The sequence below is a fragment of the Molothrus aeneus genome, chromosome 3 (assembly GCF_037042795.1).
Source record: "Molothrus aeneus isolate 106 chromosome 3, BPBGC_Maene_1.0, whole genome shotgun sequence".
Lineage (NCBI taxonomy): Eukaryota > Metazoa > Chordata > Aves > Passeriformes > Icteridae > Molothrus > Molothrus aeneus.
In genome coordinates this window covers 27,542,374-27,830,731 of record NC_089648.1, presented here as the reverse complement: position 1 = coordinate 27,830,731, position 288,358 = coordinate 27,542,374, and the positions used below count along the sequence as shown (strand labels likewise).

General features: G+C 39.4%; 1 protein-coding gene across 3 annotated transcripts; it reads right to left on the bottom strand.

The window, feature by feature from the left end:
- Positions 1-90,362: 90,362 nt before the first annotated feature.
- Positions 90,363-247,421, bottom strand: LRFN2 (leucine rich repeat and fibronectin type III domain containing 2). Of its 3 annotated transcripts, none has more exons than XM_066546537.1 (4): positions 247,091-247,421; positions 246,336-246,542; positions 128,720-130,112; positions 90,363-95,196 (listed from the first exon to the last, which is right to left on the bottom strand). In XM_066546537.1, exons 3-4 carry the CDS (start codon positions 130,090-130,092, stop codon positions 94,278-94,280), a joined length of 2,292 nt encoding a protein of 763 aa, XP_066402634.1. In that variant the 5' UTR covers positions 130,093-130,112; positions 246,336-246,542; positions 247,091-247,421; the 3' UTR covers positions 90,363-94,277. The 3 variants fall into 3 exon arrangements, with proteins under 3 accessions (XP_066402634.1, XP_066402636.1, XP_066402635.1); XM_066546539.1 differs by lacking the exon at positions 247,091-247,421 and adding an exon at positions 227,745-227,847 and having other exon boundaries at positions 246,336-246,914; XM_066546538.1 differs by lacking the exons at positions 246,336-246,542; positions 247,091-247,421 and having other exon boundaries at positions 128,720-133,648.
- Positions 247,422-288,358: the final 40,937 nt, after the last annotated feature.

Here is a 288,358-nt window from a genome sequence, read left to right as displayed (position 1 = left end):
ATAAGCATATAAATATTATCATTCTTGGGCTGATTTGTGGTTTTTTGCATAGAAAAAGCTAACTCAAAAATGTAATTTCTATTTACTAAACTTTCTTCAGAGATAAGAAAGTTCTTATCTCACCCTTGACTGAGAAAAGCTGTTTACTCAACCAAGTTCACTGGTTTTATGCTGAAATTCTGCAGGCCAGTTGTATCCTCAGCAGACATCAACCTGACCTGCTCCATTGCACCCCCAAAGCACTGTCAAACTGACAGCTGTTACTGAGTTTCTGAAAAATACAAAAAGATGTTCCTGGAAATTATTGTGACTTATGTGGTCTGTGTTTTCTAATCCCTGTTTGACCCCAGATGAGAAGTTGGTCTTTCCAAGGTGTGTCCCTTACATCACATTGTGTCTGGGAGCTGTCTGCTGTTGATGGTGGGATGCCCAGCTGACACCATTAAATTTCCTCTTTAAAAAGACAGCATTACCCAGTGGCTGTATCTGAATTTTCTTTCCTGTTTGCCATGTCAGCTGTGGCCTTCTCCATTTCACCTCTGCATGTCTTCCTGTTTTTTTTAAATGGGCATAAAGATACCGGCTTTGCTTGTAAAACATATTCAGTGCTACAGATGAAAAATGTTTTGTTGCTTTCTAAGTGGTTATTTTGCAATTGATTGCTTTTTCTTTCCTATTTTGGTCTCTAATAGGTGAACATGATTTCTGATTTTGTCTTTGTATGTTCCACTTGATTGTGGAGAACCTCTTTCACTCAGTAAATAATTTCCCACTCTTCAAGAGATGGGAAAGGTGAGGGTGTTAGTGCACCTGAGACTAAATGCACCCTTGGGAGTGTATGCATCTGAAAAATGGCTGTGAGTATTTCCTGCACCAGACTTGAAGCAATAAGCTTTAAAGCTCTCCATAAATGAAACCAACTTCAAGGAAGAGAGGGAGGAAGGGTGATACCTTAGTGTAAGGTGACGTTCTTTATGTGTGCACCTGTAAACACATCTGCACATGGAACTGCTCAGAAGCCACTTCTGTAACTGTACAAGTTTGTTTACATTGAAGCCAGGAAGATCAACACTTGAACTTTAATTCATGATACCTTTGAGTTAGAATCACTACTGAGGCCTTAATTTATAGTAATTTAGAACATTTTTCTAAAATGTTGCAATTTCTGGTTGCATTTGCACAATTTTTACAGTAACTAAATTGCAGGAGATAAAAAGAAAAAGACTTTGAAAAATGACAGGCTGCTAAATCGGTCATTCCAATAATTAGAAAATGATAAAACTTTACTTTTTCAAAGCTGTATTACTTACCCAGAGCCAGACGAATTTTCTTGGGCCTGACAAAAAGCCCATTCTGTAGTAATTCAAAACTGGGAATTTTAAAGTTTTATTCCAAATCAAAGGGTAGAAATGGAACTTTTTCTGAAAGATTATGAGAAATTACCAACATATTTTAACCTGTATTTTAGAATAATTCTTGGCTGAAAAAATAAAAGTGTAATCCACTAAACTGTGGATTTGACTGTGATCCGCATAGAAAGTTCAGACTGTAGTCAAAGTAAAAAATTAGAGTTTAAACCCTGGAAATTTCTTTCTTGGGAATTCTGACATTTTGAAATTCTGTCTTCTCTCTCAGGTATTAAATATTTCTACTCTAAAGTTCAGATTAAAAGCAAATTATAAAATATTTTGTTTCAGAAATATTTGGAGGATATTACTGAAGCCTTAATTCTGATAACATTCAAGTTGTCCCTTTCCATTTTATCATTGAGAACATTATGTATTTCTATTTTTCTGGGCACTAATCTCTCCCCTCAAAGGGGGGATACATTAGCTTTCCCATGCTCACAGACATAGCTGATATCCCCTTAGAAGCTCTTATTGTTGTGCTTCATGTCCCTCATCAGATTAAATTCTAGCTGTGCTTTGGCTTTCCTCATCTCATCCATCCCTGCATGCTCTGGCAGAGCCTTGACATTCCTGTCAGGGCTTCTGACTCAGCTTCCACCTTCTGTACCTTTCCCTTTTATGCTTCAGTTTAGTCAGGAGCTGCTTGCTCATCCATGGAGGTTCCAACCACCTCTGCTCCATTTGCTGCTCATCAGGATGGACCATTCTGGAGCTTGGAGGAGCTGATCCTTGAAGATCTTTCAGCTCTCCTGGACTTCTCTTCTCTCTAGGATAGTCTCCATGGTATTCCTCCCAGCAGGACTCTGAATAGGCCAAGGTCTGCTCTCCTGAGAGAACCAGCATAGAATTAGATTTTTGCTATTAACACAGTTTTAAAATGTAAAATCTTGTCTGTAATGTATTTTATTATAGTCAATCAAGAATACATTTTTGTATTCAAAAAATGTTGATTTGTCAATTATATTGGGGAAATATTTTGGTTTTGCATATAATTCTAATTACAAAGATAAATTTGGCAAGGTAAAATTGCAGGTGTTAGATTGTATAGTTCAGGTGAAACAACCCAGTAGTTTCCATCACATATGAATTGAGAAATATTACTATTCATCTAGAAACACTTTTAATCTTATAAAAAATTCAGTTAAATTTTATTGCCTGTATCTGTTAGCTACATTTTTTTCTTTGCATAAATATATTTCTTTGGCTTTAGCTGGAATAGAATCCAGTTTCAGATGGATGGAATTTGAATGGATTTGGATGGAATTCCAAAGCAACTGTCAGGTTAGAAAATTCTGTAACAAGTATCTGATCCAATTTTTTTTTTCAACCTTGCCAAACTTGGAAACCTGGCAAGCAAGGTACTAAAAATCTTTTACCATTATGGTTGCCATCTTTTCTGGTGCTGCTTGTCATTAGCAGAAAGACTATGCCTGATGTGGAATCTCCTGCAGAAGTCAGACAAAAAGTCAGGCTGCAATGTATGAGAGGAAATGTAAAAAAGTTCAAAGAATCAAAGGGGAGGTGAGACAGGCATGGGGCCAGTCGAAAAAGAGAATGGAAATACCACTAGACCTCCGTATTGAGGTGGATGAAGGTAACAGAGCAAATTAATTGAAGTATACTATCAGTATATACTATACTATCAGTGGGATATTTATTTTCTTAGAAATGCTGCTGTTATTTTGCTTTTTTGCCCTGTGGACTAATGAAGTGATAATCACATTTCTGGTTCTCATGCTGAAGATTCAGAATAGGAAAAGTATGCCAGAAATGAGGACAGGAAGAAAGGAAACAGAGATAAACACTCATTATGAAGCTTAAGCTTTGAAGAAAAGCAGAGTCAGTAATTCTAGAGACATTTAAAAATATATATTTGAGGCATTTATTTTAATACAGCTTTTGTTACATTGTTGTGTCCCCACTTATTTTTTTAAAGTTAGTATATTTAACATGGTAGATACAACTTAGAAGTATTTATAAAAACTCTTCTGTCATAGGGTTTTATTCCTCCTTGAAAAATTGTGTGAGATCTTGGACTCAGAAGGGAGACAGTGCTCAGTAGTGACATGATCTGAACTATTTTTATTAGAGACCCAGCAGAAACAGTGACTTACTGTTACTTTATCAGGCCACCAGCTGGGATGAATTATGGGTTTTATGGCACATAACAGTCTTAGGCAGGGATGTTAATGCCTATGGAGATATCGGGTCCTGCACTTTGGTACAATAACTCTATGTAGTGCTACAGGCTTGGGGTGAAGTGGCTGGAAAACTGTCCAGCAGAAAGGACCTGGGGGTTTTGGTTGACAGTGACTGAACACAACCCAGCAATGTGCCCAGGTGGACACGAAGGCCAATGGCATCCTGGTCTGTATCAAGAATAGCATGGCCAGGATCAGGGCAGTGATTGCTCCCCTGCACTCAGAATTGGTGAGGACACACCTCGAGTGCTGTGCCCAGTTCTGGGTCCTTCACTTTAAAAAGGACATGGGAGATACTGGAGCATATCCAGTAAAGGACAACAAGACTTGTGAAAGATCTCAAAAACATGTCCTGTGAGGAAGAGCTGAGGCAGCTGGGTTTGTTTAGTCATGAGAAGGGGAGGCTGGGGGAGCCTCATTGCTCTCTACAACTCCCTGAAAAGAAGGTATGGTGAGGTGGGGGCCAGTCTCTTCTATTGTGCCTGCAGTGAGAGGACCAGAGGAAATAGTCTTAAGCTGAGATAGGGGAGATTCAGATCAGATATTAGGAAAAATCTTTTTCACTGTTAGAATGGTCAGGCATTGGAGGAAGTTGCCCAGGAAGGTGGTGGTGTCACCAGCCCAAGAGGTGCTTAAGAGGCCCCTGGATCTGGCACTGGATGATGTTTTTAGTGAGCTACAGTGCTAGTGCTGGGTTCATGGTTGGACAGGATGATCTTAAAAATCTCATTCAACATTGATGATTCTATGATCTGTAAATGGTGCCAGTGTGGGGCATTCCACAACCTCCTGGGTAACCTATTCCAGTGTCTCACCACCCTCAATCACCTCTCTCACCTTATCTGAGACATGATCATTACCCAGCTGTCTATGACTATAGATCAAATACTGACATCACAACCCAACACAATAACTCAACATGTCCTATTCCTTGATAATCTCTGGATGATAATGTAATAATTTTGGTTTCCAAGAGATGTCTTGTTTTATTTACTCCTTTCCATTTTGTGATGTGTACTTAGCCAAAGTCAATATCTATGATCAGGAGACGACTGGATATCTGACATACCTTTGTCTACAGAATTGTCTTTCTACTGCTTAATGTATTCAGTGGCACATTTCATATATGGCATTATTTCTTCCACAGATACAGTGGTTAATGCATGTGTCCAGGAATTGCATTTCCCTTTGATTTATTAGCTAAGCACAAAGGCTTTGTCCTATTATTGCCATCTTTATTCACACAAGTCTTGGCACGTTTCAGCAATTCCAGCTACAGCTCATTTAGGGCTGTTTTCTTTTGAGCCTTGTTTGTTTCATCTAATTACTTTTGCAATAACTATTTTTAGGTTTTTGACATTCATTTGTACTGGGGTAGTTTATTCTTTATGTGTTTTTATATCCTGGCTTGGTCTCCTAAGTGAGTCTCCTCAGCTGCGTGCATTTAGTTTGTTCCTTGGTAATTACAGGAGACCTTCCTGAGAGGAATGAAAATGTAAACATACTGGTGGCATGTGAGTGGCATCTGAATGATGTCAGTGAGCAAAATATACCGGTAAGAGTGGTAAGCCCAGGAGAATATCTGCATAAGGATATCCCTTTCAGATCTGGTGCTGCAATTCTTGCTTCTGCATCATATCAAGAGATTGGACTGGAGTTTTATTGTAAGCCTACTTTTTCTCACTGTCAATGATCTGCCAAAATTTAAGAGAAACACATTTTTTGATTCCTATCTCGAAAAGTTAGTTTCACAGCTTGCTTTCCTAATGGGTGTATAAAATGAATTCTTCTATTGGCTCTTAGATCCATCACTGTTAATCTTCAGTTCTCTGAACTTCCCACTTCTGTCTCTTGTAAAGAGAATAAAGCAACTAAAGAACCAATTAATGATATTCACAGCCAGCCAAAGCCCAGAACTGTTTTCTCACAGCTCCCTTGAAGTGCCAGTGATGACGCCACACTTAAGATTGTGTAGGTTTTGTTTGCTAATGTCAATAAAGCCCTCCAAGAATCCTGTGCAATGAGTGACAGATATATCTGAAGGCAGATATAAAACATTTTGTGCCTTAGCAACATGATATGGGACCTGGATTCTGAGCCCAGCTTACTCCAATAAAGAGTTTTCATTGTCAGTCATAGATTCAGACTTGTCTTTCTCATCAAAAGAATACCAGGGAAATATCATTTACTATGCGTGGGCCTTGTTTCTCCTGCAAACCCACAGTCCCTTCAAACTTTGCTGGCTGTGGAAAAGTTAGTTAATCAAAACATTAATGAACCCTTAGACAGTGCTTTTATGTGTTTCTGTATTTTGCACATCGTCATAGAGAGCAACAACTTACTGTCTTAAGAACATGATATTCCAGATAGCCAAGCACACAACTCTTGTCAGCTCAATTATTGGTTTGAACCTGCACCCCACTAAATGCTCTTTGTATATCGACTATACTTTTTTAAAGGAATATTTCTTTTGTATTTGCCATAGCTTCCACTACCTCTTAGACATTTTTCAAATATGAAAGATGTTCCCCTAAAGAACATTCAGAATAAAGGATGAAATTGTCAATAAGTAAAGCCTGCTGACAGTATCCCTGAGTGTTCAAGAGGCAGAATGACTTTGGTGCTACAATGGACACATGCAGAGAGCAGCAAAGCCCCTGGTGTGGAAATAACATCATTTGGCTGTCTGCTTATCAGCTTCCTGGTAAATAGAGATCAAGAGCTTTTAACACCTGAATGAGCATGTGAAGTTGGTAATGTTTGCAATGAGCAAAAAATACTCAAATTTTTGAGTGATTGCTCAGACTGCCCATTATGGCCAGAGGCCTCTTACACAATGTGCCAGAATAGTCAGAGAAAGAAGCTGCTAGAAAAGGATTTCTGCAGGTGATTAACCTAATGAGCATGAGGATTTTCATATTACCTGTCAGCTTATTCTGGTGCCAGTACTTGGAACTCATGACTGTGATTCTTGCAATTCTGCTCCTGGCTTTCATATGGTTGTATTTTTTTTTAATGTTAGGAAGCATTTTTGTTTTTGGTTTTGTTTTTCTGGCTTGGCTTCTTCGCAAAATGACGGTAGTATTCACTTACCTTACAGAGTTACTGTAAACCTTAATTAAGCTTCCCCTGATCAGCTTGGAGAGGGCTGGACAAAAGCTGCTGTCGAGGTAGCAGCAATTTTCTGGGACCAAGCAGTGTTGAGCAGCATGGGGTATTTCATATCCCAGCTCTTACCTGCTGCTGTGTCAGACAAAGGGGTGAGATATTATCTTGGTAGATTAAGAGGTAGCTAGAAAAACTAGACACATTTTCAGACTCTTTTTTTTTATAAATAGGAACCTGACAAAATTGATTTGTTGAGGTTGAAATTATGCATGTATTTGGCTATAGCTGGAAGATTCAAGCTTCATTAAAAGAATAATTAAAGAGAAAGAGAAGGAGTCCATTCAAAAACTAAAAAGAGCATTTCCCTTTGCCCTTTCCAGAATTGAACCATTTTTGTTTGTAAATGTCAGCCTATTTTGATTTTACAAACTAAAAAGTATGCTTTCACTTTTCAATTTGAACTAACATTTTTCATTTTAACATTAACATTGTATGCCACAAACAGAAATCAAAGCTATCAGCTGTATGTCTGGAAGGACTGTAAATGAATATCATATCCTTGTGAACTCAGAACATGACAGAGGCTTCTCTCCAAGATCTGTACATCCTTCCTAGAAGATGGAAATAAAACTAATCTCACAAGGGGCTGTTTTAATATTATAGATGAACCTGAGATAAGCAGCTGTTGAGGGAAGCTAGAGCAGTGGTTAAATGACTGTGTTAATCGTCAGGAGCTCCAAAACCAGACTCAGCTTCATCCCCACCTCACTGCCAGTTCTGGGTGCCATTGTCACCTTTTCTCTTGTGACTCAGTTTGCAATTTTCCACCTCATGGTGATCAGAGTGGAGAAGAGCTCCACTGACTTCTGTTTTTCATTTGCAGGCTTGGATTTCACTCAAATCCACTGCTTTGTGTGATTTTCTTTCGGGATGAGGGGAGGAAGTTGGATATGTTGGGCAGCAGTCATGTTCTTTTCAGCAAATGCCTGAAGCAGTGATGGCCCAAAAGGTCAGTATAACTATCATGTAAAATACTTCCAAACTAAGTATAGCAACAAAGACCTTCAGGAACAAAGAATGGACCTCCATATGAGTTGGAAGCCCACAGTGGATCTGCAATATATTTTGGGTGTGGTAATTCATAAACAACATGCCATCTCCTGCAAGTTCTGCAAGATAATTCAGGACTGGTAATATGGGTTTCTGCATCAAAGACACTCTTCCCTAATGCTTAGCATTGGCCATGGCATATAATTCTGGAGTGAGCCCAAAGGAGAGCCACAAAGATGATCAGAGGGGTGGGTAGAGCTGGGGTTGTTCAACCTGGAAAAGGCCAAGCTTACCTTGTCCTCCCAGTACCTAAAGGGGTCTTATGAAAGGGAGGGAGAGGTTTAAAATCAATTTAAAATCACTGCCCCTTACCCTGTCACTATCTGTCCACTTTTTTTTATGTGGACAGATAGTGACAGGGTAAGGGGCAGTGATTTTAAACTGAAAGAGGGTGGGTTTAGAAAAGATGTTAGGAATAAATTCTTTGCTCAGGGGGTGGTGAAGCACTTGAAGAGGCTGCTCAGTGGGGCTGTGGATACTCCATCCCTGGAGGTGTTTAAGGCCAGGCTGGATGGGACTCTGAGTAAGCTGGGATAGTGGAAGGTGTCCCTGCCCATGGCTAGATCATCTTTGGGCCCCTTCCAACCCAAACAATTCAATGATCCTATGAGAATGTTGGAAAAAGGACATGGATGCTGAGGAACTCAAGAAAATGCAAAAAATGTACATTAAAAATAAGATAATTAAATTTTTGTAAATGTATGCATATTTAATAGCTTTAAAATGTTAGTAATTTCAAGAGTTAATTTTATTTTATAAATAAATAAATAGATTTTATTTATTTGTTGTGGCCTTCTCATCCCTCAAGGTGTTCAAGGCCAAGTTGGATGGGGATCTGAGAGACCATGGGGATCTGAATAAATCCATGGCAGGGTGTTTGGAACAAAATGACCTCTAAGGTCTCTTCCAAACCCAACTATTCTATGATTCTATGATTCTATTTTCAAGTGGGATGGAGAATCTAAAATGGTACATTTTAGCCCTTTGTTTAAACCAAAATTAAATATTTCAGAAATAAGTAATGCTATGTCAAGATCAATTGCCAAAGAATATGATGTTGAGGAAAACAACACAAATTATAAGATTTTAAGCAATCATTCAAGTGTTTTTTGCCCAAAGTTATGCTAAGCCCAGGGTAGACCAGCAGTCTTTTCACAATCTTGCAAAGTCACATTGTTTCTGGAGGAAATAATAAAGCCTCCCCCTTGCTTTTTAGAAAATGTAACTGTGAGGATTTAGCGTTATTTAGGATCAGTAGCAAAGCAAAGGAATAAAGTGATTGAATGCTTTGCTTGAAAATAGAGATTTAAATTCCTATGTCCTTTATCTTGAGCCTTGTAAAGCTTATTGAACCACTGAGGTTCAAACTCTGGGGTTTTTTGTTTTGTTAGCTGCAGGTCTTTTGATTCTGCTGTGATGGCACAGTTTGTCCTAAAGTGAAGCAAATGTAGAAAGTGGAAAGACAAAATGGAAGCAATGTGTCATTAAGTGGTTGATTCCATAAAATTTAATGGAGATGTCAGGAAAGATAGAAAATATGGAGAAAAATAGAGTAATTATCTAGCTAGATAATAAAAATATCTCTTAGTAATGTAAAATACTTTTCTGAAGAAGTGAAATTGGGTTCTAAATATTGAGAGTACCAAACCCTCCTCTAATCAATTTAGAGGCCTACAAGTAAGAATAACTGTGTTATGAAAATCAGGTTGGAGCTGTGGAAATTGAATTATTAGAAATGTTTGTACTTTAAAACTAGATTTTGAAAGGACCTCAAGCTTAAGCAAGTCTTCAGTTCATACCCCCTTGAGTGGGAGAACAGTATTTTGAAGGCACGAATCAGGTGTCTTTAATAGCTATGAGGTGCTCTTTAGATGTGGTCAGTCCTCCACAGTAAGGGGTTATACAAAGAACCACTTCCCAAAGAGATGCTGGAAGGCACTGATTCTTAGAGATGTGATTATGTCTTGTACAGCAAATCGTTCTTATTGGTCTTTCTGCTTGCACTGGGGGTGAAAGCGGCAGTGTTTAGTATCATTTGGAGGATGCAAAATATTTTCTTCTCTCTCTTCATATAGGCAGATGTTCTGTGTGTGGAGTAAACCAAACTCTGCTTATGACTCCCCCAGTTACCTAGCTCCTGACATGGTGTTAGTCACACCATCCTACAGCTTTCCCAAATACCAGGCAGCAAATCTGATCACCTTTATGTATCCACAGTGTGCTAAAGACAAAAAACCCGAAGCACAAAAGTGTTTTACAGTGATGTCTGGATGCCCACCTCATCCCTACTTATTGTATGAGCAACAAGGTAGGAACACAGCACACTGTGGCACCAGGAACTCAGGTAAATTTTTTGTAAAGCACATGCGTAAGATTACATTATATGGTTACATTACTCGTGTTAAAATACAGAAATCATTGAAACCATTACAGAAAACAGGTATATTGAGATGCATCAGTTTTGCAAGACTAGGTCCAAAAAAGAAAAATATGGATAGATACAGATATTGTCAACAGGAAGGGACCAGAAACTCTGGAGCAATATAACTTAAAAACTTCTGCCTTAGCAAGGAGCTAGCCATGTGTCACTACTAACACAGAATGGAGAACTCCCATAAAGAAATTATATCTAAGAGAAAGAAACTCTGAAATAAAACTTCTGCAGAGTCATTACAAAGAAAGGGCTTTCTGACAGCTTTGTGCTCTCTGGCTTCATTTTGGAGTGTATAATTGGTGTGATAGGAATAATTTATTTGTTTGCATCTTGGGTTTAATGAGTGTCACTGGGTAAATAAAGACAAGAACAGCAACCTACCAAACCCCAAACTGCTGCAGATGATGTCTCCTGTACAGCTCCTGGTGGATCTGCAATTGTCAAGAGCAGTGATTCTATTAGCGAACACAAAGTCAATATTGCTTTCTCTTCATCCAATTATAGTCAGTAAAATCATCAGGGTTATGGATGTTTGAAGACCCAGCTGGTGCTTTGACTTCTTCAAGGAGAAAATTTTTCTTGACTTACACTTCCATTCTTGTCAGGTCATCTGCATTATTCTGCACTGGCACTGATATGAGGGGAATGGGACTCAGAGTCTGTGAGTGATGCTTTTGGAATATCCTGTATTAATGTCTGAACAGCTTCATGCTTGGGAGCAGCCTAATTCCAGCTTGCTCCAGTAGTACAGGTTAAAAAGCATAAATTGTTCTCTTTGCTAGTGTAGTACATTATGTTTGAGGTTTTCAAATGGCTCTGCGAAGCTTAGGAAGTTTCACAATCTTTCTTAATGCCTGAGAAAGCTGTGAGAAAAAAATGGAAACCAACGTACTCAGAGGTATTTAGTAGTTTTGACTGCAGTATTTCAGGGGTTTTGGAGCGTTTATTTGTTTGTGTGTTGAGGATGTTTTTTTGTATACCAAATAGAGCTGAAGCTTGCTTACTCTTCTGTGCTGCAGGATCAGCAGGAGGCCTCGGCATGTGCCCAATTCCACATGCTCTGGTCCTGTGTGCACAGCCTGTTCTGCACACAGACTGGCTGTCCTGACATGCTGAGTCCTTAATCATCTCAAGGGGATTTAAGAGCAGCTCAGGCTGCTACACAAACAGATGAACAAGTAGTTTGTAACCACTTCAAGTTGGTACCCTGGAATTCTCACATTTGTGGTTAAGGTTCTTCGAGGGAAAAGGTTGAGAGTGTATTAAGCTAACAGAGCAAGCTGGAAACACATATGATTACCCTGATGGTGATGCATGAAGTAATACAGAGCCATGAAAGATTTGTCCTAATCAAATTGCTGGAAAATCAACCATGAGACACAAGCTGATCTGAGGCCCATGGCATGGGGACTTCTGGGAACAGTTTGGCATGGGTCACTATGATGTCCTCTTAAATGGAAAAAGTTTCGAGGACTGCAGCAATATCTGTGCTGGGTTCAGCAGAGCTATTCAATCCTCCAGTCTACTTGTCTCCTGCCCTGGCTCCCCAGTCCTAATCCCCAACTGAAAAATTACTTATTGGCCACCTACTCTTGTGAATAGCAATTTCTTTTAGTGATGTAATTTCATTTTCATACCCCCCTGATTGACTATTAAATCTCATTTATGGGTAATTAACATTATCTTCTGTCATCCATATACTGGTAGTTTTCATTGATCCACCACCTTTGGGCAGTGTGATAATCATTTTATGGTCCTAGGTGCAATACCAGGCTTAAAAAAGAAAATTTAAAAAATATCTTGATCTATTTTATTCAACGTCATGTTCTCTTTGAAGGGCTAATTTGAACAGACTGAGATAAGAATTACACTTTGTTTAAGGAGTCAGTGAGAAATTGCCATTTGCAGCTCATGCTCTGCTGATATCTGAATCTCATTGTGCCCGTGGATATCAAGTGCTCTGATACTCACAGATCCTGCTGAGTAGCAGATTCTGACTACATATACCTGAATCAGTGTTGAGATGTGGTTTCATATCAGTCTAGACTTAGTTTAGCTGGGTTTCTTATTATTTATTTATTTATCTGTTTCATTGGCTCATCCATAAATGGTCATCATATTCTGCTATTACTGGTTAATATAAAATGTAAAAATATATTTGAATTTATTGATGGGAGAAATGCAATTACTGTAAATAATTGCACCAGCAGTATCTCCTGAATTTATTGATGGGAGAAATGCAATTACTATAAGTGGTTTTACTTTCAATAAATGGTGCCACACCCCCGGTATTAGGAAGAAGTTTACTGGAATTCAGACTAATGGCTGCAAAATGGTACTTCTTTAGGCAATTTTGTCATAGCTGGGATAAATTGGCTCCTTCATATGGTTGCAATGCCCAACAGCTGTGACTGTAAGTAGCTTACTGGAAATTGTTCTTCAGACTGTGCTGGTTCTACTAGAACTGTTTGCATTTGCTCGCCATCTAACTGAATTTATGAAGTTTGGGTAAAAAGAAAAGCAGTCATTTTTGCTGTGTTATGGCCACACAGTCTGTTTGACTTGTCTAAGATTCTGTTGCCTAAGGCAGGGCACTGAATCAATTGTGTATTTTGTTGATACAGAGGATTCATAAGATTTGATGACTTTATGTTTACTTTGGTGTCTCTCTTTCTTTGGGTTACTTGTAGATGTCTCTTATCTCAGGTGGCAGCTAGTAGCAATTAGCTTTCCCTTGGCTGAGATCACTGCCCTCAAAAATGGAGCAGTGCATTTCATTGAGCAGAGGAAATTGAGTTTTTTGACAGCCAGTTTTGGTTGCGATAACCACAGACCAAACAGAGATGCCCCAGTGCAATTACAAGGCAATTTGCTTCAGGCTTTATAGCTTGCTGAGTTTTTCAAATGTAAAGAAAAGTGAGAAAAAAAGGTGTTTTAGTCATAAAAGCATTAAGTTATTGGGGTTGTTATTGTTGCTACTGCTGTGTACTGTTACTTAAGTAGATGAAGGTGCATATTTGTGACTTATGCTATGTACTTTCATCACAATCAATCTGTGTCTCTTACAGCATTCACTCAGGAATTTCTGGATCACTGTGGGAGATTAAGTCACCTCTTTCTTGATAAATGTACTCTGAAGATGTGCCAGGCGATATTGCTGGTACAATGCCAAGAGTAAGTGCTTCTCCATGTAACAGATCCATGAGACTCCTTACCAATGGATGTTGCAGGTACAAGGAGTTTTGATGGGCTCAGTGAGAGATGGCAGAGGACCTTGGTGGAGATATTCATTGGTGTTGCTACATAAACAAAACACAAAATGCCCAAGAAATCCGTGGACAAGTATTAGAACAGAAAGTACTATACTTACTTATCCTGTTCTTGTTTTTCCTAGGTTTCCACTAGTGACCACTGTTGAAGACAGAAGTCTGGGCTAAGTGTGCTCTGAATCCAGGATACAGTCGTATTCTCCTTCTAGCTCCAGCCTGCCCTGTCCTGTCCTGTTCAATACATACCCAATCTTGCTCCATCCAGCCTATATTTCAGAATTCTTCAATTTCTCCAGCACAGAAATTTTATTGAGCTCTTCTTCTAAGTTGAATGTCAGTTGGGGTTCTCCATATCAAAATTACCTTGCACTTTTTTAACAGTGGGAACTTTATTTTACTTTTTACTACCGTTCCAATCATTCTTATCAACATGCCACTGTTTTATGCTTTATTCATCCCTGTAGTGTCTAATCTTTAGTCGTTTTTTGCCCTTTATTTTTGGAATTCTCTAAGAACTTCCTTGTTGAACACCAAAGATTATTTTCTTTCCCATAGTTATAACTTCTTGACTTTGCCCTGAATCTGTTGGTAACTCATATATTTTTAAAATTATTTTGAGAAAAAAAATGATGGTATATTATTCTGTCATCAAAAATACGTTTGATGAGTTTGGGCACTTGTAAATCACTGATCTGCATTCACATTGCATGCACACTGCTAGAGCTGCAATGTATAGAAATTAATATTCTAGACAGACTTTGTACTGAGGGTAGGATTACATAGGTCACATGTTAAGATTGAGGCACATGAGCAAGTTACAAGAATAAAGTTGATGTCACAGAACCATTTAGGTTGGAAAAGGCCTCTGGGATTGAGTCCAATCTTTTACTGATCATCACCTTGTCAACTAGACTGGAGCCCTAAGTGCCATGTCCAGTTGCTCCTTGTGCACCTCCAAGGATGATGACTCCACTACATCATAGGGAAGTCAGTCCCAATAATTGACAACTCTTTCAGTGAGGAAATTCCTCCTGATGTCTAACCTGAACCTCCCCTGGTGCCGCTTGAAGCTGTGTCCTCTCATCCAGTTGATGGTTGCCTTGGAGAAGAGGCTGATCCCCACTTGGCTACAGCCTCCTTTCAGGGAGTTGTAGAGAGTGATAAAGTCACCTCTTTTTCTCCAGGCTAAACAACCCTAGCTCCCTCAGCTGCTCCTCATAGGACTTGTGTTCCAGACCCTTCACCAGCTCCATTGCTCTTCTCTGGACATGCTCCAGAACCTCAAAGTTTTTCTTGTAGAGAAGGGGCGAGAATTGGACACAGCACTTGAGGTGGGGCTTCACAGTGCCAAGTAAAGGGGGACAATCACTGCCCTGGTCCTGCTGGCCTCACTATTTTTATAAAAACCAGGATGCCAATGGCCTTCTTGGCCACCTGGGCACATGCTGGCTCATGTTCAGCCACTGTTCCACTGTTGGCCAGCACCCCGAGGTCCTTTTGTGCTGGGCAGCTTTCCAGCCACTCTTCCCCCAGACTGTAGCATGGGGTGATGCGGTTCATGTGCAGGACCCAGCACTCAGCCTTGTTGAACTTCTTACCATTGGTCTTGGCTGACATATCCAGACCCCTCTGCAGAGCTCTCCTGTGTTCCAGCAGTACCACACTCCCACTCAATTTGGTGTCAGACACAAATTTTTTGAGGGAACATCTGGTCTCCTCCTCTAGGTCATCAATAAAGATATTAAACACGACTGGGCCCAGTAGTCAACGGTCTTAAAAATCAATAACTGGGTCAACCCACAGAAGAGACTGGGCCAGTTTAATACTATAGGAATATAAAATCTGACAGTTTTATTTATCAGGATAAATACTTTTTACAGAGTGGGACTGGTTTAGATCAGAAAAATTTTAGAAATTTTAGCAACAAATAAGTGGGCAGAATGATGTCTCTTTTCTGGCCTAGCACGTGCAGCCCTAACATTGGTTAATATTTGGACCATGCACGTGATCTCACTGATGCCAATAGCCCTTGAAAATGAATGAGGTTGTACAGATCAGTTCTTAGACTCATAACACCTCCTAGTTTGCTGCTCACATCTCCTCTATACTTTAAACATCACCTTTGCCTGTGGCCTGCTGGGTCCATCAAAGTAGTGAGTTGAAGCAAATACTGCTGAAGCCAAAGGGTTGGAAGAGAGAAGACTGAGAAGAAAAGCATTTGAAGACGAGGGAGGAGGTTAGTCCTACCTCCTGAAGAGCTCATCCAAACTTGAGTCCCACTTCTATTAAAGGGTATAAGGTCTAAAGTTCCATTTGCAGCCCACAGAGCATGTTCTGAGGAATCAGTCTGTGGCTGTACAGTGTCTCTCCTGTCATCTCTAAACTGAGTCTTCATACTCATCCCATACACATATTCATATCTGCAACAGTTTTGCTGACTACACAGACCTTTATAAATAAAGACATTGCTGAGCCATGTGTTTGGGTGCAGAGGCTCCTTAAAAATATCCTGGATGAAGTGCAGGTTCCAGCAATTATTGGCAGGATGGAGATGAGGGGAGAGTACAGCTGGAATGTTGGGGAAAAAGGATTTGTGGTAGCTCGAGTTGTTAACTATAAATGTGTATGAACTGTTTTTATTTATTATATCTATATTTTATAAACAAATACACTTACACAAGGAAAAAAGGAAAGAAAAAACGGCTATACATGAGATGGCACAAGAGAGAGAGAAAGAAAAAACCCCAAAGATAGATTACAGACATGGTTGGACTTTATAAAACAGTTTGTATTTAGGTTGCTGTTGGAGGACAGAAATCATTGCCCAGAGCCAATAAATAGCAGGTAGCAAGGATCACATCTGTTTTGCATTGTAATTAAAATTTCAAATAAGCAGCTAAAATGCATGTTTTCTGTAACAAACTGGCTGTGGTGTTTTGAGAGCTTTCTGATGAGATGAAAGCTGTAAGGATGTAAGTGAGGTCATCTGAGTTATACCATCAGCAGCCTGTCCTATCAGTCATTGGTATTATCAGTTATTTGTGTGGAGGTAACACATTAAACCCATAATTTTAATTGGAGCCCAGTAGGTATTTCTGACTACCCAGCACAACCTTTGCCCCAGAGAGTTTATAGTGTGAATGCGCAATTGGAAAAAAAAAAAAAAAAAGATGAGGGAGAAAATTAGCACAAGGAGTTACTATTATCTGAGACAATGATAATTTTTCATGTCAGTCAGAGAGATATGAATGGAATCCAAAAGTTTAAATTCCTAGTGCTATGCCTTAGGCATAAGAGCACATCACGTTGGCCTGCAGTGCATGCTCACGATACTGTTATTTTTGTGAAAGTGTTTCACAAGCAGTGATGACTTAAAAGACAATAGAGAAAACCCCAAATATGCTTCGTGGCTGCCACTGGGAAGCTTCAGAATTATATAACTATCCATTACATCCATTTACATGCATAATCTCTTTTTCTCTGTGCTGATTTTTGCTCTTGCCTAGAAAGATTTAGATGGAGGCAGAGAAATTTATGTGGCTTATGCAATAATGGAGATAGGCAATAGGGTTCATCCTCTACAGGAAAGGGCAGTATTGAACAGTATGTGTTTAAAATAAACATTTTAAAACCAACAGGCTAATTTCTGCAGGAGTAGTAAATAAACTATGGATTTTTGTAAATGGCTTATGTTAATATCTAATATTTCTTAAAAAAAAAGAAGAAATACCTAAATTACAATCTGTATTGCTGCAGGCCTGCCATTTACACAATTTATATATGTTAAAAGAGAAAAATGAAACAGACCAGTGAACAGCAGGCCATTTAGGCTAATTCTTTGATGGAACAATTAAGCTGGGATTTCATTAATCAAACATTAGAAAGTAAAAATGTAAATAATATCAGGCAACTAAGTTTTGTGGAAAGTAGGCCTTGTCAAATAAACCTTTAATCTTTTTTGGCAAGATTAGAAGTCTGGTTAATAAAAACAACTTCACTGATAAAAAGAATTTGCTGGATTTCTCCTGGGAATTTTATTTAGTACAATACAGCACCTAGAAAAACAAAAAATGTATGAAATAGACAGGGCACACTTTAGGGGGATTAAAACTCTTTCAACAGCAGAGATGAAAATACAGTAGATTATACAGATTATCATCAAGCCACATCTTTACTAGTAAGAAAACTTACAGATGTGACTCCCCTCCTTCTGGTTGGGAGTCTGATATTCTGGGATATCTTCCTGGTAAAATTAATCACTGATATAGGACCTGCATAATGACAACCTTCTGAGGATGCTCTTAAATTCCATAACTCTCCTGAATGACACAGAGGGTGAGATTAAATTATTAAAAAATAAATATAAAGAGATAGCATTTTAAGTGTCCTAAGGAACTGAATTCTTCTGCCTGGTGGATATGACAGGACACAAGAGAAACGCAAACCCTTCAGAAGAGCAGCTGTGGCCATTTGGGATACTTCCTCACAATCTAAACAGGACTGCACCTCCCTGTTTAGGCAAGCAAATCCTACCACAACTAACATCTGTCAGCTGGAGGCTTCTCTCCTCAACCACTCCCACAGCTCCTACCTACAGCTTCTGATACAGCACTTGAACCTAACAGGAGGAGGTCACCGCATCCAGGAATGATTGAGCAGGACTCTTGAAATTCTCCATGTGCACTGTGTTAAATTTACTACTTGTAACAAACAGATTACCAAGTGTTTGCCAGCCCCTTTGAAATAATTTTTAGCTACACAACTTACATTTAAAGAGCAGCTTAAAAAAAGAAAAAAAAAAGCAGAACTGGAAAAACTCTTCTCATGTGAACACCAAGAATTTATCTATTCAGTTTATCAAAGAGAAGATTGAAGGATTACCTTATTATTTTACTGAAGTCCTTAGACATGGAAAGCTATGATAATGAGAAGATTTGCAGTCTTGCAGACAGAGCTATAATGAAATCCAATTTGTTGGAAGTCAGACAAATTCAAGATTGAAATAAAACACATTTTTGAACACTGAGGTTAATTAAACATCAGAAGAATTAAGAGGAGATTATGGATTGATGTCCATGAGAAGTAATAAGTAGACGAGCTATGAAAAGTGTAGTAGAACGTAACGATGGGCATACTAAAAACAAAAAGATAGAGAAAAAGAATTTTTGTATTGGACCACAATCCCTGTTTATCTTATTATCTGTGGAATTACTCTTGCTCCTTGGGCAGTAAGAAGATGAGATGTGCAAGCTACACACCTGCCTCTAGATTTGGATTTCAGATTAGGATTTGTATTTCAAGTTCTTTCCAGTGGTATGGGCATTCATCTGTGATGGTACAGTTCACTGTGTTGTATCACAGGGATGACTTATGACTGAAATTTTTAGATTTAAATATAGATTTCATGTAACTTTTGCAGAAAATATGAAGAACATTTGATTTTGCATTTTAAATACCTTCCTTCTCACCACATGTATTTGATTGAAAACAGGGGTTTATGAATATACGTATACAGTTTTAAATGTGTTGAAGGAAATTGATAGCAAAGGGCTGGAAAACCTGCTGGTTAGACAATGGACAGTACAACAGAGATTGATTAAGTGTAGTTGTGGGAATTATATTGTTTAGATTTGATCTAAGAGCAGATTGATTCAATTTACGGGAAATGATTCTTCATTGCCTTCACACAAGTGTGTTTCTGGAGCAGCATCAATATTTTAGCTGCTTTTAGGTTTAAATACTGCATCCAGGAGTGTTCACTGCAGTGCTTTAGATCCTTTGTCAGAATTTGTTAGCTTTGTACTGGTCTGGTGATCATCATGCTCTAAAAGAGTTCTTCACCAAAAGAGGCTTCTTTTCTACATCATTTTTGTGTTTGATGTTAGCCAGATGCCCATCACCAGTACTACTCTTTCCGGCAGTGATTGCTCTTGAATCCTAACTAGCTGTCCTCAAGCAGAGATCTGCATGCTGCTTGGCTCTGAGTCCTAAGTCTTACCTTCCATCCTTTTTGCCACCAACAGCTCTCTACTAGCCCTATGGCACCTCACTTAGCAAATCAACATTAGGCAATACTAGGAAAGTTTTTAACATCAGGTTTCCCAATGGAAACAGAGAGGAGAAATCAGCCTGAAGCTGATTCTCACACTGCACAGTATTGGGGCTGGTATTACCTAATACACCCTTTGACCTCAGTCAAACTGGCCGGCTAATCAAGATTTCTATGGCAGTGAAATAAGAGAGGAAATACTGTCAGAACTTTTATCATGGGAAGGCATTTGGATTCTTATGATGAATGCCTCCTTACATAAAGAAATGGAAGAACATAGTAGGTGTGTATATGGATGGATGGATGGATGGATGGATGGATGGATGGATGGATGGATGGATGGATGGATGGATGGATGGATGGATGGATGGCTAAAAGAATGATATGAATCAATGAATGAATAGATAGATGGATATATACTGCTGTACATACTGAGAGAAAGTGATGGCTACAAAACTATGTCAGAAAAAGCTGGGAAGTTTCTCATGCAGTGATCTGAGGTTCTGGCCTTTGTGTCATCTTAAAAAACCCTGAAATACATAAAGGACATATCTCAATTAAAGGCCACAGCAGCTTTAGAGGAATTGTGCTGGTTTCAGTAAAAGCATCTGAAATATCTCCAAATGTGGAGGAGGGTTTAGACATGATTCCTTCAAGCTGTGGGTAGCAATTGCCAGCAAACTTTGCATCTGCATAGAAGAGAGAAAAAAGTGTACTTTAAGCATTTAAAAATGCTTTGTACTTCTTATGTTTGATGCCTAAAGAGAGTGCTGACAAGTATGGAGCATCACAGAGAAAACTCTTACCAGCAAAATCAGTGCTAAGTGGTTGTGCTTTATTATTTGCATTTCCTTCTGTTATTTTCTTTCCCTTGCAAAAGACTAAATTGATTACCAACTTTGTATCAATGAGTTCCAATTTTTTACAAAACCAAAGTAGTAGTTCATGCCATGATTTTAAAAAAATTTTTGCTGCAAGTGTGTAGTCATTACTCTTCTCTAATAAGACTTTCAATTTTTACTTTAATGACATATGCCATGTTATTTCAGAGGTGAAGAAAAATCAGTCCTAATTTTAGCCAGGCATGCTGGGCCCACAGATGAAAAATAGGAGCTTTGGCCAGACTTGTGAATTCCACTGAAAACTTGCTAACTTGTATATTCTCTGTCGCATTCAATTTTTAGAGTAAAATATCTGCCTTCTGTCCTGAGCTTTATATTTGAAAACATTTAAATTGGTTTGTCTTTGATAAATGTCATTATTTCTACCACAGTATCCAGAAACCTAATTTATTGTGCATATAAGAACGCAATTTCTTGTGTTTTCAGGTAATTCAATCAGGTAAAAGTTTCATAGAATCACAGAACCACAGAGTGGTTGAGGATGGAAGGGACCTCTGGAGGTCATCTTGCTCAACATCCCTGCTCAAGCAGAGCCACCTCATGCAGGTTGCCCTGCAGTGTGTCCAGATGGCTTTTGAATATCTCTAAGGAGTGCAACTCCACCATCTCCATGGGCAACTTGTACCAGTGCTTTATCACCCTCACCTTGAGAGTGTGTTTCTGATGCTCAGAAGGGGCATCCTGAGTTTCGATTTGTGCCCATTGCCCCGCTGATCCTTCTGTTCTCCATGCAGAGCAGTGCCTTCTCTCTCAGCCTCTCCTCACAGGAGAAGTGCTCCAGTCCCTTATCATCTTTGTGATCCTCTGCTGGACAGCAGATTGGGCCCCTCCATGCCAGACTGGGGGCTTTCTACTGCAGAGTCTTTCAGCATTACCTCTCTAGGACTCGTATCTTTGAGTTCCCATGATGTTCTCATGCCATGTTACATCTCAAACATGCTTGACATCTTGGCATAAAAACCCCAAACATTTGGTGTGCTATGGTGTTTCAAGCACCTTGGATTGATAAATCACACATATGATTATTCCAAGGGTACCTGCAAAGTGCCTGTAAATACATGGGTGGTAAAAGCAAGCCCAAGTTTCTCCAGAAGCTGGCAGTGTGGATATAAGCCACCCCATGGTACCATGCCTGGCTGATCAAGATAGTTCCCTGAGACAGATGAAGGAATAGCCTGAATGGAAAAAGCAATCCTCAGGGATGTTAAATCAGAGCACAACCTTTTAGCAGATGGTACATTTTTTATAGCTGAGCTCTGGGTCTTAAAGGGGTAGGAAAACTCAATTATTCCTCGTGCTGAGAACTGCTAAAGCTCCAACATCAGAGAGCCCCTCCATGGCAGCACACATGAAGGTCAGATTTCCATATTCTGTCAGCTCCAGAACAAGGTCACAGTTATCACAGTTACATACGTGTGTCTCTGAATTTTCTGTGGCACAGCAGCAATATTTGGAAATCCTTCATAAGCCAAGCTGAAATAGACTTGCAGAAGTTGAAGTGTATATTAAAATGTAAATAGGAAGAGAGAACATTTTGTATAAGATTAGGGTGAGAAATATAAATATATGATGATTATAAAACCTGATGTAATGCAACATGGCAGGGTGGGGCCCTAGGGCTGAAATAAACTAGATTCCACTCTTTAAACTACATTATGCAAGAGTGAAGATATAGAAATTGGGAAAAGTAATGCAGTAATAAAAATGTTTTGGAAAATGAGACAGGGTGAACCAACACACTTTTTAACCCCATATGAATTTCTGCTGAAATCTTTGAATATGAGTTTAATCTTGTCCTTGTTTCTTTCAAGAGAATGTAAATTTTGAAAGGATTTGTTGTTTGTTTTTTTCTTTCAACTGAGTTGAATATGTATATAACTCCAACAAAGAAGAAATTATCATTAGCTGAAACACAGATGGAGAATTTTTACTACAATGTGATCAGAGTGCTTGTGCTCTCTACAAGTCCTTTTGCAACCAGCCCATGGGAGAGTGTGCACTCCCATGCACAGATATGGAGGCATCTTTCTGCTTAGATGTTTCAGGGACAGATCGCAGCAGCAAGGAGAGGAATGCAGAGAGGTGGCCTCACATGGAACCAGGACATGTGCATTACTACTGAGAGGGCTCATCTCCACCAACAAGGGTCCAGTCCCTACACCTCACCTCTCCTTCTGCTTCACTCCATGAACTTACTCTTTTGTGATCATAGATGTCTTGTATTTATGATGGATCTGAAAAGAGCCATGGCTGTGTTTATTATACAGCCAAAATTTGCTGCACTGGAAGGGACTTAAAAGCTGCTCTGGCCTACAGCCCAATAATGAGCTGCATCAATCAGTTTCAATAACACTCTGGAATCAAATGCATGGGTCTCAGCATGCAGGGCTAGCATTAGTGTGTTTGTATGCCCATGAAAGAGGTACAGGCCTTTCCATTTTATTGACTGGGAAACTAAGTCAAAAGACATCAGCAGCCTGGCTCTGTTGCCATGGAAGTTGATAGCAAAAATCCCTTTTACAGTCACAGAAAATGAAAGGTTGAGTGAGAATTGATACATCTCAACAGAAATGCCAAATCTGTTGGCTCCTAAGCTTTTACAATTAAACCCATCTTTTGTTTTGCTCCATGTTAGGCACCAGGGGTCTGTCATGATCAGTACTTTCTCTCTGCTGAACATCTGTGATGCTTCAGAAGAAAGTGACTCTTCTATCTGTAATGAACTGGTATAGATTTCCAGCCATGTACTGGAGGAAATGAGATGGAAGTGGTCTTCTTTAGTCAATAGTATTTATCCTGGAGGGAGAATTTGCATTCCCTTTGTATTTGCAGGTATTATTTGATATGCAATAAATGTGGGAAAAGTATTAAACCTCCAAAATCATGTATGGTGTATGTGTCTTCAGTGACTAATATTTAGCACAGGAGGTCAGACAGCACAATGTGGAAAAACGTGCCTTCCTTGGATTAGAATACTGTTCTTTAATGTAATAAAATTACACATTCTTCATAGATTATGGGTAAAATCAAGGGAGTGAGAAGTTATCGCTTGGCAGTATCTCTTCATCAACAAGTTGCCTTCTGAGCATAAAAGGATGCTGCTGAGTCAGAACAGATAAAATCCTTTGCTCTTTTTCCTCTTTATTCTGAGTATGGCATTGGTATGGTGCATCCAGCTGTTTGAGCAGAGAGGATTAGCCTCCTCCTGGGGCCAGTTATCCTGCCCAGCTGTCTGCTGCCATTGCAGAGCTGCTAAGGAGCCCAGCCAGGAGCACACATGGCAGAGTCCTGCTGTAATGAGTCCATGTTTCAGATGAGGGCTCCTGGCTTTTCCAAAGATGTGGATTCCAGGATCTCAGAGAACTGGCTGTTCTGCTCTCGTGGGGATTTCTGGTTGATGAGGCTCACATTTGGTAACTCTGCTCAGGCAGCCCATATGAGTGAGCCACAGATCAAATGTGGTGAGGTCAGCTATTTCACTGGGCTCTGTGAATCGACCTCATTGTGGGTCAAGAGATGGGCATGTGAACTATGCTAATTGGGATGCTACCAAAATCCTGGGCATTGCTGGGGTCCTGGATCATCAGTCTCTGCACCTAACATTGGGCTCTTGAAGATTGGTGCTCTAAAGCTCTCCAAACACTTGATGGTCTGACCCCCAGCTTGAGCATGATGATTACCCACACCACGCCTCCTATGTCAGTCATAAAACAGACAAAGAGTAAAGAAAGAGCAATTATAATAATTGCTGGAATCTTTGTATTTCTGATTCAAATTCTTCCTATTTGTGCAAGGAGCTAAAATACTGTAATATAGAAAATCTGAAAGAATGATTACTAGATTCACCGCAGGTAAAAGAAAAAAAAAAATTGAGCTGTTTGGAGAGCCATCCCCAACCAAAAACTACATGGACAGGAAGCATGCAGGTTAGTTGCCTGGAGAGAATCTCACAAGTGCATGAAGAGTGGTAGAAAAAAACAGTGAGAGGCTGTGAACAAAGTTTTCCCTCTTGCTGAGGACCATGAGTCATAAGTTTGCACAAAAATCAAAGTAGTTTTCTTTCTGTTAGCTGCAGATGGACATTCTTTAAATCAAACATCCATTCTTTCTTCCTTTTTTTTTCTTCTTTTGAGTGCTGAGAGGGGGTGGAGAGTGGAGAGAAGGGCAAAGTAAATGATGCACTGAAAAATGTCTATTTAACTGTGGGAAGAAGTCCTTGAAAATTAGAAGGCAAATTTGAAAGCGGTTGATTTTAGGGAAATGATCTTTTAACCTCAGAAATATTTTCCGGCTAAATTTCATATTGTATCAGGATATGGTGAAGCGTGACTACAATATGAGTTTTCAAATAATACCTTGAATTACAGCCACAGCTGCAAAAGTGCACACTAGCATATTTTGAAAATGGCATTAGAGTTTAAGCCTATTTGTTACCATTAAAGAGCAAGCTGAAACATAACAGAAGACTGTTCCCAAATCTGTTTGCAGTGAACTGCTTCTACAGTTTCCACGGACTTGTCTGTTAGGAAGATTTGGGTCAGATTTAGTTATTCTCATCTTTGTAATTAGGACAATGATTGGAAAAATCACTCTAAGATATTATGGGTGATATACATGCTTACATTTGAAGCCCACGGACTGTTTTTCTATGTGCACAAGCCTTGCTGACCCAGATTCCCATCTTTTCAGTGCTTTCCCAATGCATGATAATAGCAATAGGATATTCATGTTTGTTTCTGGCATGTTTGAAAATTGGGGGACTCTGTTGCATAGTGATCTAAACAAAAAGGAGCTGTCAACTGGGTATTTGCAGTAATTTCTTTTTATACTGTGAGTAGAATGTGAAATGCCCCACCAAGAATATTGAGATTGTATGTATCAGTGCCCATAAAATACGATGATTTTTTCCCACTGAAGAAGTTTCAGTACAAAAAAATAAAATTAATGTTTCATGTAGAAACTGCACTAGAGGATTTTCAAGGCATCCTGTCACATTTTCTTTGCAATCATAAATAAAGAGTATGGAAACCATGAAACATTAAATCAATCTCTTGACCAAAGGTAATTGATATGTAGTGTGGGGGTGACTATTATTTGTTCAGAGCTCAAAGCTGTTTACATTTAGTGATGAGAGCAAGGTGATGTAAAAGAAAAGGCAAAGCAGACAAAAAAAGATGAAGGCCAGTCTTCTGAAACTGACAGGAATATTGCACGTCCAGTACTTGAATTATGCATTATGAGTACTTCATCTGATGCATTTAGCCCACATTCCCATCTTTAATTTGTGAATCAGTTGCAAAACAGTCTTAGATTAAACATTATTCATCGATAACCTAACAACACAGTATGAAAGTTGTGCTACAAGCTCCTAAACTTCTGGATGTTTTCACACCTAGTAACTCCACTACCAGCATACCCATCCAGAATGAAAAAGAGGATGTTTTCTTATTGTGCTAAACATCCAAGTGATTACATTCACTAAGGTTTATCTCACACACAATCACTGTCCTGTGGAACATGACCGAGAAAGAGCTTTCACATAAAACACTTCTCTGTGTTTTTGTGAGACTGCCTGTGAACTGTGCTAGACAACTGCCTGACTTTCTGTGGCCTATTTCCCCTACTATTTCATTACCTATAAAAATTGTGACAACATAAAAATACTCCCAGCTGTTACAAAAGTGTTCCCCATAGCTTGAAAATGGAATTTGTGGCATGAAATCTGGGTATGTTGCTCTACCAAGCTCTGGTCCAGAAGAAGTAATGAATCATGCGGTGACACAGATGGGGCTGGACAAATTCAGAACGTGAATGGATGGTGCTTTGTAACTTAGAATCGTTTAATGCCAGTATCACATGAATAGACACACAGATCAGAATAGAATTATCACATCCCACATTTGTGAGGTCTGACTCCACACTTTCATAAACATAGCATAAAATAAGGCTTATTGAAATTTTTACATGGAGTTCCCAAATTCTTTCCTGGAATATGACTGTCATGTTACTGTTTCACTTTTCTCTTAAAGCTCTTTGCTGTATATTGGATGAGTACCAGGTAGATAATGCTTCTCTGGCAATGTCACATTTCAGGAGAAAAAAAATCAAACTAAATGACTTAAGTGTTCAACCTGACCATATTTTTCTGTGCAGTTTCTGAGTCAATCAAATATCATGGCAGAAACCATCTTATAGCAGTTGTACTTTTTCTGGCTTATAATAGCAACCAGAAGCTCTCCCAGCTGCTCATGGGGAATAGGACATTTCCATAGCACATTGTCATTGTCCTTGCTGACAGTGCTGCCTTAGTCTATCTGGACCTAAGCAGGCAAGGATCCGGATGTACCCTTTAAGTCCCAAAGAAGGCAGCACAATATAAATGTATGCCTGCAGTTTTATGTGGATTTATGTGCTCTGCTGAGCTTAATTTTGCAGTAAAATGGAGTCCCTATCCCTCTTGTGCTTTTGTTGTACTCAGTAGGATTCCAGATAAGGGTGTATTGAATATGTTTTAAAATCACCATGATATTATTGAGAGAAAATGATAAGACAGAGTAATAATCATAAAAATCTAGTTTTTCCTTAAGCTAGCTCCATTAAAATTCAGTGGAGCTGCACAGATCTCATTTGGGACTATTATTTTCTATTAAGTTTTGATGTAGATCTAGGATTTCATACAAATACTTAAAAATTGAAGAGAAGACAATTACTACATGCCAATTCTGTGCTCTAGAAACTCTTGGGTCAATTACTCTGATTTGAGTTTGCAACTAAGCACAGTAAAAGCAAAAGAACTACATTACAATTAATGTCATACAAAATTGTATGCACATACAAAAGACCTTGCAGTTCATTTACTTTGTAGAGGTAAAAAACAGCCATCAGATTTACTACAAACCCAAAATGTGGGTCTACTGTGGTGGACCAAACTGATAGTGCAGGACTTGAGAGGACATGTGGTCTCTTCTCCCAGGTAAAAGTGGAAAGATGAGAAAAAACAGCCTCAAGTTGCACAGGGGGAGGTTTAGATGGATGTTAGAAAATTTTTCTTTGGAAGGGTGATCAGGCATTGGAACAGGCTGCATAGGGAAGTGATGGAGTCACCATCCTTGGAAGCATTCAAAACACCTAGTGGATATCACCTAGTGGATGTGGCACTAGGTGATATAGTTTAGTGATGAACACAGTGGTGTTGGGTAAACATTTTGACTCAGTGATCTTAGAGGTCTTTGGCAACCTTAATGATTCTGTGTGTGTTGAATGATATTTAAAGGTAGATGCCAGAAGAAATTGCCTTTGTACACATACACTTTTGTATATTATGCATGCATTTGTTTACAATTTATGCATATACATTTACCTATATATAAACATGCAAATATTTATAGGTGTATATTTTGTGTTCTTTGTCTTCAAGGATTTTACACCCCTCTGAATTATTCCAATGAGTTCACAAACTATGAAAGGGGAAGCAGGACAAAAAGAAAAATATTTATTTCATTGCCCTCTGATTTCTGTGCGGTTCCTTTTGCTTGTGAATACAGCCATCAGAAAAAAAGTCTGCCTGAATTCTTGATACCCATTGCTGCTGACTGCAGCAAAAGCAGCTCTTCCGTGACTGCCAGCCAGACAAAGCACAGGATGAGCTTCCTGCTCATACCTATGTGTGATCTGGAGAGATGGTAAAAGGTTTTCATATCAAATGTCTCCAGTTAATTAAAACAAGGGCAGAGAGGAAAAGGTCTAACTAGTAGAGTAGCAGCACTCCCTGTGCTTCCAGCAAGCCCAGCTGCTTGTAGAGTCATGCATAAAGTCTAAACCAATTTTTCATTAACAAAATTTTCCATTCCGGCTCCACTGATGCAGAGGTTTCCGCTTTCAGGCCCCTTGCTGTGTTGCAGAGCTCGTTATCAGTTATTATTCATCTGTCCTCAATTCAGTGATCAGATCTGTCTGCTGCTGCTTTAGGAGTCAGAAAATCTAGCCAAACTTACTGAGTGAAAAATGTATTGCAGGAAAACATATCCATTGCATGAAGTGCTTTTCCTGTGGGCTGCCAATCTCACCCTGGCATCATGTAGATAAGAAATAATTTTTAATCAACAAAGACAGGGCCACTGCAGATGAAACCTGAGACAAAGAGAACAAAAAGTCATGCTGTCCTCCTCTTCAGCAGAGCTGATCCTGAACGCTTCTCAGAGATACGGGTGACTGCAAAGTACCATCTCATCAGAATTCCCACTAACATCCTTCATTGCTTTTCCTCACAGAGTGTGAGCAGCTAGGAAGGTGCAAATAGGAATATTAAGCTCTCTTGTTGAGGGACAGTTCCAGAGGGGAACTATCCCAACAACTGCAATTTTCCTGGTGTGGAAAAGGTAGTGGCTGCTGATAACACTGAGAAAGAATGAAAAACCAGACATGGGTCAGTCTTGCATCTATATATGTACTGCTTCCAGCTGAGTGTGGTTCGTAGTGAATAGGAAAGCTCATTCCTCATGCAGGTAATTTCTATGCAGCTTTGTAAGGCTTGAACAAGCCTGAGTCTCCATGTCTGTTGCTTCTGCTACAAGGGTTACCCTTTGTAGAAATCAAAAGTCCAAGGCTGAGGTGCAAATGGTGACAGAGTTGTGACATCCAGCCACTTTTGGGAAGATAATTCCAAGAGTTCTGCCTGGCCTTGAGAACAGGGCTGTCTCTGTTCCCCTTTGTCTCCCTGGCCAGCTGTGCAAAACATGCCATGTGAAACAGCATGGCTTCCAAAAGAGACAGCTAGAACCCTGCGTGACAATTCAAAATAGGAACCATCTGCAGGTGATAAGGTCTTCTTGATAGTGCGGCTGATCTGGCAGTGCCTATGCAAAGTGGAAATGTGTCCTGCATGAACTATCTCTATCTGTATGCTTTGTGGCCCAGAAGTGCAGAGATCTGGCATTAATAACAGTAGAATATGAGTTTCAATTTATGTCTGGCTAAAAAAGAGAGAGAGACAGGTAAAAGTATTCTCATGTAACTAGATGATTAGATTAATGAAATGCAATGCAATATTTCATGTTCCATCCCAGGCTCAGGGAGGCCTGACCTCATCCAGGCCAGCCTCCCAGAGACTGGCCTGGGCCAGCCAAGGTGAGGGCATTGTAGGATGTGGGGGGACAGGACCAGCACAAGTGCTTCTGGGATGGAATCCTCATTACCTCAACCCCAGGGCATTGGGTCTGTTTTTGACCTCACTCCTGAGCAGTGCCTGGCAGTACAAGGTAAACAGCCCTGGGGAAAGGACAGCAGGAAGGCTTGGGACTACTCATGCCTTCCCTTCTAGAGCCACTGAGGTCCTCTTCAAGCAGTTGCCAAGAGCAGAGATTTGTACTAAATATCAAAAATAAAATTAATCAGGTGTAACCATACACTAGTATAGTCTAGGGGCTGACCAGCTCTGTGGAGAAGGACCTTGGTGTCCTGGTGGACAACAAGCCATCCATAAGCCAGCAGTGTCCTGTGGCCAAGGAGGCCACTGGTATCCTGGGGTGCATTAGGAAGAGCACTGCCAGCAGCTCAAGGTGATCCTGCCCCTCTACTCAGCCCTGGTGAGGCACATCTGGAGTGCTGTGACCAGTTCTGTCCTCCCAAGGACAAGAGGGACATGGAGCTGCTGGAGCCAGTCTAGCAGAGGACAATGAGATGAATAAAGGACTGGAAGATCTCTCTTACCAGGAAAGGCTGCAGGAGGTGGGCCTGGTCAGCCTTGAGAAGACACAACTGAGAAGGAGCTTCATCAATGTCTATCAGTATCTGAAGCGGGGTGCCAAGAGGATGGAGCCAGGCTCTGCTCCATCTGAGCAACAGGACAGGAGGCAATGGGCAGAAACTGATGCACAAAAAGTTCCATCTGAACATGAACAAAAATTTGTTTACTGCGTGGGTGACCACACACTGGCACAGGTTGCCTGGAGAGGTTGTGGAGTCTCCCTCACTGGAGATACTGAAGAACTGTCTGGACACAATCCTGTGCCATTGCTCTAGGATAACCCTGCCTGAACAGGGAGGTTGGGCCAGGTGACTCACCATGGGCCTGAGCCAACCTGACCCATTCTGGGATTCTGTAAAAATTAATTGCAAGTAATGGATATAGTTTTTGGCTCACCCAGAGCTGCCCAAACCTGTCAAGAACTTCTATTTGAGGACATTGATAAATTTTGGTACATCAGACACAAACCAGTGATCTGTGTTGGCTCACAAATCACAATTAATCTATCTTACAAATTCTCTTTGGACTATAACTTAGAAACTTAAATCCTTATTATTTCCACATCTTGACAAACTGTTAATTTCTGGAACTCAGCTGGAAAAGGTAATTAGCAAAGCCAGGATATGTTCAAAGAAGGACAGCAAGAATGACTGAGGTGGCATGGCTGCATTAATGGCTAACAATTGAACCTGAAAATAGTGAGAACAAACCTCCAGAGCAACCCCTCATCATATATGTACTTATGTCTAAATTCTACAGAAAGCCTAAGTGCTTGGCTCAGCACCCTTCATTTTGAACCTATAAAGAAACTTCCAACAAAGTTCAGATGCACAGCCTGAAGAGCCTTGTCATGAGGAGCTGAGCAGAAAAACTAAGGCAAAAGCTCCTGTACGTGGGAGGTAGATATGAAAGTAAATCTCTGCTGTTTTCAGCCGAGGGAGAGCTGGGTACCTGCCACTTTGCAAACCCACAGATTTCTGAGATTATCCTCTGATGAACAGACATGTTCTTTAAATAGCATCCTGCAAATTAACAGTTCTCAGAAAACTCCTTTGACAAAGTTTCTTCCTTAACCCTTAAGGTGCCGACTTAATGGAGTGATAGAAAAGGTAGGGCCTGATACAATGATTACCAGTAGGGGTAATAACCTCATGTGGTGAGGTAAGAGTGGGAGATACCATGCTTGCCATGTAGGAGGCAATGGATAGATTAGATTTTGAGCTCAGAGGCATCTGTTTATAACTATTTTCTCCTTTTCAAGGCAACTTTCAAGGTGTTTTACATTCTATTTGCTATTCCAAATGATGATAAACACAAAATATATTTGTGAAATAAAAATCAGGTCTGACTCTTGGTTGTTTCTCCTCTTTGTCAGAATGAATTCATTGAAATGTTAAAACAAAAAAGAGGACTTAATTATACAATTCACAGAATCTCACATAAGTTGACAAGTTTGTTTTCACTACCTCTTTTGAAATTTTAAATTTTTCAGAATGGGCCTTTTCTGGCAAACATGAAACAGTGTTTCCTTATGAAAAAATGTTTCATTGAAACCTCACTGATACAGTGATACAATAGAGAGGATGCTAAAACTGCCAAAGCCGATTTTTTAAAATGGAAACATTTTCTATTTTTGCAAACCAAAGCACACTAGTGTCTTCCAGAGAAAAAAGCAAGACTTCTACAACTAAATCAAGTGTAATTCCATGTATTTCAATGAAGCAGTGTGAATAATGCTGGCAGCAAATCTTGTCCCTTGTTTCTAAAGCAGAATTTCCTATCACAAATAGTTTGAAGCCTGGCTCTGTTAATACATCATTCATGTCTCCTTACGCTTTTTCTGCACCAATCACTATTGGAAACTGTTGTTTTGAACTGTAATAATCATGTACTTCATCCCAACATTGCTGCTGATTCTTCTCACTATGTTGTATAATATTACCAATTTCTTTAATCAAAGCACCATTTAGCCTTTTACAAAAATTCCATGGGTGCTTACTCTGTCTGAAGAAGATACCTGCACCACCTTTTGCAGTGTTGCCACAATACTTTTCATTTACAGTTAAGTTACTTTTAAGTTAAGGATTTCTCTTTTATTCTTTTCACTTCTTCCCATTTTAGTTGTTCACTTGAGTGACTGTAGGTGAGACTGCCTTTGTTAATTTTTTCTCTATGATCATCTCATGGACCACTTTCCAACATCAATGTCTGCAGATTGCCACTAGTCCATAATCTACAAGACAAGAGTCACTGTTGTGCAATGCTGAAATGCTATTATTCTTATTCCCTGTGGAATTTATTTTCTGTATTCTCTCTTTCATCAGATTTTTTCTTCATAACAGAAAAGCATCTAAGTCCAAGGTGTTTTACCAGTGCTGTTCCACTGAGTTTTGGAGGATTTTACTGGCACAAGTGGCATTGGAATGCTGTCCTTAATTAAAAGAGATATGTAAGTATTCTCATGGAAAGGCAAGTAGATGAAAAGCTGCTATCAAATAATGTGTGTTGTCGAAAGTCTGAGCTGTGGCAATAAAATTTGTTCTTCCAAAGCTGTTTGCTTGATTGCTTCCCATGTTCAAAAACATATGATATCAGCTTAAAAATAATATAAAAATAACAATTATCATAAGAACAAAATACTTTGACAAAGGAATACCTTCTTGTAGCATGGCCATGTTCTTAGCATATTGCTAAGAACAACAGGTCAGGACTTTTTGAAAGATTTCTTTGGCAACTGGATTGTCATATCCTCTGAGGACCTCTTGAGTCTGTAGGCTTCAGGATGCTTTTGAGAAATGTAATTCAGGGCTGTAGGCTGTGAAGGTGAAATGGAGCAGAAGTTAGAAGAGTCTTTTGCCAGCTGCATTTCAGTCCAGGTACCAAAGACTACACTAACTCTGTTACCTTGCTCCTTGGAAAACTGGTCCCTAAAAAGGAAAATAGGAAGTGAGGATTTCTGAGAAGCTTGTAAATCTACTGGTACTTAGTAGGGTGCTGGTGGAATCCAGAGCCTTTGTTTCTCTGGATATGTGATGGACATGGATATAGATATGGATATGGATCTGGCTTCATTCTTCATAACACTATTAGATCTCAACTCAACTTTTGGTCTCTTTTGTGCTAGCTTTGGTCTCCAGTATATCCTGCTGTGAGAATCACTATCTGCTGACATTTTTCCACCACATTCCTTAATAGGAAGCTTTCTTTATGCTATTTTCTCTGCCTTTTAAATATAAGAGGAAATTCAGTTTGCAATAGGTGTACACTGGGGAGCTCTAAGACAGTCATGGTGAGCATCTGAAATAAAAAGAATCTGAAGGAGAAAACCAGGCAAAAAATGGAAAACAAAAATTCTAAACTTAATGTATTTAGCATCAGTTGTACTGCAGCTGCAAATATCCTCAAGTGTACACTAGAAATCTTGGGACATTGACTTACAAATGCATAATTCATACCCATTCTTGTAAATGGGACTCACTGTAATATTTGCATATTAATATTCACAAATCTCATCACAGCTCCAGTCTATTGAAAATGGCTAGCTCTCTAGAAGTAAAACTAGATGATATTTCTATGTAAATATTTATTCCAAGATGTGCATCCTTTATATAGAAACAATCAGAAAAAGACAGCATTTAGTGAATTCACTAATAACAAAACCAGCAGAAGCAAAGGGTTTGTCTTTTCCAGTGAAATCAGAGTCCCGAGAGCAGGATCTTTACTTGGTATACATGTCCAATGTCCAGTGTTAATGGTTGTTAACAGCAAAGTGTACATTGATATCATCCTGTTCTTACTCAAAAAACCCCACTCATTCAGCACAACATATGGAAAATGTCTTGCAGTTCAATGGTGCTGACGTATACCTTTGCCAAAAACTGTATTAAATATGCATCATCGGGGTTTCAAAGACCCACTTCACTGAATAATCCTACCGTACCTAAATAAAAACATGGACCCTTGCACCCATCTCCCTGGGAATGCAGGGTAATGATGTTCTTGAAGGAGATGAGACAGTGGCTGTCAATTTGTCCTTAAGCCCAGGATTCAGCTGCCCCTTTACCTTGGTAAGGCCAGAGCCAATAAGAGTCAATCAGTTCCACCATTAGCCTCCACCAGACCTCTTGTAAATTACCCTTCAAACTAGCACAGAGAAATATGATCATCTATCATAATGTTCCTTAGTTTGAATGGAGTAGACTTCAGTAAATTAATTTACTAAGGTACTGAAGTTAGAACAGAGACACTTTAGGTAGCAATAAGTTTCATTTTAATTAATAGCACAAACTCATCTCAGTAACATGAAACACTGTCTGAGCTCATTTCTTTGCCTGTTGATCTTCATCAAATTCCCAAATGAGCCATTTGGAATAGACACATTTTTTCATAGAAAGCCCCTGTTTTATTTATATTTTTCATAACTCAAGGCCATGTTGGATGGAGCTTTGAGCAACCTGGGCTAGTGGAAGGTATCCCTGCCAATGGCAGGGTTGTTGGAACTAGATGTTAAGAAGACCTTGGGAGATTTTGTTGTGAAAATCTTACTCTTTGGATAACAATCATGGCAGACAAACACAAAACTCCTTTACTTGCTTGTAGTTTGCAATCTCCTGTTTTTTCTTAGGTTTTTACCTATCCTACACAATAGACCCTCCTTTTAAAGGCTGATTTTTTTATTACAAAGGGCTGTAAAAACTGAACAATAAATTGTCTAAAACATTTTGCAAGCAATTGTAAAGCACCTCTGCCATGTACTCTAGTTGTAAGATGAGAATGCCAAAGATCTTGAATTTAAGTTCACTTGAAATCTGTATCCTTTGTCTGAGCAGTTTCAGCTCTTTGGCTCTAATTATACAGCTTTTTTCTTTAAAGATACTTCATTGTTTTATTTGTGTATGCCACTTTGTGTCATGTTAAAGAGAAGAAAGCCAAGTTACACATAAAATCTACAGTGATTAGTTTTGAACATGAGACACGTTTTCAAAAACAAAGTGCACACAGCTGTAATAACAGCATGTATTATTTTATTGTTTCACTTCCATGAGCAGCCACCTCAGTAACTTGAAATTCATGCCCCATCACTCCCATTTAGTATGATATTATGGTGGTTTTGATGCATCTTTTTCTCAGGATGGCCACGGAAAACAAATAAAGCAAATGAGTCCTTTACATGCTTAAGAGAATTCCACATGAATAAAACACAGAGCAGTCTCTGTACTTCAGTCTCTGTACTTCATTAAAGTTAACAAACGTGCTTATCTGTGGGGGAAAAAAAAAGAGACTAGAGAAAGAGTCAAGCAGAGAAAAAGAGAAAAGTGTTGCCACAGAATCTTAACGCACCAAGACATGCAGGGAAAAGTCACCTTGCTTTAGCCTCTCTAGCTTTCTTTTCCTCTTTCTTGCTCTAAAATTAGACACATCCATTTCAAAGGAGCCATCTGGGCAATCCTAAGGAAAACAAGAGAGACCAGACCTGACATTCTCTGAAACTCAGTCAACCAGAGGAAAAGTATTTTCTTTCTCCTTCTCTTTCTGATTTGAGGAATAAAGCAAAGAGTGTCAAGAGAAACTCCTATTGTGAAGCATAATAGGTAATGTCATTGCAGCTTTTCCTGAGATGATTCAAGGAGCTTTTTCTACCAGCATGCATCTGCATTTGCTTTATAACAGAGAGTAGCAGCCAGTAGGTTGAATGCCTAACATAAGTCTGTGATTCAGCAAACGACCTCCATTCAGAAAAAATACTGAAGCTTAAACTCTGCTATGTTTATGGTTTCTCTGTTAGGTGTACTCTCACCTCTAGTACTGTGAGCAGTTTTGGGCATGACAATAAAAGAAAGCTTTTAGAAAGCATCCAAAGAAAGGCCACGAAGATGTTGAAGGGTCTCTTGAGGGGAAGCCCTACGAGTTGCTGCCAAGGTCACTTGGCCTGTTCACCCCAGAGAAAGGGAGACTGAGGGGAGACCTCGTTGCAGTCAATAACTTCCTCATGGGTTTGTTTATGTTTATATTTTTCTCAATTTATCTTTTTTTTTTTTTTGCCTTTCAGTTGTTCATATTAAGAATAAAATATTTTTATTTGAATCTTTCACATTTTAAAATATTTCCCATAAATTTTTATAGAAATATTTCAAGAAGTTCCCTTCCAGCATCAACAGTCATCATTACCCATGAACCCCAAGTCCCTAATTCTCCCTCTCCCCTTCCCTCCACCCTTTACTTTGAGTATCATTCCTCATGTCTAACCCATGTAATTTTAACTGTACTCATCATCTCTTTCTGATCTGCTTGTGCTGGCTCCTCCATTTCTTTCTCCACTGGAGCAGCAGCTGGGCTTAGAGACTGTCAGTGACTTTGATTTTTTTTATTGCGTCAATGTACACTATTTCCTGCTTATCCAAGCTAAATTTAATCTGCCACCATGCTGCCTAGAGCTCCAATGACTTTAAGTACATCTGAGGAATTTCACAATCCTCTGCAGGCTGTTATTAGCTGAAATAACTTCACCTTTATCAGTTCTCAATAACTTGCTGTCTACTTCTTTTATGGGCTTAGTTACAAGTTAAAAAACTTTGGTGCCAATATTGACCTCTCGGACACTTAGGTATTGATCAAGCTTTGATTGATCTTTCAAGCTCAGAAATATTCATTTTGTAGGTTCTTAAACTTTAACATACTACCAGATTTCCAATATTATATAGCCTTCTGATACTACTGGTATTTTTATTTTAAATCTATACCATTATTTCTTTTAGGAATCAAAATACTAATTGTCTAAAAAGTCCTGAGCCAGTGCTATTTGTATGTAGTTTTTACCTAGTTAAAGAAAAAAAACAGTAAAATGCATGGTATAGAACAAAATACTGTCTTTATTAGACAGTATAATTCTGCTTTATTTAGCAGGATTACCTATTTTTTTTTCCCTTATTTCTTAGCAGTTTGAATTGTAAGATCAATAAGTATTTTAAGAAGTAAATAAAATAAAAGCCATTCCAGTTCACTGATGTGGAAACTGCTACATGCTGTACTTAAAATTGCAGAGTTAGGGGTAGAGATCGAGCCTTCCAAATTCTCATTGTGTCTCCACTGAGGAGTGCTACCTCTTGTGCTGGCACATCACTGCTCTCCCACTTACATCACTGCTCTCCCACTTACAGAACCTTGGCTGCTGTGAGGTATAACTTCTCATTAATGCCTCTGATCCCTTTGTGGTAGTGAGTACCCAAGGTGGTGTAGCGAAATGGAGGGATGCACCCAAAGAAAAGGTAACTGATGTGTTAGCTTGGAAGGCACTCAGCTCCTGACAAAAGTGGTTTGCTTTTTTTTTTTTTTTTTTTCACTAGGGAAAAAAATAAGAATAAAAATAAGTAATTTTATTTAACTCTGGGTAATAATTTGATTTGGTATAACTGGGAAGGAAAGTGAAATTAGCTGAATAGGTGGAATGGATTTTTAAATGAATGGATAACCTTTGAACCAACACTGCAATGCACACAAAATAAACAATTCCATTTTCTTTTATTTCAAAATATTTCTCATGATGGAATGTTTTGCAGAGAAAAGCTGCATTCAAGAAAATCTGAATGTCTTCAAACAAAAAAAAGTGTGCAGAAAATGAGTGAAAGAAAGGAAAGGGTTCAAAGGAATGAAACATATTCAGCTCTAAAAAGAGCAACATATAAAATATTTTTGGACACATCAGATAACTCTCCAGGGCCATTTAGTATCCCACACTCATATTTGTATCACCCTGGCTAGAAGAGGAGTGATTGGTAAGAACTATAGGCATACATTTAGGAAGTACTGATTTCAGGAGAGGGATATGATTTCTGTTCAGAGATCAATGTATTTCCTCAATGATGTGAGAGCATACTCTTCATTTGCTTCTTGAGTGCAAATTGTGTTCCAAACTCCTGATTAATTCTGTAGGATGTTTTTGGTTTGTTTCCTTTTTCTCGCCCCCTCCTGCCAGCTGACATTGCACTTGAGAACCAGGTTTCCAGAGATGAGGGTGATGCTCATTGTTTTGGAAACTGGCCAGGATCCATGGTGGCTAACAGAGACACAGCATCATTCTAATGGCTTTTAAAGCTTTATTTTAGAGACAGGAATCACAAGATATCCTGTTTTTCTTGCTTTTTGTATTTTTGTGCAACATGAGTCACTGCCAGCTCTACCAGCTGAACCAGAGTGCAAGATGCCCTCTGAACTTGCTGAAGAAAAAGATACTTGTTTCCCCCTGCAAACAGCATTAGGGATGCATGTGATCAGTGAAAACATGGTAGAATAAACTTGCTATCATATTTGCACTGTTGTGGTCTAGCAAATATGGGTAATTATATCTGCAAAGTTACAGCAGTATGGGCACCTAGGTGTGCCAACAGAGCATAAGAGTGCTGCGGAGGCAAAGGCTGTCTTATACCTTGGGCTGACTTACATTTGTGACTCTAGGACAATAAATATTTTTATACAAGTATGTTATTGTCTGCTATTGTAAATCTACCCTCACAGGACTCTTGGGCAAACACACTGTTCTGGATTTTTCTATACTTAGACATCAATAGACAGATGTTCACTGTGAGTTGGATGCTCTGAGTATGTGGTTAGTTTGACCCATTTTGGCCAAATAGTTCAGGAGGGAATTAATGACAAGGGTACCAGGCTTCTTCTTGCAAGAAGTCTGTACCCAGCCAGCTTGTGCATAAACATTTGTGTGGGCAACATCTGCATTTACTCAGATGATTCTCACCTAAGCTCTCTCTTTAAAGATGCTGCTTTGTATGACAATGAATGTACTTTTTATATAAACATACTTTGTAATCTTGATTTCTAACTTTATCTGAATTCTCAACATAGACAGACAAAGGTACCAAGAGAAACTCAGGCCAGAAGCAATGCTCTCAGAGCTTATCTTCTGTAGGATTAATTGACAATAGTGCTGTCACCCCCTTAAATGTAAAGCCTAATCTATGTTAAATCTCCATATTGTCTGCTGAGCCTTTGACAAAAGGATGTCATGAAAATTTGAAAAGGAATTTTCCTTTTATCTGTTCCTGCAGTATCTAGAAGATTTCCTTCTCTTCTACCTCTTTTCTTTTGCAAACACATACAAAACCTAAGTTTCTGTTCCCAGAGCAGAGTGTTTCATTTTTGTGTATCTGTGCGACATGCTGAATTGAAAATCTTTACTGATGCTCCTATGCTTGTGGGAAGCCCACTCCAGATGCACTTCACTGCTGTGGATCTGTACTTGAAGCTTAGTGGGGTTCTCTGCACTCACTTGCAAATAAAGATGAGACATGAGGCACCCAGATTTCACAAACAAGAGGAGAATGCCTGGGCTCTGCAGGGCTCTTCATGAGAAAAAGCTTGCCTCCGAGATGAAAGTGGCTAAGGAGGGCAGGGTGTTCAGATGAACTAATGAAATAATTAAGGCCTCATGGGGGTAGTAGGATACCACCTGTAAGTGGATTAAGCACAATGTGCAATTCAGTAGGGATGCAGTTCTGATGGTCTGGCCCAAGAATGTGGGTGCACAAAATATCATGACTTCTGAGTTGCTAAAAGAGTAAAATTGCTTGTGTGTAAGCTATCCTGATCACTGACTTCTTGTTGCTCCTGAATTCTTCAATTTTTGAAATTTATTAAAGAGCCTTTGTGATATATTTGTTTCCTGCTGAACAGATAGGTGTGGCAAATCATGTAAGTATGTAACAAACATGGAAGTGGCTTTGTAAGTTACAGAATTCTGCAGTGGAATTAAAAAACCTTATTAATGGTGTATTTGGGGAAACACATAGACCTGGGAAGTACTGTCTCTTGGCACCTAAGACCAGAAGGGAATTATTAACAGAATTTTTTACTTTAATGTTGTTATCTTTGCTTAGTCCTCTGTGCTACTTGCATTTTCTTCAGCTAGTTTTCAACCTTTTCTCCAGATAAACAGAAAAAAAGTTGTACAAAATTTGTACAAAAATAACTTCTAGATAAATGGGAAAGGTCATTTGTGTTCTAGGGATTTCCTGTTGTCACATTACCTATCACAACTTTCAGTTCAAGGCTCTCATCTGCTTTTATTTCATTGCTAGAGTAAAATGTGCATCTTTCCCAGGTGAACTTTCACATGTCCATTATTCCTTCTGTGCAGTGTGAAGATCAGTTCCTGAATGGGCAACAAAGAGCTGAAAAACTGTGGTGTGGGAATGACAGAAGGCAAGCAGTGTCAGAGATCTTCTTGGTATCCTTCACTTTCAGGAGAGGAAAACTTTGCCAAGTCATGTGAATTACTACATCAAAAATGCTGGCTATTGCACTTCTTATCTCTCCTGTGAATTTGGGAGACAAGTGCATTTGCAGGCAAAGTGAAGGCATGAAAGAACTCAGAATTACACAACGACCAAAATATTGCATATACACATAGTTTCTTTGGAGATCTGTGAGAAAAACACAGAGGAAGGAGTCTATCTCAGATGTCTAAAGCCCTCTTGTTTTGCCACTCATTGAATCATGTGACTGTGTAAGAAAGTGAAGTTTAGCCTGTTTCTAAAGCAATTAGATGTTAAGGCTGGGCTGAAACTGCCTCTTAGATTAGATTTGTATAGTAATAATGAGATGGTATCAGTGTCTGGTTTCGAGTGCAGGATCAGAAGTGTGGCTAATTTGACATTGCCTAGGAGACCTGTCCCACTGAAGCAGAGAGGATATGCACTAGCATGAAGCTGTAGGGTGAATCAGTGTTAGAGACACGCCTAAAACTCCTGCCTGTTCCCGGTCTGGCTTCCTATATTTTCATTTTCCTATATTTTCATTTTTCCTCCTACCCGAAAGAAAGTGGTGAGGAGAGGGAGGCAGCTGAAGATTGCTAAAAGGTAATTGCACGAAACCCTGTTGTCAGTCTGGGATTCTGTTCTAGGCAAAGGCACATCTCAATATTATTTCTAACCTTCCCTGCAGATACTTTCTGTTTTACCTGAAAACCTCCTGAGAGAATTTCTTGCTCTCAATCTAAATAACGTGTGCATCCACCAAGAGACCAGTAGTTGGAGAAAGACATTCCAGTGCTGCCCACATTATTAAGAAAAATGTCACCACAAACCACCTAACACATTCCTTGAATTGCAAAAGCTAAATGTACACACCATCTATTATGAATGAACCATTTCCTGTGTAAATGCTAGGAAATCCAAGAGAGATTAGCCTGAGTAATGGAGTTAAAATCAAGCTAATTTGTTTGTGAGGTTATTGGCAAGTCAAAAATCTCCTTCACAGCTTTGTTAGGCAGAGGGCTGGAGAAAGTGTGTGTGTTAGGCTCAGAGGCAATCAATGTAAATTTGTTTTTACCTATGAAGTTGGTTTCACTGAGCAAAATGAATTATATTCCCAGCTGTGTGGCTGAATCTGAGTCCAGTGCAGCCAAAGGTCTGCAACATAATGGTTTGGATCTGTGGAATTATGGGATGAGAAAGAGTAAAGAGGGCTGCAAACAGTTCTGGAGCTGAATCAGGATACACTAAATATGGATGGAAAAGCAGGATCCACTTGTGCTTCTTTACTGTGTCTGACGTGTGCCTGGCAACCTAGGATTTTATGATCAGACCTGTGAGAAAACAATCCTCATTTTGGAGTTTTTAATTTAAAGTAAAATGCTAATGTCTCTAGAGCTGCTTTTCTTCAGCTACCCATTCTGTCCTTTCTCACGTTTGCCTTCCCTTCAGACACTCTTGCCCCTTCCTGTTTTCAACCACTCTTTAAAACGTGTATTTCTTCATGCTCTTTCCACCCACTGCATGCTTCCCATGAGCAGTCAGCCCCACCTGTCCCCATCTCTCCTCTCAGCTTTCCTAGCTGTCATGTTCTTCTCCCTTTCCTTCATGGCAGCTGAGATTGGAGAGCAAAATCGTTGAATCCTTGAATCCTCCATCCCACAGAACCTCCTTGGAGCTTTTCTGTTGACTTTGGTAATTGTGAGTGGAAATAATTTGATGAGATGTGAGACACAGGATGAGAGAACCTGTGGTTTTTCATCCTTTTTGCCTGCTAAAATGTCCCTTATATAACTTCAGCTTCACACATAGCTAATAGGGTTTTCCACTTCAAATTTTGAATTCATTTGGAAAAGAAATTTATTCATTAAATGAAAATTCTGAAGCAACATGCAGCCTTTTATTTCAAGTGAAAATATATTATTAGTTATGGTTTTCACTGTTAAAAACCTGAAAAATAAGTGTATGTAATGGAGAGTTAGACAACTGGGTGAGGGCTCATCTGAGCAGTAGAAGGTGTCTCTGGTAGATCTCTATTTGAGATCTCTGTAGACTCATACCATAGGCAGTGGAGAGAGACAGTAATTTTAAGATCATTATTGATCTTAAAGTAGATATTTAAAATAGGTCAGACGAGTCACACCTTAAATGTACCTGTTTCTTTCCATTAACTATAAAGGAAGCCTGGAGTGACTAGCTCTGAGGTTGACGCCTACAGTGTAGATGTCTAAAGTTAGGCAAAATGAATCCCACTCTAACTGTCATCTGAAACACTCATCATAACATGTAATTTATTTTCCTTTTTTAAAAAATATAATTCCAAAGCAGAACAACAGTTTGAGGTAAAATGAAAAATATTTCAGCTTGAAACTTCCAACAAAAAGATTGTGTTGAAATTTTATAATTGTCTCAAATGTTCGTGTTGAATTTTGTAAAGTTCAGTCTTGACAAAAGTACATTTTATGAAGAAAGCTTTTTAAATTGAGAATGTCACCTGATTCTCCCAGTCACAAAGTAGAGTGTTCTACCCTACTTGTTCCTGGGCAGTTGCATTAACACAGCTTCATTAAGTCCAATTTGTGTCAGAAGAGGCAATTTCATGACCAAGTCACAAGGACCTGGGCTAAGAACTGCCAATCAATTTCACATGTATTTGGTTCTGTTGTCAGGTGGCAATAACTTCTGGTCACCATTGAAATGGACTTAGTTTGCACCAGTGGCCTAGAAGACAAAATAAAATTTATTACCAGTTCTTTAATCCATCCAGTTCAGGAAAATAGCCTTGTATCAAAATATATCATTTATTTCCTTATACCTACCTGGCAGGAGGGTAACTATAACAAACCACCTTCAAGAGCAGGAGGATGTAGTAATATGGAGCAATTTAAGCATAATGGAGCTTAGAGCTTTCCAATACTGGGAGATAGCAGGTTTTGGAAGGCAAGATATAAAATCAGGAACAATTCTGTCTTATCCTCAGCCAGCAATCACTGTCTGTGAACATCCTACATGTTCATGTTTGCTGGCTCAAGGGGGATTTTCAGAGCACTCTGAAACCTACATTAAAACTGTCTTAGACTTTGAAAAGGCCTAAGGTAGTTTTCTTCTGCCTGCTGTGACTTTCTTTTCCATGTCATAAAATTGCATGACTGATAGAAGGGTAATTTCTGAGTTTCAGCCTACATCCTTCATCTTGGCCGATGGTAAACCTCCAAAGTGTATCCTGGTGTGGGGAGCAACTGTAACTATTCACTAGCCTATGTGCTCCTTTTACATTTGTCCATTAACACCTTCACCATTTGTCTTTCCCAGGTCAAACTGAGTGAACTGAAAGAAATCAATGTCTCTTTGTAAGTGCTAAGTATTTTTCCCCCAGTAAAATACTTCTCTAAAAAGTGGTTGTGTTGAACAACAGGGAAGTTGAGATTTGTCAACACTAGGGTCAATAATAAATTCTCCATTGCATTAGTCATTCACTTTCTGTCACTTCACATAGTACCAGCCCAGGTGGTTTTTCATTCATCTCTTTCATATGATTTTTCTCAACAATTTATCTCTGACAAAATTTTGGCATGCAGTCCTTTATGACAAAATGGTAATTCCAAACCATGGGTTGTTCTAGCAAATTCTGTTTTGTTATAGGGGTTCAATCTCTCCAGTGGGCAACTGAAATAAGCATCTTAAACTCTCTTCCTGCCCAGAGACAACAAAAATGCATTCAGCTCCTGTGGAACACCTAAATGCATGAAAAATGGCAAAAAGTGCAACATAGTCACCAGGCTGTTTAGTCCTGGGGAAGACAATTCAATGGTAAGTTCTGTACAGGGTACTTATGGCTACCTGACAACTGCATCTTAATTTCAGGGACTTCTGTGTCCCTTCATACTTTCTATACATTTCTGTTTCTCCAGAAAAGCTAACACCATTCCCAAGTCAGGAATTTCTTTGATGGCTATTATTTTGTCTGCATAGTTAAGAGAAATTCTGGATGTTTCCTCATGCCTTTTGGATGTCCTATTGCAGTTGACTCAGTCAGGTTTTTCAATGCCCTAAGTTCAGAAATGTTTCCAAAACTGAGAATGCACACTTGAGGAGTCAAATCTTGTATTCATGTTCTCTTCTTTTGGACATTTGAGATGCAGCTTAAGATGGCCAGACTTGTACAGTGTGAAAGGCTTCAGAGCCAGTGGCCAGAATTTTTCTGTGAGAAGGCAGCTCATTAATCCACTCACTGACACTCAGATTAGCAATGTACTTAACAATGTATAGAAGTGTGAACAGCTTTTAGACCCTTTGAAAAACAGATTCACTAGCCCATGCCATTGTCTCGTAACAGAAGCACAGTATCCAGATCAGAACAGCTCTCTGTTAATCTCTCTGAGAAATAGCTTGTTCTAAGTGACTGGGGTCCTGAGTCACTGGGGGTGGCTCTAGGAACTGATTTCAGGAAGCTCTGCATAGTATCAGTATTTTCAACAGCACCTCATCCACCATATGCAAACATCCTAAGAACCCACCTTCCAAAAGCAGCAGGAGTATCTAGCAAATATGGCCTTTGCATGAAAACATCACATTTCAGTTCCTCTTTCCACAGGTGCTGAAGGTCACAGACATGTTAAAAGCTCCCTCCCTTGCTCATTTCCTGTTGTCAAAATTTTTCAACCCTTAAACTCTTCTAGGTGAGTTGATCTTCAGAGATGAAGATAATATTGCAGAGATACCACTGATCTTTCTCAAGATCAGTCACATTGGATTTTTTTTTTCCTATGAAAAGTTAGTTGCTCTACTTAGTTCCTCCTTTTATTTATTTCCTTAGTTTATTTATTAGTTCTGGCCCTGAGCTGTTATTGAAATTAGACTCATTGCAACACTGTAATGTGTAGACTGTTTGCTGACTGTGTCAGATCAAGCTTTATAATATTCTGTGTGTGCTGAAAGGGCACACACACTGCCGGTATAAATATGTACCATACTTTGGCCCAGCTCCTGCTATGTATCACAAATCTCAGAAATGTGGTCATTGCTTTGTCTTAGCTGTAAAATTACTTTTATTGTATTGCAGTTAAGGCATCCTGTTATTTGCAGTTGTTTTTTTAGAATTTTTCCATGTCCTTTCCCATCTCTTTTCTCCTACATTTGTGAAAACATAATAATGCCATTTGATCCCAACAATGCTCCGTAGGTGAATTTTCAACCAAGGTTCACAGTCTGTTTAACACCATACAATCTGTGAAAATGAAGATTTATATTTGCCCAACCATGGTTTATGATTTTTGCCAATGTCTGAGTTAATACATCATTCATGAACTTATGTACACTTGTTTCTATTGTGTCTGTAATTTGCAGCTTTTCATTATTTAATGTGAATTTGTAGCTCATAAATAGATTGGTGGTATGTTTCTTACAAAGATTTTTTGAATCACATATTACATGATTGATTGTACAACGTATTGCTCTAGTATTGTTCATACTTCATTATTGGCTGCTCCTTTGGATTTAAATAAAAATTGCCAGCTCCAAGCTGATTAGTCTCCCAATAAGAAATACTAACTCAAGTCTTTTTCATTTTATTTCATGTATTCATTACAAAATTGTAAAGTGCATGTGGGATTAAAATACTGCTACTTTGTATGGACATGACCAATGCAAGCAAATGTATTATAATGGGAAAAAGAAAACAAAACAACCCTCAACAACCCTTTGGCAGCAGTCTATGGGAATGTTTTAAAAACCCTTTCCACACCCAAGATTTTCCATGGAGCAGTTAGTTGCTTACAGTATGGGAAAAATGTATGTATTGGAAATGGATACATAAAGATCATTTTGTCTGCGTGTGTCTGGTGAAATTCCCTCCTCTGCAGAAGATAAGCCCAGGGCTCTTTCTCATGCACTAAACTTTAAGTGATGGAAAAGTCTTTACATACAGCTTACAGATGAATATGAATTTCATCTATAAAAAGAGGTATTGATGCAAACTTTCACTTGAAAAGAAATCATTTCACCATGGTAAATCCTATCTTGAGGATTTCTAGCATTGTGTTTTGGGTATGGCATCTTGTTTGAACAATTATTCTAGCTTATTACTCTGTCCACTATATGGCTGTTTTTAATTATATCTTTAAAAAGATTGATTCCCATAATAAAACTGAGTTGGAATACTGAGATAACTCTCAGTAATTTTTCCAAGCCAGCGCTTTGTTTCAAAATTTGACCCAAAAGAGTTATAGCTTAATTATGATACAAATAATCCATTTTTCAACGGGAAAACTGCTTTTTAAAAAAAATTTCTCATTTGACAAATAAAACAAAATAAATGAAAACTAGATCCTATAGTTAAAATAGAAATGTTGACATTTCAAATCACAGGAGAAAGAGTTAGAAGGACTCTTGAGAGTATGTATCACCCATGCTCTTGCTTTGGTGATGTCAGCAGTAATTATCTGAGGCAAGTTTGTCCTTGTTCTTAGCAGTGTCTCATGATGAATATTCCATACCCACTTTGGTGATTCATGAGCTCTACCACTAGAAGGGTATTTTAATGCCTTACCTGCATCCTGCTTATTGCATTTTAAATCCCTTTGTTTTCTATCTTACTCTTATGAATGAGGAAGAGAGATGCTACCCTCGGTGTTTGGAGCGTCCTTTTGAATATTTACAGGCTGTTTCCAAATTTCCTCTCATTATTCTCTTACCTAGACAATCTTTCTGCTCAATCTTTCCTTGTGTGTTATTATTTCTAGACCTCTGACAATTCCTGTTGCTTTCTCTGTCCCTCCAATATGGCTAAAAAGCTCTTAAGGGTGTCCTATAAGCATTTTTGTCCTGAGAACTTCCTTAATGTAAATTTTAAAATTCATAAATGTGTATGTTTCTTAATGACTGCAGCATAATGCAGCTGCTACTAATAATATATCAAAGATCATAATTTTTCAGACTACTGTGGTAATAAATAAATGATGCCTATGTCTGTGGCACAATTGAATTCACAGGTCTTCAAAGCGTTTCCTGGATTATAGATTTATTGCCTGAAACAAAATCCAAATAACAATAAGAGATTTTTTTCACTGAGTTAATGTACAGGACTTTGATTATTATATAATTTATGTAAGATTTAGAGTTGCATGACACTAGTGATGTCATGACAGTTTTTCAGTGGTTTAAAAAGAACCAGAACCTCTGTTAATTTTAGGAACATTTCACCTGCTCTCTCACTTGTGTCAGTCTAAATAACCAGGAGAACTTATGTGTGTTTTAGACATTTTCAGTCTTTTTTGGTGCTGGATTAGCACAGAAATGTGTCCTTTTTACAAAGGAAAAAGAAATCAATAAAAATATTTATGCTGGGAATCATAAAAGTTCTTTCCATTCTCTTCTTCATTTGAAATCTTCCTCTCCAGTTCTCTGCTGCTGCATTTTGTGTGTTTTTTTACTTTTTGTCATCTTGAAAGTGGCTTTTGACCAGTCCAGGGTCATACCCAGGAACTGAATATACAGATTATAAGGACGAGAGGTGTTTTAGGCTTCTTGTTGTTATAATCTGTATACAGTTCTTTTAATCACAGTACCTGTGATTGTAATGGAAGTCTGCTGTCCTTGGATCTCTTTTTCTTGTGACTGTGAATTTCAATTTATTGGTAATTCTGCTCCCCTTTCCCAGTATTTTTGGGCCTTTTCTAGCTGCTAGAAGCAAGAAGGGATCATGAAATCCAGCCAGTTAAATGCTTAGTGCTTTAGTTGAACTGTATTTTTGTTGTATTCAGCAGAGTAGAACTTTTGGAGCACCCCATCTTGTTTCACATAGGACTCACTTGCCTAGGTTACAATATGAAGCTCATTGTCTTTTCCTCCTGCAGCTGAGGAGGGTGTGACTTCCTGGGAGCATTGTTAATGAGATGTGTCGTCAACACACCTAGCGTGTCATCAACTGAACACAGTTCAGATGGCATGCCCTGTTGTGTCCTTCTTCTTCCCAACAGCGCTCTCTTGGCCAGCTCTGCTTTTTTTGTACTTCTGTGCTTTTCACACAGCCTGCTCCCATCCAAATTTTCCTCTTGTAAAAATGAATAGTTTTGATAGAATCCATTCTGTTCATATTCTGGGTAGCTAAAATGTACTGGTTCCTAAAGTACAGTGGTGAGGTGAAAAATAAAGTCATGCTTTGTTGTGACTTTGTCAGATTAGGCATCATAAACTCACTAAAGATGCACAAGAGGTATTTCTGCACTCCATGACTGCTTTTGTGGGCAAGTTGCTTGCATCTAGGTGTTTTATCCTGGACTAGCTGATGTGTCAACTAGGATACCAAGCCAGGCCTGCCATCTGTGTCTTTTCTTTGCTTCTGGCAGTATGAAGTAGTATGGCAAAGAATTATGGCTTCAATTCCACAGAATTATAACAAATTCTAACATGAAATTTAATGCATTTCTGCAGGAAATAAGAACTTCTGTGTGGCTCCCCATGAGGGTAATTCACTCCTTAGCAGCTGTGGGGTAAGTGGAGATCAAATGATCCAAGTGGTGGGGACACAAGATGCTACAACAGTGGTTACTAAACAAATGTAGTTCTCTTTTCTGATTCACAAATTTTCTGAGGTCACACCAGATTAAAAAAAAATAATTTTGAATGTTCTCATTTAATGAATTTCAAAGATTTTTACCATATGAATGCCAACACTGCACTGGATAGAGTTGTTACCTTTATGTGGAACCCTGGAGCATACTGGAAGTCAAGGTCAGAGCCAGGAGTTTACTTGAAACACCCTTACTTCTTGTCTAGGTGATGTTCTCTGCACTGGGTTATGTCTCAGACCCATAAAAAGCTGTGTGCACCATCTCTCACACTGACACCCACACACTCATCCTCCTCCTGCTTACACACTTTTGTGGGATAGTGCATAAGCCCCTTCCTGTCACCCCACATAACCTCTCAGTTGGAGACAATACTGCTTAATTGTAAAAAAACAAAAAAAAAATCTTGTTCTACAGCATTTCTTTAGAAAGGAGGTCTTTACAGTTCTCCGTGGCTCCTTTATCATATGTAGTGGAGGTAAAATGTTCATACTTTTGAAAAGCTTTGCCATTAGCAATTATTTTAATCTCCTGCCAGAAGGACTGCAAGAGCTTTTCTCTGCTTAGGCTTGTGCTTAATCTGCTGCTGTTTTTTACTCACATTAGAGCTGACCCAAGGCTCCTGTATTAAAATCACTCCCACAAAACTTACACATATATCTGCTTCATGTGTCATTGGATGAGGAATTGTGTGCCTTTATTTTTATTTCTTTTTACCACCTCTATTTAATATGATCCATATATTTTGCACAGATCTTGTGTATATGATTTTCTAGGATGCTATTATGGCTTTGTATCCTTACCTGTGGCATATGAAAGGGAGCAATTGGAGTAGAAGAGGGAGGAGGCAGGCAAGGCATGAGTGAGTAGGTGGGAAAAAAAAGGATTACAGGATGGAAAAATGATATCTACTTCCAACAATTAGAACTATATTTTTACATCTTAGAGTCACTCTCTCTCTAAGACTCTGTTAGTCAAAAAGCGTTTCCTCCCACTTCATTTGGAGGAAATAGAAAAACACGGAGCGTAGTTTCACATCTACATGAAACAAAGCTGAGTGCTCGGCTAATACATTGGCATCAAGACTGTTTTATGTTTTTAATGAACTCTACAGTGAACATCATGTAGCTTAACTCAATTTCCCAAAAGTCCTAATCCAGGTGTCCCCTTCTTTTTCCCAGAAATAAATAGGAAAATTCTTACAGAGCTGGACTATTAATCACTGTGCAGCATCTTTATATTTTTTTCCCCAGTGAAAGGGTCTTGATATTGGCCTGAACATGACTTAAGATAATTTATATTGACAATTCTACAATTATCTATATATGCTCCCAAAGATGTACTTAGGGGTATTAATATTTCTTAATCATTGCATTCGAGTGTACTGGCATGAATAAGAAAGTCTGAGGATTTTTTTTCATGAAAATGTGTTTTTCCTATTTCTGTAAAGTATGTAAAAAGGATTTAACATTCCACACCCCCCACCCCCCCAAGAGCATTAATAGAGTTTGCTTTCAGGCAGACCAAGTCTGTTGTTTTTTTTCAGTTTATCCATCTCTTTTTTCCTGCTAAAAGACAAGGCTCAGAATACTGCAGTCAATAATAGGAGAGGGACCACCCTTTGAGCAAGAAAGACCTATGTCAAATGAAAAAGCCTCAAAAATATAATTCTGAAACAGCTAGGAAGCTGACTGCATTATCTAATAGCTCTGTGCCCTCTTCTCTAGTTTGCATGAAAAAAAAGACAATAACCAGTCTTTGGTCTTTTCTTTTCTTCTTTTTCAGCTTTTTTTTTTTTATTTAATGCTGAAAGACAGTTTATCTGGAATGTTGAAACCAGTTTCATTCTCGGTTCTTTTATCTTCTCCAGATGGATTCATCTAACACATACTGACAGCCTGTAATTTTATGCAGCCAGTGATGGGTAATAAGCTTTAGGTGTTTCTTGCATTAAATAGGATCGTTGTTAGAACTAAATGGTCCTGGCTGCAGGCAACAACCATGTGAAGGACAGGGCCATCATCTCTCAAACAATGTGTTGGATAAAATAAAGTGGGGCTTTGATAGGACTGAAAACAACCACCATAATTTCCCTGATTTATCACACATTTAGTGTTCTATGTACATTCCAGGTGAGCACTACAGAATGTAGCTTTGAGAAAGAGAATCGTGAAATTCTACCCACCAATGTATCAGCATCTCTGACTGCTTTGGACCACTCTTGCACCTTCCATTGCCCTTTCCCCAGCTAGTACTTGCCTATGCACCACAGCAGTAATCACAGTGAAAAGGAAAAGTTAAGAAGCTGAGCTAAAAGGCAGCATTTATGATAAGTGAGGAGCTGCAAACGTACTGAAATTTTTGAGTTGAGTTCTGTATTTAACCCACGCTTTACCATGATGGGATCCAGCACACAGCTACCACAAGTGTAAGAAATTCAGTTTCTTAGGCATCTTATTTATTGCCTGAAAGTTTTTCTTGGATTTCAGCCCAGGTGTCAGAATAATTTGTTACAGATACATTTTCCTTTCTTTTTTTTTTTTTTTCATGGTGTTACTCCTCAACTAGCATGTGGGTGGCAGGAACACTTCATTCAATACTTCCTTCTTCTGTATTGTACCACTGGGTTCTTTTCATTAGCAAATATTTTATCTGTTCCTTTTGTTTGCCCTTGTCCTTCACAAAAGCTATTCACTTAATTGCAACTCATGCAATGACAAGTAATTCCCTTCATAAAGCTGGGGGAGATTTATAAATAATTTCATCAACACTTTGTCACTCTTGAGGAGAATCATAGCAGACCATCCATAGCCCAAGGTAGGATCAGGAGAGCTGATCCCAAATTATAATGTGATCTTGGAGTCCTTATTGTAGGATTAGGAAGTGGTAAAGCCCTACACAGAGTAAGATAAAATTTTGAATATTCTTCTATTCCCTTTATGCTGAATAACTTATAATGTCAGTCTACATCAGCTTGAATCATATCAGCTACTCAGTGGGTATTTTCAAGAAGTTCAGTGATTTGGGATAAGCGTAGATGAATAAATGGCTGACATGTAAGTTCTTCACTCCAAGCAGCTTTATTGCTGACATCTCATCATTTGTCACTGACATAGTGGTGTATCATTGGCCAGTGGCATCATGTGACAGCGAGACTAATCCTAACATTTAATTAATTGCTATAAATTGTCATTTCATGTAGGAGCCTGTTCAGAAGATTCAGCCAAATGACATCTTTCCTTTAGACTTTGGAAAAATTAGGAGCTGTGGCAAGGTAGTCATTAAGGAAGAAAGCATAAAGGATCATGTTAATGATATTTAAAACTTATAGGTGTGCAAGGAGAGAGAGCAGAGAGGGGGTGAGAGAGAGAGAGAAAGAGAGAAAGTGAGTAAGCTTGGAGGAGGAGAAGGTAATATGTTCCCCGGCCCCAAAGCATATGTTAGCTCCTGAAAGGTGGTACCATTCACTAGCCAACAAAGGAAACCTTGGCTGATAATGCCTCCTGTGTGGTATGTATGCGGCTCCTTGCTTGGACAGCATCAAACACCCGTCCTTGTGCTGCTTGTTCCATGGTAATTTTAGACAGGGGTAAGTGTACCTACATCACCAAACACGATTATGTATTGATATACCATGTACATTTCTTTCCAAGAGATTGATAAAATATCTCAATCCACACGTTGTGGGGACAGTAATCATTTACCAGTTGTTGGTAGACAAATCAAGCTGGCTACGGTGCTTCTGAGAGGTTCTTTGTAAGTATGCCAAAACACAGAGATGCATAATTTAAGATGCTTAATTGCCTTGCCAAATGGGAGCTCTGATGCTTGAAGGAGTTAAAATTACTGACAGTAGTATCCTCTGTTTCTGACCATATTAATTTAAGTTGTTTTTATGGTCCACATCCAAAGTCAAATCCTGTTGTAGTGACTCATTACAAGGAAAATTCTATCTCATACTTTTTGCCATGGCTGAGCATGGATGCCCTTTCAAAAAGCAAGCAAGAGGGATGTTCATTTGAGATAAACATCAGCTACATGTCTGAATATTGTTAAGGAGACATTAAGTTTTGGATGCCTAAAGTTTCAGATGTCCAGCTTGAAAAGCAATAATGGGAGATCATTTTCTGTAAGATTCATAGAATCATTAAGTTTGGAAAAAATCTCCAACATCATAGAGTCCAACCTTTCACTGCACACCACCTTGTCAAATAACCACAGCTCTGAGTCTCATGGTCAGCCATTTCTTGAACAACTCCAGAGACGGTGACTCCACAACTTCTCTGGAAAACCCATTTCAACGCTTGACAACCCTTTCAGTTAAGAAATTCTTCCTGATCTCTAACTTGAACATCCTCTGCTGCAGCTTGAGGATATGTTCTCCTGTCCTGTTGCTGGTTGCCTGGGAGAAGAGGCCAATCCCAACCTGGCTACACCCACCTTTCAAGGAGTTGTAGAGGTTGATAAGGTCCCCCCGAGCCTCCTTTTCTCAAGGCTTAACATTCCCAGCTCCCTCAGCTGTTCCTTGTCTGACTTACTCTCTAGGCCTTCTGTCACCTCCATTGCCCTTCTCTGGACACATTCCAGCACCTCAGCGTCTTTCTTGTAGTGAGGGGTCAGAACTAGACACGGCACTCGAGGTGTGGCCTCACCAGTGCTGAGTACAGAGGGATAATCACTGCCCTGGTCCTGCTGGCCACACAATTGCTGATACAAGCCAGGATGCCATTGGCTGTTTTGGCCACCTGGACACCCTGGCTCATGCCCAGTTGCTGTTGATCAGCACTCCCATGTCCTTTTGTGCTGGGAAGCTTTCCAGCCACTCTGCCCCTAAATTGTAGAATTGTCTGGGGTTGTTGAGACCAAAGTGCAGGACCCAGCACTTGGCCTTGCTGCATCTCAAAGGGTCTGGGCTTGCCCTTTCAAAATGAGCCTTTTGAAAGTGCCTCACCTAGTTCTTTTACAGGAAACAAACAGAAGTCCCCAGATATTTTTATAACTACTTGTTACTCCAAGCATATAATTTAGAGAAACAATAGAATGTCTTGGGCAATCATCAGAGGCTCCAAATGAAAATAAAAGCTGCTGACAGATATCATAGATGTAGACACTGGGATCCACATCACATCCTCTTCACTGGTGACTGCCACAGCTAGACTTACACAAATATGTTTGCAAGCCTGTTTGCAACCTGTGTTTGGTTCCATGATTTCATGTGTTAGACACAGATTTACTGTGTTAGTGGCAGAAATGGTAGTGCTATTTAACAGTGGCCAGTGGCTTAAAACATCCACCAGCTGACAAACCCTTCAGCTGCTGCCTTGTGCCAGGTTTCATCCCACTCCCTGTCACATTTGTGATGAGCAGGTAAAGTTCACTTCATAAGCTAAAAATTAAAGTTTTTGTAAAGACTAGAAGAACAAAACAGTAAAGAATTGCTTGTGTAAGGAAGTAATTGTGGAACATTGGCATCTAGGTATTGTGCTGTGACTTGAAAGGAGTCTCTGCTTGCCATTTGCAGCAAAAGAGAAATGAACACTGGTCTGTCAGAATGCCTTGGGGATACATTTCCCTCTACTAAAATAAGGCTTAAGCCAGTAAGAAGTTTTACTCAGAGCTGCGATATCTTAGATTGCATTGAATTGTTCTGACTATTTCCATTCTTTCTGTGCTAGATGAGCTGTGGAGATAATGATTTACAAGTTAAAATATGCTCTTATTAATATATTGTCAACAAACGAATGTAGAGGGCCAGCAGAGCCTCACAGGATGTTATTTGGTCCATGAGGAGCAGTACACTTCATAATTAGTTTCATTTACATGTGTTCAGTGGCCACTGCAAAAGTAATTTGTTTTTATCCCTATCTGCAGAAATCATTCTCAAGTAACTATCTTTGTATGTGCAACATTGATGAAAATGGAATAATGTGCAGCTAAGAACCTAATAAATTATTCCTTTCCCTGGAAGTCATCAACAAAAATAAGGAGATTGCAGAGGCTGATAGGTCATTGTGATTATTTTCTTCTTTGTAAATAAATATCCAGCCTACTCAGAAATTCAAGGAAATAAAGGGTTTTATAGGACAGTGTTTTAATTCTTGAAAACTAAAGCTATTTCCTAAGCCATTCCCATGCTGTCAGTGGAAAGGGATGTGTTGATGAAACCAGAGACTTTTGTGCCTCATGTGGCGATCAGAACTCTGCAGACCTACCACTGGTTTAATCAGGTTACTCATGAGTAGAGTCAGGAAACTAAAATTAGAGATAAAAAAGCCTGTAGAGAAGTCAAATTCACTATAATATTGCAATACAGCTACAGGAAGTTTATCTTTTTTCTCTCACACACATGCATAAACTTGATTTGCCCTTCTTCAACAGGCTTCCTCCTCCAAAAAGTCCATGCATGCAAAAATGCTTGACAGCCCCATCGGTCTTTGGCTGTGTTTGTCTTTTGGATCACAGAAAGTATGGAGGGATTTTCATGTCCTGCTGAAGCCACTGAATGTATCCTACCACAGCACAGGATTGGCCCTCTGAGGACAGACATTGTCATTCCTTGTATGCTTTTCAGACTGAAACACAAAATGACCCACTTCTCAGATGCCATTTAAACTGGAGTAAATGAGAAAAACACAACAATGAAATATTTTAATAAACCAGAATCAGTTACTTTTGTTCATTTATTTTCTTACCATGGCAGTGAAACAAGACTTCCATTATTTGCATATCATAAGAAGTCTTTTTCTGAATCTGGAAAAACTGGCATTAACATTGATTTCCTGGCATTATTTTTTGCTAAAGCATAAACCTTTTGAATTATTACTTCCAGGACGGAGTTTGAGTGACAAGAGACATGTTCTATTCTTGTAAAGATAGAATCCAGGGAAATCCAGACAGAGAGAAAAATTTCAAAAGGCAACCTTCCCTCAAAATACTTTAAGTAGGATTTGATGCATACTTTAAAGTACTGTTCAGTAGTCTGTGCACTCTAAAAAAAATACATTCTAAAAGTTGCTATCAGGGTGTAAATGAAGAAAATTGCTCACACGGAAAAAAGAATGGCTAAAACTTCAGGACTCTCCTAATTTGTGTATGAAATGGCAGAGGTTCATTGGACAAAAAATTTGAAGTATGAATCATGATATATATGAAGACAAAGAGAAGATAGTTAATTGGAATGATAAATTGAAATCAAAAGGTTCAAAGGTCTTGAGTAAAAGTGAGTAAATGATATATCCAGCCTAGAACCCTGAAAGAACTGCCAAATGAAATCTTCATTCAGAAAGAAAAGGTTTAAAGTCTGTGTTTGAAGTGTGCAATGTCATGAAACTGGAAAGAGGAAAATGCAATGCCCTTATGTAGAAAGATAAGTGTAATGGAAAATAACAAATCCATGGATCAAACCTTGGAAATACGTTAAGAATTCATAAGAAAATAGGAATTGGAGAGACCGAGGAATAGGATATTACAGGGGTTTATTGAATGCAGATGCTGTCAGGACAACCTGATTTCTTTCTGTGTTTTTGTTTGGCTGTTTTTTGTTTGATTATTTTTTTCCTATACAGAGGAAGTACACCTAATCTTATCTAGCCAGAATTATGTGTTAGGTGATTTCAGTTATGAAGCTGTGTGAAGAATTGAGGAATTATAAGCTCTGTGTAGGAAGATGTAGATTAGCAAAAAGCATGACATAGTTGAGAAAAAAGAAGAAAAAAATAACAGGAATTTTTGGGCTTTAAAATAATTAGTGGTGGATCTTCTGAAAAATTAAAGTTAGTAGCAAAATTGTATGTTGTAATTTTAAATGATCCTGATCCTGCAACAGAGAAAGAGGAGCTGATGACACAAACACAAGAGATGGCAGTTATAGAAATCAGCTTAGGAATATTATACATGAAGAACAAAATATCAGAAGAGTCAGGGTAACAGAAAAATGGCAAAATGAGCTAGTGTGTAACATCTTGCACCAGAAATAACTGCAAATAATTTCTGCAGTGTCCTGGCATCTTACTGTCCAGAGCAGGAAGAGAAGACAAACTATTTAAATGTATCTGCCAGTCCCCAAATGACTGTGAGCCACTGATATGATGCCATCATCGAAGATGATCTTTGGATATATCTGTATCTTTGGATATAACAGGAGACATATGGGAGTGTTAATAGCATAGTCGTGGGGAGGTGTTGTTTGGAATACTGTGAGTCTCACCACCTGCAAGAAAGACAAATTCAATGAGTGCAAAGAAAAGGAAGACTGCTAAAATGAATAAGAAAGTGGAGATCTACTTATGAAAGAAGAGAGTCTAGGCTGCCTAGCCTAGCAAAGTACAAGCTGAGGAGTCAGATGATTGATACTTAGGAATAAAATATAAGGATAAGCACCACAGTAAGAAAAGAGCTGTTTAAACTGTAGGACATTGTTGACAAAAGGATAAAATGGATATTAATTTCCCACAATTAAATATATGCCAGATGTGGGAAACTTTCATATTATGCCAGTAAAAATATTTTACAACACTGAAAATTCTGTAAAGCTATAGTCAAGAAAGATTTAATCAACCTGAAGTAGGTGCAGGAAGGAATTACTAGATGAATAGTGGAATGATTAATTTATTGCTCAAGAGACACTAGAAGAAAACTTGCCTTAACTAGCCCAGCAAAATAAAAAATGGGGAGGGAATATTGCTGAAATGTGCTAAGGGAATAAAGATTGGGGAAGAAGAGACATTTTAAGCGAAAAGAAAAATGGTATGAAAATAAATAGATATGAACTGTCTATGTATAACTTTAATCTTGAAATGAGAAAAGGGTTTCTAAAAACTGGTGTAGCAGTGATAAGAACAGCAAAACAAGTGAATTTATTAGTGAACTATGGTGAGATTACTGAGAGACACAAAAATTAATTCTGTTTGGTAGTTACAAGAGATTGCTATTTCTTATAGCATGGAGTCAGTGACTTAGGTGATCTAAATGGATAGCTTAGATCAACAAATTTTCAATAAATTCAGACACAAAGGTCAAGGAGAAGAAAATGGCATCCATTTGATATTTTTCTCTACATTGCATTTCCTTGATCTTCACTTGCCCCAAGTTCCTGTTTAAATTGTATTCCTCATGCAGTCAGTAAAGAATCAGGAGTGTCCTGGCTCAGTTGCAGAACAGATAATGGTTTTATGCACAGGATGGGTGTATAGGACCTACACAAACTTCACAACCCCATTATACCTATTAGAAACTACACTGAAGGTCCACAGCAAATGTCTTTCCATACTTTTCTAAATCCAGAGGCAGCAATAAAAATTAGGTCACTTCTAGTGCTTTCCCTGTATCATCTGCTTTGGATATAAAAATGGTTAGAACAGGAGGAAAAAGGAGGATAAGTGAAAAAAACAGCTTATGTTTTGCAACCTTCTGTTCTTCCAATGGTTTATGATACAAAATGACCCAATAAAAGTAATAGATTCCTAGTTTTTGATGCTGGCATAATATCCTAAGTCTAGTTATGAACTTTTAAAAGTTCACAAAGAACCATGAGTCTCTCTTTTACACTGTTGTCATATTTGCATGGTAGGAACTTTTGATCTCAATTCTAATCCAGCAGAGTTCAATGCTGAGATTAGATAAATGTACAAAAGCAGAGTGTTTCCATTAATTTATTGGATCTCTCTGGAAATATTCCTTACGTTGTCTTTTTCTGAGATTTCCAGGCCCTTGCTTATAAAGTATATATAGAAATTTTTCTTCTGGTGTTTGAGCATTTTATCTTTGAGGAACACAGAAAAACACATTAAGAAAAAGTGTGAAGAGAAAGAAACAAAAGTTTTCAATACTTTAAAATGAAGTGTTTTGATGCCATATTGGGTTTTCAGATATAGTTCCATGCAGATCTCATTCCTGGCACTGATTTTCTCTCTATAGGCACGGTGGACATGATGATAAATTTATCTTTCAGTTGCTTCCAACTGCTATACTTTATTTACCTTAAGAAGCAAGGGAAAAAGGCCTCCTCATGAAAACAAAGGCCATAACTCTATTTTTGCCAGCTGCTGGATGTGTAGAAAGAGGCTTAAAAAGAAATCAAATTATTATGTCAATGACAGGATGATTCACTAGGATCCATTGTTTTTTAAAGGTCAGGCACCAGCCTGATTTATTTCCCTTTTCTTGAGTGATACAACAGAGTGAATAAACTGAATAGAAAACCATTGCTCTAATTGCTGTATGGGGACATATAGTTCATTGCAACCAAACTTTGGACATATTTCTTTCTCTGGTTGACCTTTTCTTGTGGCTTTTTCTTTCTCCCCTCTGGTTTATTCTTCAATCATGGTAGCCAATTATAATTATGCCACACAGGTCACCTGTTTTTCCCCCCTGTGAATCCTCAAAAAATTTTTATTGTTCTTCTTTTCTTTTTTTTTGTTTGTTTCAACAGGAATTTTGATTATTTTGCTAGTTCTTAGTTATATATGGGAGTAAAGTCCAAGAGATGTCTTGATGTCCTTCACTCTGAAAACCCCACACAACCAAGGAATCATTTTACCTATTACTAAATTCAGTAATTTCTGAAATGTTATGTACTGTCCAGACATGCTTCCCATCTTCCTCCTTCTGTGGGAAGGAATGAAAGGAAAGTATCCACCCTTCCTTCTACTGAAGGTTTATCTAGAATTGCTTTTTCTTCTGTTTTTTCCTCTTTTTTTCCTTTCACAAACTTGAATCTGATTTTCATGCTACTTTTCTGCCCTTTTCAGATTATTTAAGGTAGTTTCTTTCAAAACTTTACATATCTTTTTAGTCAAGTGCATACTGAACAAGGGCTGTCTCAATCCAGACTTGTCTTGGGACTTTCTCGGAAAAAAAAATCATAAATTCTGTCAAGTTCACTACAGTCTGTGGGTTTACAATAGAAATAAAATACACAAATTAGGATTTATTATGCAATGTCCTGCAAAATCCTCCTAACCTTTTCTTGCATTAAATAAATGAGACTGGAGTGAAATGAAAATTGCATTCATCACTTGATTAAAACCTTTCACAGCTCATGTGTCCCAAATGGTTTTATGAATTTCTGTCATTGGAACTGAAGTTTGGAGGAGGGATTAATGAGAAGTTAAACAAAAAGAGAAAGAAAAGGGAAAAAGAGGAGAATCAATGATAAATACAATGATTGCCAAAAAAAAAAAAAAAAAAGAAAAAAATCAAATTATTATTACACTTACACACAGTTGTGTTTAAGAATAAAATCAGCTCTGTGATTAAAAATCTCACCTCTTCTACTCCATGGTGACTTTGGTCTGACACCTTCACATGCATTGCCTTTGTCCACACTGCTTTACTGAAATATCAGATCTTCAGAGGAAAGATTGGATGTAATTCTTAGCTACCACCAGGATGTCTAGTTAGGAATTAAAGAAAGGAAGAGATTAAAAAATACATAAGGTCACAGAAAAAAATATTTAGTGACCTCAGGGACAGGATTCTGAGCCCATGGAACTCAATCCTGCCCTGGAAGTGTGACACTATTTCCTGCTATGCACCCCAGTGCTAAAAGTAGTAGGAAAAGTAAAAATTATTTAAAATTAGGTTTGTGAAAAAAAACCAGAAACTTAATGCCACTATGCCCAAGTCATACAGATTGGCCTTGATTCATATGCATTGATGTTTTATTTCTTCTGATGCAGAGAATTTATTTGCAGAGCAGGTACATTTCATCCCTTTCATGTTTACAAACTGTATGTATAATGCCATTTACATTACAGAGATTTCTTTTTTTCCTTCCCAAAATCATTCACCTGTCATGAAATGCTATTTAGCGTCCACAGCAAATAGATGCTTTCATCTGGTGGTGCATTTCTGAGTCAAGCACTACAGTCATCAGATACTGATTGTTTGTCAACTTTGATATGATTCTGGCTATAAACATATGGTATCTAACAAGGCCTAATTTTTAATGTGAAATCTAAACCATGTTTTGAACCTCACTGGTGTCCAATGACACATGTCTTTTCATCCAGTGCTAGAAAAACTCTTGGTTACTCATTTAAAAGCAAGCAGCAATTAGATTTCATCTTTATATTTAGATAGTATCTTAAATCTTCAGGCTGAAGGGAATTAACATTGTAATTAATAAGGAAATAGACTGACTTCAGGAATAACTTTAGGACCATATCCTTATGAGAGAAAAATTAAGACTATGAAGCAGATGGTCTAGGTAGCAGTGATGCTACTAGCACTAACTTGTTGGGGAGGGAGGGGTCACAAAACTTTCTCAAGCTTCAGTTTTCTTTTTGCAATACACTAGGTTTTCCTCCAAGTGTACTTAGAGTCTCAACATTTCTGAAAAGATGGTTATTAAGGATTATTATTTACAATGTATTTTATTTTTAATAATCATCCTCAGCTAGGAGAGTCTTTCCAGGTGCCATGACCATAATTAAATAGCACAATACAATAAAGATGAAAACTCCTTTAATTATTTTTTAACAGAGCTTTGGTTGGATTACAGAATGTCACTGAAATAATAACAATATGAAATAAAAGATTTGTTTCTCTTTGTGATTTTCAAAAGCCAGTGATCTGTAACTGCCTGTTAGCTGTTACACAGTTGTGTCTCTAGGTATGCATTTAATACTTTTCATATGCCCTTGATTCCATGAAAGCTTGATTATTCCAACATCTTTCAGGTTCTGCATGATAATCAAGGCTGTGATAGAAGGAGCTGATCTAATCCCAGCTGATGTCAAAGCCAAACCCAGCACTAAATACTGCTGTAGGTCTTTTAAGTCATTATTTCCTGAAGGGGAACTCTGCATTTCCAAATAGGACAGTAGTGGCCTCTGTCATGGTTTTCCTCTGATGTTTTCCATTATATTGCAAAGAAGAATTTCCTCGCCTTTTTTTTGTTGCAATGTAACAAAACATTTTGTAAAATTTAGATTTAACTGCTCTCATGACAGAAACCATCTGTTGAAACTTCCCCTTAGGTCATTCCCATTGTTTAACCTTTCAATAATGATCTTGTCTCCTTTTGGTTCACTTATCATGTGGTCTGCAGGACAGAATCACAGGATTTAGCACAGGTACTTGACTCAAGGTGACTGATAACCTGAGGCATTCCTTAAAAATTATCTTCATAGGGAAATACATCAGCCAGCAAATACTAGAGAAATAGATAAATAACTAGACAGTGGATGAATATATAAATAGGCAATCAGTAGGACAGACCTATTATTCCATCCTTAATTCCCTGGCAATGCAAAATAGCTTTTATTTTAGATTCTTGTGAGTGTTTCTGCCACTATTGATTTAAAATGCCCTGCAGAAGAATCTGGATGATAACAGTCATCAAACACTATGTATTACCATCAATGGTTACAAAAATTCACCTAATTTCCTCCCTATCCTACAAAATCTGAATGATCATAGGGTTTTTTCCTGCTGTATTTCCCCAGCACTTAGTTGTATTTTTATTAGATGCAATAAAAATGACCTGAACAGACATAGGGAGAACTTGAGAAGGGGATAGGATGATGTTATCATAATACATATAGACAGAGGATATAGTTTACAGTTTAATTATCTTTTTCCAGTGCCTGAGGCACTCATCTCATGGACATATGCAGAATAAATGTCTGAGCTAACATCTAACTAATCCTACCAGGCTAAGTTTGTGGGCAATGAGAGAAGATCAGTTTTCTCACCTGAGTTAAACATTTGCTTTAGCACAAGTTGAATCACATCCTATGAGTGACAATTTTTCCCCATTTGTTATAAAGCTGGAGTACAAGAGCACTCAGTGAAATGGTCACAATGTAGACATATGCAGTCAGATGAGATAAATTCCAACCTCATATGTTCCAGTATAGGTAGGACTATGAGGAAAACTCAGTTTTATCAAGCCTGGATGGAAAACAAGGGTCATAGCACCTAATCCAATACTGGTAAACACTAAGCTATCTTATTCCTGGTTCTTTGTTTTTCAAATCTGATTTTGTAGTCAAGAACCTATGGCAGGATCCTATATGCCCTCCTCTTTGATAAAAACCATCAATTAGTCATTAGGGTTCTAGGTGATTTTGAAGTGCCATCTATTCCAGTGTCTTCCTTTAAAATAGGGATAATACTTTCCTTTTGTTGCACTGTTGTTGGGTGAAGATCATCCATCAGTGGGAGGCACCAAACTGTGAAAGAGATATTATTAGCTTGGTTCCACATCTTATGCTGCAGCATGGTCTTAGAGACAACTTCTAATCATATCTGCAACAAATTGATTTGAGCTGTAAGCATTTTGGAGTATTTCATACTGTAAATGGAAATCTTTCTATAGTGCCAAGCTCTAAACCTACTTGCATAAAAAATTCTATTTGAAGTGGGGATTTTTCCTCAAATAATGGGAATCTGACATTGCTTCTGATTACTTCTCATCAAAGGCTCATCTTTATCTGAGGCCTCTGCTCCAGTTCCTTATTTTCTCCCCCTTCCTCCTCTGTCTCTGCATACATTTTAAAGTCTAATTTATGTTTCCAATACCATACTAAATGCTATCCGTTCCTTTAGATCCTTATTTAACTGTTCTTGTCTTAATTTCATCTCTTGCAATTGTAACTCATTATTCAGGTTATTTCTCACAAGATTGATTGAGTATCAGGGGATCATTTACTTTTCCATTATAACAGCCACTTCAGGTTATAAATTCTGACTGTAAGGAGAAAATGTGCTTATCAGTTTTGTCAGCATTTGTGTGAAACAGGACTGGGCTTGTTCTGCAGAGACATTCATGACTGATACAATTTCTATCTTTGTATTTTCTGTGGCTAATCCTGCTGTTGCATCTCCTGTATGTTGAAATGCAGAGGAAAACACTTGATTTTTTGTTGCCATTTTTCTGATGTGAACTCAGTGTGCGCCTGAAGTGAGAGGATCTTTCAATCTCATGCCTGTGTTAAGAGCTGCTGCTTGGGGGAGCAGATGGCTCAGGTGATAACTAGCTATGTCTTATGCTGCTATTGTTGGAAGCAATTAAGGCTTAATTTTCTGTGTGTTGCATCTTTAAATTTCTAAGTCTTTGCTGGAGGCTGCTGCCATTTTTTGTTCATTTCTGATAGCATATGTTGCAGAAGGTCCTCTGCTCTCCACCATGGGGACTTTATTTCTTCCTTTTTGTTTGGCTTCTCCTTCATACAATTAAATTTTTGATGGAATGAAGCAGGAAGATCTTTGGGCATGTATTGAGAATGTCCATGGAGACTCCCAAGCTGTGTTTCTGGCTTGAAACAAGTTAGATTCATAAGAATCAGTAGCAAACACTAAAACTCCTTCTCAGTTTAGAGGTACAAACTTAGAAAATTCTGATCTAAATTGTTTCCCGGCCCTTGATATGTCTTACCAGTTATTTTAGGAATCTCTTCAAGCAACACATGGAACACTGAATATTGCTTGTCTGATACTCAATCTTCCAGCTCAGGCATTTTCCCAAGCATTAGCAGAAAGAGTTTGTAGGGGTCTAGTTTGATAATAGCATTGGATTTCAAAGGGGGACTCCCCAGATAAATGAATGGAGCCGGGTTTGACTCCATGATTACTGTCATTGTAGCTGTTATTTCGTTGGCCCCTCTTGGCTGAACTCAGGATGCTTTCATTAATTTTCATTACAGAGGAAACACAGACTTTGGCCAAGCCTTTACCTGTTGGGATCTTTAGCTGGTGAGAGTGACCTTGAAAAAAGTTGGAAAGTCTCTTTTCTCTGCCTGCTGCTTGAAGAAGGAGTCAGGACTCTTTATTTCCCGGTCTCAAGGTTGTTTATTGTATCTTATCTATAAAATTCTTTCTCTTGTCCTGCTGAGGTCTGTTCAGCATGACAGTCAGAGGCATTCTGCCTGCAGTGTTATGTCTTTATACTAAAAACTACATATACAATGTTTACAATTACTTTCCAATACCTATCACCTATGTTAGACAGTGAGCTTCTACTCTAAACCCATCTAAAAGTGCCAACCTCACAGCAAAAGATGGAGGCCAAGAAGAGGAAAGGCTGAACATGGCCAGATCCCTCCATCTTGCCCCCTGAACTTCCATTCTAGAAACCCCAAAATCTACTTTTTTACCCTGTGATAAATTCACTATCATTCTACTTAATTTGTTGTGGCTTGCAGATCTTCATCTAAGGTTGGTAAGTTGCTCCACAGGTCATAATCAAAACCGCAGGCATTTTAGGCTCTGTGCCAGCAGCTCTGAGACCCCTGGCAGGGGTCTTGGCTGCTCAGAACAGCCAGAGGGATGTCCTGGGTCCTGACATTTACCAGATGTCATGGACTTGTCACAGTTTTGTGGCAGCACTGACATATTCACCTGAGTTGCTTAAAGTCAGGGTCTTCCTCGTTATAAAAGTATTCCACACATTTCTGTCTACCTGCCAAGCCTGAGGGGGCACCACCAGCCCTGCCTGCCCTTTCCCAGGACTCCAGGGCTGCTCCACCCTGTCCATGGCCCGGGATCCCATGGCAGTCTCCCACAGCCACCATCCTCTGTCCCAGCAACACCCAACAGGGTTGGGCTGCAGCTCCCCACAGCCCTGCCCTGCCCAGACCCACCAGCCCCTGTCCCATCCTTGCCTTGGCCTCCCCCATCCTCAGGGGACATGCCCAAAATGTCCTGGGCTGGGGCTGCTCTGGTGCCCCTCAGGCTGTCACGCTCCCTCCCTGCCAGCCCAGGGATCCTGGGGAGCTGCTGGCCCACACAGTGCCTTGGCACCATCCCCTCTATCCCTAACTGGAAAGCTGCTCAGTGCTCATGTGGTCTGCACTCACATCCCACAGCAGTCAGGTTTTACTGCTGGTTTTATATGAGTGATTGCTGGGGAACAGCTGGCACTCATAAAATGAAACACAGAATATCTTGTTAATGACTTGTCACCATTTTTCTTCTTTGTTTTATGGGTCAGAGGAAAGCAAACAGCTTCACGGGGCTGTGCAGAAGGGCCTGGAAGCCTTTCCCAGCCTCCAGATGCTGAAATGACAGTGATTAACCACAGGGCCCAGAACTGAAACTGCGCAGAGCGCGCTTGCACTGTGGGGGCACGTGGAGATCTGCTGAGTGAGAGATGTGGCACATCTGGAGAGATGTGACACATCTGGAGGGGAATGGCAAAGTGGCAGAAAGGTTTGCCAGTGAACATCTCTCCTGCCAGTTATGTGCAGCTCTCAATGCCAGTGGCAGTACGCTGGCTCAAAGGGCTCCCTTGTACTGCAGCTGCTGCAAGGATTGGGCTGATGTTAGCCCTGGGGGTAAATGCTTCAAAGTGCCTCTGAAGCAGACAGAGCTCCCCCAAAATGGGGGAGCTCTGAAGCCACAGGTTTTTTAATACAGGTTTCAGATCAGCTCATTTGGTACTAAGCGGTTGTTTTCCCAGAGAAAGCTCCTGACTATAATAAGCCCCCTGATGTTGCACTGGAAATGCCATCTGCTTTAAAATACAAACTGAACATAATTCTCAAATAAAAGTGCTTTACACCTATGTCATGTAAAAAAAAAAGCAGGAAGAACCCACAGACAGCTGTGGATAAAAAGACTGAGCTGGAGTAGGAAAGCACCAGGTGTGACAGACAAATCTAAGCATTCTCTTAGCCCAATATGAATATTAAGAGATTTCAAGAGCGCTGGATTGGCATCTCAAGGGGACAGAAATCTTCTATCTTTTTAGCAAGTGGAGAGAACAGAGAACTCAGAGATCACTTGCTTGGCTTGGCTGCTGCAAGACACACCACTGCCTCAAGTCAAATGAGTTTAACTAGTCCCTTATATGGGAGGAACAGGAGCATTCTGTGCATGCCTTCAAATCAGTTATTCAAGTCAGCAGAGAGAAAAAAGGGATGTGTCTTATGCTATCTCCCCTCTCCACCATCAAAAGTATTTTTAGAGATATATCTGTCTTTGATCATTAGAAAATCTTCCCAAATTAGTGATGTAGGAGAGAAATCCTCTGGCCTGGGCTCAGAAGAGCAGTTTATGTCCTAATTTGTCCATTCAAAATCTAATGGGAGACAAATGCCTGGGGGCATTAAGTGCTTAAATGCATTTGAGGATCTGAGCTCTTCTTCCTTTTATTAGTACACTAACTCTTTACAGTTATCTAGTTTGTTTTGAAACAACATGTTTTACATGGAATTTCATAAAACTAGTGTACTATTTAAATACTAGATTAGAAAAGCACCTGAGGAGCCATGCTGTTTTCTTGGGTGTAAAAAAGCATTAAAGCTGTATCATGTGCTCAATTCAGAGCTGTTTGAAGCTACCAACTGCATCTGCCTCCATGTGTACAGCATATGGCACCTAACTACTGCATTTGAGCTGCTGCAGGAATGTTATGAAGATGCATTTCTGAGATTATTTCCACCCTGTGTCAATGAGGGATGTGCAGGTTTCTGAGCATAACTCCGTCCTGGATTCAGAGATGCCTCCTGTTTAAACCACTCTCTCTTACAATTATCCCTTATGCTTCCATTTGTACTGAGCCATAAGATAGTAAATGCATGGACCTTGTCTGGTGCAGCAAATGCACTGCTGAACAGGAAAATAAGAAGTACCTTTAAAACTAAGAACATTCAAATAAACTGACCTGTCAAATCTGTGGATGCTAAGACTTATCACAAAGCCAAATGGGCTCTGTCAGCTGAGAGGAACACTAAAGACCAATACCTAATTCCCATCACCACCAGTGGGATTTCACTCTCTAAAAAGGGATGTCTATTATTGTTTTAAATTCCCATCTGTATTCATTTTACCTGCACAAGTGAAGGGCATGAGAAGTAAAATAGGCTTATGTTGCCGGCCAGTTGCCAATTCATGAAGGCATGTCATCCACAGGTCTCACATTGTGCCAGCCCCATTCCATACTTGATATGCAGCTGGTCATTCAGAACAGAATTAGATGCTCTCTTTAAGGGAGGAAGAGAAGGGAAGAAGAGGTGATGATATATGCCATTTCAGAATTTTACAATAATTTATTGCCTAAAAATGGATCATTACTTTCCAAAAACTTTGTGTCAGATGCTGAAGGTCAGGGGAAGACTGAAATGTAAAACTTTCCTCAGAGCTTCTCAGTTGTCAGCTACCAAGAGATTCTTAATCCCTGAGACACCTGATGTTCTCCATCTACCCCACAGACAGCATCATTGCCATATGTGGAGGAAAGCCAGACATCTGCTTCAACATGAGCTCTAAAATATTTGATTTCTAGGTTTTTAATTATTTGAGTCCCAGTTTCACGTTTTTGTAAATATTATTGAGTTATGTAGTGAATATACATGTACGTTATGTACCTACAGTGTATATTTAATGATTTTATATATTCAGTGTGTATCTATAAATAAATTGCATACAGATTGTGTGTATAAAGAGAAAAGAGAGAAATCTATTTAACATCGTTTGCATATATACTCATGATTGGGTCATTGCTCATTTTATTTTGTATTTATTGACATATTTCTTACAAATCAACCTTAACTTCCTTAGACCCCACAAACAATGTCCACAAGTGACAGAGCAAAGATTTGGAAGTCAAAATATCGTCTTAAGTGCAGCTGGCTCTAAAGCTCAGACCAGATTTCTATATTCTGCAATGTACCTGTCCTGAGAAAAGGGACTTATTTTTAGCATATTGCTCATCATTTCTTCATGAATTTCACAGGATCACAATTGTTCTCATCACATCCCATTTCTAGACAGTCCTGAATGGGAGCTATGTCAAAAGTTCAAGAACTTTGACTATACAGGTTCTCCTTAGATGAGCTTCTGGGTCCTCATCTGATCTCTGAGCTTCATATTAGTCTCTCTGAGGTAGCTGGATTGCTTTCCAAAATGATACATAAATTCATATATTTTGGTCTGTCTGTGAAATTATGTTGCAGTTAGTACTGCAGTATTTGAGGTTTTAGCTGTCAATAGCTAATGGCTGGGGCAATAAATTGTATGACTTCAGTATTGCTTTTAATGAGAACATCTGATATTGACTATGTAAACCAGACAATACTGGCTCAAACAGGACTACAGTTATTCTCTTCCTGGATGTAAAACATTAATCAGCATCTTATTGCAGTGCTCAGTCTGTAGGATTATCCTTGAATTGAAAGTGATAAGAGGACAAACAATGAAAATGTCCAACAGGAGATTTGTTAGTAAAATGTATGATAATTACTATTACTGTCTGTAGCAAAATCTGATTTTGGTTGCATAACTTTAAAAGGTATAGTCTTGTGTTTGAAAACTGAGATGTATTTGGTTATACAAAGACCTCTTATTTTTGGTCCTTTGGATATTTACTTTGCAATGCCTTAAAAATATCAATACACTCGAAATCTACAGTGGCACAATCATGGACAGCCATTGGTTTCATTTTTTGGAACCATCTGTGGACAGTAACCTCTGGTTGTGAGTCAGGGGCCTGTGATGTGGACCAAGAAATGTGCAGAGAAGCCTACAAAGCTTCCATCAATCTTGTTTGAAATAAATATTTCTGTCATGGGTTTTCAGTGCATGGAATATAACACTTCTGCCAGCTTAGTCCAAAAGGCATTAGTGTGCTAACTCAGGTGGTGATGCTGGGATTCCATATGGTTAACCAGATTGGTTCCAGATCTGGTTAAATAAAAGCCTAGATTTTTCTCTAATAGAAAGATTGGATGTAGGATCCATGAAACTGAAACCTGTGACAAGTTTAAATGTTTGTGTACATAAGTTTGTGTGTTTTTTGGGTTTTTTTGCTTTGTTTTGTTGTGTTGTTTTTTTGTGAATAGGAATCGATAAACCCTGATGCTTATTTTTGTCCTTAAAAACATCTTCTTTCCTGTCTTTTTGGAAGAAACTTGTAATATATGCCTTTTTCCAGTAATTAGACACCTCCCTCAACTGCCACAATTCTATAAAGATGATGGAGAGTGACCTTGCACTGCCAGCTCCTTCAGCACTCTAATGATGCTCATTAGTAACTAACCAATGAGAGGAATTCCTATCAGACTGGCAAGGATATGTGATTGGATGCTTCAATTTACAGATATCTCTTGGATGTTGAATGTCTTTACTCCACATTTTGTGAGAACCTGTGGTTGAAATGTCAGTGGTTGTTGTGGTGGACCTGTGGTTGTAAAACTCAGTAAATGGATGCTAATATTAACCATATATTAATATAACATAAACCATATATTAATATTTGAATTAAACAAATTGAAGTGTTGTGTGGCTTTCAAGTCTCACAGAACTGATATCAATGCACTCGATAACGTTTATTGTCCACAGCAAATCCCAGCCTGGCTTACAGATATATGGAGGTGTGTCCTGGAGAGGACTACTTAGGGAAAGACTGGCTCCATAGCCCAGGACCTGTGATGAGGATTAGTTAAAATGAAGGAGATAGATTTTAGTTGTCTGAGGGAAAGCTGTCCAGTGTTGCTAGATTAAAATACACTGATATGACCACATTTTCTCAGTGTGCTGAAAATAAGAATCATTCATCTATGCAACAGTATAGTCCAAAACAAGAGACTGGCTGGCATTAAACACATCCCATTTTACACATATCATGGGTGAGATAAAGCTGATCTTAGAGGAGCCAGCCTCAGTAGTGTTCTACTTGATGTATCTTTCTCCTCCCATCTTCTTCCCCTTCCCTCACTGAGAGTTTTCACTTAGCATTCTTAGTTAAATTTGAAAATTAAATCCTGCAAGTCTGGGCTTGTGTCATCATGGGAAATTATCAGGGCTGCATTCTCTTCTCAGCTGCTATGTGTCTCTGGCTGCTCTGTTTTCCCATCTCTGAAATGAAAGTAGGACTTGCACAGCTTCTGATGCATGTGACGCTCCGCAGGTGAAAAGTGCAGTGCTGTGAAATGTTGTGACTGTACAGCACCATTTATGCTTGTGGAGCGATGACTACATTAAAGTTTAGAGCCTTACCCACCTCCCTGCAAAATAATATGTATGGAGGGAGCATTGTGAATATAAACCACTTGTTTGGCTGCCTGATAGAACCCTTGCTATTATAACAGCTTAGATAATCTAAATATTCCCTTTGGGCAGATACCAAAGACATTTAGTTTATCGCTCTTCTGCAGACATGAACGCTGGACCATTAAAATAATTGATTTTTAATGAAATCTGATGGAATTTATGCTGTTTTGTTTTGGTTTTCTTTTTTGAAAGAATGAAGAAATAACCATGTGTTCTACTGTTTTCTAGTATTTCTTCTTATCTTCACAGTTTAAGGGGGTTGATGAAAGGAAAGAACCAAAGGGTTTCTCTGTAAATAAATTATGGTCTGAGAAGCTTTCAATCTTAGCAGGACTCAGTGAATCAATTACACCTGTTTCCTCTACCTAAAAGGTAACTAGTATTTAACTATTTCAAATATATATTGGAAAATTAAACATTTCTTAATATTTCAAAAGCTTTATGAAGTTTCTCAGTTAGAACACTTAAAATTGAAAAGGTTTATACTATCAAAATCATTATTTGCAGTGAAAGAATCCTTCAATTTTAGATGCTCTTGTTCCTGTGAGTGTTTTCTAGTTTTCTCTAAATTTCATGAACATAAAGGGTCTGGTATGTGAATGTTTTATGAATACCAATAGTTCCTCAATTGTTTTGATGCAAATCATCTCATGCTATTGGGATTTCACCCACGTGACCTCTTTTCTGTACTCTGCATTTTTGCATTTCAAGGAGCTTTCTATCAGTGGAAGAGGTGACATTTTATGTTGATTTTGAGATGTAGGATGGTCCAGAGGAGAGGTATGTGCCATCCCTTTTCATAAGAGAATTGTTTCCTTGTCTCCTCTTTTTGTTTTTCTTCTTTTCTTTTTTTTGCCTTGTCCTATTAGAGTCATTCAGAATAGGAAAAGAAAAACACAATTCTTTGTTTACAGCAAACACAGCATTAATGTGTATCATTCTTTTTGCATTTTCTTTCTGATCTTCCAGTGTGCAGAGCAATTTGCCTGCTAATTCATTTACAGCTGCTTTTGTGAGCCTGTATGAACACCCAGTAGAACAGAAAAATTTGCAAGCATAAACAGGCAGAAATATTTCCTGCACTAGCCATTTGGAATGATACGTTGGAATGATACATTTGGAATGCTGGCATCTCCAGGAGAAGGATTACATACATATGCAGCACAGTGACAGTGGCTGAGCAAAAGGCTCATGGCATCCTTTGGCTGCTCAGGGGTGAACTTGAAGGCAAGAGCACATCTGCCCTTTTGGCTGGCCCAGACCACCTGGAGACATCCTTTCTGCATATCAGCACCTTTCCTTCTCCCCAGTGTCTCTTGCAGCTGCCACATGAGTTTCCAGGTGCTAATTTCTAACCTCTTCTAGTCAGTGACTGTTTCTGTGGCTGGCCTTTGCTGATCTTCATGGTTTTGTCTTACAGAAGTAGGTGAGCCAGCAAAGCTGGTGATGATCCCTGGGATGAAGTCTGTTCACCTAGAATACCTGTGAGTGAGTAGAAAGACTGAGCAAGCTGCTGCCATGGGGCAGAGAATCATCACAGAAACTGATACTGAGCCCTCAGCATGGCCCAAATGACCCAAAATCATGATACCAGATCCTGCAGCATGCCAAGCATCCACTGAGGCACCGTTCTGCACTGCATTTTCTGGCATGTAATACACCTATATACTGCCAGCTTAAAGCAGTAACCTTACAGATGAGTAGGGCTTCTCTGTTGCCATACTGTGGGGGTGGGGAGGAAAATTCTGTTTAGTTTGGTACTTGTATACTTGCAGGCACTTGTCACTCACCTGTTCTCTTGATTCTTGATGGTTTCTCCATAGTTTTACTTTGCCTCTTCCTCCAGGCAAGGATGATTGATTCGTAAAGGACGCAGTTGTACTTTGCAAAGTCAGCATCCACAATATTATCACTGTGTGCACAGTCTACAATCTCAATCAACTTATTTTAAACACTGAGTGCAGAGGAATACAGAGGCTGCTAATTGGAAATTGCCATGTCCCTCTCTCTCTTTTTTTTTCTTTTTTTTTTTTTCTTTTTAACACATGACTGAAAAGGAAGCATTCTTTCTTGTAAAAAAGCAGAGGCAGGTTTTATTTGCATTGTGTCTTCACAGTGGATAATGGCCAGTTAAGCTGACTGATGATGACTGAGTGTTTTTTGTAGGAGCAGAAACACAGTAAAGGTCTTCTCCTCACACTCAGGGCCTAGCATAAGAAATTAGAAATACATGGTTGAAAGACCAGAATATTTGTGAAGAAACATTGAAGGAAGGATGTTTCAGAAATGTTTCATTTTGGGTCTGAGGGAGGGGTTAGATTTTGACTCTCAGTGAAGAGAATTTGACTGACAAAGCATATATGTCATGTAATCTGTGCAAGTATCAGGGCACCAACCCGTGCCATTGACTTTAGGCTTCCTCACCAAAGTGGAATTTCTCATTCTGTGAAGTGTCCAAGAACTCAATTACCAATTCAAGGTCAGAATAATTTGATTCAGTCATTATTTTCTTACCTACGTTATAACCAACAGCCAACTCTCTCTCCATTATCTAGGACATTCTAGGGAGAAAATCTGAAATGCTTAAGGGAAGAGGAACACACCTTTGCCACTTATTTTCTAAAGGAAGACAATGGATCTGGAGACCTTGGCTCTCTACTGAGTGAGAAGGAAGAACTTTATTCTTGTGGGCCAAAAGATTACACTGGGGAGCACAGTCCTCAAAGGGAGTATACAACCTGCTCTGATTTCTCATGGAAATTAAAAAGCCTTGAAAGATCCCTATATCCATGACACATGTAGACAGCCTGTTTTGAAATTTTTATTCCAGGTTTTCCCTTGGACATGTTGCAAAAGAGAAGAAGAGAGTGTGAGTGCAACAAAGAAGGAAAAGAGAGCTTCACAAGAAGATAGGGAATGAAAGAAAGAGGACATTATCAGAAGAAAAAGAATATCACAGTAAAATCCAGTATGTCTACATGTGAAGGTGCAAGTTTAATGCCAGGTGGTTAAAGAGAAGCATGAAGTGAAAAACATACGAGTGGGAAAGACAAAAGGCTGTGTAGAATGTGATTCAAAGAGATACTTTAATATTTTCACATTATAAAAGAGAAAAAGTTATTTCATTAAAGCTGATTCCAGGTGAATGATTTGATTTTAAGTGCTGAAGTGAAAGTGGCAAATATTTTTCCAGGTTTAATTTTACTTTCAACAAATTGGAAGTGTTGTAAAAATAGACATAAAATTTGATATTAAGGGAAAGAAAATATGACACTTCTGTCAATTTAATATAAAATAAAAACATTTGTTGTTTGGAAAATTTGTGAGCCACATTACAGCATTTTTCAGAATTGTGTAACACAATGTGTTTGGTACAGTGGGATGGGTTTTTTTTTTGCTTTAAGGAAGAGGAATTCTGAAATAAAGAAATCTGCAGCCAAAAGACATTCTCCTCTTGCGCAGTGCCTTAGGTGCTGCAATCACTGTGAAGCTGAACACTTTCTGTTTGCTGCCTTTGCTCAAAGCTCACTGTAACTGTTCACCAGAGCTCCTGTGGCAGAGCTTTGAGCTGTGAGGGCACTATTTTCACTTGTTTTATTCTGTTGGACACACAGGGTTGGCCTCATGTTCTTATACCTTCAAGCCCATATACTGATCATATAGACAGTTCTTACAGGATGCAGCTGCCATTGGCATGAAGAATGTCTTCCTACACCTTTGCTGCAGCTCATCTAATGAATTGTAGTTTTTATGACAGAAACACAAAGCTTAGAGCACAGCAAAGCAGGCAGTGGTCACCTACATGCCTGTTCAGGATTATCCAGTGAAACACCTGCACCAAAGCTTTGTGCCAGTCTGCGTGCAATGCCTGTGTCCAGCTAAGTGTGCCAGAGTCAGCATGAAGAGCATCACGAATGGGAACAGCCCATAAGACGTGGCAGAGGTTGTGATGTAGGTATGAAGTGCTGGGGCATGAGGATGAGGATAAAGATGAGGATGAGGATGAGGATGAGGATGAGGATGGCTGCCATCACTATTATATAACCTGATGTTATGAGGGAGACTGCAGAGGAGAATGCTTGCCTGGCAATGACTCCCAGCTGGTCACAGGGAGAAGCCTTCTTTGGCTTTTCCCCCTGCTTGTGTCTTTCTATTCCCATTGTTTTTAACACCTTTAGTAACTTGGAAGTTGGTATATATATCTTCACCTCCAGACCCCACTAATAAAACTGTGCACTAAGCCTGTCTCAATGTCCTTCATGCACCACTTATTCAAATTCAGTGCTACTTAGTAAAAGTTAGCATGGTAAATGTGATTTATTACAAGGTTGGCTTACTTGGAACCTGCCGAACATATCCTTGTCAAATTCTTCTAGGCTTGATCAGAGTTTTTATCTCGCAAGATATAATAGGCACCGAAAAATTTCTCTGTATCTTATGTGGATTCTGTGCCATTCATTCCTGTTGTTTTCTCCCTACAAAGAGAGAATTTTAGCTTGAGAGAAGGATTGGCAAACCTGTACTGTCACAGCATCAAGTGCCAATAGGTAGATTGTCAGGAAAGATCAAACCTGAAATGCAGAGACAAAACAGGAAGATTTTTTTACTCCCATTGTTGCTTGCTTGCCCCCATGCATTTCCACATTTTCTCAGATTTAAACAATTTTTTTGCATAAAATAGTCCTACCAGGTCCTCTGAGAGTATGAATTTATTCCTTGGCTACTATAGACTAATATATATCCAGTTAAAAGCAATGGAAAGCATAATATTCTGCTTGTTAACTAAAGTCAGATTGCGAGTCATCTCCAAAGGATTTAACTATCTTTGTTGCTGGTAGCCATCCAGAGAGTTTATGTGACCTGTTTATGGGAGACTACATCACCCTAATTCTGTAAAAGACACCCCTATCTACTGCTGATGGAGCAGAAAGGATTAATCAGCCTCTTGAAGTGCATGCCTCCTCTGCAGAGAGAGTTTAAATGACTAATCTATGTTAGGTACTAAAGTTTTAGATGGCTAAAGTAGGTAAAATTAATCCCAGCCTAAGTGCTCTGCTTGTCTTTATTGTCTGTTTTTCTAACAGTGCTCTTGCTGTAGCCTTATCTAAAGAGCACACAGCAGCACTGTGTCCTTGCAAAGCGCCTGCTTGTGCTCTCTCCATGAAGTCAGTGGGAGGTTTTGATTGCTTTTCACACCTGCAGAAACAAGCCTAATGCCCCTTCTTGTTTGCTACAAACGAGAGTATTAACTAGCAAAGACAGATGCTGCTATCACAGCAGCAGAACGTGTTCAATGGCTCGGCCTGTGGATCTTCCCATGCTTCTCATGGCTGCCCAATTCCCTCCCCACCCTGGCAGTGCAGGAGATCACACTGTAATTATGCATGCATGTTTGTTTCCACTTCTGAAGGTAACCAGGTATGGATTGCTCTCACAAAAATAGTTGTCACCCGGGGAATAGAAGTGGAGCTGCATTTTGCTCCTGGTTGGGTACACCTCATTAGGTCCACAGCCTTTGGCTCAGCTCCTGCCAGCGTAATTGGAAGTGACAACAGTACCGTTTTGCCACATAGCAGTCAGCATTGGCAGGAGCAGTCAGATCAGAGGGACACACAAGGGGAGTGAATCGAAAATATCACAGAGATATCATAAGATTACTAAATAAGTAATACCTCCAGAAGGGTGTGTCTTAATTTTTGTTAAGAGCCATTGAGGACAATCATCTATCTTAAATAACAGATGTCTGACCATGTAATTATGAAGTGCCAGTTAAAAGAATTAACAGCAGACCACAGAAACTTCCAATATCAGTGGTAAATAGAGCTCAATGGAAGAGACAAACTGATCTTCCATCTAATTTTCTTCTTTGTATCCACCAGAAAGACCTGCATGTGTGGACTTCTTTTTTAACATTGTAAATAAACTTCAGTGAGCTGTTCACTGGTGTGTGAAGGGGTCACCCTGGCTGGATGCCACATGCCCACTAAAGCTACTCTATCATTCCCCTCCTCAGCTGGACAGAGGAGAGAAAATACAAATTTTAGGCTTGTGGTTGAAAGAAGGGCAGGGAGAGACCACTAAGCAGTTACTGTCACAGGCAAAAGAGATATGAGTATGGGGAAATTTATTGCCAACCAAATCAGAGAAGGGTAACGAAAAATAAAACTGAATCTTAAAACACCTTCCTCCCACTCCTCTCTTCTTCCAGGTCTTAATTTTACTCACGACTTTCTCTACCTCCTCCTCCTGCAGCTGCCCAGGGGAACAGGGAATGGGGGCTGCAGTCAGTTCATCACAAATTTTCTCTGATGCTCCTTCCTCCTCAGGGAGAGGACTCCTCACACTCTTTCCCTGTCCTAGCGTGTGGTCCCACCCACTGGAGACAGTGCTCCACAAACTTATCCAAACCTCAGTCCTTCCCACAGGCTACAGTTCTTCATGAACTGCCCCAGAATGGGTCCCTTCCACATGGTTCAGTCTTTGGGAACAAGTTTCTTGAGTGTGGGTCCCTCATGGGGTCACAAGTTCTGCCAGCAAACCTGCTCTAGGGTGGACTCCTCTTCCATGGGTCCTGCCAGGAACCTGCTCCAGTGTGAGCTTCCCACAGGGTCTGGCTCCAATTGCTCAGTTTTTCCCTGCCCTCATAAATCTGTTATCCCAGAGGTGCTACTGCTGATGCTGATGGGCTTGGCCTTGGCCAGTGGTGATTCCATCTTGGAGCTGGCTGGCTTGGCTCTGTCAGAGATGGGAGAAACTTCTGGGAGCTTCTTCCCCCCTGACAAAACCTTGTCACAAGAATCCAGTACATGGAGAACTTCAGCCAGACTTGTAAGTCCTGTTGGATAGAATTTATTGTCAAACCAAAGAAGGGGGTTATATTTAGCTTACAATCACAGAGCACCTGTGAACCTGCTGCTAAAATTGTCAGAGATGATACAGAAAGGTAGGGTGACATTTCTCTAATCCAGTGTGATGTCTGCTGTATTCTGTAAGCAATCTCATTTGACCTCTCTTGTACCACTTAACATATGATCTTGGGGTCATTTGGAAATGAAAGGATCGCAACAGGCAAATTGTTCACTTCTTCCCTAAAATATGGGAAATTTTCTGAAAAATTTTGTAGATTGGTATAGAAGTAAAGTGGTCAGGTGTGAACAGAACCCAGAAATATTTTGGTCATCTTTTCAGGATTATTCTAAGAATTTGTCTGGAATTTGGCAACAGCATTTTCTCCAAACTTCATCAAATAATACAGTTAACTAAGTTGTGTTCTAGTAATGTGCAGGGAAACCTGTATTGTACCACTACTGGATCCCATTCAGAAGTAAGATAGACAATTATGCCTATCAAAAGGACTATAAAATCTGAATATGATACTTGAAGGATTTGCTGCACAACTTGTAACTAGTTTAATTATATTATTAATTAATTATACAATTATGTACAGAGTTGTTCAATCAATGTATGGACCAACGAAAACATATGCTAAACATGAAATTTCTATTAAGTTTTGCAGCATAATCAAATCACATAGCACAGCACACTGCCAAAACTGTCATGTATGATATAGTCTTAAGGGACATAAAAAATTAGAGCTTTTGGAAGTGCAACATTTCTTTATGTCAAAGATGATGGCATTGAAATGAATAAGATTGATTAGTCATATACTTGTCTTTATTAGTACTTCATAGGAAATAGATTTCTTGTTCTATGAAAATTTAATACTGAAAATAGCATTCATTTCCAATTGGAAGACAAAGAAAACCATTCTTCAATTTATTTTGCGTTGTTGAGTTGTATTTTTTCATTTCATAATGGAAGAAAACACCTGTTTTAATGGAAAATTATGTGTTTTATTTCTGAAAAGGAGCTGAAATGTCCTTTCATGACAGTTTTGCTGTATTTTCCCGAAATGTTATGCAAGAAAAAATATGCCTCATGAGGAATAGCCTACTCACATAAATATTTTTTTTATTATCCAGTAATTTCTGACTAGAAATGGCAAAAAATACCCTCTTTTAGTCTTAGAAAATATAACACATACAGGTCTGGGATAATTCCATTAGTTTTAATTGATTCTAATTTTTACTATTGTAAAAGAGTTCAGTATCATGTCTTAAAATTTGTTTGATACTGTGTAAATCCTTCCAGATTCCTGATATAACAGTGTTAAACTCTCTAACGAAGGTCTATTTTTGCACAGGATCTGGAAAGAGAAGGCATTTTTCCTTCTTCTTATGACATATTCAGAACCTGTAGTCTCTGCCTTTACTATGGTGTTTCTCTTCCTTTTTATTTGCTTTTATTCCAACCTTGCTTCAGTCTATTGCATGGCACTGGGTTCACTGCTCCCCCTTCTTTGCTCCCAAGCATTATAAAGGCAAGGAGAGCTTTCATTTTAAAAGAGTTAAACTGTGGGTGCAAGTAACATGGAAAAATGCACCCTACTCTGTATTTGGTTTAGGGAGGCAGGTCCAGGGCTTGACTTCATTTGGAACTGTTTCTTATGTAGTTTCTTGAAGCTAGAGACTGGCATCTTTGTTCCATTGTTCCCTTATGTTTTCCAGTTTGTTTTATTCACAAGGAAATGTGGGCATTTGTAAGGCAGAACCAGCAGCTGTTTGGAAAAGAAAGAAGCAAATATTAGCTCTGCCAAAGGGCCATTATATAGGTGGAAAAAGTAAAAGTAAGCACAATTAGTGCCTCACAAACCCACAGGGCTACACAGCCATGGTGGGTCATGACCATTGGGTTCAGGATAGTCTCTCAGGGAGCAGTATGTATGCACAAAGTAAGCAAAATAATATGAACTGGATAGAAAGTACAGGCTCCTGAAATACTAATGACAGACTTGTCCTGCAGCTCTTTTTTGTTTGTTTTGTTGCTCCCATGGCAAGACAACCACCTAGGAAAGTCAAGAATGAAATGGATTTTGTCTTTGGAGCTGTGATGTAAATGGTGCTTAAGGACATTTTGCCTCAGATTTGTCCATTCCTCTTATGTACTCTCTGTCTCTGTGAAACAATTATGAATCCAGTGCTGTTCGTACTGACTTCTTTGCCTACCTGCGTCTTTTCTTGCCTTCAGAGAATCCTGCATGCAGTTTTTGGTACCTGTCCTGATTTGATTGTTTGTTTTTTTTTTTACTTTGTGCTGGGGCTATCAAAAAAAAAAAACTGCCTGCCAAAGTGTCATCTCTCATTTAGGGTGCTGTTTATTTTTTATCTGGCTGTAGATGCTCTCCTTGTTCCCTGCCTTTCCCTAGCAGGTGAGAAAGGCAGCCCCTTCCTTGGAGCCATATTTCACATGGGATAAATCTATCTCTCACAAGCAGCAGGAAGGGATTTGTCTGTGCTGTGTCTCTAATCCAGTCTAATTCAGAGCAGATGGCTCAGGGAGCTGTGCATGTGGCCACCTGCAGCACCAGCCTGACTGTCCCCATGCCAGCCTGGCAATCCCCACCCACCCGTGCAACCCGAGGGGCAGGAGGCTCCCATGCTGCGTCCCCCTGCAGGAGTCCACAGAATCTTTTCACATGCCTGCCTTACTTAATTATTTGTAATCTTCTGGAAGCAGGTAGTTAACCTTAAACCTCCTTCTGTCCCTTAAAATCCGGTGAGTTGGAGGGTGTGGAGGAGGGCTGCTATCCGGTTAGCGGCTTAGCGCGCCGGGCTGAAGCCCCCAGGGACACAGGGAGATGCAGGTGCAGTGTGTGATGCTCAGCTGAGACACTTCCAACTGGCAGTGAGAACTTGCTATTTTCCTCTTGAAGTGTTGGGTTAGACACAGTTTAGGAATAGCTGACAGTGGATTTCCCTAGTAGGGCCTGAGAAGGGCTGACTTGTCTAGTGGGTCTCATGTACTATAGCATGCTGTCACTTCTGCCAGGTGTTGTAAAAGACAAAGTCAACAGGCTTTACTCTGAAGTGAGAAAGGGTGTGGTTTCCTTCTGAGCCAGTCTGACACACAGGATGGAAGGCCTTAAGTTTTCAAAAATCGTAAGCAAGGCTCATTGCAGCCTAATCACAAGATATTATGGTGTTAAAATAAAAAAAAATGGCATTTGAATTATATTCTGATCTTCAAATTTAGTCAAGAGGTTTTTTTCCATAGTCTGGGGGGCTAAAAACTTTTTTTTTTTTTAATGGAAGCTGACAATCTGTCAAAATAATTTAAGTATAGGACCTTCATGAAAGATACCAAATATAGCAGTATCATGAAAAAAAAATCACTGACTTTGGATCCATACTTTGCCTTGAAGCACACAGAGTGACAGACCTCAGAGTTTTCATGCCAGCAAGAGCAGTTGCAGATCCCATCATTATTTACCTAAATGAAACATAGAACTCTTTTACCGAAATGTTTTCAGCCAGAAATCAGCCTAATTAGTGGAATCAGACTAGATACTTATTCTGTCCCCATCAATCCAGTATTTGAATGGCTCATAAAATTGAAATATACTAAAAATTTCAAGGTCACTGTCTGCACTAATTGAAGTAGTTGAAGTAGACAGTTCTTCTCTTTTCTATGAAGAACTATTTGCTTTTTTTTTGTTTAACGTGTGATTCTGCACTTGATTTTGCATGTAGTCTGTTAATGCTACAAGTTTATGGAGTGATCATATTCAAAAGAGATAAGATTTGAATCTGAAATCAGGGTAGTTTGTGGGTTTGGTCATTGATCAGTGTAAGGTCAGCTATTCAAAAAAAACATTATTGGTATTTAATACATAAATCCGTCCTGCTTGTATCTACTTAAAAGGACACATTGGCAGTATATAGGCATGAGTATATACACATTCCTCACACAGAAGGCAGAAAGAAGAGCAGAATATCCCATTAAAAGGTGTATTTAACAAAAGGATAAACTCAGTAATTAAATATTCAAATTCCAATGCACCAGGTGGGGATAAACTTAGAAACCCGCCACCAAAGTAATACATTTATTGCTATTGAGTTTAATTTTACTCTTCTGCTCCACAGTGTGGAAGGGAAGAAAATAATGGGAAAATCATGTAAACGAATCCTGCACCTGTAAGAAGATAAGTTTGCTTACCCTGCCTCATCTTGCTGTATTCTCATTTCCCTGATTCACACAGGTCTTGTAGCAAAATTCTTACCCTAATCCCTGACGCTTTTTATGCATCCAGTTATTACAGAAAGAAGGAAACCATACCTAAAAGGGCAGTGTCTGAAGTTCTTCTCTTTTGAAAAGAGGTGTTTATCCGGAGGAAATGAAGAGTAGTGAATAAGAGTCCCTGATTTTCAGTAAGGAATTAATAGCATGGTCAAACTAGAGACAAACAGCTGCTTGTACAGTGTCTTTGCATCCAGCCTCCCTATTTGGACACCCTCCCTTTCTGTGAGCTTGACCATTTTACCTTCTTTTTGGTGAGAAAAGGGAAAATTCCATGTCTGTCACTGAATTCTGACAAAATTATTAGATAGATGTGTGCATGGATGTAGATATGTACAAACTTCTCTTGGCAACTGGTTTCTGTGTCTTTACTTCACAGTAAATAATTTTTTAGGAGTGGGTTTTTTTTTTCCAAATTGCCTGTATATTTTCACAGACTTATTGAAAGACAGCAATCAAAACCCTGCATGTACTTTTTTTCTTTCACAACAAACCTACAAAAAGCATATCCTAAAAGGAAAGGAATGGTTTGAAATCTCCCCTGGAAGGAATAGAATAGTTGCACTGTCAGTACCTGGATCAATGCAGACCTATGTGGTGTCTGAGGTTTCAGTTTCATACAGAGAATATACAGTCATATAAAGATATCTACCAGAGATAAGATGCACAATAAATTGAAACAGAAAATTTGTATGTGTGGGAAAGAAAAGGGGGAAGAGAGATCAATGAAGAGGCAAGAACATGCTTCATTTCTGTCAGTTCTTACTGTAAATTTGAGGAAATCATCTCGTGGTCAGAGAACTATGTGTAAATTCAGTTTTCAGACAGCTTCAGAACTGTGTGATGGTGAGACAGGAATGGAGACAATTGCTCTGTGTACTTTCAGTGCCTGAGATTTACACAGTCAGTCAGCCATTGACTGATGCCTGAATGGAAGTCGTATATGAAAACTATTGAAGAAACGTAATTTCATAGAAGTTAAAAATCTGGTGCCATGTGGTGGACTGGAAAAAAACAAGCCCTGTTTTTTGCCTGCTTCTTATCCCACATACATGGAGAAATTTCCACATGGTCTCGAAGTTTTTCTGCAAGACCAGCACTGCCAGGTCATTGGTACCCTGCTATTACGGTGACAGAATTCAGAATTCAGCAGAATTTTAAAAATTGTAGATCACCTGCAAATCTGGATGACTTCTTCCTTCTAAGACAAACAGAAGGTCCTAACAAAATGTGTGGGATATGAATTCACTCAAAAAGGTCTCATTGGAGTAGTATTTCTCTAAATGCTGTAGGATGTGTGCACCTTAAGATAGGTCAAAATTTAGTGACCAGGAGACTAGGGTCAATAAAGCTAGTGATTTGGTTTTTTTTTGCTTACTGGAGCAAATGAATGTTTGCTCTAGGTCAGCAATTTTATTCAGGCACCCTAGGCCAGATTCTTTAATTTGAATAAATTGAAAGAATTATTCAACTTGAATAAATGAAATTCAGATTATACCCATATATACAAACTGAGAAGTGTCCCCAGTTCCTCTAGCATTTTTTCCCGATGTTTTGAAAGAACTCTGCCTTTGAGGGAGGGGGCAATACAGCCAGAAAAAAAGTGTGAGTGATGTAAAACTTGAATACTGACTAATTCAGATGTTTTTATAAAGTCTTGCAGACTTCTCTCCACAAACCATTAAGTCCTAATTGCCACACTAATGTTATTTTATATTGTAAGTGCAGCTCCCGAGTCCTGATATTATGGCACCCAGTGGAATTAAAGCAGGCACTTAGCTTTACCACCTTCTCTGCTGTAACCTTTTCAATCTGTGATTATTATTCTGTCAATGCACACTTGTTCATTATTACTTAAAGGTGTCATCCCTTCCTCCAGGAAGACACGCTGCTGTGTAAATTAGGGCCATAACTAACCTGGTTCAGTGCTGAAGCAAGCGCCTTTCTTCTGACAAGACATGAATTAAGGGCTTCTTTCCCCCCAGTGGAAGGAGCCTCTCTCCTTCATTCCTAATAAGGGCAATGCTAAGGTGGTTTAAAAGGCTCTTTTCTGTTAAAGGGGTTTGATCTGTGATAATCTCCTATAATCTGGATACTAGGAGCAAACTGAGTATTAGGTCTGGATTGTAAATCCACTCTCAGCCCTTTAAAAAATAATTTATTTATTTCAAAACTCATTCGAATACATTACCTTCCTTTTCCTTTCCATAAAGGACATTAAGGAAATGCCTTTCAAATTTGATTAACTAATATTAGTTAATCTCACTTCTGGTAATTGCATTTCTCCTTCAGGAATTTCACAACCCTTTTAGAGATTGTACAGTCTTGGGTTGCAAACTACATGCTATAAACCCACATCAGCTTCTCAGCCCATTTTCTTGCTCTGAATATAGATGCAGCACAGTTCAGGAAACATTATAATTTCCATTTTAACTCACTGTTAAAGCTCTTCGAGTTACATTTTCCAGATAAATCATTTAATGAATTTTGTTTTGTTTCTGTTGTGTTTTCATAGCAAATCTTAGTCTCATTTTCAGATATTTTTGCAAAAGGAGGTTTTATTCTAGGATTTGTGATTATATGGCTAATTTCAGGTGTTACATTCCCTATACAGCTATTTGTGGTAAAACTAACATTATTACTTCTAGTCCCTTGCTGTACCAGAACAATTTTTTCTATGGCCAAGTGATGAAGAGGACAAGACAAACAGCAAATAATGAGTGAAGAATACTTGTACTCATGTGGGAGTACTGTACCCTAATACAGGCAGTGATAGAAAGACCATTCCTCATGCAGTCATATGCATGAAAAGTAACTGACAGAGATATTTAAGAGTTGAAGATAACATGGAGTGAGCAAACCACACCAACACCACACACATTTTGAGGCTGTCAGGGTTGTCACCAACAGAGATAGTAAAAGGAGCATCATTCCTTCATCAGCTGCTTTGTATCAGGTGAAAAATAACAAGGGACAAGGGACAAAACACTGAAGGGAAATTATTATCATTGTGGGAAAATATCCCCCCACTCTTTTGGGAAAGACTGCAAAATAAATCCTGCTTTGAGAGATGGAGATGACAGAAGAGAAGACAAGAATTTAGACCTGTAGAACTGCTGTAATTTATACAGCTTTCTAGCACTGCTTAGGTTATACTGAGGGCTGTGAGGGAGTTTAAGACCAGAAGAATTCAGGTCTACCTCTGCTCAGAATATTTGGGGTTGAAGTTTTGGGCAGAAAGCATATATGGATATTTCTGTCAATAGTTATTTCATATTTAGCTCTTGTTTTCCCACTCTGGTTTAAATTTAAGGGTGTAAATTCTTGAATGACTGGATATTTATTTTGGTGGATTTTGAAAAACATATGGTATCTGTATGGGATTTCATTCTGAACAACAGTGTGGCCCATCTATATATACCACAAATAATATGGATAATGGGAACATGCCACACTGCATTCTACGTTTATGGGAATGAAGTTTTATAACTACATAAAATAAATATTTACAGCAATTAGCTTACTAAACATATAGAGCAGATACTCAAAAATATTCAGGAGATGATAAGGCACTTGGAGGGTAGGAGATCCTCTCTTCACTAAAATGAAATCCAGGTCACCTGTCCTGAAGATTAATTCTGAAGCTCCTCACCTGGTATCATCCATATTAATGCCAGATGCAATTTAAACATGGTGACATTAATAGCAAATCTAACATACCTGACATGGTAATATATTTTAGCTCTTTGAAAACTGGCTCACCAGTTCGATATTCTTAATGTCTATGCTTTGCATCCTGCTGCAAGCATGGTAAATCTAGGGGCTCTGTTTAGTCTGTATTTATGGTCAATTGTTTGCTCTATGATTGTTCTGGAGATATCACACTGAAATGCCCACCCCCAAATTATTAATTAAGAGTGAAAACATAGCAAGGTCCCCAGTACTGAACTGAGTTCATGCACCCATTGAAAGAACATTAAAAGATGATAACAGGTCCAGAAATTTGGGTCCTCAGCTTGTGACTGATGAAGGATCTCAGTACGTTTGGTTGGCTTGTTACACTGAAGAATTCAAACAACTGTAATTGTAATCATCAATTACAATTACAGTTGTAATTGTAAGTCAGTGCAGTCAGCAGCAAAGTTGCAGCAGAGTAACTGAGAATGTAGCATGGCCAGAAATTACATCAGCCATGTTCATTCTCCTGTCGTGTGCAGCTACTTCATGGCACTGATTGGGCTGGTGCGTACAGCAGATTAAAAACGGCCTCTTGCATGAAATTAAATGATAAATCAGTAAAAAAAGGAAATAGAGAAGGAGTGAAATCTCATCGGGGATGGGAAAGGGGGCTGGAGGGCTAGGAGAGAAGCAGAGGCAGGGGAAGGTGATGAGTCCTGGAAGTCCAGGCTAGGAATGTAAGTTCCTTCCATTTCAAGTAAACTCAAGTTCTTACAGGCTGATCTAAATGGCAGAAGTGGGGTTCCCCTTCTGGACTGACTTTCTGCAGGATTCTGTAACCTAAATTCCCCAAGGAGGGAAATGTTCCTGAACCTTATTCAAATGTTCTCAGTGGTTTTTGTAAGGGAGATACAACCCGGGTGGCTTTGCCTTTCAGATTCTGGTGGCCCAGACCAGCAGCAATGCTCTGATTTGGGCACCCAGCAGGTACAAAAAACTGTAGTTGCAGCCAAACATGTATTGCTCTCATCTGCATTCATGACTTCTAACCAGTGCTACCCCTTAGTCAACACTCAGAATATCACAGCTACATTTCAATCATTTGGGTCTGTGCAGTCATTTTGGATGTGTCTGTATAGCAGCCCAACCATACAGCAAGCTGAGGCTCTCTGGCAGCTGTTAAAAGCATTTGTACTAATGGCCTCAGGCCTGTTTACATTTTCATGCACCTGCTGAGCTTGGAATTGGCCTCACCACTTGATTTTAAAGGTCCACAATCCCGCTGGGGTTTCTTCAGTAGAAAGCCATAATTTATGGCCTTCTATTAAACAAGAAAAAAAAAAAAGACAACAACTCCTACTGGCCCAAAATTTGGGAACACCAGTTTCTTAGGATCAAATTGGTGCTATATTGAGTGTTTCTTATCTGATTTCCAGATAATATTACACAACCTGGTAGCATGCAATGATCTCTTAGAAGATGAATCTTTTTTTCTACAGAGGTTTATTATTATATGCGCATTCAGAGGTATATTTGAACACAAGAACGAATATCTAGTCTTTTTTTCTCAAAACTAGGTAAGGAAGTCACTGTTTGAGGTGGTGGAGTTTTGTTTGTTTGCTTTTCAGTTTTTTTGCATTATGGCCCAAAGTTTCATATTTTATAAAGTTGCTACGTATTTTAATGTTGTTGCTGTTTCTGTTGCCAAGAACTTTGGTCTGCATTTAGTGACAGTGAAGCACACAGAATGTGCACTATATCATTCTTGCAAATGAGTAATATTCTCATCATCTCTGCAAATACTCACCTGTCCATTTCCAAGTCCCTCAGGCAACCCAGTCGCAGATGACAAGAAATATCTTGTTTTAAAGTCAAGCTTGAGAGATTCAAAGGCAGGAACTCTAAAAGAAGAGGAAGCATTCAGAGCTTTTTTTCTTTTTGGTCCTAGTTTTAATTCTGCTGTGCTTTATTTTTCAGGATGTGAGGGTGTGAATTTTGGAAGGAATTCTTTACTTCTTTATGGAGAAGGAGATAAGGATGTTCAGCCCATCAGGCTTTGGGACAGAGTTCTCTCAAGTTTGCCTAAAGGTTACTAGGATAGAATGATTTATTAGGCATGGAATAGCTGGATCTACCATGTTCCTACATCTCCATGCTTCGTGTCTCAGCTGTGACCTGTGCACTGATCCTCTCTGGATTCTGCTTCAGCTGCCTTTGTGCATGACTGTTCCACCAGTGATAGCACGCAGCTCCCTGCTGCAGCAACACTTGTATCTCATCCATCTGATGAGCACCATTTTTCTGTCTATGGCACATCACATTTATGAGCCTAATTATTTGAAGTTTCCCTTCTCTGACTCATGTTCAAAGGAAGGAAGATTAACACACATCCATTTTTTGGATTTTACTTTAAGTCTCATCAAGATTCAGGGTATAAAGATGGCATTTCATCATGCCTTTGCCTTCTCAGATCATGCATTTCATTCCTGTGAACCAACAGCACTGTCAAAGAGGAACAGCTTCCCTGAAACAACAGCCTTTTTTTCCTGTTCAGACACCTGTCTTGTGATTTGACACATAAATGGTATAGGTGGTGTTTAACAGCCCAGCATTAAACTAGTCTGCATTATTCATTGAAGAGAAGAGGATAGGAGTATTAATACTTTTAAAATAGACTAGTCACACAGAAGGAACTTGAAACATGTCATCTAAGATATCCATTCAATTTCTCATTGCATAAAAAGATTATGGGCAAACCTTTGCCATGAGAGGAGAGCATTTCCTCTCCTATTTGCAAACTAAGATTTGTGGATTTAAAAGTTATTATTTTCTTCTCATAGAGGCCATTGATTTTCAATGTTTCTCTTTCCCACCAGTTTCTCTAGCCTTGTGTCTGTGTGCCTCATGTGACTGAGTATAACATGTGATGCTGCTCTCTCCCAAGAAACAAGGTAAATAAAGCACAATGTCCTTAGTGAATACAGAACAGTATTAGTTCCCCGTGGCTGCTTGCCTCCTGCAGAACACAAGTCCTCATTGACAGGAGACGTATGTGCATCATGTGGTGGGAGCATCAGCTGAATAAATGCCCTAACAGAGGAGCTGAGACTTCACTGTGGTCATAGGAAATGAATGAACCTTTTCACCACCAATTAACTTTATTTGAAGTGCTGATGTCTCCCAGCTGGGATGAGATGCAGCTTATGAACTAATCTGCTTCTTATAAAGAAGGTTTCTGCTCTCTCTCCCCCTTTCGTCCACTGGTATTTAATGAAAAATGTAAATGTTCCTTTATTCTCAAGCTAGGAAACGTGTACATCATAAACCATACAGATAAAGAGTGCAACATGTACACGTGTGCATGGGGATGTATATGCTTGAATACAAATGCCTGCACTTGCTGATATATCTGTATCTGGATGTGTATTTATATCTGTGACATTTGCCATCTGTTGGAAGTGTAATAATGGGAATAAGCATCTGGCACTGTTTCATGTAGTGGGGCCTTCTAACAGCTGATGCTAAGGAATGCTGTACCTCTGGGGATTAAGGAGTAGTTAATTAGGACAACGAAAATATACTACAGAACATAAAATTCCTATATTGAAAGCAAGAGTTTCAAGGCACTCTGATTTGGTTTTCATCTGGCCCACAGCCTAAAACCAACACTAATTTAATGTTTTCAGAGGGATCTCATAATCATGTTTAGGGAAATTTAAAGGTGAAATATGCAAGATATTAATAAAGTTTCTTGATAACTCCACATCCAGAACTGCCCAATTACAAACACTGAACACAGAGAGTCACTGAGAAAAGGTTCCAGACAAATGGGCTGCAGGGGGTAGGAGGGGGTACTGTGAGCACCATATGGTGTACTGTGGGTTACCCACGGGCTAATGGGTGCAAAACATTGCAAACAGATGTGACATTCAAGCTGTTTAAAGACTAAAATGCTTTCTTAGCTATCAGGTGCAATTATTCATTGCTCTCCAGGTTAGAATGCTTAAATTTGCTGTATCAAAGTTGCTGCATTTATTGCACTCATTCAGAAACCTCCAAGGACTTTCTTTTGTTACCTGTCTTTGCAACCATTTGCTGGGTGAAGAGTGAGAAATGAAACAAGCAGGCATTTGGAATATTATTTTCTTCTCTTGCCAGAGCAGATCAGTCCCATGATTTGAAATATAAACAAGTTTAGCGAAGGATAATCTGCCACCTTTTCAATCTCACATCATGTTGGGCAGAGACACCTCTCATTTTTTTGTTATGCTTGCTTTAAAAGTGAATTAATCCCAATTATAACCAAATAAAGAGTGTAGTTTGGAGACATGTCAAATGGGTTATCTTCCTCTAAGAAAAGTGGGAAAGTTTGGTGTTCTCTAGAGCTGGCAAACTCAGAAAGAACATTTGAAACTAGAAGTATATTCCAATTCATGTAATCTGTGAGGATATAAATGTAAGGAAATAGTCTGGTCTGCTTTGCTATGCATATGTACATACACAGGCATACACACACTTTTATTTTCATTTCATACAACCACTTGGTTCTTAGCAGACATCAAATGAAATCCACATAATCACTACTTTCAGAAATTTCCATTTTGTCATCTTGCTTAATATTCTCCAGGATGATAGGATGATGTTTTGGGGATTTGGGTTGGATTTTTAGCAGGCCTAACTGTGTAATTTAACAGTAGAATCATATCTTCTTTCAAGCCAATGACATACATTTTTAGGAAAAAAGCTAGTTCCACTATTATAAAACAACTCAAAAAATGAACTTACAGGAGTTACGTATGCATATGCAGATGTCCTTAATTATTCCCATAGACCTCACTTTAAACTCTCTAGCCCTCCTAATTTCTCAAACCTCTCTTTTCTGAAGACTCCTGTTGGTCTCTGTTGTTTTCCTTACTATCTGCACTACCTGGCCTTTGCCCCTAAAACATGGTTGGTGCAGCTGCACATCAGAACACCCCATATTAACTTGAGAGACACCATATAAACATCTCAGTGTAGAAGTTCTCTCTTCTTCTCTCTTCTGAGATAAGAGGGGTAGGCCATTGAAGCTATCACAGCTCCTCAATGATGAGTGAAAATATTTATTGCACCAAGTGAGTGGGCATCTATGAATCATTTCAGGAATCACAGGAAGCACGGATGATCAGCTGTGCTCAGAGTGAGGCAAAAAAGAATCCCTATGATGGCAGCACTACAGAAGAATAATCCAACCCAGAGGTGCTGAGTGAGGTACACACAGGAAAACAGAGCCAAGGTAGAGATTGGTCAGATTGTGTGTGGAGGACCCTGGGGCCTTAATTGCACCTTAGCAATTAGGGCATGGATTCAGAATGTAGCTCAAACTACAGAGCTGCCTTCAGCAGCCCTCAGAGGGGTACAGAGGAAGCCACAGGATAATTCCAAAGATCTACTTTGTTGATAGTGGATAGGGCAGTGACTGGTGGCACCTGAAGGATGATCACCACCCATAAGTAGCCCCAACCCTTTCTGAGGGCTGGCCACTCGCTGACTCAACATGACGCTCCCTGCCTCATCTCTGAGTCCCTGAATCCTCTGCCTCCCAAGTACTGTGAGCACAAAAGGTAGTTGTCCAGCACCTGTTTCATTTTGCTCAGTATTTTTAAATCAGCTGGTGAGGATTGAGCCTCACTCATTAAAGCTAAATGAATTAATATTATGATTAACCATAATAAATGCAGCTGCTAGAGTGTGGAATTTATTACCTTGGTTCTTTGGCAACTATCCATTATTTTAAAACAGCATCTGTTGGCTTACTTCTTTTAATTTTATAAGAGAGTGTGAAAGAGTATTCGTCTTAAATTATGTGATATATTTTGAAAATTCATGGCTGCATGTTACTAATATTTAAGATGAACTCAATGTCTAAACTAAATTAAGAACAACCCAGATCATGTTCAGAGTGGAGTAGCAACATAATAAAAAAATCCAACTGCACCACAGTGGAACAAGGAACAGAAAATTACTAACTCACTAAAAGAACTTTAAGAGTTTTCAGTGCAACATAAATGAAACATGTCATTAATGGTTAATATGAACTGCCATCTGGACATTTGGATTATGTAGATTCTGGCACTGGAGGTGTCATTCGTCTTGAAAGTGTGAGAAAAACAGAGAGTTTGAAAAATGTTCTGAACAAAGTTTGACTGGATCTCTCTTGAATCTATTAATGCTGTTGGTGAGAAAGAATCTGAGCAAAGTCCTACAGAAAGTTGGGTCCTAAGTCTAAAAATGCTACCTCTTCTGAATGCAGATTTTAGATCAGTGTTTAGAGTACTCTAGTAATATAGACCTGTATAAATCTAACAACAGAAAAAGAGGTGAAATGCCTTTTACAAGATCTTTTTTCATGCATTCCAAAAAGGTATGTATTTTTTGATTCCTGCTTTATACCTAAAATTCTGAAGTCCAAGACAGTTTGTAGTAAAGAAAAAGCAAATGTCTAAATTTTAAAGATAATTAAAAAATAATTACTTCTTAGGTTTCAAAGCAGACCACAGAATAACAAATAAATGAAAAGCAGGGGCTTTTTTTTTCCCAAGGATGTTTTTTTACTGTACATTTTGTAGCAAAAGAAAAAAAAAAAAGAGAAAGAAAATAAAGGAAAAAATATTCTGATCACAGGGATGTCGTTATCTAAAACTCCAAGTAGGAAACATGACAAATACAAGATCAAGTACACAGCCATGTCACAATATATCTCTGAACCTTTTAAAAAAAATATACATAGAGTTTTTCATGTATTATTTTCTCTGTGCCTTGCATACTTTCTCCACCTCTTTTACAAAATCATAGTAACAATGTGCAATTTCAGAATGGTTCCCAACAGCTGATCAAACAAATAAATAAACAAATGACAGGACAGTTGCAGTAGCCAGCAGAATGCTAGAAATCACAGTCAAATTGGTAAAGAAAATAAATTCTGCTGGATGGGCCAAGTGTATTTCTACAACCACAGCAGTGCTCATCAAAAACCAATTTGAGACTCTGTTTACAAACCCTGAAGAGCTCCTGTTGCAACTATCTTCCTGAGGATGAGAGACCGGGGAGTAGGAGTGCACCAGACTGGGGAAGGGCTTTATGTAATGCGGGAGAGACATGGGTCATCCCCTCCTCTGTGATACCCATATTTTACTCAGCTTCTGTGGCTAATTTGGAGCATAACCAATCACCTGAAATACACAAAAACTTAATTTTCCTGATGTTACTGATACAGTCAAGACATGTCATGGTGACCGTACAGACAAGGAGCTTTTGTCACAGTAGGGTGCAAGTCTGTCATTTTAGTGGAGTGAGAGCATGGCCCCTACCAGAAGCCACTGCTATCCATAATGTGGAGAGCTCCCAGAAGCTACTTTTGTTTTCCTTTTCTTTATCCTTTATTAGGGTATCCTGATAACTATTTTCCCCATCTTTTATGGCAACATCCCTATCAATATCTGCTGCAATCTGCCTTGAGCATTGACAAGAAGAGATTATGAAGGAGATGGAAGAAAGAGGATGATTTTTTTTTATTTATCCCTAGATTTAATTTTTCCTAGGATCAAAAGGGATGGTATTAGAAGTGAGTTATACAGTACATCAGATATTTGACCTTTGTTCATATCCTCCTTTCCATCTGGGGAATTTGATGAGGCTGAAAACAAAATCAAAATATGCATGGAAATATACCTTGTCTTGTGAGAAAAAAGTAACTCAAAAGCAGTAACAAATCAAAACAGAAGAGAAATAATTAAATACCAACCAAAAGTCCATTCAATAACAAATATTGTTTGCCCAGATGTCACAGTTTCACAGTTAAGACAATGAGATTATGCTAAACAATTTACTCTGATCTTCCCTTGCGGGTGCCCTGCCTGCACTTCTGAGAAAATTCCTTGGAATGACAACCAGATATATCCTAGCACCAATCATATCCACAGAAGTGTATTTCTGTGGCTAAGAAAAAAAAAAAAAGAGGTGCCATTAAAAAATAAACCAAAAACAAAACCAAAGAAAGAAAATAAAAAGAAACCCTGTAAAATTAAATTTCTGCTGTTAAACCCCTTTTTATCCTCCTTGTTTAATCTTGTGTGAAGGTTCACCAGGAGTCTGAGTAACTTTTGGAAAGCAATGCTAAATACAACTAGCAAATTCCTTGAAACATTCACGCATGGTTTAGTAAGGGCCAGACAGGAATGGTACCATGTGTGCCTATTCACATTTCATGACCCTCTTTCTCTTTTACTATTCCTGTAACTTGCTTGCCTATCTTTTTGGCCAGTACAACAGAAAATCTTTCCTCCCCTCTCTTTCCAATTGCACGGCCCTGAAGCAAACCATGCTTTATAACACATGAGGGGAGAAGAGAAGGGGGGAGACACTGATATTTACACCGTGCTTTCCATCACCCACTCTGAGCTCCCAAAAGTCCCTTTGGCCCCTGTTAGGTCATTGTCATCATACTGCAACAGCATGCCGTTGACCGAGAGGCTCCTCTTTGTCCAAATGTTTGTTATCTTTTTTGGGTAGGTGCAACACTGAGATGTGGCAAAGTCCCCCATGTCAAAAGAATGGCTACGTTTAGTTTTGCCCTCCAGAGGCAACATGAGGAAGCTGCGGAATTTGGACTCTGTCTGGCCCAGCAGTGGCTCTTTGTCCGAGTGGCGGGCCACCGTGGAAGTTCTGGAGTCTGTCACTTCCTCCTTTTTCTGACACTTCAGTTCCAGGGAGGCAAAAGCTCCCATTAGCCGGTCAATATTGTGTTTTGACCGAGAAGGAGGCCTCCATTTACTGGACAATGTGCCCTGCTCACTTTGGAGGCTGTAGTTGTCACAGTCACGGCTATTTGCGGAGCTGGAGGAAGAGGAGATGCTGCTCCGCGCAGACTGGCAGTTAAACTCCATAAGTTCATTTCTCACCACCACTTTGGGATTGACTTGGGGCAAGACTCCATTCTGAACTGGTTGTGCTCCATTTGTCTGTGAGTAGACGTTGCTGACATTAGACATCTTGCCCTGGGAATTGTTGCAGACCTTATAGCGGACCATGAGAATTACAATGAACACCAACAGGGTTGCCACAATGATGCCTCCAATGATCAGAATCATGGTCCCACCCAGAAACTGACTGTGCATCGACTGGCACTGAGGGTAGTCTTCTTTGGTGAAGAACTGGGCACATCCCACAATATTAGTGGCAGTAAGGGTTGTGGCCGTGTCATCCCACATTGCCAGGACGCAGAGGTCATAGCCTGTTCCAGAAACAAGGTTGGTTACAACAAAGGCCTTGTTTGTAGCTGGTATCATCCTTGAAAATAAATAAAAAAAAAGAAAGAAAAAGAAAAAAGAATTGGTTAGGTTTTGCACAAAGGTAAAAGAAAAAACAGAGATTAGAACAACGTGATATTAAGTGTTTGAGTACTGGCAGAGAGAAGCCATAAAATTCAGAGCCATAAAATTCAAACAATCATTCCAGCTTCCCAGCTCCTGAGGATTCAACATATCAACGTTCAGTAACACGCAAGTTATAAGGGCCAGCTCTCAACTGCGCAATAAAGGGAATAAGAAAAAGCAGACCAAACTAAACTGGGGATTCTTTTTCTCCTCACTTGCATCTGTCATAATATGAAATATATTCAAACTTGAACAAATAACTCAGAATAAAATCATACAAAGAGCAGTTCTTTCTGAGTATGCAAATGACCCTTGTGCTTGCTGAGTCTCAGCGTGGCAGTTGTCACATCCCTTCACAGGTGCCTGAACATTTACTGTCTCACATCAGCAGGTTACTTACCTTGTGAAGGCAAGGGTCTACACTCAGTTTTCTCATTGACTGAGAATGAGAGGCAGGCAACAATTTCTCTCTTTTTCTCCACTCTCCCACTTACTTTCCTCATCCTCCTACTCCCCACTGTGGGAAATATCTCCTAAAAATGCAGCTACCATCATCATCTTTGCCAGAAATTTATCACTGCAACCACCTTCCCCTGTGTGAGTGAGAAAGGAATGCTGGCATTGGCAGTATGGGCTGTGGAAGTGTGGGGAGAGGTAGGAAGATATAGGTATGGAAATAAGAAGGTTTCTTTAAAATAAAAAAAATTCTACTCATGTATAAATCCATTTCCAAAAACCAAATAGCTGGGCCGAAGCTGTGCCCCAAGTAGGGACATTTATGGAAGTTGTTCTTTGCTGCCACAACACTTAAGCAGTCATTTGAACTCATGCAATATTAGAGCCTCACTAGCATTCAAAATTAGCAGATGGGAATGAATGTGGTCTACCCCCATTTCAATCTGGTGAAAATTGCAGTACATTAGTGGAACACAGTGGATAATCCTGGATTTGGTGCCTGGTGGGTAGCCAAGAATAATACCAGAGAGATACCCCATGCATGTTTCTCATTACTGCCACGTTACAGGCTTGGGCAAGAGAAAAAGCTGAAATTAAACCAGCCCATTATGACTTAGACCTGCAGGTTTTTTGCACCAGCAACAAGAGAGCCCTACAGGCCCTCAGAGCACACAGTGAGCTGGTGTGACTATTTGGGAGGGTAAGGCCTGGGCAAGGAATAAGGCAGACTCCTTGTAGGTGCACCAGGCTTCTTTAGCCTCAAATCATTGCCAGAGCCAGCACAAACTGCAGCTCTGCAGAGCCCCTTCTGTGCAGTGGGAAGGAACAGACCTGCACAGAGAAAGAGAAGCAGCAACGTCAAGGCACTGCAAAGATGAGTTTCTGATCATCTTTGCATTTATGCATTCATGCCACTTACTCAACCCTTCAGTCTGGCCACAGGCAAGGATGTGGCTCCTTTTTAAAAAGCAAACAAGCACAGATAAAAAAATTCTGTAAGGAAAAGAAATATCAGTGAGAGACACTTGGAATATAAACATCATCTGGCAGGTTTACTCAATGTTGTATTTGAAATTCTAGGCACATTTATCATCCCAATGTAGCTGTTTGACACAGATATAGATGAGCTATTCAGAATGAGCTGAGAGGTCATAAAGCAACCCTCATGAAGCACTCCAGATACTGTTGCTAAAATAGTTTCCAAAATTTGAAATATTTGGTCTCAAGCTATTTCTAATTGTTCTGCTCTCCCTGTAGCTCTGTGAATAGAACACCTCTGCTTACAGCAGATTGCACTTTGTTGAATCGTTCAAGTATATACGCAAAAACCAAGCATGATATATGGAATAACAGAATGCTATTGATCATAAAACATTTGATTTTAAGCCCTTGAAGAGTTTCACCAATTGCTTCCTGTCTCCTTCTGTAGTGCTATACTCCACTTTTCACCACCACTCCCAGACCAAAACTTAAAAAGATTCTGCAGTTAAGTAATTTAGAAGCCATTTCACTGTAAAACCTCATTGCAAACAAGTGGCAACTGTTAGCAGAAAAAGTAGTCAGGCCCACAAACTGGGTCTTGGACTTGTGTCATAACCCTTGGAAAAACAGGAGTATAACACCACCTGTTAGAGCGGTTCCTTTGCCTTTGCACTGGTGAAACAGAGATTTCCACTGTCTCCAAGCAAGCACCAGATACCTGGGTTTACCCACTCTACAGCTTTGCACGTGTCTGGTGGGTGATCTTTGCATGTAGGCTTTCTCACCATTTACACAACCCTTCAGTCCGGCCTCAGGTAAGGATATGGCTCTTTTTAAAAAGCAAACAAACATACAAAAATAGAAATACAGTTGCTCAGCCTCACACACTTATGCCCAATTTCAGTGAACATTGATAGCCCAAATAATTTACAACTTGCTTTCTTCAAACACTCAAGCTTCCAAGGAAGTGTAACTGCCTAGAATATTTCAAGGACAGGCAGGTGGTGAATAGTGGCAAGTGTATAGCCATTCCATTTTTGAATGCACAGAATTGAGGCCATAACTAGTCCTAAAGCTTGGACAGGTTAACTGTGTTGAAATGTGCTATAATAAAAACCTTGTCTTAGAAACGAGGATCATTTCTAAATTCAATGAATCCTGGAAAAAATAGAATAATTTCTAAATTCAATGAATTCTGGAAGTAACATATGTGACAACCGTGGGACTAATAATGTGCTTTTAAAAGATTACAGTTGTAGTCCCAATTAAGGAAAAAAGCAATCAAATCTCCATATAAATCTAAAATAAAGAATTTTGGTTGTTTCTGCAAATAAACTTTAAATGCTCCTGTAAAATATTCAAATTATTCTGCTAAGGAACAGCTAAGCATAGGAATAAGCAAAAATTTCAGGAGTACTAGGAGTTAAGTAATTAATTTCAGACTTAGTTCTCTATCTTACAGGGAAGGCAATCTTGTTCTCTTAAACTTGCCAAATTTTAAGAGCATTTTTGCATGGCTCCATGCTTTGGTCTACCCTCCCCAAACATGCTGCCAGTCAGATATGATGGATGACATCTCTAAACGCTCCCCATATCTCAAATCGATGCAGACACATTTTCATTCTGGGATGTTGATGACTCTTTCTTTGATTGTCCCCAACACAGGTAGCTGCAAGATGCCACTTCAATCTTTGCTTTGCTGCCTAAGAGGGGGTGTGTTTTCATGGCTGCTCCATACATGCAGTGCCATTAATCATTAACCATGACCTTAACTCTGGGACTCAACAGCACAGAGCTGCTGTAAACCTAAGAGGGGCCAACAAAACTGGGTCTAGGCAGAGAACTTGCAAGGCTTTGTTCACTCCACTCATCACCCAAACACAGAAAGTTGGTTTCAGATAGCAAGGATCTGGTGCATTAGAGATCAAAAATATCTTATTAAAGTTGTTAGCTTTTGGAACTCAGAAGATCCTGGTGTTCACCTGCCTGCCCTCAGATAGCAAAAAAATTTAACAGCTGGGGTATCTTGAAGCAACAAGCTTGATATTGTCCACCTGCTCTTCAGGGCATGGTGACCTTGCAGAGATGCCTCTCATCACAAAAGAGGAATAAAGATCTAAATTTGATACTAGTTTTTCTCCATGAAATAAATAAAAGTGACAGTTGGCTAAGTGCAGGAGATCAACTAATGAAAGACTTGCTTATAGATTATAAATTGTGAAAGGTTTCAATCTATCCAGTTTAAGGAGTGCTGGATCAGTGAGGACTGGGAAAGCAAACAAACACACAAATATGTCAAAGGGGAAAGTGTAAATTTAGTTCCAGCTATGTCAAGACACAATTAGAAAGTCTTATGGAAATTTCACTGTCCAGACACATAAGACACAGTAATTTCTGCCTTTCTCATTTGGTTTATTCTCTTTGGAGTAGAAGCAGGCAAATTTCTACATTCCTGCCAGGATTTTGTTACCTGATTCTTAATCTAGCTTCGGAATCCTATCTGAAGGTCAAAAGAAGAGAAATACCAAAGAAAAGTATTCATATATTAAGAAGGTTCTGACCTCTCTGAAAATCTTACCTCTATAAGGAATGAAATGAGGACAGGGGTCTTACAACTGACCTTCTTAATTTACAAGAAAAAGACCCCTTCTCTCATTCTTTGGTACAATAGCTTTAGTTACTGGAAGAAGAGGAGACTTCTGGCCAGGACTGGGGCATGGGATAAGTGTCTGAAATAGAACAACAGTAGACAGATGCTCCTTGGAGAGTTAATGTGAGATGAAGAGCTATGAAGCTGTGAAGGTTTGCAGGGCTTTTTCAAACAATCCATTCCCTTCAATCCATGGAGATTTCTGTCTCATTTTGTGAAAGCACCAAAATGAGTCCATGAAACGCTTTTTAAAAAAAGGGAAGGAGAGTGCTAGAACTCTTATTTGAAGTCAATCTTATTTTGTATCACCACTAAACTGTCCTTGTTATGTCCTTGTGGACACAACATACAGAAAGCAAGCAATTTTGTAATTATTCACTTTGGTGTGTGGTGATATAAAGAAAATTAGAAAATAAATTAGTTAGAAATGAAGGGGAAAAAGGTTTGCTGCAGACTTCTGTCATAATCCCAAATGCAAGTGAGCACTGAAGCTTGCAGAGAGTGAGCTGTGCTGAGAATTTAGGATAACTGAGTTTTATTCTTCCTTTATCAGCTTCACTGATATCAGGCTCCACTTTATCAGTAACTCTCAGTTCCTGAGAAATCATTTTGCTGTACTCTAAGGCTCCTCCTTTATAAAATGGGGATAATGCCAGCAATCTCCTTTCAAAAGAGGCCTGTAGTGTATCAGAGGAAATTAGTAGATATTGTGATTACACTGTAATATACAAATGGTTCTTTTCTTCTATGTAGCACTGGGGATGAGCAGGACTGAACTGCTGGTTAACACTGTAGTTATGCAAAACAGACAAATTAGACAAAACCCAGATTAGGTTAATTGGCTAGGCAATTCTCTTCCTTTTCTCCATCAAAAGAGGGATATGATACCATCTAGTTTTAGTCTAAAACTGCTTTAATCATAGAATTTGCAGGGACCTGTCAAAGCAATTCCTTTGGGAAGGTACTTGCAACTTCCAAGACTCAGTTCTATAATAACTAGACTATGTTGCTTTTCTCATAGTCCCTTTTCTTTTCTTTTCTTTTCTTTTCTTTTCTTTTCTTTTCTTTTCTTTTCTTTTCTTTTCTTTTCTTTTCTTTTCTTTTCTTTTCTTTTCTTTTCTTTTCTTTTCTTTTCTTTTCTTTTCTTTTCTTTTTTCTTTTTCTTTTCTTTCTTCTTTTCTTGTTTCTTTTCTTTTGTTTTTCTTTTCTTTTTCTTCTCTTTTCTTTTTTCTTCTCTTTTTCTTTTCATTTTTCAGGACTATATACTACCTATGCACAATTTTTCTTTTATCATCTGGGTCTATATACCACCTGTATACAACTCCTTCTGAAATGAATGCTAGGACTTCAAAGTAGAATCGTGCTAATTTATTAAATACTGTATCGGGAAAAGGTGCAAAACAGTTAAAAAAGCTTAACTCCTTGGGTATTTTGTAGCTGTTTTATTTTTGTATTGTCCTTGGGTGTTTTGTAGCTGTTGTAGACTATACAACAATTATGGAGCAACTGCTAACCAATGGTGTCATTATTTGTTATAACTTGTGATGAGGAGGGAAAAAAAAGAGAAAGAACAGTGCAAGGGTGAAATAGCAATTGCTTTGTAAAATTATATCCCAGTTAGTTAGCACAGTATCTTTTCTGTATAATAAAGCCTTACTGTGAAAATACCAGTCTCACTGTACACTCCTGAACTTCTTCTTGGATAAAGTTGCTTTCACTTAAGTGCAAAATATTACTCTCAGAACTAGAAATCAGTCCAGAAAAGATAAACACTGGAATCTGAAAAATTTTCATTTTTCAGGGAAAATTTAGTGCCAAAAAATCATCCTTTTTTTCATTAATAAGTTTGTCCCCTATTTTAAGATATTTGTTGGTTTGTTTTTTTTTCCCTTCAGTCCAGTTTCATATGTTTGTTCTGGAGGAAAAAAAAAAAAGAAAATATTCCAGGTAATTGGTCATTGAGTGCTGTAGAAGGGTCTGAGAGAGTCCTACATTTCAGGTAGAGTGTCCACTTCAATCTCAGTAGGATAGAAGTAGACTGGTAGAGAAAGGGGGGAAGGAAAGTATCAGTGGGAGCATACTGGAGAAAGATTGACTAAAAATCATGTAAAAATGTGAAGATCTTGCAGCAAAGCCGAGAAAATTTTAAAGATAGTGAAGTGAAAAGACCTCAGATGGTGGACAGAGATTAAGAAATCAGGAGAAAAAGGCAGAAAAAGATCAGAGGAAGACTTGAAGGATCTAAATTGAAGTGAAAATGTCACACATGATGTATTGCCTGGGAGCAAGAGCATGCAATTGACAAATTTGAGCTGCACACTTAGCATTCTTCTTGGCTGCCAACTTTTGTGATTTGCTTGAAAGTTTTATGGGATATACTGGTGTAATTTTTTCTGTGTTATTTTCCTGGAAAGCCCTAGTTTTTGTAGTGATAGAATGAAAATAGAGTCTAAAACTTTATTAAAAATTAAGTAAGCTAACAACAGAGATTAATTTCTGACCCTTCAGATTTCAAAAGAAATCCTTGAATATGTGTCTTCAGATCATCCTAAGGCCTCAGGAATTTAAAAAAAAAAAAAAAAAACAACAAAACCAAACCAAACCAAAACAAAAAAACTAGGTAAAAAATACCAAGTATATTTCTGTGTGAGATTGCTCTTTTGGCACCTGATTCAAGATTTTTTAATTTAGAATCTGGGAAAGACAGAGACCTATTGTGACCTGCATCTTGGAAAAATGACAGTTTTATTTCTGGTGTCCTGGGATAAGAGATGTTTGTTAGTATTAACAACAGGGTATAATTCCTCTGTCAGTCATGTCAACATAAGGAAATGTCAGATAATACCAGGAGGTAGCCAGACTTTTTCAGTAAACACTAAATCAACCCAGCATGAATAATTTCTTGCATTTTTATTTTATTAGTTTTGGGGGGGTTTATGATATGCAATCATAATTTTGCCTTCAGATGAAACATTTATTATTAAACACAAATCCCTTCTTGCTTTTCTGAAACTTATCTTCTCATCGCTCATTCATCCAGCTGCCCTTCAGAGAATCTGTCTTGTCAAATAAAACACACAGCACATATAATTTAAATATTATTTCCTAATTTGCTTAGGTTCTTTCCTGCTCTTTTGAAAAAGTGGGGTTGGAGGGGGGGAAGAGAAAGTAGATACAAAGGCAATTGATATGCCCGTCAGAAGATGGTGAGCCAGAGAGATACTGATATTTAATATATGCCTTGTGCTATAAGGGAAAGTAAAAAAAAAACAAAGCAACCCAAACTTTAAACTATTGGCTCAGAGAATTGTCATGGTTTGACACTGGCACAATGTCAGTGCCTCCTTGAGGATACTTTCTCTTTGGTTTCTGCTGTGAGATGTGACTAGGGATAAGCAAAGCAGGCTTTCACTTAGAAATAAAAAAAAAAAATATTAACTAAACTACAAGGGAAAAGGAAAAAAAGAAACACACAAGGAAAATGAAAACTTCACAAATACATCTCCTCTTCTTCTTCTCCACCAAATTTCTAATACATCTATCTTTCAGATCACCAACTCTCAGTCATTTACCACTCTTTAGATAATCAATTTTCAGTTAATTAAGGAGTGAGGAGTCCTTCTTGTGCTATAGGCTTCTTTGGGAAACACAGTTGAGACTTCTTGTGTTTCTTGTCACATGTGGCACCGCTCGGAGATCATTTGCTATCGTGACATCTTCTTTCCATGCTTAATGCTCTCACTACTGCTCATGGACTAGAGCTGCTTCTAGGGTTTTCTTTCTAAGGGTGTTTTGTCTAGTTCTAAAAAAGAGCACAGTCTCTCACTTTCAGGACACCTGTCCCCCCTAAATTCACTCCCTGGGGCCGAGGGGGTCTCAAGAACAGAGATCTTCTCTTCTACTGAAGATCGAGGGCACTAACCACCTTCTTCACTCATTGTCTCTGTTCATGCACTCCCATAACATCACTGCACTCCCTTGGCTCCGAGCTATTGTTTCTCCCCTAAATGCAGTCTCTGTGTCACAGGAAAAAATGGTTCTGTCCATGGCTATACAAGAAAAGTCTAGCTAAAGGCCACTCTATTACCTGCTCCCACCTAAGATTCTTCTCTCGTAGCTCATTTCCTATTATCTCATCTCTATCTCTCTTCTCATTCAGCTCCAAGAAGATCAGCATTTGTAAGGTTTCTATCATCCAAGAAAAGGGTTAAAAATCTCAGTCTCTGCCTGTCCAGAACTCCCGCGCTGCCCTGCTGAGCACCTTCTCGCTGCACCCCCCCTTCTTCTTCTCAGCCGGCTGTTATCAAATTTCAAAGTAGCACAAGCACAAGCACCGGCTCTCTCTCTCTCTCTTGAAGGAGATAGCTGCCTGATGTCTCTTGGTGCTCCTCCACCCTTCCATCCTCAAGGCCCAAGCCTGCCTCACCCAGCTGCATGGCTTCCCCTCCCCTGCCCAGCCGCAGCAGCTGAGCAGGAGAGAAGTCTGACCTGTTTCCCTGCCAGAACCCAAGAGAGCTTCCTAGGGCGAGAGCCCTGCTTTTAACCCCGTCTTCTCAAAAGCAGATCCAATGTCCCAATAGCCACATTAGGTGCCAATATTAAAATCTGAGCACTCATTAGCCTGACTACAGCATCTCAGAAAACATATTTCCTGTCAAACCGCCACAAGAATATATATATAATTTTTTTTATACACTGCTGAATAATGTCTCCTGGGAGTACTTTGGAGTAATTTATCAAGCGACAGAGAAAAGTGTAGGCCTCTAGGGGACATTATTTCACAAGGCTGAGGAAGGGGAACCATGGTATAAGCTATTCTGCTCCCCTCCATTGCCATTGCTCTCTTCCCTTTCTAATTCTCAACAAAATTCTTGCAAACCACGGGAAGCTGCAGTCAGGCTCAAGGGGTGAGGCACGTGGATGAAGATCACCAGAAACATTTTCTGATCCTTTGACTCAATGAAGGTGCTCACTTCAGCTGTTCAGGTACAAGCTACTGGTCTGGGACAATCTCATTTTGGTTCACGTTGTGTGACAACACAAAATTAGACTTTCAGGCTCCCTGATCTGTGCTATAACTTCTTTCATGTGGATATGACAGAAGCAGAAATTTAGTGCCCTGAGCTTTCAATTTTACCTTTAGAGGGAAAGCAGATATGCTCTAGGAAGCCTTGTCAGCACTAAAGATTAATCCAGTCACACCCAAGCTATTCAGCAGCACACAGAACACCTTTCACCTCATTATACTAACTGCCTCAGAAAAAAAATTCCTCACACTAATTCAAATCCAACTAAAACATATTTAAGCTCATTAGCAGAGTAATTGAAAGCCCACACAATATTTCTGTTAGTAAACGTGAAGCTGAAATATTTATGGAAACAATGCAGAGGCACACTAATGAATTCACTCTGTAGCCACACGTAAATGTAGAGTTAGAAAGCTCTCATAATTCACAACAATGTTTCAAAGAGCCAGACAGACTATTTCAGATTATTCAACAGTATGTAAAGTTAGCAACTGACAGTAGAAGCAGCATACTACAACCACCCTGTTTCTAAAGATGGGGAAAGGCAAAAGTATTCCATGAAAAGGGTATTCAAGTCATTAAACAGAAATTGGGACCTGGGACACACTTTTCCCAGTTTTTTTATAGACAAATTGCTCATACACTTGGCTGAAGGGTCATGATTATTCTCTCTAACTCAAGTAATTCTGAATTATTTTTTGCAGTGTTGGACAGTTACCTCAGAAAAGGTCATCCTTCCATGCCAGCAGAGGTCACCAGAAGGGAGCAACATCAGAAGTAATGAGCACATTTAGAAACTCAAATGAAATTAAATTGGAAAAGGGAATCTGCTATTTTCTGGCAGAACAGCTGTCAGATTCAGCCATATGCTGTCCTTTCCTGAGAGTTACAAGTGGGATTTTCCACTTATTTCCAGGCAGTGAAATCTGTGTAAATTATAATGAAGGCATCCTATAGTGGTTAACCCAGCCCTTTTTTCTGTGAGAGCTCATGTGAGCTGAGATGAACAGGATCCTCAGTGGCTTACTAGCAATTTTGTCCCTACTTGCAGCTCAGAGCACTTATGCCAGGTTGAAATTCACATGTCCTGTAAAAACTTGGTGTCGTTCCACACAGGATAATTTTATGTCCAGAAGGTCATGCCAGAATGACAAAAACCCCAGGAAGTGCCTGAAGTTATGTTTGCCCATTCGTTGTAATTGGCTGGCCAAAACAAACTTCAACATGCTGTTTCAAGTTCTTCTGTCAAAAAAAATTTTGTGCACTGGTAAGAGAAGTGTGGAGTCAGCTAGCAGCTGACAAGACTATTCTAATATTCCAACCAAAAGAAAGAATATGAAATGAAATGAAATGAAATGAAATGAAATGAAATGAAATGAAATGAAATGAAATGGGCATCACTGCCCATAAAACTGTGTATACACTGATATATTAGTTTGTACAGAAGAGTGTCTCAGCATTAGTTTAAGGCACAATTTATACATTATTTAAAAAGTTTAAACACATCATTCAAGTGTTTCCCCTCCTCAGTGATTGAACTTGTTGTGGATTCTCAGGAGATAAGGAATGGTTATCTACCAGAATATCAAGTATCTCTCTTATCATAAAGGTTGAAAAAAAATAGTTTAATTCCCAGGGGAGAGAAAGGGAGAACTGCATTTACCAATTCTAGAAAAATGAACTAAAGGAATATCTATCCACTCACCAAAGACACAGACATAGTTTACTTATGTTTAGAGAATCTCTCTGGCAAACCCTTTACCCAATTAGCAAACATTGGAAATACCTTTTACTGTGTAAAAGGGATACAGAAGAATTGTTTGCTTCTTGTAAACTGAGGAAACTTTTTAAAAAACATATAAGCAAAATAATCATCAAGCTTCTAGATTCTGAGCTGGAAGAGAAAGGAAATATTTTGGAACAAAAATTTCCATGAAGCATGCACAAGTTAAGGAAAAGCAGAATGATTCAGGACTTTTTTCATATGCAGAATAAGAACAAGGGGTGCAAAAATCACTAATGGTCAAAAAACATCATCTCCTTAGTGAGAAAATAAGCAGAAAACAAAAGAGAAAAAAGTAACATAGGTATGGAATGAAGGCATTTCCTAAAGCAGAGGTCTGCCATTTTGTCATTTTCTGGGTATTGCACATAATGCAAAGGAAAAGGAAGGCTAGGAAGACTGGATAGCCTAGAAAGACATGGAGATGTTGAATTTTGGAATGCTCTACTAAAGGATAGAACACAGTTACATCCTTTCAGTTTGTTATACCAAAATCAGATAAAATCATTTCTCACCAACTTGAGACACCCTGCTTCTTTCAAAGTTGAGCCTGTACTGAAAGTGTACTGCATGAAGAGTGACAAATTCCTTACTGAAAAGGCAAGTAAAACCCACCCAGCAAGAAAACAAGTTTTAGTTTATAATGACCCCAGGAGAAATAAAATGAGAAGTCAGTTATAGCTTCAAATATTATCATAATTTAATTGTCAAGAAATATGTTTTATTGTTTAGCAATATGTTTCTCTGATAAAGGATCTTAGATCTAAGTGCCACAGATTTCTGGTACATGAACAAAATTTAGCAAAAAGTAGTGTACTATTTATTTACAGTTTACAAACTCTCCACAATTAGAAGTCTGAAAGCAGACTGCCAGTAGCCTAATAAATATCAGCAGTCCAGAATCCAGGCTATGCATCTCATTAGTGAACCCATTGGAAACAGGAAAGCTTGAGCAGTGTTATTTGAATTTTTCTCTCTTCCAAGTATCAGCTATATACTTTGCAAATATATATTTGGCCATCCTAAAATTAGTTCTCACTCACAGAAAATATGTAAAATATTTTTAAGTACCAGAAAAGGAAAGAAATCCTACTCTTTAACAACGTTGCATATTAAATGAGTTCATAAATATAGGACTGCTCAAATTTTGCATCTCCCTTTTATTTAAGAGAAACCCAATTGTTCTCTTTAGGTTTGATGGTGTAACATTAAGAAGAGAGCAGAATTTCTTCTTATGTTTCAACTTCACCAACAGATTAAAATTTTACCTAGCTCCTGAGTATTACCAACTTATGGCTTAAATTTCTGAATATGGTTTACATATATACAAATACAACAAATGCTAGGTATGGCATCAAGTCTGTTGATGCAGCCACATCCAGGTTTGCTAGGTTTATTATTCCTTTAACATGATTAATTGCTAGTCATCATTCCTGGAGGTCTTTGCAGGCATGGATATTTCATTGTTTACCAGGAGAACAAAAGCTTTTACTTGTTATAGGCATCCATGTAAGGTCATTACAGACAATGAAAAGCAGCTTATGAATAATTTTACTGAAAAGCTATAAATTCTGTGGAATAACATGCAAGAGTGCTCTGTACTGTTGAAAGAGAAATGAAAGAATGGATTTTTCTTTATCTTTGTTTGAAAAACTTTCAAAAAGTAATGAAGGAAGAGACTGACAGATTGCTCTGCTTTGGAGACCTTCAAGGGTAAAGACTGAAATACTCAAAATTTTCATTCTGCAAAATCTTCTCTGAGCTTTTCTGCTGTAACTCCAGATAGCTTAAATAAGTAGAACATGTAAAAATTACCCTGAGAGCTAAAAAGAAGAGTGGAATAAAATGCAAATCAAATGCACAATGGTACTAAATGCACAATTTTTTGTGTGCTTGAAGAATACAGAATCATTAGTCACCTCTACTATCAGACAAGGGAATTCTGTCCTCATCCTGTCAAAATGAGCAGTAGTAAAAATTTGCCAAATGTTCGTTGATATTTAGGAACAAAAATGTTGAGCTGAACATTGATTCATTACACCAAGCAGCATCAAAACCTCAGTGTGATCCCTTCAGAAAGACTAAAAGGTCAAAATTCAGACTCATTCCTACAAAAGAAGCACAGTAAATAATTTTAAAAACCACTACATAGAAATATAAGATTTCAGGATTTCAGGCTTCTTTGGAGAGTACAGCCAGAACTGCATTCTAGGGTATGTTAGTTATAGAACTGCATTCTAGGGTACATTAGTTATAGGACTCTGTTTTCCCATACATATATTAGTCATGAGTATTACCAGTATAGTAATCATCATTTGACTCAACTTTTCTAATACCCAATGTAAACCTAAAGAGGAAACTTAAGCATGAGCCTCTGTAACCACTGTATGGGCTGGGAGATTTCTTAGATCTGCAGTGATTAAAGAACAAATTATATTGCACTTGGGAAAGCATTTTCCCTTCTTTTGTCAATGAATGTTTACTTTAGAAGTACCAGAATGCAGCTAGGAGTGTATGAACATGAGAATTAGGAAATTTTACTCCCTTGTGAAGTACTGCAAAGTTGTGCTTCATCAGCAGAACTGCTGATTTTGGCCTGTCTGCAGTGGGCTGGGTTAGAGGATGTCCTAAACTACCTTCTATATCTATTGATACACAGCTCCTGGGCTCTGAGTTCACCTCTCTAAATGTTGTTTCAGTCCCCTTCCTAGGTCTCACGCAGTCAGTGCCAATTCTGTGACATGTGGAATTAGGACAGGAAGAACCATCAGTCTGTGGCAGGACTCCAGCAAGGCACAGTGTCTGTCTGTGACATGGAGAGAGAATAAGGGTCAGATGAGCATCTTGACTGATGAGATGGCCTTTCTTACTTTCTTGCTGGGGAAGTCAGCCAACTTTGTAGAGGTTTTCATTTTTTAGAAGTTTAATTTCCTTCCTTATTTCTCTCTCTCACCAAAATGACAGAAGGATGGTTACCTGCAGAAGAAATGAAGCTGCAAACCTGCTGAACAGCAGCTCTGACTGTGCAAGATGGGAGGATGTAGCCTGTACCCAGCTGCTTGTCAAAGGAACCCCCACATTTCCCTCATATAGGTAGTAAAAGAAACAAAATGGGAATGGTCTAATAAGAGCTGGCCTTGGTCATGAAAATCTGCTTGGGAGCTGCCTTTGTTTACATAGTGGCTGGAGACATCTCAAGCAGAACACACCCCTGTTTCATCCCTTGTGCCTCTCTCAAGAGATAGTAGAGATGTAAAAAATCCTGTGTCCAAGTGTCTCAAAGACTCATTATTCACTTTAAGATTGCTTTCAAAACTGACACTTAGGGTGTAGTCATTTCCCTGCCATGTTCTCTTGTCTTTGCAGGTGTGTATTTGTATCATTCCCCCACGCTGAAGCATGAATCTTTTATTGATATTTGATATTGATGCTATTGATATTTACCCTACTGTGAGGGTGCCAAAAATCATTACTTGGTGGTTGGAAAGAGCTGCATTCAGAGATGTAGTGGAGAGATAACTGTGGCACTGCAGAAAACTTCTATGAGCTATTGGCTTTTACAAATCTCTCAGAATTTACTGTCTAATATGCCTCACAGGCAGACTAAAATTAACTTACCTCAGATATCAGAAACTGCAGACAGAGCCAATGATTCCTCAAGTGCATGTGTTTTTCTCTTGCACAATAACCTGGCTATAAGCTACAAGTCAAAAATGAGTCTGATCCTAAATTCATGTGGCTATGTACCTAATGAAGATAAAACTCTGGCTCACAGTGATTAAATTTCAATGAAATATTGAAGAATGCTTAACTGGTTTCAATACTTCAGCTGTAGAAAAGAATTTATTCTGTCATGACTAAAATTCATAACCTTGTTTCAGAAAATGAGTGGATCTTTAAGGACCATGCTGGCAACATTTTGCAGTTCCACAGAAAAGGTGAATGAACAGAAAAGTTTCTATAAACACCTGCATAATTTCTCACTCTATAGTGTAAATATGTGGTAGCCTGCCACAGATCTCACTCACGTCTTTTTTCCTCATGTGCACTCTGGGTTTGTTGGCAAATACTGGCCTCTTTATTCTCTAAAGTGTCCAGAACTTTCATAGGCATATTTCTGGTTCCAAAATATGTGGATAATTTTTTTTTACCTTGCTATGGAATGAATCACTCCACCCTCCCTCCAGCATGAAGACAAATGTGACTGTTGCTCCTGAACATATGGTAGAGCCTAAAAAAAGGCTTATCTTGTAGGAGTGTATCTGTATGCATCACTTATCACACTGTCCCCAATGGAGAATTTAAGAGATGATAGCTTCTCTTTTTCTTTCTCAAACTGCTCATGTTCAGCATTTCTCTGTCTACTGCTTTCCAACACACTCATGATTCCTCGAGAGAGGAAAGCCCACTCCCAGTACAACTGGCCTTTTACATATTGCTCAGCAAGCTTGGATTTGCTCTACTTTCAGGGACAAGTTTTATAAGGTTCAAAAGCAAACGTACAGAAGTTATCCTCCTTTCTGTGTTCATAATTTCTGTGTGACATTATAGAACACTTTCTTGTCTCTGAAGAGAACAACCTGTAATCCTACGAAGACAGATTTTTGAAGTTACAAATTTCTACGCTGCTCTCAGTTTAAGAGAGAAGGTGTTAGCATAATATTTTATCCTAAAGCAATCTTCTCAGATTACAAAGTCTGTCTCCCTCAAGAAGCTGTGGACATCTTCAGAGTGACCCATGTGATGACACAAAGGGTCATTTTTCTGTGAACATTCACTAGTGTCAAGCAAATACTTTGAGGATTTCAGAAAGTTTTAACCAGTATTCAAAAGTAATTAACTAGAATAGTCTCTAATGGAAATGCTTTCTATAACTCAAGGGACAGCTACCATGAGTTGAAGGAACAGCTGGCTCCATTTTTGTCTATAAGGAAATCCTGTACAGGTGGAGATGGATCCTCTAATGGTTCTGGCTAAAATAGATTTAAAATTTGGTAGAGAAACAGCTGCTGTACTTGCCCACACAAAAGTTTAAGTATATGGGTAAATATGACCATAAAAGAAAATGCAGAAGAAATGCAAAGGCATTGGCATTTCTGTCTTGTTTTAAATCAGAGTAGAGTCATGAGTATGTGCACAGGGGCCCTAGTGAATTCTCTGGTACTGAGACTGCTCACCCAGTCACAAGCACACTGTGTCTTAATAATTCCTTCAGTGATGTTTCCTTCAGCAATTAAGGCTGAGCTTGTGCTCACTAAACCTGGCCTAATCTGTACCACTGCAATGAGCCTGTGCTTATTTCTTAAAAGAAATCTGCTTTTGCTATCTTTCATCCCTAGCCTTGCTGGCATTGCAATGCTTGAGGCCTTCACACTGGCATATCAAAAACAGCAGCAAAGCAGAAGCAGCAAAGAGGGCAACACTGATGAATGGCTGCAGAGACCACTGACCATCCCAGAGAGCAATACACCCCAAAAGACATATCTAGACCAAACCTCTTCCACTATGAACCACAGCACAGAAGGCAGCCCAAAAGGCAGAGGTGTGTCTGCAGTGCTCAAAATATCCTTGGATGCAACAATCCAAGGGACTGGCTGGTGAAGAACGTCCCTACAGTGAAGCAAGAAAGAAGTATACGTTTTTATATTTTCCCATCTCAGATGCAGCCCAATGTAAACTGTCATAATATCCTCTTAGTTTAGTCAAGAACAAGTATGTACACAAGCTGTATCTTGCTGAGATAAAATCAATTCACAAGACTTCAGTGGAACAGGATAGGAGACACTTCATGGATCATAGCTTAATTGCTTACCCAGAGAATAAACAAGGATAGAGAAAGACTTTGATACTACCATATGCTTTCTGCACCTGTGGACACTGCTTAAGGTTTGTTAGGTTCTGTCCTACCAGACTTCTAGACAACCAGCTGTCTCTGAAATGGTCAGCACCTGTTGTTTTCACCAGCCTTACTGCCAGTAACATTTAGGAAGGGCTGGTACTTGGAGACCAGTACTGACTGAAAGCTTGACAGCCCCTGCCACATCAGTTATAAAGGCTCTGCTTAGCTCTCAAGGAAGACAAGGCCATGCAGTACCTTTTTTTGATACAGCCATAGAAGATCCATATGACTGCTGTGATGTGACTGTTAAAGTAATGAGTATTCACTCACAAAAGTTAAGGCAACTGAAACCTTAATTCATACAATTCTAGCATTAGCTTACACAGAGATGTTCAGTTTTATTGAACCTGCTGACTTCACCAGAAGACTTTGACAGTTTGACTGCTTTTATGTTCTTGACTTTGTGGGAAGGGGTAGTTCCCAAATGTTAATAGCAGTATGGGTAGTCATGATCATCTAGTCTGACTTTCTGTTCAGCAGAGTCCAGCACAGGCTGGGGACTTATCCAGGGATTCTTCCACTGATCCACAGCACTGTGGTTTACTGGACACAGGGACTTAAGGATTTCTCAGGGGATGAAAAGTTGTTGACTCTATGTCTGTCTACTGGTTCATACCACAACATCAAAATGTCACAGCTCATTTCCACTTTGGATGTATAGATCCTCACTTCAGCCTGAGAAAGATAAAGAGTGGCTTACACATCTGCATATGAAGTAAAAACAACAAACCAAGAGCAGACTTTGAGGTAGGATGGAGACATAGTCTATTTAAAGCTGTTGAGAATTATTAGAGTTCTGAAATTTACTTTTGGAAGAATCAGAGGATGGTATGAACTTCTATACTTACAGAGAGGAGGCAAGGTGTTGTAGAGATTTGGAATATAAAAAATAATCTCATGGGTGATGGATAATGGATAGTCTGCTACTGGGCAAGATGACTTGTTAAATAGTTAATGGCTTTTTGTAAAATAATTTTTAGAAAATGATTGAAGGACAGACTTGAAAAAGCCCAGGTGGTCCACAGACAACCTGTCCAAGGCCAGGATAAACATGAAGACAAGTATCAAGAGTTTAATAATGGGAAAATACCTAGGGTAACTGGTTGAAATTGAAGGGGATACAAAGACAACATGGAAGGAGGAAGGCCATGGTATCTCCTGCATAAAAGGTATTTAAAGCCAGTTCTAGAGTGCCCAAAAATAGGTTGTGTTTTTGTATCCAGTCACTTCCACTTGAAATATCTCTGTGACTGTGAGGTACTTCTGTGTGCTATTATCACTATTAAAAGTGACATAGAAAATGTCCCCTAAGATTTAGCAGCTTCTTCAGAAGGTCACAGGACCACACGAACACAGAAGAATGTAAAACCAGTACCTTTTCAGCTGAGCATGTTAGTTTCTGCAGTACTATTCAGTTCTAAAGTGGTTCTACTATCACACATGCCAAGGAAGCCAGCACCGTGCAGCCCAAGGGTTTTGTGCAGCAGATCTTTAATGCTTTCATGACAAGCCATTTTCAAAACTTTTGTTGTGTAGATGAAACAAAGGTGACCTTTATCCTTTTCTCTTCTCCATTTAAGGTCAGCAGCAATTCTCTGATCTACTGACGATGACACATGATGCCCATGGAGAATATCCCATTGTTACCAATGAGTAATAGTTGCATTGCACTCCCCTCAGGGTCATAGCTACTCAACACCTGAGAATTTGAGAATGATGGAACATCCTGGGTATAGACAAACTCATGAATCCTTCCAAGCCAACAAAAATCACCAGCTGTCTAGGAGGTTCTTCACAAGTCAGAGTATCATTTTCAGATTAACATATGCATGTGTCACAAGAGTGGGAAAAGCAGACCACTGATAGGAGGTATACTGGAGGAGTAGTTTTAGACTGATTGTCACTTCTAGACTCTGTTCATTGTTGTTCACTTTGCAGAAAGAAAATGTCGGAAAGGCAATAATTCATTGTGCACTCTATCTGTGTCTGTGGCAGACATTTCATTTGCAGTTGTGCTGAGAAGTGCATTCTGAAGCACACGACTTACCCCAAAAACAGCAGCATAATAACATCACGAACCAGCTTCCAAAAGGGCTGCCTGTGGGAGTAGTGTATCAGTCACTTGGAGATATAGCTGCCGATTTTAGCCACCAAAAGCTTTTATTTCTGGTAGCTCTGTAAAAAAAATTCATGCATCAAAGAGAATCGGACTATGTTTAGGCTAATGGATTGTCAAGAAATGGCTCAGCCACAAAAGCTCAGCCTTCCTGACTGCTCAGAGCTCCAAATCACTATGTAGAGACAGAGTCTTGCCCCTGTCCTGGCAAGGTGAGGGGCCAGCCTTGGTGAGTCCAACACTTGGGTCCACCTGAGATGTGGCCCCCGGGAAAGTGAGAGTGGTTCTCACCCCACTCCAGCTGGGCATGGGAGCTGGCGGGAGGAGGAAAGGCGACTCTGCTTGAGCTGCCTTCTGAAGCCATTGTCTGAACTAAATACTGGAACCTGGGGGTACAGAAACCTCTCCAGGGGAGCCAGGCAGTCTGTTTGTGTAGGCTGTCAACTACACTCAACTTCTTTGTAAACAAAACAGAAGGCATGTGAGATTGCCAAAATGCTAACTCTCTGCTACACACTGTAATTTTCGGCTATGAAGTTTAACAGAGCTTTTCTGGATTAATGACAGAAAAGTATCTTGTAGTTCTCAGAAGCTGGAGTTTATTAAAAAGAAATTTGAAATGAAGTAGTTCTGTTTGCATCTTTTGTTCTTAATAAGAGTATTCATAGGTTCAAGAAAAAAAGTTAGCCTGTTCAGATATCCATTTTTAAAAACAGAACTTAGGAAGCTTGTTTTTCAGTGAAAACCTTTAAAATATTAATGGAATAGAATATTATTTCCTACATATTTTTCTTACGCCTTCCATAATTTCACTTTTCATTTTGGGGGAAATAGATCTACAATTTTCTGAGGTGTTCTACCTATAGACATTTAGAATTAACAGCGGCCTTATTAAGAAAAGCTTGAATATTTCATTGAATAGTCAGTCTCTGCAAAGTTTTGGTCCTTATCCAGATCTGACTGAACAGCAGTTAAATTTCCATAGTTTCTAAGGATGAAAAATAGGACTGAAACCCACAGAAAAGTCTGTTCTGCTTCCATTCCTGGCCTGCTCTACAGCAAAAGAAAGCACCTCATTTTACCTCTGTGGCGGAGTAGAGAATATAGTGGATTTTTAGGAAACTGTGTATGTTAACCCATCCTTGGAAGCAGCATTGAATTTCTAATCTCTGAATCCTCACTGAGGGTTGTTCTACTTGTGATTATCTCAACTGTAGTTACCATGTTTGTGATAAACACATGTATAAGCAGCATCCTATATTGGCTCATGAAACTGTGTCTTCTATATATTCATATATCTATGCTCAGTAAAATACTGGTTATCAAAAATGGTATCTAAATACAGTGGGGTGAGAAGAAACAGCAGAAGGATAAACACATAAAACACAGGCTCAAATGATTTATCTAACATTTATCTAACATTTTTAAAGAAAAATCCATGACAGAAAAGTCAACAGTCATAGATCTCATAGTTCTCTAGTTAGCAAAAAGTATCACAGACCTGCAAGCCTGATAATTCTGAATATAAAATGAAAGCAGTGAAATTTCAGTCTGGCCATAAATTAAATCACAAGTGGGAAAAGAGGATCCAGTCCTGACAGGTCTGTTGTGACTTAACACTACTAAGCTCTTGATTTGTAGAAAAATCCAGAGGGGAACAAAAGGAAAAGAAGGAATACCTTAAGTAAAGTTGGAACAGAAAGCGGGAGTAAAGATAAAGAAGATTTTTTTTCCCCCCCAAATTGATCTCTCTGCCTTCATGTACCTTTCTATGTGCTCATGTCACCCTTTTCAGATTTTATCTTCCATCTTCATTCCTCTGCCTTTAGCTAAATGTTGCACAGCTCTCTGCCTTTTTGAACTGTCATTAAAACGAAGTGTAAGAGACATTGCTGCAGTTAAACAGCAATGTGTGTCACCTGCTGAGCAGTGCTGTCTCTGCCAGCAAAAACACAAAACATCACACACTCAAAATTGGGCAGAACATCTCAGAATGTGTAAGAGGGCCTTTTTGTTTCACCTGTAGCAGGGAGGGTGCAGCTGGGATGGTACAAGTGCGGTATCTACAGCTGCTGTCAGGGAAAGGCTGACAAATGTGATGACTCCCAGGGCAGAAACTTCAGCTGGAGGTTTTTAGCTCCTGCAGCTGTGACTGTGTGAGGCAGAGCTGTTTGGTTTGTGTCTGGCAGATGGACTCATTACCTGTGCCAAACAATCCCCCCCCAAAGGAGTTTGTGTAAAGTATTTTGCATTACTTGGATGTCTCCTGGACCGCGTGTTCAAAGCTCCTACATGCAGTAACACTGGATGCTAGTAAACCCATGGTACACTTTGACTGTAAAGTAGATTGGATATCTCAAACTAAACATAATTTTAGTATTAAAATAGGAGGTTCTGCTAGATCAATTTTTCTTGCCTCTTATAAGAAAAATTAAAATGAAAGCTATAGGTGTGGGGACCCACAATGTTCTTCCTCTCCCTGGCACCTGTGAGGGGTGCTCTGCTCCCAGCCCTTGCTCTGCCTCACCACCATGTCCTCTGCTCCTTTCCCACTCACCCACGAGCAGCTGCCTCCTCTCCCTGCATACTCCAGCCATTCCTTTGCCAATGAAGGAGGTGAAAGCAGGGACAATATGGGCTGGAAGAAGGAGCTCTGTGGTGAGGGGAAAGAGCAAAGTGAATGTGGTGAATTTATAGAGCCTTACATCCAGGAGGAGAGTAACTCCTCAAGGGGCATGATGTATGGTGGAAATGGGACTGTCATTACAAAAGTTGTAACATCCATAAAGAGATTGATAGCAACACTTCCACATTTCCATATGAAATGCTTTTTTTTTTTTTTTCCAATGAGCAAACAAAACAACTGTTATGGAGAATTTTCAGTCTACAGAAACAGATGTTATAATATTGGAATTTCCCATGGGAGAGGTATTCCAGCATTTGTTCCATTTTAAACAGGGCTAGAAAATAAAACTGAGTTGATGCATGGTTTGTTTCTTCATAGCCATTGGAGAGGCAGGTGTTTGGAGGGTGTGCTAGACAGATGTTGCACATTTCTCCTATGACTGTAAGACCAATTACTGTAGATCTGGGTTTTTTAAATCAGTTTTTAAATCTGATCCTTGTTCAATGTCAAGAACAGTCAATTACATTGTGGTTCTGTCCCATTATGTGCCAGATTAAGGTTTGCTTTGGCTAAACTGAGGTACTAGCTTCAAAATTTCCCCACAATAACATCTTTTGTTTGGGAACTAGTAAATGTGACCTGATTTAAAAAACAGCAAGCAACACTTTTGAGTATATGCCTCCCTGTCATCAGCAAGCTTCACTGGGGTTAAGCAGAGGAGATGAAAATGGCAGGAGCCAGGAAAACACAGATCATGTCCTCAGGGACTTTAAGTAGGAGGGACTCCTGTAAGTTTCTACAGCTTTTCTTGGACTCCCTTTGCTACCTTGAAACCACAGAAAGTTTCTGGACTGAAATCACATAAAGAGGGTAGAAAACAGGTTTTAACCTAGTGTAGACATATATGGTTTCACTAAATAATGGGCATGAATCTCATCAAGCACGTTAATTTAACCCAGCCCTTAAATGGGGAAGTACAGGGAGCAGCAAACTGTCAGGAGCTGTGTCACAATGCAAGCTGTTTAAGAACAATGAAATAAAGGATTTAGTCTGAAAAATACTCCAACATAATTGGTTAATTAATCCACAGCCAATACAATTATCTATGAAAGAGCCCAAATAAGGAAATATGCATGAAAGAGGCCAAATAGGGAAAACGGGGAAAGGTGAACGAAAAAAATGATACTCTGTTATAGTGAGAAAAAAACCTTACCTCCTGAAAAAGCAAACAGCTAAAACCTCATATGCTTTCACTAGGCAGAGTTTGTGCAGCACAAGGTCTTCACTCCACACCAACCTATTGTTGTGCAAAGGTGCAGTGCTGTGCCCTGATTTGGGACTGCTGCAGTCCCTCAGGCTTTTGTTAATGCTTTTCACAAGTGGGAATCCTGCTCCCAGTGTTCATTTCATCTTTCCCCTTGCAAAGAGTTCTTCACCTCATAGAAATTGCCAGTGTCCCCAGAGGAAAAAAAAACCAGCAAACAATTTAAACTACTAGCCATACATATAGTCTTGTGTGCTCAGTGGGGGTCATACCCCTAGGCAAATCATACAAGAGACAGAAGTACTTCTGTACTGTTTTTTTCTAGCAAAGGGATTGCAGCATTGCTAGTGCCACTGAGAGTGAAGGAGGTTTGTCTGACAGCACCAGAGAAGACAGAGCTGTCCCTGCCCCTCTCTTCAGCCAGCAGCCTGTGACAGCAGCCAGCCTGGGCTTTATGAGTCCCTGGGCTGGAGGGGCCAGGCTCTGAAGGTGACTCCAGGTGGCCGTTCCTTCTTCTGTCTGCTCAGGGGCTGCCACATCATTGACTGAATCAGCAACCAGAGGAGGCTGCAAGGACCCAGGGGTTGAGGAGAGAAGCAGGGGTCCTCTTGGTTTTGTTGCCTGCTCAGCTCACAAGAACATTTAGCCCCCTTTCAGGGCTGGAAGAGAAGAGGCACAGAGAGATAAGACAGTTCCAAGCCAATTTCTTTTCTCTTCCCCTCTCCCACTGCCCAGCCTTGGCAGCCCTTTTAAATTCCTCCCCATGGCACTTCCAGGCTGTGAAAATCCACACTGCAGCAGAGAGAAGAGCAGGCATCAAGCCAGTGACACATCCTCACCTGAGAGTAACCAAGCTGAAACTCTGCCTCCACGCACCCAAATTAGCCAGATTCAAGCTCATTTGGACACTGCCAGCCGTCCCAAGGCTGCAGTTCAAGGAGCGTGGGGGCTGTGCTTGTTTCTCATTCCGAGGCAGCCTGCTGGAGCAGAGGCGTGCCCCACGCTCCCAGCACCAGCAGAAGGACTGATTCATCAGGCCTGACTCTCTGAGGCAATCTGCCAGACGACAGAGCTGCTGCTGGGGTGTCTTGATGCTGTCAGCTGCCCATATGTCTACTGGGCAGCTACTGCCTGTGCAATCCCCACTCCGAGAGAAAAATTCAGAGCACGGTTTGGGATATCTGCATAAGAGCCAATTAGTTCCACAAACTAAGCCAATTAAATAAACAGATAATTTAAAAAAAAAAGTATTGGGTTGAGCAAATAGCACTTTTATTTGTTTTCTAGTCAAAATGAAGTAAATTATGAGACAATAAATATATTACAACATTTAGGCAAATTCAAAGTGATGGAAGAGGAAGGGGAGGGATGACAGATGGGCAAATACAGTATGAATTCACACCTAGTGCTGGCTGTCTCAAACTGTTCATGTCTGCAAATAAACTAATCTGTAGACCAGGAGCAGCTGAACAAAAGAGGCTTAGGGCATAGCCTTACCTTGCTGTCTCCAGGGATTGTTCAGCCACCCTAAAGCATGGCTGTAGCCATGTAGTGGGTGGACTCTTTCCTATCCAAGGATGCCAGACTAACATCTCTCTTCCTTGCCCAGCACAAGTGTCTCCATCTCTGCTCTTGTGGCACACAGGCAATTTTGCTTCCACTCTACAGTGCCCTCTGCCAAAACCTGCTTCCTTTCTGGCCAGAGCCACTTTATTGGATTCTTGACAAATGTTCTAGGACCTAATATGATCATGCTGTGAGGCTCTGTCAGTAGGGCTGTGTCAATAGAGCAGATCAGCCTGCTGGCTGGGCTGCTTTTCTCTGCTATGAAAATCAGAACATTTCATTTTAAACATATGCAATTCTCAATGGCATTATAGTTCCAAGGTTTCTTTAGATGAAAGTACTAGCCTCCTATCCTCAACTAGGGCTGGATTACCATTTTGCTAGGCCCTATTACAGATTATTATGGATTACAGGGTACATGTCTACTGTCCTCATATTAGACTGCAAAACAAGACACATTTGAGGGAAAGGGTGGCATGACAATGAAATAACTCGTATCTTATTTTCAAAGATATCCACTACCTCATATTTTCTTTCTTTACTAGTCAAAATTTGAGCTATATTTCTCCTGTGCCCTTTTAAGAACAAAGAAAAGATAAATTACTTGTAGTACAGGCCTTCATTGAAAATCTACAAGTACAGCACTCAAAAAATTACACGAAGCATGAACCTGATTTCTGCCTAAAATTTTAAGTTCCTCAGCTTGTCTGAATTCTCTTCTTTCATGTTTCCCTAACCAAAGCATTAACACAAAGACTACTCACCATCAACATCCCAACTGAAGCCCCAAAATAGGTTTAAATGAGAAGCAAGCGTTGCATTCAGCTTGCACTGTATCATCTGAAAAGAGACTTTTTATCACTCTGAATGCAAATGTCTTGCTCAGAAAACCTGCCTTTTATAGGCAACTCCAAAAATAACCAGACTTGTAAGGGCTAAAGCTAATGAAGACTTTATAATATAATTTATTTAGTCCATTGTATTCTTCTCTTTTTTCTTCTTTTAAATTTTTCCAGTGCTGTGTCTTTTTCTAGTTCTACATTTTTAAGTAATTTCTCTTGGAAAACAAGCTGTATCATTGCTATTATGTGTTAGGGTTAATCGGTTCCATCATTGTAGAAAAAAGTATATTCTCTTCTGAAAATAGCCTGAGCCTACAAGCAGAAAGCCTGGTGTGAAAGAGAAAGGGTATAATAGGAAATTCAGACCAAGCAATTAGGTAGGTAAGCCTGCAGTTATGCCAGTGAAATAAGGCACTAAGTTCTGGCTGTGTTTGTAATTTTGACTTATTCTTTCCCTGTCATCTTTTTTGTCCTTTTTGTCCTGTCTCATGTCCTTTTGTCCTTTTTGTCCTTTTTGTCCTTTTTGTCCTGTCTCATGTATTTGATAGAAAAAATAGTCCTACGTAACCAAATGAATGTAATTGCTTGCACAACCCTCAAAACAATATTCACAGTCAGAGCTCAACTGTTCAGCACTGGAAAGACAAGGAGAAATAGAAGCCTATTGCAGCAGGAGCAAGAGCTCTCTTTGAAGACCCTCCTACCAAGAATGTAAAGTCACATCAGCTTTGAAATGGGTAAAAAGGCTATCCAATGGCTTCAGGTGGGAGCTGTATGGGGTGGGGTGTCAGAAAGCTGGGGAGGTAGGAGCTGTCAAGGCACCCTCTTTCACCTGCCTACAGCCTGGAACCTGCACGTGAGCAAGTGGGAGCTCAGTTGGACAGAATTATCTCAAACTGGCAAGGCAAATTTTAGTAATGTGGTGTTTTAGAGCACAATGTGCTTTTAAGCATTTTTTTCATTTGTAACTCTATTGCAAAACACCTGTGGACAAAAATAAATCACCCTCTCCTTCAAGCAGGTATTTTTCAGCCATTAGTTTTACTATTGGTTCAACACCCTTGGAGGAGATTTCTAAGTAGTCTGAATTGATGGCGATCCAGTTGAAATGAGGGGTGAAGTGAGGGGGGGGAGGATGTTCTTGGCTGCAGATTTAGAAAGACTAGGAGTAGTTGTCACACTTTGTGGTCACTGATTCCTTTTCCATTCCTCCTAAAAGGACCCAGATATCAGTAAATGTGACCCAAAATAAAGAAGATATTAGAGTGAATCTCTGACACCAACTGGAATTCAATGGATGAGCAGCAGAAAGGAAAGGAATATTGGGAACTTGCTGCAGTGAAAATGCAGAGATGAAGTAGAGCCTCTTGGGTGGTTAAATGTGCAATACATATAAAAATTATGGACATGGTAAAGATTTTCATTTAGAGATCAAATTGTTGACTCACCTGAAGCTAAATAAAAATCTTATTTCAATATTTCATGTAATCAGATGTATAACTTTTTATTGCAATAAAGGCTGTGAGGGGCAGATATTGGCACTTTAGGTTCAGAGCATCTGAGAGAGAAGCTGTGGCAGATGTTATGGGCAAGAACTAGCTCAGCCTGAATTCCCCTTGAATGAGAATGCTCAGCCTTATTGAGCTGAATTAATAATTGGTAACAGAGATTAAACAGGTACCACTGTCTCATGCTGAATCACAGAATTACAGAATATTCTGAGTTTGAAGGGACTCATAAGGATCATCAAAGTCCAACGCCTGGCCACGCACAGGACTCCCTTAAAAATCACATCATGTGCCTGAGAGCGTTGTCTTAAGTGATTCTAATTTCCTTTCCACATTGTGCAACACCCCTAGATGTGGGGTGAGATGAGAATTAGGCAATTTGCCTTCATATTCAACTCCTGAGGCTGAGTTTGGGGGTAGAGCTGTCACATACAACTTCTCCACAAGCCTCAAGAAATGTTATTTGGCAGGAGTTAAACTTTGAAGGAAATGGGAATGCCTCCAAGCTGGGAGCAGATGCTGTCCTGCCCTGCCCTGCTCTGCTGGGGCATGCAGAATGGTCAGCAGCAGTGCAAGCACTTTCTCATGAGCCCTCACATACATGTCACATGACCATGCCAGGGGCATATTTCCCCTAGGGATAAGGGGCTATTTAGGATTTTGCTTTTCTGTGTCAGTGATCAAACAAGAAAATGGTCTGGGAAGCATCCACATGGTCAGGTTCTGCTCATCCTGAACTGGATGTGCTCTGACCAATGGATTCCTCATCATTTTCTGTGATTCTTACAAGTGTCAAGTGGATGATAGTTTTTCACAACAATCTAGGATGAATTTAGGGACATTACTGAGATGTACACCTACTTTTCTTGCATATATTATTTTTTAATATATTTATTTTGTATAATTTTCTGGTAATACATGTACTTTTCCTCCTTTTCACTACATTTTCTTATTTATTCTTTAAATATTCCTCATATTGCAAGGGAGGGTGGGGTGGTGGGGAAAAAACAAGCACAAACAAAAACCAAGCAAAAAACAACCCCAAAAAACAACTGTCCCTGTACTTCCTCCAGCAAAAGAAAGAAAACAAAAAAAAAATACTAGATGAAAATGTTTCCAGCAGACACAAATAAAACCCCACAGTCCCAGAATACAGGCATCTGTAAAGCAGCTTCTTCATTATGACTGATGCCTTGCAGCAAGCTTGCACTTGCTGAGGGTACTCCAGAAGCCAATAGACACTCCTGCTGAAAACCACTCTCAAATGGTCTGAACTACCAAATGTCCATGCCAGACTTCCCTCTGCACTGATTATATAAATTTTGCTTCCCTTTTGACTGTGACTTCGTGTTTTTATTTTTATAAATTGGCGCTCTCTACCTGTCAAATATAAAAGATTAATACATGCTGATTAACATCTTCATGTGCTGTCCTCCCTCCTAGTTGTTTAATTTAATGTTTAAATATGTAAATGCTTTGGCCAAATCAAGGGTTGTATCCTGCATATAATGCATCTGGAATAGCCCAGCTCATATGCTGAGTCTAAGTCAGGAATTTTGCTCCAGGTGTGAGCCATGGAGGCAGGTCAGTGCCCAGTGAGGTTGGAGATGGGTGGAACTGAAAATTGGGTAGAAGTGTGGCAGACATTTATCTGCAAATCTTTATTTGTCTGAGCCCAGTGACCAAACCACAAGGACAGATATTCGGGTCTTTCGGAATAAATGAATCCTCTGTCTTTTGCTAAAGCTAACCAGTACTCTGTGTTTCTAACATTCCTCAGACACAAAATGACATAAACACACTTTGCTACAGCATCAGGCTGTTGAAACAATTTGCCCTACCAGCAACAGGACAGGGCTTCCTTTGTTTTCAGTCTTGAGCTGGTAGATCTCCACACTATAGGCTTTCCTTGCAAGAAGGATTAGACAATGGCATCCTCTCTGATGCTCAATGTGGCACTGCTGCTTGAGAGAGCCTCCTTATGTGAATTAGATATTCCTGAAGTCTGCAGCACCTCAGTCATGAAGCACTTTCTTATTGACATGCACTTGACTAGAAGAGTTCATGGGTATATTTATACCACCATGCTGTGGGAAATTCAAGCTCAGTTAACTACTTACTCCCTAGTTTAAAGTATCCATGAGTGCAAATGCTGAAGCTATTTTTTGCTCATGAAAAGGAACTGAACAATCACCTGCATATAGCTAAACTGCAGCCAATATTTAACTGAGAGGTGACAGGATAGTGGGGATCTCTGTTCAGCCACCCTGTAAAGCAGCTGCAGTAAAAGGAGCTGTGTAAATATAAATCATTATTATATTGTTTAAGTAATCAAATCCATGGCACCATTGTTTAAATAAACTGGAGATGTGGAGCCATTTATTCTTATTTTAATGTTTCGACTGCCTGCTACATAAAATATATATTTAAAAAATAAGCTTTCAGAAACATATAAAATATTTTTTTCCCAGTGCAGAATTTATAAGTTAGGGAGACTATAACACTACAGTAATTCTTAATTTGTACAGCTGTTTTCATCACTTTTACTATGAAATACCACAAAATAAAACAGACCTAAATGTCTCATAAATCTAATGGCAGTGTCGCACTTCAGATGCACATTTTTAAATAGCTGCATCTTTGCTTTAATTCAAAACACAGCCAGAAGGCTCAGTATGACCTGGGAAGTTCTACAAAACACTTGCAGATTTATTCGCTTTTCAAAAAGTAGTGAAAGTATATATTACAGCAATGCCTGCCAGCCAAAAGTGAGACTTGGTCCCCCATCATGTAGGGTTCTCTATGCATGAAAAAAACACAATCTCTCTCCCCAGATGCCTTACTTGAATTCAAGTGTTGCAGTTATGTAATCCTCCATCTTAATCATTCATGACTATCCCTGTTGCTGCAGACCACACAATGACTTCAAAGCGAGTCTCCCTATTTATTTATGTGGGCTCCTGGTTCCATAATATTTTCTAACGTGTTTATCCCCATGGAGCAAGGTGATGCTGTCACCCAGGTTACATATGGGAAACTGAGGCTCAAAGATATGATTTTCTAAACATTTATATTTCATTTCATTTCCTTATTTAAAATTAATTAAGCTTACCAGTGCATGTGTCGCACTGATCTTAAGAGTGATGTTTTTACACATCTAAAACACTTTGGAGTCCTGACTGAGGGGAGTAGGTAAGATCTTTATGACAGAGGAGGTTTCCTAGTGTTCACTCCTTTAACCCTGAGTTCAAGGACAGACATCTCTTCATAGACCTTGGTCTTCTTCCATCCCTTTCTCTATTGGACATTGGTTATTCTTTCTGCGTGTTTTTCCTTCAAATAAGGAATGATTTTCAGTTCTGCAATTTGTAACAAGCTTCTCGTCTTGGCTAAAAGTGATTTACTAGCACTGGTGTTGGTATTACAGAGAAGATGAAAGAATGGAAAGACTGCTGCATTAAAACCCACAGAATGCAGATCCAGGACCTACTCATTTAATCACAATCAGAAATATGCACCCTGAATGAATTGAAAGAGATGCATAAAAACCTGCTATGAGCTTGAGCAAAGGCCCTGAGATAGCAAATACAAGGGAAGGTCAGATGGGAAAGCAGACAAACAGTGTTCCTCCTGCTAATCTTCATTATAATGGCATTGGTATGTCCAAAGCCAAACTTCACATTCTGGTACCATTTCAGCTCAGTACAAATGGGAGGCCCAGCAGACAACATTTGCCAGAATGTCCCAAAACTTAAATTTTTATTGAGCCATTTCACCCTATTGTATTCCCCTTTTGCACCATCCTGATGGTGGAAAATCACATCTGGCACGGAAGGGGAAATGGGACTGGTGTCCTGGGTACTGATCAGGAAAAATGTTGATACCAATGGGGAGGGGAGAACTGCTTTCACTCTTTCACAATGAGTACAATGTCCATGAAAAATTCTTAAGAGGAGAGAGCAGCAGATTTCTGTCTTTTGTGCACACATTTCTTGCTGGTGAAGCAGGATTCCTAAAAGCTGAGCACAGCTGATGTGTCTCAGTCCTGGAATACCGACTGTCTTAGAGTATATTAAGTGCCCATCATTTCAGCAGCTAAGCAGTATCACGTCCCATTTAGCACATACACAGCATTTTATGGAGCAGAGCACTGTAGAAATCCTTTTCCCTTAGGTTTTTCCACATACTCATTGCAGTGATATGCATCTGACCAATTAAAGCAAAACAGCTTTAGTTAATTAACTCTAAGGGACTGAGTGGTTCCCTGACTGGAAGTTGTAAGGACTGGTTTTGATATTATGAGTACCATTGATTAACTCTCAGACTCTGGACAATCACTTCATCTTTCTAGGCTTCATTTTTCCCTGGTGCAAAATGCAGAGGAAAAAAAAAAAAGTTTTCTTTGGTGAAGTGCATTTGAGAGCTATGAATGAAAAGAACTATGCATCATCAGTGAATCCTTAAAAAAGGCCTGATGGGAGATTTTTCAAAATAACACTCTCCTCACTGAGCTTCTGAAAAACTGAGCCACAATGAAATAAAGGAGCAAAGGACCAAAACCTTACTGGGAGATGGAAGTGGGGACATGATAAAAACTTTTAGGGGTGCCTAAAATCTTGACAGCAACTTTTAGTTCTAGACCAGGCTGGCAAGATGCCATCTTCCTTCACTGTGCACCCAATTCTCACCCATCCAGCTCCTAGGCTGCATGTCAGTGCTTTTGCATGGTTTGTTTTTTTTAACCCCGGCCATCCTCCTCCCAGGAAAACTGACACATCCAACCACTTCCAACATCTGACAACCCCTGCAAACTTCTCTTTCTGGTTGCAGGAATATTCCTGTTCACTGGGCCAAATTAATTTTTCAATGAACATATGACTTATACATCTTTCAGAGTGTTTTTCAGCCTTACACTGTGCTTAAGATCTTAATTACTGCTGAGCTTCTGCCAAAAGCATTGCTTTGGGAAAAAAAAATGCACTAGCATGTTTTCTTCCATTCTATTCCTAATACTGTATCATTACTTTATCTCATCCTTTCATTCTGCTTAATTCCACATAGTTGCAATTCCCAAAGCTAACACACTGGTTCCACTGTACATTAGCCAGAGAAAAAGAAATAATTTTCACTTTCTAATTGATTTATTTCAAGATATTTTTATAATTGAGGAATGGAGGTGGACAGAACTGAATTTCCTCAGATTATTTCAGTATTTGAATAAATATCCTTTAAAAAATGTTTTTTGGACTTGCTGGTCAATATTCCTGATTTTGACAATGAGTGCGTGAATTTGGAGTAGCTAAATTGATCACTTCATTCTTTCTGTTCTACAACTGACTCAGATAAAGGTATTGTTGGCACAAACTTTTGTCCATGTCAGCTAAACATTCTGTTCTGGAGAAGCTTTAAAATTAGGTTTCATTGTAGAAGGGTGAGGGAAAAATGTCACATGAATGTTTACTACCTCTCCTTTTGACTCCCTCATGCTGAAGAAAACCACCCTGTGGTAAAGAAGAAAATAACAAGGCTTGTTGTGGGATCTGGAGGCCAAGTACCATGACTTGGTGAGTGCCTCGGCTCTCCCTGCAGGCAGCAGAACAGAATAGCCATCGGGCAATAACACCAAACCTACCATGGAAATCAATGCCTTTGACTATAATTTGGCCACAGTTTATTCTCAAATTAGGTTCAAACCCCAAATCCCATTATATCTCTAGCAGATCCAATTTTTCTTCACTGCTTCAGGATGCTTATAAAGCTATAAGAGTTGATATGTTTGGTTCTATTCTTCCATAAGATTCTGACTTTTGCTGATAGATCATATAAAACCAAAGATACAGTTCAGTTCACTGAAACTTTGCAATAAAAAGGAAGGACAAGGTGGTTTCTAGGGATTCATCATTAGCATGAATATGTCAATCATTCTTCCATTACACAAGGAAAAACCAGTAGTACTGTTTTCCTGTACTGTTCCTACACATTTTTAGTCCCTAAAAATTTATTGCTGCTTCACTGCAAAAGCGATTCCTGCTTTACATCATTCGAAGTCAGAGGAGGTGTAGAACTGGAAGATCATAAGGAAGATTCAGGGTTTGCTTTTGAAATTATATCCACCTCTTCTTGCATTTAATATGATATAAAAAACTAGGTGCTCCAAAGTTTTCAGCCATTACGGTTGTGTAGAACAGATGTTAGTGAAATAAGAAACAAGCTTTATCATATAGGTGAAAAATGTCTTGTTAGCAACCCCAGATCTTGAATCACAGAATAATTAGAGCCTGTGTTATGGGTAGACAGCACAAACTTCCTCCCACGTTGCTTCCTCTCTAAGTAGTCTGTTTCAATCCCACCTACAGGAGGTGGAAAGGGAAATTTCTGACTTCTAGTCTTCAAGTTTTCCTTTCTTTGTTAAGCCTACTAAGGAGGCTACCAACTGCAGTACTATTTTTTCCCAAATTGAAAATTTTACAGAAAACAGCTGTTGGAAAATGAGTACTCTGCAGAGATTTGCAATGCGTGACTTGGACAAAAAAGCAATGAACAGACGAACAGGCAAACTGACAGAGAGAATGTAAATTTATCAAATACCACTAATGCTACTGGTCACAGTGCCATCTTAGTTCCAAGTCAAATCAGTAAAAAGCCAAAGAGCAAAAGACTTCTTATTTTGATTTCCACCCCCTGCCATCATCAGAGGACCAAACAAAAAATGCATTTACCTGTAGATCAGGACTTCATCATCCGAGCAGTTATACTGCAGCTGATACATTTTTACCCGAGGGGCCGACTTGCTGACTGTCCACTTGACCAAAGCTGAGGTAGTGGTCACATCTGACACCAGGACAGCCCTTTCTGGGGGACCTTTTGTTTCGCCACGATTGGACTTGGTGGAGCTGGTGATGTCCGAGAGCCTGGATTTCGGTGGAGCTGCTTTGCCTGTGCCATTGCTAAGATGGGGGAGCTGGACAATTGAGAGTTCGATGGTTGCAGTGGACTCTCCTGCAGCATTGGCTGCTATGCATGTGAAAGTTCCGTAGTCCTTGGAGGTGGTGATGTGTATATCTAAGGTGCCATTGTCATAGACAGCCGTCCTCGAGGAATTTCCGATGAGACGGTCATCAGGGGCCACCCAGTGAATGATGGGAGTGGGATCCCCAATGGCTTTGCACTTCAGCGTGGCAGTTTGCCCTTCCAAGACCAGCAGCTTGTGAGTATGCTGTGTAATAAGAGGGGGCTCACAAACAAATTCCTCCTCGCGTACGTACCAGAAGTACCTTCCCTTCAGACTTGGAGGAGAAGCACAGGTTTCCATATCGTCGTCTCTGTCAAGCCGCCTTAACCACAGCAACTCACAGTTGCAATGCAGTGGATTTCCCCCAAAGCTGAGGGACAGAGGTGGTGAAAATGGGGTAACAACCAAAGGAATTACTTGTGATCTGGCAAATATAGGGTCAGGGGGGAGCTTCTGAAGTCTGTTGGATGTTAGATCCAATCTGGCCAATTTCTGAAGATCTGCAAATGTCCCCTCTGTTATATAATCTATTAGGTTGTGATCTAAACTGAGCTGGTGCAAGTTTATCATCTTTCTTATAGATTCCCAGGGAATGCTTCGGAGGTTATTGTAGGACAGGTCTAAGTCTTCCAATGTCAGTAAAAAATCCTCAAAGGCGTCATCAGAAATGCTGCTTAGTTGGTTGTTGTTTAAAATCAAATGCTGAAGGTTAATTAAACCTCTTAAAGTATCCTCTTCAATCTCAGGCAACCTGTTGCTGTCCAGATGTAAAGACCGAAGGCTCTCCAAGTCGGTGAAAGAGTAGGGCTGTATGTAACTAATGGTGTTTCTGGACAAAGTAAGGTCAACAAGTCCAGACATATTGGCAAAATCCTGTCGGCTGATATTGATAATGAAGTTGCCCCCAAGACGGAGTTCAACAGTCCTTCGATCTATGTCCAGAGGTACAAAAAGGAGACCCTTGGAGGGACACAAAGTCCCCAGTGACTCAGACAGGTTCTGACAGACACAATATTTGGGACAAGCGTTGACTGTGACAGCCATTCCAAACACCAGGATGCCGCAGAGCAATTTTTCCATTGTAAATCACGCAACAGTACCTGGAAGAAACAAAAAGAGTGAAAAGGAACATCAGCAATTTTGATATACTAGTTATGATGCTTTTCTTCTTATGTTTTGCCTAACATCTACCTCCAGAGAGACTTTGTGATGCCTCCTCTCAGGAGTCACAACCTAAAAGCATCACCCCTCCAGGATGGGACAATTATGTGTTAGAAAAACATGATAAAATCTTTTTCTTTCTTTCTTTCTTTTCTTTCTTTCCTTTCTTTCTTTCTTTCTTTCTTTCTTTCTTTCTTTCTTTCTTTCTTTCTTTCTTTCTTTCTTTCTTTCTTTCTTTCTTTCTTTCTTTCTTTCTTTCTTTCTTTCTTTCTTTCTTTCTTTCTTTCTTTCTTTCTTTCTTTCTTTCTTTCTTTCTTTCTTTCTTTCTTTCTTTCTTTCTTTCTTTTTCTCCCTTTCTCCCTTTCTCCCTTTATTTCTTTCTTGCTGTCTTTCTCTCTTTCAATCTCTCTCTCTCTCTCTCTTTCTTCACCACAGATTGCAAGGCTTATTAAAAATCCTGAAAGATTTCATTTGAAATAGTGTCTGCTTCTTTGGGAGCAGAAACTAGAATCAGTATCTATAATAATTACTTTCTGCTGCATAATAATGTGCAATTAGTTTTAGGGTTGAAGCAGCTGACTTTATGGATAAAAATAACTGCATTTTCACCCTTCAGTAATGTGGTTAATAATGACCATGTAATTATCTGGCCAGTTCTGGGGCAAGTCACTTGCCCACTCATAATAAAATTAATGATAGACAGCATTAGAAGCAGAAATCACTTGTGTAATTGCCACCTGGTTTCACCCTGTGCTCAGGCAAACCATGGAAAGGGTGACAGCATCTAGCTCCAAAGAGAAGGGATCCAGGGGAAAATGGGACTACCTTAGGCCCCTGGGAAGCTTTTTGACAACTACATGCTCTCACACTTCAACCCCTACTGTTGTAGTGACAGTGAAGCTGTTGCCCATCTTCATGGCCCTCCCTTGCACCCTGTCAGTTCCTCCTTACACCATTATCTCCCTTTTTTCTCATCTCTCACACACTTTTCTAGCTTAAACTGCAAGGATGCCTCTTTGAAGGATAAACAAAACTCATGATTGGGCTGGCTTGGAGATACAATTGTGGCTGGGAGAAGCTGAAGCCCTGCTTCAGGTTTGGGAATATTTACTTACACAGGTTTGCTGACATTCTTCTCACATGAGCAGGATATAAAAAAAATTTGCTTTCTTTCTGTTCATCCCTTTCCCAGGCCCTGCTATCCAGCAGGGCTGAAGAATGGGTAGATCCTTCATTCCTGGCCCTCATTCTCCTTCTGAGGAAAGGGGCAGGTAGACAAAAAGCTATATTTTTGTAAGGGCTCTCCCAGGCATCTTTTGCTAGGATGGTGTGCACCAGTCTCCAAGACTCTCCCTATGGCACTAGTTCCAGGCACAATTCAGGCTCTCATTTTGAACATGGCCATTTTGCTTCTAACCTTCAATCACCATGTAAACTTGCAGCACACTTTGGTCTATGCCATATCCCTTCTCAACAGGCAGGTGCTCACACACTTACCAGTTTCTTGGCACATGTTTCAAGTTATTAAACCCCCAGTAACATGCACCAAACACAAAACAAAAACTATCACTTCAACAATTTTTAAGAGCTCTTTAAACAGGTCTTGCTCTACCTTCTTGTGAAAGGAATGGCATAGGGCATAGAGCCCTAAGGGCTTATGTTTGGGGCTCTGCCCAAAACTTCTCAACTCATTCCCTGGGTAAGGTGGCTTGTTATCTCCTCTCTAGGATATGCAAGATGAGTCAGAAAGAAGGAGCTGTAGAAATTCAAGATGCTATGAGTGCTGAACTATGTAGAGTGTGTTCTTTATGTCAAGGTTTTTTGCATGGTGTGATGATGGTAATTATATACTGTTATTACTATTTCATAGCAGAGGAAATGACTGAAGCATCTGTGTTTGCTGAGCTTTACAAACAAGATGAAAGCGAGACACTTTTAGAAAGGATGGCTTGAGAAGAGTAATCTTACCTTCAATAGTAAATAAAGGGCTACTGAATAAAATGTTTGGAGATAAGCAAGTGTGTTATTGATGCAAATCTGTGGCATACATACCAAAGAGCTATAAATATCCCTTACAATATTATCAATTGGGGGTTTAGTAACAGGCAATTGGCTTTTTCAGTCTTAATTATAAATGTATTATGCAGCTTTAATTTAGTGTATTACCCTACCAGCTGAAATGATAAACAAAAAGCAGTTTAAAAGGGGGAGAAATAGATATAGTTAATTAGTAATAAGCCCTTTCATAGCTTCTCCCTCATCTAGATTCCCACCCTCTGAATATCTATTCAAAAATGTGAATGCACACTTATGACAGCCGTGTCTCCTTTAAGTGTCTCAATTCTCTAACCATGTTTTTTCCGGATGCTGGTAAATATCACAGTGCTTTGGGGAGATGGTTGACTCTGAGCGTCAGAGTAAAGAGCATTCACAGGAAAAAAAGTAAAAATGGGGGGAGGAACAGAACTTAATTATATAAAATAGGGATTGAAGCACCGAGAGGAGGATGTGAAGCAGGAGGCCTAAATGGCAAAGCAAGCCCTGATGGGGAAACCATCTGTGGATGGCTTGAAAGCACATCATCTGCCTGTGTGAGCTTGCACGTGTGCATGAAAGTCACTGAGAGTGCAGCATGTGCTCTTGCCAGCAAGAGGGCAAATTGGCAACAGCCACTGTCATTCCAGCTATTGCATGCACTTGAGAGTACTAATGTAAATATTGTTTGTTTACAGAGGATATTTCTGGCCTTTGTGATCATTTACTAGCATTGTTATTGCAAGCTTCCAAGCCCTGAGTTTCTCTACAATGTAATCCTGAAGGGTACAGTTCACAATTCCATGAAGAGGGTATAAACCAAAAGGACTTCCTATAGGGCACTGGAGACAACAGAAATGGACAGGACTCCTTAAGGAGAAAATGGGGGACTTCCATTGGGCAAATGATTTTCTTTTCTCTCTCCAGACAGACAAAGCACTTGGGCCAAAGATGAGGTAAGAATTCGTAGACTAATAGAATGATAGAATGGTTTGGGTTGGAAGGGACCTTGAATATCATCTAGCTCCAACCTACTCGTCAAGGGACACCTTTCACAAGACCAGGCTGCTCAGAGCCCCACCCAGCCTGGACTTGAGCACTTCTAGGGATGATCCCAGGTAATACTGCAATTCTTGAGCCTGCACAATTATAATAATATCCTTTAAAATATAGACCATCCCACAAAGCCATGGTAATTGCTAGTTGCCAAGGAGATGGATGTGTAATAAAAATTGTTTTGATTTTATTTCTGGTAATTTTCTTGCAAGACAGAAAATAAAGTATCAAGTTTAGGGTCTGTTTTTGCTGACCAGTATGCTCACCTTGTTCACAAAATCTCTTGTTAACTGCAGCACCAAGAATTTTATAAGCTGCTAATGGCAGTCTTGTGATAAGCTCACCATTCTGATTTACATTTTAAAGATATCTATCAGCCTGATAAAGCATATTTCTCATAGCAAGTCAGTAAATCTGGAAGAGTTCCTGTCTCAACCCAAGATGAAAAATAGCCCCTTTAGTCCTCTTAGAACATGAATTGGTATGAATTAATATGTGCAAGAGCCATAAAACTTGGTGTTTTGTATTCAAATTTCCTCATAAAGATACAAATTCTGGGATTTGGCATCTCATTTCAGCAACACCTCCAAGGCATTTTTTATTTCTATATTTATTGAACTTTGCATTTAAATTCCAGTAACCTTTGCCTTCCACAGTGCCAAGCGCAAGGTAACTGTCAGACAAATAATATGCAGCATAAAGGCTTGGAAAAGGGAGAGAAAAAAAAATTTAAAAAGGAGAAATGGATGGGTAGTGGCTCTGATTCTATGGTTTCCAAGCACCCTGGGACCCAGGCTCCAGGGACTGTATGGGTGAGCTCCTTTCAGTTTTGTAGGTGCTGTGGAGGAACTAGGTTTTCTTTACTGAGAGCTGCCCTTTTCTTTGTTCTTTATCTTCTCTTATCTCTGTTTTAAGTGAACTTAAGTGACTAAGAAATCTACCCTCAATGCAGAGCTTGAGGGATTGCAGTGACAGGTGAAGTTGCACACCTATTTCCAAAAGCAGTTTAATCAACAAGGCATAAAAGAGGATGGGACTATGTCAGGACAAAACTTACTCCTTAATCCCTTGCATCACCAAAAAACTGTGTGGAAAGGTATGTTTCGTGTTTTCCCTGATCCATAAAAGCAGTTTATGCTTCACTTACCAAACAATTGCAATGGCCATAAGGAAAGTAAATATCTCTGTATCTGGATGTGTCCTCAGTAGCACATCCATGGAAACACTTGGTGTAAGGCCAAGTATTAGGTGTTAGGCCAAGGCTTGGTGTTAGGCTACTGCTGGCTTTGTGAGCAGTGTTTAAAGTCAATTTGCACCTAGCAGCTTATAGGCTCAAAATCAGGACAACCAACACTGCTTTTGTTGATCTTTTGTATTTTTTGCTTGCCTAGACTCCTGCATTCTTTGGGGATAAAGCTGATCTTCATCAGGTGCATACAGACAATGCAGTGGAGGTTTTGGCTAGGCCTTTTAAGGATCTGGTTTCATTGAAAAAAAAGAATAGCTCTAGCACATGAACTGCTTGCTTGCTCCAGCCACCTTACCTTTTACACACAAAGAGGGAACATTTGCAAGAGCACATTTCTCCAGGTACTTGTCTATATGAAACTCCACCCATATTGATATGACTGATACTGTTTCCACAGTAACAGAAAACAGGGAACTCTGGGTAAAGTGTAACAATTTTATTGCCCTTTGTATAACTGTTTTCTTGAATATTGCAGCCATTGCAAGGTTGCACTAAAAATATTTTTCACCCCTTTACCACCATGAGGTTTATTTATGTGGTTTGATCCTTTTGAGTGCTGTTGTATTGTTTTCACATTTCCAAGCAGCTGGGAGTCCCTCCTACCTGCTCTGTGCTCCCTAGCATGGAAGCAGTTTTAGCTTGCCAGTATTTAGGAAGAGCTAGGCTAAAGGGGTGGATGTGTCCAAGTAAAATTGCCTCACAGGATGGTCCTAAATGTAAGAACATTTTTTGTAAAGGTTGCAGTCCTTAAAACACTGTTTATAACTGGATCCAGAACAGAAGTAAGGATAATGCACAAAAGCTGATTTCCAAGATGGCTCACTCTGCGAAGGCTGATTTAATCCATTCAACTGATCCCAAGGAAATAACCAAATATTTTCTTAGGCAGAGCTTTCTCACACAGGAAGATACTGTTCTCATTCAGTCTTTCATGGTCAAGACCTGTGTCTCTATGTGTGCATTCTTGGAAAGCTTTTCTGATATTTTCATAATGCTTTCCTAATATTTTCCTGACACCAGTCATGTTATTTCTTCTTTTAAATACTAAGATTACCCAATTCCTTACCACTACCAAGATGGAAATAATGCATCTGTCAAAAGCCCAGATTATCAATGTAGCTTTCATCTCTCCTAGTTTACTAAAGTAGCTAATTTCTTTCATTAAAAGCAGTATTTTCCATACATCCTAAAAGAACAATTCCATATGCTAATGGTCCAACAGACTTAATCTCTGCAATTAGTAACCTCTTCACATTTCAGGTTACTTAGGAAATAAAAAAACAACCCTTGGACACTTTTATGAACTTTTAACATATAACACTTAAAGACAATAGTAATCCCAAATCTTATCAGACAAATTTCAGAATCAGTCAAAAATTTTGTTTCTGTTTGATATAATTAACCTCCTAGCAAATGCTTCTTCGTTGAGCTCTTGGAAAACATGGTACAAATTTCTTCCTAGAGTCACTTTCTTGCACCGTATATGGAAAGGGTATTTTGAGTACTAATGTGTATGTGCTCACTGTCTTGGTTTCAGCTGGGATAGAGATACTTTCTTAGAAGAAATTCTGAGAAATATGTATGTACATAAGGATTTTCATTTTTCACAGTGGTATTGATCCAGGAGAAATATTTTATGTCTTTTAGCTTCTCTGACAAAGATGTCCCTGATGGCTGGGCAGTGTGTGTGTCTAGCAGCCTTAGTGACTCTCGAGCACTTAGATCCACTCTGAACTTACATCCTAGCTCCTAAGAAATGTAGCAAGAGCTCTTAAGTAAAGAAGAAACCAAGTATAAATCTGTTAGATCACTCTTCATTTTTGCTGCTAGCACTCGGCTGAAATAAGCCATTTGGTTTTAAGAAATGTGCAAAATTAGTCAAGATTTTGAGACTCATTTTGTGAGAAAATAAAACTTAGTGAACACATTCTGTGTACTTCCGAGCATCTGCCTGTCTGGCACTTCCCCATAATACATTTGGGACATTTTCATCACTTCACATAAAATCTGAAGTGCAGAAGCCTCAGAATTATTTACTACTCTCACTTTTCAAGAATACAAAATATAGTAAGTTTCATGAAAGCAGAGGAGAGACACTTGGTTAGCTTTGTTAGTCTTCTGTGAAGGACATTATGCATTGTTGTGTCCACCTCATGTTTGGAATCAGAGTATCCACATGGAAGACATACATTATCAACATTATCAACATTATTAACATTTTGCCTACTGAAAAGGCTTTATCCCAAGTTCAGCCTTTTTAGACAACAGTCCACTCTGCTGTTAAGATGGTCTGAGCTGTGCAGGTTCTCCATTGCCTGATAAGCAGTGAACTTGTTCCACAGTCATGCTATGATTCGAGGACTTGGTCATTTAGGGACACACATCCTTTGGAAACTGGTCTTGCTTCTAGTTTCCATCCAAAGGGTACAGGGGTGACTACTTCCTATGACTAATCTCTATGACTAATCTCTAGACCTGGTCTGATCTGGCATCATTCCACTTGAAGCTGAGACTAAAAAGCTTTCCTGCACATACAGAGAACAGAGCAAAAGAAATGTGTGCCTAAAATTCCTCTTGGCAATTAGCCTAAATTTCTCGTACTGCAGAAGATGGAAATTTTTACTCTAGAATGATGCCTACCTGCAATGCCAAGGTCAGTCTCATTTGTATCTGCCTTGAAGCTTCCTGTTCAATTTTTAATCGCTGAGTGCTGATTGTAGTAACTAAATTAATTCAGTCCTGTAGCATAAATGCAGTAGGCATGCTTGATTTATTCATTCATTAAATATTGTAGTTTAGAAAAATATGTATGTGAAATGCATGGTTTCCAAATTAAAACATTTCATTTCAGAAACACTAGGAACAAGTATTCTGAATGCTTCATCTAATGGCTTTCTTAAAGTAGTCTCATGAAACATGAATAATCTTACAAACAAGTTTTGTCACATGGGCTGATACCTGCCAGTGGGCAAAACCTCTGACAAAATAGAACAAAAGTATATAGCTCTATTCAGAACTTGTGAATGGCAAATTATCACCTTAATAATCATAGCCAGATTTTGTTGACTAGTGTGATTTTACCTGTGAAAACAGTTGTGCTTGTATCATTCTACCTTCACTGACTGGAAAGCACAGGCTTTAGCTGCCTGATTTGTTGGCACAAAACAGTGCTTAGCTACCTGGATGATTTTTGGTAATTCACAAAATTTAAATGTGTGGGCAGTTACTTGTAAGCATACAAAAACAAACTGAAGACAAAGAGGTCATTTAGAAAATCCTAGTGTGTGTGTTTGGTAAAGACACACACTTAGGTGTGTTGCATCAGCAACAGGTCTCTCTGGGCAGTTTCCTCAAGCTTTCCAGTGCAGTCACTGTGCAGGATGGTGATTTCCCATGACAGATACACAGGAGAAGAGGAATAGTGTTTTCAACACCACTAATTGTAAATGGCTTGAGAACTAATTATAAATGGCTTGGGCTGGTTTGGTTTTTTTCTCCCACAGACCATTTGAAGGTCCATTCATTTTTGATTGTTCATTTAATGGCCGTCAACATTTATCCTATTTTAATGCTGTGTGCCAGTCTCTATCAGATTTCGTCTACAAGCTCATGAGTCAGCTAAGCTGGGCCCCTCTGCTATTTTTAGCCATTCAGTTCATTTATTTATCTTGTTCTTAACAGCAATCTTCCATTTTGCTTTATCAGCACAGTAGAGAAGTTACCAGTTACTCTATTTCTTACTCATTTTGAACACACACAGTAGCTGCAAAGGTGCTAAGGAGCGGTTCTCTCAGAGAGCTGCCTGTGGCAAGAAACGTAAATGTCCATCAACAGACCCTACTGCTTTCTGCAAATACCACTGAAGGCCTCTTCTCATGGTCTGAATCCAAATTCCCCTTTGCTCTGAGCCATAACAGAAAATCCTCAGGTAACTTTATCTTGAGCTTACTTTAATTCTCATAAAAGTCTTTATGCATTCTTATTTCCTTCCACATCAAAGGAAGAGCAGGATAATTAGAATTGGGATTCTCTTCTTTATCTGGGACTGTTACTTTTTTATTTTTTTTAATTGACCCTTTGTTCAGCTCTAGAGACAAAGTCTGTCCAATATTCCATAGGAAGTATTCTTTATTTGGAGTGCAGACTGCAGTTTTTCTTTCATGTATAACCTACATGCAGAGAGACATTGGTAGGAAATCCAAGGCATATTAAAACCAAAAGATCTTTTTTCTCATTTTTTCTCATAAATTTAATTTGACACACAAAGTGATATACAAAGATCTGGAAACCCTTTGAAATATAAGCAAGGCAGATTCAAAGTCCACATTAAAAAAGACCAAAACAAACAATCACTTTTGCTGAATGCCCCAGGATTCCTAATGATGTTAGCATGAGCATTTGGTGGCAGAGGTCCCCTGTTACAGGGAATACAAGCCCAGTGTCTTGTCTCTGTGTTTGACTCATGGGTCAGTGAGAAATTAGCAGAATTCTGAGAAGGAAACATGAGAACCCTGCTATGCCAATTCATGACACAACACATGGCCTCCACAGTCTCTGGGCTCTTTCAGCATCCTGGTAAACTTTCTACTGTACTTTCTTGCTTTTCACTTCAGATGGGACTAGGTCTGTCCATTAAATTTCTCTTTCCAGCACTTCACCCTTTTTTATTCACATAGAGGAGGATAATTTACTGTTTCTTGGGAGAATTTAACATTCCCATTACTTCTACCATGAGAAGAGCAGCTTTTCAAAATGGTAAACTTTGTTGCAGCTGCTTACACAGGTACCTATTTCCAAAGAGCTGTAAATGGATGGGAAAAAGAAAGGAGGACTTTTGGTAGCAATACTAGTACTTTCACACCAGAATCTTAATCTGGTGCACTTTGAAAAAGAGACAACTTCTACCTAGTTTTAAGAAGTGAGTAAGAAGAGGCACAGTCTGCCTCAAATGTTTTGCCAAAAAATCGTTCACCAAGTTCCTCACGGAAAACCCAACTCTCATACCTTCTCTTTCCACAGTGATGTTTCCACATGTAAAGCATATCACTGCACAATTTTTTAACACAAATCTAGTGTCATGGACAGTGTTTACATAATTACATTGAAAGGAGAGGTGCAGTGCTTTTGTCTCTGGGGAAGATATCTGGCTTTAACGTTTACATTAACTCCTGGATTACTTCATCATGTCTTGCTATGTATGTAACCTTGGATGAGTTTCAATTAACCTCTCTTTCTCCTCTGTAAGATAATTATAAGTACTGACTTCTGCTAATCAGTTGTTTGCAAAGTATCTGGAAACAGTGTGTGCATGTAAGATCAGTTTATGGGGCAGTCTGCTGTCATAGCACAGGAAGGGAGATTGTAGATAAAAGACATCTTGTGCAGTGTTTTCTCTAGCTCAGTCATTGGTTCTTCGTCACCCCAGGAGTGGCAGTCAGCAGAAGGCAGAGTCAGTGTCTGTGTATGGCTGGAGTGTCCCCAGTGCCCCATTTGCTCCCCTGAGTGCCTGCAGAACAGAAGCCCCTGAAAGACACTTTGCCTCCTTTCCTGATATTCACATTCTTTTTCTCCAATGGCTTAACCACAGCTCAGAGGGTCACCTGTCACCAGTAGGAAGCTCATATATAGTGGAGTAGGTTTCAAAATTTCCTGACTGCGAAGAAACCTTGACTAGTACAAATGAGTACCCTGGGAAACAGCACCAGGAAAGCAGAAACAGAAAAGAAAAGAAAACAGAAAAGAAATAAAAAGCATCTCTAATTTATTACTTTATAAATAACAACAGTATAAGTACATCATGACACTTCAGTCATGCTAATGAGACTGAACGCTTTTTCCCCTTCCAAAAGGCAAAAGAACTGGTGAAGGGTGTGGAGCACAAATCTTATGAGGAGTGGCTGAGAGAAAGGGGGTTGTTTCAGCTGGAAAAAAAGGAGGCTCAGGGGGAACCTTATTGTTGTCTACAACTACCTAAAAGGAGGTTGGAGTCATAGGCAGGTGGGAGTTGAACTCATCTTTCAGGTATCAAGCAGTAGAACAAGATGAAATGGTCTCCAGTTGTACTAGAGCAGGTTTAGATTGAATGTAAGAAAAATCTCTTCACCAAAAGGTTTATCAAGCACTAGAGCTTGTTGCCCAGGGAAGTGGTTAAGGCACCATCCCTGAAGGTATTTAAAAGACATGTAGATGAGTCACTTAGAGACATGGTTTAGTGGTTGGACTCAGTGATCTTAAAGCTCTTTTCCAATCTAAACAATTTTATAATTCCGTGAGTGTTTGATTGCACTGTTTGATTGAATCATAGAATGGTTTGGGCTGGAAAGGAACTTAAACATCATCTGGTTCTAGCCCCCCTCCTTCAGGGACACCTTTCACTAGACCAGGTTGCTCGAACCACCAACAAACCTGGTGTTGAACACCTCCTGGGATGGGGCATCCACAACCTCCCTGGGCAACCTGTTCTAGTATCTCACCACCCTCACAGGAAAGAACTTTTTCCTAACATCCAATCTAAATTTACTGTCTTTGAGCTTGAAGCCATTCCTCCTCATCCTGTTACTACAGTTCCTTAGGAAGTGTCCCTCTCTGGCTTCCCTATGGGCCCCCTTCAGACACTGGAAGGTTCCTGTGAAGTCCCAGTTCAACCCTTTTGTCTCCAGGCTGAACAGACCCAACTCTCTCAGCCTGTCTTCATCAGGGTGGTGCTCCAGTGCTTTTAACCACTTCACGGCCCTCCCCTGCACTTGCTGCAATAGTTCTACATCCTTCCTATGCTGGGGGCACAGAACTGTATGCAGTACTCCAGTAGTTGTCTCACAAGAACAGAACAAAGTGATAAAACCACTTTCCTGGCCCTGCTGACCATGCTCTTTTGGATGCAGCCCAGGATATGGTTGGCTTTCCATGCTGCACAGTGCCAGCTCATGTTGAGCTGCTCATCAAACTCCATCTGGTCTGCAGAGACCTTGTTCCAGGAAAGATGGAAAGTCTTTCAGGTTAGGAGAGAGGAAGGTGAGTGGAAAGCAAGATGCAGAAAGCTGATTTTGTACTACACTTACTATGTTTATTTATGAGGAAACAAAAGTCTTCAATCCCGAGGGCTCTCTGTGCAGCACCTTTCACTGGCACTAAGTCAGCAAAAAAAGAACAAGTCTCTTAAAATTAAAATGAAAGGAAAACATGCGATAAAATAAAATATATAAGACCCCAATATTTCAAATATATATTCTGCTTCACTTTGCAGTTTCTGCTCACCGACTATGTTCAGAATGAGTCTTATCAGATAAGAGCAGCCAGCTGCTATATGCTGCATTTAAATTTATATTGCCAACAACAGGCTCCATTACCCAAGGATTTTCTTGTTGCATTCCTAATACTGCCTTTCTGCATGCTTTATTTCTCATTTTCTTTACTTTCTAGTGTGTACCAGCATATCCTGGTATTTGTTTCACACATTTTGGGCTTTTTTATTTAGTTTGTCTTTGACCAGTTTTCCTTTTTTTGTGCCTCTAGACTCTTTATTCTTCTCAAATACCATCTCTGAAGCTGCTGTCTTACACACTCTTTGCTGTTTCTTTCTTGCTTTCTGCTGCATCCCACCCCCCCTTCATTCCCTAATCATTTGATCACTGCAGTTCTTTGATGTGTGAGGCTTCCAGTTCAGTCCCAATTTAATTATGTTTTTCAGAAGACTGACCTCTCTGGTCCCAATTTGTTCAAGAAATTTCCTTCATTGATCCAAGGCCAGATCCCTTTACTGCCTGTTCTAAGCTAGATTCCTGATATTAGAAACAGACATGAATTAGCACTTAAGGTCAGTTTGCATATATCAGCAGCTAATTGCTCTGATTTATTTGTAGTAGATACAACACACTCTTCCCTGCCCTTAGGTCTAGATCCATTAACACAAAATCAAGGGAAAATAATTAGAGGTATTCTCATGCTACAGCAGATGCACTTTCTTCACTGTTCATATGAACACTCCAAGAATAGATTGCATTTTTCAGTAAATTGCAACACATCCCAAAGGTTACATATTTATTTTCTGTTGGGCTATTATGAAAACAATGTCCAACATTATTAGAGTTTCCCTTCTTAAATTCTCCACCTATCATCTGCTGTTTGGGAAATAATCAGAAAGATGGTTCAAGCTTTGAGGTGGAAAGTCAAATCAATGTTTTCCAGAAAGAATAAGAGTCCTGTAGAACAATTACAAAGCAAAACACACTGTCTTGATGGTACCCAGAGTGTCTGGAAGCTAACTCTGTCTATAAAATACCAGTCTGACATACATGAAAATCTCCCCTATTTTAGCAAACAAGCATCTGCTTCCTTCAGCAGAGCAGTAAAATCTTCCTATCAGTAGCAAAAAATGTTATGGAAAACTGAAATACAACTTCCCTTCCAGGGAGGGAAAACTGCACTGTTTCAGCCAGGAGAAGTGGGGAAAAGTGATGATTACTGCTGTTCATTGCTTCCACAGGGTCTGCAGTCAGAGGAGACCCTCGTGAAGAGTGCAGAGCACAGTAAGGGCACTGAGCTGCATGTCCAGCAGGCACGAGGAGTGGCAAAGGTCTCTCTGCATTAGACTGAGCTCATTAAATGCAGCTCTGTGCTTGACAGGATCTACAAATGCCCTCAATCCACTTTGGCCAGTTGTACCAAAGGATGATGTCACATCTAAGTAAAACAGCATGAACACGTTACCCTCACTTGCTGCCAAAAACTACCAGTCTGAATAAGATCAGCACAAAGGTTACACTTGATCTGACTGAGAAGTGTCAGGGAAACTGAGCCTCTGGATAAAACTAGAGCTGCTTCAGGCCCACAGAGCTCCTTCCCCAAAGCAGGAAGCTCAGACTGGGATGGCATATCTGCTACTGTGAGAGAAAAGGTCTTAGCTTCATGGAGTGAGGTGCTGGCCTTTAAAGTGAGAGGTGCTGAAATTCAGAGTGATCTTGACAGTCTCTTGTTCCTCACCATGATCATCATGAGATGCTGCTTTTCATGTCGATGTAAAATTTTTGTTTTGAATGAGTTTTTCAGTTTAAATATAGGAGAAAATCTCCATCTTCTCCCTTATGCTACTTGTATACATATAATCACGAGGTGTGAGAAAATGCAGAAATTCTTCTCAGGAGATGGATGTTTATATAAAAGAAGAGATTAAAATAATCAGATAATAATAGTTCAGAAACAAATAAAAATTAAATCTTGGATTATCACAGTCCACAGTGGTCTTCCAACATATGTTTAAATGACCTAAGGAGCACATCTTTTACCTCAACCAAGCAACTCACAGAGTAGCATGTTTCAGACTCAGACATATTTTATAACACCCATTTATTTGGTTGCTGCATTCCTGGATGAAATTTATCTGCCCAACACACACTCAACTCATTTTCTCACTTCTGAGTTTGCTCACAGCAAGGTCTGCAAACACATGCACATCCTTGTAACAACTGCTCAGAATGGGAAGGAAGTGTCCATCCTGCAGGAATTGTCTTCTGCTTGGAATTTTCCCACTCATGCTGCTTTATGCCTGTTGACTCATGAAAGGCATATTGTATGCCTGAATTCTGGAGACTGATCCCTCCTTTTTCTGAACTAGATTCCAAAGTCTCCATTTTTATAACCTGTGGGAGGTTTGCCCAAGTGAAATATGAGTAAGGACTTCAAGACATGGACCTCTGAGTCACAAACTCCTTGAAAAAGCCACCAAAAATGGCAAAATGCCCCTTTCCAATGTACTGGAAGCTGTATTACAAGGACATCTCAGATCTTCTTATACAGAGGTACTCAGTGGTACCTCCTGACAATAAAAATGAGAATGATGAAGGCAACATCTGTGGAAGGCCCTCTGCAGGGCCATTTCCAGGATAGCAGAGAGTGTTGGATGCTTCTTTGCTCAAAAAAGCATCAAATCTTTGATTTTGCTGAAGAGCTCTAAACAAACACAACAGTTTAACCTCCTCTGAAAGTATTTCTTGATTTCATTCAGATAATCTTGTTTACTTTAGCTGTTTTCAATAGCTTGTTTTTTCTTGGATCTCTGACATGCACTGGAGTATACTCATGCTTCCTTTCCTATTCATCAATGGTAAGAGTGCACTGTGGGTGTGCCAGATGCCCAGAAGTCTCTCATTTCCTTGGTAACAGCAAAGAGTTACTAATCCACAGCAAATAAAAGTAAAATGTAATGCAGGCACTGAGATAAGGGTTAGGATGCTTGATCTCCTTTCCTGGTAATTTAGTCTGTAATCTCTGTTCAGGTGTTATCCCACTCTGTGCTTTATTTTCATCAGTAACAGAAGAGGCAAATTATGTTTCCCAGTAGATGGTACTGAGAGTCAAAACATAATGTTACATTTAGGGATTTAATAACACATTGGGACCTAGAAAAAAGACAGCACAATAGGAGGTGCTAAATACCTGTCAGCATCCATGTAGGTGATTCAGCTGCAAGCTACGTTTGTGCTGGTGTGCATCACAAGCACAGAGCAGCAGCAGGCAGCAGGCACAGCAATTGGTGCCCAGAGTGAGACCAGAAGCCTCCCTGGGCTCTCCAATGGTGCTGACACATAGCAGGGAACAGTCTCCAGACCCCCATGGAGGAAGTATCCCTTGTACATCAGAGACCTCCCTTCAGACCAAGCTCCTGAGGGAGAATGCATCCCTGCACATTTGGGACCTCTTGGTGGGACTGAGGCTTTGCCCACAGGCTGCCCAAGGGTCTGTGCCACCACGTGATGTGGCTGTGACAAGGTCAGCACACTGCACAGCTCCAAAAATGATAAGAAAGAGATCAACTGGATCTTCTCCAGGACTCTGCAGGTACAACTGAAAACCCCAGCTTCTGATGGGGCTGATGAAGGGCCAGCCACCTCGAAAACAGCTTTGTGAAAATGATCTAGGAGTCCTGGTGGACACCTTGTTGAACCTGCATCTGAAACATGCCTTTGTGGCAAAGAACAACAGTCTTTGGGCAGAGTGTTACCATCAGTCGAAGGAGGCGTTCCTTCTCCTGTACTCAGCACTGGTGAGACAATTCCCGACTGGTGGATCCAGTCATGACCTCCTCAGGGCAAAAGACACAAGGCCATGCTGGAGTGAGCTCAGAGAAGTGCCACAAAGATGGTTAAAGGGCTGGACCCACCCTATTATGAAGAAAGACTGAGATAGCTGGGACTGTTCAGCCTTGAGAAGGCTCAGGGGGAATCTTACCAGTATCTATAAATACTTGATGTGGGGGAGTAAGGAAGATGGAGCCAGAGTCTTCTCAGTTGTATTCAGTGACAGGACAAGAGGAAAGAGACAAAACTGAAATGCAGTCAATTCCACTTCAACACAAGAAAACACATTTTTTACCATGAAGGCAGTTAAATACCAGAATGAGTTTTCCAGAGAAGTCAAGGAGTCCCCATCCTAGGATATGTTCAAATCCTGCCTAAACACAGTCCTGGCCAACCTGTCCTAGCTGACCCTGCTTTGAGCAGGCAGGTGGACTAAATGATCTCCCAAGGTGTCTTTCAATCTCAACTATTCTGCAGTGTAAATAGGCTGTGTATTTTTATGTTACTTATCTGAAGGGCATTCTTGATCTCAGTGCAGAGGCAAAAAGGCTTCTGTCCTTGTATTGTACATCACCTCTCTTGCAACTTTGAACATAATGCAGACAAGTAACCAGTGAGTTCTACAATAATGAACTCTGTTCATAAGGAAATTAATTTCTGCTGAAGATGATTCTGTCAAACCAGCTCTTATTATAGCAAATACACCACTCCAGAACACAAGCTAATGATTTCCTTCATCCATCACACTTTGTAGTCCTGGCTCAGGTATCAGGCATTGCTGAGAACCACCAACATTCATGGATCAATATTCCATACAGAAACAGGGTCAGATTGCACTGCTTGATAAATTATGGTAAACTCATTGCTAGAAATCAATTTGTTGTTAAAATGGCTGAGAATGATTGGAACTGAATTTTGCTTAGGGAAGCAAGGGTCCTAGACTCCCCCTTTCATTATTGCCCACTTAAATAAACTGAAATAACATTTTTGTTTTAGCTTTTGGTTTCTTTTTTCCCCACATTAGGTAAATGGTGGATGCAGCTGAAGTCATCACTTTTTCCTATGACTCCTATGAGAGGAGTGGGGTGCAAAGAGGGGGTGGATGGGGTGGGTGAAGGAAAGCAGATTTGTGCTCATCACTCTATGGAAAGAAACTGAGAACACAGATAAAATAGGATTAGTTATGACAAATAAACAAAGGAAGGGTCCCAGTTCCATGTCTCTGCTTGTCCTGACTTTCTGTATTTCCTGGCTTGATGGTTCAATGCATGTGGTTCATTACAGCAATGAACCTGAACAGGCAAATTTTCTCTGGTGAAAGGTGAGGACTAGAGGTCGACTGGAATTGTGCATTTTAATGTCTTTCCAGAAAAAAGTGTTTTATGTAATATGGCTATGAATACAATCTAAGGAATTCAAACCTGAAAAGAAAAACTCCATCCTCAGGGTATATATGCATGTTTGTCATCAAGAAAAGAGCCTCAGAACACAGAAATGACACCAACAAGGTCAGAAAACAGATTGAACCTAATATAATATGGAAATATTTCCCTCAAGTATCATATATTCCATTTGACCATAGCTCACGCTGAGGAATATGGTGAGGCACTGCAATGAAAGATGATTGATAGAGTATAGCCACAGGGAGAACCTGTAAACAGAAAGGTACACCCTAAATCAGTGATGGAGCTTGTAGGAACACCTGTGAATTGCTTTACTGCTCCTCAGTACATGAGGACCTGAAAACAAAGCAAGTTTTATTGCTACCTGTGGAAGTGGGTACATCATCGCTGCAGTGACATACAAGCCCAAGATATTTGCAGCATGTTTCATCTCAAATACAGAAAGTTTGTATCTTTGTGTCAAATAGAGCCAAAATAATCCCTCTGTCAAACTGTTCATAACCTGACAACTATTGCTGTACCGGTGAAGTATGAAAGAAATATAATTTCTCTTGATAAAGAGAAATTGTCTATTGATGAGAAGCCTTCAGTTTCTAGGATTTTACCACCCTCAAAATCCAGTAAATATGTAAGTTACTCCTTTACCAGCATGAGTCAGGAAGCAGCTGGGAAACTGCTTTGCATATGATGCAATGTCCTGAAATAATATGAACATCTCAAGGTTGGAATATACTCACACAGTGCAGCTGCTTATCAAAATGCAAGCAAATTATTAATCAAAGCACAAAGAGCTGGGAAAAAATGCAACAGGTCCCTTATCCTTTCAGGGACCTAATTCACTATTTCCTAGCATTTCCAAACCACTATGCTTGAATTGGTTCCTCGTAGGAAGTTATAATTTCTGCAAGAAATAGCTGGCATGAGAAGAATATTCTTTAATGACAGGTCTGATTTTACAAGCTGCTGTCCAACTTCTTTGCACAGAAATGATCTAAATAAGAGGTTGGATGAAGTAAACATAGGAGAAAAAAATGCCAAGGACTGCAGACTTCTTGACCCTAGTTTTACCTCAATTGCAGATGTGCTGTTAAAGCCTTCAGCATTTAACCCTTGTTTATCATTCCACATTTAAAATAATCAGTAAAAAATGATTGCTTCCACCAGTTTAGAAAAATTTGATCATCAGAATTAAGGTAAAATCAGCTTCTCTATCTGAGTATCCCAGTCAAACATAATTTTAAGGAGTTTTTCATTCCTGTGGTGCGAAAGGAAATTTAGTGCAAAATTTAACTATGGGACTTGAATAGGTTGGTTAAATTGGTCACAAATTGATAAAACATGAAAGAATTATACAAGAATTGTTATTTTTCCTGTGAGGTTTTAACCTTCTTATAACAATAATTGTTTAAGATTATACAACTTCAAGAAGTCTATTTCAGGATACTCTTGATTAGGAATCCTGGAGTGAAGAGGTTTGTATTTGGCCTTTCATAGCCTTGCTTTTTGTAAAATTTTCACGGAAATTTCCATGGCTGGCAATGGAAAGAAAGGCAGGAGACTGGAGATTACTGACAGTGGCACGACTGCATACCCAGGGCCTCAACCTTGCCATCTTGTTCCACCCTGGCTGCTGAAAACTGCTGTCAGAGCACATTTCCCTAAGGAGGCAGCATATCATTGATACATAGTCTTTAAATGCTTTACAGGGTATTAATTTCACAGATGGATCCATGGATGCTTTAATAGAATTTTTTTTATCTTTTTTTTTAGGAGGACAGATTGGAATAAAAAACAAAACAAAAAATGAAATATGTATAGCAATGACTAACTGTCTACAAATAGTTGAAACATCTGACTGTTAAAGATGAAAAAGAATTGTTTAACACATTGCAGAAGTATATAAATCATCAGAATTTAGTGTGTATGAAACAGCTGAAGATGAAAAGGAAAGATGATCTCGTCATGCACAGGCAATTAAAGTCACAGCTTTGTCATAGAAAACTAGTATTTGTCCTTTGGAAACTCTCTTAATATTTTTCCATGTGAGTTCTCTGTCCTTACAATGAAATCAAAGACTTTCACTCCTCAATCTTTTTCTGTCCTGTCCACACATTTGAAAGCAATTTGGGCCAAAATTGTTTCTTTCGATGCATTCACATAATATAAGCAAATTATATACCAAATTGCTTTGGGGGCCTCTCAGCACTGCCCTAATTAAATAATTATACTTGCACAAAAAGTGCCTTATAAATGTTAAATGTCATATTCTACCTAGTCTAATTATATTATGTACCTAGTGCTATAATGTATAATAAATTACTGTTTTCAAAGGCTAATTCAACCCAAATATCAGCAGTCTCATTAAAGGCAAAGGCTGCAATTTCAAAGAATCTTAGTGGCTTAGGAACTGCAGACATATTAAAAAAAAAAAAAAGAAAAGCACCTACAGGCTTTGGGTATCATTGGGAATCTCACTTTTTTGGTAACTAAGTAATCTCTGAAAATTTTATAAAGTTATGAAGGAATGTTAAGGACTTCTGAAATTTTTAACCCAGAAGTCTTATCTGGGAAAAGTCTCCCAGGAAATCAATGAGAGTGACATTGTTAAAAAGAATATTCAAATTATCTGGACAAAGCACTCAAACTTTTTCTCAAAGAAAATCCTAGAGTAATGAATATAGACCAACCCCATGCTAGAAGAAGTATAGACCACTTTAAGCTAACAGGTCTTCTTTTGATCTCTCTCTTCAGTCAGTCTTTTGAAGAGAACTATTTTTTTCCTAATGGCAAAACTAATAGAAGAAACCTTTCTTCAGTAAAGCTTTGCACTCACTCTTTTAATACACTGGAGAGTAAAGTTCCTTTATTAATATACTCCACACTCTCACACACATATCAAATAATATGTCAAAAGATAAGAAAGGAAAGCAAAGAACTTGGGTGACATTTGTTGACATTTCCAACACAGAGGAAACAAACAAGTTACGCTGTGGCTGAATGTTAAAAAGGCCGTGGAGAGTGAGCTTCCCCTCATCAATATGGCCCTTGGGGCATTTTTAACTCAGCCTGATATTGTGTTCCCTAGTAGGAGGTATTCCTGCAACACGGGAAGACAGGGAAGGCTCCTCTCAGCTCTCTGAAGACCTCAATAAAAAGGTCACCAGATCTTTTATTTTCATTTACATTTTTAAAAGATCAACATCACTTTTAAAAGAGAATAATCAGGATGCTCAGCCTGCCTCTAAACAAATCTTCAGCTCCAAACGGAAATGAAAATCAAAATACAAGTGGTTTCTTTTTTTATTTAAAATTTAAAAAGCAGTTTGAAGTTCTTTTTCTTCTTTCCTTTTCTGAAATCATGTTAAAATCCCTTTAGAGTGCAACCGAGAAACATCAAAAACCTTAATGTGGCCTGAGGGTGGCTTACTACAAAGCCATGTGCTAATAGTACCTCACATTTATAGCTCTTTTCAGCCAGAACTGGATCCCCAGGCTGTGCAGATACTGTGTATGCAGGAATAATAATTTTGAGCCCCCTTGCTGACATGTGGCTCTCTCCATGGGGGCTCAACACTCAGCCCCCAGTGCTCCATACGTAGGAGCTGGGGGGCACCCTGAGCCATGGAAACCCTACAGAGAACCTCAGTAGAGCAAAAAGCAAGCAGATGAGCTGGAACTCACTGGAAAATAGAAGCTGTGAGACCTACCCTTGCAGAAGGTGTCTTGGTCTCACTGAAGAAGCAGCCACATTGCTACAGGAGGTGCCATGGAGCCTTTTGGAGGCTCTGGCTAATACCAGGAATGTACAGGATGGCAGTGGTTCCCTGCTGCCATCCTGACAGCATTCCTGGTGTGCTATCCCTCTCCCTGCAAGACTTCCCATATGAGGAGAAGCAATGCTCTGACTAGATCTGGTTGATGGTCTCAAAACCACAGTACAAGCCACACAGCTCATAAGGAAATTCAAAAGTTCATTTTCCTTGTAACTGATCTCATGCTTCCATTATCTTAGCTTTGCAGAACACCAGCTCATCAGGTAGGAAAATTTGATATGAGGAAATCTAATAATAAACCACCAGGATAACTCTGAATTCATGTTTATCACTTGCTAAGTTTTGAAATTATATTAACTTAATGCATGGTATTTTACAGGTGTCTGTTTCACTGTACTGGTGAGTGAAAAGGTGATATACTGATTTATCTCAGATAAAAGAAAAACACATTTTCTCTAAGCATGGGAATCTGCTCTTATACCCATGTCCAAAAACTGAACTACTCCTCAATGATACACATCAGCATGACCAAATTAAAAGTCAACAGAGCAGAGCTCATTTACATTTAATGTGCCTATTTCTAGATCTTTAGTACAATGGTAATAAAATAATGATTAATAACAATCCCAGCTCTCATTATTTAGTGGCACTAATCATAGAAAATCTCAAAGAATTTGTAAGCTATTTGCACATGGAGTTGCACCTACAGTTATGTATACACATAGAAGAATCACATCAGTTAATAAATTTTCCTTTATATATCTCATAGGTCCAAAATCAAATACTGATTTAATCCTGTCAGTTCTACTCCCTACACTGTCATGTTATGTCTTTTCCAGTATTCATCCATCATAACAATCCGTGAGTTTAAGATCATAGAAGCATATTCTTTTTCAGACTCTCTGCAAATAATATTACTACCACTGGTACTGTTTTAACTAAATTGTTTCTCATTTAACACTCTGCTATGGATTATGCATATTTTTAATTTGCTCACTTTTAGATTTAGTAAACACTTTATACAGTCCATAGCTTTATGTTTTGGATATTGAAAAATAGCAGAATTTAAACTGCAGAAAAAATTGTCAATCATTCCTTCCTCTCATCTTCCTAGTAAGCTGGAATGTTGGCACTCATCTGTAGCTCTAGTGGCATTTACATTTTTAATGAAGTAGCTTATTTGCTGAACAATACCCTTCCCCTTGCAGTTGTTCTATGGATTATGCCTAATTTTATGAATCCTGTCTGTGCCAGATTTCACAGAGGTTTATTCCATTTCTTCAGTTCATTTCTGTGTATGTGCATAACCTGAATTTACCAGTCCATTTCCTCAACAGGTATAAATCCCTGCCTACTGACTCTGCACCTCATAACTCAGTCTGAAATTGAGCCTTATGCAAAGTACAAGGAAACTTTCCCCTAATGAAGGCAGCTGACTTACAGCTGAGTGATGTGGAGAAAATAGGGCACGACTGTCACTCACCATTAATGCTATTTACCACCGTCTCTATCGCTGCTCAGCAGAAAACCCTGCAAAGCCTCTCTCTTAGGTGGGGCCAGCTAAGTCTGTAACTCTCTGTAAGCACTTGATGACAAAATGCACCCAAGAGACAAACTGCTGCCAGGTGTGGTTTCCACAGTTACTTTGATCAATTCGATTTGATACGGGCTTCCATGTCCCTAAGCCACCAAGCATAAAAGCACATAATCTTGGATATGGCTTTATAGCTTTTAAAAGAAAGGAGGACAAGGTAAATACAGAGGTGTGAGATGTAGCTGAGTCCTCTTGAGCCTGCAGTCACTGCAAGAGCTTTGCTGGATTATTTCAGGGCCTGGCAGGTGCCTCTGACATGGACAGGGACACGTTTCCAGTAGTAATGGTGGGGACAAAGAGACAGAAGAACTCACTGTCCTCACCCCAAACAAAGTAGATGCTGTCAGTGCTTATCAGTATGCTAGGACCAGCATTGCTCCACAGTATTGGTGAGTCTGATAGAGGGGCAGATACCAGTCCCACAGCAGGGTCTCACTGTATCTGCCACCTCTCTGTAGTTCCTAACTCCAACATACAAGATACCTGTCTAAAACACATATCCTCCTCAGTTTCCCATCTTCCCATCTCTTCTTTCCTCCTGTGATGGACCTCCAGCTGTGGTTTTTTTTTTCCCCTGGGTTCAGTATTTGGGTCAGTTCTTTTTAATATCTCTATCAATGATCTGCATGAGGGGATCAAGTGCCCCCTCAGTCAGTTTTTAGACAACCAGTTTGGGCGGCACTGTTGAGGGAAGGTAGGAAATTTTGCAGAGGAAGCCAGGCAGGCTGGATCAATAGGCCAAGGCCAGGTGTATGAAGTTCAACAAGGCCAAGGCTGGATCCTCCCTCTAGGTCACAGCAACCCCATGTAATTCTACTGGCTTGGGAAAGAGTGGCTGGGAAGCTGCCAGCAGAAAAGGACTTTCAACAGCAACTGAACATGAGCCAGTGTGGCCAAAAAGTCCAATGGCATCCTGGCCTGTATCAGAAACAGCGTGGCCAGCAGGACCAGGGCAGTGTTCATCCCTCTGTACTCAGCACTGGGGAGGCCACACCTCGAGTGCTGTGGCCAGTTTTGGACCCTTCTCTAAAAGAAGAACATTGAGGTGCTGGAGCGAGTGCAGAGAAGGGCAAAGGAGCTGGTGAAGGGTCTGAAGCACAAGTGCTGTGAGGAGAGGCTGGGGGAGCTGGGGTTGCTCAGGCTGGGGAAAAGGAGACTCAGAGGGGGGAATCTTATTGTTCCTGCCTGGATGGAGGCTTTAGTCAGGTGGGGGTTGCTCTCTTCTCCCAGATAACAAGAGACAGGATAAGAGGAAATGGCCTCAAGTTGTGCCAGGAAAGTCTAGATTTCTACAGGGAATATTCCTTCTCTGAAAAGTTGTTCAAGTATTAGAAGGGGCTGTATCCAGCGGAGTGGTTAAAATACCATCTCTGGAGGTATTTAAAAGACATGTACCTATGCCACTTAGGGACCTGGTTTAGTGCTAGACTCAGAAGTGCTGGGTTAACAGTTGGACTTAATGGTCTAAAAGATCTTTTCCAGCTTTAACAATTCTACAATTCTATATGCCACCAGTATTTATTCTGACTGGCCGATGTATTGTGACTTCTCAAAAATTAATATTTTTGGTTTGGTTTCAGATTATTGAACACCGGTGCTTTATTATTATTATTGATTCTTTATTTCATGAGTTCTTGCCTTTTTTAAAGATTGGTCAGCCCTGTTCCTGCACTTTTAAGTAGCAAATAACTGTCTGAGGTGAAAAAAGCATGATACATTTAATAAAAATAAGGCTTTTTTAATCAATTTTCAGAAGTTTCTTGAAAGTTCACAGTGGTCTTTCATTACATTTTATTCCAAATCAACATCCTGTTTACATGTTTAGTTTCTATTTTATTTCCTACCCATCCTATTTTTCAAGTGCAGATAGAAGGGAGCATCTCTAAGGCAGAAGATCAGAATTCATGTTCAGAACTAAATCTCCCCCACTCATTTACTGTAAGAAATTGTCCCTCTAGAAAAAAGAAAACAATTTGTTTTAATCTTATCACTAGGTGAAATGCCATTTGGCTTTAATTTGTGCAGATGTAAACTCCATCTGACTCTTGGGGCTATTCTTTGGAAGTCAGGCTCCAAACAGTAACTCCAGGGTCACTCTTGGTGGTCAGTGGAAGGAGATGGACTTTCCACCATAATTCAAAACTGAATTATCATCTGAAGGTATTTATCTCCATTCTGTGACAACAGACATAGGCTCAAGTGACTACTATGCTTTCAATTCCCAGACAAGAATCCAGACCTGACTGTTTTATCCTAGTAAAAAAGTAAAGGCAAGCAGGCATTTATCCAGTGCACATTGTTAATTTTATTCTTACAGCAGCAACACTAATATTTGCCTTCTAACTGCTTCTTCTTCCATATTAAGAAGTTGCATGTCCATGTGCCAGTTTTAAGTGGTAAGGTTGAAATTAATTTTATTTTGATGGGTTTATACTATTCTCCACAGCTTTACTGGAAGTGGCTTTCTGCTTCAGAGAGCTTTGTGAACAGAGAGAGCAGCTGCAGGACAATCTTCTAATATAAAAATGGGCTTTGTAGAACTTCCTTGTGAAGATCCCTGAATATAACTGCCTGACCTTGAGAAAGGAGGAGGAGGTGTGTGTGTTTGCCTTAGGTATTAACAGATAGGCTGGACAGTGAATCCTTCAATAGTCCACTAAAAAGCAAGTGATTCAACATAAAAGGTAAATTCTGACCTTTAAATTTAAACCTCCTTCAGTTACTAGGGAAAAGAACTGTGGCTCTCTATAATGTTAGTCAACAGTACTGTCTACTTCTGGTGCAAAGTAATCCTCTATTCCACACTGGGAGATAAAACAAGTAGAAAAAAGGCCAAATCCTTCCTAAATGACTCTACTCTTCCCAAGAGGATGAGTAAATGTCAGCCAGCTGCCCTGAAGTAAAATCTTTACTCATTAAAATAGTACATTATCGCTTAGGTCAGTATGGGATGAGGCACAGAATTTGCTCCAGTAGCAAGGTTTTAATCTTTCAGCCAGATTCATTCGAGTAGCTCTGGAAGTCTCAAATTACCTATTCCACTGATCTGCAGGAAGTAATATGCCTGTGAAGGGATTTAGTTGCAGGAACATTACTGGCAAGAAGCACCTTAGGTTGTCTGTAGTGACTATTTTGCTGTGAAAGCTTTGCAATCTAATACTTCCAAAAAATTTTGTGAATTTTTGACTAACTACATGATGTGATAATTTTGTTTATTTTTCACTTTTAGTCACACTGCACAGGTTTGAGGTTGCACAAACAAGAGCAGAGACTGCAGGTAAATACTCTGACTTCTGTGGTTGAAATCTAGACATACAAAGGATTAAATATATTCATTAATAGTTATTCACATAACAAAATAGGCGAGGAAAGCTGTAATGACAACACTCAACGAAGACTGAAAAGAAATTTAATTTTAATTTTTTCCCTCCTGACACCACATTTCACAAGAAGACTCTGCTCCTCTCCCAACAGCATTGTTGAAACACAGCCTTTTACAGCACACTCAAATTAAGATAGGTGTAATGTCGATTTCCACCATAACCTTAAGCAACAGTTTATAAGACCCAAGCAGAATTTCTGAGGTAACCAGAATCAGTGCTTTCTGTGAGCTGAAAAGCTCCCAAAAGCCAGATCTCCCTATTCAGACTTTGCATTCACATCTCTCACGCTGCCTGATAGCAAACGACAGATTGTCTCCTGCACAAGCATTGCCACCCAGACCTCAATTTGAGCATTAACAGCCCCTAGGAAGATAGGGGCTTGGTATGTTGCTCCTCAGCAAGCTTAAGATCTCTAAGAGCTCCTTAGGGACAGTCCTAAAAACTAGGTTTGTCAGGTGAACACAACCATCATTTGCTATTTAAATTCACTGTAGTGCTGTCAACACTTTCTTGAAGTGATGACTGAACAGGTGGATTTATTTCAGAGTGGCTGACAGCCAGTGCTCTTTCTACGAGACCTTTATTTTAGAACTTGGCATTAGATCCTGCTTTTAAGTACTTAAGGAAAAAAAAAAGAGGAAAATATATGTTCACTTTTCCACTTTTCTTCTTTGTTTCCTGCCATCCCATTGGAGCTGCACCTGCAGCAATCAGGTTGAAAAAGAGGGCTATTCATCAAGGTGGAAATTGATATGTTACTTCTCTCTGAAACTACACAAAGTGCAACTGTTTTTTCTAAGTGCAAAAGAAAAGAGCAAGTGCTGCAATGTTTACAGGGTAAAATATCCCCAATGAATTTGGTGCATTGGTGTGTGATGTGACAGTTGCCCGGTAGAAAACCAAAACCTCCAATAAAAAATCCAGTTAAAACTAGACTGCTGTCTTACAGCTTTTGCCAGTTGTCTTAGCAAATATGTCACTGCTGAAAGGTGCAGAACTAGAGACTGAAATCCCCTCTGAGTTGCTGAAAACACAGCAGACATGATGTGCAACACTGCTGGTACTATAATGCTGGTTCTTCTCTTTTACCCTCCCTCCTGTCACCCCAGACAAAGCTGTGCTACTGCTGCAGTCCACTGTGTCCTACATAGTGCCTCTGCATTTAAACCAATCCCTGTGCATTGTCTTTGGGATGGGTTCCCTCCACATACTCTCTATTGTGCAGCATCAAAATGTAATATAATTTGGAGGCAGAGGAAATATGTTATAATTATTAGGAAGTAAATCTTGCTACCCTCTGCACACATCCATATATAATTTTGTGCCCTATAAACCAAGTAAAGACTTAGAATTATAGAATCATGGAATGGTTTGGGCTGGAAGGGACCCAAAAATTAATCTATTCATATACCCGTTGATAAAAAGGAACATCTTCCACTAGATCACATTGCTCAAAGCTCCTTTAAAACCTTGAATATTTGGAGGGATGGGGCATCAACCACCAATTTGGGAAACCTGTTCCAATTTGCATTTCCTAGAGTTATCCCATAAACACCTGACAAGTGGTCCTTGCCACCAAGAAAAACAAAAACCCTAAAATGACAATGTCTGTTGTAAATCCATCAGTGCAAAAGGAATATGGCAGCTTTCTACAGGGGCCTGAAGAGTAAGTGGAAGTCAGCTTGCAATGAGAGATCCAAAAGAGAAGGGAAGAGAATAAGATAAGCAAGAAATTTCATGAAAACTCTAAAACGAAATTATGAATTCTGGAAATACTCCCAGAAAAAGGAAAGTTGTCTGTTATACACACAAAAGAAAAATAGGGTTCCACAGACTAACCAGAAATGATCCTGATATAACAAATTGTAAGGAAAATTACTTACTAGTAACACACTTTTAAACCCGCAATGCCAAGCTACTGAATTATATTTTAAACACAAGGGATCCTAAAAAACATTTGTTGTACTCATACTCAAAACGTTGAAAATCAGTGTCTAGAAAAGTCATACACACCTACACCTTTTATTACTTTGTTATTTGTCTTGAAAAATGTGACATTTCTGGGCTTGATGGTTGCTCTCCTGTGCCCTGTGTATCCCACATATACCTAGGGAAAGGCAGAAAATATGCTCAAGGCACTTGGAATCTGCCATCTATTACTGGCATTTCCAGAAAAGCCAAGAATTTCAGGAATTAGCATTATTGGTTTGCAGTCTGTTCATGGTGTTGTGAGACATCTCATGAGTTGCATCATTTGAGTGAGATTAGGAGGCATGTGATGAGATGATTTGCAATTGAAAGTGGGGATCATGCCGGTGGCCCTGACAGGAGGCCAGTGGGATGCTTGGGCTGTGGGTCCTCCAGGAGGAGGACAGCAATCACCACTGGTGATGGTGCTCTCACATGGATGTTTTCACAGGCTACAAGTCAAAGGATTCTCATCATCATTCATAGACCTCCAGACAAATCTCCTTTACACCAATGAAAAGTTGTCCATCCACACCAGTGGGTTTTGGAGCACGTCTGGATTCAACTAATGCACTCAGTGCATACATGGAAATCAACACTAAAATGGACTACCCTGAAGGCAGTCCTGATAGGAAACAAAGAAACTGGAAAAGACTGTAAGTAAGCAGTCTCATTCCCCTTATAGTCTTCAGAGAGAGCAAGAGATATTGCTGCTGTCCATGAAGTACCTGCCTTTTGACTCCAGACTTAGGGACTGCCGATCTGCTACTTCAGCAGCACTAAAATTCTCTTCAAGAAGCTGATGATTTCTAGCTTCATAGCTCAATTATATTTCTTTAATGTCCTATCATAAATGCTGAAAATCTGACCTGCAGCATTGTTACTCCTCCTTGAAGGCACACCAGCATCACTTGTCTGCCCATTCATGATGCTGTTTCCTGTCCAGAGCCATAAACTTCAGCACAGCATAAAATTCCAAACTCACCAGTCTTACAGCTCTGAGAGGCAGTTTGCTCAGCATGCCATCTGGGAAAAAGCTTCTTTACTGTTCTTCAAGACAGCCCACAGGAACCACCTACTTGCGGTTACTGACCTTGAATTTGATCTCTATGGATATTGTCAATCCCTGTTAACATGTTTCTGATAGGAGGTGGAGAAGATGCTTTTTCAAACTCTTCAAGAGAGCTCTTTCATTCACTCAAGCGTGGGGACTGAGCCTCATATGACTACAGCACCGTGAAAACAGACTGGCCCAAAGCCTCTGGGAGGTGTTTTGACAAAATTTCTCATCAACAGAACACTTCAGCTAGTTCATCACAGCCAAAATCCCTGGTGGAAACACTGGGAAAATATTGGCAGTCAGATTTCTGACTTTCCAAGAGTCACCAGTCACATAAGAGTCAAGAAAAGCAAAAACCCAGACTGGCCTTCTGCAAGAAAACCCCACTTTACAGCCCTCCTGAGTTCCTGTACCATTTGGGTTAGATATTCAGAAGACACATTTCAGAACACTAAGAGCTATTTCAGAATTAAACTCTAATTGGAATTCTTTCATTCACTCCAGCCTTTTTCCTTGACCTTAGGGAAATAATTTAATTCCCCTTGCTTTGGTTTTCCCTAAAAATAAAAGAGCAATGATTTTCTGTCGTACCAACCTCTAAGTGACAACATAATTTTCAGCTGATCGGTGTTTGCCAAAAGCACTGAAACCTGTCAAGAAAAATGCCAACCCCGGCTAGTGTGCCGAGGGAGACAGAAGAAAAATGTCGAAGTCATAGAAGCTTTCCCTTAGTGGAAAGTTCTTGGCTTCATACAAACATTTTCCTGTCAGCATTTACCACCAACTATATGAATCATTTACATTGCATTTTCACGGTAAGTTCTTTAAAAATAAACTCAACATCTCTGATGAAAAGTATTTTCATGGGATTTCAAAATGCCCAAGAGCATAGTCTGGCACACCGGATTTGGATACACCTCACTGCAGTGTGCAGAGACAATGGAAGAAGTTTGAGAAATAGGGAGGTAATAAGCATATTTTGCATGAATAGCAAAAAGAGTTAAAGTTATAACTAAGAGGTGCTCCACGGGGAGAAGCTTCTTTTTCCTCCTTTAGCCAATAGGAACATAATAACAGCTACACTGGGTCACACCTGATGTCCATATAGTCCACCCCCTAGGCAATGCTATTCACAATGCTTAAGCCAGACATACTTAAAATTTCTCACAAGTGTCTCCCATTGTGTCATATCTTGTTAACTGCATAAACTGCATATTATTCTCAGAAAATATGAAAATCTATGCTTTTCCAAAATACAGATGGATCTCTTGCTGAACCCCCAAACCAGCCACATTTACCAAAACTATGCAGAAATAAAATTGGAAGTCATCTATTTCAATACCATCATCTTCATTGCCAATGTAATAAGTTTTAAGTTGAGTACAATGATTATGTTTTATTATCTTACGTGAAAATGCCTATTCTTACTGAAGAAATGCTCAATAGTCCTTGGCAGAATGATTTTTTAGTAGTATGAATAGCGTTATGCTCCAATGAGTTGGATTAACAAGGACCCATTCCAGAAAGAGCGGGACTTCAAGTGGGACCCCTTCCTAAAGCTGTTAATATTCCCCAGTTTTCTTCTTCCTCTGACCTCTTCCTCCCATCTCATGCTTCAGATATGGCATTCCCACAGCAGTACTTGACTCCCTGGACTACTAATCCAAACAGATTTGGATCTTTATGCTGGTAGTACCTGTGAGAGTACTTCAGCAGATGGAGCTCACGTTGTTTCACTTTGCTGCCAGCAGATGTGCAGTACAGCAGCATGCTATTGGCTGGCTGTTCCAGAGAAGTAATCAGAATACCTCCCTGTTTTCAAGCATCCCTGGGCATGAATTTTAAGTTCTGTATTCTATGGAGATGCAAAGGACCCATCTATCTGTTCTCTGCCTGTTTGTTTCCTTGATACTGGTGTGATGTAGCTGTGTAACAGTGTGCACTCACCTTAACAGTTGATGGCTGACAAATTAATTTCTCAAAGAATTCCCTGAAGCCTGCTAGTCCCCTCTAAAAGTTCACCTTTGGCTCCAGAGGATACTAAATAACGTCTCACCCAGGCCACTTAGCAGCGACCCCTGTCAGTGTTCTTCCCGGGGAATTTCATTAACAGCTGGATTCAGGATGCAGAAAAGCTAAAAGTTTTGCAACATTGTGCAAAGCCAAGAGAACACAAAGACTTTCTCCATCCTTTTTTGCTCCTTATTAATGTAGCACTTCTTCATCTGTTTAATGTTTGGTTTATGCTTTGGTATACACTATGGAACACACTCTTTTGAAGGGGAACTGCTTTCACTTCAGGTTTCCTCCCAAACAGGGATAATTCCTCACCCAGGCTCTGAGAGATACTTTTGCACTATTGTTTGCATTTATTCAAATGAGCAAAAAGCAACCTGTCAACACCCACATGGCAAGTTTTCTTCTCTTTTCTCTGTAAGTATGCTAGATTATTAAAAAAAACAAAGTTTACCAAATAAGTCAGGGGAAAATAAAAAAAGTTAAATATCAAGGCAAAGTGTTTCATATCTGAAGGGATGGAAATGACACATCTCAACTCCAAGAAAAACAGTAAAGTAAAAGTTTTTACTTGATCTCACAAACCACAAGATGCTAAATACTGCTGTCTGGTTCTTAGTTTCTGCAACAAACTGCAAAAATTTTAATCTCATTCACCTTTTCCACATTCCCAAAATTAAAAAAAAAAAATTTTTAGGACTATGGAGATTATCCAAAACAGACATGAATAGCATTTGGTTAAGATTCAATAATCTTTCAGTTTTTTTTAGCGTAAGGTGTAGCAGTTCCAGGTGTCTGGAAATGGGCTGTATTTTATCCTAGAAAGACCAAAAATTAATATGCTCCTCTTTCATGGCAGCTCTCCCAGTTATCTTATCTGGGTAAATTGACACAGACTCCCAAGTTCTTAATGGTTTGGAGTTTCATTGCAGAAAACATGCCACAGTGATGGACACCATGAAGCCACAAAATGTGTCATGCTCTAATGCGAGGTCATCACAACTGCCATGAGATCTGGGCCTCTTCTCTTCTTTGCTATTCATCTGCCTGTTGTGCTCACCACTGCTCTGGACTATGCTCTCTCCTCCCATCTCTCTTTTCCCTGTGTAAATAGACTGAAAGCTCTGGAGCACTGGCTCTCTCTGCATGTGAACCAGAGCACAGGTAACAGACCTCCAGTTGCAATTGAGAGCTCTCAGTAGTGCTGATAAGTAGCACAGATTCAATTACACAGACCAGACACTTACTCTAATCTCAGCTACCCACCTGTGCAGATGGAAAATTGCTCAAAAGGAACCCCCCAGTGCCAGCCTGATAAAGTACAACCCATACTCTGTCCAACAATTACTTTGGAGAGGGTTCGTTGCCCAGGCTGATGCTTCCGGGACCAACTGTTTCCTTCCTTACACTGGTGATTTTTTTTTCCTTGTGAAAGAAAATCCCTCTGACATTATTTTCTTGCTTTTCTAACAAGCTTGTTCTGAAGGGTGTCAGCACCAAATCCTTGTAAGCAAACTGAATGCACAGAATAATCCAACTTCCATGCAAAGACAGTCAGTAGAATCTAACTCTCACTCGTGTTATTACAGAAAACTACAAGGCATAGCCAAGACAAGCCATGCTACAGGAGGCTGACTTGCAGCATTCTGAGGGTGGAGCATTTTTCTAGTTTATCCTGTTCTTGGCTTTAAACATCTGGTACCAACACAAAGAAATTGCATATTTTCTCCCTGCTAATTGTGAAGTACCTGACTGATTGCTTATGACTGGCAAGTGTCTGATAACAGGAAACAGCAGCATGGCAGTTCGATGGGTTAAGAAGTATGAGACAGGAAAGCCAATTATGGCATTCTTCATTTAAACATTTATGCATATTGACTGAGGAATGTCAGCCCTAGATTTGTTGGAAGTGCTTGGATACAGGAATTGCTAAGTGCCAACTGTTATTATCAGTGTTTTCATTACCATAGCTGTTCTGAGACCTAGTCACAAATCAGTTTCTCACTGGGAGAATGAAGCACAGAGAAGCAGTTCAATGAGACCTTTTTCTCAGCTGCCAGAAATCTCTTTTTCACCATGGTATTGCAGCTGTGCCATTATTCTCAGGGAGCCAAGAGCACAGCAGATATGTTCACTGGAAAACCCCATGTCAGCTCTGTGGTCTTTGAGCCTCCACAACTAGGCACTAAACAAGAAAAGCTCCAAAGCAGCCTGATGATGAGAACACGTGGCTTGATCATGCCATGGGGTGATGTTTCTGGGATCCCAGGGACTGTTTAGTCCCTTGGAGACCAAATCAGCTTTCAGCAGTCTCAGAGCTGGAGATGGACAATGTGGTCCCCCCAATATTTGCACCACTGGTGGTAGCATCAGAAAGATGAACCAGGGACCAACATAAGGCATTTTACAAAGGATAGATAAGGCCCTAAAGGAAGGGTTTGTTCAAAACAGATGTCCTATGGCTGGTGTTTATTGGAAAATATTTCAATATCAAGATGAAGAGCAAACAAAGTCATGAGAAGAAGCTGATGAAAGTAATTACTCTGACTTTCAAGCACTCATAATTGAACTGGAACAGGAAAGTGATATTGATTGAAAATCCAAAATAAAGCAGAGTGATACACTTTCAGACCCAACAGACAGAAGGGAAAAAGTAAACAAGTAGTCTGAAAGGTGCCGTTATTTTAGCAATGTGAATTAGATGTTAAAATGTCAATTCATTTTTTATAGCCCAAAATATTATTTATAGCACAGATAAAACCTTCTAATTTCCAATCAACCATTCTGAAATTAATATTTTGTACTAAATCCTGCTCAAGTTGCTCGAGCATATCATTGTATCGAAGTCATTAGGACTGTACAAATGAGTAATGGCAGCAGGAGCTGGTCTCTTATTGGTATGACTTTGAAATGGCTGCCTTACTCAAGCATGTCTATAAAACACTCTTGCCAGACTATCACGTATTCCATTTACTTCCCTTTTAAGAGAGAGGGGAAAAGGTTATTTTAGAAATACTTTAGAGTAATAAAATCTTTATTGCTACAATTTTTTGTACCTCTTATGCCAGTGAAGCCAGTTGATTTAGTTATGTCCACAGTTCTGAGAGTGATAGAAAGTCAGAGCTTATACATTTTGTACACCTCTAAATATTAGTTTAGCTGGAGTGTCTACAACTGTGGGGTGTGTGTGCACAGTTTTAAGGTCATACAGCTCACAACATGAAAAAACCACATGCTGGGTACATCATGGCCTCACAGTCCCACCTTCCAGTGGGACACAACAAGTGCATCTGGGTATGATAGCTTGCAAGGCAACAAATCTAAACAGGAATTGAAGTGAAACCTCTTACTCTAAATGGAAGACATGAAAGATTGAGAAGGGATATCTACCAGAAGCAGGGAACAATATAAACACATGCAGACGTACAAGTTTGGGATCTTTTCAAATCTATGTGAACAACAGACACTTTCTAAGCTTTATTAATATTTAAATATCTTACTGAATATTTGGGATGGCATCTTCTTGCATTAAATTCCAAACATGCACTATTGTCCAGTTTATCTATTTACTGTGCAATGAGTCAAATAAATATCTCTGCCATCCCAGCTTTTTATTCATTGGAGGCATAATGTGCATTTTTATGGAAGAAGCACTATTTTTCTTCTACCACTCCTATCTTCCACTGCTGCTGGCACAGTGATGACTTAAGAAACCAAATCCCTCCCCACAAAACCAAAACCAAACAAAACCAACAAAACAAAACAAAAATAAAACCCCAGAACCAAAACAAAACCAAACAAATCAACAACAGCAAAAAAAACCTCCACCACTGTGCTCAGCTATCTGAGCCACTATTGTTGTGAGAAGTGAGCAAATTCCTGCTCTGTTTTGTTCATCAACAAACCTGTTAGCTAAGTAGTGGTGATCATGCTACCTTCCCTGGTAGTAGTACAAGAGAAACAGAGGAATCTTGGTGCAATTTTCTAAGTCTGCAGTGCTGGCATTTAGAAAAATCACTGTGTAACTTATAAATGGAACTAATTTGCACAGGAAATCACAGAGGGAAAAAATATGGAATGCTACTCTGTCGTTTTGACAATTGCTTCTCTTCTGTAACTTCACTTTGAAAGAGAAGCCAACATAATTTGGAATAAGATATCTGCTTTATCAGCTGACACCAGTCTGTTGAATGACAAATATCTTGGTGTTTATTTAATTATTTAGAGCATAATATGCTATTTTATTTGAAAATCTGTTTGCTCTGTGGATAAACTGTAATGCTGAGTAATTTTTCCTTATGAAGGAACAAGATTATCCTCTCATTAAACAGCCTCATTGGCCCAAAAGGAACATCACTCTACGAACAGAAGCTATGGCTATGAAAAGAATGAAGCAGAGATGCCTGGAACTTACAGAAAATATAAGAGAGAACTCAGTCCCTTAAGTGAGTGAGAAGAAAGAAAGCTCTGGGGACTTGGAGCAGCAGTGCTGCCTGTGTGGGCAGAGGAAGTCAGACTGCCAGGGGGATACTGAGTTAAAGATCAGCTTTCCCCTTTTGGCTGCTTGGTCTGGTTTGAACTTGAGGGGGGGTCTGAAGTGGCAATTTCATAGCACTTCCTCCTGCTAGGGAGTAAGCCAGGCTGACAAGGGCAGTGACAGATACTCTCTGGCTTTCTCTCAAGATGAGGATGAAAGGGCTGACCATACCAAGGGGGTTTATGGCTAAGGTGAACCCTCTCACAACCCTTCTAGGGAACCTGGATGCTCAATTACCACTCTAAAGTGCTTGTACACAAACACATCCAGCATGGAGAATAAACAATAAGAAATCTATGGGTGGTCACAAAGCCAAAATCCATGGGATTCACCCATGGGATGAATAGGAGGGAGCTGATAGATCTTGGTGCTGTGCCAGTGTCCATCATCTTTGAAAAACCATGGAAAAAGGGAGAGATGCCTGACTGCAGGAAGGCTGTTGTTGGTCCAATCTTCAAAAAGGGCAAACAGGAGGACCCAAAAACTACTGGCCAGTCAACCTCACCTCTATCCCTGTCAAGGTGATGGAACAGATAGTTTTGGAGGTCATCACCAAACCTGCAGAAGGAAACGTCGTCAGGAGTTGTCAGCATGAATTGACCAAGGGGAAATCATGCTTGACTGATCTGATAGCCCTTTTGATGGCATGGCAAGATGGTTTGATGAGGGGAGAGCAGTGGATGTTATCTACCTTGACTTCAGCAAGGCTTTTGGCACTGTCCCATAACATCCTCCTAGATAAGCTCAGGAAATGTGGGTTAGATGAATGGACAGTGAGATGGATCAAGAGCTGGCTAAATAGCAGAGTTCAGAGAGTTATGATCAGTGGAGTAGAATCCAGTTGGAGGCTTTTAGTCAGTGGCTTTCTCCAGGGATCAGTACAGGATCCAGACTTATTCTACTTGTTTAGCAATGATCTGGACAAATGGATAGAATATATTCCGAGCCAGTTACGTTCCCGAGTAACCTGCTCTAGGTGACCTTGTCTTGGAAGTGGCATTGGACTAAATGACCTCCAGAAGTCCCTTCCAACCTTAACAATTCTGTGATTATGTGTGATTCTGTGGTTGGCTAAATTGACCTACAGACCCCAGGGTAACACTGGTTGGATTATGGTAGCACCCCATGGGAGCAGAGTCAACACGCCTTGCTATGATTTCCTGGGGCTTCTATACCAGTTTGATCTGGAGCCCCAGAGAGATATGGAAGGTTCATCTTCTCTAATTTGATTCCATCTCATGTGCATCTTCACATAGAAATGCTCCAGAGTTCAAGGAATAAATTATATAAGTGAGGACAGAAGGCATTTCAGGATGCTTTGATTTTTGCTGCATTCTGCATGGTGATAATAACAAGCTCTAAGCTATCAAACAGTGCTTTCCATTTTAATATGGCCAAAGAGTTTCACAGAGCTCTGTCACCATCATTTTACAGATGAAAAGGCAGAGAGAAGCATTTTTCTTGGGGCTGTATTAGAAAACAGTAACATATCTGAAACTAATACCTAGCTCCTCGACCTTCTACCTAATACTCTAAACTCCTATTTTTCCCTAGGGATAAAAAACTTTTTATTGGATAATAAACTTTTTCATATCACCATTAGCATAGTTTACAAAACTCAGAAAACAAATATTTACAAAACTCAGAAAATAATGATAAGAGATCATTTTAATGACTGTTCTGGATAGCCTACAACTTTATCTTAACAGTGCTCTGTCAAATGGCACATTGAATATTCTTAGGAGGTAATGGACATATGGAAGTTAGACCTTGTAACCTGGCTTAGATGAAAGGATCAAATGAAACAGCCACCTCAATCCATTGGTCCCTGATAGTGGCCAAAATATTTATGGACCAGCAGAGCAGACATTTATCACATATCTCTAGAATATTCTCAGAAGACACAAAAGTTTGCAAATTAAGAACTTCCTGAGACAAAAGATGTGGTTTTTATTTGATGGACAAATAGCAAGAAGTGCCACAGTTTATCCTTCAGAGGGTAAGATTCCACAGACTCTGCTCTTCAGAGGTTCAGTAAAATATCACAGGCCTTTTTCCCATATGCCTTGCTTAGGAATGTGGCTACTTTGATTTGCCGACGTAGTGTTTTTTAAGCAAATAACACTTTGACATCTACAGCAGAATAATTCAGCATCTCTGCCCATTTTACTTTCTGTCTTCTCTGCCTGTGCCACCATAGATTCTTTCTGGTGTCAATGGCAGTGTGGACATCAATTTATCAGACACAGACTGTCATGGTACCCCTGACTCTCAATGAAACAAAATTTGAAGTGGTCATCTGCAGATATAGTGTTCTGTGTCCTGCAGACAGGCCTGAAAGTGCAAATATTTCTGTAGAGACCTCTTAAAAATGGCCTGGCCAGCAGAAGCATGCACATCTCATTTGCCTTTTAAACCACAATTTTTTAGAACTTTAAAGTTTTTTAAGGTGAAGTTTCAATAAATGTTTTTGAAAACAGGGTGTCTGGTGCACCTACAGGGTCTTTAGAGTCCTTCGGCTGTGTTTAGGACTGTGACACTGCAATGCCATTTGGAACCAAGCAAAATGCCAAGGTCAGCCTTGAGAATAAGGCTAATATAGTTTTTTTGCATAGGCTAATGAGCCTGGACTTATAAGAGTATATGGCAAATGCAGCACTGTGCCAGCTCAGTGACACTGCTTCCAGCCCAGCCCTGAGCTAGTCTGAGCAGTTTTGAAGGGCAGTTCTCCATACAGAGTGACCATCCTAGGGTCTTTCACGTGTCATTTTATGTACCACGGCCTAACTCAGCACTTGTCTAGTTTGAAAGCAGAACTTGCTTTTCAGGATCTTGTGGAGGTTTTCCAGGTCTCAGTTTGCCTGTCTGCATTGAAATGCCAACAATGTGATGTGGCATGTTTTAGTATGGAAATGACTCCTAAGCATACAATCCCATTGGTCATAATTAGCAATATAATGCCTAATAATATTTAGTCAAAGAGGTCTTCAGTTACCTGATTTTCATCCAAAAACTGTTTATTAGCAATCCCCTGTAGCTGGGCCACAACACCCTACTGAAGAATTGAAGAGAAACTTGGCCTGAATGTAATCATTTGATTAGCATTCATCCAAGCAAAACATCCACTTCTGTAGAGAGCAAGCATATTTCTACCTTTGCTGTCTTTTGACAAGAAGCAGGTGTATGAAGCATAGGAAATATATACAGTACAGAATGTTTTTAGACTAAGCACATGGAAAAATACATTTTGCCTAGACAACAGTGACACTCCCTTTTACATCAGCAAGGTATCACTGAGCTGTCATCTGCTGTGCTCTCAGATGGGTGAGAGATGATGCACACAGAGAAATGCAGAAAAATAAAACAGGGAGATGAAAAACACTTAAAAAGTAACTACAGATATGTTTTCTAGAATTTATCACAGATTATTGTTGCTGCAATGTTGCATTTCTTTTCATGTAAAGGAAGCAGCCAGCAAGCTTAAGTTGTATCTTTCTTTAAGAAAACATAAATCAACAGAACAGCTACCAATGTGTTTAGTTCCTGTACCTTCTCTGCTGAAACCCAGGGAACCTCTTGGGGTGCATTGCCTAAATTAGTAGCAGCTACTCTTGGTAACCACAGATGCTCATAAAGCCCTGGAAGATGACATACATTTCAGAAGTTGGATCAGCACTCACATATAAAGGGCATGGGACAGTAAATGAATGCATGCCAAGAGCATAAAAAAAATCCCTTTCAGTTTATAAAACACAGAAATTCTTATTTCAGCTCCAGATCACATTGACAGCTGCCCTTTGATGGGTCTTGCTGTGACTGTTGACCCCTGTACACCTCTCTGAGTTGTATCCAACAAGATGTGTCTAATTTTTTGCTTCCTTCGACAGTTGTATTTCCTGCTCAGCCTTAGAGCACCTTATCTTGATCTCTCACTGCCTACTTTAAGCCAACTTTTTTAATTACATACAGCATAATATTAATATTCCCACCTCCCAGATGATTATTGCTTTTCATTTTTGACATGAAACATCTGTTGGGAGTATCTGGAGAAAATAAAAGCACAGCTAGAGGCTGAATGAACGTTTCCACCTTCTGCTACCTATCTCAGGCTCTCACAATTTCTAGATCCCTACTTTACATCCTTATGGAAACTTCAAATAAATTTCTGAATCCATGAGACAAGGCTAAAAATGCACTCAGCAACTCAAGATGCAAGAAACTACTTCCACTACTGACAGTATCTACTTCTATGTGTATATATTTTTGTTTCTTCCACCACTTCCTATCTGATGAGTTAGGAGGGAATTTCTTAATCTTCCTCAGTTGATGTCTATGAGGAAGCACAGCCCCTGAAGCTGCCATGCAAGAAAGAAGATATGCTGTACTGTCAGCAGATTACAGGACAGGAGTTTTCTTGTTTGTCAGTTCTAAGTCCCTTCTGGTTACAAAAGGAGGTGACAGCAATAACTAGGAAAGGAAGGAAGATTAATGGTGTGTATAACACAGCAGAAATAAGAAATAATCATACTCTGCAGAAAGGAGCTTTCCAGAGGGAATGGCTCAAGAGGGGAGGATGTAGGAGCCAGTAACATCTGTAACTAGTCATTTAGCCAGCTCATGCAACTGCTTGATAAACTTCATGCAACCCCCTGATAATAGTTATCTTCTGACTCAAAATGCCACACTAAGCATGGGGGTTTGCCTGGCAGGCACAGGGTCCATGTTACCAAGCAACACTACTTCTTTTTCAGACCCCTATTTCTACCTTGATTAATTTCCATTTATTTTCTACAATTTAAGCATTAGTGATTGAAAGGAGCAGGTACAACACTCATCAATGAAGCATCTGTTAACTCTCCAATGTTCATTATGATTCAGATCAGTCCTAATGGACACAAACAGAGAAATTAATATTTAATTCATATTAACTATTTCACAAATAAAGCCATTCACAAATAAACTGTTGCCTAGGGTAAGATTCAGTTCACTAGCTCTTGTGGACTATGTGGATGCTTTGCAGAATTTTATTGTCCATAGGGCATCCTACCCTTTGCTTGCAGAGATAAACACATAACATGGGCACAAGGACATTAGGAAAGGAGGTTGGGTGGCAAAGGCAATAAAGGAGCTACAATATGTGAAAAAACAGTCCCTTCACTTACCAGGTGCTAACAGGAAAACAACTGTATCAATGGGATTTGATGAAAGATGATGAAACTTACAGAAGAGCTTCTAATTCAGTAGACAACTGCATTAAGAGTTACTTATCTTTCCCAGTAACCTTCTGTGAAAAAGCATAAGTTTCAAAAAGACTATATGTGGTTGCTTAGAGTTAAATAATGTTCTGGACACCTGAGTCCAAGATGGTGAATTACATGTCTGTGCCAATAAGTTCTTAGGTGCTGCTCAGCAACTTTCCTAACAAAGATTTGTGTGAGTGCTTACAGTTGTTTTAACATTTTCTGGTCATTCAGCGTGACATTTGGTGATTCAGTTTCTAGAAATGCTGACATCTTCTGTCTACAACTAAGAACAATGAACCTGTGCCCTGAAACAATAAATTTTTATAAACTAAAAGGGGAAAAATTGAAAGCAAATTTTCCCAGAAGGTAAGAAGTGCCTGTAACAATTAATTTTCATTGCCATAAATCATGTCTTGAGGGATAAAAGGAGAATAATGGAGGATGGCAATGTGGGTTGGATGTGGGGCAAATAGTCATAGTACCAAGGTTAAGTGAAGATTAGGTCCTTTTCTATACTTTTTACCTCCTACCCCTCTCTTTGGTAAAATCTAGTGATGCATCATGTAAGGTAGAAGACAGTAGAACTCCAGAAGGGAGAGAAAAGTGTGCGCTAAATACACCTTTACTTGGCTATGTGAATAGCTGGGGAAGATGTAGTCTTGACATTTGAGAGATCAGGAAACACGCTTGCAACAGCTTTTCTGCTCTGGTCACAGATCTGATGTTCAGAATGTGAAGAGGGGCAACCATGTGCTCTCAATTCCTGCGAAAACACAGCCACCCATGGAAGGTGTTGCCTCTCTGTATCCCTAGACAAAATTCGGTTTGTGGAGGAGATTTCAATGGATGGAAATGGTTGAACCCTTTTTTCCCCCTGTAGATGTAAAATCAACACTAAGTTTTCAATTACCCAGGGTCCATGTAATTTTTACTGCCAACTTCAAAGAGACCACCAGTTTTCCCCTCATTCCTGACTTTGAAACAAAATGTTTGAAAATTTGGAAAAAGACATCAGAAAATGTGCTAAAAAATTTCCAAGCACAGTATATAATTTTGCATATGTACATAGGGGAAATATGCACCTGTGTCCTTTACATTTGCTTACAACAAATCTTCTTGAAAATGAATTCTCAGTAAAATTTTTTTTTTTTTTTTTTTTGCTCTGAGTTAAATACTTATCATCTCAAACCCTCATTCTGTTATTTTGCTTCTGGTGGTATTTTTGATTAAATTATTAGAATAATTTATAGTAATGACACAGCAAACCTGGCAGCCATAATCCCTTTAGTAGATCAATATGTTTATGAGGGTTGAAGGATGTTAAATGTGGCAGTTTAAATGCTAAGCTAAGTAATCAGTTCATTAGGAATTTGCTCAGTGTGTTTGTTGTCTGCAGCTGAAGCATGCAGAACCAGACTCTGATAATTCATCAGACAGTTTAATGTATGAACAAGGTAAACTCCTCACAGATTGATTGACAATCCCTGGAATTTTGTTAGCAGAGATAAGTGCATGTTCACACCTACACTATGGATAACTTATCCGCTTCCAGCACAGAGGAACTGTAAAATAAATTATTGGCAGTCAGGTCTGGTATGCACAACTCTACCTGCAAGATCCTGACTCTAGACAGCCTCAGCCAGCAAAGCCAGGCTTCAGGGAGCTGAGAAGGAAGATGGAGAGCTGCATCCCCGCCATGGAAATCTGGGATGTTATGGGGAAATGGAAATTCATCTGCTATGGGGACTATGCCACACCTGTGTGTCATACTGCCAGACTGAAATACACATGGCTCTATGGTGGCCTGTCTTTCTGTCTTGAGGAACTCCATTTCCCATTGCAGAAAAATCCTGTTGCCTTCTTGATGCTATTTCAGCTTTTTGAAATTAAACTTCATTTTATGCTGTTGCATTCCTCTCTTCTACAGTCGCCTGATGAGCACCCATTCTGCAGCCTGAATGTTTGTTTTTCTATTTTTTCCCTATACATGTAATTGGTCTTATTGACCCTTATCTCACTCTTCACAGAAAATTTATTTCTGCTAATGTTAAAAGACAGCCACGACCATCAATAATTTAAAAAAGCTCAGAAACAAGTTACTCAAATTTCACCAAAACAGTGATGCTAATATTTTTTTCTGACTGAGCTTATACCTTTAAATATTTCTGACTCTTAAGATGCATGGAATATAGTAATTCAGGCATAGTTCTAATCCCTGGTTATGTGTCTGATCTGATAATCTCCAGATGCAACATACACCCCCAATATGACAAATGCCTTTGCCTAGACAGCCAGATAAATTTGCTTAGATCAGTTACAGTTTGAATAAAATGGCAGAAAAGGCTGAATCACCCCAGACTCCATTGCTTCTTCAGCATCTATCTCTTTCTTTCAATAAAGGATCATGCCTCTATCAAAATAATGAATTATAAACTCTTCCTGCCAGTGTCTGAGATATCTGTGAGGATAAACCTGAAGCAGGACCTTCTCCTCCAGCATTCCATTAGCATTCACTCAGTTCCTTGCTAGAATCCTATTAAATGCAGAAGCAATTCATGAAACCCCGAATATTTGACTGATCAAAAATCTCTCGAGGCTCTGCCTCTGCAACAAAAATTTATGTAAGGAGAGGAAGGGGGGCAGAGGAGAAACAGCACAGAAAAACTCTGCATCATGGCTCGGCATGATAAACAAACCTGTGAAGGAAGGGTGCACTGTGGGGAGAGGGAGGGGAGAAGTGATTATGTGGCAAAGAATAATCTTCCTCCCTGAAATGCCTCTGGGAAGGAGGAAGCAAGAAAACATGAGAATTCCGCCAGTACACACAATGACCCTTCAGAGCGCCATGGGGAACCTACTGATGAAGAGCTGCTCTCTAATGCCTCCTGCCAACTCGATATTTGCCAAATCCCATTTGCTTCTAATCGCTTACAGACAGTTGCTTGGCCTGAATCTGCTCACTCTTCTTCTGGTGTAAAGTTGGAGTTAGGCTGTGGAAGCTCTCTTGGTGCTGGTGTATGTTAAAGTAGGACTGTGCCTATCTTTGTGATCCACAGAGAAATAAAAATTCTGACTGATTTGCCTTGGTGGCTGGCTTGGACAAGTCCTGGAGGAGAAGGTGGGCAGCAGAGTGGCCATGTGGATCTGCACAACATTACTATAAACATTGTCCTTCTAGGAAGAGAGAGTGCATGCTTAGGATATTCCCAGTAGATGCTCTGGGAAAAAAATGGTTAATCAGAGACACAATTACTTTTCTGACAGCTCAGGGAAGAGAAACTGCCTACTGAAGGCCATATTGACATTCATCTTGCTCCAGTTTCTTCCATAATTCTGGCCCATGAACAGTTACCCTTTGTTATTAATTCACTGAATTTTGCAGCATACTACAAGCAAGGTCTGGCTGCCTGTCAGAGCAACCCATTTTCTGAAAGATGCTTAAGGACACACCAAGCACAAAGAGAGAAGGAAGTCCTTAGTAGATGCTAGTCACACAAAGTACCAAGGAAAATGACCTGGATCTGAGCGAAGTGTGCCAATCTCTGAAGGCCAGCCATTCATCCTGTCCACCTTTCTTCAAGCATTGAGTTGTGTCAATACCTGAGGAAAGGGAATTGCCTTCTGACCCTGCCTTGCACACCTTCAGCAGCAGAAGCCATCAGCTGACACGGTGAAGCACAGTGGCTGATTGCATTTTGCATGCATAATGGTGGCTGTTATTATTGGCAAGAACAACAGTTGTTACTGTTCAACAAATGTGTCTTAATAATTTTCTGCTTATGTAACACACCCTATACAAGTACTAATGCAATCAAGTGCACTCTAAATACTGCCTGCAGTCTCATTTTACTCAATAAACTTGTTACTGAATCTAAAGATCTGGATAAAATGCACTCTGCAGAAAATGGATGATTTGAGGATATTGGTCTGATGTTGTGATACTTCATAGGAAAAGTGATTATGGATTTAGACTCTAGTTTAAGAAAAGTGAAACGAAATTCCTCCATGTCTCTGATCTCTTTTGCCACTGGGCCGTCAGGATTACTTGCACTTATTTATGTCTTATTATTCTGAATTTAGACTCTTGTATGTAAGAGCGAGTAAAGCCTGTATGCAGCAATAATCTCATCTACTCTGGATAAAAACAGAAAGGAAAAAAAACCAGCAGCTATGTGTGTAGATACAGAGATTTTGCTTCTCATGCTCATAAATTAATTATGCCAATACTCCCTTTAGCACTGAAGAGAGCAGCTACAGACTGGTGTACAGCTGCATTGCTGAATTCCCTCTTCCTTTCAACAGGGTAGATTCATCTTGGCTACCTACTGAGAGAATCTTGTCACCCCTGCTAAGACCTGAGTGATCACCTGAGAGAGTGTACAAGCCAAATCCTCTACAGGTCCCTTTCCAGCAATGCAACGGTATGAAAAGTTAGATCTGGCTGCCCAGGGACCTTTCTGGCACTCTTTAAAATCATGAACTATAGTAATCTCAGTATTGCTGAACCAAATTTGTTCCATCTGTAATGTTTTGGATTAGTGATTGATCACAAACTGAAAAGAAAGGTTGCTTTTGAAATAGATATTTGTATATAGCCATACACATGCATCCAGTTTCCATCTGGAATTAGATTGCTTCCTGGGGAGCTGTTCTTCTATAGACTTAGAAGTAGCACTAAAAGATACACTCTTTTGTCAGTGAACATGTAATTTCCTCTTAATGTGAAGCAGGAGAACAACAAATTCACTCAGATGGGGAGACAAGCAATTCCCAAATTGTCCCTGGAAACTCATTTCTAACTTTGAATTGTCTGGGGGGCTTAACAGCCCTTAAGTATTTTTCATATTTATAAATTATTGCAAGAAAAGCCTTGAAATGAAGATATCATTCATTCCCGAAAAAGGCAAATATCACCTTGGCTTTTTGGTAGAGCATGGGGCACAGTTCAGGTAAAGCTTTACAGAAGCATGCCTATTGCCTGGTTCCTCTCCTAACCAGCCCTTGGACTAGAAGAGGCTTTTTTTTCCTCTATTCTTGGTTCTGACTCTTCTCTGCAGGAAACCACACAATTTAATTGAAAACCAAGGTATTTTTCTATGAATTCTTTGGTGACTTGGCCTGAGAAAATACCACAGATCCATGTGTTGGGGGGGGCACTTCAGTTGACTTGCAATCAAGATTTCAGATTGGAAAAAACACTGTGCACGTCCATACTGCTACCTCGAGCACAGTAAAGAGCTTTTTAACCTGTGAGACTGCACAAGTCAAGTCTGATTGGTTCCCTGCCAGCAACATGAGAGGCTTTCTCAGCCCCTCTAGCTAAGCTTTGGGACAACCACTGTCTTGCCACTGGTGAACAAGGTTCTGCAGTTGCTGCTTCAAAGGTAGAAAAAAATAAGCAGCCCTGCATTGAACACTACAGCAAACTGAGCAAATGGGAGCAGAATCAGAACTAAGACAAGCAGGCATGCCTTCTTTTCTTCTCGTTGCTCAAAGAAATATTTAATGCCGTAGACAGCGCCAGGGGTTGAGGCATGCTTCTCCTTAAGCTCAGGTTGGTACTGGAAGGAGAGTCCAGACATCCACTGTGCTCTTGACAAGTAGTTTTGTCTAAATATTGTAATGAATATTCCCAAGATTATTTTAGATTATTTTTTATGACAGGGAAATAATTTTATTTCCTTGCTGCTGGGATCAAACAGCCAAATAACCTGTGGCTTTACAATACAAATACACCTAAATAAATTACTGTAGGATAAGGAAGACATTCAATGCAAAGAAGGTCCTCAGAAGCACTTAGCACCATGACCTTGCCATGTTAGAATTTGAATGTTGGGAGAATTGCATTACATTCATGCCCTCTCAGCTTCTAGGACTATTTTTACCCCTGTTCTGGGGTCTCATGACTTTCTGTATTGGCATGTCATTGACAGATACCAGAAACAAGAAAAACAAAGGTATCTTGCACTAGGGGATGTGAAGGTCCAAGAAGTGGATTATGCACAAATAAGTCTTTTTGAATGTCCTGTGGGAGTCAGGATATGTGTAACTGGCTTTATTTCCCTAAGAGGAAATAAAGGCTTGGCTTTCACAAGTTTGGGAATTATGAATCTGTATGTTTCTATAGCAGGAAATGCAGCACAGAAAATAGCAACATCCACAGAAATGCAGAGCAGTCCCTCGACGTTTAACCAAGCATAGCAACAACACATACCATTATGACAGCCAATAAAGAATGCAGTACCCACATGAATGGGGGATATTTCAGAATTTGTACGCTAAATGTATTAACAGTAAAGCCTGGACTACAGCCAGGATGTTAAGGATCACAGAAGTTTATAATCACAAGGATGAACAACTTGGTGCATGGGGGATCAGGTCTGATCACAACCACTCTGGATCAAAAAAATTAGAATTTGTAAAGAAGAAAACAGAGTCTTCTGACCTGCCAGCACCTGAATTCTCCTGTTTAATAAATTATCTTAGACCTGTTTTGGTTACAAAACTGCAAGGGTACAACAGACAAGTTAAGAAGAATTACATAAGTGACAGCTTATCTGAATGAATCTAAACCTCTTAACTGAAGGGATGTCTGGTTTGTGAAAGGCAAAATTTATCTTACATTGTCTTCAGACAGCAGAAAGGAAAAGAGAGAAGCAAATGCAAGAATTGTGAGAAGGGAGAAATCATGGATTTTACAGTAACCAGATGTAACTGCTTTAACAAAGTACTGGACAAATGAGCTGGAAAACATCCCTTGCTCAAACACTGTAAGGAATAGTGGTCCTATATCCTCCTGCAGCCGTGGGCAGAGTGAAGGGCCAGAACCATTTCTCTGCAAAATGCATCCTGAAGATGTGCTATGTGACACCTCACTATTTATTTCAGGTTGCTGATGCCAACCACATGTGCTGGACTCAACAGAGTGCTGCAGGTAAGAATCCTTCCAAGCGATGATCCTGGTTTTCCCAGTGACTGAATCCGTGACAAACCATCTGCACATCATAGGCCTCATTTTCCCCACCTGTGAAAAATGAGCAAACTCTTTCATTTGTCAAATTGTCAGTGTGAAAATCAGTCAACAAGAGTCAAAGCACAAAACCTTAGTCCTCAGATGAATTGTTTTTCACCTAGCTAATCTGCCCAATTTCTCTGGAATTAGATGTTGAATTATTAACTAAGACTGTAACATTTACACAGTATTTTGGAAGACATCTTTTTGACACCATCTTATAAGACTCAAAACTGATTTTTTTTTTCCTAAGAAGTATGGCTTTTATGAAGCAGAAGACAGATCATACTTAATCATAATGCTAGGAGGGATTCTGCATCCCTATCTCATGAGATGTGTTCACAAGAAAATGTGAAGACGGAAGAGAGTTCTGCCATCTGAGGTTTTGCCTGACATGGTTTGAAAATAGAGTTCAAGTCTGAGATGACAATCTGGTATGCTGTACGTTGTCTTCCAACCCAAACATTGCAAAGAAGACAAAATGTTAGAAGTATTTACAGAGTTAAAATTAAAGCAGTCATAATAACTAGAAATATTGAAACACAAGCAAACTTGAACATCTAGAAATTTTGTTCTTTTGATATCTTTAAAGATTAACCCGAAATGCCTTTTTACAAATTACCTGAAACTTGATTTTTTCGATCATTGAAAAAAGAGACAAAACACTAACTGTTGGTATAACTTCTACAGTTCTTTTTGTGCTTGGCTGTGAGTGCTATACATGGCTGAGGTAGCAATTAAGTAGGAATCCAGAAAACATTTTTTCATTACTATAATTGCTCCTATTACAGCTGAACCTAAAAATTTCCAGGAAGATCAAGATGTCATTGTCAGGGTCCATCCAAACATCTAGTACACTCCTCTTGCATGAAACATCAAGGGGTAACAACATGCCAAGGCTACTCAAGAACCCAGTGGCAGAATCAGGGATCAGATTTTGACTCTCTGAAAGCCTATTCATTGTGAAAGCATCCTTGACCTCTGGAGAGTTATGACATAAGCAAGTTATTCTGTGTGATCAAAAAGGGAAAACAGAGGCTGTGTCTGTATGCTACTCCAGATCCAGGATTAGTTTCTTACAGTAATGAGATGGCTAAGTAATTCCACAGGATTTACCAAGGCAATCAAGTCCAGACACTGCATCTGACAGCCCTAAGACAGTGATGGAGTCAAAGCCTTTGCTGTTATCAATGCACAGCAAAAAAGTAATTTGAAAAGTACTTTCTGTTTAGAGTTGCCACAATTCTTTCCTAAAGCATGCCCTGGCCAGAAGTGCATTTCAGACAGCAGGGGTATTAAAATCTTTCCTGGTAGGATGTTGCCAACCATGCTGGTGTGTATATGCCCTTGGAGTGCCCAGGCTGTCAGCTGCACCAGCTGCTGCTTCATCCATTATACATGAGGAGTCACAGGCAGCGTGAAGCACTGAAATTAATCCTGACAGAGTCATGAATAAAATGTAAATATATCTTGAGAAGGAAAAATTTGCAAGGGAATTTAAAAAAAATCCAGAAAGAGAAGAGAGAGAGAAAGAGAGGGAGAGAGAGATAGAAAAAGAAAGAAGAAGAGAAAAAGAGAGAGAGAAAGAGAGAGAAATAGAGAGAGAAATAGAGAGAGAGAAAGAGAGAGAGAGAGAGAGAGAAAGAAAGAAAGAAAGAAAGAAAGAAAGAAAGAAAGAAAGAAAGAAAGAAAGAAAGAAAGAAAGAAAGAAAGAAAGAGAGAAAGAGAGAGAGAGAGAGAGAGAGAGAGAGAGAAAGAGAGAAAGAGAGAAAGAAAGAAAGAAAGAAAGAAAGAAAGAAAGAAAGAAAGAAAGAAAGAAAGAAAGAAAGAAAGAAAGAAAGAAAGAAAGAAAGAAAGAAAGAAAGAAAGAAAGAAAGAAAGGGGAAACTGATCAGTTGTAGGAATGTAGAAGAAGGAAGCAATACATTCTGCAGGCTAAACACCTGGGTCTTGCCTCATTTCATGCCAAGAGGAAACTGGCCCCAGGACTGTGAACACACACCACAATGTGGCAGCTGCCTGAGAATATAAATATAGCAGCTCAAAAAGCAAAGCAAAGCAAAGCAAAGCAAACAACAACCAAAACCTCCCAACCAAATGGAGTGTCCACCCTCCCCACCTCACCCACCCCCACCAAAATTAAAAAAAAAAAAGACCAAACCAACAGAAAAACCCAAAACCCCATATGTGACTAGTGAGTTTTAAAATCAAATGAGTTGTGGAACTTGCCTTGAGGGCCATAGAATAAAAGCTTGCTCTGTGTGTGGATTTGGCAGAAGAGGGAAAATCTGGTGTCCACTTGGCTTTTAGCCATGTCTTCCTATTGTCTCAGTGCCTAGCTAAAAAGTGTTGCCAGCTTGGTTTGGAGCTTTAAAAGAAGTTATTCAGCCTCTGTTTCTGGCTGCTACCTCCTTCAACAGGCAGTGACTGCATGAGCTCTCCTAGGTTGTTTGCCCAGAAAGACAGATCAATTAAATCACCTTTGGTAGAACCATGCAATCCCTGTGGGAGGCTATTAGCTTCCTGAGATGCCAAGCTCACACTGCAAGCATTCACATGACTGTTCACACTGCCTGGCAGCCATCAAGTTTCCTCACCCCACCTGGCCCCAGATTATCTGGTCTCACAATCCATCAAATTATATTAATCTGCTTGACTGGAGAATGAAGAAGAATGATACGATTCTGGATACTTGATAAAAATGTTCTCTAGATGCAAAGTCTGACTATAGCACTGATTTCCCCCAGCCTCTTTCATCCCCTGTGGTTTGAAAACTGCAGGTCAGATATTGCTCTCAGCTACACCCAAGCAATTCCAACCAATTTCAATCACAGGCAGGACAAAAAGCCTGCATGTGCAGGGCTCATTGTAACATCACCACAATTTGTATGTGTGTGTACGTGGGGGGCACGGGGGTGGCACACAGCAGCCAGTCTCTGGCAGCAATAGTACCTACCCAGCAGGGTGCAGGAGGGAGAAATGAAGAATCATTTTTCCAGTGGAAGCTACAGAGATAATTTTAAGCAGGGAGAATGTAATTACCTGAAATGAAATCGTACATTATACCCATCACACCATTCCACATAAAAATTTAAAACATGATTTGCAACTGAAGAAGCTGAGGTGAATTTCTGAGTTTTATTAATTTGGTTCCTCCTTTTCAGCACAGTGCTGCTGATGAGAGGCAGATTCACCTGCATGGAGAGGCAGTGTCACCTTCTCCGTGCTCTTATCTGGAGGAAGAAGTTGGGAGTTGTGTTATGCCTTTTTCTGAAAGAACCTCAGCTACAGATCTTCCATCATAGTCTTTGTACTGCTTTTGCCCCACACAGATATTTCATCTACACCTTAATGGATGCATATATGTAACTAAACCACAGTCCCTAGCTCTACGTGGCACTGGATACCTCAAAATCCCTAAGGCTCTTATCCTTTCAATTAATCCCTCCTGAGACACAGTGACAAGTTGAAAGCCAAGAACTGATGCTCAGAAAAACTCAGGGTAGAATTCATCTCATCTAACTTGAGAAGTCTGAAATGTAGCTGTGTGCACCTAAGCAAGGAAATGAGGTTTTTCTGTAAGAGACATTAGACCAAAAGAGAGTCTTATAGGGCTGAGCTGTTCTCAGTGTCTGGTTTAGGAGGGAATTGATCATTCCTTGGAAATGCTTGCTTGCTTTCTTTGTGTATAAGAAAAGATTAGATAAAAGCTCTGTTATTTATACCTATACAGTCTAAAAAATAATTGATAGTGGATAGGGAATTGAAAGCACATCTCTTAGCTCATACACAGATTTCTTGAGTGGAGAGCCAAGAGCCTAGTCCTGAAATAATGATAACAAAATCTTCAAAACTATGGTCCTGCAAGTAAAATTGCCTTCAGACCTTTGCAGATGTTGTGTCCCATGAGTGAGTGGGTAATTCTGTGTCATCTCCCACCACATTTTCAAAGGAAAAGTGGGACTTACAGTGTGTTGCTGGGGCAGAGGAACATTGCCTCCAAGGCTTCAGTCAACAAGGTTTGCATATTAAAAGGATAAGACTGAATCACAGAGAACTTCCATCTGACTAAACATGAGAACTGAGCTAGATTGATGAGTGCCTACGGACTTCTGGGTCACTCTGGTAGTGATTAATATCATGGGGCAGAAGGAATTAATGTATTTGCAATATAATACGTATATATATACATTTGTATATATAATTATGAAATAAACCAACACAATAACATAACAATTACCAAAACCTTGGCATTATTTGACTGTGGCACCAATGACTAAAGTAAAATTGCCTACACATATCTTCAGTGTTTTCCTGGTTTGAGACAATGTAAAGGAAAATACTCGGCAATATTTTGGGACACCCATGACAAGCATGGAGAAGGAAAACTTAAGGGGACCTAACCTTCTAAGACATACAAAAAATAGCTGAGGAGACAACACCAGGCTCTTTATTGAGGAGTAGGATGGGACAATAGAAAAAGAAGATAGTCATAAATAAACCAGGAGAGGTTCAAGTTGGATACAAAAGAAGGTTTTATTATGATGAGGACAGTCAAGCACTGACGCAGTGTCCACCAATTTTTCAAGACCTGATGAGATAAAGCCCTGATTAAGCTGATGCAACCTCACAGCTGACTCCGTTTTAAGCAGGAGGTTGTTCTAAAGACCTCCTGTGTTCCAAGTCCTTCCAAAACATACTATTCTGTGATAAATCTATTGTTCATGGACTGCTTCCCATCCACTAACAAAGCATGCAAAGAGTAAATAAATGTAGAGTGGCCTTCTCAGTTCTCTGTGTGATGTGTGAAAAGACAATGGAGAGTAGAAATTCACATTATGTTTTGTGGTTTTTAGGTCCTTCAGCAGCCCAAAGGTTTGTTCAGCTAGAGTAATGAAAACTAGCTTGAGAAATCTTTGCAGCATATGAGAGACAGAAGAGGTAGCTGTTGTGATGATGAGTATGGTGGCTGTGACTTTTTGTCCCTAGTGCCTCAAGCTGCAGACAGCACAGTTTATAACAGAGGGATCTGGTCCTAACTTTCCAGACAGAAAGCTAGCAGTGTGCTATGAAACAGCTTAGTCACCTTCACAAAGTGTTTTCAATAAAAGAACTTTACTTTCCCTCTATGGAGCAATGCCCTATCTTGTAGTAAATCCTAAAAAACCCACTAAAACAAAACAGTAATTAATTCCCTGAACATCCAGAATTTAAATTATCTTGGACCTACACAGATATTGTGTGCTCCAAAAGTCACCCAAGGTTTCCTTTGGCGACTTCTAGCTCATAGTGGTCCCTGAAGGAAAGGAAATAATCTTGAATTTTTCTTATGTGAATCACTTTGCTTTCATGGAAAATTACAGGAATCAATTGGCTGAAAAAGTGAAACAAGTTATGTCAGCATTTGATAAGAAGTTGGATTCCTCAACCATGGTATTGCTGAGCCTGAGTCCATGGGATTTTTCACTCTTGCCAAGCCCAAACAAGCACAGACCTATTTTGCACCTGCAAAACATCTACAAAAAGCTTTTGAATCCATTGCTCTGTAGAGATGGCTTTGCATTCCTACTCCTTCCAGTTTTATTAAGCCTTTTTAGCATTGAGGATTAAATCACTTGACTGGCCAGCAGGACTTTTGCAGGAAGTACAGAAGGCCCACTCACACATCTACATTGTACTCTTTCCCAAGTTGTGCCCCTGCTTATGAGAGGAGGAAAATTCCTCTAGCAGAGAAAACTCGGCAAACCTGAAGGAAAAGTCATAAAGCCATTGGGATGGAAAATTGAAAAGCAGTATAAATAGCCTCTTTGGAAGAAAATAGGTCTTCCCTGCTATAGTGAGCATGAATAAACAATAAATGATCATGTCAATAAGGAAAACACTTGCTAGAGAACATCTTCCCTCTTCAATTACAAAGCTTCCATTCAGAGGCAGTGGTGCACAGGCAGAGAATTAACCTTGCTAGGCTCTTAGGATGTGTCAATCTCCTATGAGATACATTGCCACCTTCTTTCCAGCCCTAAAATTATGGATAAGGTATCTTGTCTAATGATGAATACTTGATTCTGACAGATACAGTAGTAGGAAAGGTGATTTTACTTTTTCAAGACCACATAAAAGAGACTTGGAGGAGCAGGAGCTCTGTCTTGTCAACTTCTGTCTAAGATGCAGGATGTCAACCAAATTTGAAAACCACATTTGAAACCAGGTCTTCAAACCACATTTCTTAAAAGCACCTGAAATTCTTAAATTATTCAAAAATATTTTATTATTAAAATTTTTGGGGGTGAATGATCTGCCCATCTTAGAAGAGGATTGAGAGCTCATACTCCAGAAATGCCCAGCTGAACCAGATCAGCAGAAAAAAAAGGTTTACACTCTGTCATATTTCTTCATATTCCCAAAGGGTACAAACTGGCAGAATTACACTGTAGTTATGCTTGTTACACTTGATATTGCTGCAACTTTCAGCTTTTGAGAAGTAAACTTGTATTTTAAGTTTTTTTCTTCCTTTATTTTTGATTATCAATAATGAACATTTTTTTCAGAAAAAAAATTTCCCAGGGAAGTAATAATTTTATTGATTTTATTGCCATTTTATTTGCATTTTATTTTTTGTCAGAAAAAGGAGATTCAAAATACAATCTTTTATACAAAAGATTGTATTTTGAATCTCCTTTTTCTGACAAAAAAAAACCAAAAAAAAACAAAAACAAAAGGAGGAAAAACTGAAATATTTTTAAAGTCTGCGAACACTATCAATATAAGAAAATATTGTGAACAAATACCTCCAAAATAAAAGAAAACAACTAGGACTTAGTTTCACAAAAAGAACCAAGCTGAGACATCAAGAACGTGGAAACTGTCTGTTGTGAGGAGAGACTGTGAAGAAAAGAATGAAGAAATAAACTTCAAGAAAACTGATGGATGATGATGAGATGAACCAATAATATAATGCCGTATAAAATCTTAATTATTTGTTTCAGAAACTCTTTTAACACAGCCAATGTTGGCCACATTTACACAGGAAAATAAACAAACAAAAACCCCCACATCCTGGGAAACATCAGCTCATAAATAAGCCTCTGGACTATGACTGATAAGCAGCTCATATTTGATCTCCTAAAATGGTGCATGTTGTTGAAGAATTGTGGGTAATGCTGTTTGACCCCTGTTTATTGAAGGAAAATGATGGAATTTAGAAATTTTTAAAAATTAAATGTTTTTCTCCTCATTCAGGCTCATTTCAGTCTGTATTTCTGGACAATTAGGCATTCTAGATCTCTTTACTGGGATATGGCATTCTGTCACTAATTTTTTAGCTAGTGTCAATGGGTTTCATTTTTAAAATTGCCCTGCTTTTAGTGAAGTCTAATGATGCACTCAGGATTGATTCTATTTAACTTTGTGAAGGAAGTAAAAATACTTTTGGCTCTCTTCCCCCTCAGCTTCTACCACCTCAGTGAAACAGTGAGAGAATTAGATACAATGTTCTTGTCAAGATTTAAGCTTAATGTGAAAAAATTGTTGCTGGTAATTAATATAAGATTGACATTTTCTCTTTATGCCATTTGCAACCTATGCTAGGGTAGACTTCTACTTTCTTTCTCTATCCATAGAATTTATTCTATTTTTTTTTAATGAAAGAAATCTGGGGTTCAAGTTCCACTTGAGCAATGATAGATACAATTTACTCAGTCTGAAATATCATCAGCTGAGGGTGAAAAGTGTTAATTAACTATAAATTCTTGGAGAGAAACCCTTTGGGATTCTTTAGAAGCCTTGAGTGGATGGCCACAGGTTAGCTCTCATAAAACAGAGTTTTTCATCACCATCATTGCCATCATTGTCTGAATTTCTTCAAAAGGAAGAATAAATACATGGAATAGAAGATATTTCTGAGGATAATAATGAGAAATACAGCTTGTGAGACAGAGCATGAGGTCAGGCTTAGGGCTGTAATGAAAAGAGGCAATTTTCTCTGCTCATTACATGTCTTTCATGAAAGGGGCTTTATTCTCCATTTCCATTTTTCTATTTATTTTTTCTCTCCACTTAGAATGATTCATGGTATGGAAAGTGAAAATGCAAAACTTGATAATCCACTGAAATTTTTTTGGATCAGTGCAATGGCTTTTGCCACCATTTTTTTGAGGCCTGAATTAGCCTGACTAGTCCCCCGGCTATTAACTCCCCTCCCCACCCTTAGAGGTTTACTGGGATTTCAGATCTCCACCCATCACCTTCACCTCTGTTCTTAGAAAGAAAACTTTCCTCAGAGAACTTAACTATGTTGCTGCAAAGCCTCATCTGTCTTCTAACATTTCAGGAGACCAGCTCAATACTCAGCAAAAATTAAGTACCATGCAATTAAATAAGGCTGTAACTACTCTATAGCTCACCGAGACATGACTGTTCTCATCCAATTATATAAACTGAGTTTAATTGTGCCAGACTGATTTATAGTCACAGAATTAATGGGAAAATGGATGTCCAGTTTCCTTTCCACCCCATGAGCACTGTCTAGAGTAGCTGAGATACTGGTCTGACTGAAAAAATGAGGACATGGGCTTTTATGTGGTTGTAGGTCTGACAAAGCTCATGTACACCACTAAATCCTGGACTGACAGTGACTGTATACTCAGGTTGATCACCAAAGTCACCATAACAGATGTACAGCCACTGAACTCTACAAGAAATCTCATATTGGATCGTTTCTGTTGTATAGTACCCTCATCCTGATGCATTTTGAAGAACTGAATAACTAATGAGATGGGCATTGCCTTCAGCCACAAAGGATGAGCCTCTGACCTGGAAAAGCAGCCCTAGGATGCAGGTTCACTCATCTTGTAAGTAAGAACATAACTTTTGGGTAAATTTTTGAATTTCAGCTCTGATTCTTCCACTCTAATTGGGATCAGATGTAAGAGCTTGTTCACACTTGAACACTATTAACTTGGGTAACATACACCCATTCCTAAACACAGCAGCTTGGATCATAAATATCATAAACTTGAAAAGGACAGCCAAATATTGCACTTTTTTGCTTTGCAGAAGATGGTGGGAATTAGAAGGCAGAAGAATTACTTCACTGGTTTCATATCATTCCTTAGTTTCTCTGTGTAAGGAGAGAGAACTGCTTGTTAAATCTGTATATTTATTTATTAATAAAGCAACTTACACTAGCTTGAAATCACTTCAGAGAAGTAGAGCTTAACAGATACATTATTTTCTTTGATGTAATCAGAATTTTGCTTTACATATTTATAAGAGACACTTTGCTGGAGCTGAAGTTCAGTATCTTTTTCTTCCTTCACTGCAACGCAGTAGATAAAACAACAACCCCATCTAGGGCAGCATCTTTCTTGCACTAAAACATATGTATTACTAAATATTTGAAGATAAGGGGCAGACATGCTGGGTTGGGAGTGTTTTCTCTCCTTAAGTGGGTTAGTTTCCTCAGCCTCCACACAATCTGTCCCCTTGAAGGGCCAAGCAGATAAAATTGTGGTCCTCTTGCCTTTGTGAGGGCTCGGACATAACTGTCAGGGGGAGAGCTGTGCTGTATCATGGATGCATGTCTCATGCTCCAGGGCTTCCTAGTGGGAGTGTTAATTAAGGGAGAGTCCGAGCTCAAAGTGCCCCCTCTGCATAACATGTGCAGGGAGTGGAGCAGTGACAGAAGGGAGTGTGGGTATGCTGGTAAAACACAGATCCTTGGCCCAGCCTGGGCTGCTCCTAGCAGGACAGCTGTCAGCAGGTCCATCTCCCTGCTACAAGGCAGGGTGCTGGCCTGAGGTACTGCTGAGGGCTACTGCTCCCCCCATTAGTGCATGCAACCCTGTCAGAGCACCCCCCCAGGAGGAGGCTGCATGGATTTTCCACTGGATCATGAATTGTGTTCAAATCTGCTGCACGTGGGGCAGTGGGAAGTTGGTCCCCCAAGGCAGGAAGCCATTGAGCTCTCCTGATCAGCTTCACATTGTTCACATGGGAAGCATAAAAAGCAGAGTTCAGAAGTCCCTACATTAAAAGCCTGGAATAGCTCCTGCCTTAAGCCCAGCAGAGGCTGGCATGAAGGTATCCATTGTACTGATCCCATGATATACCTTGACTTGACAGAAAAGGGAGAAAAAGCAGAAATAAATTCTAATCTATACTGTTTCTACCTGGATGCAGCTCTTACAGAACATTTCCATGTTGCTGCCTTCTTAGTGTGGATCCATGCACATTTACTCAGAGATCACAGAAACTCCATGTTTTGAGTACTAAACCTTAACTAATAGTTTATCACTAAGGAGCTCGGTGTGCAATGAGAACACAGATGAGATGATGCTGGCAGTGACATGGCTGTCACTCCATAAATGTATCTTTGTGTAACTTAGCTCAGGATGTAGCTCATTGTATTCAAAGACACAAATAGAGATGCGCATGCACAAATTAGTAAGTGATCCAGGCATTCCCTGGGGAATTTAATCCAAGTCTTACGCATCATATAAGTGAGATGGGAAGCAGATGCCTAATAATAGACCTGTATTCCAATACCATCTGCTCAGACCAAATCCCCATAACAAACTGTGTCTGTCCGCATGTCATGCATTTCTGCAGTTTCAGCCTTTCCGAGGCTCCTTCTCCAGGTTGAAAGAATAAATCCCTGTCATGTACACCCAAATCAAAGCATTAGGCCATCGGCCATCTGTTGTTTATTTGTGAGGTTATCTTATTTCTGCTGAGCCTCAGCATCCTGGCAGACACTGTAAACTCAACCACATACCACTTCTCTCTCTTCTCATAGCAAGACATTAAAGATGTCCTGTTAAATCACTTCAGCCAAAATATCTAAATGAAGAAGGGAAATCTCAATGGTGCTTTTACAATACAAAGTCAACAAGACATTTTATTTCACTCAGACTAAAACAATTGATTATTTTAAAAATATCCTTACTGAGGTATAATGACTGTGAAAGGAGCTATCCCCTCAGTCTTCACAACAGCAGACAGGCTCTTTCATATCCTGCACAAACACACAGCTCTGCAAACTGTATAGATATGTGTGCTCCTTTCTCTTGCTAATAAGAAGGCTTGATGGCAGAGGGCTTGATCACCATGCTTAACCCTTACCTGTTTGGGAGAGGGCAAGCAGCTATACAGATCAAGGGATTATCGAGGTCTGTGGGTATTCCTAATGCACACTGGAGAGCAAATACTCCTGAGAGCTGGTTCTGAACATTGTTCCTGACTCCCACAACTGGCCAGCTGAGCTCAACCATTAACAGCATCATCTGTACAGTGATAAAGTTGATGGTCCCAAATTTGGATTAGAAAATGATGCACTGCAGGCATTCAAGCTGGTCCTTCTGTTAGCTGGAGTAGGTAGGATGCTCCTTGGTTTCTATGGAATCATTTGATAGCAAGAATCCCAACAGCCCTAGGTTAGTTTGCTGATCAACAACTAGGAAGCAACTGGGATTAACAGAAATCAAGTTTTTACAGATATCTTCTACATGATCACTGCAGAGATTAAAAATGTTTATACTAGAAGCAATTTTTTCTTTTTTTTTAAGTAAGTCTCTTGTTTCTTTCTACTTCTCATGCCTCTAAATAAGCAGTACCACTCTAGCCATATCAATAAAGCACTAGAAAATTTTCAGTGACAAGAACTCAAGTTGGATGCTAAGGCCTGGCCCTCACATTGTTACACCTGAGCATTTCTTTGCTGACGCTGCTGTTTGTGGAGGGGACTCCTCTGTGCTGCACATAGACCAGCTGCTCCAGTCAACCCCATAGAATTCAGAGCCATGGGGCTGATTTAAAGCTTTGCAGACTTAGGGCATCTCCATTTCCTCTGTTTTCAGTCCTCCCCTGCCCCACATTAGCAAGTTTGAAGCATGGGGATGTGGAGGGTGCAAGCATGAGGGCAGGTGTGCTGAGCAGCACTACTACAGCCCCAGGGTAAGCAACTAATGACAGCAACTCCTGCTTTGAGTGCTTAAGCAAAATCATGACTGCCAAAAAGAGTTTTCCCTACCAAATGGCTTCTGCTGCTACAGAATGCTAACCACCCACCAGGAAATCACTTCAACTGCTCTCCACAGCCCTCAGTGCAAGGTCTAACTTGTCAGGCATAGACCCGGTCTCTGCCAAGATTGCATATCTGTATCTAGCCTTTCCATGCCAACCCTTTGAGGGATGCATCCCTTTCTTGGGTTCACTGAAAAACCATCTGCATCCCTCTCTCTGAATCTGTTGGATAAAATGCAAAGCACCATTTGCAAACACTTTTGACTTCAGAGTTATTTAGCATGTGTCTGACTATCTAGGGTGAAGGTTTTTTTGATGATTGGCAGATAATTCACAGATATATCTGTGGCCTGTGGCTGTTACTCTTAACTTAGGTGAGTCTGTTTTGGAGTGCAAACCTGGTAAACCAACACTTTCCAGATGTTAGCAGAAGCATGGAGCTGTCCTATCAGGAGGACAGTCTATATGGTCAGTCATGGTTGTTATGAAAAGCAAAAGTGGAGTCTGGGAACAGGAAAGGACCTCACACCCATTCCTTACCTGAAGCCTTTAATGGGTTCTAAAGCTAGCAGCTCCCTTAGCAATGTGGACTGGAAGTCGATGGTTAACCCACAAATAACAACACAGCAGTCACCATAACCATGGAGCTTGGTTCCTGCTGCCCAGCAGCTCAGTGGATTGTCCTCCCTGCCTCTGCCAGTTGCAGAGATGTCACTTCCAGATACTGAAAGTGGATCTGACTATATCATCAATATCCGATAACTATAGCCAAAAAGTAAATTGTTCATCATGAAAGTTAAGCCCTGGAAAGAGTACTGTTTTGGTCCTCATACCTAAGAGTGGAAAATCCTCCATGATACAGGAAATTTTTCTCAAAAACCTGCAGAAAATCTATCCCTCACCCATTCCCTCTTGCCTTTTAATGCCTTGTATTCTAATAGTGTTGGATAATGAGGATTGAAGGTTTATGTAACTTTTGCAGCAGGGAACAAGGCAAGTCAGGAGCAGCTCTGACATGCTTCCAGGAGTGGCTGCATGGCATGATCTTTGCTTGGGAGCACAGCATTTGCACCTCCTGATGTGATACCAGTGTCATAATGTTGTGACACTGCAAATTGCTCTGCTCTCCTCACACGCGTTTTTATTATAGAGATGCTTTCACCTTTGGTGCCTGGTAAAAATGGAGAGAAATCACTCAAGTTGCTGAGAAAATGAAGGAAAAGAAGGAAAAAATGCTTCACTGAGGCTGGAGAAACTACACAAAAAAATGAATAAGTGCAAGAAACCCTGACATGGAGTCAAGTGTCACTTCTCTAGAAGACTGCTGAGCATTTAGCATAGGGACTGTATAAAGAAAGTTGATTAGAGGACATAGGTCACAGTAAATATAAAACAATGCATTTTGAGTAAAGGTGTTATTTTAATTTTGTGTCCAGGTGACAAAATTTTTTTACTTATTTGTAATTAGATTTTATCTGATAAAGGTTAATAATAAATCCAGTAACAAAAGCATCTGGGAAGATTTGGTAGTCAAGCAAAGCAGTAATATAGAAAAGGATATTTTAAGACCTAATGCTATTGTTTTGCATCCAAGAACTGAATAGAGTAAATCTGGTTTGTGTTGAAATAATAGCAGAAGAAAAACTATGAAAACAGGAAATCATCTTTAAACTGAATGCATCTCATTTCAGCTCTTTTGACTGTGTGAAGTACAAAGCTTTTCTCATTCACAAATATGACAGCAATTTTATTTTGTAACTGCACTGCTTTTTTTTAAGAAAACCATCTGACTTCTTAAGGATGATATTAGATTCAATAACAGAACAGGAAAGCACCTATTTTCTTTGCAAATTCACTCAAGTACCTTCTTGTTGAAATGATGCCACTTCCTGGTTTGGTTTTTTTTTGTCTTTTTTTTTTTTGTCTCTAGCAGAAGGAAACCATGTATATAACAAATACAAAGATAATTTTGGAGCACATTGAATATACATGTCCTAATTCTGTGTGGGTTTTAAACTTCTTATCCATATTGTCTCCTTAGTTATTCATATGCATACTAGACCTTTAGAGTTTTTCTATTTTTTCAGGATCGGGATACATATCAAGAATTATAGCAATACTTGCCCAAAAAAGACTCCAGAGCTTTGGTGTTAAAATGCTGGTTAAAATGTTTGAAATATTCATCGTAACTAAACCACACTGATGTGAAATGCTAGTTGGTTTTGTAGGCTTAAATTCTCTGTGAATTTCAGAACCAGGTTAGCAATACTTTACATTAAAATGCCAGAACATTCTCACAGCAGTCAGTGGAGCTATGTGAGATTTGTTATCTGAGCTTCTAAGATGGGTTATCGCTTGAGTTAAAAATTAAGGCAACTTTCAATTACTACTCTCACTGTAGATGAAAAAGATGAGATGGACCATCTGGTAAGAAAACATTTTAGAATGGAAGGAACTTGGGAAAGCAAAGACAGGTGACAAACTTCAGTCAAGATGCATGGTCATTTTGTGTAACAGATTCCAATTCTCTTTTAAAACCTTCAAAGAGCTATCAATCACCTGTACCACAAATATTCTTAGAAGAATTTATGAATGTGGTTGAAACATGCTGCCATTCATCAAGAAAAACACTGCTGACCATAAACTGTCGTTTGAGTTAATAATAATGCTAATAAGTCTGAACAGCTTCTTTCACTCTCCAGCCCTTTGATCTTATCAAATGCATAAACCTTGTAAACCATTTCAGCCTCCTGGGAGCAAGTGAAAGAAAAGCCATTTTCTGCTGTAAGCTGTACCACAGGTGCAGCCCCAGGTCTTCAGTGACAAAGCCAAGAGGCTGGAGCTAAGTGAACCATTCTGCCACCACTCTGTTCAACACCATCTCCAGTTATTGTTACAGCTGACAGCTACTAGGGAGAGTGCCTGGGCACAGATTACTGGTAAATGGAATTTTCAGTGAAACAGGTGTCAAGTGTATTTACAAAGCACTGGTCCCCAGGTGTGCTACTCATCCTTTGAAAGGATATCTGAGGAAACGTGCAGGAAGGCAGCCCCAGTTCATTCAGAGAGACTGCCTACCTTGGATAACTTTGAAGCAGGGATGGGGAAAACAGGAAATTTCCTCAGTGCAGACACAGCCACATAAGCCTCAAAACCAGCACTACATGCTTTTGGGGATTGATTTCCTTTCCTCTGATTGCAAGGATTTATTTTTTTTTTTAAGTTCAAACATTGTCTCAAATAATATCTTTATTGGGCTCTCTGTCACTCAGAATTGTATAAAAATAAATAGAAGGCATGTCCAAAATTTTTACACTATGGAAAATTCCATGAAAAAATATTTTTTCTGGACAAAAAATCGAATCATTATGTTGTTATGTAATAATCTTGCCAGTAGTCTAACCATCCATATAACATAATTCCCATTGGGAATGGAATAAACCAGAAAGCAGCAAACAAAACCTTGATGCACTATTCATTCATAAATACTGCATGTCAAGTCTGTTGTTTGCAGCAAATTTTTCATTGTTCACAGAGCTTTTTCATTCCTAATGAAAGTTTCCCCATTGTCAACAGCAGCTAAGTATTTGTGAAGGCTAATCTCTCACTATTCCCCTGCTTCAAGTGATCAAAAGAGGAAATCAGGTGACCATTTGCACAAATAAACCTTTGCAAATACCCAGAGAGACCTTAGATAAAAGAGAAGATGAAAGTTGTTCCTTGATATTTTTTCAAGGAACACTTCTGGGGAGCAGACATCTTAAAAGACTGTCAGGATTTTATGATGAACCTGCCAATGATGAAGTCTGGGCTGTGAATAAGTACACAGCAAGACGACACTCCCTGCCATGCTAAAACACAAAATTCTGCTGTCCCTGTGCAACCCACTTCATAGGGCTAAACATAACTAAATTAATATGGGCTTTTCAAAAAGCCCATATTTACAGCAAATATGGCTCAGAATATGTATATAAATGAAATGGTTGATGATAATAATATTTTGGGGAAATCTTCCATATCTTACTACCAGATTGTTAATGACCTTTAGTAATCTAGTTTTGCACCTCTGTCTTCTACACAGTTCTGTGTTATAACATTAAAAGTGCAGATCTATACTGCTCTTTTGCAATCCTGTGCAGCAGAGAAGGGTGCTACATTCTGTATAAGTTATTTATATTGAACCAATAAAGTTCCCCTTTGATTTCATATTGTAGGCTCAATCAAAATATCAAAATATCCCTTAACAAAATACTGCCAGGACATTTGCATTTTTGGTAAGAATACTTAAAAAGTCAAATCAGTGGTCAGAGTGAAAATAACATCCTCATTGATTTCTGTCTGTTAGTTTGGTACCATCTCTTAGCAGTCAGATCAAAACCTTCATGAATTTCTTAGTGCCACAAAGTCTATTAGGTATAAACAAATTATTTATACTTATCTATCTATAATCATGTTCCGAGATGTCTCTTTATGCATGACAAAATCACCAGTGAAAGAAATGATACATGATTTGTTTTTAAAATCCACACTTGTCTGTTTAAGAGCAAGGTGTCATTTCTTTCAGAGCTCAGAAAGGAAAGTGTTTATTCTAGCATAAGAATACAATATGAGGCAGTGAGGAAGGACAGGAGAAGAAATTAATTGAATTATTAATAAAAAAGTAGTATTTGTTAGAGTGAACAACATATCAGATACAGTCCTCTCCAGTCTATGGATTTGTTGTTTTTTTTCCACCAAACAAGAGCAACAAGGGTCAGTAGGGCTTTGGAAAAGGACATCTTCTACATGATCAAAGCATTAGGAATACAAAAACTCCCTCACAGATTCCTGCTCAACACAGTTCCTCCTCCCACCTCATCTTTGCACTCTGTTTGTCTTCCTCAGCCTTTCTTTTGAGCTCTGAGCACGTTTCCCAGCCTGTTTCCGTCAATCACCATTGTCAGAACAGCAGCTGCACGGAAGTGTCCACAGAATTATTTTATACTGAAAACTCACCACTTAATGTATCTGAAATCTGCAGGAGCATTACTGGCAAGGAAATGTTGCCCAATTGTCTGCCGGCATGCTATCCCACCTCCTAAGGCAGCTGGATTGCTGGGATGCTTGCTACCTGACTGCTACCTGATTGCTGAGCTTGCTACCTGACTGCTGGTACAGTGAGAGCCAGCAGACCCAGAAGCCTTCCCCTCAGTTGAAATGAAACTCATTTTATTTTGGGTATTTATATTTTGGCATGGCATTTGACCTGCAAGTATGTCCATTGTCTAGTTCTTTTTCTGGTTAAGGAAATGATGAAGAATGAAGCAATAGTGGGACTAAAAGGAGGGAAAAGAGTGCATTATTATGTTGGGACACCTGCCAACTGAGCCTATGCTGTGAGCTCATGGCACTGCTGGAGAGCTGCTTCCTCCAAACAACACTCCTGGTAAGGGAAGTTCTCCCTCTGACTGCACACCTGTGATCCACCTTACTGGGACTCCCTGTGCAACTGGAGTGTCCCATAGGAAACATCAGTAGAGAAGGAAACAGGAAATATCCCCTGCTTGGAGTTTAACTGCAACCAGAGTCAGGGAGCAGAGGAGGACTGAGGAGCAGAGCTGATGAAGGGTAGAGCTAATGACCACACTGGGCTTTAGTTACAGGTAAAATGGAGTGTAATCTTTCCCAAACCATTTTTGGCTGCAGATTCCTGTCAGCAATACTTTTTCTGGAGCAACTCCTTATATGTCTTTTACACTAGGAAAAAATGCCAAACCTACAAACTAGGAATTGATAAATGTGTCTAACTTGGCATCTTAAGCCATGCCATCAAAGCATTCAAAAATCTTGTAACAGAAATTCTCAGCTGCCCACCTCTGGTCTCTGTTCACCTTTTAGTGACACATTATAGGGACAGAGGTTTCCTCCTTTAGTGTTGTGACATTAGAAAAAAGGAAGTGTCTTGGGCAATTTTGAGTCTTCCATCCTAGACAATTTTGGGGGAAATACCAAGCCTTTCAAACAATACTGATGAGGGTGAACATGAGTCCAAGGCTCTAATTCTTGTTTACATACTGAAACAGAACAACTCAACTCAAAACTACCATATGTGCTTTGAGAAACAGTGCTCAGGACTGACCTTTGGCATGTAAAGGCCCAAGCCTAGGAGAAAAAAATTCAGTCTTTGAAAAACAGCAAGGATTAATACTTCCTATTCTGAATTGGAAACAATTTAAATTAAATAACTCTTGATTGGTTTATAGGATTTTGCTGGTTTTTATATTTTTAATATTGACAAAAATAATGAATGGATTTGTTTGGAAGTATACAGCTGTGCTAAAAAAGGGATTATAAGGTGTATCTCATTTCTGAGAAAAGCTGGTTGACTGGACATTTGGATGCATTTCTTTACTGAGAGGAGGATCAAACACTGTAACAGGCACCCTAGAGAGGTGACTGATGCCCCAAGCCTCTCAGTTAAGAACCATTTGAATGATGCCCTTAACAAAATATTTTAGGTTTTGGTCAGCCCTGAATTGGTCAGGCAGTTGGACCAGAAGATCACTGTAAATCCCTTTCTAATGAAACAGTCTAGTTTGTTCTAACTTTCCTACTATCAGAGTGTGCACGCATCAACTGCAGTAGCTTTTTCCCACTTCTGATTTCTTTAATGAGCAAGGCAAAAAAAACCCAAAATCATTCTGAACACTTAGTTGAGAAAGAAGAGATGTGATTTAACCTCACAAAATGGCACCACATGTGTAACTACTAACCATAAGAGTGCTGATCACTGGCATTAGAATTCATGTTGTTTTTTTCCTAAATAGGCATTTACAGGCATTGTGCTAGCAGCTGAAGGGTGATCATTAGCAGCTCCTGAGACATGATTCACAGTCTTTTAAGTTTTTCCTTTTTACACTTCTTTTTTTTTTTTTTTTTTCCTTGGCAGCTTGCTGAGAAACAGGAGTGTCAGAGCCAGAATATAGATATCTGTAAAATGAGAACACAGGTCATGGTCCACCTTGCCCACAGCCTGGCACAAAGCCCTGTGCACAGTGATGGGATCCTATTACTGTTCTTACTAATGTCATGTTATACAGCCCGAAGTAAAAGAATAATCTCCACCTCAAATCATTCACAAGTTCTTGGTACTGGTCTATATCAATCCATGGAATTTCTACCCATCAACAGCAAGTACTGGAAAAACAACCTAACAACATGGATATCTGGAGAAATTAAACACAATCATTTAGTCTAAGAAGTGAATAAGTGAAAGTCTTTCTACTGCTTTTCCTTTCTGCCTGCTTTTGGACACAAGGCAGCACAAATTTGCCAAATCCACCTGTTTCTACAAGCACACTCACACTACAGCATAAGTCTGTAGCATTACTAACTTCATTACAGTGGTGTCAATTAAACTCACTTCTTTGGCACTTCTGGAAATGAATAAATATTTCCAGTAAATTTGCATAAGGGTACCATTTTACTGCTCACAAAAGAGATGCTCATATGGAAGAGATTATTATTAAAAAACTTTATTTACAAGTGAAAAAGGGGACTATATTCACACAGATGAAACTCAAGGTAAAGTGTAATCCTTCCACCTCCAGATCCCCTTTGAGGATGTCTCAAGAGAGAAAGGGTCACCTTGCTGGTGGATCAGTCTGTTTCTACTTCTCTTCTCAGTTCCCAGGGGTGTGAAATGTTCCTGGGTGCTGCCTGTTGCTTCAGTGATCTTGAGTGTAAGAGCATTACAGGGCAATGCTGAGAAATGCCTAAGATCAGGAGAGAGCTGATACCCAGATGGACATTGTCACCTCTGCTGGCTTTCTTGATGAATTCTCCTCAAAATGCTTAAGTTCAACAATATTCCACCTCCTTATGGGTTCTACCAAAAGCCAAATCAAATGTGAGAGACACACTGAAACCACTGATTGAAAAGAAATACATAAACAAACTATTTTGCTGAATTTCTACCCATCTTCTCTTCCACTGATACTCTACTCCTCCTAGTTACTCGGTGTAATCATTCTTAGAATCAGTGTCAGGACACCTTTGATGCTGTTGAGAGCTGAAATAACCTTATCTGAACTGCTTCTGTCCCTGGGAATTAAGATATTGGGCAATTCATGTGTACATAATATTGGAGTAATTTTTTGACACCCACATTTTTTGGACATTAAAAACTAAGAAATAATTATGGGCAGAGAAAAACAAATGCTCTTCTACTAAAACACTGAAGTTATGGATTAATTTCAGGGTCTGGTGTTTTTTGATGCTTTAGGAAGGTCGAGCCAGAAGGATTTCACACTGTGAGGCAATCAGAGAACGTGATACCATCGCAATACAGTACCTGAATTTGGCACAGATTAAAAGCTTCCATAAGCTTTTCAGAAGCCAATATCAATAAAAACATTATTTATCTGGTTAGGAAAATTCCTGTTCCTAAAGTTTTGTTACCTGCCAGGACTTTGCAGTGAGTAATTTATATTGTAGAAATTTTGGTGACCCAAAGTTGAAAAGTTTATAGGAAAATTTAAGAAGGGACAGCTGCAATGATTAAACTACTAAAGTACAATACGTTCTCATTCAAAAGTTATTACTCTGAATGATTAATTATGCAGTAACTTCTAAAACAATGGCTTAATGAGACAAAAAAATAAGAGTATTTCAACTGCAGTCATGTCTAGGTAGAAGGATGTGGAGGAAGCAGGAGTCTCCTGAAGATGGACCAGATGGTGGAGCACCCTCTTGGTGTAAGAATTGTCACTTGAGACACATGGGCACTGACTGAGCAAAGCTTGGGTAATACAGCATAAATTTTAGAATTTAGGAAATTTATAAAGAAGCCTAGGAGTATTAAGTTTCCAAAATAGAACACCTTAGAAGTTTAAAAAAGAGAAGAAAATAATAAAAAAACCCCTCTATCTCAGCCAAAACCAGGACACCAAATAAATAAAGGTGTGAAAGGTTTTTTTTCCCCACCAAGATTTTGCCAGCTCTCCTATCAAATCAGGAAAATGTCTTACAGATTCAAATAATCAGAATAGGTCCTTATTTTTTCAAAAAGATGGTACCACCTGACACTCCTGCTAAAATTTGCGGTGTAGCTCTCTACATGACACACCTGTCAATTTGATTTCTCCAGTTAAGGGATGGGAGGAATTCCTTAGAAGCATCTGACCTTTCTGATATTTATCTAAATTGAAAATCAAAATGCTTTGAGATTCACAAGCTGCTCACCCTAATCAATTTTTCCTCTGACAAGGAGGAGCCACATGAAACAGCACATGAGCCAGAAGGAGAGAGCAGACACACAGACACACCACAGTGCTCCTATGGTTTGAACAAATTCTCCTCTGGGGTTTGGCCACAGAGGTATTTTTTCCATTACTATGTATAGAAGTGAAAACTGGCTGAAATAGTTTTTTAGGAGCTAGAGTCAGGATTCCTCGCTTCTTTCCTTGGATGGGAGGCCACATGACCTACAACAAAACACAGGCATCACTTTTCCCCAAAATTTTTGTTTGGATTTAGATGCTGATCTTGACACCTACTGGAGCGTGCAAGTTCTCAGAAATGCTGGGTTTCTTCAGCTCTCACTGGAATCAGTGACAGTATCCTGATATTTGTAACTCAAACCCACAGATCCTTTCTAACTCACCTGTACTTCATAAAAATAAAGTTACTGAAATTCTTTCCATTTTATAATATATATATATACGTATGCCTTTATGGAATTACACCTTATACACCTCATGAGCAAAAATCAGTAAATTCTCCTTTCTCTGCTCACAATATGTGGTGAACTGACTCATATTCCAGAATCAGTGCACAGATGAAAGAAACTAGATGATGTGCAAAGCTTCTTCATTGGCTTTCTTGCTTTTCCAAGAGCCAAGGGTCCATCACAGCCCTGCTTCTGGCACCATGCAGTTCCTGCTGTCTGAATCCAGTAAGAAGCTGCTGAAAGCCTCTCTACAAAGTTAGAAAGCTGTTTTTGTACTGGCACTGGATTAGTCTGAGATGAAGCACTGAGTACAGCACAGCAATGGGATAAAGCTCTTACGTCCACAGCTGTGGATTAGGTCTGGTAGAAGAGTGCAAACCAGGGAAAGGCAAGGGACATGAAACAGAGAAGGTGAGCATAAAGCCCCATGCCTGGTGTAGAGCACTCTGCCACCCCTGCAGCCAAATGCCAGCATAGGTGACACTGGAGATGCTGCCTGGGTGAAGGAACTGCCTGGAGGAACAGTTGCTGTGGGTGCAGGTACAATAGTAAAACTAGCAGCAATGAGGCTTTTTCAAAAAGCACAACCTGTTACTGAGGGAAAAAAAAAAAATCTGATGGGTGATCCCATCAAACTTTATTAGTGGCATGACTTTATCCATGGTACATATAAAAAGGTACCACTGCTACGCTGGCTGGCCTCATGGAATCCTTTCCCCACTCCTGAACACAAATACAGATACAGATTTTTAAACTGAATGGCTGCTTAGAGACTGAATGCCATCTGTTGCTGAGACCTTGTTGCCATTCTTTTTGTTCTTAGAGACAACTCAGTTTATTTACCTGTGAGTAATGCAATCATTCCAAGCCCACACTGGCAAATCCTTACCATCCTATCTGTAGCTTACAGAAGGCTCTGATACACAAGGTCAATGTATAGATTGACAGGATTATGGCAATCTAGTTTGATCTGCTTTATAATTGACTCTACAGGTCTGAACATACCTATTTCAGCTCAGGAAACCTTCATGTATCACACTATCTGTGCATGTGTGAAGACACAAGGATGTGAAAGCACACACAGAGACCTGCTGTGATGCTGCATAGTGCTGGGATGTGAAGAACACTTGAAAAAATAATGGAGACAGAGAGGAAATTAAATGAAAAGACAGAACATCTGTGTTCTAATGCCACACTAATAGCTACCTTAAGATGAGACCCCATTATCCTGATAAGAATTCAGGCCCTTCAGCCCTGTAGCACCTCCTGATGTCATTCAACTTCTCTCAGTGCTGTAACATCAGGGTTTCAGTCATAAACTATTTTCTATGTTACCTTTCCTGTGTTTCTGATTTGTTTGCAATCTTTGACTCCCTTTTTTCAATTCGTTCCTCCAATGCACCTTCAAGGTACAAAGAAAATGAAAACTATCCATGGGAATGGTATGAATATTTTCATGTTTGGATCCCATCTGCTGCACACAGCTAGAACAGAAGTAGTTGTTGTATTTGCTCACACATGTGTGGAAAACTGATGCATGCATCCCATCATAGGCAAGGGTTGAAGTCAATATTTTAACAGACAGCCAGAGGATTTTAATATCAACTGGGACCTTCTTAGGATGTAGTCATGACTGATATCTCAGCATACAGCATGAGAAATAAAAACATGGTCTCTCAGAAGAAGGTGAGATTTCCCAAAACAAAGTCATCCAGACCTCTAATCATGTTCAAGATTCTTGGTCAACAGGTCAATATACATTTGGCCAACACTTGGAAAGTTTCAGAAATTGGCATATATTACACCATACTATAGTATGGTGTTTGGGGGGAGGGGGTCTGCTTTGGGGAGTAAAGTTGTTTATTGGGAAAATTTTTAATGGATTTTGTTGTTGTTTTGTTTGCTTTTTTGTTGATTTAGGGTTTGGTTTTGTATTATTTGTCCGTTCTTGCTTTTTCTTCCCCCCCCTTCCTCCCCACCCAAAACACCCCAACTAGATATGTCTTGCAAGCACTGTGAGGCTGGTTCTGTATACAGTGGTCTCTCATTTCTAGGCCTCCCAAAACCAAAGAGCAGAAAGAACAGGTGGCAAGTTTTTCAGAGGATGTCATCTCTGAAAACATCCCTGACTGGCCTGCCTTCTTGCACATCCAGATGTTTCTGTCTCCCCCACTATTAAGGGGTACATTAGTGTTAGACAATGGTTTCAAACTATATCCCCTTTGAAGAGGTGATTTAAGTACCAGCATTCCCTACATGGATCATTCTATCACTGCAGAGAGCTGTGAAAATTTACAGCTTTATTTTTTGGGTTGATATCAATTCTTCTGCCCAACCCCATTTTCCCAGTCAACATAGTGAGGAATGCCACCTTTCAGTTCCTGCTCCCTGATAATGGAGGGCCACCACTGCCTAAAGATTATCAGGGTGTATTTCATCCGTATCTCCAGCTGGAGATGTTAGCTGCTGCAAGGAGCATGATACTAGCTTTAAAGAGAGATTGACCTGATATAATCCATTATATGGTTAAAAAAAAAATCTATCTTCCTCATCACATTAAATATCTTCATATGAATAGTTAAAATAATTATTATTAATTAATAATTAATAATTAAATATTATAATTAATATTTTGTATAATTAATATTTTGTATAATAATATATTTTGTATATATTATATATAATATAATATTTTGTATATTAAATATTATAATTAATATTTTGTATATATAATTAATATTTTGTATAATTAAATATTATAATTAATATTTTGTATATATACAAAGAAATTTATATTTTTTTGTAATATAAAACATGAAATTTAGAATAATTTAAAATATAAAAATTCTGTATACTTAGATACAATGAAATACAATATATTGATGTAGAGTATGTAAATTATTATACGAATTGTGTTAGTCTTTAAATGTTAATAAATTAATAATTTTCTGACATACATGCAGCCACTTGTTCTGTATTATTTAACTTAGTTATCTGCTTTTAATGACAAGGCCCAATCCTGAATCACTCTTCTGGACACAAATAGTAATTTGTGCCTGAGTTTTGACAGAGTTTTTGTTTTCATTTTGGGCTACTTTATAATTATAACAGCTTCATAATTGATACTAGTTATAATTGCTTCAAAATTCAGTGTTCCTCATTTTTCTGATGAATCCATAGGAAATCCACCATTCATGCCAATTGTAAAAGCTGCATATTAGTGTTGTCAGAGGGAAATAAAACCAGAGCCTCTCAGAAAAAAATTGTGTCCACAGCTTATATACCAGTCTACCCAAAACACAGCTGCATTGTATAAACAGCAATCCATTCACACCCCTGGGAAAATTGGATCACAAATAAAACTACCACAACAGACCAAAATCTCCATCTGAATGACATACATCCCAGTGAAACAAACAATGACAATCATCATCACCATTATTATTAATAGGCATAGCCTGGCAAATTCTTTGCAAACTGAGGAGAATGTTTCTCTATTAGCTCACTCCTTCTGAAAATGGTTCTGACAAAATCCCCTTGACAATCCTAATGTGCATAAGACATTGATGGAAAATACTGAGTTATGAGCTCTTGCATGCTGAACCAGCTGTCTGGAAAATGTATCTTGGGCACAGTAACAATTTGAAATGCGCTGTGAGATCCTTTATCATAAATTGCCTGCCTGCAGAATCATTCCACATGTCAAAGGAGGACATAAAAGTGAAGTACAGGGATGGACAACAGAATGGCCAGCAGCTGAGCCAAAGAGGGAACAGCAATTCCTTTAGCCTCACCATGGGGATCAGTGGGAAAAAATGGCAAGCTAGCTCTTTGTAGCCTAAATACTCTTCTGATCAAGGGTAATGGAGGTGAGTGCTTCTATTTTAGAACAGTAGACTTTTTCTTCACAAGGATGGGGAAAATTCTTATCTTCTGATGGGATCACTAAGTGTAAAAACAGGGCAGGTCCGTGTATTAAATTTGACCAAGTACAAACTAGGAACACAGAGAAGGCAAAATCCACAGCAAACCACTGTGTTTGGCATAAAGCATGGTTAGTAGTCAGGGTCTAGAAGCAGGGATGGAAAATCCAGTTTGAAAATTAAGCTGGAAAAAGAGTCAAAAAGCCAGAAATATGGGAATCCCAGTAAAAGTGAGGGTAACAACTTTTGAAGAACTGGAGCAAGGCCAGTGCATGATTTCAGAAACAAAAAGCTGAGCAGGGAGTTGGAGATAAGGACCAGGAAAGAAGTTGTGCAGTAGGGGGTGGACACCATGAGCTGCCACAGGGCAGGCACAAATATGGATAAAATGACTGTGCTATAAAAACTGTGCAACAGTAAAGCACTCAGAGAGGGAGTCTGGGCTAGAAAATGGCAAATAAGATCTATGTCAGAGGCTGTACAAGAAATGACATCATGTGAGGCTCCCCTCCCTCCTGCTCAGACCCAGGGGCCAGCCCTGCCAGGACTGACTGGAGGCACAGCCTCCCAGGAGACTGACTGCACTCAAGGCAGTCACAAACACTTGATTGCCAAGGTAGAGCTGCATCAAAATGAAAGCAATCAAATCGTGACTTTCCAAATTATTAAGCCTGGTAATACCATGGTGACACTTCATCATGCAAATAAAAAACCAAGGTTTGGATAATCAGTCTTCAGCCCATCTGTAATTTGATGAGATTGTGAGCAGGAATGTCTCTAAAAGGTGTGGGTGCTCTATTCATGAAAGCAGGCAAAGCTCAGAGTTTTTTTCTCCCAAAATCTTCAAAATACAAAATGCAAATCAGAATCCTGCAAAACCAGAAAAGGCTTCTTAATGGTTTTTTTAACTTTTCTTGTTTTTACCTAGGTTGTGAAAATTGCAAAGGCTTTTTTTTTTCTCCTAATATGGCATCAGAATTCAGACAGGCAAATAAAGGGACAGAGACTTCAAAAAAAATCATATAATGTAAACATGTCAATAAAATGCCTAAATCCAGATTTAAATTGCCTAGAATTTAGTGAATGCTTCAGTCTGCGTCCCTGGCTTATACAACTCTCTAAATTTCAGAAGAATTGCTTGGCAGGGATTAACTCAGAGAACTCTAATTTGAATGAATCTAGTGCACAATATATTTTGGATGCTTTGAACATTACCTTTCGACATTTGTAATACCATTATAAATTTAAATCAAGGCAGAAGACACAGTACACTTGTTCCCGAAAACAAAAAAAAACAAACTTTGTAAAACAGTCTAAAATCACTCTGGTGGGGATGAAATCTGAACTTGTACTTGTGGCCAGAGAAACAGAGCCTTCCCTCTGCTACCTCTTCTGCCAGCAGCTTGCAGCACAGTTCTTTTTGTCACTGAACCATGTGAAAGCTCAGACTGAAGGGAAGTGGAAATCCAATGGGCCAGACATCCATGTAGATTTATCCTTTGTAAGCAGTGTGTTAATTTCAATTAATGTTTAACATGCTTTGCTTTTAAAACAGATGCTTCAGGAGCCTCTTGCAATGCGTTCCTGAGGCTTGCTCTTTAAGTGTTCATGCTGGATGTCATGGTGAAAAACATTGGAAAGAAGGGTTTCACCCAGTGAGCTGTAAGAGGCAAATGGTCTCAGTTACTGCTCATGACACTGCAACTGGTGACTGTAATCCCAACATTCTTGACCAAAGGTTAGCAGGTTCATTGGTGTCTTTTCTCCAACAATCCATTTCTTTTGAAGAAGAAAGGAAAATAGGGTCTTTCATCAAGGAGAAGGTGTTTGGGGGGTTTTTGTTTTTTTTCTTATCCAAAGTATTCTTTCCTTGTGAATATTTTTGTATTGAGATCAAGAGCCCAATGTTTGTTTGGTTTTTTTTAAAGTTATGAATAGCAAATACCTTTCCTCTTCCATTTTTCGTATGTAAGTACCTCCATGTCTTTTCAGGCAATAGAAGTCCTCCCTTATGAGCTACATTCACCACCTGGCTCCTTTGCCCTTTGCCAAGGACATCAGTGATGAGCTATAATATGCCTGCAGGACAAGGACTTGAAGGTTGAAGGTGAGTTTCACAAAGGATGTTCTCGGAGTGCAGGGCAGATTGGCAACATAAACAACCTAAGCATCTCTGGAGGGACACAGAGGAAGAATTCAAAAATTAAATGTCTGGGTTTCATATAAAGGTTTATGGCTAAAAGTTGTTTATCTTTTGAGCTCAAAAGGATTTTATACTTTCCAAAAGGAGAAAACTCTGACTTTTTTTCTGACAAGATTTCACAATTTCCTTCTGCTTGCTTTGGGAAAACTTAAGCAAGTATAATGCTGAGCCTACTGGCACATTACCCTGATTCAATGTCAGGGTAGAAAGGGAGTTAGTGAGCCTGACTGCTAGTGAAGTACTACAATAAAAGCCCTAGTGCAGATATAGTCTGAAAAATATAAGGTGATTTATGGGTGTGTAAATTATTTCTTCTGCTGAAATGGAATAAGATATACTAACATAAGCACTTTTATTCTAGCAATAACTGTATTCACACTACAGGGGTTTTGCCAATTTAATGGTATCAGCATAGCTAAAAAGCAAAACTTCCCCCTGTCAACAAGACATAGCCCACATATATAAGGTAACAAAGTTTTCTACAGAAAACAGGAGCAAAAAAAAAAAGTGCAATTTTTTCTTGTGAAAAAGCTCAGTAACTAATAGAGGTTGTTCACTCACTCTTTTTCTTCCATTGCTGCAATGACTTCATTCCTGGACTATAAATTCAAGTAACATCACACCAAACTTTTACCAACAATACTGAAGCTAAATCTAATATTAAAAAATTTACCTAGACTGTGGGTGCAGTTTTAAATTAAGTAATTGATACTTAATGTATGTGCTTGAAATGTTCTTGAAATCCCATTCTATTTGGCTTTTGTTTCTTAACATGACTATCACGTGAAAATTGAGATAGTTTGGCACAAACTAATACACAAGAAATTGACACATGACAAATTAATTTTGCAGGTAGCATCATGACAATGGAGTTGTACAGTGCCCAAGATAGTGGCCACCTCCACACAAGGAGAGACAACAATTTGGATCATCTTCCAAGCAAGGACATTGTCCCTGTTGACAACACCCCTTTACCAAGATATAATTTTCCTTGTGCCAGGGGATTCATGTGAATGTTTTTCATGGTATCTATTACATCACAGATTGATATTGCACTTGAGAATGAGAATTTTCCAGGGCATTTGGAGGACTTGTGAACACTACACTTCCAAAGGGACAGCTTAGACTTTTACAATAGAGCCTGTGAGCAGATGTTCTGTAGGTTAGCAAGACTCAAAAAGTCTTCAGAGTACAAGAACTGCTTTGGGTCATAACCCCTTTTTATACCTTTTCCAGATTTATTCTTACCCTGCTGTAAACAGATCTCAAACCTTCTAGTAAATCTCCATTCTGCCTTAGACTGAAGACCTTCTACAGCCTCTGACCTGTAGGAGGTCATGCTTGATAAAACCACCCAGAGCTGGTATGGGGGGATTTGTTTGATTGTTTGGTTACTTTCTTCAATAAATTTGATAAGTTTCCATGAGTTTAGTGAGAGGGAATAATTTTTTTTTTTTTGGCATAACACTCACCATACTTTTTCCTTGCTTCATTGCTAACCCAGTATGAACTGATGGGAAGAAAGTTCATGGCAAGCTGAAATATTTCAGCATTATTGCAAAAGGCCCAAAATAGAACAGGCATATGTGAGTTCCTGAGAAGTCCAGGGTTCAGCAACAGAGAATCATTCCCCACAATATATACATTCTCATGTTTACCAAGTTTTTATAAGATAAAGTCTTTCATTTCTATCAGGTGACATTGAACCAGTAGGATCTAGTGTTGTGAAACACTGAGGACACATTGATTTGCCGTGGAACTTTAAAATAGCTGGCAAAGTCTGAGTGCTGAATGACAATTACTGTGTGGAGGTACAGCTCTATTGGCAGCATAATGTTCTAGAGGCAACAGTAATTCAAAATTCACAGTGTCTGCTCTTGTGGAACGTACTGGTCCCAAGGTACTACTGCATAACCATGGTGCCTTGGCCAACAGCCCCCTTGCCAATAAAACAGCTTTTCTACATCCCCTGTATATATGCATGAACCACTGTAGAGTACATCAGAGCACTTACTTTTGTCTGCACAGTCCCTGCAGGATTCTGCTTCCTCCTACCCTGCTTCAAAGCAAAAGCAGTCTCAGAGAAGACGATAGAGACACACTAGAGAAAATCTTAGTGTGCACTGCAACAAGGTGAGCCTTCATCCTGTCCTTCCCTGGGATGGAACCTGCTGATTTGAAAAGGCCTTTAGGGAGTCCTTTCTGAAAGGAGACTGTGGGGTAAAAACCTAATCTACTTCTTTCTATAATTTAGCCTATTGAATTCTCTGCTTTCAAATACCAAGAGTGTTCTTCTTGAAACATGCACTCCTGCACAGCAACTTAAATACAGCAAAAAAAAATTTGTAAAACTTAAGAAAGCTGTAACAATTTAGGCTCAAAGAGTTTAGGTTTAAAACCTTAGGTGCTGCTGCATGAAGGATAAAACAGTTTTTGTGGTGCTTGCTGGCTTCCATAGATGAAAACCTAGCGCTACCAGTTTCAAACTCCTCCTTTTACCAGATGCCAAGCAAAACTTCTCATTTAGATTTTTAATTCAGAGTTCTTCTCAGTGCCATATTCAATTGACATGTTTACTGCAGTGTTAGAAATACTGATTTACCTGGCTTAAGTGCCTTTGGAAACTTGGTATATCAACAAAGGGGAAAACAAAGCATCTGTTTAAATCAAGGAAGAACCTTCCAGCTGCATGCTGCAGTAAAACCAAATAATTTATAACTCTAACAGCTTCCAGAGCCATTCTCTCCTTTTGCTGGTCTGTATTTACTGGCCTCTTTTATGTAGTTTATGTTCAAAAACATTCCACAAAAGCTGGTCTTTGCTGATAAATCTCCTTGAGAGAAACCAAATATCTTTAGGTGAGTAATTTAAAATATATTATCAGGGTTATTCACTGCACTAATGCAGGACTGTGAGCTTTGTAAAATGTTATTTTTCTGCATTCTTTGCAGCAACAAGCTTTTTTTATAGCTCGGACACAGAGATTTTCCTCCACATAATTTTATTTCAGAAATACCAAGCATCAAGTTTATGTCAGTACTGACTTGTTAAAAGAAGTCCATCACATTGCAGACATGACACACCTGAACTAGAAAAATACCTGGATATTGCTGTCAAGAACAGTGTTTTTTTTCACCTTGGTTATCATATCACATAAGTGTAAATCTTGGATAATGTTTGGAGGACTCTTTCCAGACAGAGTTATAAACAAACCAAACTCCTAAATTTGAGGCTTAGTAACAGCTAGTCATCCCTCTCCCCTGGAAAACATTAATTCATCATCACTGCAGACAGTCTACCCATGAAGTGATCTATAATAAATATCACCCATTGCTGTTTCCATCACAGTAATCAAGGTCCCACTCTGCTACACATTGTGTAAAGGATGACACCAGCAGTGCCCCTATTTTCAGGCAAATGTTGATCTACTTACACAGCTAAATCCCTCTAGGAGTCACACTGCTCACTCAGCAGCCTGCTCATCAAGTCTTTTCACTGAGGTTTGATGAAGACAGAAAGCCTGGAGAAATCCAGCATCTTTGTACTTAGGAAACACTACCAAGGCTGGCCCAATCCAATGGGGTTTTTTATTCTTTTTAGGAAATCCTAGGGACCACATTAGTGAGCTATAATAGGAGTGGAAAGCCCTAGGGCAGATAACCCTCAGTACCTATAATGCCAGGTCTCATGCTCCCTCTTCCTTTGGCATGTTCAAAGTGCTTGCCACCAGCATTTGAGCAGAAGGGACCACAGGAGGATTTTACATCCATGCAAGAATGAATTTGTTTTATCCACAATACTTGTCCTCGCATTGCCAAAGAAATTCTCAAATAACTCAAGTTGGACATCTGAAAGAAAGAAAGGCCTTTTTATTTTTTTAAGCTAAATAGTTCTCTGAGTAGTAGGAATTACCTGTGGTGGGACAATCCATGTGATAAAAGGTTTAATCACAGAGGCCAGGCATTCACAGTTGGATTTCAATTAAAGTATGTGTTATTTATACCTTTTAATTCCTTGCCTCCAGCCATATGCACTGACTACTTGATCATTGATGTAATAAAAGAAGGTGCACTTGAGATGGGATATGGATGAGAACAAGCTGATTATTACCCACAGTGTTATTCATTGCTTAGTGTGCCACAGTAGCCTCCATTAACTCAAGGTCACTCCTCCCTCTTCATCCAATCCATTCCACTTCACCTCTGTAAGCAACTGACAACTTAATAACACCTCATTTGTGAACACTGACAACCATATGGTGTTAAGACTTCACTAAACATGAGAAACATGTGTTTTACAGCTGCTATTACATGTATGAAGGTGGCACCTGGGGCATGCAGCCAGGCACAGGCCTGCTTGGTGATGGCAGGAATTAATGAGCCTCCTCCAGCTGCTGGGTGAGCCACCCATGGTGAAGGGTTTTGGTAGAAGAGGAATCAGACAAAAAGAAGAATTGGGAGTTCCTTGAAGAAACCAAAAAAGAGCATTCACCTGATATTAGGTTAGGGCAGATTGGATCTTTATGCTTGTTATGCTCCTGATCATCATCAACATCAGCATTTCCTGGTTTCAAAGAAGATTTGAATAGTTGCAGGATAAAGTAGCATTGATCTTTAGAGGCCAGAAGGTAATTACACTGTGGGTCCATATTTTCTGCTACACTCAGATCCTCGTGTCCTCACTCAGACACAGAACTGACATCACATTTAGTTTACAAGAAATTAACTTCATCTCTGCTCAAAGTGGTGGCGCAGTGCTGGAACTATAATTTTAACAAAGGGATCCCTGAATTTTCTCTCAACCGAAAACCTCTGAAACTTGTCATAGAATTTTATTTCGGGAAGTCTAAAATAAGGTCTTCAGGGGCTTGAATGTCAAAACCATACACACAGAGAATAATAAATTGAGCCAACAGAAAATCAGAAAATGGTTATCATGCCAAGATGTTTTATTATTTACTTTTTGGGTTTGTTTTTGTTTTGTGGTTGTTTTTTGGGTTTTTTTGAGCTGTGGAGAATGGGAACAAATCCCTAAGCATTCACTCAAAACTATAAAGTTTGAAATGAATTTCTTTTAGTGCCAAATGAGATTTGTAACATAGTCTACTGTTTCCTGGGGCTGGGAGAAGAATAAGTAGTTTGATACATATTTGTAAGAATTGAATACAGTCCAGAAAGAGTTCAGGTTTTAGATGGAAGCATGCCAGCAAATAGGCTGATCAGACAACACTAAAAATTAAAAGATGAAGATTATGGTGGGGTTCAGCACACCTGTTTTCAGATCTGGTTTTCAGCTAGAGCAGGTGCTTACAAGGACTACAATACATATGTGCAAAGCAGTGTGTGTTAAAAGGGTAAAACAGCAAGAAAGTGACTACAACTAAGCTGATAATCACATTTTTGGAAGTAGCAATTAAAAGGCTGTTCTCAAGCTCATCCTTTTTTGATGTAACACAACATCAGAAGTGGTGAGTATGCTCAGGTCAAGAGGTTATCTAGAGAAACACAGCAACTTAAACAGAATCCTAGTCAATCCAGTGATTTTTTTCAGCTAAACCCTTGTCTACATAACAGGGAAGATTTTCAGCCACCACAGCTCAGAACCCCAGGGAAGATTTGGGCTCACTTGTGTCAGATAAAGTACAAGGTAATAAAGTGTAATTAGGTCTTTCTGCATGGAACTGCAGGTGGGCAATAAATCGTGGTAAGACTTGAGGTCAAATTGATTTTGGGAAAAAATACAAAAGCATATACTTTCATCAGCTCAAGCAGGAAAAGAACTTTATAAATCCTCAGAGGTGAGAGTTTTTTTCATTACAAAAGCCCCTCATTTGAAACCTAAGAGGAAAACCTCTGTGGAAACTGAATATTTTACCTCTTTTGAATTCTACAAGGAAAGCACCACTCTAACTTGATATTTGGTTTTCAAATTAGATAAACATTTTATTTACATTGAGACTTCCACTGGAAGCCAGTATATTGTGAAAAGTCTTAAGGATAGGTCCAGTTATAATATTTGATATTCTGTTTGAAAGCTGCTTCTCTCAGGAGTTAAAATATATGCTATACATAATAAATATCTAAAATAATATATTCTAAAGCTCTTGGACAAGGCGGCCATGCTATACCCCCCAAAGTTTTTTTACTGTGTTAGTCTGTCCTGCAAAGTATGATTGAGTATTCCCAAGGAAACATGAGTCTGGTAGCCTCTGACTAGATATTTCTATTCTCTATATTTCACCAATTTCTTGGTGAAATTACTTCTATTTGCACCTCAGAGCTTGGAATGATCCTTGTCATTGAATAGGTTTATGCAACCCAGGAAGTCAGATAGGGATCCACAGTGCAAATACAACCTGGGATTTTAATTCAAGTCCACTCCCATGTGGCAGCAGGACACATATTCCTGTCTGACAGTTTTCTGAATAGACACTGAAGTTTCAGGCTCTGGCTCTCCTTTTCTTAACGCTGCTAGCACAAATTAATGGAAAAGGGCTGTTGCCAAATCAACATGATAGCATTTTAAATACTGATTTGCAGATTGATAAATGATGAAAAGTAAAATAGTAGAGAATTAAAGCCTGCTTCCATAGAGAGAAATGTGCAAGTGTTTACTGACTTCAAACCTGACCATACATATACATAAATGCAATTACTTTTTTTATTTTCTATGCAAATATATTTCATTGCCTCAGGTATATTTTTCTTTCTCTAACACACCATAAAAAACATGCAGTGAGAAACCCTCTTGAACTTTTGGAGGCTTCAGATAATGAAAAATTAAAGAATACATGTTTGTCTTCATTTCAATAAGTTTAATGATACCTCAGAGATAATGGTCTGTTTCTTAACACTCATTACAATATAAATATATTTTGCATTTTAAAAGTGCCAATTTAAGCTTAGAAAATTCAGCTTTTGTTTGTCTAATAGTCAAATACACTGTTCTTGATTCTTTTCTTCAAACTCCTCAAATTAGCAATTAGGTTTTTTACTCTTTAATACTATACACATTTATTTTTTTGTCATGAATCCCTATTGAGGTGTCTTTAGCTAAAATGGTAAGGCAGGAACACAAAAATGATGCAGTCTGGTTTTCCATTTTCTGTTCATATTCACCCCCAAGTAATAAAAGTGAGAACCCAAAATTCAACAAAGATAACCCTAAACCTCAGGGAGTAATAGGATCATATGCATTCAAGAAAGGAGCTTGGGGCTTTGCATCATCATCCCATGCTCAATTTGTTTTCCAAAGCAACACATCACACCCCTCATGGCAAAAGCAATCCTTCAGGAGAGCCCTCAGTTATTGGCTCTTAGCTGCCCTAACAATGTTCATGGTGTAACCACAATGGCACTGCAGACTAGTTTTGCTCACTACATGAAAAACTGTGTGGTGGTATCACACCTTACTTTTCATGCAGCTTGCACTATCCACAATTGCAGATTTAGTCCCTGGTATGCCTCTATTTTCCACAATCTACCCATTATCTCAGGTAAGTGTTGAGGTTCTTGACAGAAAATTCTACACAGGCTTTGTAACACTAATAGCCTGTAACAAAAGATCATATTTTGGCTCTTGACAAAGGATATTCCTTTTATTCAGGATCAATGTATTCCTTTTAGTCCCATGACTTGTCCTGTGTTAGGACACTAGAATAGATTAGTAAGAATATGCAAGCTCAAGAAATGTTTATTCAGATTTTTAGGCTTTTACCTGAGACAATACATCATAGACATTTATCCTTAATGTGCCTGACATGTCATTGCATGTCACTTTGGGTGGACTTCATCTTAATGAATGTAGAATGCAATATCTTGGTGAGAGATAAAAAAAGCCATCTCAAGCTTTTGTAGGCACAAGTGGTCTACTACTTGCTTATTTCAGCAAGACCATGCTTTTCCAGGATACACACCATGAACAAGTACAGCTAATAGGAGGGAGTACAAAACGGTGTTTTGTGTCAGCTTGGTCATACAGCTCATCAATTTCCCTGAACTGGTTGTTTCTCTTTAGGGCAGATCAGGAAAGTATGGTGACGCGCTAAACCCACTTTGCCTGGGAGGAGAGATAGTCTAAATGGATTTCCCTCTCTGTCCGTGGTTTTTAGGAACACACAGGTAGAGAAAATTTTAACTTCTCTGTATCACACTCCTAGAGTTTTCTCCAAGGTGACTTCCAAGGAGAAAAATGCAATGTGCAAAGAGTTTCCCCGGGTCACAAGCCTGCCATTCTCTTCTCACACAGTAAAAGAGAATTGATATCACATTTCACCTGCCTATTGTGCTCACTTCCCACATATTTATGGACTATGTGTCTGCCAGATGGAAAGAGAAACAAAAACCATTCTTACTTAAATTCTATTTTCTTATCATGGCATCATGTTAAACTTAACCTCAGTTCAAGAGTCTCCCTTCTTTTTCCTAATGAAGTTCCTGATTGCTATAGACTTCAAGCTGATCAGAGAACCAGCAGAGGTGAGGAATGACAACATTTCTTTGCCCAGTTCTTGCACATAGAGATTTCTGCTTCCCTCCTCTCACCTACTCCAACCCCCAATCAAAAAACACAAAAATCAGCCATATTTCCCTTATTCAAAAATGAGCTCATTACCAGCCATACCAGCCTGAGTAAGGGAACACTTGAGGTAAGGGAATGCCATATACACCATATGGTGCACGTCTTGTTGCAGCAGTTTCCAAGCGTACAGTACAGACTGTACAATCATCTTCATACAGCTTAGCCAGAAAAGCACATTTCTTTTTATTTAACAGCCAGTGCTATTTCCGCCAAGAAGAAACGGTTTCCTTGGCTTTGGAAACTAAAAACATTCCTGAAATCATTATGAGGTGAGATGAAAACAGGATTAAAGGAAAATAAGTGGCACATACTGCCAGGAGCAATTTCCAATAAAATTTATACCAACTGCCCTGGGAAGGAGATGGCTGGGGACAGAAATTGTGTTCTCTCTACATCTGCCTTACACATTGATTTAGAAACTTCTGTGAGCAGAAACCGGGCAAAGTTTGTTGAATGTATAGAAGTAGAACTGTTAACCAGATCTTAATGTCAGAAGAAAAAGTCCATAGATTTATGGATCCTTTGAAAAACAGGCATGAGAGAATAGACCTGTGAAAAGATGGACTTTGTTGCTCACTGAACAGCATTCAATTAACCACAATCTGAGGAGTGGAGAGAAATACAATCATCTCTACCTATCCTTTTAGGATGTTTGTGCATTGCATAATTAGAGTGGTGTGTTTGGCACCTCTCCTAAAAATACTGCATCCTTCACTGCCAACAGCAGGCAAGAGAATATGTCTCTTTATGTAGGGTTATTTGATCTAGTATCACACTCCTCTATCAAAAAATCTGGAAGCTATGTTGGAGTGAAACCTTTGATGCTTTTTTCCAAGTACTGAATTATCCCAGCACCCAACATTTCCTATTACCTCTGATAACAGTGCCAATTACACCAAAACAGATTAAATTTTGTCTTATGTTCTCTCTTCCTGAAAATAAACTTAGGGAAAAAAAAATGGTGTCCCTTACAGATTGACAAAACTGCCAGGTCTTTATCAAGTACTTGTAGATTCACACTAAGAGACTTCTGCTGGTAATGTACAACTTCATAACCACTTGAAATATGCAGTGACTCAGAGCTGAATGTTCTGTCCAAGAACCAAACAGGTGCCCTTGTCCTCCCCCTCACTGAGGTAGCCAGAGATTTACTTTTATTCCATTTCTGTTGCTGATTTATATTTCAGAACTTCAAAAAGAAACTACAATCTTTAGTGGAGGGCTGGATCTGAAATCACAGACATAAAAGACAGAAGAAAGCATCTTTTTGACAAGTGCAAATAAAGTGTCCTAATAAGAGATTAGTAAGATATTAAGCTGCTCTCACTTGATTTCAGTCAAAATATCCCATTACTAAAGTTAACACTTCACAAGAAAGCAAGAATTTTATGGTTGTTAAGTAGTCAGCACATCCAACATCCAAACATTTATGTTTTCACATAAAATTGGGACTGATCAGTATTTTCTGAATTCAAGTCTCAGGTATATTATTTTTGTCTCTTACTTTTAGTGTATTCCTGCTTTGGCTTTCCTTCCTCTACAGGTTGATTACTTTTTGTTTATAAATACATTTACATAATGTTTTTAACTAGATCACAGACATCTGAGCAAACAGCAAGTAGGAAGGTTATTAAATGATAAAGCTCCAATTTCTGTAACTTTCAATTACTGAAATAAGATTATGTGAGTGCCACAGGGAAAACATAATACAACATTTAAATGCTGTGTAGAACATTTGAGCATCTCTGGGAAACACATCAGCTTTCTCTGGATATTCCAGAGCCCTGACAACCTTCTTTTACCTTAGAGATTTCAGTGGACACTCTGAGGTTACTTCAGAGGATATTTTCCCAGGAAACAGAAGGGAGGTCTTAATGGGACACTTCAGGTATACACTAATTTGTATACTAACAAATTTAAAATTAGAAACACAGTGGGGACATGGAGAATCTGTGTAGGGAAGAATATTTAGTTTCAAGAATTTGTGACCTGATGGAGTCCACAGGAGGAGGCTGCCAAAAGAAGGAAGTTCAAAGTGTTGCTGCAATGTCAGCAGGATGTGCAGTACAAATTCTAAGAGGATGGGGACAAGAGAGCAGTTGGGATTGGGGATCAGGGCTGGGGTACATTAGGCCTATATTCAGCCACAGCTATCATCAAAAGACCAAAGCAGGCACTAGAAAGATGACAGCAAAAGAGGACAGGTTTTACTGTCAGACCTCTTTTCCTTCCCAATCCACTTAGGCATTTATGTTGGGCATCTTAGTGTTTTTGTTTTTTTTTTTTTCCACCAGATACTCATATCCTGAAAATTCCCTCACTAGGAGAAACCAAATCAAAGAAAATCCTTTTCAGTCGCAGCTTTGAGCCTGCTACCCTTCCCTGCTGACAGCAACAATAGTTTTTGATGTGGGAACTTCTGAAATATTCCCTCCCAGTAGCCAGGATATGTAACCCCCAGCATTAGCTGCCTCATACACACAACCCCTATCAGCAGACTCTCAAGGAACTTCTCTTACACTGAGCAGTAACAGCTCCACTGATGCATCTAATTTGCAACAAATTCTATTATTTAAGAACATGTTAAAAAAATTTAAAAAAAAACAACCAAAAACCACAAAAAAGGCAAGAAAAAACCTCTAAACCACCCCCCCCCAAAACACCAAATTAAAAAACCCCAAACCAAAAACCAATCAACAAAACCCCCCACAGTAAAAGAAAAAAAATTCCTGTTCATTGTTGTAAAGAGATGGCCTAGTCTCTTTCAAAGAAAGTACTTTCAGGAGCAATGCTCTGGAAACCAAGAAAGTTACTTCTAGTAAGGACAGATAAATAACACAGTAAGAGTTCTGATTAAACTCCAAGCGGCCATAGCAACATCACTGTTTCATATATTATTCAAGGAAGATTAAAAAAAAAAAGGAAAAAAGGAGAATTAAGCATTAGCACAGCTAGCTATCATTAATATAAAAGCCTGCTAAAATGACTCTGTTCACACTTCAGTGTAATCTCTCCCCAGAAGACTGGCACCTGTCACTTACCACTGGGCAGATAGTGGAACAAACAGAACTCAACTAAAAAAAAACTGAATGAACACAACCTCAACCTCTTTTGTGGTATGGAGGGATCTTTTCCACAGTAAAAGTATCAGTGACTACCCCCACGCCACATATAGAAAAAGTATAGTGACATTAGCATGGGGAGGAGTGGGGTAGGGGAATACAAGGAAAAGAAAAGAAAAAATGAATATAGCCACATTCCTGATTATGTTAAGGTGATGAACACAGGATGCTTCCTCTTTTCTTCAGCTTCTTTTGATTTTCTGCAGGTTATAAAATAATAGAAGCCCTTTTCTCAGCTTGTATTCATCACCTGTCTGGGCTGACACTCTTCCTGCTGCCCCCAGGATCACGACAGTAGAGGCCTCCTGAAGCAGCTGGGGACCACATTGCCAAATGATCCATCCCTGGGCCTGGAGCAGAAGTCACTTCAATGCCAAGAGCTGTCAGGGAGCCTGGGTTTGTGATGTTTAGCATTACAGTGTTGCTCTGTACAACTGCTGCACTAGATGAAAAGGAAAAGAGGACTCAACATCCAAGAAACTCCTTACAGACTTATATCCGTGTCCAAATCATTGGTGCTCACACCCAGAGCAGTGGAGGCTTAATGACTTCTCTGGACTGATCTTCCAGCATCTGGGTCAGTCCCTGGCATCTTGATGCACTGCATTTCCAGGGTTTTCTTTGTGACAGCCTCTTCTTTCCTAACATTTCAGGGGCACCATCATGCCTCCCTATCACATTCCTAAAGGTTTCTCCTATCATTCTGTGTCATTCCTTTCATTCCCTTTCATCACCTACTCTGTCTTGGAAGAAATGATGTAAAGGTGAAGAGGGACAAGAACTGTGATCATAGAGTCACAGAGCAGTTGAGAGTGGAAGGGAGCTCTGGAGGTCATCTTGTCCATCCCCCTGCTCAAGCCAGCTCAGAGCCAGCTGCTCAGGATCATGTCCAGGTGGGTTTTGAACACCTGCAAGGATAGAGACACCACATCTGGGTAGCCTATTTCTATGCCTGGTTACACTCAGAGTGAAAAAGTGCTTCCAGATGCTCTAATGCAGCATCTTCTGTTTGTCTCTTACCTCTTGTCCTGTCCCTGGCACCACTAAAAAGAGCCTGGCCTTGCTTTAAAGGAAGCCAGAACCAGATATAATTGTCTTGCTGTTCAACTGATAAACAATTAGAAGCATGATTGAAGTTGAGATCATACTAAACAGAGGTATGAGATCATTTTCTCTGCCCATTTCTTGTTTTGTTAAATTCAGGAGGGTTCTACTGCCTGGCACAATCTTAGCAGGATGGGAGTATTCATGAGCTTGGATGATTAATGTAAATAAAAACTGTCCAGTTTTAAATAGAACCCTTATAACTAAAACTATAGTATTGTTTGTGGGTTACCAACTGCAACTCAGGAAAGAAATCTGAGCTAGTAAATTCATTGTTTCCATTAATTTAAACTTCTAGGAAAACTAACACCAGTAATGTTTATGATCACCACTATTTTGGATAAAGCAGCTGCACATACATCTACGTGTGTACACACACAGCAGCAGTAACTGTGAGTGAAAAAAAAAGCAGGCTATCATGCTCCTGGGACTTGCTTCTCTGCAATTTACTCAGGGTTTTTTTGCCAGCAATGAAAAAAGAAAAGGTATTCCACCAACACCAAATGCAGGAGCTAAATAAATAAATAAATGTGGGGCATTTAAATTACTCTAAAAGAAATACACAATGTGAAGAACACAATGTTGGACACCACAGGGTTAGCTTCAGAGAATACACCTAAGGAAAGCCATTTGGCCCCTGCCCTCATCCTAAGCTGTCTGGAGAAATGCCAGTCTAGCAGGTGTGGGAAAAGGCTGCATGATATAGAAATCTGCGTGTTTGGGACCTAGCACATCCCACTTCCTTAACAAATACTAATGGTCATGCACGGTACAGCTCATTTTGGGTACATTAACAGCATTTAAAAGTGGGAGACTACTTGCCCAGAGACATTCACATGGAGCTATTTTGAAGAGATTCCCCCACAGTATCATAGAATAGATATCAGTCAGAGGCATGGCAGGATGCAAAACTTACTTACCCTGCAAGGAGAAGGAAAACCACCCACTGAAACCCATGCCCAGCAGCCAGGGCTCAGCCAGCCTGTGGGTGGCAGGCAGCCAGGCTGGCCTGAGAGCTGGCTGGCTCAGCAGCTGCATGTCACCCACAGGATCCACGCCACTTTCTTTGGCAGCAGAGAGAGAACCAACAAAACAATCACGTGTGTCACTTACAGCTCTCTGTTAGGAGCCACAGCATCGAATGCAGAAAGCTGGCCAAAATTTTTCCAAGTTTTCCATGAGACTGGCCCTTCCTCTGATTGGTCTACCGCTGATCGGTCTACACTGAAACAGCTGTTCTGCTCCAGAATGGAGGTGCTCCCACACCACTCCAAAATCCAGAGTGTCCCTGTGCAGGGACTTGCCTGCTGTCATCATTCCCTTCATGCTGCTCAGGCATGATGTGCTCCTGCAGAGGGGGAGTTGTGCTATGGAGTCACCAGTGTCTATTTCTGCACTCCATTTAACACACTGTTAGGTCCTCCCTCATTCTTCTGGGATGATAAAGCTCCACTGTGGGTGCGATTGGCAGTATTCAAGCTGTATGTACAAAACCCAGGTCTTCCCCATATGTAGAGCTTTCTGTGCTGCCCATTCCGAAAGGGCACAGAGAGAAGAAAGGTGAGGTAGAGCAAGGCAAAGACACCATCAGTCCTCGGAAGTTTTGGGAACATAGAAATATGAATCCTAAATATGGATCCTTTCACAGGGATCCTTTCACAGGGGCCGAATGCTACGCAAGGAAAAAACTCATTCTTCTGTGAAGGGATGTAGGAAAGCAAATTATTTGCTACAGTGCCCCCATAGCTCTCAGAAGCTGTAGAGCTATGTAAGTAGGGTAGAGGAATCCAGATATACAGTGACAGATGAGGCCACCTCAAAGCTTTTGAGAAATGCAGTGAGAATTCAACTTTTCCGAGGATGAAAACTTAAGCCTCTAACAGGGATACAGAACTCCAGCTATGGAAAGAAGCAAGATAAAGATAACAGACAGAAAAAGAGGAGAAATCAAGAGAGTAGAATTTGCTGTTTGCAAGGGAGAAGGATGGTTGCTGTATTTCTGTAGCATAAGCCTCTTCTGAGGCTCAGTTTTCCAGGCTCCTAAGCACAGTCAAGACAGCACAGAGAATCACAAACTGGTCTTTTGCCTCACAGTCGTTTTGCTGGCAAATGCCCACTTTACCTAAGCCTAAAGTCAGCTTTGAGAGTTTTGTTGGCTAACACCACCAAAACCCACAGCACAAAATAATAACACATGGGCATAAACAGGTGCCATGTTACTGAGCAGAGGAATAATGTCCAGAAACCTGGGGTTAGTCTCAGTTCTCTGCAAAAAAACAAATTAACTTCTGTCTAAGCAGGTGTCAGTGAGAAGGAGGAGGGACCCATTAATGACTGAGGCTGAACTCGACCATCACACAGCCTCACACTGTGTGTCCATAGGAGGATGCTGGGAGCAAGGAGCTCCACTCTTGCTAAGATACTTCCTGTAGAAACCAGTTAGTTCACAGGGCTCAGAGAGCAATTCTATGCTGCAATCAGGAAATAAAAAATATGCTAACTCCAGCTGCGACATTAGTGTTTGTAAGCATATTCCTACTGACAGGTAGTCTGCATTGAAATGCGCCAACGTATTCCTTGTGCTCAGCCAGAAGTGACAAGATGCAGATAATCAAGGCAAAACAGGACCATTAAAAACAAGCACACCCATCTGTCAAATAACAATAAAAGTTGTACTAGCTAGAAGTTTGCAAAGCGTTTGCTTTCCTTAGTAGCAAAATGGTTTTCCACAACAGGAGCAGAACAAGATAGTGGGGTGTTTTTTATTCTTGTTGTTTGTTTGTAATCTTTTCCTTTCTCCCTCACCACCTAGAGATAGTCTAAGTAGTCAAAATTGATTGCTCCCAATTTACATCTTCATTTCCACAAACATACATACTTCTTCAGGCCAATTAGACAAAGTTGTGTGCTTTGAATTGGAAAAAAAAAAATTCCAATACATTTCCTCATCCATTTCCCTCTGCTTGTCAGGCAGGAGGTGTGAACAAAGAAATTTCATACTGTCATATTAGTTGGCTAAATAAACCTAGATAAGTCTTGAAAAAGCCTTCTAATGTTAAAGAACCAGAACCCATGAAGAAGATTCCAAAATTAATTCTTACTGTTTGTTGTGAACAAAACTTTATATCAAATTTTTTTTTGTTTGGTCCAAGTAGTTGCAATGCAACAGAAAGCCACAATGATGTGGTTATTACTCCCAAATAAACATTTCCCCTTTTTAAGGACATATCATTTCAGATCTTGTCTACAGTGCTCTTCTGCAAGAGAACTTTAGACTTCAGATTTGTCAAACACAGAACTTCTGATAGCATTAGATTTGGTTTTAGTTATGGAAAGAAAAGACTCAGTCTTCCTATAGAGACATGGAAATGACAGTCAATCATCTGAAGTGTGATTACACAGCTACAGATGTGTAGATAATAGGTTCTTGCTAGTTAATTTTGTTCCCCCCAAAGTATTTCTGATTTGGAATGAGATTTTTCAAGCTGAAATAGGTGTTTTGGGGGCAGGGATTTCAACAAAAAGAAAAAAAAGAAGGCAGCCTTGAATATTTCATTAATTGGAACGTGATTTTTTTTTTCTTCATAATGTATGGGTTTAAATGTCTTTGCAAACATTCTAGGTTTTAAAAGGACAGGTGTCATTTCAAGTAGAACATACTGAGACCTTCTCTAACATTTCAATGTGACAGCTTCCAGCCAGTTTTATGCCATCCAGATGTGGTAAATTCCCCCTCCACAAATGGACAGACTGTTTGTTCCTTTTGGGAGAGGCTAGTGACAAAACACAGCAGCAAATCTCTCCACTTACTCTGCCGAAAGCCACCAAGAGGGGAACAAAAAGCCAGCCCAGAGCTCTTTAGTTACCTTCCAGTTCAGACTGTCATTTACCTATGGCAGGAGACCTGGTCTCTGCTCTTCCCAACTCAGACACTTTACCAGAAAAGCAGCTCCTGCTGGTTGTGCTCACTCACTTGCTGTCACCAGCCTGGACATCTGCCCATTTTTAATGGTGCATGTGCAGTAAAAACAACCATAAGCAAACTTCAGAACAGCCAGGAGATGACAGTGACTTGCCAGAAGATAGGAAACAGTTCATGTTCCTGCTCTATATCAGGGGGAACAAGGCTTTCTACTGTTACAGACACGTTTTATGAAAAATCCTTTCCTTAGGATTTTTTCTCTTGAGAAGCTGAGAGGCCTCAGGAACAAAATGCAAGCAATGATTATCTGCTGCTGTGGAATGCAACAGATGGATCTGTGATTGGTCTCATGTGATTATTTCTAATTAATGACCAATCACAGTCCAGCTGTGCGGACCGTCTCAGTCAGCAGTCAGGCACAAGTCTTTGTTATAATTCTTTTTCTATTCTTAGCTAGCCTTCTGATGAAATCCTTTCTTCTACTCTTTTAGTTTAGTTTTAATATAATATATATCATAAAATAATAAATCAAGCCTTCTGAAACATGGAGTCAAAATTCTCGTCTCTTCCCTCATCCTAAGACCCCTGCGAACATCATCACATCCTACAGCATTCCAACTGAACATCCAAGTCTGGTTGTCTCACCTCTCCTCATGGCAGCAAGAAGAAGATTTCTGAAACCACAGAATTGCTCTGCAGGGCAAGAAGGGATCTAGCCCAGTAATAGAACTGCTGCCTTCTCCCCTTAACTCTGAGGGCCCCCTTAAAGTTACAACTGTTTTTCCTTCCTGACAGAAGTCACTCTTCAACCTGCAGTGAAATCACACTGGAGAGGTTTATCTAGCAGTAAACTCCCTTTCCATGGACTCTGACTCACTCCTGTAATCAGTGTTCACAACCTCAGGGAAACACATATATCAGAAACACCTCAGAAAACACTTATCATCTCCTCACCTTCTGACCACAAGATGAGGGGACAATTTATGATTTAGCTCAAATTATCTGCTCTGGTGAGATTCAGGAGTTGCTGCCAGCAAGTAGGATACCTGCTGGGACTTGGGGAAAGGAAGGACTTATTCAACCAGTGTTGAGCCATAATTGAAGGTTTAGGTTTACTCGAATTAAGTATAACAAGAGACTTAGGACATTTTATCTGTCCCCTAAGCCAGTACTCATGTTCCTAGTTCCTTTGTGAAATGAAACCAATCTGTTACATGATTTACCAAGCTAAAAATTGAATGCATCCCTACCAAATTAGGAGAGAATTCATTATCTTCCTCAAAGCAGAAACTGCAGAAACAAATTATGCAAAAAACCTAAACCCATAACCAAAAATATAAAGACATTTTCACTGCAAGTCTCTGTTGCTTTATCACAATTTCCCAATTCAAATGAAGGTCTCTGTTTATAGATAAATATCATAAAAGCATGACATACAGCTGACTCTTTTTTTTCTCCCTGGTCTTCATCACAAAACATGAATCCACGTGACAAAAACAGATGCAGAGTTTAACTGTCTTTGTCATGGTTATTTCTGGTTACAAATAATGCAACTCCAACCACTGCATGAAATCTTTTGTGGCACATTGTACAGAGCTTAAATCTCTTCTCAGCTACAAGAATAGGACAGTGTCTCTTGCACCTGTCTTGTGCTTGTCATGTAGTCACTCATAAAGGATTTACTCTTTGCTTACCACTGTATAGACAGGGCAACATAAAACAATATAAAGCAAGTACGTGCTATAGGAAACAAAGGCAGCTGCTGGAATGCAGTGCATCAAGGAAAAAAAACTGCAGAAAACTGAAAAAGCAAGGTACCCATTGCAAGGGAGCATCTTGCACCTCGCCAGGGTTTCCTGCCCCGTGAGTCAGTGGCTACAATGGTTGTCTGTGTTCGTGCTCCCGAGGAGCCGAGTAAGAGAGAAATCCTGCTGTGTGATCAGCTCTCTTCCCTTCTCTCCTGTGGTTGTGGAGACATAGACCTCCTGCAATGTGAGAGCTCTTCTTTTCCTGACTTGGTGCTTTGGGAAAGCCCTATTTCCCTGGCTCAGCAGCCAGTAATTGAGATTGGGTATTCACCTCCAACATGGCTTTAATCTTCCCCAGATTCAATGGTCTCGCAGGTAATATCACTGTGAACTAACTTGAAACTGCAGGTTTCTTGTTTAACAGAAAGTCAGAAACATAAAAATTACCTGTAACCTCAGGGGAAACGTGGCTCTTGATTCTTTGCACTATGGTTTGCAACAATGCTACACAGATCTGCTATTCAATTTATGGATCTCAGCTCAGTTTCAAAGTCATGGTGACTTTCTGTGCCTCTATTCTGTAAACAAACTGCAGTTGCCTGTTCATCAGGCTTTGCAGTTTCATAACATAGCAGTGAAAGCTCTACATTCAGGTCACCTTGTCTCTTTTGGGTAGAGAAAATCAGACACAGAGTCTCTAGTCTGTGAAAGAAAGGTTCACATTTCTTAATTTTCATTGCACACAGAAACAAAACAAACAAACAAAAACACAACAACAAAGTGAACCCAAAAACAAAACAAGGGTTCTGATGCTCTAAATTTTCTGCAACTGCTTTGTATGGCTAGACTTCTTGCTACCCACATTACCATCTTGCTTTCTGGCCCCTCTACAAACATTTCACAGAAGTGGTAAGAAATTACTTTTTCACATTTCCATTAGGAATAGAAGCAGATTTCAAACTTGAAAACTATCTTGCTGATCAAGTATCCAACATTCCAACTGATGTGTGGAAAACTACCCAATTCACTTGGTTAGCATACAAAGAACCTTCATCCCTTCCTCCAAATGATACGGTCACAGCTGGACTTCCTATTTGTTTATCTTAGTAACTTTATTGACCTGACTGAGCTCCCCCTTCACATAGCAGAAAATACTGACAGAAATAGAGGAAGAAAACTAGGTAAAGCACAGTTTTTTCAACAGCAAAGGAAGTTGACGAAAATGCTACCAGAGTACAGGGTTTCTTTCAGAAACAATAAATCAAGACGCATAAGTGAAAGTGATTACTTTTTCAGTACAGCTTAGGAGACTGCCTAGCACAATAATTTAAGAATTTTTACTGCTAGTTTGGTTTACTGCTTGGCTATAAATCTTGTTTAAACAATCCTAGGAGGATTGCTGCAGACCTCAGAAGCATGGGGAGCTCCAAAACAAGAGACCTTCAAACACAGGAAGGTTGCAAGCTTCAGTGCCTGCCACCCCTGGCAGCTTAATCCACAAGGGACATTTCAGAAAGGTTCTTTATGTCTTAACCTATTACTTTCCTAGAGGTTTATTAGAAAGGTGCAAGGTCAACCAGTGCCTAAATATCTATTAATTACCAATGTTGGATCTATTGAATTTCAGGAGCTCTCTAGCACTTAAGTCTGGCAAGTGTCATTATTGAAATTCAGTTGAGGTCTAGGTTGAAATCTAAACCAAGAGAGTTAAATGCATAAATTGAAAAATCAATCAATCTCAGCTGGATAATTTGCAACAGATGCTTTACACTGATCCTTTGCTACGGGTGGCATTCTCAACATATGCTCTAAGAATGTAGGAGGTTAAAAGAGGTGGATAAAAAACATACAGATTTGTATTAGCTTGTAATAAGTCAAGGAATTATGTATTCATTTACCATAACAGTACCAGAAAGCAGTGATGTGCTAGGATCTAGTCTCTTTTATCTTAAGTTTATCTGTTAAAAATAAAAAGCTTTTCATAAATTGAGAAAAAAACCCAAACAAAGATTCCAAATATCTCCTTATGCCCATTGTCTCTATAAATAATAGTGATAACAACAACAAAAAAACTTTAAAAATGCCAAGCAAATAATTTCCTAAATCAGCATTAGAGAGTTCAAGGAACACAATCAAATAAAGAAGGGTATCATCACAGCACAGATGGATACAATGTGAAATACATGATGTCTTAGAGAGTGAATCAGTTAGTCACTGGTCCATTTCTGTGCCTGTGGTACAAAAACAGTCCCAGGGACAAGTTGTTTCACAATGAAAAATGCAAGTAATTTAAAGGGAAATGGCCATAGTGCAGAGCTACACAGTGCCTGAGCTGTAGGTAAAGGTTTCAGAAACAATTGGCATGGAATTATTTTTCTCAAGTGAAACCAGTGGGGCAAAAATAAGGTAAGGATGCAAAGTTAAAATAGAGATGAAGAGCTTTTGCACACTGAACGACTCTTGTGTTTTTCATCCACTGTGATAACTGTGGCTAGCAGTGGCTTTGATCTCATTTTAGAGGCCTGCAATTTAGACATTCACATATTATCTTGTCATCTGGTGGCCCTTGTGGATGAATCAAAAGACTTAGACAGTTCTGAGACATAACTCATCATGCTTATTATTGATATCTACCTTACTGAGTACTTCATCTGCTAAAGCTGAGCACAGCTGCATCATGAAAGTGTATTCCTCTTCACCTATCAAAAGGGCTTGCATATGGAAAACCCCTATACAGCCATCTAACCCCCAGACTTTTGCTTGGGTTTAAGGAAAAGCCACAGTTAGTACATGTGCTGGCAGGTGTGAGTCACTGGGCATCACATGTGTCTGATCCACCTTCAGCACAGGAGCACAGAGCTGGGACCTGGACTGAGGCACAGGTCTAGTCCTCTGTGAGCTCAGGTGAAGTCTGTTCCTAAACATATACCTATGGACAAAGGGTAAAGAAGACAAGCAGGACCAAAAATCCACATCAGATAAGATCAATTTGAGATAAAATTATTTTCACTGATTTCAGTGAGAACAGAATTTGGCCAGTTGGGAAAATGCCTGAAAATCCCACAGCCAAAGCGCTTTTTCCAAAATGAAAAAAGGCTGTTAAGAACCAGCTATTTCAGACCTGAGAATTTACATAGCAGATGAATTTTCAAAGTCATTTTATGTCGAGAAATCCTATTGTGGGATCATTAAAAAAAAAAAAAAGGCAAAACAAAAATCCCACAAAACACCAGAGCACTTAGCACCCTATCTGCATTCAGTAAGCTGAGCACATTTGAAAAATCTGACCTTACCATATTCTCTCTAATAGGCTCAAAATGTGTTTTTTGAAGGAAACGTGCTTGGTGTTATGTTAGTGACAAAAGTAACAGGGGAGAAAAGTGTAATCACAGTCATTTGAAACTGGGCATCTAGTATGCCAAAGTACACCTGATTATTGTTCCTGTTATTCACAACTTTGTCTCAGGCTGTGCTTGTGGCAGATATAGGCATCAAACTGTGATTTTTGTTTGTACTAGATCTCTGTACTAGAGAGAGAACATAATTAAAAATATATTGTTAAAATACACATGACATTCCTCATGCAGGGCTATGAAATACATTAGAGCCTGAAATTAGCAGGGAAGGATGGAAGAAGAAAAAATTCTTTTTAAATTTGGAAAGTGATATGCAGGCTAGAAAGATATGACTTTGGTGGTTGAGAAAAATCTGTTCAGGTATGTCTTTTAAATTGTGAAGACCCCAGTTTAAATAAAATTCTCTTCAAAATTTTCTCCTATATTCCTTACGAAATCGTTTTGCTTGGGCAAGAATGAAAGTATTTTAAATTATTTTTCTACCTGTTATGTTGCTGGCTTTTATTTCATCTTTCTTGTCTTGATTGGCAGGATTAGGCAAATGAGTCCCTCTCTCTGCAGGAATCCATTCCATGTCATGGTTTTCCTGAACAAACAGGTAAACTGATGCTCAAGTCTGGCTCTCAGAATACTTAAGCAACAACTTTTAAAAGTGTATTTTAAATACCACAGTGAGAAAAAAACCCAAACAACAAAACACCCCAAAAAACCGAGGTTAAAATCCCAAACAAAAAAATCCACAAAACCTTGTTGTGATAACCTGTCCTGATTCAGTTTGAAAGCACAAAGAGTGAATAATATCAAATGGTCCTTTATCCACCTGCACAGGGACCATGGACACATGAACACACGGGAGCACAAGGCTCCTGGAATCACGTGGTTAGGAAAGAATTTTATTCTTTTTCTAAAGATGGTCCACAATAGTGTAGAAACTGGAGAAGGGAGCCTAAAAATAGGCAGTGCTACAAAAGCTAGAACATACCGCACTAAACTCTCATCTGATATTTCGAGTGATGATTTCTGAATGCTTATGACTAACAAGACTTAGTATTACCTACTGTTTCTTCACAGCCACCTTACAAGACCCCTCAGCTCTACAAAACAGAAGTGGTTTTATTTGAGACCTTTCCCCACTGAGATGTGCAAGCAAGAGGAGAGAATTCAGTCTGTTTTCCCACAGAGGGGAAAGAGAGTCTATCTGCCAGAAAGCTTTACTGATGTCTCTTTCTGGCCTGAGTGCAGCCCTGCCAGAAGGGAGCACAGAGCCCACTGCAACTTATCACCACACCAGGACTTGCAGAATTTACTACCAGGAAAAGTTAAAGTCCTTCTTTGTTGCCTGCCAAGAAACAAATCTCTCTTCCATGTACATCTACTTACAGATAAAAGACATATATATATATATATATATATATATATATATATATATATATATATATATATATATATATATATATATATATATATATATATATATGTGTGTGTGTGTGTGTGTGTGTGTGTGTGTGTAAAGTCTTTGCTAGGAAATATCAGTACAAAGGCTGATATGGTAAAATTGCCCTTTCAGTCTCCTGGTCATGCATAATGGACAGACATGGTGAATAACAGCCAAAAAAATAAATAGAATTGACATAAATTAAACTATATGAATTCAGGTGATAGAAAATGAGGCTGTTAATGGCATCCCTCTGAAGGAAGCTATCACTGGAAGGAGAGGTCCTGCTTGGCCATGGATATCATTATCTTGACAAATGGGGTGGATGATTTTGCTTAAAGAGAAAGGAGGGTAGATACTTTTTAAATTACAGCAGTAATTCTAAAGCTGAATGGCAGTTTAAGGCTTCATCCTCACCTGCAGCAAATAATTGAGGCACCAGCATTACCTCATTACCCAAGCACACTGCTCTAAGCTTGGAAATGGCCTCTAAAGGGCCACTGACACTGCTTGAAGAGTTTGGAGGAAACATTATATTTAGGGACAAATATAATTATTTGCCACATGTTTTCTTACTCAAATGAAAGGATCACATTGCAAGCCACAAGCAGCAGACAGCAAGAGCAGCATGAATGAAAATGCACAAAGTGAGAGCCATGACAACACCATGAATATTTAGTCCTGGTTTGTCACTGACATATTTTCTGAAAAATATCTTTGCTAGGATTTTTCTCCTGAGGAGCTGAGAGGCCTCAGGAAGGAAATGTAAACAATAATTATCTGCTGCTGTGGAATATGGCAGGTGCATCTTTGATTGGTCTCATGTGGTTGTTTTTACTTGATGACCAATCACAGGTCCAGCAGTGTCAGACTCTCTGGTCAGCCACAAGATTTTGTTATCATTCCTTTCTAGCTTTCTGATGTCTTCTTTCTCTTTCTTTAGTGTAGTTTTAGTATATCATATTCATTTAATATAATATATATCGTAAAATAATAAATCTTGACATGGAGTCAAGATTCTCATCTCTTCCCTTGTAGGGTTGCCTGGAAATTACACACTGGTTATTTACTGATGCAGTTTTTCACCCCCTAGGATCATGTCCCAAGCAGAACCAAGAGACAGTATCATATACCTATGCCACAGCACCACTGACCCTAACCCTATTCCAGGGTTTGGGTCTCACTTAATAACAATGGTTATATCATCTCTTCCTCATCTCCAACATTATTCATGTCGTATTTTGGGTTTTGATCACTCTTGCAATTTTCCGCTGTCTATGGTGTCAAAATTCATGCAAAATTGAAGACAGGAACTGTAGCAGTCTGAAGAAAAGCACACAGCTCTTGCACTGGTCCTGGAACCACAAATATGAGTTTTGTGTTCTCCTATCAGTGCCACTCCAGAACAGCTTTTCTTTGCTTTATATGAACAGGCTTGCAACCACCTGCATCTGCCTGTTAAAGAGACAGCCTCCTCCCCTTCCTCACCTAGGTATCTCCTGATTCCCATGCTGTCCATCTGGACTATCTCCTCCTGGCCAGGTGCTGTCATGAAATGATGCTTCTCAGCCCACTTAATTGTCCTCAAGTGACAGATGGGATTTGACTATAGCTGGTAAGCTGTAAGTACACGAAGCAGATGAGCAGTTAATTAGCAATGCTAGTGTTTCTGTGCAAATAGCTATAGAAACTACACATCAAAAGATGGCCTTATCAAGCCAGTTAGTCCATCTTCTCTCTTCTAATACATTTCTTATCTCATGCAGTACATTAAAAGGTTTGAGTTCCCCTGCGCCCAATAAGCAACTTTTAAAATCTCAAAGTTTCTATCAACTTTCCTTAGGAGACTATTTCACAGTCTAATGAATCTTGCTGTCAATAAATCTTTTCTTTCTGTTTAGCCGAAAGATAGTTCTTGAAATATTGAGCAGGAAAAAAAAAAAAAAAGAGGGAAAAAAATCTGATAACTCTGTAGAACAATTTCTAAAAACGGTACTGTGCCTTCATGTTTCCTAGGACACATTAGCACTTCTGTAAATGGTTGTATTAGAAAAAGAATCAGTGCAGTTTTCTCCACCAGAGAGTACAAATTAGATATTCTGATCAAAAAAAGAAAAAAAATAAAAAAAATAAAAAGAAAAAAGAATTGAATGGGGTGATCCAAGGAAAAAAAGCAATGCAGTCTTAATTTCATATATTGCAGGCCTAAACCCAATGGTCAATGCCTATGAGTCTATCCAAGAAGAGAGTTTTACAAATTCATTTATTTAGTATTCAAAACACACAGAACAGACTCGAGAATTTTGGCTAAACAATCCCCTCCTGGGACCCAACTATTTCATAAAATAACTCAGGATTTCCTTAGGTTTTCAGAGTACCTTGACAATACCTGAATAAAGGTTTTAAAAATTTAGCCTAAGAAAAAATAGTGGAAATAAAAACATTTTTAATATATAATTTATAGTATATTTAATATATTCCTTCTGTAAAAGAGCCTTCTGATGTGCTGAGTCTTGAGAATGCTACCTGTGATTTATCACTAAAGATATTTAACAAAACAAGATACACCAGCCAAGAAAGAAATGAGCTCTTCTGTCAACAATTACCTTGGTGATAGTTCTTCAGTCTTGCCCCCCCCCCATCCTATTTTGTCTTGATTTAGAGGCTTCCCTCTATTCCTGTCTGTCTGGAAACTCTTTTCTGAAGGACCCTCCACCAGCACAAGAAAAAACTTCCTTGGTAATGTAAGGCAGGTGCCAGTGAATAATTCCACCCATACGGAACTCAGGCAAGCCAGATTCTAAATACACACCAAAAATCCTAAATTAAATCAGTAAAAGTTAAAGAAACCAGTCAGATGTCTACTTGAAAGAGTTTCCCCTATTTGCCATACTTCTAACTTGTTATAGGGATTGAGCACCATATGCAAGAGCTCAGACTCTTGCACCCTCAGAAACCACAACTTTCCAAGTGATCTCTTGTCTATACACTCAAATGTTATCATTATTAAACTTCTAGAAGAACAGTTTCACGAGAGAAAGAAGAATTCTCCTTTTTCCAGCTTAAGAGGCCCATAATACCATTTAAACTTTTTTCCTCAATAAGTATGAGAATGCCTACCTGTTCCAGCCTGCCAGAGCTCAACAGCAGCCTCCTCGCGTTCACACCAACACAGCCAGCCACTGCAACTACTGAAGAAGCCCAAAGTGCAGAGAGTACAATTTTCACCTAACTAGGAGTGAAACACTATGAAAGCTATCTGAAATTTCTGAGCCAGAGACCGTGATTATATCAGCATAGTTTCAGAATGGAGGGTGCTAATAACTTAGTCAATTCAGCAGTGAAGCTTTCTCTCTGTACCCTGGTAGAAGATCACTGTTTCTACCCACATGCGCAAGCACTGAGTAATTTGCACCTCTTCGCACCCTGCTGGTGCACAGCTGTGGACTCAGCCAAACATGAAATCCTCCTGTGCCATGAGCACCATAGGAATCAGCATCTTGAGTCAAATCAGTCTGAACAAATCTGAATCATGTCACATCGATGGTATATCCAGCCCACTACCTTGTTTCTGCTAGTAGCTAATAGGGAAAACAGTCAAAAAACTTAAAAGCAATGCAAGTCTTTAGTGACAATTTCCCAGCATACTCTCTCAGCTTTTTAGCTGCTTGTGGTGCAGCTAACATCGTTAAGTGAAGATAATGTCTTTGTGTGTTAAAAAAACATCATGTTTTTTTTCTTGTTTAGTTCTCCAAATGGTCTATAAATCAAAGTAAACAATTAGAAACCCCTGAATCCTGCAGAAAAGGGTTTCACAGCTTTTCATTATCCCAAGATAAGCAGTGCTTCATTATTTTTTTCTGGACCTCTCACTTGCCAATTTAGTCTGTTTTCCTGTAAGACTTGTATCGAAAGAGACTTGGAACGAAAATATTTTTCATGGTCTTAGATATCTTTATCATATCAAACTAGAGTAAATTCCTTTCAACATGCAGTATTCAATCATTCTTTGTTTAAAAGCTTATCCATCCATCCATACATGCTCTCCTTCTCTGCATTTTTTCAGTTCATCTTCTAGGACCAGAACTGTGCAACGTCATTGATGAGAGCACTGAAGTCTCTTAACAGCTGAATCTGCACCCAAAAGGGCTGTTGTAGACACAGAATTGTACTGGTGGGTCTCTGTTAGGATCTGTTTATCACCAGTGACAAAGGCCACTGGATTTACTGTCACTGGGTAACCATCTGCACTACCTACAGAGCAGTTCCACTTTGTACCAAGCAGAAAAGCTCACACAGCACTTTCCAGGGATGCTCAATTGTCTTGCAGACTCTAGACCCCTAAACTTAAATTTCTCAAGCTAGAAAGTACAGGAAGACATCTCACCAAATAAGGAGATGTTTGTGGCATCAGCTAAAATCTCTTCCTTCTGCTATTCTGCTTCATTATACAGTAAAATAAATAAAATCATGAATGAATCATCACCTAAAAAGTCTCAGGAAATAATAAATCACATGTTTATTGATGACACAGTGAGTAAACCATCTATATTTAATAACTACTGCTCTTCTCACTGCTCTTATGGATTATGTGTGTTAATCACGCTGGTGATTTTTGAATATTTATTGTTGGTTTTGTCTCTGCTGTAGTCATATATTAGAAGATTTCACATCAAGAACAAGTAAACATGCTGTTGCTGAATGTATTATGGGGGGAATTAGAATGAGACATTAAAATGAAGTTTTTAACAGGCAGTGCATCTTCATTCAACTGAATGTCATGGGAGATGAAGCATGTCCAAGTAATTATTGGAATTACCAGTGCAGCTAACAGACACAGAGGACCACTATCCTGTTTTGGGTAACTGAGGTTTGGACAGCTGAGACAGGATTGTAGTCTGTGCTAGGAGGGACTAGTTGCAATCCAGACAAACTACACCAAATGTGAAATGGGTGATCAACAGCTGCAGTGCAGAACTTTATTTGGTTTGATGGAGTGTTTTTTGGTTTGTTTCTCAGTGTAGGTTTAAAGGCTGTCTTGTAAAAGTGGTAAGAAAAGCTTTGATCAAGGGACTTAAGTGTTTTTTTTTCCTGAGTTTACATAAGTAACTATAAATCTTCTAAAGTATAAATTCTACCTTTTGTTTTTTCATATCAACCATTTATGAGCAGTTTGCATATTTCCTCTATGAATAACTAGATCAATGATCTTAGGTCACCTGAGCTTTCTGATTTTGCTAGACTGATCATTTTCACTACCAGGCTGAGGTTATGTTTACATGCACAATGAGGAGAGAGAGGTGAGAAGTTCTTGGTCTCTTCATCTGAAAACTAAAGAAATAAATCAACCATGAGCTGACATAAATTACATCCTTCAGAACTTCAGTTGAAATAAGAAGCCCTAAAAATTAAAAGGCCAAATAAATCTTAGCTGTAGCATAATGAAAGCAGAAAAATTGTGTACGTAATATGAATAAAATGTTTCAGTCCATCACTGGAGTAAAATAATTATATTATTTGAATTTATTCTAGTGTGAATTTCATCAGGAATTCAGTATGCCAATTCATGATAATAAGTAAAATATACATGAGGAAGAGTGGGTTTGCCTGGATGTATGCTTGGATGATTTCTAGCATCCCAAGCAAGATGAAAAGCTTAGTATAGCTATTTATGCTTGGGGTTTTTTTTGGTTGGTGTTTTTTTTGTTTTTTTGGTTTTTTTGTTTGTTTGTTTGTTTTGTTTTTGTTCTTTTTATTTCCATTTGGTGTTATATCCATATCCCTCCCAAATGACTATTAAATAAACATAGAAAAAATAAGCAGGAAGATAATGCATATGATGAGTACTTTCTTCAACTCTATTAGAGCATGTAAAAATTGTACAAAAGAGTTCTGTGGCTCCTACTTTAGCTAAGGCTTGCTATTTGAGTACTGTTTTCATAAGAGTCTTGCTGAAATGAAAAGCCTAAATGAAGCTCTCCAGTGGGCTCACTCGTGTAGGCACAGCTCACTCTGTTGCTGCTGTGGCACAGCTCTGGGATTTGATCTGCTTTCCATTCCTCTGGCTTAGCACTGCCTCACCATGGCCTCAGCCTCAGCAGAATGACAAAAGCCAGTTTGATGGCTGACCCAACCTACCACTCTGCTGTAGGCCCTGCAGGTGAGCACAGAGCAGTTTAAACCAAAACCCACATGCCAATTTCTCAGTTAAGGAATAGTAACTCTACCCCAATTTACATGGAAAGCACTGAGGAGCAATTCATTTGCTCAGAGTTCTGAGTGGAAGATGTGCTAACAGCAAAGGGAGCGCTCACTGCAGTGTCAGCATGTCACCATACAGCCTCCAAAAGCTCTGAACTCTAGGAATATTTTAATATAAACTGTCAGGATCCCCTCATTCCCCTTTGCCCTGGCTTAGAATGGTGAATCACATGTTAATGATAGTCCCTAACACATTTAAAATGGAGTAGTTGCAGGTTCACTTTTACACCTAAGAGAATATGAACCATGGACCACCCAACAGCATTTTTAGTATGAAGGGTATAGAGCTGCTGCAGGTGGCTCCTCTACCACAGGAAACTTTCTTACATTTCTCAGCTGCTTCTTTTACTTTTCAGATATCACAGAGCATTGACAGTGAACTCCTTAATTCATTGATGATCACTTGGGCTCCCTCTCAGCCCCCATTGTTTCTGCATAGATTATATTTCACAGAGGTTAATTTGGAATTGTGATGGTCTGCTTTGCCTTGGTACAAGCCTCCCACTCAAAGACCACAGTTCCTTGCCATTTTACCTTCATATTTTCCTGTCCTATGAATCTTAAAGTAAATGCAGCATTTTTACAGCCTGTTATATTTGGAGAAGCCTTTGAACTATCTGCTCCATTTGCACATAGCCATCCATAAAGAACAGACCTATCAGGACAAGAAAACAAAAAAAAATGAAAAAGGAAAGAAAGAAAAAAATTCTACAAAAAGAAGTGGTGTTACTGTTGTATGGCTATCAGTTAATGTTAAGAATTATTGTTTAGAAATTGTTTAGAATTGTTGTTTAGAAGAATTATGGTAAGAAAGCATAATTTTATCAGAAATTGAGAGGAAATTTTGACTTATTTAGATTAGACTGTCTCATTAAAATTTGAAGAATATCTGCTTTCCAGAAAATATAAGTTATTTTCTGTAAAAATAGCACAAAATGCCACATTAAAGCTTTAAACATGATATAAAGTTCAATTTCATTTAGAAACAAAACTCATAAACATTCCAGCCAAAAATATTTTAAAAGACAACACATGAAGATATTGTTGAATAATACCCATCCCCCCTCCCACAACATATTTAGGAAGCTAATTTGGACAAAACCTATTCCATAATGAAAAAAAATCATAGAATGGTTTAGGGTGGAAGAAAACTTAGAGATCAGCTAGCTCCAAGCCCCCTGCCATGGACAGAGAGAGTTCCACGAGACATGTTGTTCAAAGCCCCATTGAACACTTCCAGGGATGGGGCATTCACTACTTCTCTGGACAACCTGTTCCGGTGCTTTACCACGCTCGCAGGGAAAAATTTTTCCCTAATATCTATGCTAAACTTGCACTCACTCGGTTTGAAGCAATTCTCCTTTGTCCTGTCACTGCCTGGCCTTGTAAAAAGTCCCTTTCCATCTTTCTTGTAGGCTCCCTTCAGGTACTGGAACACCACAGCCATGTCATCCTGAAACCTTCTCTTTTCCAGGCTGAACAATCCCACTTCTCTCACCCTTTCTCCATGGGAGAGGTACTCCATCCCCTAAACAACTTGATGACCTCCCTGTGGATGATCTCCAGCAGCGCCATGTCCTTGCTGTGCTGGGAACCCCAGAGCTGATGCAGCGCTGTCGGTGAGTTCTCAGCAGAGGTGAGCAGAGGGACAGGATGCTGCCCAGGACAGGTTTGGCTTTCTGGGCTGTGAGTGCACATTTCCAGCCTTTCACCCAGCAGCACCCCCAAGTCCTCCCCAGGGCTGCTCTTGATCATCCCCCAGCCTGTGTTGATACCAGGGTTGCTCCATCCAGCACCTGGTCCTGTTAAACCTCATGAGACACCCCTGGGCCCACTTCTCCAGCTTGTCCTTGTCCCAGGCTGACTGAAAATTCTTCACCAGCTCTCATTAGGTTGTGTGTTTCCTTTTGTTGACACAGGTATGCTCCTGAGTGGATCTTTGTCTTCACTGGTCTACAAACACTTTGTAAACATCAGTACTGCTAAGCCTGAGTCTCTGACATTTGTTACCATTATCTCCTGTTACAAAGGCAGAAGTGAAAAACAAAGTTTACACCTATGGCCAAGAATGCATCTAACCATATGTACACATGTACACATTATACATATATGTTTAATTATTTAAAAATGTAATCAAAAGGGTAAAAATTAATGAAAAATACATTTTTTGAGCTTACTTGCCATTTTCTTATTTAAACAGGAAAAAGATCTTTTGTTTCATTTGAACTCATTTCACCTTTCTGAAAACATTTATTGAATCTGAAGTAGAAACATAATTACCCAAGCATTTAATTTCAAATTACCATTTCCATTTTAGAAGTGACCTAATGTATAATATACAAAAGGGGAAATTGGAATTTTGGAAATGCACCTTTCCAAAATTAGCAAATTGAAAGTTGTTTTCCCTTTTTCTTTGCAGTCAACTGTGGGCTTTTGCAAACCTTAGTAAGTCCTGCACAGACTGTTTCTTGCAAGCCTACTTTGTCTCTAAGGCTTTAACCAAAGTCTTATTTGAATGGTTTTGCTTCATTACCCATTTTTTTCCTGTAAATAAATGAAAATATTTTAATACACATGTATGTCAAAGGGGCTGGTACTGCCATTCCTTTCCCCTGTGAGATGCCAGGATTTACTGGATATCAATTTTAAAATTCACTAACAGTGATACAGTCTACATTTTATTTTTATTAATTTTTAATAGTGGTTAGAAGTATCAATTTCAAATAAACTGTTTGTTATGATTTAATTCTTACTTTATTTTTTATCTCATCCCAGGGTACTGCTGCTTCTCTGAATGACTAAAACACCTGAACATTTGAATATCACACTAGTCAAATAATCTCAGAAAAATCAATGGAAATCCCAGTGACCAGTATCAGTTAATGTCACCAAAGCTTAGCATTTATCAACAGAATTTTAAGGAATCAACTTTCTCTGGAGTATCAATTTACAAAGGCCTACTAGTAAGCTCAAATATCCTTTTCTTGTGTGAGGTAAATATGATTTTACTACTTGGTGCCCTATAAGCATTCAGCAATATCTGTTATTCTATGACACGATCAAACAAAAAGAACTATGTGTTGGCAAGGTAAATGTTTTTTTTTTCTTGTTCCTGGTAAGACTACAGAAACAAAAACAATATGTTTTTTAACAGAAGGATGCAACAATAGAAGGAGCATAAAATAGGTTACAAAATAAATTTATAGCTGCAGGAGAGATTGTTTTGAAACAAAGTAGAAATTTTTCTGAGAATGTCAATCTAAGATCCCATATTCTTTCCAAACAGCTCTCAGATAATGCTTTGTTAAATGTTAGAAAGGCTTTGAAAAATTAATCAGGAGTGGAAGAAATGGAAGCAAAGGTCCAAAACTGTGTTCTTTTGTTCTTAAATGTTTTTGCCACCCTATGACTAAAGTCTCTGCAAACATGGTATAATCAGATTGTGGCAGGAACACACCCTGGCTTCCCATCTTGAAATACTGTGACTGAAGAAGCATTCCTCTGAAAATAGACCTGATTTGCTGCAGAAGTAAAGTCTAAAAGTGTAATTTGCCTTTTACCTGAGCTAGCAAGACAAGACATATTTAGGAAGAACAGCTGTCTGCAGAGTTCATTTTTGCTCTTCATGTACTTGTCAGTATAAAGAAAAAAGAGGAGTGATTGTGAGAAATGTGAGGAATGATAGTGAGAAAATTACAACTTGTACTAAACTTGGGAGGCTTTTTATTTAGGATTTCCTAAAAGATATTTAGTTTCTATAACAGGATTTTTGGTGGAATACTGTAGTTTTAACAAATGTATTAAGCTCATCACCATTTCATGATAAAACAACACCTGCTATTAGAAAAAAGAAAAAAGAAAAAATTGAAAGTAATTCCTTAAAGTGAGCATGATTAGATTAATATATAATAAGCAAAAAATCTATTTGAGAAACAGAAACAGAGAACACAGCCTAACAAAGACTTGGTTCTCAGGTCTTTCTCCACTGAGTGGTGAGATGGTGGTGTAAGGCCTGGTATATCTATACAAAGTCTACCCCAACTAGGTCTCAGTTTCAGTGAGGTCACTACATGATCTCTCTGTGATTTAATGCTAACTACAGCACCATGGGAGTAGCAGGATATGTCAAATGAGAGGACAAGGTCAATGAGCTGTGATGGAAAGAACTGCAGCAGCTGTTAACTTGGCCCGAGGGCATTATTTATTTTTAATTGTAAATCCTATAGTTGAGATAGAACATGGCATAACTTTGATTTTTCCATTCTGTGGTAGGACACTGACATAGGATAAAAGTCACCAGTACACAGAAATTCACTGTGTCCTATCTCAACCTTCTTACAAGAGGATGTTCCTTTTCTTGGCACAATCCAAAATGTAGCGAGGTTTTGTGAGACATAGATCCACAAGGTCATCACAGACCTTTGTTTAGCTGCTCATAGCATTAGACAAATGAAAAAGTTGTAAAAGAGGTAAATAAAAACACTAAGGTGATCATGAAATGCAGCCATTAGACATCCAGCACAGAAGGGAAAGATCTCAGCCCATCAGTTGCACGCTCTCTGGAAAAGATATCATAAGAAGAGGGACCTGGTGTATTTTAGAGGGTCTCTCACATTAACTTGAAAGCTTGTTGCTATGTTCTACTAGGAATTGAGTGGTTATAAGTATTAGCTGATGATAAGAAACTCTTTGTGTTCAGTCCTGAGGAAAAATAAAAAAAATATCTTCTTCACTCAACTCATTGATCTAGGGAGGTGAAAGGCTGAGACATCAGGAAAAAATGCACAAAGGGCTTGAGTACATTTTCTCATGATCCCCAAAATGCTAGAACAGGTTAGATGTGAAAAATAAAACAACCTTGAGTGGCTGTGAGAGGTATCAGCTATGCACAGTGTGACCAGTAACACACATTAGTCTGTCTTTAGCCTAGCCTGGTATTCTGGCCCCGTGGAAAAAAGTAACATACAAATAACTAAAGAGACAGAAACATCTTCTTAGCTTTATCACAGCTGTTTTTGCTTTCTGTCTTCCCCCTCATCCTACTCAAATTTCTCCAAATTTTCTCCCAATGTTATTCTCTTTGCTCTCAGGGTATTTGCTCTCAGGAATATGCATCAGGCTGCACTTCAGCTTCTCTGCTCCAACTCTCTGTCAGTATGACCAATTCTCTCCAGTTCACATGAAACTGCTGCCACCCACCCCTGGATCTGAAAGAAAACATTATTAATTAATGTCCCTGAAACTTCTCCCACCAGCCAGAGGCCAGTTGGGTCCAGTCAGGGTAGGGTGATGGGAGACCATGGACAGAGGAAAGCTCATTCTCTGTGAGACTCCTGGCCACACAGCAGAACTGTGAAGTCCATGAATAACCTCCCCCCTCATCTCAAGAAGGTATCACTGTCAAAATGCATCTGTGGAGCCATGAACAGAAGATGTAATTGCACTATTAAGGAAAGGTCACGCTATCCTTCCAAAGTGGGTGTCAGCTGAAGAATTCATGGCTCAGTGGGCTACTTGGTCATGTGAAATGAGATTAGTGAATACTCATATATCTCACAGAGGATCTCAATTTTCAGAGATAATTACAAGATATTGTGATTATGGGCAGCTTTCAAAAAAAACCCCATCAAACCAGAAAAACACAAAACCCCTTGATCCTCTCCTTCATGAGAGTTTCTGGGAACAAACACATTTTCCCATTTTTCTACTGAACATTTCCAGAGGAGATAAGTTATCTGACCTGACAACAGGGAGAAGGTGCAGTCAATAGTTTGGAGAGCAAGTAATCAATGTTGTACCCTTATTTAAAAAACAATATACAGTAAATGTCTGCCAGCAGCAGTGATAACATTCACTTACACTAAAGATAAGTCATACAAAATGCCAACTACTCCTCAATTTAGGGAATCAACAAAATGGTCTCAGTCCAGATAATTTATTTTCTATCAATACAGTTTGGCCTTTCTCTTCCTTAGTTTAGCATTCTTGTTTCACATCCAAACTATGCAGAGCTCTCAGAGTATCACATGTGTTTAGCTATTCACAGGAATATTCACAAAGGGAAGGAGATCAAGTATCTTCTGAAATGAATGGGAAGGTTTTGATATTTATCTCTAAGGAGACAGACATTTGTTGTTGGCTACTTTTAAACCAGACAGGGAATGCTGAACAAGCCACGACAGGCATTTTTTCATTCGACTTTTCCTTTTGCCATTTGACTGCTCATTGTTTTCATTCTGTACTGAAAGGGCAGATAGATTTTTTAAAGGCTGTTAACTGAGGGATCTAATTTAAATCTTGGTACAGCCAGTTCTTCCTTTGTAGCACCAATACAGGTGCTGCTGTCTTGCTGATAATCACAGCCTATCCATCCTGCCACTGCAGCAGAAGATGTGGCATGTTTAAGACATCCTCTTTTCCTTTCCCATTCTTAGTTTTTATCTTTGGGCTGCAACAAAAGGAGGATTACTCATTCTGACCAACATGTAGACTGAAGCTTTCCTGAAGAGCTTAGACAGGACAAAGGAATGGCTAAGAGCTCTTGGTAACTGGTGCCATTTTGAGCCCCTTTGCTCCTCAGCCTGTTGAAGTAAATTTCTCCTCCAAAGGCAGAGGAGGAAAAATTCCTTACTTGTCCACCAATGCATGCATTTCCTCCAACCTCAATCGTGCCTGCTCACCACAATCCATGTGATTTGATTAGATTTAGGTTTTTCATAGACTTTCCTTCTCCCAGCCAAGTCAGCTCAAACTCTACTGTCCTAACTGGACAACTGCAGCAATTTGTCTCAGTCCTACACATAAAGATCTATGTACCACTCTCACCTACCTCTTCTGGCTTCAGGAAAAGAGTCACACTGGTGATTTTCTGCACCAGTGCCACACACACGTGTTTTCCAGGGATTTCCAGTGCAACATTAGTTCTATTAAAATAGATAAGATGCTTTCAGCCATCATGTACTTTCTGTTGATTTTATCCTTAATCCAGCTTCTGTTCTGCTCAGAATCTGCCTTGCTGCGCACTGGGATGCACCAGCCTTACCTCTCACCTGCTGACCAACCATTGTCCAGGACCCTGGATTTACTGCTATTCCAGGACCCTCTCCTTATCTCACCTCTTTCCATAACCCCACAGTGGCAGCAGATCTTCCAGAGGATTAGAGACATGTTCCTTCTTGAGGTGTGATTAGCAGAAGCCTCCTAAATGCTCCATTGTGCTGCTTATACTATTGCTGCAGCTATCCCCTCCTACCTGTTATTTAGCTGCCATATCCTCTCAGGGCATAAGTTTTCCACAGCTGGAGAAATTATTTCAAGAGCAAGTTCTCAGAGGCCTTAATATCTCACAGCATTTGTTTCCAAGACACCTCAAAATAATCCCATTTGGTGAAATAAATTGATTTCCAGGTAAGGCTTGGCAGGCAAAAGTTTTCTGGTTCCTTGAGTCAAAATGACCATGTCTACAGTTTCTTTGTCCCAATCTGAAGGTGTGCAAGCCTTCTAATGAGCCAGAAATGCTTAATTCCAGTTCAGCTCACAGATTTGCTTGTCCTTTAGAAAAATGGGATTTTATGATCAAGTTTCATATGAATTATTTTCAGTTTTCATGTAAAATGCATGAACTGGAAAGAAATAATAAAAAATTATCTTCCAGAAAGCATGTGAGGTAAAGTGTTCTAGAAATTTTGTTCCTACAGTTTTTAGTCAGGAAATTCCTAAGACTGACCATTTCCCAATCATGTTTCTGTCTGTTAAAAATATCTTTTCCTGCAAAAACAAAAAACATTTATACTAGAAACCTCCCACTCAGCTCTGCCTTCTATGTAGGTCAATAGTGATTCTGCATGGGGGCAGACCCTGACAGCACATCTTTTTCCTTCTCCCATGTTTTCAAATCAGCATTTTTTTTAACTGAAAAGATGTTTTCTGACTTCTACTGCTGCTGCTCATTTTATATGCTGAAGTTGGTATCCTGGATTTGTCCCCAATGTTTTTCCATAAAGATGAGGATATTATCAGAGACCCATATTGTGGGTAAGACAAAGAAAATGTCAGGAAGAGAGAAAAATCAGAAAAAATGTCATATCAATATTCCGAAGTACAGTGACAATTGCTGATCCAAGGGATGCAGAAATGCTTCTAAATGACACAATCTTTTCCCAGTTTTCCATGTCACATCACTGTGAGCCTTCTAATGACACATTTATGTATGTTAATTTCATGCCAAGGTTTGTCATTTAGCCATGCAGGAGGTAGTTTGAGTTCCTAGAATCAGAATTATCACTTACAGGCTTTCCTCTCTCTCTGTGCATCCCAGGTGGAGCTGGGTTGGGCAGAGAGTAACAGCTGGCCCTTCACTGCAGCACTGCATCATGCTGATTTGTGATTTGTGGGGTTTGTTTTTATACTGGTGCACTCAGATGAAACCCTGTCTTTTTTCACAAGTTTCAGTTCATAACTGGGCACTGTTCAGCCCCATCCAAGCACATGTGGCCTCTGGACACCGACAGAGAAAATCCCAGCCCCTTGGTGAGATCCTTAGTTGCTAGAATTAGTTGCTAGAACTAGTCAAATTCTACATGGTAAAACAAAAGAGGGAAAAGAGAATACAAGCAATGGCCTATTTGGTGTTGGACAATAAATTTCAGAGTCATCTGGACTGGTTTGAAGGAGCCACAGATGCCTTCTTTTAAAAAGAGTGTTACTGCTTTTCAGTTCAGCACCTAGAAAATAATTAGCCTCTCCACTAAAACAAACCCATGACAGCACATTGGACAAACATGAAGAAAGTAAGGCTGAGTGCTCAGGCCAGAAAAAAAAAAGACTGAGTACACAGTTGGATCAACTTACCCCTCTTCTCCCACAGGTGATCTTTGTAGGTCAAGGCAGAAATGCATTAGCAATGCAAAATGGGATTTGGGAGTGAACAGGCACTGTCATCATCCCCTCCCTCACCTCTGCAAGGGTGGGTAGCAAATGCAGCCTCAAGGGTTTTCAGTCCACAGGTTTTTCAGCAGGGAGTTCAGTCACTTGAAGAATATTCCCGCCCACTACGAGTTAAACCTTGATAATTTTGAATCAGCCTCCCATTTTGCTTTTTGCCCACAAGCACAAAAAAAAAAAAAAAATGGGGGGAGGGGATGGATCAGATGTGTCTCTAATCATTACATTGCAAACTTGAGTCCGTGGTCAGATTCTTCAGCAAAGAGGGGGAGCAGAAGCACTCTGACTAGGATTGCTGGGGGCTGTCAGCTCGGGTCCACCTGAGCAGCAGGCAAAGTGGAGTCTAAGGGGCAAGGCTACACGTGCCATTTGTACTCCCCATTAGGAAAAATGGTCAGTAATGGCCCAATTTTAAACTTAAACAAGAAGCACCGAAGCTGTGGAGTGCAGCATGGGGCAGAGAGGACAGCAGCAAACAGGGACTCTGAGGCTGGGTCACATTTCTCACCCTTTATAGTGCACCAAGGGGGGGCAGCTTGCCTGCGTGCCAGTGCCCTACACAGCCAGATACTGGGGCACACCTGGTCCAGAGTTGCCCTAAAGAAACCAGAGCTGTGCTGGGGAGAGCAGATCAGACACTGTCTCTTATCCAAGGGATGATACAGATCTTTGCTGGGTTTCATGGGTTAAAAAAATTCAGCATTAATTTTTTGCTACCTGTCTCCTGGCATTGTTTATTTTTTACATTCCCTCTCTCCCCTAGAATTAGAAGCAGTTTAAGGGAAGGTCTGAGCTCTTCTCCGTGCTGTTGCGGTGCGGCAGCTCCGAGCAGAGCGCACACGAGAAGCGCTCTGTTGTACTCAAGTGGTGATCTCTGGGCAATGCAAACTCACCACTGACACAGAGCAAGCTGTAAACAAGGGGACTGCAACCAGCCTGAAACACAGCAGGAGTGGAAGTAATTATTTGTCTCTCTTCTTTCTCATCACAAGCCTAAATTTGCCCTTTATAGTCTCTGTACACATCAAGGTCCAATAAGAAATTGATCCCCTGCATGGCGATGTTTCCTCTTTCTGGAGGAACAGAAAATCCCCATGACAATTGTGTTGCATCTGCTGGACTTATCCATGCTGAACATTGTATTATAAAGTTAATACAATTAATAAATACATTAATTTAATTAACTGTGGCTTTATAGACTGATATGATGTTTACTGCTTCCCTCCCTCTTCTCATCAAAAGAGTTTTCTGTCATAGAAATTCCAAAGGTGGAATAGATAAAATAAACCTTATTTTTCTTATATCTCCATGGCACTGCCCCAAAAATACTAGATCAGGCAGTCTGAAAAGAGAAAATTATTCTTGCTTTAAATCAATATTATTTGTCTCTTCTGTGTAGGTAGGAGTTACCCAGTTTAAGAACCCTTTCTTACAGACACTACCAAAACTGACCATTTTACATTTCCAGTGGCTAATCTACCATACTGGGACTTGTTGACTTCACTGCCAATTTCTTTTATCCCATTAGTTCCTTTCTTTTATTCAGTCATACACTTGCTTTGTGTCCCAAACACGCACATACATCCTTGCAAATCAGAGAGAGATTCAGTTCCCATTTTGCTATATCTTGTACTGTGCTGCCACTTAGATGCTTCCCCCACCCCAATTCTCAGTACATTTAATCTTGCTGGGAGCATATATGTCTGCTGACGTCAGACAGACATGACAGAGCATATACCTGTTTGTGTACCCTGTCCCCCACATGCCCACCTTGCCAGTTCTGGACATCCCTCACCAGTGGCATCACCTCACCAAGAACAACAGCCTCTGTGACAGCAGACACCAAAGTGGTGCCCACTGCCCCTCCACACCCCTCAATGCCTTCCCTTCTCTGGCTGTTCCTATGCCTTCTGTTTCTTCAAATGACATTTGCCAAGGTCCCTACTTTTACTCTCCTGTTTTATACACAGCAGAGTTGATCTGTCCAGCAAAGTTCTTCCTTATCTTTGTAGGATTTACTAATTCCTCAGAAAGCTGAAATTGCTTTCACAGCTTTACTCTATTCCTCAATTCCTTCTTTATTAGAAACCAAATTATTATTTTTTCTTTTAAACATTTTTCCATCACTGTTTAAAAACTATAATAAAAAAAAATCCTATTGACTCGAAAAAAATATTGGTTTTGAAATGCCTTTTCATATCATGAGAGGCAGAAACCAAACTGAGATCCATTACTCTACATGAGCAATCTTATCTAAGCTAACATGAAAAGAGAGATAAAGTTATACATTTCACCAATCCTTTAAGATGCACAACTGAGACATTTTTTGCCATCAGAGGTAGCTATCTATAAAATGTTTTGGGTATATATATATTTATAGTTTATGTTATAACTACACAGTTTATACATACATAGGAAAAAAACCTTGCACTTACCTTTGAGAAGTAACATTTATCCCAGGTTTGGTAAAATAGTCTCAGACAGGCACTTAGACCTTCTTTCTATTCCATGCATCCTTTTTTCAAAAGAAGATAGAATCAGAAAAATCCCAGGTGATCTCTAGCAAACCAAAATGTAGACAAGATTGTTTGTCAGATGCAGCCTGGTTCAGTGAAGTCCGAGCGTGTCAATCCCTGAGACTCCTTGCTCAGTAATATCCAAAGCACAAAAAAAGGAAAGAGAAAAAACAGAAAAAGAAAGAGAATAAAAAAGAGTGAATAACTTGTTCTTTTCCTGTGTGATTTAAAAAACCCAGTCTTGGAGGACTAAGCAGCCTGCAGGCTTTTTGAGCATTCTGATCCTAGTGCATCCCAAGGTAACACATGCATTTCAGTATTGCAAGTCTTCAAGTTCATACAAGCAAGCCCAGCTCCTGTGTGTGTGTGTGTGTGTGTGTGTGTGTGTGTGTGTGTGTGTGTTTTGGGGTGGGGGGCCGAGTCCTACCGCAGGGGGAAGAGAGGCAGGGAGAGTCAGACACACACAGTCACACGCAGGGATGGAAGAAGGAAAAACAGCAAAGTGGAGTGATCTCACAAAGTGCTCTAGATGGCAGAGCCTGCACGGCTTGTAAGACAAGCAATGTGCACACACCAGGGAAAAAAAAAAAAAAAGGAAAAAAAGGAAAAAAAAAAAAGATAGAGAGTGAAAAACCCGAGAGAACTAGCAGGCAGCTTCAGGAATTTCTTCTTACCTCTTCTGACGATGCAACATGCAGCAAGTGCTTTGTACTGCATAGGAATCCGTGCAGGCACGACTCATCAGACCCCTCACCTCTGAAATAAACAAATATGTACCGTAGCAAAAGGAAGAAAACCAGAAACCAGATGAAACAAGGGTACAAAAAGAAGCTAATAAACAAGTAAGAGTGTCGGGGAGGAGTCCTAAGTGGGCAGGAGGCAAATAGCTGATATAGAAAGAGGCATCCAAACTCCGGGTCCTAACAGAGATTGGCGCTGTAATTATGTGGCAAAGCACTGCCCTCTAAGCCATTGCATAATAATAGAAACCTAAGCTGTGTAGACACAGCCTGACATGCTAAATCCTCAGGAGCTACACTCAACATTTGTCAGTAGAAAGCCTGTCAGTCCTCTGGGGGCGGAGGAAGAGGAGGGAAGACAGAAGAGGAGAGAAATTTTACTGCAAAATGCATAAGCTGCAGTTGAGCTCTCAGGTGGTGCCGATGCTTAAAATGTTATAGTGGAAGTCATATATATCTGTATTGATGTAGGAAAAGATAGATAAAAATCATATGTGGTGCTTAGGTACACAGTTTAGTGGTGGATTTGGCAGTGCTGTGTTAACAGTTGGGTTTGATGATCTCAAAAGTCTGCTCTGACCTAAACCATTCTATGATTCTAATAGCACTGTCAGCTTCATTCGTTCTATTTAATACTGGAAACATTTTTTCCTTGCTATGTTTTAGAAACTTAAATGACAAAGAGAAGAACATATACAGGGGTTGCCCATGTTAAATAGTATTATTTCTAATGCTGTTGGCAAGAAAGTAGTAGTTCTCCCTTTGAACTGAACAGGATTGCAATGTCTAAATAAAACTTGAACTGATGTAAAAGAAGTCATGCAGATTGATCAGTCTTTCCCATTAACCAGTGGGTTCCTCTCTCCAGCCCTCCTGATACACTCATTTTCTTCTGCTTTTTGGTTGAAGAGGCTCCTAGACAGAGCCAGGGAAAAGATGACACTGACTATAAAAGAGGAGGTAAAAATCCATCTTGTTCAACTTACTACACACCAGTATCAATACATCAACAGAAAGAACAACTCATAATGCACACGGAAGGAACAGAAAACAAACAAACAAACACACACCAAAAAAAACCTCACAAACCAAGAAAGTGGTATCATTTTGCAGTGGAAATTTACCTGAGAACTGTGGCCCTGGGTCACACCTATGGTCCATTTAGTCCAGGGTCCTGTCTCTGGACAGTGATCAGCACTACACACCTCTGAGGAATCTGAATGAGTTTTTGCAGACTGTGCTAGACAGCCAGGGCTAACCTGTTCATGAGCAAAGCTTCTCCTTAATCCCTGTTCTTTAAGGATTAGTTAATGCACTAAGGCATGAGCAATGAAATAGTCTGCTTCTGCACATCCAGACTAAACATGTAAGGTGTAATTCTGAGGTCCTTTGCATTTGGTGTAAAGTACACCTCTTTTAAGGCACTTAGGGTCTAAAGAGTAAAATCTTCTGACACTTTGTAAACATCCCAGTGTGAAAAAAGGCCAAGAGTTCAGAAAGAGCTGTAGTATTTCATTCTGAAGGGTAAGAAATATATCTTTATAGCCTCATCTAGCCTAGCTACTCTCCTCATTTACTCCTTACTACCAGTAGAAACATCAGATGTACTTCAAGAGGCTATCTAGTGCAGGTAGAAGAACCAGGTCACACAAATAATATGCAGGTATCAAATTTGGCCCCTAGAAAGTCAGACCAGACTGAACTGAAAAGTTTGAAGATATTTTTGTGAATGACTCCATAGAGAAATACATGAGGTCTTCTTGGAGGGGCAGATTCTGCTGCAAACTTTAGATCCCTTACTGTTACCAGTCTCACCCCTTTGTCCTGTTCCTGATGCATTCCCAGTGACTCTCTCTCTATCCTTAAGGTGCAAGCTGCAGGTTTAGCACACAGGGGATCCAGACTCTGGTTAAACAGATGAGGAAGGGCTGCATAGACAGCAGTTGCCTATTTTTCAGCCTATTCAGCTCTCCTTGGCTCTATTTGGAACAGTGCTGAAGGGCCCTTCTTGGGAAGAAGGCCAAGAGTAATCTTACTGGGCACTGAAGCAAGTGATCAGGCCAAAGGAAGACTTGAGAAACTGAAAGCTGCCAAACTGGGTGTTAAAATATTAAGAAATTATTTCATTTATAGATGACTGAAACACAAACTTAGAAAGCTAACTTTAAACATAACTCTTGGGAACCCTGTGCCAGCACATTGGCTAGAAAATCAAATGAAAGCTCTAATCATGTCAGTGCCTTATGAAATAAATGTCAGTGCATCACAGACAAGAAGACATCTCTTAACGACATCAAGAATTAATAATAGACTCTGAGACTAGTGTTTCAGAGTCTGATTTGAAAGCAAAATATTGCTTGCAGTGACAGAAATCAGTGTACTCTACCAACGTACTCCAAAAATCTTTCACCAGCTACAGTTTTGTCAGCGAAAACTCCCAATGAAAAATAAAAGATGATACAACCCTGGAAAAAAGCAAAATCACCCAAAAATAAAAGTTTACATGAGGCTGTGGTGTTATGGGTCTCCAGTGTGTGAGGCCAGGGTGCTTTCTGTAATGCCCTTTAGAATTCAACCAGAATTCCCTGGCATTTGCTCCTCAGCTTCTCCTCTTCGCTAACCATCCCTGCTATTTATATATTGCTTTGCTCCCAAGTAAGGAGCTTCTCAGTGAATTTCTTGGTCCTCCTAGCAGGTTATCACTTGCACTCTTCTCTTTTGCTCAGGCCTCCCCTCTCTCCAATCCTGCCCTAGCTCCTAGTCAGCCAACAAGGATGTTTGAGCTACATCTGCTGTTATTTGCACCTCCACAGAAATCCCATCAGACCCAAAGAGCCACAAGAGAAATCTCATTTTGCCTGGGTTGTGGTAATCTCACAAGCTCACAATACTCACTCCTGGAAAGAACTGTCAAGGTTCAATTTTTCATTCTTGACTTAGGTCTGGAAAATACATGAGAGACCAGGATTACAGATGTCTCACTTTTGCTCTGTGAATCTTGCTGAGCAGCTGAAGCTTTCAGTGATGCAGGAAATCCTGTGCCCCAACAGAATGCATAATTTCTCTATGAAAAGAGATGCATAAAACTCATTAAATCCTTAAAATCACATTCATACAAGTTTCCTTGAACAGTGTCAATCACTGAAAAGATCTAACTTGACACAGAAATTGTGTAATGGAAACCCTCTCCTTTGACGTACAGTGCCAGATATAACATCAAAACCTAAGAAAAATGAACTAGGCTAGCAGAGCAAGGCAAAAATAAAATTGAGATGTTTTTGAGACTTCCAGGACAATTTCGCCTGCTGCTAACACCACTCTCCTTTCCAAGTCTCGCAGAAAAAACACTGAAGCCTTTGGCCATCTGATTGACAATACAATTTAGCATGTCCTTGTAGACATTGGTGATTCCCATATCCTGCCCACTCCCTTCCAAACCAAAGTTGTTAGCACTGGTCCACATGACCATTTAATCAATGGCTGCCAATCAATTACACTGATTGAAAGACAGCCTAAAAAACCTTTATTCTGTGGCCCTACTGACAAAAACAAATGTCAGGAGCTGAACCCACCAGCTTTCAAACATTGGAGGTTTGGGGAAAGATTGTATATTTCTTGGGTGTTGTACAGCTCAGCTCTTTACAAATCATTGAATATCTGTTTACACATGTATATGCCAGTACAAAATCTCCTTCTCACATCCTCCACCCACACATCGCTCTGCTTTTAAAAGCAGCTCCAGCCAACAGACAAACTGCATGTGCTTTCTTTCACTTTCTTGCATCTTAGCATGGGAAAAACTCTATCCAAATTTCTAGACCCAGACATCCAACAGAGACCAGGTGCTGTTTCACAGTGCAGTGAAAAGAAAAGGGGTTTTAAAGGTAATGATGAGACAAAAGCATCACAGAAGGTCCCTTTTGCAATACACTGTTATAAAAAGCATAGATTAATATCACAACAAAATATGAGGGTGAACTTCATTAAAATACTTCAACAGTTCTACAGCAATCTTTCATTGTCCATCATGCAGCTAAATGCAGAAGGGTTTCCAAATACCAAGTTATTTCAGGTCATAGAATAAATTATATATTCATAATCTACTCCATTCTAAGCATTTATCTCATCTGGAATAACCAGGATACTTGTGCTAACCTTAAAAGGACCCACTGTAACTTTGTAGATGCTCTGAAAGAAGGTCAGCATAATATTTTTATACCAGGGTTATTATTCTTTCCAGGTTCTCCCTTTACAAGCAGGAAAATTCTTGTACTTCTGTTTTGCATAATCACATGTCCAGCTCAGTGAGTAAAATTTAATGCCCTTTGATTGATAGTTTAAGACCAGAAGGGATCATTATGGCCATCTCATTTGACCTTCTGCATAACCTCAGTTACAGAAATCCCCTCTGTGACTCCTGCATCTATCATCATAATATTGGGTGTTGCAAAAATACATATTTTATAAAGGCAGTCAATGATTAAATCTTGATTTAATGATGATGTATTTATTTTACTGTCTTTATATCTTTAACTGCTGGCATAAAAAAAAAATACCACACCTCATTTTGTTACTCAAAAGACTTTGGAATGTTATCAAAACTTCAAAGTGATAATTATGAATTACAGCTGGGCATCTCCTGTTCAGAAAACTCAGAATTAGGAATAGCAGAAGTTTCTCCCAGACAAGTGGACTGGTTCTTCTGGGGACAAATGAGTGCTCTTTGAGACCAGGGTAATCTATTCACTCAACAAACAAACAAACAAGCAAATAAATAAACTTCTTATTTAGTGGACATCTGTTTTAGCACAGTGTTCATCAGAATAAGGAGACTGCCTTGGCAGTGCTTTCCCAATTCTCTTAATTTGATGAAAAGCACAGCATTAGCTTCCAAAGTACACCTGGAGGCAGCAGCTCTCTGCCACCTGCCCACGAGGACCTCATCCTGGTGGGCTTGCAACCTCTGGCATTGGTACACTCTGCACAGAACCCTCCCAGTCACCACTGATATCCAGAGGGGCAGCAGATGCCCAGTGCAATAAAGGCATGGCACAAGAGGAGTGTGAATATGAGTCTTCATTCTATAGTTTGACCCTTTCCACACAGGATAAGAGTTTTTCATTATTGAAAGAGGATATGTGCACTTGCCATGCAGCAGGGGGTCCCTCTTTGGAGAGGATCAGCTGCTAGGCTGTGATCATCTGTTACAATGGTAATAGGAACAATTTAAGGGAGGTCAGGCTGCCCTGGCTGGGGCTTGCTGCAGTGACTCCCCTGCCAATCTCACTTCTGCACCAGCTGAGTCATTTGTCTTTGTGCCCTGTTACATGGTACAGATCTTAGTTTGCTTTCTAATTGTCACTTAAAAACAAGTTTGGAAGACGAGAAGGTTATTTGGCATTTTTTAACCTTTAAGGAGAGAGGGATTGTGAGAGGCTGGGGACAGGTAATCCTCAGAGAGGATTTGTCAAGCAGGGGTAATGTTGTGAAACCAGTCTTATGCTAATCATGCAAGAAGACTGTAGCATCCAATAGAGATGAGTCCATATCTAGGACAAGGTCAGCTCCTTAAGCTGTTCAGGAATCATTCTAGTCCTTTCAAAATTGCTTATCTCAGCCATGGAACTGAATGGTTAAAATTATGTAACTGAATTAAAATACATGGTGGAGGTGAGAAGCTTTTGGGCAAACAAAACGAGGGTTTTGTATCAAAATTACAGCCATGACCATAAAGTCAGTATTGGCTAACAGTTGTTACATTATAGCATGGAGGTGTCAAAGGAATGAATCCATCAATAACCTCAATAATCTACCTTGCAAATTGTGGGAAGAATTCTTCCCAGCCCCAAAGCATTTAGTTTCTGTGGTCACAATTGTCTGAAAGCTACTAAGTTTGCCAAAGATGGGATCAGGTACTTAAAAGGAACAATCCCAGACCTCTGAAGTGAGTTAAGATTGTAACACACGACTTGCAGTACAAAAGAAATTATACAAGGTGATCTTTTTCTTAATGAAGTTTAAGCATGATACAAAAGATGTGGTTTTTATTCCTAATATTACAAAATATTTAGATTAGAAAAGAAGAAAACCACAAGCTAGGCATGACTTGGGATCTGACTTGGAACTTGAATATTATTAAAGTTTGATGCAGAAAGGAAGAGTAAGCAGAAGGGGGTGTGAAAGCTTCAGAGGCAATGCAGGGTATGATTTCTGCCTGCTCTGCTGGGCCCCAGCTTGGGGGAAGATGGGGTCCTTACTGCTCCCAAATTATTCTCAGGTCTGTCCTCTCCTATCCTTCCTTCCTGAGACTGATGCCAATGAAGTGTGGATGTGTAGAGAGGAGATTCAACAAATTCTTCTTGGCTTTTGCCTGAGGCCTTGGAAGCTGCTGAAGGACATGCATGGGTGAGGTCCCTGCTTCCATTCATAACCCAGGTGGGCATATCCAAATAAAGGAGGACGAGGAAATTCTGTGGTACTGCAGAATAGCAGTATCAGGATAACAAGTGATTTGGATTCCTCTCTCAGCCTCTGTTCCTATTTGAGTCTACCAGAGAAAAAGAAGGAAGGAGAAAATTAGTCCATATCTACTTAATTCCTACTTCATATCTTCTTTCTTATTTACATCATAAAGTTAAGAGGAATCAAAGAGAAAAATGACAGCTGTCTTAAAAAGCATCAGTGAATGCAAGAGCTAAGTCAAAGTATGTAAATTTAAACTGTGATCAGAAGGAGGCACAGCAAGAACTACTTGGCTGTGAGAATAGGGTACACAGAGCAATTTCAGAGGTTTCAGGTTATCTCAAGCATGGTATGAAAAAAGACACCATTTTAAGAACAACCTAAGTAGAGAATCCTTTGACATGGTTTTCACTGCTCTCTGTGCTCTCATCTCTGAAAGGGAAGTGGGACCTGGCCTTCAGTCAGACCTTGCATGTCCAGGGCATCTCTGCTGTTATTCTGTTCAGGGACACTGGAGAAAACAAAGTATGCAACAAATAAGCATACATGGAAGAAAACTTTCCTCACGTATTAAAAGCTTGAGCATCTATTGCAAGGCATGTGTGATGCAGCTCAGTATTTTAACACCCAATGCAAAAACTTTGGGAATTCAATTTTTGCAATAAGTTTGCTCTGTAAGGGTTGGACAATCTTTGCATGAGCTGCTACTTCTCCTCACCAGCCTCCTCAACCTCTGTGTTCACAGAGATTACACATGTAAGAAAATCTGTACTTCCTAGAGAATCATGGTAAGTTGGACTTAATTTCTGTATTTCCTTATAAAATGTCAAATATTCATAGTTATGTCAAATTAAATGAGTTTCTTGTGCTGCTGTATTTTTCAGCTCATTGAGTCCTCCTCAGACGATACCTGTCCTACCATTACATGATCTACCTCAAGAGATTTTATCTAAGATTATTCAATGCAAGCTCAGTTTCAGAGCAGAGTAAAGGAAAAAATATGAATTTCAGAAGAGCTTGGATACTGATCCACTGCTGAGTCTTTATCACAGTTGTATTAGAGGAACAACAGAAAACGCCTTTGTGGTTACAGGCATAAGAAAGACTTACAATAAGGCTTGGAATTTGGTTCACTACAGAGCAAGTAAATACTCCCTAGAAGTTAAAGGGAAATTATTCTGAAATAGCTACAGAAATCTCTAAGAAACCAGGCACATAAATGTCCAAACCAGAATGAGCAATTCTTGCTTTCTTTTTGACATTTTCCCTGATTTCTGTACATAGGATTGAATATGAGGCCACCAGAGCAGAAGCCTGAAACATTTCCATGTTTCTCTTGTACCTGGAAATCATTGTCTCTGTAACTGGGCATAAAATGGGATATTTAGAAGGCATTGATTGAAAATATTAAAAGTAGAGGATGCTGAGAGAGAAGATATAGCCAGGCATTAAAGGATGAAATTTAGTCATGTATAAGGCCTCGATAAGTGTGAGAATATACACAAATATGGGTGTACATACATACACAGGGATGGGTACAAGCTCTGTGGCAGCTGTTCTAGAGAGCTGCCTCAGAGACTTTGGGGTCCTTCAAAGGTTACCGTACTCCACACATGACCAAGCACATTATAAATAGAACCTTACTTGTTTACAGAATTTATAAACTAGATGGGTTTTCAGACAGATGAATTAATGTGTACTGACGTAGAGATTTGGGCCCTTTGATCATCATTTTGGTCTGAACAGTCTCCCCAGCAGCAGAGCTTTGGGATGTCTCATGACCCAAGATCCCACGAGGGACCCTCCTGTCTCCCCTGGAGTGCCCATTAAATTAATGGGTATCTCTACCATTATTCTTTGTACTGCTGTAACTTAACTGGAAGTTTCTATTCCTACCTAGGACCTGGCTACAGAAGAATTTACACCTGCTGCAAATAAATGCCATCAAGCTGACACCATCCTGCCTTACAAAGGGACAAAGATGAGGGCTGAAGGTACCCCAAAGCATCCCTGTCTCTAGATCTCATGTATGCTCCCATGCTACAGCAAGGTAGGAGTAGATGGTGCTGCAGGAAAGCAAGGGTACAACTTCCCCTGTGTGTTTATTCCCTTCATGCTGCCCAACTTCTTTGCTACCCATCCTAAGAGTTCAATTCCTATTTTGCAGAGGAGAAAGAGAAGGAGATAGAGATAGTTCTGTCATGCCTCCCAGGGCTGCTGGGAAAAGACAGGGAACCTGGCAGAATTAACATTAAAAATACAAAACAAAACACAACAAAAATGCTAGACACAGAAAAAACCAAACATGGAGAGAGAACAAATGTGTGAAACAAGAAAACAGAATTAAAGGGATCATCACAAAAGGGTTTGAGACTTACATGTCTATGAGAACAGAGAATTTGAGTGAAAACAAGAGAGCAGAGAAAAAATAAGAAAAGAGGGAACTCAAAAAGGGAATTGATGAGGGAGAAAAAAGGGGCAGAAGGGATTTTTGATCATCTTTTCCCTATTCTGGGCAGCAAGTAAAATATGGGCTGATGACTTCAACATCACCAAGAAGGACAAACCGTTTTGTGGGACATCACTGAAGTGGGCAAATATTTTTGGAATGCTTTCCCAGGATCTCATGCAAGTGTATTAACCAAGAGGGCTGTGAACCTGAGGTGGGTGCTAGTAAACAAATAAACATAACAGAAACTCCCTGATTCACACCAGCTAATAGAGATACCCACTACAATTGTAAAAGCTGTGAAACTGAAATGTTAATTTCTTTCATGCCAAAGGTTTCAAAACAAACACACTCCTTAGTTAGAAGATTGTATTTTATAGAACCCAAAACAATTACCCCTACAAAAATAATAAAAGCAAAGCCTTCCTTTGGTAATAAAATGGCAATGTTTCCTGAATGTCTGATGAGAATGTATTTAGGGAAGCCTGATGTGCAATCACACACCTAATTATTTCTGCTCTCACATGATCTGTGTAAGTGCTTTTCTCTAATGTATGCAGGCAGAAGAAAGGGACATTTATATACATATATATATATATATATATGCTCTAATTTTGGCATCACATTCCTTTTGATCAAACACACCATTGCTTAAAGAGAGGAGAGAGGAGCAAAAATAGAGGCAGATATTAAAGAGAAGGCAGCATTCAGCACTAAGATCCAGGGCACAGCCCTTCCCCTCCCACACCTGCATTCGTGTGGGAGCTCAGTGGTGGCTCCAGGTCCAGCTCCCATCACTGGCTGCACAACAGCATGACACACAGGCAGACACCAAAAAGCAGCTGTGTCACTCTCGATTAATATTTCTCTCTGGGAACAAGAGCTGTTCATTTACACAAGGACCATGGCTCAGCCACAGAGAGCATCCAAAAAGACATAAGCCAGGGAATAAACAGCAAGAGCTGCACCATGACTTGGCACAAAATCTGGTCACGGGACATGAAACTCACTCTCAGTTTAAATAATAAATTAAGTCTTCCACTCAATTCTTGGACTATCCAGTTACTCAAATTGGAAATGCCTTTGTTAGTGCAGGTGTTTCCCTAATGCATCCACTCGACATTTGCAGTCTTGCTGAGACAGGCCAAGTATGAAACGATGTGATAGAAAACACCCTAATTCCTGGATAAAGGGGACATCCATGCAAAGCTGATGATTTAAGGAACTGATGTTACCACTGCCCGTAACAAGCAGACACCAAAGCTGCTCAAGCCAGGCAGAAAAGCCCACTAAGAACTCAACTGCACTGTCAGGCATGCAAATGTCCAGGCAACTTTGATCTGAGTTGTCAAACCATTGACATTTCACGGACCAAAGCCCTTCAAATCACACAGAAATGTACTTCACCTCCCTCCGTGGATTTTGGATCAGACCTTACTGAACACATAAAGCTGGCCATTTACTTTGATGTTTGATAAATTTCCTTCTCTTTGAGGTGTGTATTTTAATAATTTAGCCAAATAGGCACATGTACTGCCAAGCACATTCTTTTCATACAGCAAGAAAGGAACCCATTTTCTGTGAACCTCATTTATCTACTCTCACACAGAGTACAGCTCTCCTCAGGTGCAGTACAAGGGCTGAGACAGTTAACTACAAATATAACCCAGCTAGAGACACAAGGTGCTTTCCAGAAAAAGAAACAGCTTCACTCTCTACCTTTTCCCAAGTTATTTTTTAAACATTAATTGGTATCTTTTTCCTTCTGATATATAGTCCTAATCTAAAATTTAAACCGAAACCACACTTGGCTACCTGGTTTTAATCCTGATGTGAAATCAGTGCCTCCATCAAATCAGGTTTTGAAAACTATGCAAGCAAGACCAAGCTATGAGGCAAGAAAGAATGATACTAATATGCAGAGACCCTCAGGAAGTAGTTTTCTTTACTTTCACACAGAAAGGAGAAACCAATCAGGGGTAAAAGTGCTCCAGAGGCTTGAACTCTTCTCATATATACTTAGGCTGTCTGAACCTGAAATGTTGATGTAAATTAAAAATAGCCTTATTTTTCTACTAGAGGGAGTATTATATTGAAAATAGACCTATTTCAAAATATTATTTCTACTGATTTTCATATGAAAGCAATCAGTTTCAGTATGTGTTAAGTCACAAGGTGTCTAAAAAAACCTGTGAAAGTTAAATTGACCAAATTAAATTTCATTTAACTGTGCACTTGACAATTCTAGTTCAATGCTATATCTAAACACCTAAATCAAGCCTCAAAGTAGCACTGGAAACTAATTCAAGGTCCCAAGTTCAACTGAAGTACAACTGAAGTTCAAGTGAAATACATGGCAACTGTGCCATAATGCCAACTGAAAGCTGCTATTTCTGATGGCAGAAAAAAACCCACCTAATTGTGAATTTTATTTAAGAAAACCAGAAGTAGAAGTACATTAACTAGGTTTAGACTGTGAATGAGGGAAGCTCCTTTTGTGGGAAGCACTTAAACTGAAATTGGGATTAAATACAACGTGTAGAAACAGTATTTTGTAAGTTGTTGTCAAGTAAGTGGGGTGAATATTCTTCAAAAAGTCCAATAAACATCTAATGATTAAGATTCAGGCTTCCCCTTTCTACTGTTATCTCCAGCTAACAGCCTGAGTTCCTGTTCAGGAGAAACATCACCAGTGCAAGGCTGTAAATGCATGTAGACCAGGCCATTTTTTATGCTCTGGAGTCTGGCTGAGGTTTCAGAGAACCTGTATGACAGGATTAGATTTGAAAAGGCTTCATTTTTGTAGAAAAAAGAAAGTGTAATACACATGCAACCTTTAAAAACTTTAGCTAGTCCTCCCCCATATTACTCTTCATCAGCTCTGTGTGCATCACACAACTTCTGTAATAATGGCACCATTTCCTAAAACTGTTGTCAAAGGTATCTTAAAAGAAAAGCAGGCAATTTGGAGCCATATAAAGTTGAGCCTGAATGTACTGTTTATGTTAGAGGAGATGGTCCCAAAGGGAAGATCTATTCAGATGAATGTTGGATGTCCAGGTTGCAGAGCCTAGCTGTCAGATCCAGGAGGCTGCTGCGAGTCAAAGTTTCCTCAGGAACCTGACACAAAGTCTTTACCAAAGGCAGGAAAGGTGACATTGTTCAGCTCACATCCCCCCTGTGGAAACTGCTGTTGCTTATCCCTTCAGCTGTGAAGTGACTGCACCTCGAAGCAGCAGCTGTATGAAAGCTGACAGGGTAAATGTGGGCAGGGTGTGCACACAGCCCCTGTGCTGAGCTCCTGATGCAGCCTCCTGAAAAGAAACACCTTCACTGCAGTCATTTGCAGTTTCTCTGGATGATGTCCTGATTAACACCCCATAGAGAAGCTCTGCATTGGATATGAGTGGGCAGGCTCTCTCCACCTCCAGCTTCTAGGTCCAGTCAAATAAAAAGAATATTACTAAAATTACTAAATTTTAGGTCCTTAAACCATGGGAAAACACCACATGCAGCAGAACTGATACAATTCTACTATTCAAGACCTGTGCAGAGGCAAGTCTAGGGAGCATGAACCAAGCACAGAGCACCTACATAAATGTCCGAACCAGCCCTAAAAGATGCAAAAAAGTAGTAGCAAAGATCTCGTGGTGCCCACAATGTGGTTTCTTGTCTTTATAAAGAAGGGAATGACAGACCCCAATAAAGACACTGTGGTACTGAAGGTTCTGTTTAATAACTTTGTGGGTATTCACTCTGTGATGAGTGATTTGTTTCTCCTGTTTATTTGTGAAATAAACTGTGCACTTACTTGGATGAGGAAGAATAAGGGAGTCCAGGCCAAATGTAGATCTTCTACCTGTAAAGATGATGATAAGGAGATTAATAAATCTGAGTTTTCTTCACAGGTCTGCCTACCTGTATCATAGAGATCTGCATCTTAGACCAAGGTTACCAGAAGAATAACCAACCATCCACTCCCTAAAGTTTCAATTCATCTCTCTGCAGAGATTCAGGGCACTGACTCTGTCTTACTTATGCCTATTCTTCATATCTTGTGGTAGCCACCAGTGACCCTGTGGTAGCTGTTTTCAAAAGGATGCACATCACGATTGAAAGGTACATACTACAGGGAATTTACCAATGTGCAATTGTCTCTTGAACAGCTCTGGTCAATTTTGCAAAGAGAATTGCAGCTATATTAGCAAATTCTCTATATGGAGGATCTAGAATTTATCTGAAAAGGATTTTTCTTTTAAAAAAAAAGTTGCTATTCTTTATTGTTTAAGAAGCAAAGAATGTAACAGTTAAATCATGTTTCCACTACATTTTTCTGAGACTGTAAGAGTTTAGTAGGGTCTAAGGAATATATTTCGTTAGACTTTATATTCAAGTTTTGTTGTCTTTCCCAATATACCTCTATTACATTGATAGAAAAATATGTTCTCTATTGCCACTGTTGTGTGGTAGATGAAGTGTCTGTTCTATATGTGGAAGTAATTGAGAGCATTAAAAAGTATGGTTGCTGTTACAGTCAGCCTTACTTCAGGTCAGAGCAAGGAAAAATATTCACAGCAAGACCCTAGTTCACTTTTTTTCCTCCCTTGAAGAACATATGTGCTGTAATAAACGACAAATTAAACCTTAATTAACTGAATGTTGCCTGCCTCCCACAAACACACTTTGTAACCCACTCCAGGGGTTCTGGGCTGTCGGCAGAGGATCTTCTCACTTTGTTTTCTTTGCCTTGATGGTTGGAAAAGCGGGGTCCCTTTGATGGCCACTGCCACAGGTCTGGGAAGATTCATAATTGATTAACCCCCCAGTTTGTGAGAGAGACAATTCAAAACATAGCTTTCTGTGAGAGGGGAGAAGGGGAGCATCTTCCTTCCCTCAAATGTGCTGGTGCCATGTAAGCAATGTAAGCACCATAGTGCCTTTAAATTATCAGGCCAACTTCCTGACCATTTCAGTTTTAACTCATTATAGCAATGACAAGGCTGCCCAGAGTGACAGATCAAAAGCTCTGTAAAATTAGGTTGTGTGAGTGTTTGGCTTAAGGCAGCTGGGTAGCTTTAAATAGATGCTGAGGACTGTGACCACCACAGACAAAGTCCTGAACTGAATTAAGATCAAGTCCGACCCATCTTCTGAGAGCAGCCAGACTCCTGTCCCCAAAAATTGACTTTCCATTTTTTAAGTGACAAGCAGTGCCAGAGGTACTCTGCCCTTCTAGCTTGAAAAAGTTGGGGCTTGCAGTGTACACCTTTCCAAAATGAGAGGAAAATAAAAAGCAATAAACCAATCCCTTACAGAGAAAGCTGGTGATATAACATGGTGATCTCTTGAGCCTCTGTTGACATTTCCTCAAATTTTAGAGGTCATATATTGGTAGAGCAGAAAATCAAACGAGGAAAGAAACATGCAATCTGAATTATTAAAAAAATAAAAAACAACAAACAAAACCACAAAAAAACCCAAAAACCCTAAGGATAAGGAAAAAATATCTTAAGCATAGGGGGAATGAAATGTCTTAGGGAAATTCCATCCTACTTTTTCCCTCTCCCTATTCTGTCCCAGATAACTTATCCAATTGATCAATTAAATCCAACAGGCAGATAGAGGCCTTGGAAGTACAAAGCAAGTACTAATGCCACAAAAATATCTGTGAGGAAGAGCCTATGGAGCCAGGACGAGGTGAGAGATGAGAATTTGACTCCATGTTCTCAGATGGCTGATTTATATTATATATTATATTATATTATATTATATTATATTATATTATATTATATTATATTATATTATATTATATTGTATTATATTATATTATATTATATTATATTATATTATATTATATTATATTATATTAATTGTAGAATGGTACACTAAAACTATACTAAAGAAAGACAAAGGATACATCAGACGGCTTAACAAGAATGATAATGAAAGCACTGACTCCTCAGAGTCCAACACAGCTGATGGTGATTGGTCACTAATTAAAAACAATTCACATGTTTGGATAAACAATCTCCAGACCGCATTCCAGAGCAGCAAAACATGGAGAAGCTGAGGCTTCTCATCTTCCCAGGAGAAAAAATCCTGGTGAAGGGAATTTTCAGAAAATATCAGGGTGACAAGAGCCATTATATTTGTCCTTAGATGAGAGTTAGTTAGCCAGGAAGGACTACCTCACTAAGTGCAAACTTTTAAATGCCCCATCACAGGAAAGACATTAATTGGAATTTGCTTCTCTCCAGGCATTCCAGTTAAGCAATTCCCACACACAGCATTGGCATATGCAAGGATCTGGTGTGCACACTAATAAATTTTTTTTCTGCTTTTTGGAAATATGCCTGTATATTACGAAATGTTTCTCAGCAGGAAATATAAATCTATGCATTGTAAAGATGAATGGATAAGGAGAAAACCATCTGTTCAAGATGCAGGACCCCAGGCACGATTAGATATTTGATCTGAATCACCAAAATTCTGCTTCAGTTTCTGTGACAGCAAATCAGGTGTGCATGAATTGGGTTTGCTCAGAGATTAAAGTGAAAAGGGCATAAAATATGATTTAATAACTCTAGTAAGGAGCTTCTGCAGAAATCAAAAAATCATGAATTTATAATGCATTTTAACCAAGAGATACGTGTTTGCTTTAAACATTTAATTAGAGCAAGTTCCAGGTAAAAACTCTGAGGAAAACAGTGTAAACCATGAGGACTGATATCCTGAAAATAAACTTTTATCTGTTTCTTCTCAAAAATCATGACATTTGTGTAAATACCATCCTTTGCTTTTGTCATCTGAGCAGAAATTCTCACCTCAGAAGCACTCAGAGAGACAGATGAAGCAAGGTGTCTGTCCCATCTGCAGGGGTAGTGGGTTTTTCCTTGGAGAAGAAGAGTGGGCACCACTTCACAAAAGTCACTGCAGACACAAATGTGAACTGAATCACCAGGTGTCCCTCTTCTTTCTTTCCTATTATTTTTCTTTCCTATTATTTTTATGTTAGTTAAGCATACATGAAAACTGGTGGTCTGTTTAGATTTCAGCATCAAGAAGAGATCTCTTGTGCAGGTCTTTGAGAAGAATCATAACCTTGAAAGTTGAACAGGATGTTAATGGGCTTTAGGATTCAAAAGATCATAATGGAAGTTGAACTCTGCTGTTAAACCCCACACTTAGATGAGTGATTGCACCCTAAAGCAGTCTACACAGTACAAAAGACTCTAACCCATCAGCAATGGACCCTACACTTCAAAGGCTCCCAATGACAAATAAATAAATCTACTTCCTTCATCGGAGAAAATGGTAGCTATGGATCAAGAAATTAATATGTCAACATAAACCTTCATTGCAAATTGGCACAGTATTGTCAGCTATTTGCTGTTCTTGCATGTGGCTTTGCTCTTCTCTCCACAAGCCCAGGATTTTTATGAGGAGGTCTGATGATACTTCATGTAATCAGGGAATAGCAGGGAATTCCACAGCAGGGAATCAAGTCACACAGACACAGACCAAGATCACGGAATGTCTGGTACATTCATGTCCACAGGGCACTTCAGCAGCACAGTACTGCTCAGTTCAGCAGCAAACTGTCATAAACCGTAAATTACAAAAATAATGAGGTTTGAACAACAAGATAATTAAGAAAAATAATTGATGGAGACAGGAAAAGAGCAAGACCTGGTTTTGATTACTTGTCTTCACACATACCTGATTTCATTGAATATGTCCCTGCTCATTGGAGTGGGGTTGGATTAGATGACCTTTAAAGGTCCCTTCCAATCCAAACTGTTTTATGATTATTTGATATTTGTATCAGAGTATCTGTCTTTGGGCAGAGGAGGTATTTACAGAGGGGGTTACACAATGAAGGGACCCAATTTCCAGCCCCTTCTTGCCACCATATGCGAAAGAACTTCGTTGTGTACACTTCACTCTGTGCTGCAGAGCTGGATGCATAAATCTCATTCATATTTTTGGCAAGTAACCTGCACTGTGTTAAACCAATTTGATGGTTTAGCCTGCAATTGAGAAGACTTCTACATAAAAACTTATTTTCTGTTCAGCTTTTACACCATGGCTTTAGTCACAATTTATGTCTTTCTGTCAACAAACAGTCATTAATTTCTTGCAGTTACAGTCAATATCTGCTGTCATACTTCCCTCTTTATGTTTGTGCCTGCCATTCCCTTATTCTATTTGTGGCTTTTATGCTGCTTGTGAAGCAATTTAAAGGAACATTAAATCAAGCAAAATATTAAAACATAAAATAACAAGAATTTTAAAAGAGAAACATGAAAATAAAACTGAGATAGAATTCTTTCATAAACTTTAAAAAGAAGGAAAAAAGAGTGAGCACCTGAAAGTAATGTCTCTGCAAGAGTCGTGCACCTGCCCAGCTGGCAGGTTGTGGATCAGGTTCTTTCCAATGTGGATCTTCACATAGGGGCACCCTCCATTCAAGGAAATGTGCAGCTGTTTCAGTTTTTCTGAGACATTTAGTTAGGAGGAGAGAAGTGTTTCTCTCACATTGATGATGCAGAAACCACAAAATACTGGAAGAAAGATTTCCCCACTCTTCAGATTGATGCTTAGTCCAGCAGGTTCACTAAATAGTGAGAAATCTCTGAAATTATTTGCTTACAGAAAAATTTTAAGATAATTAATATGCAATTTGATTGAAAAAAAATCCCCCAAACCTCTCTACTTCAAGCCATTTTAAATAATTTCTCCATACACAAAATCCCATATTGGATATTCGAAACCTTTTGGGTGAGAAAGGTGAGCTTTTATTAAGTTTTGAAATAATCTTCCTCACTAAGGGAAATGGTGCTGGGAAAGGAAAAGCTTTGGGGTGACAAACCAGTGTGTGAGATATTTACTACATGGCTATTTTGGGGGAAGCTCAGATGAAGGTGATGTGAACTGAGAGAAAACTGAATGCTTAAAATTATGTGAGGTGGCAAAAAACTTCAACACCTTACAAGTTTATGAAAGGGACTCAAGAAGCTTGGAAGTCTACTAAGAAAGAAAACAATATGTAAAGAATTAAAATGAGAAATAAAGTCAATCCACTGACAGAACTTTGGATTTCAAATGAACTGACCATTGTGGGATTTATAAAGAAAGAAACTAGAGATTTTTATTCACGACACCATTGCATAGCTAATGTTCAAATCTTAATTACCCTGTCTGTAACTTTTGTATATTAATCTTTGTTACAAAACCACACAGTCTTGACTTACATTCTGTGACATAACTCGTTGCTTGGCTAAGGCACCCTTTACACAAATATGGAATTGTCACAAGAAATAGGCTAGTGTTGTCTGCATTCTTACTTCTAACAAGCACATTTGACAACAACTTTAAAGATTTATTTGAACAGAGAATAGCTATAAAATTCCCCTAACAATTTTTATTTTGTTTTGTTTCTAAGCAAAACATTTCTAAGTAAAATGAATAAGTGCTTCCAATTGCTTTAATACTGGAGAGATTCAGTTCTCTTGAAGTTCTTTCTAGAATATGATTCACAATTTAGAAGCTTAAATAAAAACCTGGTACTTTATTCAGAGTAATCTTTATAAAGTTTCTGCTCTTTCAATAGAATAATTTTTACATTTCACTGCTACTTAATCAGACAGACACCTCTGCATTCATGAGCAAAAGGCTTCAACATTGCACAGGTTTGCTTCAATAAGCAAAATGTAGAAGGACAAACATGGAGTTAGTTGAGATGGCACAAGATATCCTCAGTCAGCTCAAACTCTGAAAAAATAATGTTTATTCTTTTGGTTCCTTGTTATACCTGTATCTATTCCACTTAAGCATCCTCTCTTTATAAAGAAGCTTTCTAAAGTAATATCTGGAGGAACAAAAAAATCTATTTTTCTCTGAAATGTCTGATATGAGAAAGACTACACCAAAAAATGCACTAAAAAGACAGAAATTGCATGTTTATGTAAGTACTGGTTTTAATGCAAACCTCTTCAACACTGAGACTGTTTGAATTTTATTCAATTATTTTTTCATAGTTTAATCCCATTTTTATTTGAAAGTGACTATACCAAGGTCTGAATATAGCTGGGTGAGCTGTAAGATCAGCTGAGCCTGGAAGTAGATATGAATGTCAGAATGTTTAATATTCTGCTAAAATTTCCAGTATCAACTTCCTTCTTTTTTCCTGCCTTGAAACCTCTTGGTTTCTTGATTGCCATCCTTTCCTATGCCATCCAGGATCATGCTGGAGGCTGAGGGCAGAAAAGAATGAATGTGAATTTCTAAGGACCCAGGAAATCACTCAGAAGAGGAAAGATACAGTTGCAGGAGCACAGGCAGGAAGGAGAAAAGAGTTCTCCAAAGAGTGAGAAGAGATAGGATGAGATGAGATGAGATGAGATGAGATGAGATGAGATGAGATGAGATGAGATGAGATGAGATGAGATGAGATGAGATGAGATGCATATCTGGAGAGCCAGCCTGCAGGGGGATAGATGTGCTGAGAATTACAGGGGACAACTGGGAGCAGGAAAAGGTGCTCAGATACTGTAGAATGCTGAGAATGCTGTGGGAAAGAAGAAAAAAAAACTTCTCTCTGTTCATAAGCAAGACACCTGGTCTGGTGATGGTTAAGCAGTATGACATCAGCATTTCATGGAACTTGCAGGATTTTCCAAACAATCAAAATTTTATACAAGAATATTGAAAAATATTGAAATAATTTCCTAAATAAAATGGAGATTCTAACATTTTTTCCATGATTATTTCATTCAATGAATAAGTAACATTTGCAGATAACTGGAGTGATGGAGAGGTTATGGCATCTTGCTACAAGTCTCACTTGGCAGTAGGTTCAGACAGTTCCAGACAGTCTCCAGACTTGTGCTGATGGTCTGTAACACTGCAGTGAATATGTGAGAGAAATCACTCTGCAGGCACGAAGGTCAGAGAAGCAGGAGAGGAAGGAGGTGCACTGGAGCAGAGATTCCCTGCAGTCCCCAGTGAAAGAGTGTCCCTCTGCAGCCTGTGGAGGTCCATGCAAGTGGATCCCCAAAAGCAGGTTTTGAGCAGACGGGAAGCCCATGTTGGAGCAGTCTCCTGGGAGGGACTTGCAGACCCATGGAGACAGGAGCCCACATTAGAACCCACTGGTAGAACCTGTGATCCTGTGAGGGACCCACATGGAACAGTTTGGGAAGAACTGTAGGAGAGAAGGACTTGCTGCAGAAGTTTGTGGACAATGGTGTCCCATGGGAGGGACCCCATGCTGGACCAGGGGAAGGACTCCTATCCCTGAGGAGAAAAGCAGCAGGAGAAACAACATGGGATGAGCTGACTGTAGTGCCCATTCCCTGTCTCCTGCACCACTGGAGGAAGGAGGTAGAGAACTGAAAATAAAGTTAAGCCTGGGAAGAAATGAGGAGTAGGGGAAAGGTGTTTTTAAGATTTATTTCTCATTATTACAAATCACAACCAGAGAATGATAAATTCAACTTACTTCTTTAAGTCAAGTCTGTAATGCCCATGACAGTAAGTGACTTCCCCCTATCCATACTGCAAATTATAAACTTTTGTTATATTTTCTTTCCCCTGTCCACTTGAGAAGGGGAGTAATAGAGTGTCTTTGGTGGGTACCTGTCATTCAGGCAGGGTCAAAGCACCACACAGGATGTGTGTCCTTCAGACTGAATGGAGAAAGGTGGAAATATCTTTGTTTCCAACTGTAAGTCTTTTGACAGCTTAGAGAGAATATCTGCTCTTGTCCACTGGCCTATGTGCATCATGTAGGAAGAGGATGGAAATTGAATCTCTTGATTATGTTTATAGACAAATTCATTTAGGCTGTTTACACTTTTCATGTTCTTCATAGAATTAAAAAAAATGTTTGAAATTTTAACTTCTTGCTCCCCAGTCAGGGAGAAAATGACTGCTGATGCTAGAATTTCTCAAGGGAGAAATGCAGTCCTTCCAACTGTTCTGCTCCACAGATCTCTCTAGGTGCTATTTGTTCCCACCAAATACAGTTTTGGTAATATCTCCTGCAGCAGAAGTAGTCTGTAGCTGAAGGGTGCCAGGACTGCCTGTAGGTGACATTCAGGAAAGCAGGAAGAACAACCAGTGTTGTCACTAGAGAGAGCACACAGGGAAAGAGCAGGGTGCTCCTCTCCAGCAGGGCACTCACCTCTTTCACCATGGACTGAGCAGCACAAAGCAGGTGATCACAAGGCTGGGAAAGGACAATGAAAGATTCACAAAGGATGAAAAGTAAGGAAATTAATTAGCAACGTAATTTTAGAGAAGTCACAAGGTCAGCTGGTGAGACTTCATGCACACAATAATTAGCAGGAGGAAGTGTAAATATTTCTCTGTCTTTCTCTCTTCTCATCCCTGTTACTTTGTCTTGCTGTTCTGAGTTTCAACTCACACCCACGGTAACAGTCAAAATATACTGCACATATTGCTAAAGATGATAAAACAGGAAAAAATTATACATATGATGAAAAAGGTCTATTTCTCTATTCCTACAAAGCTTCTAAAACTGGAACTGGCTAAAAGACCTATAACCTTGTGACCACTGTACATGAACTTCTTCCAACTAAGCCTAACTGGAGGTTTGGTTCCCAAGTCATCTCTTTCAGAAACATGACATGGGTTCCAAGACTTTTTAAAACCACTGTGTTATTTTAAAGTATCTTCTCAAGAGAAAGAATCAGTGTTCCACTTTACTGAACATCCTTTTTAGGCTATCTTGCATGTGTTAGAAATTTCTCCTGAGCAACAGGAAGATAGTAACCACTCAGCTGGGGGTTAACCAGGTTGGGACATTAAGCCCTTCTTATTAAATCATTCTACTTTTCATGAGAAGACTGTGTGCACTGAAATAGAGTGTCAGAATGGAATTACGAGTTTGCCCAGTTCCCAGCGGAGTCCTGGGAACCTGTCTGTGTTGTAGAGACTGTGCAGGTGAGTTATCTAATAAATGTCTTCAAGAAGGAAGTGCAGAAGAAGAGGTTAGAGTCGGATGCAGTATTGGAATCATCTTTCTTAGGTCATGATTGCATACAGGGTGATGAAGGGCATCTATCCTTTGCATAAGGTCTGGTTCTGCAGAGGTGCAGGAGGCCAGCCTGGGAAACCGAGCACACAGAGGTTTCAGCTGGGGAAGAAAAGCCACAGTAGGCTTTGCTGTGTATAACTTCTGCCAAGTCATTCGGGACAGCCAAGAGCAAAACTGAGACGGGAGCATTGGGGAAATATGGCAAAGATTCATTCAACACTACATACATATGAAATTATACTTTGGCAAACCACTGATATAAAATCATGGGCATTAAAGATTGAATTCTCAGGAGTACTGTATACTCAGGGGGAGCTGAGTGTAGATGAGCTGTGCTGTAGATATGAACCACCAGTGCTTTATCTCCAGGACAGAGGAGACCTTTGGTCAAACATCCCACGATATGTTTGAAAGGGTCAGGACAAATCCCAGCACTCTGCTGATGGGCAGTTCCCTGGAGACTTTGTCTCAAAGGCACTGTTTGGACAAACCTAATCATTGCTTCGAGCATACCAGGGTTAAACCATGCCAAGAGCTGAGGCAATGATTTTCTCCTTATTTTCCCTCTACTCTCTCCACAGCCCTGCTGAGGCCAGAACTATGTGACCAGGGAAAGGCTGTTGTCCTACAGGGGCAGGAGAAACAAACTGGAGAACTTTGTACACTGCCATTAGCACCAACCAAAATCCCATGTGTACAGATCTCCAGAATGAACAGTTACAGCTTGGAAAGTGGTCAGTTGGGACACACTCAAAAAGTTAAAAAATAAGGGTAATGCTTTTATAAAGCAACCACAGCAGTTTCAATGAGTACACTGAAGAGCAGCACTGAAGCAATCAGTGCCAGGTCTGTGGTGGACAGACAGCAGGAAATGAAAATCACTGGGAGAGGCTCAGGAATTGGATAAAGTCAAATTTCTAGATCAAACCTTTAAGATCCCTCAGATGCAGAAGGAAAAGAAAAAATATAAGATAAAAGAAATTTGGTTCAGCTCTACTTTTATGGAGGGTAATATCAGGCATGAAAATTACTGAATGTATAGGAAAAATCTTTAGTTGTATGGAAATTAAAAATGAGATGATAAACTGTTCAGAATGTAGATTGTTGAAGATATGACCCATCCTTTTCCATGTCTCGGTTTCCACATAAAAATTGCTCAGCACTTATTTTTCCTTATCTATTTTATAAAAAATGTAAAAGTCAAGCAATTGTACGAACTAAATGGGAGAAAACAAACAGTCTTGTTTCATAAGCCTATTACAGCTCTGTGAAGAAAAAATAAGTTGATGGAAAACAAAAAAAAATCAAGCTGATGGAAAACACACAGGAGAAGACTAAAAGTTAAAGTACAATTCTGGTTCAAGAACAAATGAATATAAGCCACTATAGGTTTACTTAAAAATAAATTTATAAGACTTAAAACCAATGGAGATGTGATGATCTGGGGCAGTCTTCCAGTAAAAAAAATCAGCATGAGAATCTATCCTGCTTTCAGTTGGAACACCCTGAGTTTCTGAAGGAGTGGAAACATTTTGATGACTGCAGCAAAATCATTTTGTTTGCCCAGGAAACCAGGTGATTTCCCCTCCAATATTTTTATAGCCAAACTGGCAGCCAGTGTTAAATGAAGAGAGGTGTCAGGCTCTTTGAGAGCTGCAGCAGGACCTACATGCCACACAAGGAGCCACATCTCTGCTGCATTTCACTCTTGCAAACATTTGGTGCTTCTGGAACCCAAACTGACCCATATACCTGATATACCTGTTGTCTAGGAGAGCATTTTACAGTGTCTCAGCACACTGAACCATTCCCTTTTGAAGCAAGGGAGGTAGCAGGCACATGGGATCTGTCCTTCAAACTCATTTAATTCAAAATTGTGGAATGAAAAAGAAAAAAAAAAAATAAAAAAACCCCACAGTTCTCATCTCCCTCCCATTTTGTGATTTCTTCTGTTTTTCCTATCTGACTGTAAAAAAGGATCTGTTTTTCCAATGAAGGCTTTAATTTCTAACAATATTTTAATATTTAAAATTAGAAAAGTGTTTTATATTCTGGGACTTAAAGAAAGCAGAATGGCTGGCATTTATGGTCCAGTCTTCCACACTCTTGTAGCTTGGCATTAATTGTAAAGAAATCACACATACTTTGACAAACTGAAATTATCTCCAGGGTGTTCAACTGTCAAACAAGTTGATTCCCATCTCATCTGCTTTCTGAATGAGATGAAAATGAGTCTGCTACATTACCTCTGCTGTCAAAGGAGAGGATGGATTCAACCCCCTTTAAAGTGACAATGAACTCTTTGCTGTCTCTGTCTGAAGAGTTTGACTTTATCTGCAGGGAATTAACCTTATCTCAAAATATACAAGGAGATACGTCCAAAAGATTTTCAAAGTTGGTCCTTCGGGCCTAAAGCAAAATTTCATTTAACTTTTAGCTCATATCTGCCTTTTTGAAGTTTTCTGATTCAATTGATTGTGAAAGATGTCTGATTGACAGCACTGTTCAGGGAGAGACAAGGTCCCAGAGCACCTTAAGCACTTGTTTTAACCACAAGATTAGGATTCAGCAGATTGCACAATGAAGGAGGACAGAGATGCCAATGTTCTTGGGAAGAAGTAAAAGTTAGGAACCAAAAGCTGTGACAAAGACCTCTTGAAAAAGTGAATACAAAGCTATCACTATCCAGCATGACACTGAACTGATCAATCAAATATGAGATAAATTCCATTTCTTTGCTCTATAACAAACCTTTACTCAGTCTTTATTTTTACATATTTTCTTATTCAGCTATCAAAGTTCCTGACAGCTTATCACCTTCCTCCCAAAATCCCTAATAACTCCCAGAGGCAACGGAACATCCAGATCAGTTTAACACAAACTTGAACCTACTGCCATTTCCATTGTCCTATGTCTGGCATGCCACCTTTTCTGTCTCTTCATTCTTTCTATTGCTTTCATGTTGCATATTCAACTTGTGGTTCTGTAAACTGGGACCTATCAAGGTAAGGATCTTCCTGTCTTCTTAGGATGCCACATTCATACCTACAGCAGAGTAAGTATGCAGAAAATCATTCCTCCAGCACTGAATTCACAGTGATAACGTGCTGAGGGTGCTTGTTGGGCAGACATCTAAACCCTGGTGATGTTGGAGACAGAGAAAATAATTCTCTGCCTGAATATTCATAAACCTTTGTGGTAGAGCAGCAGCAAGGAGCAACAAACCACGGAGCAGCACAGAGATTCTTATGCCAAAAGAGCCAGAAAGTGATAAACACATGGCCCAGTATTGATCAGGCAGCCAGTATCTGTTCATTAACCACAGTTGCTTACTGTTGAAACCTGTGACACCACTTTCTCTGTCCTTCCTGTCATAGATATGCAATTAGAAGAAAGAAAAAGAGAGCATGAGCATTTAGAGCATGAGCATTTACTGAGGCCAAAATGTGCTTGGGAGACAGTTGTCTGGGTTACAGCCCTGTTCCCTGAATTATTTTTGCACTTTTAACTAATGTTCAGCAAAATAGGGAAATTCAGACCACAATTCAGGACTCTTCAGGAGATCTTTTATCTCCACAATAGCCACCCACATCCCTATTTTACTATAAATCCATCAACTCAGGCCTTAAGATCCTTGCTCCATGACAGAAAGACTATGGTGATTTCTGTGTTCAGGGTGGGGAAGGTGCTTCAGGTGAGGCAGACCAGGCCCTTCAGGGACATGGTCAGAGGAACATTGAAATTTCAAGATCTAAAAATGGCTTCAGGGGGAGACACGTGCTGAAAGATTCGACTCTGGCAAAGTTGATGCAGATCTGAATTTGTGAAAGAACAGAGGGTTTGACATCTTAGTCCTACCAACCAGCAGACACTAAACAGGAGCTTTCTGGGTCACACTGCTGACCTTATGTGTCCAAGTCTTTTTCTTAATCTGAATCAATACTTTTTTCAGAGGTATTTAGGCAAAACATCAGGATGGATGTTCTGAAATCATGACATTTACTTTGAAAAAAATTTTATTTTGAAAAATGTACCACAAGCGCAGCTATTATTGTACCCTCCTTGCCATTCTTCATCCTCCTTCCCATTCCCCAGCCTTTCAAACACCCAGGCAAACACACAGTCTTTGCAATGTATCTGGAGGACATGTCCCCTTTTCAAGTATGCTACAATAATCCAATATTAACGTGACTTACAGGTTGCAAGAACAAAGTTAGGATCCACGACAATGTTCACTTAAAAAAATAAAAAAAAGCAGACATTAAGCAAGACTTTCCTAAGACTTGCTGCAGCATGATTTGCTGGTGAATAGCAATGTACCACAAGGTCCCAGTGGAGGACAGACATCCTCAATTAGCATGGTTACAATCCTCAGTACCTACTTGCTTCTTCAAAAAGAAAGCCAGCAGCAGCACTTCCCTTGGTACCTGTGGGGTCAGGATCAAATCTGTTGCCATCATGTTGCCCCTATATTATTTCTTGCTTTTAATATTCACTGTAGATGTAAAAAAAGATGTCTCAGATCTCCCAAATCAATTCAACATTTACACATATCTATGGGAGATCTGGTCTGCACGATGGTCCCTCTACTTCAGCATCTGATGCAGATCTGTATCCTGAATCCATCTGTCACACTCCACAGCCCAAGCATCAAAGATTGCAGTCAGGTAAACTCCAGCCAAGAAAAATTATTAATGGATAGTATCCAGTATGATAGGAATCTCCCTCTCCTCATATTCTGACATTAATAAAAGCTTGGAAGATTTCCTGAATTCAGTGAAATGACAGTAGTGACACTCAGCACGGAGAAGATTAGCAACTAAAGAAAATTTCCATCATCCTGTAATGCTTTCATCTACTTTACTGTTTCCAGATTAAAAGATTTAATTCACAGCAGAAGCTGTCCTTAGAACTAGATTATCTAGGTTGGAGTAGATGATCTTAGAGCCCTTTTCCAGCCTAAAAGATTCTACAGTTCTATGACACATCATTTAAGAAACATACATTAGCCAATTTAACAGCTTATTTTCCTAAAACCCAGAAAGACAGCTTTAACTTCCTCATCTTGATTTTAAAACTGAGAAAATTTCTGTTACAAGCTGGGCAAAAAAAAAAAGTGGAAACAAAGCTTACAACTCTATCAAAGGAACAAATCCATAGCCCGAAGGCCAAAATCCTTACTATCATCACAGTGTCAGTTTAGCTTGAGAACAGAGCTGTTTTGTCCTGCATTCACACACAAGGATCACGTGCTCCTTAGGAAGAGAGACCAGTTGCATGATTTTACCGTCTGAGACAGAAAACAAACAATTAGGTGCATGGAAATTACACAGGAATTGTGAGGTGACATTTTCAAAAATTCTTAGTTGTGGTTTGAGCTTTCACCAAAAGTATGATTCTATGAAAGATTTCAAAAGGAGAGTAACCACGTCAAAATCTCCAAAATTTTGTTCCCTCTGCAAATGCTCAGATTTGAATATTTATTTACAGGAGCACTTCACTGAATGTTAATGTCTCAAGTTTTGCAGAGGTTGATTTAGTATTTCCCCAGAAAGAGGTCTTCCTGGAATTTTGCTGCAGCTCTGCTTCCCTGGTTTGCCAGGGTGCTCCACCACACCCAGAAACCACTGAGTTAAGGTCCTTACTTCAAATACAGGCTTCAAATAACACTTTATCATGTATTTACACAGTACATAATGGACCACTAACAAGGCTTTGCCTAGAGGAACCCGTAGTTTCAAAGAGCCAGCCAAATGCTAATTAAATTCATCACTTCCTTCCACAATAAGTCTCCTCTGCAGTAGATCCTTGCATGTGTCCATTATGGTTATACAAAACATGCAGAAACACCCTGGTGTTCAGAGCACTCATCAATTAAAAACAGATTAAAACGTCAATGTTATAACAGAAAATGAAGGAACCACAATCATTTAGGACTTTGGGCTCTGAAATATTTAATTTTAGAAAAAAACCAAGACAATATCTCTGCAGTAATGTTATATTACTATGTTTATTGTCTTCTCTGTCTCTCCAGCAACAACTTTCCCTATACCCATAGATCTCAAACTACTCACATTACCATGATGTGTAATGTTAAGCTGCAGGATAAGAACAATTTCCTTTATGAACTGAATACTTATGTTCATGTGGTAAATTCTTTCTTTGAAAACCTTATTCAGGTTGTAGCCATATACTTGTAGTTCATGGACATTCTAGAAAGAGAAGATGACGTTCGCATCTTAAGTAATTAAACCTCTTGTTTAAAATCTCTACTGTAAGTGGAAATAATGATACTGAATGTAATAGTGGTTATGCTGGCTCTAGGTGGGAAAAAAGGTACAGACTTGGAAGTGTGAGCATCTGTCTGAAAGAACTGTATTCACTCAGGAATCCTTCCCTTGCTTATCATGCATTGATAATTTAAGATTTTTTTAAAAAGCATTTACTAGTCAATTAGCATTTGTTTATTTGTTTAAAGAAAAGTATCCTAAAACTGTAAACCAACTGTAATTAGCCTCGTACCATAAATCTGATCAAACATATAACTGAGAATAATAGCACAGCTCAGTCCCTTAAGAACCATTTTTTACACTGGGCTACTGACAGTGAAATACACAGAAAATATTTAACTATTCCCAGTCCGAAGAGACACTTAAACAGCAAAGGAGATAATTGCACCCAATAATCTCAAAATGCCAATCTCTATACCAGTGCACATCCCAGTACTCTGCATTCAACCCTATATATCAGAAATCTGCATTTTCTTCACATGACTGCAAAGTATAGGCTATCATGGATATTTACGGTGAAACTTGAATATGAAAACTGTAGACACCATTACAATTCAATATGAAAATGAGTTCAGGGTACCAAACTCATTTTTGTAATGATCATGTCTACAAAAATCTCCTCTGTAAAACCAGTAACACACAAAAACTGTGGGCTGCCATAACAAGGTTGTCAGAAAGTTTCAGACACAGAGCTACAATGCAATGCAAAGTTAAAAACTGACTGCAGCAAATGAATCTGATATAGAGGTTGCCATAGGGCTTTCTCTGTGCTTTAAAAAGCTCCTTCAAGTCCAGTGTCAAGAGAAGATGGGAAGAGCAGGACTTGTTTCCTCCTGGGGATGAGCTTAAGGACAGAGCCTGGAGCAAAACTTGAGCTGTCCCAGAGTGGCTCCCATCCAGTCACTGCTGCTCTGCTCACAGAGAGCCCCTAAATTGCCAGGTACTCACCCCAGGGGTGAAGGGGGGTGAGTAGAGCAGAGGCAATGACAGAAGGGCTCTTTTTGCACTTAGTCCCCAGTTGACAGCATTGAATTAAGGAACAGTGAAAATATTTTCCTAAGGTAGCAAATTGCTACACAGGTCAATACCAAGCTAAACAAAACTAAAGGGCTGAGCAATGCAAAACCCAAGAGATTTTTTGTGTAATGACACATTAAGCACAGCAATGAACAGTATGGATGAGCACATCTCTAATTCAGATCATTGACAGCAAAGTAGTTAAGAGGTTGTACCAGAAAAAGCATGCCACAAGACTTAGAAAGCAAGTACTATCAGCAGGGGCTATAACTTTACTTTTTCTTGTGCAATGCAAATTAATGAGGAACAGTGGGCTGGAGCTTTTGCAAACAGTTCAAAGAATAAAAAAAATTGTTTTAAAATAATGACAGTTTCAGGTTATTCTGTGTGTCAACACAGACTAGGCTTACCTCTTACAATTAAGGTCAAATGCATGTACAACTTTACTCTTGCTGCCTTATTTCTGAGCAAACACATACAGAAGGGAAATCCAACCCTAAGCCATTAGGTGTGGTTTGGTTGGAATCAGAATTCCCAAAATTTGCCTCCTGTCCTATGAATCTTATAATTCCCCTGTAACAAAATATATGGAAATGTTTTACAAATATTTTAATAAAGTGCAACCATATTTAATTATATGAATAATTTAAGGATCTAGTTATTCTGACTGAACAATTCTACACACTGAACATCATATGGCAAAATCATCGTTTCAAGAGGGTGCAATTTAAAAAGAAAAAATATTAGCTCACACAAACACAAAATTAAGAATTAATATAGAGAGAGATTTCAGTAATACCCAAGGCCCATAATATATAAAAGAATTAAAACTGTTGCTTTTGAGCTCTTAGCTGCAAGGGTTGAGTGGAACAGAATAATACTCCATGTATCAGATAGAAACACAGATAATATCATATAGGCATAGGGCCATGCAATCCCATCATCATGCAACAGATTAGTGATCACAAGAAATGCAGGTTCAATGCTTTACTTTTTTTTTCTCTGCCCAGGGAGAAATAATTTTCATACTGATGTGTCTATTTTTGGATGCTTATAATTTATCATGTGTAACACAAAATCCCTGTTTCTTCTCAGACTTTGGATAAGACTTCTGAAGAAATATGTTTGTGGAGAGATAATCAGGTTCTGGAAAGATTAACATCGTTTAGCAGCCTTTGAGCAGATAACTCCCCTCACCTCAATCAATGATTGGCACTCTTTCTGCAAATGTTGAATGCTGAAAAAATCCCTTGTGACCACTAGCACAGTTTCAAGGGGCCAAGAACCATCTCTAAATAAAACATCAACCACAGGAGAGGAGCATGCAGTTTCCAGGCAAATAGCACACAGTAGATGATGAATAGTAATTGATTGTTTTTTTCCATCATGTCACCACTTGCAAATGTGAAATTCAGTAATGTAGTTGTTTAGTATTTTGAATATAGCTGCTCGTGACCAGGTAGCAAAAGGTAAATCTGCTTTTGTTTGCTATGTACAGCACTACTGATTCTAATTTTCAGTTTCATGAAGGGTGCTACCAATTTACTGGAACATATAATATGTTTCAGAGAGATTTAATCCAACTCGCAATAATATCTAAAAGTAATTTTACTTGACTGTAGAAATACCACTTCACAAACTATTTTTCACTGAACTCTTCTGTTCTTTCTTCCCTTTTTGATCCCCAAAAGCAGAAAAGGTTAATGACAGCAACTTTGATAGATGATCATTTTCCTTTTCTTAAAGTAGTATCTGTGGAAATGATTCAGCTGCAATTACTGTCTCTCTTCTGAGCTCTGCCTGCAGAAGAGTTTTAGATTTTATCTCACAGAAGGCATGAACTATCTAAGTAGTTTTGGGGGCAGGGACTGGACCAGAAGCCAAAATTCCCCTACTGCCCACTAGTCTTCAGTTACTCACAGCCAATGAAGCACAACGAGCAAGGAGGAGTGGAGCAAGTCTCTGAAAAATAAGGGCAGTCATTAGCAGATACAGGGGAAGTAGGAAGCTTGTGTCAGAGCTATCTCAAATCAAACAAAAATTTGAGCAGACTCCTGCTTCCTAGACAAAAAGCCTCACCAGTGACTGATAATATATAAGAAAGGCAGACATTGGCACCTTGTCCAGCATTTGTATTTTATATAAGGACAGGAAAAACTTAATGGTCTGAAATAACTTTGTCAGGCTTTTCACTTTGGGGACATTCAGAGGGACAGTAGTGTCTTAACTCCATACCAGAAAGAGAAAGCAAGAGCTGACTAAGCACAAACCAGGACATTCTTCAATGCCATGGTCTTTCCAGATCTAACTCTACCCATTTCCTCCCACAGCAGCTGAGCCTCCTACCAGACAGACACCATCACTCTTTGCAAAATTCAGTTTTTAGGCATTAAGTCTGTCACTGGTTTCACTACTTACAGGCTCCTGGCAAAACTCACTTCTCAGACTGCAAGTCCTTGTTGACAGTGAGATTTTGATCGCTATCATGGTACAAGGACCCTGAAAGAAAACCTGTTCATGCTCACCTGAGAAAGCATGGACAGTTGTCACTCCAGGATTGCTGCAGACTGGATGTTACAGAGGTATAAAGGTAGCCACACAAAATTTGAAAGGATTTATTAGCATTAGAGTTCCCTTGGAAAAAGCATTGAGCTGAATCATCTTTTGACCTGTGATATTCTAGCAGTGCTTTACAATCTAGAAGATTTTTCACCGTGGCCTTAAAGTGTATTTCATGCTCAGAATGGCCATTTTGCTTTGGGCCTTCTGTGTACTAGCAGGAAATGAGCAATAGGACAGGGAACAGAGAAAAATAAAACCACCAATCTTCACAGCTAGGGGGTCTACAATGTACTTATGACACAGGTGACAAACAAGGCTGTGTGTGAGCACATCCATCAGTTTGGCCTGTTGGTTCAGCCCTTTCTTCAGATAAACCCAATGTGGCTGAAAGGCACCAAACTAAAGAAGCAGGGACTTTTAATTATCTGAAGAAACTACCATAAGAATAGCTGAAGTGTGCACCTCTTTCATGTTGCTTAGTCCTAATTGCTGACAAGTTAAGCACACAAGATGGGGAATACTTGGGAGAGATGAGACACAAATGAGCAGAATCTCAGTAGGTGTAAATCTGTACTGCTCCTTTCAAACTAAACAAAGTGCTATGCTCATTTTGATTAAAAGTACTAATGAAATAGAAAATTATATTGAATTTCCCAGGGTTTGGAATGTGCTCTTAAAAACTCAGCCATTGTTCTGTGGATGGCTGTTCTGTCTGAATAGATTTTTCCTTTGGCCTCACAAGCAAGGAAGAGTCCAAATTGCCTTTCCATCTAACAGCTCCTAAGGAGGTGTTGAAACAAGAAACTACATAAATAAGGAAATGAGCTGCATCTTTTCTCTATTAGGCACAAGATTTGGATTAATTCAGTCCTGAAAGGGAATATAGGATTATTGCACCTCAGATAAGGAGTCTGGTCTCTTTGTCTGAAACCTGAAGAATCTCCAGACAAACTCAGCTCCTTGACAGTGTAGAAGTACTTACCACACTGGAAAGAAAAATAAGAGACAAATAACACACAGAGCATTTCAAAGAGACACCTTCCTAAAGGTACTGTTCTGTAAGCATGTTATAACGAGAAGGAAAAGAAAGGAAATAAAAAAGCAGTGGACAGTGAAATAAATGCCATGAGACAGTTCTGGGACATGCTTAGTGTCTGCAGATCATTTCCCAGTGCATATCACCATCAGTTGTGTAGCAATTTGCTACCATTTCTTTGTCCTCTGGTATCCTCCAAAAAGGCTCAAATGAAAATCTATGGTTCTTATAGAATGTCTAGTTCAAAGGAAGAGTCTCTCCTGTTTAGTGCCCCAATTCTGTACAAAAGAAATACAGAATAGTCTTGACTACAACTGCTGTATCAAGAGATGTGTGTTTCCATTTCTTAGAATTTAATGACCTTCCAGGTCAGTGCTTGCAAAAGAACATGGCAAACTTCTGTTTTAAATCTTCTACCTAATCATTTTGTCAAGTTTCCTCTGCTTCTTCAACTGTGAGTATGGAACTTTTACTCATTATTTCTCATATTTTCCCTGTCATTTGTGATTATGTAGGCCTATATCCCAGTTACTTCTTTTGTGACCTAAGCAACGTTTTAACAATCTAATTTATGTTATGCAGTATTCAAAACATGGGAAGAGAGTTACAACACAATGAAATAATAGAATACATGCCAGAATAATGATGTATCCTGTTTTATTCTCTACTCCCTTCCCAATCATTCCCATCTTTCTAGTTGCCTTTTCAACTCATGATGAGTATTAAGACATTTTGTAGCATACTTTTGCAGATGTCCTGTATTTGTTTCCTAGTTTTGTGTAACTGAGGACATGGAATTACCTCCAGCCTGTCTCCTCATTCACTTTTACTTCTAAAACATTTTTAATTATTTTATTATTTAAAACAAAAACAAAAATCTCCAATTATTCTTGTGTCACTGTTAATTTATTTTGAGAAACAGCCTAGGAATATGTTTAGTGCTGATACAAGCACTTCCAAAGATCCTAGTGGATGATGCTAAAAACTCCTCTCAGCTGTAAAACCTCACCATTTTTCAGCCCACATGAGTCGTGGCTGACCAGATCACCCACATCTCTGACTCCTTCTGAGAACTAAAATATATTTCTGTAAGACATGGCTTCCATATGCATTACATACAGCAGTTCTTTCCTAGTATGTTCATTCATATATGTGCTGCTAGGTTAGCAGTTACGACCTGTACATAGGGCAAAATATCAATTCAGATCAGACCCACAGCCCACTTTAAAAAAGTATTCTATTTGCTACATATCCAGTCCTCAGATAACAGAACAAATTTAAATTATAACTAATATAAGGCCACTAATAGTTGACATTCTTGACTAGGGTATTACTAGACAACAAGTCCAAAAAGGAAAATAATCTTACACAGACATATCTGTAGCACCTTTTGTTTTCTCATTTTTTAGGACAGTCTTACATTGGCCATACCTGCCATATACTCTCATTAAATTACTCATGGAATAAAGCACACTTTATCCTGAATGAGATAATCACAGCCTCAGCTTTAATACCAGGCATCTTTATGCTCCTGGTTTTTTAGTAGCAGGAACATCAAGCATTTCCCTGTGATTTTCTGAACTTTTCTTTGACCCAATTTATTGCCTGGACTTTCTCTTTTGGAAAAGGTAACAAATTTGGGGTATCTGTCTGGTGCTCAAACTCAACAGTCCTTGCTCATACTGGCAAGAAGAGAGATTCAAAGTGTCTTTCACTGTAGTACCTGTGGAGTCCAGTAAATTTACATATGGAAAGAAAACCATGTGTTTGTACTGTTTATCACTGAAAAGCTGAGGTATAGAACAGTACCATAGAGGCAAATTTACAGTGCCCAGCAATTAAGAGAAGAGCTTATTAAGATCTATTATTCCTCCCCCCACAAATTCTCATGGCACTTGCTCTACTTCAGGGAAGCCACATAGCAGACACTAAGCATCACCAAATGTTTTCCACACTCAAATATATACTTGAGAGGCATAAATTATGATTAGGCAACTGTTTCCCATAGAAATTGTATGAGATTTGGTCTCTTTCCCCGTTTACTTTTAAAACTTCACATTGAATATGTCTCCAAGAAAAGAGATACATCACCTAAGACCTTGATTTACCTCATTCCTAGTGCTGAAATTCAATGAGAGAAGACATCTCAGTGCAAAAGACACATAAAACTCAGAAATCTTTCCAGCTTTGTGAAAACCAGTGCTTTGCCAGCATATATTCTGTCTATTGCATTGTATACATGCTTGTATTTTGTGATTCAGCCACTTCTTTCCAGCTCCAAAAATGACAATAAGGAAGTACCTTTCCTTCTTCGAAGACACAAAATGCCAGCTAACATAGGGCATATTTGCCATTTTACAATGAAACACAAACAGCCTGCAGAGAAAAGCAGACATTGCTTCCTAGCTCTTGTTTGCAAAGAGGCAGCAGAGCCTGAAATGATGATTAGTTCTTCACTGTAACATTAGCTGGTATAGAAAATTTTCCTTTAAAAATAAACCATACTGTTCTCCATATATATTCCAAGTAAGCATGGAGCATGTGGGAAAAACACCCCCACACCCAACACTGACAAGGAAAGCTGCGCTATTTTGTGGTCTCTTGTATGACAAGAATTAATTTTATGACTTCATTAGCATGTCTTAATCAATATTATCTTTGCATGCTAAAAAATAACCCCTTTTCCTTGACTATCCCCCTTTTCTTTGTCCATCTCTCTTTTCACTATTTTTGTTACCTCCAATAGGCTTGCCTTTCCAGAGTCAAGACATTTACTAGAAACTACACAGCAGCAATAACAAAAAAGCTCACCATTTACAATCTCACAATAATATTTTAGCCAGCAGGATTTTTTAGCAACAAATAGTGCTGGGCATTTCAATATCCTTACAATATTTAGAAACAGGAGATTTTAACTACCTGCTTGACAAGGACATTTCCTTTCATGGTTTATGAGGTGAATAATTAAGATTTTAAGCACATATTACAGGTAAAATTAATGTATCAGTCAATAGTCTGCCATCAATACAAGTGCAGGCCATATGATATAAGTCACTGAGTGGTTTCTTGGTGTACACAGTGAGCAAACCTTCCACATGGGGCAGAGATGCCAGGGAAGTGGAGGATCCCAGGCTGCTGGTGCTGGGGGGCAGTTTGCTGCTGACCCTCTTTGCTGCAGCAGCACCAACCCAGCACAGTCAGGCTCCTGCAGGCTGATCCCAAGCAAGGGCCTGTGACAGTCCCATCCAGCAATGGAGGGGACTTTGCTACTCACCAGGTGAGCTCTGTAAAGGAAGGCAACCCCTGCAACTGGTTGAACTGTGCTCACTAGGCCCAAGTGTCACCGTGCAGATGTGGCACCCCAAAGAAGGATGTCACCTGGACAAGCAGCTCTTTAAGGTCTGTTATGATTCTGTTCATCCAGTTCTGTTAACATCTTATTTTCTTATTCTGCTGGGGTTTTAAATGACATTCAGAATTCTTCCAGCGGTGTTTCTTGAACCATTTCATTCTTCATTAGAGGAATATTTTATCCTATCAGAACTGATCAAAATTCCCATGCATTGTAATCTAGAAATTCACTCGCTGTAGAGGGGGTTTGCACAAGGAGAAAAGCGGCTTTGATTTCAGTCAATCACTTTTTAAACTAAGCTCTCCTGCATCAAGCATTACTGTTGAGCTGCGGTCGTTCCTGTCCTGCTGATCTCTTTGGCAAGTTCTGCCTGTGTGTGTTTAGCTGCAACTCATGAACCATGTTCAGTACAGGAAAGGTGTAGAGGCATCTGTGGAGTGAAGAATAGATGATAATAAAGTATGAGAAATTGGTGGAAACAATCAATAGCTGTCAGCCCAATAATGATGCCCTTCTACAGTCTCACTCCACAGGGCATTTGCCCAATATGACACTGTGGATGAAAAAAAGCATAGAGACTCTTCAGTACATACATTCCTCTAGCAGCCCGTCACTGGCCATGCAATAAGGTAATTTTATCATTTACTCAATCCTATCTTGCACAACAGACACAGAGTGATATATGCATGAAGATACATTTGGCAAAAATCAACCAGGAAATTAAGATTTTGCTGAAAGCAGAATCCCTGCATTTATCTTGCATTCTTTTATTTGTCAATTTGCTGCATGCAACTCCTGCCAGTAAAAACTACACTTTAAGTTAAGAGTAGAAAGTGGTGTTTAATCAAAGTCTTTCTTTTCAGAACCACCTCCTGAACATATATTTTAAAAATATATAATTTCTCTTTCCCATTGACAGCATTAACACTTTGAATAGAAGTCCTGTATGCTCCCATAACAAAATCATTATATTTTTACTGATCTCCAATTCCTTGAATAGAGACTTTTAAAACCAGTATCTTGACCCTACCCCCAGACATGTTTTCAGTATCTAGGTATGACATAACCCTGTGCAATGAAGTCAGGATCCTTTCCTTTTTTTAATGGACACAATGTTCCTGAGAATGGAAGGTAATTTCCAAATATGTGTGTTGCAGCTCCGAGATCAAAACATTTTCAAGAACAACTGGGATCCTTCTCATATTTCTGAAATTCTGAAATTGGCTGACCAGTTTTGATGTTAAGATTTTTTTAGTTGCTTTGGGTTACTTTCTCCTCTGAAGTCTTGAACAAACAGCTTAAGCGTAAATTTGACTCTGTGGAAACAGAATAAAGAGCTATTGGTGACAGGGCAGACAAATCTATTTTCTTTGTGAGTACTTTATTGGCTTGTGAAAGCATTCAGATATCCAAGCTCCAGGGTCCACAAAAATTGCATGCCCCAGAATTTGAACAGGGGATGTTTTAAGAAAAAAAGTTTAGGTGAGAAAAAAACAATTAGCTATTGCAGAGGTACATGAGGAATTGTGATTTTACCAGCTAAGGTTGAAAATTTAAAATAAAACAGGATTTATTCCAAAACCCAACTGAGCAGCTCCCTGGTGGTAATGAAATTAGTGATATTTTAATGATCACAGGAAAAGCATCAAATCAGGACTGATCTACAGCTGAGTGACAACTGGGGGACAGAGCAGAGGCTGAATGGGCTTTGCAGATTGCATCAGCAGACTGGTTGGGAACCAAGGACTGCCGCAGCAAAGGTTGCTGCGAGCTGCAAGGATTGCCACTGCAAAGGTTGCTGTGGGCTCACAGCACTGTGCTGACAGTTCAAGCAGGTCTAAAGGAGGCTGCTGCTCAGAGCTGGAGAGCTGAGGCAAAACAGCAGATGCTGATGGGCTCCTCTTAGATACAGCCAAGACAACATCTTAGGACTGAGATTACCTAACAAAACTTTCATGACACCTGTCCACATGATACCTGGCTCTAATGCTGCTATTAACTACTCAGAGGCAGAAGCAGTACATTTCCTGAACAGACAAGACAGAAATCCATTAGAAAATCCTGGATTCTGTTTTTAGCAATAGTTATGAGGTTGCAGCTGTTTTCAAGTAAAGCTTTTCCATTTTGGGAGAAATATTACTGCAGAAGAATCAACTTTCTCTGGCCTCAATGCAAGATACCCTCTTAGTTAAATCTCAAAATTCTGTGGAACTCAGGCAAATGTGGGTGGCCAGACAATTTCTGTAGTGAAGCAGACACTAAAATATAAGGATAGAGAATAAAAGAGAAAACAGTGTGTTGATAATGAGAAGTATTCAAAGTGATCCAAATGCACATCTGTGACATCTTAGAAGAGACACTTCAAGCCTCCTCTGCTGGTGATCATCAGTAAGCACCATGATGTTTTGTACATGTCATACTGAAGGTCACCTAAGGTTTACTTACACCATCTCAAGTTTCCCCTGTAGTGTCATCTAGGGAAGTTGTTTCTACTTACTCATCTGAAAGAAAATACAGCTTTTCCTCTGAAGATACAATGCAGAAGTTGTAGTGGTTCAATAGAGGGACTAACTGCATATCATTTGTAGGATCCTGCTAAAATGGTTCAGATAGGAGAGAGAGGAAAATGAATCAAACTAGGAATGAGCTGGTCATAGCTGCAGTTGATCTGCTCAATCCCCATCACTTGTTATTCCATCAATCAGACATAATTTGTAAATGTAGACATGCTCTAAGGCAAAGCACGGACAAAAATAAGCAGTCAATGAGGTGTATGTAACCAAAATGCAACTTAAACTGTAATGGTACTGTAAATCATCTCAAATACAGGCATTACTAATTTAAAACATGGTTTGAAAGTGTTGAAGCCAGAAAATAGTAAAGAAATTTGCTTGAACATCCAGACCTAGAATACAGGATCTCTTGACTAGCTCCAAATTCAAGACCCCTAACTACTGTGGCCTCAAGAGCAGTTTGAAGATATCTTGTGGTGTCTGTGTCCAAGTTGCCTTTGCCAGAGAAAGCAATGGGATAGCTTGTGGTGAATGGACAAACTGGGTGATCCACCCACAAGGTTTTTTCTGTGTTGGGAGTACCTAATAAGCTCATTCCACATGTGTTTAGGAAGAAAAATTATTGACTCTGGACAAGCAAGAGGAAGCATGCAGGTCCGTGTTTCCCCAGTTGCCACACAGGGAGCACCACAAGGGTATCAGCACGCGCAGTCATAGTCAAATCCCCAGCTGTGGGAGCTGAAGAACAGTTTTTCGTGATCATGTTTTACTGTTTCACTTTGTTCCTTCATATGCTCTGGTCTTCTCCAGAATAGGAATTAGCACATGACTGGAAGAAAAGGCAATTTGACTATTAATTCCATCTTGTCAAAATCTTAATCTGCCAGCTCTTGAACTGATCCACAGGCACCCTGTACAATTTATTACTATGGCACCACCTGAAGGATTACAGGATGCCAACTGTCATGGCTCATTATACAGCATCTAACTCAGCACATAAAGACTTCCTGCAATGTTCCTGAAAGCTGGGGGAGATAACAGTAACTTTAAAAAGCAGAGCTCTATGAGATGTTGCTTTTTGTTTAATATACAGTTGACAGTCAAATACATTCTGTTCTAAGCATCCAGTCTCTAAGGAGCTAAAACTGCAATAATTTTTTCACAAAGCATTGGCAAAAAGGTCTCATTTTCACCTGTAGGCTCAGGAATCATTGGCAGCCAGGATACCTAGTAGCTCTGGTGAGCACAAGAGTTTCCAGAAGCATTCAATCCAATGCCTAGGACTTCCTAATTTAAAACAAAAAGCTAAAAATGCATAATACTGCAAAAGACCCTGCCAATTTTCCACCTAACACAAGTGAAGCATTTATGACCTAACACAAGTGAAGCATTTTAATGTAAAAACCCCTGGAAAAGTGGCCTTCAGAAAAATCAGGTAATATAGGTACTGGTGCACCCTAAGTCATACTTGAGCAGGAGATATATTGCTGGATAAATGATCAGGTTAGTCTGATGGCATAACCTGAAATAAAGAAGTTTGGACAAATGCTTTAACAAGTGATCAGCAAGAACTGAATGCCCCTGGGACGTTGCAGAAGAACTTACCTGGAACCCTCTATGTAGGAATTTGCATCTTTTACAGAAAGCACCACTCTAGATAGATATTCCTTGAAAACATGTCTGTTAACCTTTTAAATTTTTCATGTCTCTAATCCTATTCATGACATGCACTTTTCTCAGTTGGCACTAAAGTAAACCATCAGAACCTTACATCAAAAACCACAGCTGCTTCTTATCTCTAGAGTCTGAGAACTTGTTTGCTCAGGGTTCAAGACCATAGTCAGGGTCCAGCAGCATTGTGTGGTTCCTTGAGATGCCTCTTTACTACAGATAGAGTGCCTAGCAGCTTGCCTACTCACCAAAAATATACTGAGCTTGTCACTGCACCATCCCAGCAGACACAGAACCTGGGTTCAGGTATTTAGTACATTTGTGAGGAGGGGAACAGATTGCGTTCATTCACATTAGACTGAGATCACAATTTCTGCATTTCTTTGCCTGAAATAATTCATACTATTAATGAGAATGTAGCTGGAATAGAACTAGTTTTGGAGCTACTGGAAAGTACATTTATTTCTTCTTGAAGAAACAGTTTCTGAAGATACTATGACCTTCATCTGACAGCATAAAGTAGGAATATTCAAGTGGTTATTGCTGAAAAAAGTGTAAATATACAACAGATGTACCCACTGATGGTCACTGCACTGCTCATGTAGCAGTGTTTTCCAGAGTTCTTCTCTGATAGAAAAAAACCCAACAGTGCTATTTTTGTAGCTCTGATGTTATAAATGGTGAGGTTTACCATTAGTTGGAGCTTTGTTGTTGGTTTGTTTGGATTTTCCTTTCTAGCTACAGCTTCTGATTTAATAAAAAGCAAACAACATTTCAGAGACAAAAA

Excerpts from the sequence above, each read along its gene's own strand:
- LRFN2 (XM_066546537.1), bottom strand. The coding sequence starts at position 130,092 with ATGGAAAAATTGCTCTGCGGCATCCTGGTGTTTGGAATGGCTGTCACA. Across the intron at positions 95,197-128,719 it reads GATGAAGTCCTGATCTACAG|GATGATACCAGCTACAAACA; the intron begins GTAAATGCATTT and ends TTTATTTTCAAG.